The 253,036-nt window shown below is 42.6% G+C and overlaps 6 protein-coding genes and 2 long non-coding RNA genes across 11 annotated transcripts; 3 read left to right on the top strand and 5 right to left on the bottom strand.

Moving 5' to 3' along the window:
- The first annotated feature begins 20,472 nt into the window (after window positions 1-20,472).
- On the top strand, window positions 20,473-34,355 carry LOC149466013 (nicotinamide N-methyltransferase-like). The gene is made up of 3 exons (XM_089673093.1): window positions 20,473-20,662; window positions 27,231-27,438; window positions 33,266-34,355. Exons 1-3 carry the CDS (start codon window positions 20,512-20,514, stop codon window positions 33,702-33,704), a joined length of 798 nt encoding a protein of 265 aa, XP_089529219.1. The 5' UTR covers window positions 20,473-20,511; the 3' UTR covers window positions 33,705-34,355.
- Window positions 34,356-42,813: 8,458 nt separating this feature from the next.
- On the top strand, window positions 42,814-55,905 carry LOC149466014 (lymphocyte antigen 6E-like). The gene is made up of 3 exons (XM_089673097.1): window positions 42,814-42,890; window positions 44,005-44,124; window positions 52,405-55,905. The coding sequence occupies exons 1-3, from the start codon at window positions 42,833-42,835 to the stop codon at window positions 52,611-52,613; spliced, it is 387 nt and encodes a 128-aa protein (XP_089529223.1). The 5' UTR covers window positions 42,814-42,832; the 3' UTR covers window positions 52,614-55,905.
- Window positions 55,906-58,842: 2,937 nt separating this feature from the next.
- Window positions 58,843-83,124, top strand: LOC149466015 (uncharacterized). 2 transcript variants are annotated; one of them, XM_089673095.1, is made up of 4 exons: window positions 58,843-59,275; window positions 64,880-64,959; window positions 68,323-68,784; window positions 77,253-83,124. In XM_089673095.1, the coding sequence occupies exons 2-4, from the start codon at window positions 64,914-64,916 to the stop codon at window positions 78,038-78,040; spliced, it is 1,296 nt and encodes a 431-aa protein (XP_089529221.1). In that variant the 5' UTR covers window positions 58,843-59,275; window positions 64,880-64,913; the 3' UTR covers window positions 78,041-83,124. The 2 variants fall into 2 exon arrangements, with proteins under 2 accessions (XP_089529221.1, XP_089529222.1); XM_089673096.1 differs by having other exon boundaries at window positions 68,326-68,784.
- Window positions 69,317-75,164, bottom strand: LOC149466016 (uncharacterized). Its single transcript, XR_016312184.1, has 2 exons — window positions 74,155-75,164; window positions 69,317-70,336 (listed from the first exon to the last, which is right to left on the bottom strand). It is a non-coding gene; the product is annotated as an uncharacterized LOC149466016 (long non-coding RNA).
- Window positions 83,125-93,913: 10,789 nt separating the features above from the next.
- Window positions 93,914-147,695, bottom strand: LOC149466017 (carotenoid-cleaving dioxygenase, mitochondrial-like). 2 transcript variants are annotated; one of them, XM_089673098.1, is made up of 12 exons: window positions 147,598-147,695; window positions 130,825-131,020; window positions 127,159-127,373; window positions 123,633-123,748; window positions 120,674-120,776; window positions 118,809-118,937; window positions 114,952-115,112; window positions 110,357-110,524; window positions 108,703-108,831; window positions 104,036-104,215; window positions 101,411-101,521; window positions 93,914-97,532 (listed from the first exon to the last, which is right to left on the bottom strand). In XM_089673098.1, the coding sequence occupies exons 1-12, from the start codon at window positions 147,635-147,637 to the stop codon at window positions 97,413-97,415; spliced, it is 1,668 nt and encodes a 555-aa protein (XP_089529224.1). In that variant the 5' UTR covers window positions 147,638-147,695; the 3' UTR covers window positions 93,914-97,412. The 2 variants fall into 2 exon arrangements, with proteins under 2 accessions (XP_089529224.1, XP_089529225.1); XM_089673099.1 differs by lacking the exon at window positions 147,598-147,695 and adding an exon at window positions 137,383-137,503.
- Window positions 147,696-152,798: 5,103 nt separating this feature from the next.
- Window positions 152,799-159,715, bottom strand: LOC149466018 (uncharacterized). Its single transcript, XR_016312185.1, has 3 exons — window positions 159,632-159,715; window positions 156,408-156,518; window positions 152,799-152,931 (listed from the first exon to the last, which is right to left on the bottom strand). It is a non-coding gene; the product is annotated as an uncharacterized LOC149466018 (long non-coding RNA).
- Window positions 159,716-162,956: 3,241 nt separating this feature from the next.
- Window positions 162,957-208,245, bottom strand: LOC149466019 (carotenoid-cleaving dioxygenase, mitochondrial-like). 2 transcript variants are annotated; one of them, XM_089673101.1, is made up of 12 exons: window positions 208,231-208,245; window positions 193,954-194,155; window positions 189,365-189,576; window positions 189,057-189,172; window positions 186,025-186,127; window positions 184,649-184,777; window positions 180,400-180,560; window positions 176,044-176,211; window positions 170,597-170,734; window positions 169,573-169,755; window positions 167,064-167,174; window positions 162,957-164,013 (listed from the first exon to the last, which is right to left on the bottom strand). In XM_089673101.1, exons 3-12 carry the CDS (start codon window positions 189,552-189,554, stop codon window positions 163,897-163,899), a joined length of 1,416 nt encoding a protein of 471 aa, XP_089529227.1. In that variant the 5' UTR covers window positions 189,555-189,576; window positions 193,954-194,155; window positions 208,231-208,245; the 3' UTR covers window positions 162,957-163,896. The 2 variants fall into 2 exon arrangements, with proteins under 2 accessions (XP_089529227.1, XP_089529226.1); XM_089673100.1 differs by lacking the exon at window positions 208,231-208,245 and adding an exon at window positions 206,136-206,619.
- A 1,808-nt stretch (window positions 208,246-210,053) lies between these two features.
- Window positions 210,054-242,710, bottom strand: LOC149466020 (carotenoid-cleaving dioxygenase, mitochondrial-like). Its single transcript, XM_089673102.1, has 11 exons — window positions 242,508-242,710; window positions 236,772-236,983; window positions 236,460-236,575; window positions 233,464-233,566; window positions 232,678-232,803; window positions 228,504-228,664; window positions 224,275-224,442; window positions 219,944-220,081; window positions 217,289-217,471; window positions 214,696-214,806; window positions 210,054-211,149 (listed from the first exon to the last, which is right to left on the bottom strand). The coding sequence occupies exons 2-11, from the start codon at window positions 236,959-236,961 to the stop codon at window positions 211,033-211,035; spliced, it is 1,413 nt and encodes a 470-aa protein (XP_089529228.1). The 5' UTR covers window positions 236,962-236,983; window positions 242,508-242,710; the 3' UTR covers window positions 210,054-211,032.
- Between the last annotated feature and the right edge of the window lie 10,326 nt (window positions 242,711-253,036).

The raw sequence follows: 253,036 nt of genomic DNA on the forward strand, positions 1-253,036 counted from the left end.
AGTATCCAAACCGGTGAACCTGCCTTCCGTGACTCAGCCTGAAGCCTCTACTCAGCCTGAAGCCTCTCTTCAGCCGGATGCCTCTCTTCAGCCGGATGCCTCTCCTCAGCCGGATGCCTCTCCTCAGCCGGATGCCTCTCCTCAGCCGGATGCCTCTCTTCAGCCGGAAGCCTCTCCTCAGCCGGAAGCCTGTCCTCAGCCTGAAGCCTCTCCTCAGCCTGATGCCTGCATTCAGCCTGATGCCGCTACTCAGCATGATGAACTGATCCAGCCCGACGATCCTATTAGGCCAGTTGACTCGATGCCCGCTGTTGATCCAGATGATCCGGTACCTGATCCAGTGCCCGCTGTCGTGCCAATTGACTCAGAGCCCGCTGTCATACCTGGTGACCCGGTGCCCACTGCCTTGCCAGATGATGCGGTGCCCGCTGGCAAGCCAAATGACCTGATGCCTGGTGACCCAGTGCCCGCTGTCATACCTGGTGACCCGATGCCCGCTGTCGAGCCAGACAATCCGATACCTGATGACCCGGTGCCCACTGTCGTGCCTGTTGACTCGGAGCCCACTGTCTTGCCAGACGACTCGGTGCCCGCTGTTCCGCCAGTCAACTCGGTGCCCGCAGTCTTGCCAGACGACTCGGTGCCCGCAGTCTTGTCAGACGACTCGGTGCCCGCAGTCTTGCCAGACGACTCGGTGCCCGCAGTCTTGCCAGACGACTCGGTGCCCGCAGTTCCGCCAGTTGACTCGATGCCCGCTGTTCCGCCAGTTGACTCGGTGCCCGCAGTCTTGCCAGACGACTCGGTGCCCACTGTCGTGCCTGGTGACTCGGTGCCCGCCGCTTCGTCTGGGGGCCCGAGACCTGTTGCTCCGCCTGAGGGCCCGAGACCTGTCGCTCCATCTGGGGGTCCGGCGCCCGCCGCTCCGCCTGAGGGCCCGAGACCTGTCGCTCCATCTGGGGGTCCGGCGCCCGCCGCTCCGCCTGAGGGCCCGAGACCTGTAGTTCCGCCTGGGGGTCCGGCGCCCGACGCCCCGCCTGGGGGTCCGATGCCTGTCGCCCCGCCTGGGGGTCCGATGCCTGTCGCCCCGCCTGGGGGTCCGATGCCTGTCGCCCCGCCTGGGGGTCCGATGCCTGCCGTCCCGCCCGGGGGCCCGGTGCCTGCCGCCCCGCCCGGGGGCCCGGTGCCTGTCGCCCCGCCCGGGGGCCCGGTGCCTGCCGCTCCGCCTGGTGGCCTGCTGCCTGCCGCTTCGCCTGGTAGCCCGATGTGCCTCTGCCCGGAGTCCAGCCCGATGTGCCTCTGCCCGGAGTCCAGCCCGATGTGCCTCTGCCCGGAGTCCAGCCCGATGTGCCTCTGCCCGGAGTCCAGCCCGATGTGCCTCTGCCCGGTGTGCCTCTGCCCGGTGTGCCTCTGCCTGGTGTGCCTCTGCCCGGAGTCCAGCCCGATGTGCCTCTGCCCGGTGTACCGCTGCCTGGAGTCCTGCCCGGTGTGCCAGTCTTTGATATCCCGCCAGTTACCAGACCCGGGCGGTGGAACATTTTTCCCAGCTAGGACTGTTTGGAGCGTCCTGAGGCCGCTCCTTGAGGGGGGGGGTACTGTCAGGAATGGACTGGCCAGCAATGGTGGGACTCACCTGCCTTTTGATCTGCAGTACCAGGGCTGGCCAGCGGATGCTCCCAGCAATCAGAGACTCAACTTTGCAGCCAGCTAACACCTGGAACTGATTATGCTGGGGTATTTAAGGGATGGCCAGACCCACAGACTCTGCCTTGGTGTTGTGTTTGTCCTGGGCCCTGTATCCTGTTTCTGTCCTGCATCCTGTTTCTGAACCGCTGCTGACTTCTCCTGCTCTGATCCCGGCTCGCTCCTGACCATCCCTCTGCCTGACCCTCTGTACCACGCTGCTTGCTACCTGTTCTGATCCCTGGCTTGTGACCCTGACCATCCCTCTGCCTGACCCTCTGTACTACGCTGCTTGCTACCTGCTGAACCTGGCCTGTGACCCCGACCAATCTCCGCTTGCTCCCCCTGTACCTACCTGCCCTATTGATATTGACCCGGCCTGCCTGACGACGCTTGCTTGTATGTACTGTTATCTGTGGGTGGTTGGTTTGGTTTGGTTTGGTTGCACTGTATTATGTTTTAGTATTGCACTGCGTTTATGTTTGTATTGTTAGTGTTAATAAATTATATTGTTTATAACATATCTGAGGTCTGCGTTTCCCTGCGTCAGCCACACACCTCTGGTCACACCTGGGAGCCCTGACAGGCAGTGGCTATTTTTTGTAAAGTTCCCACTGACACCATTGATCTTTTTAGCTATCTGTAAGGGGGTAATTCATCCCAATGACTACGTGTAAGGCGCATTCTTACCTCTGACTATCACACTAATGTATCATGAATTGTAGATTCATTTTTAGCAGGGGTTCCCTGAGAACGGAAAGTTATGTCAAGGGTTCCTCTGAGTTAAAAAGGTTGAGAAAGGCTGCTCTAGAAGAAGGGGAGGTAGTTGGCTTGGCCCTGTATGTCCCCTGGGCTTGCATGGAGAGTATGATCTCCCATTCACTGTTAGCAAGCTCGGGTCCAGGCATCATTTTACACCTAAAAAACAGTGGTCCAGGAACTACCTGTAAGTATGTATGACCTGTCATGGGAAGGAGTTGCCTGTTGGGACAGTGCGTGAAGTCCTAAGAAATTAGCTCAGACGTTTTACATTCTGGCATTGGGCCTTCCATCACTGTAAATAAAGTCGAAGTGCCCTATAGTGATGGAGACTGACACACCTGCTGGTAGGGCTTTACCTGGATATGGAATATTTATTTAACCCCCTTATTAAGGCACTCTGGTTCCTTGGATTGGTAGTTCTACCAATTTCATTCAAGCATTCTCTCATTCATATAACTTAGATCATAGATCCTCAGATAACCTAGATTCCAATGTAAATTTAAAGGAGAACTACAGTCAGGGAATGAATTTCTGTTGACTTACGTAATGTTAAATTTTCAGCAGTACCTATGTACAACATCAGAGTATTTTAGAATATGGACCCAGAACGAGACCCTCAGAATGTTTTTTATTCTTCCACATGGTGCAGACTCGTAACATATCTCAATTTGATTTGAGTTTTTCCTGTGATTCTTTTCAATATTACGAAATAACTAAGCACAATTGTTATGAACATAATTGACGTCTTCTACCAGGCATTTATATGTATATGTACACTTCTGTTCTGTCCAGACAAGAAATGGATGTTGCGCAAAGAGAACATATTTAACAGTCTATTATACCATCTATATCAGGGTGTATTTGAAACCTGGGTGAGCAGAATGCATTTCACAGCTTTGAACAATTTTAAACTGTCTTTTTTTTGCCATGTCATTTTTGCTGTATGTGAGATGGGGAAACAGCTTTCATTGTTTGAATACTGCTTGTGTGGAGTAAATTAAATGTTTTGACTGACATTCTGCAGTTTAGCCACAAGATGTCACTGTTTTTCTAACACAGCCTCAGACTGCATAGATATTTCTATATTCATGAAGAGGTGGAGTTTTCACACAGAGTTGAGTGAGAACAGGAAGAAGAGAGAGCAGCCATGTTCTGGAGAATGGTGAATGAGGGGGGCCGTGTGAGCTGAGAATCTGATGACATCCAGGTGTGAGAGCATCCCTCCATAACCAGAGCTGCAGCTAAGTGAAGCTGATGAGATTGCTGCCAGGAAGCTGATGAGATTGCTGCCAGGAATGCTGATGAGAGCAGAGGAACTAAGCAACATATACGGCGAGACCGCATGCTTGTTGGAGAGACATTTGTTCTGTTCAGAGTCACCAGAGGATGAAAAGCAGACCCGGGTCGGTAAGATCATGCACCTCATTTCAGTGTTGGCACCTTGAGACTGAGTCCAGGCCTATAGTTAGTCAGGGTCTCTGTTTGTGTCAGGCCACAAGTGTTGTTACTGATCATTGGAAGGACTCCAGAACTTAAAGTGACATTTCACATTGGAGAGCTGATAAAATCCTACAAAGTCAAGCCAGACTGGCGTTTTGCTCAGAAGGAATACTCAAGCACGTGCTACAGGACAAGTTATATTAGAGAGGGAATACTGTAGATTTGTGTAAGATTGTAAGCTGTTGTGCTGCACCGCGGGCTAGCCCATACCATACACCCATACACAGATTTTTGCTCTTTTAGGGTAATAACGGGTAAGGTGTGGCAGCTTAGTTGTGCCCGCCAGTACATAAATTACTACTCTTTCTACCTTCATCATCAGAAGGCGCCATGCTGTGCAGCACAAGGGTCTCAGCCTTTGGGCTGGGTGTATGTAAATTTATTGTATGTTCCTAGCATTTGTGGTTGTGTTTATTTGCCACATCTAAGTAAAATTCTGTTGTGGCAAAAGCTGATGTTGGGGTTGCTGTCCTCGTTCGTGACTTCACTGTATCCTGGGGATCCCACCCTACACGGCCTACAACTTGGCGTAGTTGGCAGGATACAACGACCGTTATGGACGGGAATGCGGCGGGAGATCTTCCCCGGCGCCAATGGCACTGGTCCAGGACCCAGCTCAGGGTGCGCCGGTGCAAGCCCAAGTTGCCCCAACACCGCTGATACAGCTTGCCGCCGCCCTGCCCGTACCAGTAGGGTACATTCCTGTGGGGGTGTTGTTGACTCACCTGCCAAAATTTGACGGTAAAAATATGACGTTGCAGGACTGGACTGAAAGAGTGCGGTTAGAATGTGTAACCTGACGTCCGAGCTGTGGGCAGAGGTTGCATTGGGGGCCCTAGAGGGTGACGTCAGACGGACAGTAATGGTAAGGCCTGAATCTGAGAGACACCCTAGAGAAAATATTCTCCCTGCTGGAGAGAGCCCAAGGGGGGGCGTGCTAAAGTAGTGCAGCTGAGGAGCCACTTCTTCAACTGAGCACAGCAAGAGGGCAAGACCCTGATGCAGTACTCCAATGCCCTACAGGAGACGCTAAATGAAATATAGCGGCGAGATCCAGAGGCCATGGGAGCTTTCCGGGAGTTGGACTGGCTACTACGAGACCAGTTCATAGTGGGGCTCTCCAACAAGTTCTTACAGGACAAATTGCAAGAGATGACCCGGACGGGGCCTAACATGACATTCCACAGCTTCTACTTAGCCGCTGTGGAGAGAGAGGAAGAGTGCATACCTGTGGCAGTGAGAATAGTGAGTAGTACCCATGCTACAAGAGGTCAGTCTGCATCTGAAGACTCAGAATCCTTAAAGGATGTGGTCCAGGCCCTGCGTACAGAATTAAGAGAACTTCGGCTGGAAGTTTCCCAGATGAAGGCAGAATCTCCCCGGTCTCCGGAAATGACCTTAGCACCTCGCGCCACTCCACTCAGGATAACTCAGCTGCGGGGGCACGTCAAAAGGGGACCCCTCTGTTGGGCTTGTCAACAGTACAGCCACATGGCCAGAGAGTGCCCAGAACAGATGAAGTCCGAGCCGACGTTAAACTTCCGACCGCCGCAGTAGCTGGGCGTCCTGCGGCGGTACACCAGAAGCTAAGCCCTAAGCATGAGGAACACGACCTGTATGCCAGCAGCCCCATTATGGAAGCCGAGTTGGAAGGCCAGAAGGTACGCTGCCTAGTTGATACAGAGTCGGAGTGCACCCTTATGCCTCTGGAGTTCTTCGAAAGACACTTTGGACATATAATGGAGCTGGAAGACGGGAGCGTCATCAAGCTGACGGCTGCCAATAACAGAGAGATGGACGTCCGAGGAATAGTCTGGATGCGGGTCCGGCTGTGTGGGCAAGACGTCGGCAAGAAGGGGGTCGTGCTGGTGGATCATTCGTCCCGGAGAGGGATGGACGTGACACTAGGTATGAACGTGCTGAGAGACCTAGACCACCAACTTTATGCCAAAGAAGGGCCAAGGTATTGGCAATGGGCCACCACACCGGCCAACCCAGAAGGTTCTACAGCAGATGGGGAGGAGCTGTAGTCTGCGAAAGGGCGACATGTCGGGTCGATCCATTGGACATGTGAGGGTGCCACGGAGGACCTCGTTGAAGATCCCGCCTCCACAAGAGCGAATATTGATGCTGCCGGTTGGGACTGGATGACAACTGAATGGACTGGAGGTCCTGATCGAGCCCGCTTACCAAGAAGAAACGCAGACTCATCCACTGGTAGCCCGGGCCCTCGCTATTGTGAAGGATGGATGTGTGCCTGTGCGCTGCCTCAACGTTGAAGACTGTGAGTTGACCGCCCCTGGGAATACCTTGCTGGCCGAAGTTTATGTGTCCGAAGGGGATATTCCTCGACGGAAGAGCTTCACGCTACAGCCAGATAGGAGATCAGCCTGGACCTATGCGGTAGAGGTCCGTCAAAGGGAGACCCTGACAGCGGAGTGGAGTGGTCGAGTGATCATGGCCCGGATGGAGGTGAACTGCAAGATCCTGACTCCAGGACAACAGAAGTTGCTGGAAGACACCCTTTGGTAATTTCAGGAGGCCTTCTCGAGACATGGGGACTTCGGGTGTGCCTCCACCATCAAACACAAAATCCCCACCGGCAATGCTTCACCGATCAGGGACCGTTACCGGCAAATCCCGCCTAAAATGTACCAGGAGGTGAAGGATATGGTGGCCAGCATGTTGGAAAACCAGGTGATCCAGGAGAGTCAAAATCCTTGGGCTGCTCCAGTAGCCTTGGTGCGGAAGAAAGATGGGAGTCTCTGTTTCTGCGTGGATTATCGGAAGCTGAATGCCCAGACCGTCCGGGATGCCTACCCCCTTCCACGGATTGAGGAGTCATTGTCCGCCCTGAGTCATGCGAAGTTCTTCTCGACTCTTGACCTGGCCAGTGGGTATTGGCAGGTACCGGTGGCCAAGAAGGACAAAGCAAAGACGGCCTTCATCCTACCTATGGGTCGCTACGAGTTCAACCGGATGCCATTCGGTCTGTCCAGTGCCCCGGGAACATTCCAGAGGTTGATGGAGCACTGTCTGGGAGATCTGAACTTCGAGTCGGTATTGATATACCTGGACGACGTAGTAGTGTTTGGGGCCTGTTTTGAGGATCACCTCCAGGAACTTAGGTCTTAGGACGGCTGCGAGACCATGGGCTCAAAATCGAGCCCAAGAAGTGCCACCTGTTTCGAAAGTAGATAAGAGTATTTGGGACATTTGGTCACCCAGGAGGGGGTAAAGTCAACCCCCGACAAGGTGGAGGATGTCCAGAAGTGGCCCCAGCCGAGTACACTACGAGAGGTGCAGGCGTTCATTGGACTGGCCGGCTACTACAGGAGGCTTATACCCAAGTTTGCTCATTTGGTGGGCCCGTTAAACGAGTTATTAAGGGGCACTGCAGGGGGCCCGAAGAATCGTCCCATCGAGTGGGGACCCCGACAAGAAGGGGCCTTTGAAGCAGTGAAGGGGGCGCTGATCAGTGCCCCAATTCTGGCTTATGCGCGGTTCGACACCCCATTCCTGCTGTACACTGACGGAAGTCTACATGGTCTGGGGGCTGTGTTATCCCAAGTCCAGGATGGATGTGAGAGAGTCATTGCCTATGGCAACCGGGCTCTGAGGGAGTCAGAGCGCAACCCTGACAACTATAGCTCCTTTAAATTGGAACTACTGGCACTGGTGTGGGCCATGACCGAAAAGTTTGCGGAGTACCTGACCGATGCAGAGGTGACCGTGATGATCAACCGCCCATGCCTAGTCTGACAGTTGAGAAGGGTAACTGTCAGAGGGACATGTCAGTGGTTCTGTTTCGGAACACACCGGTAGGAGGAGCCCCCCAGAGGTCTGGGCATGGGGAGACTGAGGCAGTCGTGGCCTGGGTGACGTCAGTCGTGGGTGCAGCGGGCTACGATGAGAGGCCTGGCGGCAACTATCACGGCTCTGCTGGACCTGTGACTGACCTAGCAGACAGGAAACTGGAGGAACTGGTGTCCTGGATGCTAGCAGGTAACAAGGACTGTCCATCTTGGATGAAGGTACCTGTGGACATCACTGGGAGGCGAGTTCCAGAATTCGCCTGTCCGGTTCCGGTGCACACAGGCGCTACTACCTTCAGGCCAGATGTAGTCCTAGGCCTGAGGAAGAAGGTGGGAGAGGGTAATCTCCTTCTCCACCTCGACAAGTAGCTACATACTAATATGTTAGCAGGTGACACCCCTCAGCCGAAGTGCTTCGTGAACAGGTGGGCACCCCGGCAGTGGCCACGGCATTCGGACAGCCACAGCCGACTGGTGCCCACTCGTGACCACCCACTTGGTCGGCACAGCAATGTTCCCGGGGAGAAAAGATTCCTGTTCAGACAGACCTTGGTTCTCCCGCAGTGCAGCGGTACCAGGTCGACCCACGGTGAACCTCTGGGCAGAGGTCAGTTGCATCAGGAGGGAACGTGTAGTTCCCTTCCATGCAACTACCTGAGAGGGAGGTGTCGCAAACTTACGCATCAGAGATGGACGCGGTCCTACCATTTTGTTAAGCTTCCCCATTTTCTCCCCTCATTCCTTCCCCCCTCCCTTCCTGAGAGGCACAGTGACAGATGTGGCTGGTTATGGGTCACTGACAGGCCAAGGCACCTAGTTCGGTGCCTAGCAGTCTGCGAAAGTGTAGCCTTACTCACCTAGGCCAGGATAAGGCCAGCATTCCCAAGACAGCCAGAGCCTCTCTGCCCAAGAACCTGTGTAATTTCTCACCTCGTAACAGAGATAAGGCAGCTTTTCCAGGAATTGAAAGAATTGTAACCTCATAAAACCTAGCTCAGCATAGGTGGCAGGATCAGATAACTTCTGGTAAAATCAGTTTTTCCCCTGTTTCATATCTTGGAATACGGAAGACTTACATAAAAACCGGGCACCTCGTCAGATGGCCAATGCGCAGACGAATATTTTGATGGGTCACTCCTCCACCTCAGATCATCAGGGGAGCCAAAACATAGAACTCGTACACCGTGTAACGTACAATTTCATAATTCATATCTTCATGATCCTTAGACTTATCTGCATAATAAAATACCCGCGGATAGATTGTCGCTTGTGCAGCTGGGAAGTTATAGGCCAGAATATGAATTATGAAAGATGCTGGTTCTAATTTTGGGTTCAGCCTGCCAATCCCTCCCTAAACAGAGTATTGGTCAGTTACTCAGAGCCACCCCCCTGCTGGGGGACTTTAAAAAACAGGCTAGCAGGCCTAAAAAGCTAAGTTAAAGATATCATCCATTTTAACATCAATAACACCTGGGGAGACTTTCGCTCTGCAACTTGGATCTGCTTACAAACCAAGGCGTACTGGCAAGTAACTTAACCCTTTAACTACCTTCCTATTATCTCTTTGCTGTGCTATGGTTCTTTATATATGTATATATATATATTTTAGTTACATCTGCTTTGTAAATATTTTAATTGCACCTGTTTGACCCTTTTAGTAATAAATCTTTCTTCTGAAAGTGTTGAACTGCTCCTATAGCTCTGTCAGGCTCCACCCAACGGGATCTCTAGTGGTCCACGGCACGGGGTTTCCCAGGGCGCGGAGTCTAAGTCCCAGTCTGCCTTTTCACCAGGGCCCCTGATGGTGGGGATGGACTTGGTGCAAGACTGAAACCAGGTCGCGTTCCTGGGCACGCTGGGGGTATGTGCCCGGGTTGAGCCTGCTGTGAAGGGGATGACAGATCCTGATCTGAGCGGGATGGATGGGATGACAGATCCCGATCCGAGCGGGATGGATGGGATGACAGATCCCGATCCGAGCGGGATGGATGGGCAACTGTCAGGAGTGGACGAGGTCAGACTAGCCGGGTCGGAATTGTGCGGGCAGCGTGGTACAGGGGGAGTAAGCGGAGAATAGTCGGGGTCACAAGCCAGGTTCAACAGGTAGCGGGCAACGAGGTACCGAGGGTCAGGCAGAAGGATGGTCAGGGACGAGCCGGGGTCAGAGCAGGAGAAGGTAAGCATAAGTCAGAACAGGCAGAGTTTGGCAACTAGGAAGCGTACTTACAGGACTGGAACAAGACCTTGCGGCAACTTGGAGATGCACAGGCAGCTTTAAATAGGGCGCCCTGCTCTCCCATTGGTGCGGCCGCGATCGCTACTGCGCATGCGCGGCCGCCGCGATCGCCGAGGATTCTGCGCTCGCCGGCTGGGACGGATCGGCGGTCTGCGCATGCGCGCGCCGCCGAGGACCCGGGATCCCTGACATTGCCCCCCCCCTACGGGCAACCTCCGGATGCCCAACCGACCCCTACTCAACGGCTGGTTCCGAAAAAATTCCCGCACAAGCCTTGGGGCGTGCACATTTTGGGCCGGCTCCCATGAATTCTCCTCTGCCCCATATCCTTTCCATTTAACCAGAAACTGAGTTTGGCCTCCCCTCTTCCTGCAATCTAAGATAGCTTCAACTTCAAATTCCTCCTCCCCATCCACGTCTACTGCCTCCGGTGGCTTAGACCTTCGATCCGGGAAGGGGTCTGGAGTTGCCGGTTTCAACAGGGACACATGGAAGACCGGATGAACCTTCATAGAGTCGGGCAGTGCCAGCTCGTATGCCACCTCGTTGACCTTACGTTTGACCCGGAAAGGCCCCAAGAACTTGGGAGCCAATTTCTTTGAAGGGCAGGACATTTTTAAATTTGCGGTGGACAACCAAACCTGGTCCTCTGGCCGCAAACTCAATTCCCCTCTTCTCTTCCTATCAAACGCCCTCTTGTTGTCATCCTGGGCCTTTGCCATTGCTTCCTGCAATACCTTGCTATTGGTTGACAGAAAGGTCAACATATCCTGCGTGGCTGGGACTGCGACCTCTGGGATTAGATCTGGCAGGAATACAGGGTGGAACCCATAGTTTGCGAAAAACGGGGACTGTCTAGTAGCAGAGTGACTCGCATTATTATATGCGAATTCCGCAAGCGGCAGGAGAGTAACCCAGTCATCTTGGAGGAAGGTGGAATAGCACCTGAGGTACTGCTCTAGGGTCTGGTTTGTACGCTCCGTCTGGCCATTGGTCTGTGGGTGATAAGCAGAAGAGAACGATAACTTAATCCCCAGGGTTTCACATAGAGCTTTCCAGAACCTGGACGTAAACTGAACCCCTCTGTCAGATACAATGTCCCTGGGAATTCCGTGGAGTCTTACTACTTCCTTAATAAACACACGTGCTGTTTCAAGGGCCGTAGGTGTGTCCTTTAAAGGTACAAAATGGGCCATCTTGGACAGGCGGTCCACAATCACGAAGATTGCTGTGTGGTCCTGAGAGGGTGGAAGTTCCACGATAAAATCAATGGAAATCATGGTCCATGGCCTGTCGGGTATGGGTAATGGGCGCAAGAGACCCCAAGCTTTGTTCCTGGTGGGTTTGTTTCTCTGACAAACGGGACAAGTCTTTATGTAGGTTTCGCACTCTCTGGCCATATTAGGCCACCAGAAAGTACGCTGCAGCAGTTCCAAGGTCTTACGTACCCCAAAGTGCCCGGCCAGCGGGTGATCGTGGCAGTATCCTAATACCAAGGTACGGGCCTCCTCAGGGACCACAATCAGATCCTCCTTCCAGAAAAGTCCTTCCCTATTTAATAAGGGGACACCGGGTGGGCCTTGCATCCCTACGGACGCGGTCTGCAGTTGCGAATGGAGCTCCGATTGGAGGGCTAGGAAATTCCCTGGGGTCAGGATAGTGTCTGGCCTGGGATTCTCCTCGGGATCCCCAAACATGCGGGAGAGTGCGTCTGGTTTTGTGTTCTTAGACCCTGGCCGATAGGTTATGTGGAAAAAGAACCGTGAAAAGAACAGCGCCCACCTGGCTTGACGTGGCCTCAAACGTTTAGCTGTCCTCAGATATTCTAAGTTTTTATGATCCGTAAAAATCAATATTGGGTGTACCGCTCCCTCTAACAAGTATCTCCATTCCTCTAGTGCCACCTTGATTGCCAAGAGCTCCCGATCCCCGATATCATAATTCCGTTTCGCAGGAGTTAGTTTCCTGGAGAAGAAAGCCACCGGGTGCATTAGCTCTTTGATGCCCTTCCTCTGGGACAGGATCGCCCCGACCGCATTCTCGGATGCGTCCACCTCCAAGACATATGGCAAGGACGAATCAGGGTGGCTCAAAATAGGAGCTGCCGTAAACAACTCCTTTAAGGCTTCGAAAGCCCTTTGTGCCTCAGGTGTCCATTGGAAGCGAACCCCCTGCCTGGTCAGCTGGGTGATCGGGGACACTAGGCCTGAAAAGTTCTTAATGAACTTTCTGTAAAAGTTAGCAAAGCCGATGAAACGTTGGACCGCTTTCTTGTCGGTGGGCGCTGGCCAATCTAAAATGGCCGAAACCTTTTTGGGATCCATGGCTATTCCCGTGGGAGAGATGGTTAGACCCAGAAACGAAATACTACTTTGTTCAAAGCAGCATTTGTCTGCCTTGGCATATAAGCTGTGTTGGCGGAGCCGTTCCAACACGCGCCTCACGTGACCTCTATGGTCCTCCAAGGTTGGGGAAAAAACAAGGATATCGTCTAGGTATACGATGACGAAGATATCTAGGTAGTCCCTGAACACATCGTTTATGAAATGCTGGAAGGTGGCAGGGGCGTTGCATAGGCCGAAGGGCATAACCAAATATTCATAGTGCCCGAATCTGGTACGGAATGCTGTCTTCCACTCGTCCCCCTCTCTGATACGGACTAAATTATAGGCACCTCTCAAGTCTAGTTTAGTGAAGACAGATGCAGACTTCAGCCTCTGAAAAAGTTCGGGGACCAGTGGTAGCGGGTAACGGTTTTTTACTGTGACCTTATTCAAGTCCCGGTAATCTACGCAGGGCCGGAGGGACTTGTCCTTTTTCTCCACAAAGAAAATGCCCGCCCCGGCTGGCGACGTGGAGGGTCTAATAAACCCCTTATGGAGGTTTTCATCTATATATTCCTTTAGCACCCCTAACTCCCGTTCGGACAAGGGGAATATCCGCCCAAATGGGATTTCCGACCCTGGGAGGAGATCAATTGGGCAGTCATAAGCTCGGTGCGGGGGGAGAGAGTCCGCCCCCCGCTTGCTAAACACATCCAGAAAATTATGGTAGACTGAAGGAATGACTCGCGCCAGCTCCGCATCTGTCTCTAGACACAACACGGTCGGCGGTATCGGGGAGATCTTAGGGAGGCAGTGCTGCTGGCAGTATGTGGAGAGGAACTGGATAGAACCTGCTTTCCAGTCCACCTGGGGATTATGGGCACGTAACCACGGGAGCCCCAAAATAATGGGAAATAATGGGGATGCTATGGCGTCCAACCGAAGGAGTTCCTCGTGATGGGTCGATACGGTAGTACGGATAGGTGGGGTCTCGTGGTCCACCACCCCTGACTTAATGCGTGACCCATCGGCTAGAAAAATATTCAATCCCACCTCCTTGGTTTGTAGAGGAATTTGTTGCTGAACTGCAAAGTCTAAATCTATGAAGCAACTACACGCCCCAGAATCCACAATAGCCGTGGTCACTACTGTTCTCCCTGGTAGCTGAAGTGACACAGGTACCGCTAGGTAACTAGTGTTGCCCACACTGTTAGAAGATACCGTAGAGAAAATAGCGGAGCACTTACCCCTCTTGGCTGGACAGGTACATACCATATGGCCTGCTCCCCCACAGTAGAGGCAGAGGTGGTAGGCAAGACGCCTCTGGCGTTCCTCGGGTGTTAGTGTCGGCCGGATTCTTCCCGATGGACCGGTTTCGGGTGTATCCATAGCATCCTGATTCTGGCTTGCCGGCTGGAACAGGGTTGAAGCCTGAGGAGGTGTTCCCGTTGGGCCTCGTCCTTGGTTGCCCCTTTCCTGCCTGCGCTCCCGCAACCGGCGGTCAATTTGTATAGTCAAAGCTATTAAGGCCTCCAAAGTGCTAGGTATGTCTATTCGGGCCAATTCGTCCTTCAGGGATTCAGCTAACCCTACGCGGAACTGGTGGTGCAGAGCCGCCTCGTTCCATTGGCAGTCACTACGCCAACGCCTGAAGTCGGCGGCATATTCCTCCACTGTCCGGTGACCCTGCCTGAGCGTATATAGGGCCCTCTCGGCCGTTGCGGTGCGCAGGGGGTCGTCATACAAGAGGGCCATAGCCTCAAAAAATACCGTTACCGACTTTAACAGGGGGTCTCGATTCTCTCGGAGCCGGTGGGCCCAGTCCTGGGGTCCTCCCTGTAGTAGGGAAATAATGAACCCTACCCTCACCGATTCGGAGGAAAAGGTCCGGGGCTGGAGGTCAAAGTATAACTGACAGGAGTTACAAAAGGCCCTGAATCTCCCTTGGTCTCCAGAAAAACGTTCCGGTGTGGGGACACGGGGTTCTGGTGCGGGTTCCCCAGGCCCCCTGGTAGAGGTAGCTAAAGTCTGCATGCGACTCTCCAATTCCGTATAACCCTCCTGTAGGCCCCTAATTCCCAGTGTAAGGGTCTCCATCCGTTGGCAGATGTCGTCCAGAGGGGAAGTTCCCCTTCCAGGCTCAGTCATGGCCGCAAGGTACTGTCAGGCTCCACCCAACGGGATCTCTAGTGGTCCACGGCACGGGGTTTCCCAGGGCGCGGAGTCTAAGTCCCAGTCTGCCTTTTCACCAGGGCCCCTGATGGTGGGGATGGACTTGGTGCAAGACTGAAACCAGGTCGCGTTCCTGGGCACCCCCGGCGGCGGCAGAGGGGTCCCGCTGGGGGTATGTGCCCGGGTTGAGCCTGCTGTGAAGGGGATGACAGATCCTGATCTGAGCGGGATGGATGGGATGACAGATCCCGATCCGAGCGGGATGGATGGGATGACAGATCCCGATCCGAGCGGGATGGATGGGCAACTGTCAGGAGTGGACGAGGTCAGACTAGCCGGGTCGGAATTGTGCGGGCAGCGTGGTACAGGGGGAGTAAGCGGAGAATAGTCGGGGTCACAAGCCAGGTTCAACAGGTAGCGGGCAACGAGGTACCGAGGGTCAGGCAGAAGGATGGTCAGGGACGAGCCGGGGTCAGAGCAGGAGAAGGTAAGCATAAGTCAGAACAGGCAGAGTTTGGCAACTAGGAAGCGTACTTACAGGACTGGAACAAGACCTTGCGGCAACTTGGAGATGCACAGGCAGCTTTAAATAGGGCGCCCTGCTCTCCCATTGGTGCGGCCGCGATCGCTACTGCGCATGCGCGGCCGCCGCGATCGCCGAGGATTCTGCGCTCGCCGGCTGGGACGGATCGGCGGTCTGTGCATGCGCGCGCCGCCGAGGACCCGGGATCCCTGACAAGCTCTTAATCGCAATTCATGAATCCCTATCTTTGAAGAGACGCTACTGTTTGTTTTAACCTCTGTATAACCGGCCTGCGGACCGTTTTATACAGACAATTATTTCAATCATTACTGTATAGTGTTATAGCTGAACCCCGAGTTTCCTCTTTCTCTGATAAAAAGGAGGTGGTGGCAGTGAATGGTTAATTACGTAATTAACCTGACCCAGTAACAAGCGCATTCAGGCTGCAGGCACAGATTGTAGTCCATTAGCTGGAAAATTTCTGTGCAGGGTGCAGCTGGGTGTGGCATTGTTACGCACGTCACATCGCGATTTCCGATTGGCCAGTTCTTCGGTCACAATTTTGGTGAGAAGGTCTGGGGTCTGACGCCGTGATCGTGACATATTTGGTGGTCGTGATCGTGGGATTGTCGCATGTGATCTTGCGATCCGTGACATATTGGCTGGCAGCGTACGTGGGATAATTGCATTAAGAGATTCAGTGCAGTGTTAAAAATTGGCTCTGCACTGAAGGATTGTAACCTTTGTGGAAACAGTCCTTAGAAACAAGCGGTGCATATTTTATATATATATATATATATATATATAGAGAGAGAGAGAGACATATAGCAACAGCTCCTTCCTTTTCCTAGTTTCCTATTCTATCTTTGCTTGCAATTATGCCTGGTGTAGCAGAATACGAGAAAATGAACAAAGGTGATTTGAAGGCAGAATGTACCTCACGAGGATTGGACGTCGGTCGCAAAAATCGTGAAGATTTGATTAGTGATCTAGTGGAGTATGATATCCGAGCAAATCAGAACTCGGGGGAACTTGAGTCTGAAGGGGTTTCCGCTACCCACATTTCCAGTGGCTCAGAGATGGCCTCGCAGGATGGGCATACAGAGACTGACACTGGAAGATCACCGAATGTTATCGTCACACCACCGCCTGAGCGGGCCAGCACTGGAGTGCCTGTAACCAGCAGAGACTCTCCTCAGATGCAGGAAGCCCTGAAACGCCTCATGGAGACAGATCTTGAGGAATACCTGCGGTTCATTGAACGCCAAGCATCGGCTGACAGATCCCTAGTATTGTTTTCAGTATACCAGAACTATGGACTGTTTGTATTTGCTTGCTGAAAAAAAAGCTTCTTTATTTTCTAGATTTTGAAGGAACAATAAAGACTGTTTTACTTATACAAATGGCTGGTTGGTGATCCCAGGATTCCCATATTACAGTATTTATTGCTACCCCCATAGGAGCCGCTGGTTAGGATTGGCCCTCTGTTCTCTGCCTCAACCTTCTCAAGAACTTCAACCCCTCTGACACTAGATTAAATGTATAAGCATGTAATACCACAGAAAATCACTAAAGGGACTCTTGGTACCCAGTAATAGCCCTATGTCAAATAAGCAGACACTGGACCTGTTAGTAACAGCAAACTTTATATATTGTTGCACACTATGGATAATAACAAAATAAAGTATAAGGACAAATTGGAAATGGTAACAACACAACTAGACAGTAAATATAATCAGTAGAAAACAATAAGCATAAGATGGCGCTTTGTGCCAGATCAGCATAAACCGTAACAATGGACAGTAATGTTGCTTAATTAACTGCATTCAGGAGACTATACTCCAAGGTTCCTTAATGGTGACTATGCTAGGCCTAGGCCCACTGGGTGAAGATACCCATAAAATGAATGAGTATGGGGCCAGCAGGATGGTTTGGTAAGGGCAGTCCTATATATTGTTCTTCTGCCAGCTGTCGTTAGGGCCCTTTGAGAAGAGTTGATGCACTTAATGACAGTATAAATAAACCAGCATACAGTTAGGTGCAGAAGAGATGCAGTATTGGTACAGTCTGGATGCAGTATAAATGCAGTATAGATGCAGTATATGTAGGCAGGTGCAGTCTATTTTCTCCTCTGTAGATGGAACTCAACCTGAGTGGTACCAGAGCTGGAGAGGAAGTCAAGGGAAACATAGGTTCTCTATGGTTTCCTGGGTCAACAGAGCAGCATTCCAGTTGGCTATACTGCAGCCATGTGACCCTTGGGGGCTTTCTTGGGTAAGGATATATAAGTCCCTGTCCCCCAGGTTCTTGCATGCATTGTTCGCAAGTGTCTATCGTAGGAAGAGAGACCCCGCTTGTTAGGGAAAGTAACTAGCTGTAGGGAAAGGTTCCTGATGAGAAAGGATAGGCTAGGGACTTTTTATCCTGGAAAGATCACCCTCTTGGGACCAGACTGGCCAGGTCATACTTCACCCTCTGAAACCAACACTGTCAGCATCTCTTCTCAGCCACATCTTTGACTGAACTGAAAGTTATTTCCCTAAGTGCCACTCTTCCGCTGGGGTGTTTGAATGATGTCATTCCACTCAATACAAGTTTCAGGTTTTATTGCAACTGGACCCTGTGTGTTCAATGCCATTGCACCATGCTGCACTTCCCCAAACATAGAAGAAGTATAAGTGCAGGGGTGCAGTACAACAAGTGTCCTAACTCTAGTAGGACAGTCCCTGCAAGAAGTGTGAACAATGGGCATTGAGCGCTCTCACTAGTCCCCATGGTGCGACTATGAACTCTCACAATGAAATGAGGCCCCCTCTGTCTCTCCACAGAATGCTTCTGGTAATCAGTGGTGGGAAGAAAAGGATGAGAGGACACTCCAGTCTCCCCGTGGCAATGTTGCAGATAGAATGATATGGTCTGTGTAGCTCTGCACTGTGTGTCTCCGCTCCCAGGCCTCAAGCAGGTTGATGTGCTCTCATCGGTTCCTGCGGTCTCAAGAGGAAGAGGTTTGCCAAGCAGTCTGGTAAAGACCCTTTTACTCTCCTTAGTGTCTTCAGGGAACGGTAGTGTAAAGGGTCCATTGGCTCTATTCTATAGCTGATGTCTCAAACTACAACTCCTATGATTCTTAGTGCCCTACACAGGAAGCCATAGACTTCCAGGTTATAGTTCTGCCCTTGCTGGCTGGAGGGGATAGTGCAGCATGACATGCAGGATCACATTAGACAGTGAAATAACAGAGACCGTGGCCTTCTCCATGTTCTTGTAGTCCAGCACCTGGTTACAAGTATATACAGGGCTTTTTTTCTCAGAGGAAAGGTGGTGGAACTCCCCCACCCAAACCTGGCCACGCCCCCATCAACACGCCCCCATCAGCGGAGCCAATCAGTGGGCTCGGCGGCCGCGATGGCCGCTGGGTCCTAGCGATCGGCTCTTACAAAGGCAGGAGGACGGTCCCGCTATAAGTCGCTGATCACCAAAAAAAAAAATGTAAAAATCCATTAAAATATTTGATAGTTTGTAAACTCTAAAACTTTTGCGAAAATCAACAAATATACGGTCATTGCGATTTTTTTTTTATTTTTAATTTTTTTTTACCAAAAATATGTGGCAGAATACAAATTGGCCAAAATTGATGAAGAAATTCGATTTTTTACATTTTTTTAATTGGGGATTTTTAATAAAATAAATAATTTTTTTTTTTTCAAAATTGTCGCCCTTTTTTTTGTTTATAGCGCAAAAGTAAAAAGCGCAGAAGTGATCAAATACCACCAAAAGAAAGCTCTATTTGTGGGAAAAAAAAGTCAATTTTATTTGGGTACAGCACCGCACGACCGCGCAATTGTCAGTTAAAGTAACGCAGTGCCGTATCGCAAACAATGGCTTTATCATTAAGGGGCAAAATCTTCCAGGCTGAAGTGGTTAAATGCAGCCTTATCAGTCCCATGAAATGCAGATTTTTCAGCGCCCATCAATGCCCATAAACAGCAGCTGATTAACACCGCCCCCCCCCCCCACATTAGTAAGAATAGCGAGTAACACTGCCCCCCCCACATTAGCAAGAAAAGCGAGAAAAATTGTATCGCCGCTCCTTACCTGATGCTGACGATCCGCGCTATGGTAGGATCGACGAGCAGAGGGCGTGATGACGTCAGCGCGCACCGCCGGGTGTACTAAGATACACCTTTCCTATGGGGGTGGCCGCGCGCCCCCGATGTTTACACGCTGGCGGTAGAGGGGGGGGGGGGGTGAAGCGTGCATGTCCCCGCTCACCGGCTGTGAGCAGCGGCAGTGACAGGTGCCGGGCACGCGCAAGCATGACATAAACAAGCCGCGTCCGGCACCTGTCACTTTCGCTGCTCTGCATAGCTTGTCAGCTCTGCAGAGGCAGTCGGTGAGCGGGGACAAGAAGAAAAAGGTGGCGGAACGCAGTACCGCCGCGTTCCGGCAGAAAGAAAGCCCTGAGTATATATACTATACTATTTTAGAGATGTTGATATGTGGGTGACAGATGGTTTCCAAGGCTCCCACCCTCTGTTTATAGGTGGTTGTTTCAGTTTTTCTTGAAAGAATGTTCCTTCTGCTTGACATATAGGAAGACCTCTAAGTCCTGACCTACAGAGTTTGATCTCCTATTTTGGGCCATCCATTTGTTGAGAGATAGTTTTCCCCCCCAATCTACAGGTATTTGCATTCTGCGGATTCAGTCCCAAATGCTTTTAGGGACACCGACCACAAGGGAGGGAGTCAGAACACCGACCCTCTCCCTAACCAGAGGACCTGTCACCCATGTCCCATATCATTCTCCACTGTCTGGCTGCTAATCCATTCCTCCCAGTTCCTGGTTACCCATAGAAACCGCACACTGCAAATATTTATTAACACTGCCCATACTATATATGGCCACCAACGGTCACTCAGTGTTGTAGTGTCCAATCAGACAGCTGCTCTAATGGTGGCACCTACTGAGTCTGCAGAGGAACAATGTTCCTTGCATCCTCCACTCCATTTGCACAGGACAAAGTAAGCTCCACCTACAGGATGGAGAACAAACTACACCTGCCTACATGTGCTTGAGTGTGGGAGTTGTAACGCTGTATAAAAGCTGAGTATACTGACATTCATTAGAACTTACGAAGCTGCTTGGATGACGAGTGAAACATGTTTAACATTACAGAACAAGTTCAGGTGCCTGTATCTAACTACTACTAGCTTAGCCAAAAAACAGTTATGCCAGTTTGTGATTTTGTTAATTGTGTAATGAGGCCAATTTATTTATGTGTTTCCAACATCGATCACTGTGCTGGAAGATGCACAGCATTTTGATGGTTCAATCAATAAAATGAGACTGATGATTAACCTGTTTAACAATTCATGCTAAGCCAAGTCCTTCCTACTTATGTCTCTTATTCCAAAATTATTAAATCCCATTTCGGTCGCAGTCCACTGCATTTAATAGAGTCAAGCTTCTTTTACTCGTTTCCTAGAGAGAAGATCAGCATGGAGACTCAATACACACCATCTCAAACCTACATTGATGAGTTTGACCCTGTGGATTACTATAGAACATACTATCACCCTGAAGAAGGAGCTATAACTGGAGAATGGCTTCATTTTGCATTGCAGAATTTTCATGAAACTTTCACTTCAGGTAAAAAAACACTGATTTATTAGCCTTATTGCTTATAGTGAATTCTCACTTAACCCTTTTACTGCCACTACCGTACGTTGGCACTGTGCAGCCTCTGGATTGCTTCCACATACCCCCATAATGCTGCACCCCCCCAGGTGCAGACCCAAGACTGGCTTGGCAGATGACATCGGGTAGTAGAGGGTAGAGAGATCAGCTAGTTTGTTGATCTCCCTTTCCTGTTAGTGACATATAAAATGTCACTTCCAGGTTCTGGTTTCACTGTGATGTGCACTCCATTAGATTCACTGGAGAACAGGTGACATATCATGGATCTTTTAGACCCCTGATGTCTCATTAACCACCTAAGGACCGCTCACTATCTTTGTACTGTGGGTTGCAACCCTGATGCGCTGGATAATGTACATCTACGTGTTCCAGCATTTCTGATAATAGGGTACCCGCCCAATCTGTGGTGTGATTCGGTACAGCACAAGTTAGTCAGCAGGTCCTGGCCAATGATTTATGCCGATCAGTTTAACCCCTTTGCGCCGGTGCCTCCCGGCCCTTTAGGAGTTTCAGAAGCCAGGAGGCGGGGCGGTTTTAGGGTCATGTGACTGCCGTGCTGTCACGGCGGTCACATGATCGGAAAAGGTCCCGATCGCAAGGGGAGATCGGGACCTTTCCGTGAGACATGGACATATGTGCTGGGAGCATGGGTGCGCGCTCTCAGCACATATGTATTTTTAAATGGTATGCAAATATGCAACTGCTCGGCATCAAGGCGCAGACGCCGAGAGGCCGCATATTTGCGTGCGCTCGGTATCTAGGGGTTAATGAATCAAAGTACAGAGCCCTGTGTTAACTAACAGCACAGGGCTCTGTACACAGAGCAGTGATGTGGCTGTTTTTCCCACCTGCAAAGCAGGGAGAAAAAAACAGTCATGTTTATTGATAAAGCAGCACATTTTACACACATTAAACATTGTTAGGCACACAGTTAAGCCTTTGATTGCCCCTTGATGTTAACCCCTTGATATTAACACAGGGCTCTATACAGAGGGAATCATTTCCTTGTTTCTTCTCCCTGCAGCACATAATACACACATTAACACTTGTTAGGCACACAGTTATCCCTTGACTACCCAAAAATGTTAACCTGTTCCCAGTCAGTGTCATTAGTACAGTGACAGTATACGATATTTGATACTGACATTAATACAGTGATCAGTGCTAATTGTTAGTGTCCCTCCTAGGCAGCTTCAACTAGCGCCAGATTGCCTGCTACACTATCACAGTCCCACTATCTATAAGTCACTGATCACCGCCATTCCCAGTATTATTATTATACAGGATTTATATCGCGCCAACAGCTTGCTCAGCGCTTTATATTATACCAGTATAGTGTTTTATTATTTTCTGACTTTTGTAGGTATGCTTTCAGAAAATATACGTTTTCTTTCCTTTTTTTTGGGGGGGGGGGGTGGGTGTTATGTGATCTTCAGTCCTCAAATGATTTTAAACATGTGTGCAAAAACACAAAATGGCTTGGGCAGTGAAAGGGTTAAAGTGGTATTAAGCCCAAAACAAAAATGTAATAGATTGTAGCTTACCAATCATTAGATGTGCTTTGCAGAGAGAAAAAACAGACACGTCACTGCTCTGTCTACAGAGCCCTGTGTGATTTGCTAAGCCAATCAGTAGGTCCTGGTCATAAATCATTGGATGGGACCTGCTGACCAACTTGTGCTGTACCAAATCATGGACAGATTGAATGTGGGTGACCACCGTGCCCTATACCCAGAAATGCTGGATCGTGTACATGTACATAATCCAGCGCAGGTGGACCGCCCGCCCACATTAAAAATACAGTGGGCTGTCCTTAAGTGGCCACACCTCTTTGTCATTCAGTATAATTGCTTGTCTTAAACGGAGAGATGTAAACGAGTACAACACCCAGCTTTACCCTTGCTACTCTTAAAATTGCCCCCCCCCCTTCTAAAGGCTGCGCTTCATAACCTGTGCAAGACAGATGTGTACATGTAGCTATTTTCAGGTTGATCAGGTACAGTCACGTGGTCCTGCTCTACTGTGTCAGCCAGCGCCACCAACAATGGATGGGCCATTGAAGCCTATAGGTGACATCACCACTTCAGGCTTTACTAGCCATTGTCGGAGCGCTCTCTCTTCTCAAAATACAGGTGTGTGTAACTTGCGAGCCAAACAAAAAATCCTTAGGGATCGCTAACAATTAACACATACTCCAACTGTGCAATTTAAACCATATATCTATAAATGTTGCGCTCCTATTATCCAACTATATAAAGTGTGTGAAATAGTCTATTATATATACAAACTGACAAAAAATGTTCAATATATCAATAAAGTGATCATAATAAAAAACAAAAATAAATCCGTTTATCCAAAAAAAGTCCAAATTTGTGATAAAGTGATTAAAACATAATACAGTGACTTTCTGTGAAACCTTCAGTGAAATTAAATTTGCGCTCACCTCCTTCTAAGCCTATTATACAGGCTTAATAAACTTTTGGTTCACATATCCTGGAACCTACTAGGATTGCTGCAGTATATGATGGATGTTGGGTACTTCTTGCAAACACCTTTCCCCTTTAGACTCTGTATATCCCTGCAGGGATTTCTCCCTCCTTCAGCAAGTTGGTGAGTTTGGGAGCAATTACAAAATACAGGTGTGTGTAACTTGCGAGTCAAACAAAAAAACCTTAGGGATCGCTAACAATTAACACATACTCCAACTGTGCAATTTAAACCGTATATCTATAAATGTTGCGCTCCTATTATTTAACTATATAAAGTGTGTGAAATATACTATTATATATGCAAACTGACAACAAATTTTCAATACATCAATAAAGTGATCATAATAAAAAACAAAAAAATAAATCCATTATCCAAAAAAAGTCCAAATTTGTGATAAAGTGATTAAAACATAATACAGTGACTTTCCGTGAATCCTTCAGTGAAAATAGATGTGCGCTCACCTCCTTCTAAGCCTATTATACAGGCTTAATAAGCTTTTGGTTCACATATCCTGGAACCTACTAGGATTGCTGCAGTATATGATGGATGCTGGGTACATTTATTGATATATTGAAAATTTTTTGTCAGTTTGTATATATAATAGTATATTTCACACACTTTATATAGTTGGATAATAGGAGCGCAACATTTATAGATATATAGTAAAGAAAATGTATACGAGCGCACCTACAAATGCAAAGTAGCAGCTGTGCACCAGGTAACCATAAACCCCATGAAACAACATAAATCAGAAGATGCAGCGCTACAAAAGAGGAACACTATAAATAAATGAATAAATAGATATATAAATGAATGAATAAATAAATAAAACAGTTCATGTGATGATATCAAGGTGACTTCAAGTGCTCTCATCTATTCATATCCTCCTGATAATAAGGTGCTGTGCGGTATAGTGCTGAAGAAATGCACACTCACCAGAACGCACAGTTAAATGGGCGTTTGTAAATATAAATTTCCCTTGGGTTCATCGGCTGGTCAAGGTAGGGTCTGCAATGTGATAGCCTCCCTCCAGTGCTTCTGGATATTACTGTTGGGGCATCAGGGTAATCCCTTGGATGGTGGCCTGTGGACTGCTCCTTAGTGCTTGTAAACGTTCCTTCCCCAGCAGTGAGATGAATAGCTGTGAATTGATACTCCACAAGGGAGTGAAGACAGAGACATCTCCATAGTGTAGTAAATCAATGGTTTATTTCAAGTAAACGAAGATGATAAAACAGCAGTGTGTGAGAGAATCTGTGGACTAACCGTCCAATGCTAAAGATGGCCGCCGGAGCTCCACGATGCTCCGGCGGCGTGACGTCACGGCGTTCCTGGCTCCTCCTACACGTTTCGTGCACACGCACGTCATCTGGGGGGATTTGCCAATAACGCCGAGCCGTGTGACGCCAATTTATATGCTAGGCGCATGCGCATTAGGAAGGCGCCATGTTTCAGAAGTGTTATGCATAGACGTCCGGATACTCGTACGGGCGCCATTTTTCGTTGGATTATTGTATATACACACTGTTACAGCTGCAGTATGTGTAACCAACCGGCACTCATTATCGGATTAGCACAATGAGAACCCGTATCGTCCTTTATCTTATATTTTAAAACTTAGGAGCCGATCAGTGTGTAGTTATTTTGATGGTAATGAGATAAAAAATATATTTAAAATCATATAATGAAGTCTTACTCAATCAGCCTAATCAAAGTGCAAATTGGGTCCAAATAAAACATAAAGTTATAAAATTATGTATTAAGCGCTAGCATATAAACTATTTCATAGAGATATACATACAAGGTATATCATGACATAAAATACATTCAGGAGTATCCATAACAAGGTAAAAATCGAAATACCTAATGTTATACAAATACAGTTAAAATTATAGACATTTATAAATATTTACAAACATTTATAAACAGTACATATAAAATTCCATCAAAATATATTTTTATTTTCCAGTCTAACCGGTCTCAATGAATAGCAATAGAGTATCATAGATAACATAAGGTAAAGTAAAATAGATGAAATGGGGTAGCACCATCTTATTTCCTATTCTATTCTCTTAAGGTAATGACTAAAGCATATGGCCCAAAGATGTTAACTGTTATTAATGAAACAATTTAAATCTATATCTATGTTATGGCCTTTTGGATGCAGGGTCTGGAGCTCATGTATCCAGCGTGTTTCAAGTTGTGAGACTACCCGCAGTTTATTAACCCCCCTCCAATGGGGTTGTACTATATCTACTCCAACAAACTGTAAGGATGATGGGTCATTGTTATGTTTCCGTTTGAAATGGTAGGACAATGAATGATCCTTATATCCCTTTTTAATATTATTAATATGTTCTCTCAGTCTATCGCGTAAACGTCTAGTAGTACGTCCCACGTACTGGAGTTTGCATGAACATTCAAGGACGTATACTACGTTTCTACTACAGCATGTTATACATTTGTCTATGTTGTATGTTCTTCCTGTAGTACATGAAGTGAAAGCATATTGTTTTTGTTTTCTTACATTATTAGTTGTACAGATAACGCACTTATTGCAAGGAAAAAATCCTTTTATGTTTGGTGCAAAAGAGATCTTGTCTGGGGGGTTAATGACATTTGGTGCTAATCGATGTCTCAAAACCATAGCTTTTTTATATATAACTTCTGGTTTATCTGGTAGAATTTTGGAAAGAATGGGGTCCGTCATCAAAACATTCCAATTTTTATTGATAATACGTTTAATGGCCCTGTGCTGTATGGAGTATGTAGTTATAAAAGGACAAGACAATGACTTATCCGGACGTCTATGCATAACACTTCTGAAACATGGCGCCTTCCTAATACGCATGCGCCTAGCATATAAATTGGCGTCACACGGCTCGGCGTTATTGGCAAATCCCCCCAGATGACGTGCATGTGCACGAAACGCGTAGGAGGAGCCAGGAACGCCGTGACGTCACGCCGCCGGAGCATCGTGGAGCTCCGGCGGCCATCTTTAGCATTGGACGGTTAGTCCACAGATTCTCTCACACACTGCTGTTTTATCATCTTCGTTTACTTGAAATAAACCATTGATTTACTACACTATGGAGATGTCTCTGTCTTGACTCCCTTATGGAGTATCAATTCACAGCTATTCATCTCACTGCTGGGGAAGGAACGTTTACAAGCACTAAGGAGCAGTCCACAGGCCACCATCCAAGGGATTACCCTGATGCCCCAACAGTAATATCCAGAAGCACTGGAGGGAGGCTATCACATTGCAGACCCTACCTTGACCAGCCGATGAACCCAAGGGAAATTTATATTTACAAACGCCCATTTAACTGTGCGTTCTGGTGAGTGTGTATTTCTTCAGCACTATACCGCACAGCACCTTATTATCAGGAGGATATGAATAGATGAGAGCACTTGAAGTCACCTTGATATCATCACATGAACTGTTTTATTTATTTATTCATTCATTTATATATCTATTTATTCATTTATTTATAGTGTTCCTCTTTTGTAGCGCTGCATCTTCTGATTTATGTTATTTATAGATATATGGCTCTCTCTTCTCCCCTACAGCAGTGCTGGCTGACACAGGGGAGCAGGATCTCGTGACTGGACTGGCCTGAAAATAGGCATGTATACTTACCCTCCTTATACAGGTTAGTAAGCATAGTTGTTAGGAGGGGGAGAGGACTTTTTTAACAGTAGTTAGGGTTAAGCTTGAATTCTGCTTTAATATTAAGACTCCAAGGGGTTTATTTACTAAAGCTGGAGAGTCCAAAATCAGACTCCCTTCTGCATAGAAACCAGTCAGCTTCTAACCTCAGCTTGTTCAATGAAGTTTTGGCAATGAAACCTGGAAGCTGATTGGTTTCTATGCAGAAGGGAGTCTGATTTTGGACTCTCCAGGTTTAGTAAATAAACTCCCAAGTGTATTACACAGTCCCAAACTAGAATCTGATGAGATTTTGCCTTGACCTATCTACGCTTTAAAATGAATAATCCACTGTGGGGTTTTTTATTGTACCCTAAGGTGGTGTTAAAGGAGACCTACTAATTGACTTTGGAGCTGGACCTACAATTTATCAGCTTCTCTCGGCTTGTGAAGCTTTCAACAATATCATCACTTCTGACTTTCTTGAGCAAAACAGAGCACAGCTACAGAAGTGGCTGAGGAAGGATCCCGATGCATTGGACTGGACTCCAATTGTCAAGATGGTGTGTGAGCTGGAAGGTAAAAGGTAGGCTACAAGTGTGTGATATGTATGATTAGAATATTGTGCCTGTCTACCGGACATTCTGCCCTTTTCTCTGGCTGCTACCACTCTTTTTTTTAATTTTCCAAAGCAGGCACTGGGGAGGGCAGTTGGTTGGGGACTCCAGCGTTATCTGCATCTTATTTCCAAAGTTTTCACAGGAGAAGGAGAAAGCTGAGGGATAGCAATGTAGGTGGGAACTTTGTCTCATACCATCCTAGGGGACAGTGCTGGAATGACCATTAAACCTGAATGAGAACTCTCTGAGGGTCTTGAACCTACCACAAGTTTGGCACAAGGTAAATAAAGAGAACAGTTGAAACCCCCAGCTAAATGTAACCGATAAAAAATAAATAACCCAATAAAGACAAAAAAAACATTTGCTGCAAAATTCACCTTTTATTCAGATGTTTTCATTTTGTCTGCAACTAGAAGTCATCATTCTGATGGTCTGTATCATTCCTCTGAGTCCAGGTTCTCCTGGTCCCACCCCAGCCAACAAATGGCCAGTGAAACTTGAAGCAGCACAATGATAAGCTCATCACTTTGCTTTCTCTTCCTAGCAGCATGCTGCTTGTTGGCACTTAACTGATTGGCTCCTTGTAGTGCTTCTTCCTCTCACACTCCAGGTCATTTTTGCTGCACGAGGCTGATACTGGGTCAAATTCCAGTGCTTCTGGTATTTAAAAATGAAATTTTATGATGTAATAATGGTTACTGTACTGCAAAATGTAGTGTCTTTTAGGCTTTGTTCACACTATTCCAATGCTATTTTTTCGTGAGTTTCAGTGCAATTATGTAGTGCAGATGTAACACCCTCCAGGTTAACTAGAGGCAGAAGTTACCTCAGGACAGGCTAGGGAGGTTCTGAGGGTCAGGGCTTCTGGAGCCCCCCCCCCCCACCTCTCCAGAAACCTGAGTCTTCTTGAGGAGAGATGGAGGAGGGGAAAAACTCTGATCTGCATGCTTGAGGGACCTTGGCCAATCCCCTGGCAGGTGGCTGGGAATGGTGACCAAGGCAACCCTTAAAAATGATAGAGCCTAGGAGGAGAGCAGAGTGTCGGGTGGAAGATAGATTAAGAAGGTGGAGTGTGAAGCCTGGGAGGGGGCCCACGGAGGGGCTACCTACAGGTGGATGCTGGAGAAGGGAGTCTCCACTGCACCACCATCTTCCAGGTGGGACAGCCTGAGCAGCAGGGAAGGAACCAGCCCAGCGGAAGGCCTGAAGGCATCCACCAACTCGTTATGCTATCAGGAAGGACAGTATGACTAACCTTATACCCCCTGGGCTGGATAAGGGGAGAAAGCAGTCAGGTGGAGAACCCAAGTAGTTCCTCAGCTGGGACTGTTTCTGGGTCCCCTTGCCCAGGGAATATCCTCAGTACAGTTGTGTGAAAAGAAGGATTCATATGGTGTCTGAGGAGGTTCACCAAAGAGCTGGAGTACTTTTAATATTATTATTATACAGGATTTATATAGCGCCAACAGTTTGCGCAGTGCTTTACAAAATGAAGGTAGATAATACAGTTACAATACAATTGGTACAAGAGGAAACAGAGGGCCCTGCTTGTTAAAGGTTACAATCTAAGAGGAAGGGTTGAGTGATACAAAAGGTAATAGCTGTGGGGGGATGAGCTAAAAGGTATTTTACTAGTTAGAAGCTGGACAGGCTTCTTTAAGGAGAGAGGTTTTTAGGATTGTCTAAAGGTGGATAGACTAGGAGATAGCCGGACAGATTGGGGTAGGGAGTTCCATAGGATGGGAGAAGCTCGGAGAAGTCCTGGAGGGAAGTATGGGAGGAGGCGACACAGGAACTACAGAGCAGGAGGTCCTGGGAGGATTGAAGAGAGCGGTTTGATATTTTGAGACCAGGTTTTGATGATGTAGCTGGGGGCAGAGTTGTGGATGGCTTTGTAAGTTGTTGTTAGTATTTTGAATTTTATTCGTTTGGGCGAGTGGAAGCCAGTGAAGGGATTGGCAGAGAGGGGTAGCAGACACTGAACAATTGGTAAGGTGGGTGAGTCTGGCAGCAGTATTCGTGATGGACTGGAGGGGGGATAGTCTATGTAAAGGTAAGCCAATGAGGAGGGAGTCGCAGTAGTTGAGATGGGAGATAACCAGGGAGGAGCTTTGTGGTATCATTGCATTTTAGAGGAGAAACATTATTTTCATTTTGTCCCTAAACATGTACATAGTTACTAAGGGGTTGTCCTCGAAATTCACAGCTCCTTGGGCATCCCATGCATCCCATGCAACCTCATCCATTCAAGTTCAATACCCCTTAATAAAATCACAAAAACAAGCCTAAGGACTGGTTGCTGTCTCCGGTGTACAAATGTGGAGGAAGAAAATGTGCATTACCTGGCTGTGCAGAACTATTAGGGAGGCCAAAAACTCAACGAACCCTAAGGGGGTTGTGTTACATGACTTTGATGATACTTGGCTGCATTTTTGCAAATTCTATGGGGCCAAGTCACACTGTAAATTGCACCAACATAGCACAGGAACCGTTCTGATTTGTGTTGCTGGAGACGGGCACCATTGCATATAATGTGATTTCCCTTGTCATGTAATTCTTTGGAACTCAAGTCACATCAGAAATTGCACTAGTGTGAACCAGCACTTAATCTACCTAGAGTGCAGTTTTCAATTATTTATATGTGCTTGGCCAAAGACAAAACGTTTAGTCATAAATATAGATTATAATTAATTTATGTTAAATAATATGTAGTCAAATAGTACATACTGTATAATTTGAACCAGAAGTGAATGTCAATGTCACTTGATGACAGTACAAGAGTACAGTTTAGAGACAGAGTACTGTCAGTATCAGGGGCGGACTGACAACTCATGGGGGCCCCAGGCAATAGAGGATCAAGGGGCCCCTGTGTCCTTGCCCAAACTCAAAAAAGCCTATGAAAAAGGTACCAGGGGCATCTCATGGGGCCCCCTACAGACCCTGGGCCCTCGGGCAGTGCCCGAGTTTCCAAATGGTTAGTCCACCCCTGGTCAGTATATAACCAGACCATGTAAAGTTTGGGACGCTGCTCCAGGTTTACATCCCGGAATGTGGTGACTTACACTCATGGATGCAGGCATGGAGAGAGCCTGTCCCCGCTCTATGCACACACTGGCATAAGAAAGCCCAAACACCGCACACCGACAAAGCTGCAGTAAATAACAAAAAGAAAATGGTCCCAATTGGACCCAATATAGTGAAAAACAACAAAAATGACAAATAAACACAAACAACAAACAAAAAACCCCAAACCCCTAATTGGGATAGATGGCTTAAAATAAATTTAAAAAAATAAACCTAGTGCCACATACAGTGAATCCCTGGAAAAAGGGGGATATTCCTCCTAAATAAAGTGATACATGTTCAAACAACACAAGAAACAAACCACAATTAAAAACATACAGATGTAAAAAACTTCACCCTATCATAAAGCACATTTAGAGTTATACAATCTAATATGAATAAAAATACTGTATAGTGAAATATACATATATAAAAAGTCCAAAAAAGTGGACTCATATCAGGATCCCTTGGTAATAGTTTAATAAAAGCTTTACATTTAACTGGCACTTTTTGTTTACAAATTTAAATCAGTATTTTTTGCTAGAAAATTACTTATAACCCCAAAACATTACCTATATATATTTTTTTTTTTTAGCAAAGACCCTAGAGAATGAAATGGCAATTGTTGCAATTTTTTGTCTCGTGGTATCTATGTAGCATTTTTTTAAACACTTTTTTTGGGGGAAAGATACACTTTAATGAATTAAAAAAAACACACAGTATATACTCTAATTTTTTTATAAAATATGAAAGATGATGTTACAGCAAGTAAATACATACCTAACGTATAATGTTTTAAAATTGCACACACTTGTGGAATGGCAACAAACTATGGCACCTACAAATCTCCATAAGTAACGCTTTAAACATTTTTAGAGGTTGCCTGTTACAGAGTTACAGAGAAAGACTGGAACTAGAATTTTTGCTCTCACTCTATGTTCGCAGTGATACTTCACATGTGTGCTGAGAACACCATATACATATGCATGTGTGACTTACATATTTGTTCACTTCTATGCGGGAGCACAGAAGGATGGGGCCGCTTTATTTTTCTTTTTTTACATTGTTCCTTTTTTTTTTTGATCACTTTTATTCCTATTGCAAGGGATGAAAACATCCCTTGAAATAGAAATAAGAATGACCGGTCCTCTTTAAGGAGAGACCCCAAATTACCTTTTAAAGGCAAAAGATCAAAAAAACGAAAAGTTTTGATCTTGCCCCAGACTAGAAGTGACATCATGACGTTGATGTCGCTTGTGTCCTCCAAGGCCATAGAGGCGATCAGAGACCTTTGTGACCAGCTTTGTGATCCAACGGTGCGTTGAATCATTTCTTGGGCACGTTGGTTAAAATAGTAAGTCCAAGAAACATCGGTGAGTAGCGGGAGGGGGGACATCCGCTCCTGCTGCTACTGATATAGATCCAGTAGCTAATGAGCCTCTCTGACCACTTTCATGAAAAAGCCGGCTGCCAGCTGAAAAAGATATTGGGTTTATGGCTGATATCTTCTAACATATATATATATATATATATATATATATATATACACATATATACACATATATACACATATATACACACACACACATGTATTGTGGTCGGCAAGTGGCTGAAAATTACTTTGGAAGGACTTTAACATGCTAAAGTTTAAATGAGATTAGATGACGCTGGAGAAAGTGCATGTAGGCAAAAAGTTGCTGTGCAAGGCTTTGAGGAGATCAGCTGCCCTGAGATGAAAAAAAATTTGCGACAGGCAGAAAAACGTATTTTATGAATAAAGGACCATGTGTTAGGGATCAGGGTATGACCAGAAATGTGTGGACTGACACAGGGAAGTAGCAGGCTTCAGGAACACAGGCGTAGTCAGGCTGGAGAGGTGGAATGGTCAGGCAGGCCGTAAGGTACTGTCAGGTGCCGCCTGGCAGTGTCTCTAGCAGCCCACAGCACGGATTTCTTCAGGGCGCGCGGTCTAAGTCCCAGCCTGCTATTCACCAGGGCCCCTGATGGTGGGGATGGACTTGGTGCAGACTGAAACCAGGTCGCGACCCCTGAGTGCGTCCAGCTGTGGTAGAGAGTACTGGCAGGGGAGTGCAGGAACGGAGTCTGATGGGAATAGGCAGGCAGACTTACTAAACGTGATCCATGCGGGATGGATGGATCATCGGGTGAAGTAAGAGTAGTCAGACAGGCCTGGTCGGTATCGTGCGGGCAGCGTAGTACAGGAGGAGCAAGCAGAGAATGGTCGGGGTCACAAGCCAGGTTCAGCAAGTAGCGGGCAGTGCGGTACCGAGGATCAGGCAGAAGGATGGTCAGGCAAGCCAGGGGTTCAACAGGAGACGGTCAGGATCAAAGCAGGGTCAGCAACGAGGCAGGATCACAGGATACCAGGTACAGGGGCTCATGGGAAACATACACCAAGGCCCTGATCACAGGTCTGGTCATTCCTTAAATACACCTCCTGCAATCAGCCCCAGGTGTTGGCTGACTGCAGGAATGAGCTTCTGGCTGCTGAGAGCACCCGCTGGTCAGCCCTGGTACTGCAGCCCACACGGCAGGTGAGTCCCACCACCAGTGCTGAGTCCATTCCTGACACCATGACAGTTGTTTATTATAGACAGTACTTTAGCCAAGTAAATATCTTCTAGTTAAAGGTTTAGATCTAATTTAATGTAATGTTTGCAAAACTCACACTAAAAGAAAAAATATTCCATCCTAAATATTCTCTTTCAGTGACAGTGAGAGCTGGAAGAGAAAGGAAGAAAAATTAAGAAGAACAGTGATAAAAGTTCTGAAATGTGATGCTCTGAAGAAGAAACCATATGACCCGGTGGAGATGCCACAAGCTGACTGTCTGATTAGTTGCCTCTGCTTAGAAGCACCCTGCAAAAATGTGGAATCCTTCACCAATGCTTTGAGAAATTTGAAGGCCCTTATTAAACCAGGAGGCCACATTGTAATTCAGAGTGTGCTCAACTGTTCCTATTATTATGTTGGTCAAAAGAGATTCTCATGTCTGCCGATCACTAAGAAAGAATTGGAGGTGGCATTTAAAGAGGCTGGTTTTGAAATACTGGAAGTAAAGGTCATTCCCTGTACTGAAAAGCCAAAGAAAGATGTTGGTAATCAGGATGGCTATTACTTTGTCCATGCCCGTAAACCATGTCAATAGGGCAAGTGACCTATCAAGTATACACACCCAGGTCCTAATTTACCTGTTACTTTCCAAATGGATGATAGAATCAATGAAGTCAAGAAAACAAATATAGATCAAGGATTTCCTAAGCCATGACTAAATTTTTAATAAAATAAATGTTCTTTATTTTACAATGTGTATGAAATATTGTTCAATAATGAAATTGAAGGTGGTTTCATTTCCTGATATGTCTTTAATACTGTAGATGTAATGGCACAGGGACTGCATGCACAATGGGTTGGTTCTGGCTACGCAGTGTGTTATACTTAGGAGCAGACCGGAGCTGTAATGTAGAGATGGAGCACAAGGCATATAGGTTTCTCCATGCATCCTTTGCACTTTGTATTTTGAAGCTGCATGATCAAGCTAAGCAAACACATCGGGAAGTATCAATGTCCTGTGCGCCAACTATTTATTACAGCACCTCTCTCCTTGGTCTGCATAATAATTAGTGTATTATAGTGTGGGATGTAGGGTCGGGAGTATTGGGGAAGCTGGTCCAAGGCTTTCATTGGGGCCCCAACCCATACAACCACACCAAAGAATATATGTTACTTGACGTCTTCCATTGTCCATGCTCATAAACCATGCCTTTTAGGCAAATGACCAATAAAGTACATTCACCCATGTCTTGATCAGCTGTGGGTTTTTTTTTTCTTTGCTTTACAAAATCACAATGCAGACAAATATGTAAGAAGCAATGCAACACAGATGTACAGTAACACCTTTATGTTGGGTTTTCTATCTGTCGTAATTGAAATCCACTTTTTAGTAGGGAAAATGTGACGTTTGGGGGAAATGCATCAGATCTCATTTCCGTTGCAGGTTACTGCATACCCTCTGTAGCTTAAACTGATTATAAAGGTTGTATTTTTTTATTAAATAACAAACTTACCCGCTTAGACTTACCTGCTCTGTGTAATGCTCTGTGTAATGGTTCTTCACAGAGCAGGGCCAACGAGCGCCCCCCCCCCCCCCTTCAGCTTACCAGGCCACGGTATCCCCATGCTGATGGGGACAAGGGCCTCTTCCCCACAACCCTGGCCCGGTGGTTGTGGGGGTCTGTGGGCAGGGGAGCTCCTTAGCATCAGGTTACCCATTTAATTAAGGGGGCACCCTAATGCTGCCCCTCTTGTGAATGAGTAAGAATTACTTGTACCCATTCACTAAAGGGTTAAATTTAGTAAAAAATAAAGAAACCAGTATTTTGAAAAATTCCTTTATTGAACAAAAATCAAAACGAAGATTTTTTGAAAAGTTTTATTTTAAAAAAATGGTTCCATCATCAAATACGGCATTCAGCTTTGTCACGCCACCGCCAAATTGCTGAAATAAAAAGAAAACGACGCCCATCGACCCGTCCGCACCCACCGATCACTCATTGCAATCTGACATTTGCCAGTCAGATGTAAACAATGGGGTGGAGCTAGTGGTGGCATCACTGCTAGCTCAGCCCAATTGTGCTGTGATTGGCCAAAGCACTGTACCTGACCTGTGGCCAATCACAATGCACTGTGAGAGTGATGTGTATTGTGGGGTGCGGTAGGTGAGCAACCCCCCCGAAGGCCCTTACCATTCGTGTGTTTGGCCGACTCGAACATCCAGCCCATCCCTAGTGATCATGTGCATTATGGGAGAAAGGAAAGAGAACATTTTCAAAAGAAGAAAATCAAAGTTATCAGCATTTTATATTGATTTTATATGGAAAAAAAGGAGTTTTTTTAGAGTTTCATGTTATTATAATGGCTCATTAGTATATAGTGTGTGTGTGTAGTTTGCATACATTGGAAGAAATTGTGAAATTTTGGCATTGATATTGAAAATATGACTGATCATGCCAAAAACTCTTTTATCCAAGGATAGTGATCATATGCAGCCATTTATTATTACATAGTTGTTTGGCTCCTTATTAAATCATAATGATAACAGAAATCACCCAAATGGCCCGGATCAAAAGTTTCCATCCACTGAAATGTTTGTCCTTGGTACAGACACACAAGGTGACACACCCGGGTTAAAATGGCATTTTAAGGTTAACTTCCCACATCTATGGCTTTTTAAATCATAATTAGTGTTGGTGTATAAATATTCAATGAGTTTGTTAGCTCTCACATGAATGCACTGAGCAGGCTAGATACTGAGCCATGGGGAGCAGAAAAGAACTTTCAAAAGACCTGACCTAACAAGATAATGGAACTTTATTAAGAGGGTAAAGGATATGAAAAGATATCCAAAGCCTTGAATATGCCAATTAGTACTTTTCAATCACTTATAGGGAGGGGGTAAAATTCGGGGATCTCTTGATACCAAGCCAAGGTCAGGTAGGCCAAGAAAGATTGCAGCCACAACTGCCAGAACAATTATTTGGGAAGAAAAACCCACAGTTAATCTGAGAAGAAATACAGGCTGCTCTGGTGTGGTTGTTTCAAATAGCACAATACGACGATACTTGAACAAACATTAGCTGCATGGTCAAGTTGCCAGAAAGAAACCTTTACTGCACCAATGCCACAAAAAAGCCCCGTTACAATATGCCCAACAACACCTTAACATAAAAAACAAATAACTGCGCTAGGCTGTAATAAGAAAAAATTCAAAGATAAATCCAGAACACGGTGACGTCACACGCTGAAGCTCCACCCAACACGTTTCGTCATCAGGAAGACGTCGTCAGGGGTATGGCCATGGGGCCATTTTCTTGGTTTGAAACTTTTGTTCATTCAGTGCTGGTGATCCCAGTTTGAGGATCTTTCAGGGCAGAGTCCTCATCCTGAACGCTGTTATACGATCAAAGTGTCCAGTAAGGGGCCATTTTTTTCCGGGTGTATGGTGACAGTATATGAGATCAAGATTTTTCTCTCTCCTCTCCTCTTTAGTCCAGAGGACATTGTACCCATGTCCACCAAACAGAATTTCAAATTTTGAATAATCTGACCACAAAACAGTTTTCCACTTTGCAACAGACCATTTTAAATAAGCTTTGGCGCAGAGAAGTTGGCAGTATTTCTGGATTGTGGCTTTTTCTTTGTATGATAGAGCTTGCATTTTTGGATGACACAGCAAACTGTGTTCACAGACAGTGATTTTTTGAATATTCCTGAGCCCTTGCAGTGATGTCCATCACAGAATCAGGCCTGTTTTTAAAACAGTGTTGTCTGAGGGCCCTGAAGATCATAGGCAACCAATGTTATTATTATCCAAAATCTTGGATAATAATCTTTGCAATTTCAGGTTGAGGAACATTATTCTGAAATTGTTCAACAATTTTTAGGCACAGTTTTTCACACATTGGTGAACCTCTGCCCATCTTAGAGAGACACTGACTCTCTAAGATGGTCTTTTATACCCAATCATGTTACTGACCTAATCACCCTAATTAGTTGCAAAATGTTCTTCCAGCTCATTCTTGTTAGTGTAATTTACTTTGTCAGCTTTTTGTTGCCCTGTCCTAACTTTTGTGATGTGTGTTGTTCACATCAATTTCAAAATGACCTTATTTGTTTTTTAAAATGATACATTTTCTCAGTTTAAACATTTGATATGTTTTTCTATTTTCTATTGTGAATAAAATATGGGCATTCAAATCTTTGCTTTCTCTATTTTTTATGGAGAGCTTTTTGCAACTTTTTTGGAATTGGGTTCGTAAATTACCTTTTGCACTAGTGCACTTTGGTTTGTTTTTTATTTGTAAAAATATATTCTTTCCTGTAGCTGTAGGCAGGTGCCTATTGTCATTATGATCACTATCTCATGCTTTGCTGGGTTTTTTGCCTTCCTCTGGATCAACTGTGGGTGTAGGATTATAACTTTTTTTTTTTTTATGGTTGAACTGGATGGACCTTTGTCTTTTTTCAGCCACACTAACTATGTAACTATTATTATGGTATTTTATTTGCTCAATTAGTGGTGTAAGCTAACAACATCCCACAGTTGCTACAGTATATTTCAGGGTTCTTTCTTTTTATCACTTGCTCTGAACTGTAACCAAGATTTAGCTAATACTATAATAACCACTTATGTAACAGACAGATTTACTCTCTCAGCACCATAAAACAAGCTACAACACATACACTATGTAATTTCCTACAGTGCTAACAAACCATTTGATGATTGACAACTCAATTTTCACTTTAAATTAAGCCAGAGACTAAACAGAAGTGATGATAATACCATAACAAAGTAAATTATTCTATAATAATACTTATTATACCCCAATATATCAACTGAACCCCATATTATAGATGTACAGTATACTGTATACGTTGAATGATTAAATAAACTCACTTTGGTGCTGCAAACCCCAACTAAGGTTTCCTACGAGATAGATGATAGACTGGATAGAGATAGATTGATAGATAGATAGATAGATAGATAGATAGATAGATAGATAGATGTCTCGATAGATAGATAGATAGATAGATAGATAGATAGATAGATAGATAGATGTCTCGATAGATAGATAGATAGATAGATGTCTCGATAGATAGATAGATAGATGTCTCGATAGATAGATAGATAGATAGATAGATAGATAGATAGATAGATAGATAGATAGATGTCTCGATAGATAGATAGATAGATGTCTCGATAGATAGATAGATGTCTCGATAGATAGATGTCTCGATAGATAGATAGATAGATAGATAGATAGATAGATAGATAGATAGATAGATAGATAGATAGATAGATGTCTCGATAGATAGATGTCTCGATAGATAGATGTCTCGATAGATAGATAGATAGATAGATAGATAGATAGATAGATAGATAGATAGATAGATAGATGTCTCGATAGATAGATAGATAGATAGATAGATAGATAGATAGATAGATAGATAGATAGATTGATATACAGATTATTATTAGATAGATAGATAGATAGATAGATAGATAGATAGATAGATGTCTCGATAGATAGATAGATAGATAGATAGATAGATAATAGATTGATATACAGATTATTATTAGATAGATAGATAGATAGATAGATAGATAGATAGATAGATGTCTCGATACATAGATGTCTCGATAGATAGATAGATAGATAGATAGATAGATAGATAGATAGATAGATAGATAGATAATAGATTGATATACAGATTATTATTAGATAGATAGATAGATAGATAGATAGATAGATAATAGATTGATATACAGATTATTATTAGATAGATAGATAGATAGATAGATAGATAGATAGATAGATAGATAGATAGATAGATAGATGTCTCGATACATAGATGTCTCGATAGATAGATAGATAGATAGATAGATAGATAGATAGATAGATAGATAGATAGATAGATAATAGATTGATATACAGATTATTATTAGATAGATAGATAGATAGATAGATAGATAGATAGATAGATGTCTCGATACATAGATGTCTCGATAGATAGATAGATAGATAGATAGATAGATAGATAGATAGATAGATAGATAGATAGATAGATAAGTAGATAGATAGATAGATAAGTAGATAGATAGATAAGTAGATAGATAGATAATAGATTGATATACAGATTATTATTAGATAGATAGATAGATGTCTCGATAGATAGATGTCTCGATAGATAGATAGATAGATAGATAGATAGATAGATAATAGATTGATATACAGATTATTATTAGATAGATACATAGATGTCTCGATAGATAGATAGATAGATAGATAGATAGATAGATAAGTAGATAGATAGATAGATAATAGATTGATATACAGATTATTATTAGATAGATAGATAGATAGATAGATAGATAGATAGATAGATAGATAGTAAAAAATAAAAAGGAAGGTCTCATAGTTGGCGCCAGTAGATGACTCAGCACATCAACAAAACTGAAATGTACGAACCTTTGAAAAACACCCATTATGTACTACTTAGGTACAGCAATCCTATAAAGTCCCACCTCTATTCTAATATGACTTAGATACAATTATCACGTATCTCCATGGTTTATTGCTTTGTTGTATCTAAGAAGTAAATGAGGATACTTGACAGGAAAATTATTGGATAACAATATGTGTACACACCCTCAATTACGGCATGAAGCCATCTACCTTCACCCACACCTATGCTTGTCAATAGAGCAAAGACGGAGTTATATCTCTGTGCCTAGATTTCACTCTTTTCACTTTAGGGAAACACTTTCCATGTTAGGGAGGAATAAAACAGTTAATGTTTTAACAGCTTCTGTATATGCTCCCTATTCACCAATGGCATTATAGCAATATTTATTTTCAAAAAGCAGTATTAAACCCACAACCAAAAATAAGATATATTACAGCTTACCAATATTAGATGGGGTGAGTGGCAATCATTAAATGGGGTGACTTACACTTTTTCCCTCTGTTTGTATCTCGGGATCTGGACAGTAAGACACCTTCTGTATTAAAGTGCCCCCACTCTGGAAGAAGGAGCACAGGGGGCACCTTTGGACAGCAGCATTGTCAGTTTTGGGAGGAGGGGACTGTCATATTTTGGTACACTAAACAAATTGAACCCAAACTCCAGGTAACACTTTTTAAGCAGTTACAGCAACAGTTTTGTACCTTTTGGGATAAAGGTTTTACATAAATAATAAAAGCTGTTCATTGAAAGCACCCATCAGTGGTAAATGGTTTGTCTCAACACTCCTAACTGATGCATCAGCAGGGCAGCTTGTTCTGTTGAAAAACAAAACATGTAAACAGGTCAGCAGGTAGTAGGAAACCCAAGGGCACCCCATCCCAGTTTATGCAAATACACAAGATACAGAGAAAGTGAGATATTTTTAAAGGTGCCAACACATTTTACCACAATGATGTGTAAAAACATGTATTTTTATTTAAACAACATTCATAAAAACAATTTAAAAAAGGACAAGAGTAAACCCATATCCAAGCTCCTTCCCCTCCTCCTGGCAATCTCTTCTCGGAAATGCAGTTCGAAGTTTAACCACTTGCCGTCTGCCTGCTGTTTATAAACGGCAGGACGGTGGCACTCCAGGGGCGGGTTGCCGTTAATAAACGGCACCCGCCATTTCTAGCTGTGTGCGCTCCCTGGGAGCGCGCAGCACTGCAATCCGGTGCCCGCTGTGTCCTCCGGACACAGTGAAACACCAATCATCGGACGGGACCTCTGTACGAGGTCCCGATCATGTGATCACTGATTGGCCAATCAGTGATCACATGCAAAGTAGTAAGCAAGATGTCACTTGTGATATCATTGCTTACTATGTGTGAAATCTGTGAATGATCACAGAGGTCACATGGTACAAGGCTATTCACAACATCCTTGTACCATGTGACAAGCTGTGACCAATCACAGCTCACTCAGTAGTTGTCAATGGCTGCAAGAATGCAGACAGAGAGAAAGAGAAATGATTGCTTTTACATCCTATATGGGTGTAAAAGCAATCACTGTAAAAAAAAGAAAAAGAAAAAATCTTCATCTCCCCCCACAAGTAGTACAGTGTCACCATGGTGACACTGTACTGCTAGGGTGACAGTATGTAAAAAAAAAAAAAACATAAATAATAATATAAAAAAATAAAATAAAAATGTAAAAACAATGTTTAAAAATTATAATTTTTGGTTATAAACTAATTTGGCTTATTTTTTTTTTACTAAAAAGATAACGGAATACATTTTGGCCAAGATTTATGATGAAAGATTATTTATTTGCAAAATTTTATAAGAAAAACACTTTTTTTCAAAATTTTTGTACATTTACATAGCAAAAATAATTAAAATCCCAGCGGTGAATAAATACCACCAAAATAAAGCTTAATCTGTCTCAAAAAAATGGTAAAAAATTCATATGGGTACAGTGTTGCATGACCGCGCAATTGTCATTCAAAGTGTGATAGCGCTGAAAGCTGAAAATAGCCCTGGACAGGAAGGCGGTAAAAGTGTCTGGAAAGGAAGTGGTTAAAAATTACAGTGGGGTCTCTCTACTCCGGACTATAGTTCCCACAGTGTAGTGCTGCCAGAGTCTGTTAAACTCTTCCTGCTCAGCAGCTCCTTCCTCTTGCTGATATAGATTTTAACCAGTTCAGCACTGCAGGGAAACAGCTACAGAGAGCAGCTGCAGCCAGTGTTTCTCTCACTCTCCATTCTTAGCCAAGCACCTGGTTTTTTAAAATTTTCAGCACAAGGTATGTTACTAACAGTCAAGGAGAAAGGCCTCTTGTGCTGGGGTTTTAGTTGAAATCTTCAGTCCTCTGATCACCCCAATACTTCAGCAATCACTGCACAGCATCACGATCTTCTAGTGCCGCAGGGATAAATAGAGGGACCTGTCATATGAAGAGTGCCAGCTATGCCCGCCCTTTCTGACCCCCTCCTTCATACATAGATTCATTCATAGATTCTGTACTATAATGTCTGTGAATGAAACGCAATCTATGAATAGATGGCCAGTGGATGAATGATGGTGCAGGTGCAGAAAGGACCATGCTGTGTGGCAGAGCTGTGTAAATAGTAGGACTAATTGGACAAAAATACAAATTCTTCGGCAGGTAAAACAGCTTCCACATATGTATTTCAACTGTGTTTTCACCTGAAGTTCAGTTTTAAGCCAAACACAACAATGAACTGGTTTACAAAATTGCACCAATTCCCGTGTTGTGGGCTCTCTGTTAATGTTTGGAACATACTTGAAGAACCAACAGGAGTCTAAACATAGCCCCACTCCACCTAGGATAGAGAAATGTATTTTCTGTGGATCTGAACTTTAACTTGATTCATACCACTTATATTTGAATATAATTTATAGACTTTCAGGGTGTCACAGAAGAAGATTATGAACACTTATATATAATCCCTGTTTTGGGTATAATTTCATAGTATAACATTGTTATTGACTAATTGTGATGAATCACATAGGTGAAATGAATGGTGAAACACACAGGTCAAAAACAACATTTGCAAACTGCAGATAATTTCATCTGTAGTAGAGCATGTTATTAATCATACATAAAGCCTCTTAAAATATTTTATAGTACAACATTCTCAGACCCCACCTTGAGTATAGGTGGATCCCTTTCTCATAGATATAAAAGGACAAGTCTATCCAAAGATCAGCTTCCCATCATAGTATTTCATCTCTTCCAGCACAATGACTTTCTTCGCTGTAGGATTATTTTCACTGAGTGTGATGTTGACTATTTCAGGAGGTAAGTTATACATTCTTTAAGAATACTTAAAACTTTATTTTATAGTTTCCAGATATTTGATGCAGTTAAAGACCAATGCCACCCAGAACTGAAATTACAGAGGCACTGTTGGTTTGAATGATGTAAGGCTTGGATGCAGCTGCTTGGCCATGGAAACCCATTCCATGAAGCTCTCTACGCACTGTTGTTGTGCTAATCTGAAGTTTGGAGGTCTTTAGCTATTGACTCTGCAGACAGTTCGTGACTTCTGCGCACTGTGTGCTTCAGCATGCACTGACCCCGCTCTGTCATTTTACGTGGCCTACCACTTGGAGGCTGAGTTGCTGTTGTTCCCAGTTGCTTCCACTTTGTTATAATCCCACTAACAGTTGAGCGTGGAATATTTAGTAGCCAGGAAATGTCACGGATGGACTTATTGCACAGGTGCCAACCTATCACGGGACCACGCTTGGAGTCACTGAGCTCCTGAGAGTGACCCATTCTTTCACAAATGTTTGTAGAAGCAGTCTGCATGCCTAGGGGCTTGATTGTATACACCTGTGGCCATGGAGGTGATTGGAACACCTGAATCCAATGATTTGGAGGGATGGCCCAATACTTTTGCCAATATAGTGTACATCTGGGTATGCATGTCATTATGATATTTAAAGGAGAAGTATGGGAATTAAAAAAAACAAACATACATACTCACCTTGGTATGATGCTGCAGCTGTCCCTTGTCAGTTCTAAGCTTAGGAGCTGAGCAATCACATAACTGCTGATTGCAAGTTCTTGGTCTGCTTAGAATGGAGAGCAGTTACTAGTCTCTGCTCTGCCACTCCAGTGCTCACTGGTTGGAGAGGGGGCGGGCGCAGCTGGCTTCGGCTTTCAGCCGTGCGCTGAGAGATGGAACTAGCTGTCAATCAGGCAGCTGGGTGGAGACCGACAATATGGTCTGGATCCTTCCAGAGTCTGGAGCGGCTCTGTGACGTCAGCTGACTTCTCTTTTAAAAGCAAGTCATCTAATATTAATTGTAAAGCTGTTTATAAGGAATACTATGTTGACAGAAATTGTATATGTTGTCACCATTGCTTTACATCAGTCACTCCCTTCTATATATTTTTTTTATTTTAGTATCATCTTTGGCTTGCTATTCATGTATTAACATGAAAAACAACACTCTGTGCAACCTACAGCCAGCAGTGATCTGTAACTCCTCTAGCCTGTGTTTTACACAAATAGACAAAGCAGTACGTAAGTATACATTTTACTGAAACTACTTCTTTGGGTGTGTCACCTAAATTACATCGGGGGTCAATATAATTGTTCATTTTCTAATTCTTGTTGCAATATGGAATGTATAGTGCCTACTATACTAAAGCAAAAAAAATAAGTGATGTAAACCTGCGTTCACCTTCTGGCATCCAATCAGCAAGGGCAGCTGTCTTTTTTTTATTTCTCTGCTTGTGATTGGCTGTTTATTTTCTCTTCATTTCACGTTTAAATTTGACTTTTATTCCTCATGCACACGGGACATTTTGATAACGCTGGTAATGTTAGCTGTGTAAAGTCATGTTAAAAACTTGAGTTTTTCAGCTTTTTGTTATTGTTTTTGCATTAGCGTTTAGTGGCGTTTTGCCACAATTGCGTTTTTTAGCATTTTTCTTTTTTTGCAAAATACTTTTTTTTTTTGGTCACTAGAAGTCCAAAACAGCGGTTCGCGGCGGTTCACCGCATTTTATTGCATTTTTTCAACGTTAGAATGTTTTTACAGCTAAAAAACTCCTATAGAAACCGACTAGTCCTGGGTTTTTTCCAGACAAAAAACAATGATTACAGTCTATGTGTGTATGGACACATAGGATAACATGCTGGGGGGTTTACTAGCTGTAGAAAAAAAGTCAAAAGCCAAAAACAGCTGCTGTAAAAACATCCAGTGTGCATGAGGACTAATGCAGGCCGTAGATGGGTTAAAAATCGGCCGCAAAAAAAAAAATCGGCCGATTTTCGAATCGTTAGTGGGTTAATAGGTCAGCCGTTTTTCGTGATTTTGACACATTTTTTTAATCGCTGAAGTTGGAAAAAAATCAGCCGATTTTGCCGATCGGCCGATTTTCGGGGCAATGATGGGTAAATCGGCCGATCGTTTTACCAATAAAATAACTGCGCATGAGCCATGACCTGCAAGAAGAAGAAAAAAGGAAGAAGAAAAAGAAGAAGAAAAAGAATTACAGTCCGCTTTTATATTTGACATTAAAAAGTATAGCAGTTGCAACATTGTATCTATTTGAATCCGAATAAAAACATCTGTATCCGAAATGGATACAAATAGATACAATGTTGCAACCGCTATACTTTTTAATGTCAAATATAATAGCGGAGCTCTCTGCAGGGACAGACGTAATCACTCCACTCCGCTATTATATTTGCCGGCTGTAGACGGGCCGAAAATCAGACGATTTTTTTTACCATTGGTGGTAATGTCGGCCGATTGAACGACCGATTTTTTTGTTTTTTTTTAAAAAACGGACGGTTTTTGCCCGTCTATGGCCTGCAGAAGTGTTATAAAAGCAGACAATGCCTTCACTTGAGCAATGTATGTGATTAAAGGACACCTACCAGCCCTACTGTTTGCTAGATTGCGCATGGAGAAAAAAAACATACATGGAGTCCATCTTGACACATTCATGTAGATAGCATTTTTTAAGAAAATGGACATGTTTGACATCCGTTGATTTTCCTTTCCTTGTTTCTGAACCCATTTATGCAAATCTTTTGTTCAGAGGCTTTTTGTTCAGAATGTTTAAAAGCATGGAAATACTACAACTAATAATGTCTGCTCTTATACAATGTGTCATCATGCACTACCACTCCAAGGAAACATGTAGGCTGAACCCATATGGAAGAAAAATCAATTTAAAATATATTTTAAAAATATTCTTCCAAAATATTTTTAACATTTCTTAAAAAATATATATATTTTTAAATATATTCTTCAGATTTTTTTTAACATATAACAAAGTAATTTTTACATATATTTGTAAATACATTCCAAAAATTTAAATTTGTATTTTTAAAGACATACAGTATATTTGAAATGAATTTTCAAAAATATTTTTCATATATTTTGTAATAAAAACATACAGTGTATATATATATATATATATATATATATATATTTATTTAAATATATTTTGAAATATATTGAATATGGCCAAAATTGTAGCATTTCAAATATATATCAATATATTTGGGAAGAATATTTTTTAAATATATGTAAAATATATTTTTCTTCCAAGTGGGAAGTCAGGAGCGTAAGTAGAAGTCACAGGGCATCATTGCAAAATTGACTCTTGACCAAAAATAAAATAAAACAGTGAGACGTCTTCCTCCCCAATTACCTTTATATACACAAAGATTGCCTGAAGCTAATCCCTCTACATCCATCCACAAATACCATTTACAGACCCCCTTGCAGCCAACATCAGACTTCCTTTGCAGCTAGATATCTATATACCCCCTTGCAACTTTCCATAGGCAACCTGCAGCCATCCACCAATTCCCTTTGCAACCATCCAATCATCTTCTTGCACCCACTAGATACCCCTTTTGTTGTCATCCATATTCATTGCCCAAATCCATAAACCCCCTTTGTGGTTATCCATAGTCCTATTTGCAACCATCCACAGATTTCATTTGTAGCCATTCACAGCCCCAAATGCAGTCATCAACAGGCAGGCTTTGCAGTCATTCATTGCCCAACTTGCACCCATCCACATAACCCCCTTTGTAGTCATTCCTACTCCCACTACCAGCCATCTACAGACCTTTTTGTATACATCCATAGCCCCATCTACAGCCATCCACAGACTCTCTTTGTAATCATCCATAGACTCACTTGCAGCCAGCTATAGAGCTCCTGAATCTTTCTCCAGTGGGATTACCAGCAGCAAGATGTGCTAATGGTACTTATGTTACTGCGTTCTCAGCACAGGACAGGTAGTAAAGGTAAACCTCCTTATTGGGGTACAGGTGGCAAAAAAAAAATGTCAATGGTTTTAGCATTTCCTACAAAATAACACACAATAAATACACACAATAAATTTTGGGTTTAGACACACTTTTAAGAAAACTAAGTAAACAATTAATAAATAATTGTAATAGACAATCTACCACATTTAAGTCATATTAAAAAGGCAACTTGACCATCTAATTTCCACTATCTCTGGCTTATTCTATTCTGATTTTTCAACTAAGAGTACATTAGTTCAGGCCTTGAAATTTCCACTCGCCTGCTTGCCAATGGCGAGTGGAAATTATGGTGGGGGCGAGTATGTCCCCCAGGGCCGTCTTGTTGAGCAGGCTCGGAGCTCAGGCCAGATCTGTCATTGTCACTGGAAGCCATCAGACTGCTAAATAGCTGAGCACAGTGAAAGCAAAGGAAGGAGTGTGTGCTGTGCTCTCTGCCTCCCCCTAGAGTGCAGTACCCGGCTCTGTGAGTGAACAACAAAGTACTGCAACTTTTTGTAGGGCTGTAGTGGCTTCAGGGGAGAGGATAGAGCACTTAACAGCATGCGTGCGTGTGTGTGTGTACATGTTTGTGTATGTCTGTGTATGCATGTACATGTGTCTGTGTGTATGTACATGTGTGTATCTGTACATGTGTCTGCGTGTATGTACATGTATGTGTGTGTTTACATGTGTCTGTGTGTGTGTGTGCATGTACATGTGTTTTTGTGTATGTACGTACATGTGTCTATGTATGTACATGTGTCTATGTATGTACATGTGTCTGTGTATGTATATACATGTATCTGTGCGTGCGTATTTCTGTGTATGTACATGTATCTGTGTGTATGCGTGTCTGTACGTGCCTGTGCGTGTACATGTGTCTCTGTGCGTGTGTGTACATGTTTGTGTGTGTGTATGTACATGTCTGTGTGTGTGTACAGGTGTCTCTGTTTGTGCATGTTTGTTGGTGGCGAGTAGCTCTTAAGGCCTGGCTAGTAGCTCAGGACTTGAAATTTTAAGCCCTGCTTTAGTTCAAACCTGGGAATCAGGACTAGGGGTTATGCTATCAGAAGATAGGAATATAATTCTCACAGTGATTTACTCAGGCTTCTTAAACATCAGTACTCAAGAACACAATTATAAGGTGGTTTTTCAAAAGGATTTAGGACCCCATTTCTCATCAATAGTCTGATCATTGCTGGCAATGCAGGGCTGCAGAAAGGACTATGATCCACATTTGGTGGCTGTGTCCCAACATCCAACAATACTAGACTCATGTTCAAATTATCATCATCAGGGTCACAAGAAACACATTTTCTGCCTAGACAATCCTTACTTCATAACTCCATGACCCTAGGCAGCTCCTACTCTAAATCCCTCGCTATACATATGGTAAATGCAATGTGCATGTGCATCTCTACACACTGTTCTGTCCCCACATGAAGGCGAATGAAGGTATAACTGATAATGGCTGTGTAACTTCCTACCTTCGTATCCAAGCAGTGGAGCAGACTGGACCGGCAGATGCTCAGGTTAGATGGATCCAAACGTATACACGGGAATGAAATCAGCGTGGGTTTATTTGGTCCAAAAACAGCGACAAACAGTGATACAATACTGTAAGGTAGTAGAGGTATTGATGCTGTCCTGTGATATCTTTCCTGAGGCTAACTGCTGGTCAAAAACCGATGCCTTCACAAGCCCAGGGTATTGAATGTCCTGTCACACAGCTATAAAGCACATAAAATGGCTGCAGGAAGTGACCAGAACCAAGGCTTGCCTAAAACCACGCCCAGCAGAGAAAAAACTTTACTAGCAAGAACAGAGGCATGCAGCATGCAAATTCTGGCCAGCAGATGGCAGCAACAGATCAAGACATAGAAACAAACGTGGTGAAATAAGAATTGGTGATACAATGCACAGTTAAATAACAAATATGAGGAGAACAGCACACACACTGGCGATAAAAGCAAGCATCTAGCTTGGTTCACAAGATTGAATAGAATAATGGACATGGAGTAGTTGATACGCATTTCCAAAAATCGAATTACCAAATATAACAAACTTTAGGCATGCTGGTGTCACTTTCAAATCACCTCTGAATACAAAACTGTTATTTATTATTATTATTATTATTATTCAGAATTTATATAGCGCCAACAATTTACATAGCACTTTACAATATAAAGGGAACAGTAAAATTATAATACAGTTTGATACAGAAGGAATAGGAGGGCCCGGCTCATGGAGCTTACAATCTAAAGGGGGAGGTGGTACAAAAGGTAATAACTGCAGAGGATGATCTGATGGAGGTGACTCAAGCACAGTTCTTAGGTGGAGGTGGGTTAGGCTTCCCTGAATAAATTAGTTTTCAAGGATCGCCTAAAGGCGGACAGGGTAGGAGTTGAGCGGACATACTGGAGCAGGGAGTTCCAGAGGATGGGAGAGGCTCTGGAGAAGTCCTGAAGGCAAGCGTGGGAGGAGGTTACAAAAGAACTGGAGAGCAGGAGGTCTGGGGAGGAGCGAAGAGAACATTTGGGCAATATCTGTTTCTATGTATCTATGTTGTAGATGGCCTTGCATGTTGTGGTTAGTATTTTGAGTTTTATACCTTGGGCTAGTGGAAGCCAGTGAAGAGATAAGCAGAGAGGGGCAGCAGTCAGAGATCGATTAATAAGGCCCATAAGTCTAGCAGCAGCATTCATAATAGACTGAAGGGGGGGGGTAGCCTGTGTAGGGGTAGGCCAGCGAGGAGGGAGTTGCAGTATCATGTCATAGGCTTCAAGAGACATAATGGATACATTGTGTGGGCAGCACAGTGGCTAAATGGTTAGCACTTCTGCCTGGCAGTACTAGGGTCATTGGTTTGAATTTCAACCATGGCACCACCTGCCTGGAGTTTGCATATTCTCCCTGTGCTGCATGGGTTTCCTCTGGGTTCTCTGGTTTCCTCCCACACTCCAAAGACATGCTGGTAGGTTAATTGGCTCCTGTCTATATTGTCCCTAGTATGTGTATGTATGAATGTGAGTTAGGGACCTTAGATTGTACACCCCTTGAGGGTTAGGGACTGATGTAAATGTACAATATATATGTAAAGCGCTGTGTAAATTGACGGTGCTATACAAGTACCTGCAATAATAATAATACATGTGACTCCTGAGCTCACCCACTGCACATAACATTTGGGAGATGCTTTCTTAGAATCTCTGACCTGTGACCCATCTCCATTTAGGATCCCCACCTCTCTTTTTTTTTTTTTTTTTTTCATCCCTCTTTCTAAGTTTCACTTCTTGCCCTATTTCAGTGTTTCTCAACTCTAGTCCTCATGGACCCCCAACAGGTCATGTTTTCAGGATTTCCTTCAGATGAAACAGCTGTGGTAATTACTAAGGCAGTGAAACTGATCAAATCACCTGTGCAAAATAATGGAAATCCTGAAAACATGACCTGTTGGGGGTCCATGAGGACTGGAGTTGAGAAGCACTGCCCTATTGAGATCTGGTCCTTTTGGCCATCTTCAACCTCTGAGACTGCATATATCCCACCGTCCACGAGTCCTTTTGTGTGAGTGAGAGTTACATTTTGGTGCTCTGGCTAACATGGGGACCTCCTTATTTCCATACTTTGCTTACATATTGCGATTTTGAGATATGTTGTTACCTTGAGATTTAAATATTCTGGGAATGTCTGACCTATTTCATTGGGACATTAATCTTATCCCTGTCTTGTTGTTTTGTCTTTGTTTGACTTACTCTATATGTTGCTGAAAATGTACATTGAGGGTTGGTTTACACCATGAATCGCACAGAAATGCACTGTGCATTCCTGCAATTTACATGTGATCTAAGTACAGTGCGATTTCAGCCCATTTATTTGAATGGGCTGACATTGTGCAGGACTGTAACAGATGTATTGTATGCAGTAGTGTATTTAGGTTTTGTGCTGCCCTATGCATTGATCATCAACACCCCTGCCCCCCGCCCGAGAGATCCTTCCACTACCACTGTCCATCATACACCAGCCACCATGGCCCATGGAGAGAGAGAAAGTCATTCATCTTCACAGCCCCGGACATCCCTGGGAATGAGATGATGCATACACCGTCATGAAACCCGCAGCCTCTCTCGGGAACCTACCAGTTCCACATGCCGCATTTGTCCCTTATTCCATCTCTTCTTCAGAGGGGCACTGCTGCCCCCCTGAAAAATGCCACCCTAGGCAAATCCCTTGTTTGCCTTGTGGTAAATACACCTCTGATTGTATGCACTACTTTACAAAATGCAGAGCAACTGGATCGCATGGTACTTCCGTACCATACATCCCAGTGCAAGTAAGTGCACTCCATTTGCAACCTGTTTTTGGAGTGTCATTAACCACTTCCCAACCGGCTGTTGCATATAAACGGCCGGACGGTGGCAGTGCAGGGTCAGGTGGCCGTTTATAAACGGCCTCCCCGCCCCCTGCTTGTGCGCGCTCCCTAGGAGCACGTAGCACCGCGATCCGGTGCCCGCTGTGTCCTCCAGACACAGTGAAACACCGATCGTCGGACGGGACCTCTGTGCAAGGTCCCGATCAAGTGATCACTGATTGGCCAATCAATGATCACATGCAAAGTAGTAAGCAAGATGTCACATGTGACATCATTGCTTACTACGTGTGAAATCTGTGAATGATCACAGAGGTCACATGGTACAAGGCTATTCACAACAGCCTTGTACCATGTGACAAGCTGTGACCAATCACAGCTCACTCAGTACTTCTCAATGAGTGCAAGAATGCAGACAGAGAGAAGGAGAAATGATTGCTTTTACATCCTATATGGGTGTAAAAGCAATCAGTGTAAAAAAAAAAATCTTCATCACCCCCCACAAGTAGTACAGTGTCACCATGGTGACACTGTACTGCTAGGGTGACAGTATGTAAAAAAAAATAAAAAATAAAAATAATATAAAAAAATAAAATAAAAATGTAAAAAAAAATGTTTAAAAATTATAATTTTTGGTTATAAACTAATTTGGATTTTTTTTTTTTTACTAAAGAGATAATGGAATACATTTTGGCCACGATTTATAATGAAATATTATTTATTTGCAAAATTTTATTAAAAAAACACTTTTTTTCAAAATTTTTGAACTTTTTCATTTACATAGCAAAAAAAATAAAAATCCCAGCGGTGAATAAATACCACCAAAATAAAGCTTTATCTGTCTCAAAAAAATGGTAAAAAATTAATTTGGGTACAGTGTTGCATGACCACGCAATTGTCATTCAAAGTGTGATAGCGCTGAAAGCTGAAAATTGCCCTGGTCAGGAAGGGGGTAAAAGTGTTCGATCTGGAAGTGGTTAACATTGCACTGGCACCCGCTGCATATTTCAAGTGCAGTGCGCACGGAACGTATGTTTCCAGCACCACGTTCTGGTGAGAGCTGACCCTTAAACCCTGATAACAAATTATGTACCAAAAAAGGACAACATGATCATTCAATGTTCCTTATTTGCCTATTTGTTTTTTGTATTCAGTTCACAGTGTGAAGATTACCAAAAAATGCGTCCAGGAGAAAGAATGCAGTCCAACAAACTACAATGTATTGGTGGCCTCTAAGCATACGTCCTGCTGCTCTGGAGACTTCTGCAATGAATATGCTAATGGGCAGACCAATGTAACATGCAATATGTTCCTTTTAGTGGCTGCAGTACTGATGCTCGGAATCTTCAAGAAGATGGAATAGACTAAACCAGCAATTCCTATGGAACTTGAATTTTTTTTTAGATCTTGTATATATGAGTCATCCAGGACTGTTCTTAGATACCTTTCAGAAATCTAGTATGGGTCATGCATGAACATTTTTGCAAGAGGAACAGTCTACCTTGCATACAGCAGCAAATCAGATTCTTACATTCATTCTGGCACTTTCATCTATGAGGCCTATTACGCCAAATATTTTTAGAGCAGGACAGTCAAAGTAACCCTGAACTTCATGTAAAAATATATATATAGAGAACATCTCCAGACAGTTATGTAAACCATCAGAGGTTCATATATACTGTATAACTGATCAGGCTAAGTTACTATTTTGCAGTCAGAATCCAGGCATAATTATGTTCCTTAGTAGAGTTGATGACAATTTTGCACTGTTGATGTCAGCGTTTCACTTTTTGACGTAATCACTCCACCCAAACGAGATAAAGAACTGTGTGAAAGGTGAGGTGACCCTCAGCAACTAGGTAGTCATTTATTAACCTGGCTTCAGCAATGTGAAATCCACATTGTAGTTAGGTATAACTGCACTCTGCACTTAATAACTGCTCTTTTCTCTGCTTTATTAAACAATCCAAGAGCTTTGTGAGACTATTTCACCATGTACAGTGCAATTATAAAACATGTAGCAGAGCTGAAGTCCACTAGTATGGCTGCCAGGTCCTAGACTTACAGGGGATTCTGCAAAACATATAGGCTAGAGCAGGGGTCTCCAAACTGCTGCCCTTTGCCTGCTTTTATCTGGCCCTTGGGACACTATTTCATCCACTGATACCAGTAATGGAGCATAATTCCCTCCATTGACACCAATGAAGTGGCAGAATTCCTCCCAATGACACCAATAATGGGGCCAAATGACACTAATGATTGGGCACAATTCCTCCCAATGACACCAACGATGGGGCACCATTCCTCCCACTGATACCAAAAAGAGGCAAGATTTTTCCCACTGACATCGGGACCTTTTCCACTCCCAATGACCACAGTCCAACCCCCATGAAGTCTGAAGGACAGTAAACTGGCCTTTGTTTAGAAAGTTTGGAAACCTCTGGCCTACTGCTAGAAGACTCTGGTTTGTGAGCAGAGAGATTTAGTAAAGTGTTCACTTAGCATTAGAACTCATAAAGTGAATATTTATAGGGAACATCTAGAAAAGTTCATCATGCCAAAGTGGAACCCTGAAAAATTGATCTTTTTCTGGAATTCCTCTTCAAAACTAGCAATGCACCTGATATGTGAGTGTGCCTAGGCACTCCTGTGCCTACAGCCTCATAGCTGTATGTCAAGATTTGAGGTACTGTTGCTTCTGACTTTTAGTCTTAGCATATTTGGCGTGGTATTTGGGGATTTCACTGCTGTGCTCTTTGCTGGAGACTAAGATACGAGAAAGCAAAGCTCTGCCTCCACCAAGATGGCCACCTCCACACAGAGACAAGATGCAGGACAAGACAAAGTAAGTCACCAATTAAAAGATCAGCTGCCCGTAGGCAATACTGGTGACCAATCAATTGCTCTCTTTCTGCCTGTTTTGGGCACAGCTTCCAGATTTCATTTCCTCTTCAAAGAACAATCTGATTGGAATAGAGTGGGGCGGATGACAGGCCATGTCCACTCAGTTTCAGCAGAACAGACATGGAGAGACCCTGCTTTGCTCTATGGGTGGCAAGGAGTAAACAGACTTTATCCATTTACACCCAGCTGCCTCTGATCTGGTCCACCCAAATGGAAGAGGATGCGGTCTTCCTCCATTTTTTTAGTGGTCCAGATCAGACCCAAAGGTAGGCGGGTGTAAATGAACACAAGTGAGTTTACACCTGCTGGTCCATAGGAATGAGCACTGGAGAGGAAGAGCAGAGAGCTGGAGACTGACAGTCACCACTCTCTGCTCACTGAAGACCAAGAACTGAGTGATCAGGAGTCTTTGATCTCTCAGTTCTCTGTCTAGAGGTGATGGGGGACAGATGCAGCATCAGAGCAATGCTGCATCCACCTAGGTGAGTATGTATGTTTGTTCCTTTTATGAATCCCACACTTCTCTTCTATAATACATATTGAAGGATTTTGTTAAAGGGTTTAATATATTCTGTTGCCAAATCAAGTCAATGTTAAAGCGCTGCTCCAGACAAAATGTTTTTTGCTGTAAGTTTTGCTTTGATTGCGAAAGAGTTAGAGACTAGGTTTTTTTTTGGGGGGGGGGGGGTGCTTTCTGTGTCCTTTTGGGGAAATTTTCTGCAATCTCTGTCTTGGTGACAACATTGTCAATGGGGCTGGAAGGGAGCAGAAATCTGCAGTGGAGGCACACACAGCAATAGATCTAATGGAGTTTTTGGACTTCACCTACCTTACTTTTTTGTTTTTCTGTTGCTTTGCCAGAGCATTAGAGAGATTTCCCCTCACTTCCTGTCCCAGCGACAATGTTGGATGAGAAGAAAGGAGTGAAGAGAAAAGCAAAAAAACAATTGTTCTTACTGTTCCCTAGGCTACCGAAAACTAAAAGAAAAGCATTCTGGCTGGAGATACACTTTATAAATGGCCTTCACACTAAATACAGCCTCAATGTCTAGAAAAACATATTTTTGCTTTAGTATACAATGTCTTCAAAGGATATATCAGTATCAGTTTGCATTTATGATGGTTACATTAAAGCGGAGTTCCACCTGAAAAAAAAAGAAAAAGTCAGCAGATACAAAAACTGTAGCTGCTGACTTTTAAAATACAGACACTTACCTGTCCCTCGGTCCAGTGGTGTCCTCACCACGACTGGTTTCACCGGCCGTCTTCTCTCCCTGGCGCCGGCATCTTTAGTGTGGGCACCCGGCTGTGACAGCTTGCGGCTTCGCAGCCGGGTGCCCACTGCGCATGCGTGAGAAGAGCTGCGCTTTGCGAGTGGTCCCATAGTCTTCTGGGACCTGTCACATGTCCCAGAAGACTACAGAGAGGGAGAGTACAACTTCCGCTTCCGATTGCCTAGGTGATCGCAGCGGAAGTGGGAGCGGCTAACTGTCAAATTTAGGTACCTGCTCCCCAAAGGTGCCAATCCTTAATGGGGAGCAGGGACAAAGGCTTAACTTCCCCTTTTGGGTGGAGCTCCACTTTAATGTGTGATAGAAAACTCTTCATGAGTTGATTGCATCTTGTATATATATCATATGTAATCAGAAATGCTTGTGGTCATTCATTATATATTTTACATCTATAACCAATAAATAAAAATAATTTAATTGTTATTTTGTCTCAAAATGTAAATAAAAATATTTAAAATGTTGCTTCAGTCCGATTAATGTAATGGTTTTAGGTAGACCAGGGGATGGGAAGATTCACTGTTTAGCTTTTATTCTAAGTGTCCTTAAACTGGCCATACAGTGAGCGAAATGTGACCGGTCCAGGGAGGACAGGCTAAATTGTGATCTTTGTGTAAGCTGCCCCATTTGACAGAAGTTGATTGTTAACCGCTTCCTGTCCGCTCTATAGCAGAAATACTACTACAGGGTGGCACAGGAGCGCAAAATCATATACTGTATATAAACGTGATTTCGCAGTTCCAGATAGGGGGCGCGCCCTACCCGTGCCGCCATTCGCTGCTGTGGCTGTCAATCACTGGGTCCTGGCTGGTAAATACACGCAGGCGCCCAGTGATTTCCAACAACGGAGAAGAAAACTGTTTTGTTTACTAACAGTCCTACTCTTTGTCGGCTCGGGCACACTGCTCTGGATTGCTGTGCACAGCACAGTCATCCAGAGAAGTGTGCTTACAGTGAAGCATCAACACACCGCCCCCTAGTAAAACACTCCCTACACATAGATAACCCTTTGATCACCCCCTCATGTTAACCCCTTCCTGCCCAGTGCCATTAGTACAGTGTTAGTGCTTTTTTTTAGCACTGATCACTGTATTGGTGTCACTGGGGATGTCAGTGACACCAAGTCAGTTCCCCCCCAGTGTCCTCCTCAGTCCCGCTATAAGTCGCTGATCGCCACCATTACTAGTTGAAAGCAAAATTCCAGACATGGAGCAGAATACATTTATGAAGAAATTAGATTTTTTAATTTTTGTTACTGGACATGTTTAATAGCAAAAAGTCAAAAATATTGCTTTTTTCTGAAAATTTGCAGGCATTTTTTTTCATAGCGCAAAAAATAAAAAACGCTCAGGCAATCAAATACCACCAAAAGAAAGCTCAATTTGTGGGAAAAAAGGGGTGTAAATTTCATTTGGGTGCAGTGTTGCATGACCGCGCAATTGTCCGTTAAAATAACGCAGCGCCGTAACGTTAAAAATGGCCTGGTCAGGAAGGGGGGTAGATCCTCAGGAGGGCAACTGGTTAAATCAACTTCTGTCAAAGGGACATGTTGGAAAATGTTGCCATAGATCAGCAGCTGCAGCAATGTACATCAATGTATAAAACATGGGCATATAAACCAAACAGCGGGGGCCGCAGCTCCTGAGTCACTTCCAGACCCGGCTCTAAGTCACCTGGCTCCGCCTACACATGTAGCGTCACATCACATGACTTCCCCAACAGAGAAGTAGTGGAGAGGTTCACGGTTTATTGTTTGCCATCACACTGAATCGATACTGTAACCAGGGACACTTATTATCTGTACAGGACACTTTTGTTTTGACACTTGATGTTTATATGGTAATACATTTTGAGTCGATATATTGATTCAGACATGTACTCGGGGAGATATTTATGTATGTCTGCACGGGGCTTGCACAATAATTGTACATTCCAAGACAGGAAGTGTGTTAGGGCTACAAAACACCTCCCCTATTCTCATCTCTATAACATAGGTGAAAGGTGTCCTGTAATCCACATAGAGAACTGGGAACAATGATAATAATAAGAGTCAGCAGATTCAAGAAGTTATCAGCTCACAAGATTTCTGATAGGATCAATAGGTATTCTGTTCACTTATTGAACAAATAGAACAAAATATATTAACTAGTTTCCTACCGCGCTATAGCCGAAGGGCGGCTACAGTGCTTTTGTCTGGTTCTTGGTCCATGGACGTCATTCCAGAACACGCCCCCTGCCCTCCCCCAGCGCGGACACAGCTGATTACAGGATACGGTAAATGGCCTTTTACCACTTGATCAGCTGTGTCCAATGACACAGCAAATCACCGGGTAAATACAGTTGTCGGTTATCGGCTGCAATTTCCTCACACTGTCACAGCATGAAAAAAGTACTGCCGATAACCGGCAATTGTCAGAGAAGTGATCGGAACTGATCATCAGGGCACTAATGATCAGTGCCCAGCAGTGCCGCCCACCTGTGCCATTCACCTGTGCCCATCAGTGCCGCCAACCTGTACCCATCAATGCTGCCCACCTGTACCCATCAGTGCCACCCACCTGTGCCCTGCAGTGCCACCAAGCAGTGCCACCCACCTGTGCCCATCAGTGCCACCCACCTGTGCCCTGCAGTGCCACCCACCTGTGCCCTGCAGTGCCACCAAGCAGTGCCACCCACCTGTGCCCAGCAGTGCCACCCATCAGTGCTGCCCAGTAGTGCCACCCATAAGTGCCATCTATCAGTGCCTCCTATCATTGCCCATCAGTGCTGCCTATCTGTGCCACCTCATCAGTGCCCATTAGTGCCGCCTATCAGTGCCCATCAGTGCCTCCTATCAGTGCCCATCAGTGCTGCCTATCAGTGAAGCCTCATGAAGGAGAAAAATTACCTGTTTGCAAAATTTTATAATAGAAACAAAGAAAAAAAAAATGTTTTCCCATTTTTTGCTCTTTTTTTGTTTATAGCGCAAAAAATAAAACACACAGAGGTGATTATCAACAAAAGAAAGCTCTATTTGTATGAAAAAAATTTCATATGGGTACAGTGTCGCATGACTGTGCAATTGTCATTCAAAGTGCGACAGCACTAAAGGCTGAAAATTGGCCTGGGCAGGAGGGGGTATAAGTGCCCTGTAGGCAAGCAGTTAAATGATTTATATGCTGGACCAAATGGGAGAAAAGTGAAGTTCATTGGTAGGGAGGGTATTCCTGAGGCTCTTTTCAACTCTTCTGGATCAGTTCTGCCAAAAACATCCACTTTGTAGCTTGGAACCAGGGGCAGACTGACCATTTGGAAACTCGGGCACTGCCCCAGGGCCCGGGGTCAGTAGGGGGACCCATGAGATGCCCCTGGTACCTTTTTCATAGGCTTTTTTGAGTTTGGGCAAGGACACAGGGGCCCCATGATCCCCTATTACCCAGAGGCCCCATAAGTTGTCAGTCCGCCCCTGCTTGGAACATGGCATTGGATACAGGGGAACAGAAAAATACCACCAAACATGGATAAAAAAAAAAAAATCCCAATGTGAACAAAGTATAGAAAAGACCAGATATGAATTCCAACAAAGTTTAAAATAATATTTCGATAAAGCCAAGCATTGCAATGTAAGGAACAAGGAGAATACAGAACATCACCAATGACAGAGAATCATTCTTTTCACAACAGTTGAGTTCGTGATAAAGGAAGACCCTGCCCTTCGCAGGGTGCAGCCTTCGGCCTCAAGGAAAACACATGCATGACTCACTGTGGGGAAACGAAACTAACCGTTCAGCATAGTCATCAGATCTCACATACGAGGGACTTCACCAGATCCTGCGCACTCTAAGTTTTATGGGTAAGGGGGATTTCTGTTAGATATGCAAATGATTGACATGAAAACTAGCCTATGTTTTTTCTGTGGGTTTTTCTTTTTGAGCAAGAAGCTAAACTGTGTTTTAATGTAGATCTTCAATAAAGTCGAGAATTCTATTTCTGCTAGTTCTTTATTGTAACTCAGATATAGATATATACAGGATATATTATACAAGTTATGTAGGTTGTATGATACTGTATTGTTTACTCCATAATATTACTAGTATTTCTAACTCCGATACACTCCTGTCATTGATCTGTACATTGAAAACAGCTGGAAAACGAAAAGTAGAACTACAGGGATTTTTTTTTAACATTTTGGAATGAGTAAGGGAGGGTTGTGACTCCTGTCAGTTTTTATTTTGCCATCTGCGATTTCCCTTCATGTCTTGTCCTATATCCAAAACGAAAAGTAAGAGGAGACCCTCCAATCCCTGGTGGTCATAAGGGTCCCCAGAAACAGCATCCCCACTGGAAGATTTCCCCTCTCTTACTGTTCTTGTAACCTAAAATATGATTTCCTTTCACTTTCACTCTCAGTGTAAATGGAAATCCAAATAGAGAGGGGGAATCTCCCTACCGTGGGTACAGACAGCACTGCAAGCCTGACAGGTGTTGTAATCCCTCTCCACTCTATCCAAAACTAAAAAGGTTTGCCTTTAGTTGTATACTTTAAAGTGTTACTAAACCCCGGACCCTGCATCCACTATATCTGGTCACCCCAGACCCTGCATTCACTATATCTGGTTTCCCTGGACCCTGCATTCACTATATCTGGTCTCCCTGGACCCTGCATTCACTATATCTGGTCCCCCCCGGACCCTGCATTCACTATATCTAGTCTCCCCGGACCCTGCATTCATTATATCTGGTCTCCCCGGACCCTGCATCCACTATATCCGGTCACCCCAGACCCTGCATTCACTATATCTGGTCTCCCCAGACCCTGCATTCACTATATCTGGTCTCCCCGGACCCTGAATTCACTATATCTGGTCTCCCCGAACCCTGCATCCACTATATCCGGTCACCCCAGACCCTGCATCCACTATATCTGATCTCCCAGGACCCTGTATTCACTATATCTGGTCTCCCAGGACCCTGCATTCACTATATCTGGTCTCCCTGGACCCTGCATTCACTATATCTGGTCCCCCCCCGGACCCTGCATTCATTATATCTGGTCTCCCAGGACCCTGCATCCATCATATCCAGTCACCCCAGACCCTGTATTCACTATATCTGGTCTCTCAGGACCCTGCATTCACTATATCTGGTCCCTCCGGACCCTGCCTCCACTATACCCGGTCTCCCCGGACCAGGAGTGGACTGACAACTCATGGGGCCCCTGGGCAATAGGGGATCATGGGGCCCCTGTGTCCTTGCCCAAACTCAAAAAAGCCTATGAAAAAGGTACCAGGGGCATCTCATGGGGCCCCCTACTGACCCCGGGCCCTCGGGCAGTACCCGAGTTTCCAAATGGTCAGTCCGGCCCTGCACCGGACCCGCATTCACTATATCTGGTCTCAACGCACCCTGCATTCACTATATCCAGTCTCCAAGGACTCTGCATTCACTATATCCAGTCCCCCATGACCCTGCATCCACTATATCTGGTCTCCCTGGACCTTGCATTCACTATATCTGGTCTCCCCAGACTCTGCATTCACTATATCTGGTCTCCCCGGACCCTGCATTCACTATATCTGGTCTTCCCAGACCCTGCATTCACTATATCTGGTCTCCCCAGACCCTGCATCTACTATATCTGGTCTCCCAAGACCCTGCATTCACTATATTAGGTCTCCCCGGACCCCGCATTCACTATATCTGGTCTCCCAGGACCCTGCATTCACTATATCCGGTCTCCCAGGACCCTGCATCCACTGCATCTGGTCTCCCCGAACCCTGCATTCACTATATCTGGTCTCCCCGGACCCTGCATTCACTATATCTGGTCTCCCATAGTACACAGAACATGGAAATGCAATTATTTTAGTAAATATAAACTGCTAAATACCTTTTGTCATCAGCAGTTAGAGCAGTCTAACTTCTATCAGTATCCAGCAAAGCACTGGTTAAAGCTTGCAGGAGGAGTTTCCATTCTCCCCTGATTGTCCTATGAGACTGCATAACCACTGACCGTCTGTCTGGACAGCGCCGATTAACTGATCACATGCACCCTCCCCCCCCAAAAAAAACCCTCTAGCAATACATACCAAACTGAGCATGTGCAGAGTGATTCCTAGTGCTCTGTTCTATCAGCAGATGGATTGGGGACAGTAGAAGAAGGGAGGATCAGAGAAGACAAGACCAAACAGCCTTTTTACACAACACAGAGGATTAACCCCTTTAGGCACTGGTTAAAGCTTGTAGGAGGAGTTTCCATTCTCCCCTGATTGTACTATGAGGCTGCATATCCCCTGACACTTTTAGCAGGACTGCGGCAGACATTCTGACACTAGGGTGGAACTAACTTGGTGTCACTAACATCTGCAGTGACAACAACACAGTGATCAGTGCTAAAAAAAGCACTGACACTGTACTAATGGCACTGAGCAGGAAGGGGTTAATGTGAGGGGCGATCAAAGGGTTAACTATGTGCTGGGACTGTTTTACTAGGGGGCGGAGGGGGTGTTCTTCACTGTAAACACACTGATCGAGGTGGCTGTACTGTGCACAGAGCAGTGCGCTTGAGCTGACAGGAAGGAAGATTGTTTATAAACAAAACAATCTTCCTCCCCATTGGAGATGCTCAGTAATCACCGGGCGGCGGCGGGTAATTACCGGCCGGGACCTGGTGATTGACATCCGTGGCCGCGAATGGAGGTACGGGTAGGGTGCGCGTGCACCTTGCATGCGCCCATTACCCGGAAATGCAAAATCACGTTAAATATACGTGATTTTGCTAACAGGTGTCGCCCTGTAGCAGTGTATCTGCTATAGGGCGGTTCTTAAGCGGTTAAAGTAGAACTAAATCTAAAACTTTTCATTTTGGATAGAGGGAGGATTATAACCCCTCTCAGGTTTGTCTTTGGGGGGTTTTTGTAACCTGTGTTCCTTTGGGGAGATTCCTTTTCACTTCCTGTCCCGTAGCCAAAACAGAAAAAGGAAATCCCTCTAAAGTGAGGGAATGCCTGGTTGTTGTCAGGGTCTCAGAGTCACCAGAAATAGTGTCCCCATTGGAAGATTCCCTCCCTATAACTGTTTTTATGGAATCCCAAAATACAGGATTTTCTTTCATTTTCACTCTTGGTGATAATGGTAAACAGAACAAATAGAGAGGGTGAATCTTCCTAATTGGGACAGAGGCAGCAATAAAAACCTGACAGTTCTATATTTTATCTCCCCTGGTGCCAGTGTTCTCATTAGAGATGTGCACAATGGAAACATTTGTCTAATTCCTTTGTTAAGTCAATCATTTTGATTCGTCATATTTGTTATGTTGGAAGGATTCATTTTCAGAATTTGTTTCCTATATTCGGATTTGTTCCGTATTTACATTATTTTCAAATCAATTTGAATTTCAGATTTAGAAAGATGGCTGTTCTGTTCTATTCTTTTTTTTTTTTTTTTTTTTATAAATATTTATTAATTTTTCAATCCAAATACAAATCACTTTGACATTTCTATTAAAATGATAATCAAAACAGTGTCTTCCAACTTGCATTATTTGTTTATATCAATCCCCTCTACCCTTCCTCCCCTCCCACTCCCCCCCCTTAATCACCCAATGCCCCCCTCCCTCCCCCACTCTACATTTTTTCTTCTCTCCTTTACACCTTGTATTTCTATTATTTCTAAATCCAATTCCAGGGGTATTATATCTTCATATATTTCACCTTTTCTCTATATTCTTCCCATCCTTTCCATTTTATATTATACATCTCCATCTTGTCCATATGCATATAATACAGTTTTTCTGTGCCACAGATCTGATTCATTCTGCCCATCCAATCCTCCTCAGTTGGCACCTCTCTTTTTTTCCAAAACCTAGGTATCAGGCTCTTTGCTGCGGTCAGATAATGCCATATCCCCGATATCTTATATGATTTCACTGGGAGTTCTGAGATATGGAGGAGATATAATTCTGGGTCTAATCCTATGTTGATTTTAGTGATTTTCCCTATCAAATAAACTATCCTCCGCCAAAACACCTGTATTTCTGAACACTCCCACCACATATGATACCACGTGCCCACTTCTCCACAACCTGCTCCACATTAGGGGTAATGTGCCATCTCATCAAATATTTATAATTTATTTCTACTTCCCTCATGCTAATATTTTCGTTCTGTTCTAATCTATTATTTTCTACTCTATTCTTTTATTTTCTATCCTATTCTATTCGTTTATTTTCTATTTTATAGTTTTCTATTCTATTCCATTCTTCTATTTTCAAATCAATCTGCATTTCGAATTTTGGCAGACGGCTATATTTGCTTCATTCTATTCTAATCTGTTCTATTTTTTTCTACTCTAGTCTTTATTTTCTAATCTATTGTTTTCTATTATATTCCATTATTTTATTTTCTATTATTTTTAATTCTATTCTTTTATTTTCTATTATTTTGAATTCTATTCTTTTATTTTCTGTTTTATTCTATTAATTTCTGTTTTAATCTATTCTATTCTTTTCTATTTTTTATATTATATTATATTTTTCTATTCTGTTACTTTCTATTCTATTTTATTCTAGTGTATTCTATAAAACAGTCAAAGTAGGAATCATCATCTTATTTCACTTTTATACCTTACTGTATTTATTGCAATATGTTTCCATTTCAAATTTAAATTTATTTTTAAATGTGGATAATTATTTTTAATTATAATTTATTTTGGATTCAATGATATTCATTGCTACTGTGATTTAGATACATCTGAATCTCACAATAACAAAAATTTCACCTGAATTTTGATTTGTATTGAAACAAAAATCGCACGTGTCTAGTTCTCATTAACCAGGATTTGTCCCCCAAAGTGTGCAGGAAAAGTGGCACTGCCAATGGGGACAAAATCGTAGGTCCCCTGCAGTGTTCTCTGGTTCTTGCCCCTGACCTTTCCATCACTATTGTCCCATGGGGGTTACTTACTAAAACTGGAGAGTGCAAAATCTGGTGCAGCTCTACAAAGGAACCAATCAGCTTCCAGGTTTTATTCTCAAAGCTTAACTGAACAAGCTGATATTAGAAGTTGAATGGCTGCCATGCAGAGCGGCACCAGGTTCTGAGGGCTCTGTTTTTAGTAAATCTCCCCCATAGTGACATGGAGGTCAGCAAGATGAAGCAGTGAGCCCCCCCCAAAAAAATTCCGGGGGACGATTCCTGATCCCCTGAGCAGCCTGTGATGGTGTGAGCACTGGAAGAACTATTTACATTCTTTTTTCACAGGGAGCAGCTTTATTTTAGTTTGTAGATTCGAGGCAGCGTCACTTTAAATTACTAAGTAGTGTTTCTTGTAAAATACGTACAACCAAAATGTTGCCATAAAGTACAATCAATTATTCAGAATTTTCATTTTTGTGCTTTCATTTGTTGAAACCTGGTAAGAGATCAACGTTTACTGATCCCTTTTGTTTTGTTTCAAGGCATTGGTTGGCGAATCTTCCTTTTGTCGGGCTTATGAAAATTACCGATTATTTCCCTTTAACACCCAGCAAGGACACAGGTAATGTCTGTTTCTTGTCTTTTACAGCTGGTAGAGCCAATACAGAGTCCTTTTTTTGTGGTTTATAATAGTTGTAAACAACTTTAATTTTTTGGGTTACAATAGGGGGTTATCGGTGGTGGTAGATTTAGTATTCCTCATTTGGGAAATTTCTTCGTACTGTCTCGGTGGCTGTTGACTTTGGGACGGGAAGCGAAGAGGAATCTCTCCCGTGTAGAGACAGAAAGAAAATGTTGGCTGGGGTCCTAACCAATCCATGCGTGTTTTTTATGTTTGTCCAATTAAAAAACCACAAACAATATACACAAAAATCAATTAGTGCAAAACAATAAACTGATTACTAATATATTTCCATAACGTGATATTATCAATCACGCTAGTAATGCATGCATATCTTCACATATAAAGTCCTCAAAAGGAATCCTCAAAACAATCCATGATTCTATAGTGTCTTCTATGATATATATAAAAAAATGGAAAATAAAAATGTGAACCCAATGGAGAGATTTCTCTCATTTCCTGTTTCCCTGTAAGATGCAGGAGCCTCTTCTCCTGAGATCTGGGATCCTAAGCATTTCCCAGGATTGCTCCGGAAGGACCATTCCCTGGTCTAAACACATCACACATCCCATAGTTCACAGGCCATCTTGAGAGTAAGCAAGGCAGGGTGGCTATGTTACTACATAAAATGGGACCATAGAGAACAAACATAGTCACCCTATACTAGGATCACAACAGCAAAAAAAAAAAAAAATAGGAGATTTGGAAGAGTTTGAGAGGAAGGGACTTCTTGAGCTAAGAATAAAGACTTCAATAGAGTTTTCCTTTTTTTTTTAAACCAGCAGGTTAATGTCACCTTATCAATTGTCATAATGTTTAACCATTTCAATACCGGGCAATTTTACACCTTCCTGCCCAGGCCATTTTTCACGTTTCAGCGCTCTCACATTTTGAATGACAATTGCGCGGTCATACAACATTGAACCCAAATTAAAATGTTATCATTTTCTTCACACAACTAGAGCTTTCTTTTGGTGGTATTTAATCACCGCTGGGGTTTTTATTTTTTGCTAAATTAACAAAAAAAGACCAAAAATTTTGAAAAAAAACACGTTTTTCTTTGTTTCTGTTATAAAAGTTTACAAATAAATATTTGTTCTTCATAAATTTAGGCCGAGATGTATTCTGCTACATGTCTTTGGTGAAAATAACCCAAATTAGGATGTATTATTTAGTTTGTAGGAAAGTTATAGAGTTCACAATCTATGGTATAGATCTGAATATTGATCAATCCTGAAGTACTGGCAGCCAATCTAATTTCTTGAGGTCCAAGAATGTCAGAATAGTACAGATATCCCCAAATGACCCCTTTTTGCAAAGTAGACAGTCCGACGTACTTCATAAGAGGAATGGCGAGTTTTTTGAAGTTGTATTTTTTTTGTCATAATTTTTTGGAAAATTAAAAAATTAAAAAAATTATTTTCACTATTTTTTTTTACATACTGTCACCAGTGCAGTACAGCATCATCATATAACTGGCATGGCGGTGATCAGGGACACTGACTGGTGACAGTATGAAAAAAAATTATATCTATATATATTTTTTTATTTTTTTAAATTTTTTATTAATTTGTTTTATTTTTTTTAAGATTTTTTTTTTCATATTTTACTATGACCAAAGTAGTACAATGTTACCATAGTAACATCGTAGTACTTTGAGGAAGTGATCAGTATTTTTTTTTTTTTTACATAATTTGCTTATAGCAAAGAATTACTTTGCTATAAGCAAGCATTTACCTGAATTAAATCGATTCATTCAGGTTTTTTTTCTTTTTTTTTGTGCTTAGCTGTGATTTGGCACCAGCTAATCACATGACATGAGCATGTGACCTGCTGTGACCATTCACAGCTAGGCACTAGTATACAATGGATGGCATGAATGAAGCCATCCATTGTATACAACTGTCATGTGACCTGCTGTGATTGGTCACAGCAGGTCACATGGTACCGGCAACGGGGGCCGATACTCAGATCTGTCATCGGCCGTGTCCGAGGTACACGGCCGGTGACAGATCGCGCCTCTGCGCGGCTCTGCAACCACGCGAACTGCACATGTGCGGGAGGACGCCAAATGGCGTGCACCCGGAAAGCTACAGCATTTTTGCGGCCACCAAACGGCTATAGGCCGGGCGGCTAATGGTTAAAAAGTAAAAAACAAGTATTAATAAGACTGTTACATAGTTAGTCTAGCTGAAAAAAGACAAACGTCCATCCAGTTCAACCATAAAAACAAAACAAACAAAAAAGTTATATTCCTACACCCACAGTTGAGGAAAAAAACCCAGCAAAGCATGATCCAGTTTGCTTTAAGGACGATATTCCACGGCACAGCTTGGTGTCATCTGCAAAGACTGAAATTGGATTTTTAATCCCAGACCCTATATCATTTATAATTATATTAAAAAGTAAGGGTCCCAACACTGAACCTTGGGGTACACCACTGACAACCCCAGACCATCCAGAGTATGAATCATTAACCACTACTCTCTGAATACGATCTTTTAGCCAGTTTTCTACCATTTACAGGCAGATTTTACAAAGCCTGTAGACTTTACCTTACACATAAACAGAACTAAAATCTGAAGTAAACTGACATAAACCAAACTGTAAACTGAATCCGTGTTTTTCCTTTGAAAAAAAATGTGACTGAACGGATGATGCCCATGTGAAAGGGACCTAAATATTAATGTATTGTTCAAGTATTTGAATGAGGGGAAAGTGGACACAATCCCATGCAAGTGGGCTCCTTATTGTTTGCCCCCTTAGACATCCTGTAGCTAGTAAAAGCAGAGGTTACAGAGTTTTCCTAAAAAAAGATGGTTTTACATTTTCTTGTTTTTTTTGGGTCATTATTCCAAACATCACAATTTTAAAGCACTATTAAAGTAGAATTATGGGTAAACCAAAAATTGTATATATGTTGCATTCTGTCACTAGCATTAACACCACATTTGGCCCTAACATTGTTTTTATACCTGTGAATCCAGCAGAAGAATATTACATTATTTTTCCACTTCCTTTAACAGGATGACAGCCATCTCAATTGTGCAGTTCAATTGCACAGTAGGGTTGTCACCCCGTGGAAAGGTTTTTTGCTGGACTTTAAGTAAATTCGGTCATAAACAGAGCAGTTTTCTTTCCTGCAATCACGGGTTTACATGTAAATGTAGAGATAAAATGTAAATACCGCACAAATACAAGAACACAATATTGTTTGCTACAGTGGTCCTTTAAATATTGTATCTTATTATTCTAGGTTCCTATTTTATGTTTTTTTTTTTGGTTTTTTTTTAATCCTTTAAGCAGAAGACAAGTCTGCCATCTCAGGAAATCAAAGCCAAAGAATGTCTCATGGAAACAGTGGAACATTATCCATACAGACGCCTAAAAAGAGGAAGGTTAGGTTTACTGATCAGGAACTCCATACTCTTGTAGATACAATCCTGAAATACAGAGAGCAGTTGTTTGGACCTAAAACAGCCAATGCTGCAGGAAAAGCTGGTATCTGGGATGAAGTGGTAAGAACTGTTAATATGGGAGGTAATATTATGCGAACACTTCCAGAATGCAGAAAAAAATGGGATGATTACAAAAGAAAAATTAAAAAAATAATTGATAAGGCAATGTCACAATTTTCAGCCACTGATAACATTTCTATGGAAGACATATTGTCCAAAAGACAAATGATGGTTGCTCAGTTTTTCAAATGGAACACAGAAGGCACCAATTCTACACAGTTTCCTAATTGTTCTATCAAGGAAAAAGGTAATTATTCTTTTCAAATTCAACTCATATTATGTGCTAAATAAAACATTATAGAAAGTTTCACTATATGTGACCTCCATATAGGTGAGGATTGTAAGGAATTCCCCCTTTCCTGGAATCCTTATATTCTTATTTCTATATTATCTCTGTGCTGCGCAGCGTCTGCTGCATTACAGCTTATAAAGATAAAAACCACAAACCCAAATTATCCAATAGTAAGACAAACTCAAATTATCCAATAGTAAGACAAACTCAAATTATCCAATAGTAAGACAAACTCAAATTATCCAATAGTAAAGCGTACCTTTAACTTCTACCCAGATACTAGACAAGGTGCACCTTTTACTTAAACTGTTAAAATGTTAACCTCAGTCAGTACATCCTGTCATTTTTGGCTGTGTCCCCAGATCTCTTATCTGAACATCTATCTCTGTTCTACGATGTTTTGAAGACACCTGCAGTCTAGCGTTCTTCCTGTAACATTTTGCGGTTGTACTTGTTACAATTAAAATTTTCCATATAGACTCGACAATAATGCTGACATTTCTTTACTTAAGACATAAAAATTTCATCTACTTAAAGCATCACTCTAACTCTTATCACAATGCAAGCATAATGAATCTGAATCAATAGCCCTAGCTCATATTTCCCCACAATCCCCTCTTTGAGCATATTGAACCTTTGTTCAACATGATCACTCAGAATACCACACCTCCTCTCTGGATCGTCCAAACAAAGCAAGCCTGGAGCCATCTGTTGGAGAGGTGGAGTCTGGGCTCTTGTGCTTAACTGCTAGCTTCATAGTCTTACCCACTCCCCATATAGCAAATTTTAATAAATAAAAATTGCAAAAAGAAGTGCTAGTGTATAAAGTGCAATTAATTATTTTATAAATCTTCGGAATACCCCGGTACCACTTACGAATATTTTGGCACCTTCCATTATTTGATTGGTTGTCAGAAGAAAGGGGGTCCTCTGTTATCTCGGAATCCCCTTTGTCCTGAGATTCATCTTCCTCCGGGTCTTGAGGCCTTTGGGATGGAAGCTGTCTATGTCTTATAGGATTCTTTCATTTGTCATCAGTAAGTCTCATTTTGAACCGAAAATGTGCACTAAGTGGATGAGGTTCATTCAGTGTCTTAATAGATGGATCTTCTAGCATACTGATCATATGTATGTTAACAGTCTCAGTTATGTATAACCCAATGTCTGTGGGTCAGTGGGATGCAATGGGGTGGGGTATCCATTCATCCAACAGGTAAAAGTGTGCTGTTGTGTTGGGGGTATCAGTTTCAAGAGTTCTGGGGTGGGATGTCAGGGGGCATAGAAACTGTGTTCTCTTGTTCTGGCGAACCTCTTGGGGAGTCCCTCATCTCTGGGTATGTCTTCAACCTCGATGCATGGATCCATTGTGGAGTCTGGTCAGTTAGAACTGCTGTTCTGGCGACTTTAAGGACTTCAAATGGGCCTTGACAAATGGGTCCCATCTTTTTCCTTGCAGCCAGTTGTTTGATCAGAACTTTGTCACCCGGCAGGAATGGATGAGTGGGATCTGTGGAAAGAGGAGGACAGGTGAGAGACATCTTTTCTTGGTTTTCAGATAACACACTTACCAGATGTTTTACGTATTCCTCCTGTAAAGCAGAAAAGTTAGTTTCGTCACCTGGGGTTTGGCAGTCATTTGGTGGTCTACCTATCAGTATTTCATATGGGGAAAGTCCAGTCTTTTTATTAGGGGTGGTCTTTTTGGTAAAGAACTGCAGGGAGATATAGCAGACAGTTCTTTAAAGTTCCCCCTGTGGCTTTCTTCAGTCTGTCTTTTATTGTCCTGTTCATGCGTTCTTGAAATCTTGCATAAACAATGTCATGTTGTGTGTGGGTGTGCATGACAAGGCTGCTTCCTTTGCTGCTGTCTGCTAAATTGTTACCTCTGGCTAACGGATCATGTTATAATCATGTACTACCCCAAATGCATATCTGCTGTCAGTGTAAATGTTCACTCTTTGGTCAGCAAAAAGTTGACAGGCGCGCGTTAACGCGACTAACTCAGCTTGCTGTGTTGAATTAGCATGAAGCGGTTTGGCTTCAATGATTATGTCTGGTAGCATCACTACAGCATAACCCGTTTGGTAGGTATGATCATCTGGTCTGACACAGCTGCCATCAACAAAAACATCTATACTGCCCGATTGGGGTATGTCCTTTAGATCATCTCTGGGTGAAGTATTGTCTAACACCATTTCCTCACAGTCATGTAGAGGGGGTACAGTCACCATTTCTCCTCCCGTCTCACCCAAATTTAGCAGCATGTGTAGCAACCTAAGCACCGGAGCCATTTCCGGACAAGTTTTAATCTGCAAGTTGGCAGTGCTAAGAATACTACATATCCACTCAGTCTCTGTGCTGTCATGTGCTGTGTCGTCATATTGTGCACTAGCGCTGCTATTGAATGTGTGGTGTATAACACAGTCGGTGATCCCTGTGTCAGTTTACTTGCATCCTTTACAGCCATTGCACAAGCAGCCATCGCTTGCAGGCAATGAGGCATGCCCAAAACCACACAAGGCAACTTCTTGGAAAGGTAAGCCACTGGTCTATTTTTCCCACCGTGTTCCTGTGTGAGTACGGCTGCAAATGCGTCCGCTGACACTACACTGTAAAGCTGAAACTCCTTCTCATAGTCCGGTAGTGCTAAGGCTGGGGCATTAGTCAGTGATCTGATCAGTCTACCAAAAGCCTCCTTCCTCTCCGGGGTACACTCTATCTGTTGTGGGGCCCCTTGTTTTGTTGTATCCCTGAGGATCGAATCATAGTGGGAACAGTCAGGTATCCACTGCCTGCAATATACTATTGACCCAAGGAAGGACATCATTGCAGCCTTGGTTGTTGGTAGTGTGAGGGACATTAGGGCTTTTACCCTGGCTGGGGAGACAGACCTTTCTCCTCCTGAAATCAGGCAACCCAGGTATTCCACCTGTTCCTGTACCCATTGTATCTTCTTTCTTGAGGACAAATGGCCCTTTCCGGCTAGTTAATCTAGCAAGTGTCTTGAGTCTACCTCACAGTCTTCATGGCTGACCATTAGGTCGTCTGCATATTGGAGTAAGGTGGATCCCCTCTTTGGCTCCCAACTGTCTAAAGATGCTTTCAATACCATTGAGAAAGCAGCGGGACTATCCCTATAACCTTGAGGAAGACGAGACCATGCTCTGGGCATTTACTTCAACCGGAATGCTAAAGAAAGCATTGGACAGATCTATTACAGTGTAGAATCGCGAGCTGCTGGGAATAGCCCCAAAAATTTCCGTAATATCTGCTACCAATGGAGGTAGGAGAATAATTGTTCCTTCCTGAGATCCTGGACTAGCCTCAATGAACCATCTGCTTAATTAATAGGTGTGTTCCAGGGACTTATTGTCGGTCTGAGAACACCCATGTCAGATAAATTTGTATGGCTGGTCTTATACCTCTATCTTTTCTTCAGACAGGGGATACTGTTTTTGAAAACAAGGGACCGCGTCTTGTTTTAAGTTTGGCTTGTAAGGGGTGCAATTGACAAAGCCTACTGCAGTTTTGTCCTCCGCCCAAATTAGGTGGGAGGTCAGGTCATTTGGTAGAAGCATGTAAAGTCCTATATGGTCCTTTCTCTTTGGATTAGTCAGTTCACACATCTTAGTCTTAGCTGTCAGTCTTCCTTGATTGTCAAATGTTATGCTGATCATGAGCTCAGACATTAATTCTCTACCCATCAACGCAACTGGGCACATGGGCAGGACTGCAAAGGTTAATTTTGCAATGAGTATGTCATCTGGGGTTAGGACACAAGAATTTAAGATCCTTAATCAATCCTACTGGTAAGGGTACCTGTACCTTTGTGTCCCCTACTGTAATGAGTGGAAGTGTTATGTTTGATATTCGGTCTTTTTTTGTTTTCTGTTCAACCACTACAAGTTTGTCTTCTGCTGCTATCTGTTCTACTGTTTCATCTGCCTTCCCTTGATCAGTCAAAATTTTCCTTTCTGCTAGATTCATCTAATGCTTTCTGGTGCTCGGCTTCCCTTTCTTTATCTTCTGTTTGTTCCCTCTCCTTCTTCCCTCTACCTTTGATACTCTTCCTCATCCTCCTTTCTCTGTCCGTCTTTCTCTACTGCTGTCCCAATAACCACTGCAGTTGTCAGTGAACCCAGATCCGGATAAATAGTCAACGGATCATTTGTTTTAGGTTTCTCATGGTCTGTCTCCTTCTCCGCTGAGTATAATACGTAGGGCGGGGTGCAGTCGGACTAGGAGGGGGTGGCAGGTCAGGTATGAGGACACTATTGTCATAGGCTGGAGGTACCGTCTTTTTCACATATATGTGGGAAGTCAGGGGAAATTTAGTTCTATATTCCTTCAGTGCTTTTTCACATTAAACATTAAAACGTTTTTTCATATAATTTTCATCCCAGACACCGGGGGGGGTAATTATGTTTTGGATGTACCCCACAAATTTTCTTTACCTCCTCACACTGTAGCTCTGAGCCTGGACCTGCCGGGGCCAAACAACTTATTTCAAGTTGGCTTGCTCTTTTCCTCACCAATTCCCAAAATGGGTCTACATAATATTCCCCACAGGTGCCCGCAATATACATGTAAGGACATGGTTTAGTCTGCTCACCTTCAGACTCATCCTTGCCCAACTTATTTCCCATATCTACTTATCAATTAGAAAACAATTCGATAGAAAATGAATACAACAGATCAGATCATCAATATACACATAAACAATGAAATCAACAAGTATCACAATTCATTTGCATTATTCAATAACACGGGGTAATTATATAGATCCTATATACAATATATGAGTAAAAATATGAGGATGCAGACAAGGATATGGACACCAGTCACACGTTACTCTTGCAATACGCCTAATTCTTACTTCAAACATTTAACAAACAATTATCCACAATACAACGTTGCTTTTATATACAATTAGCACCGGCACACCTCAGACATTTCCCTAAAAATGGAACTTAGCTCCGTTTTAATTTCCCCTGCCTCTTTTATTTCTTTACTATATTGAGCGAGAACAGAACCCCTCAATGTTTCCTGTACAGTCTAAACTGTCACAGATCTGATAAACCTGCGGAGAACGAGTCTGACCCTTCCCGCAGTTAAAAATAAAAACCTCTATTCACGGCGCGAGACAGAACTCCGCCTTTATGTACCTCATAAAAATAAAAACCTCTATTTACGGAGTGGGACGGAACCCCTCCTTTACAATACACTACACTACTACTTTCTCTTTCACTATACGTGAGACGTCACCGTATCCAGAGAAGGCAATATCATAATATATCAAAGGTATATTGAAACGATATTACTCACCTGGATTAGCGGGACCCCACTTCTGGTACCAGCTGTAAGGAATTCCCCCTTTCCTGGAATCCTTATATTCTTATTTCTATATTATCTCTGTGCTGCGCAGCGTCTGGGTGTGGCACGGGCTCGATCGCGATCGGGCAATCAACATAACCAACACTCAAGTAGGATACAGGAAGATTGCAAAGTTTATTACGTACATTACAGCTTATAAAGATAAAAACCACAAACCCAAATTATCCAATAGTAAGACAAACTCAAATTATCCAATAGTAAGACAAACTCAAATTATCCAATAGTAAAGCGTACCTTTAACTTCTACCCAGATACTAGACAAGGTGCACCTTTTACTTAAACTGTTAAAATGTTAACCTCAGTCAGTACATCCTGCCATTTTTGGCTGTGTCCCCAGATCTCTTATCTGAACATCTATCTCTGTTCTACGATGTTTTGAAGACACCTGCAGTCTAGCGTTCTTCCTGTAACATTTTGTGTTTGTACTTGTTACAATTAAAATTTTCCATATAAGCTCGACAATAATGCTGACATTTCTTTACTTAAGACATAATAATTTCATCTACTTAAAGCATCACTCTAACTCTTATCACAATGCAAGCATAATGAATCTGAATCAATAGCCCTAGCTCATATTTCCCCACAAGGATGTTTTAAGAGAAGGATAGATACTGTTTACTAGATAGCCCAGGAGGTGTGAAAGCAAACAACTTAGTCCACATCAGGGGCGGACTGACCATTTGGAAACTCGGGCACTGCCCGAGGGCCCGGGGTCAGTAGGGGGCCCCATGAGATGCCCCTGGTACTTTTTTCATAGGCTTTTTTGAGTTTAGGCAAGGACACAGGGGCCCCATGATCCCCTATTGTGGGGGGGCCCCATGAGTTGTCAGTCCGCCCCTGGTCCACATACAGTATTTTTCTGTTTTGCTAATCTCTACCATACAGCTGGCAGTACAGTGAATTTCAACATTTAAAGTGTTACTAAACCCAGGACCCTGCATTCACTATACAGTGAAGGAAATAAGTATTTGATCCCCTGCTGATTTTGAATGTTTGCCCCTCACAAAGAAATGATCAATCTAAAATCGAATGGTAGGTGTATTGTAACACTGAGACAGAATGGCAACAAAAAATTCAAAAGAAATGCATGTCTAACAAATTATGCACTTATTTGCATGTTCATGAGAGATATAAGTATTTGGTTCCCTTCACAAAACATGACTTAGTACTTGGTGGCAAATCCCTTGTTGGCAATCACAGAGGTCAGATGTTTCCTGTAGTTGGCCACCAGGTTTGCACACATCTCAGGAGGGATTTTGGCCCACTCCTCTTGGCAGATCCTCTCCAAGTCTTTAAGGTTTGGTGGCTGACGTTTGGCAACTCGAACTTTCAGCTCCCTCCACAGATTTTCAATCGGATTAAGGTCTGGAGACTGGCTAGGCAACTCTAGGACCTTAATGTGCTTCTTCTTGAGCCACTCCTTTGTTGCCTTGGATGTGTGTTTTGGGTTATTGTCATGCTGGAACACCCATCCACGACCCATTTTCAATGCCCTGGCTGAGGGAAGAAGGTTCTCACCCAAGATTTGACGGTACATTGCTCCGTCCATCGTCCATTTTAATGCGGTGCAGGTGTCCTGTCCCCTTAGCAGAAAAACACCTCCAAAGCATAATGTTTCCACCACCATGATTGACAGTTGTGATGGTGTTCTTGGGGTCATAGGCAGCATTCCTCCTCCTCCAAAAACGGCGAGTTGAGTTGATGCCAAAGAGCTTGATTTTGGTCTCATCTGACCACAACACATTAAACCAGTCCTCCTCTGCATCATTCAGATGTTCAGTGGCAAACTTCAGATGGGCCTGGACATGTGCTTTCTTGAGCAGAGGGACCTTGCGGGCACTGCAGGATTTCAATCCTTGTTAGCATAGCGTGTTACCAATTGTTTTCTTGGTGACTGTGGTCCCAGCTGCCTGGAGATCATTGACAAGATCCTCACATGTAGTACTGGGATGATTCTTCACTGTTCTCATGATCATTGACACTCCACGAGGTGAGATCTTTAATGGTGCACCAGACCTAGGGAGACTGACAGTTGTTTTGTGTTTCTTCCATTTGTGAATGATTGCATCAACTGTTGTCACCTTCTCACCAAGCTGCTTGGCGATAGTTTGGTAGCCCAATCCATCCTTGTGTAGGTCTACAATCTTGTCCCTGACATCCTTGGACAGCTCTTTGGTCTTTGCCATGGTGGAGAGTTTGGAATCTGATTGATTGTTCCTGTGGACAGGTGTCTTTTATACAGGTAACAAAATGAGATTAGCAGACCGCTTCTAATCTCAGCTTGTTACCTGTATGAAAGACACCTGGTAGCCAGAAATCCTGCTGAATGATAGGAGATCAAATACGTATTTCCCTCATGAACATGCAAATCAGTGCATCATTTGTTAGACATGCATTTCTTTTGAGTTTTTTGTTGCTATTCTGTCTCTCATTGTTACAATACACCTACCATTCGATTTTTAGACTTATCACTTTTGTGAGTGGGCAAAATTCAAAATCAGCAAGGGGATCAAATACTTATTTCCTTCACTGTATCTGGTCTCCTACAATACACAGAACATGAAAATGCTATTATTTTAGTAAATATAAACTGCTAAATACCTTTTTTCATAATCAGTTTAGTTGTGTGACTTCTATCAGTGCACTGGTTAAAGCTTGGACGAGGAGTTTTCATTCTCCCGATTGTCCTATGAGGCTGCAGGACCCCTGACCCGCTGTCTGGACAGTGCTGATTGGCCCTTTGCTGATCACATGCACTCTCCCAAGAAAAAAAAAACTCTCTAGTGAGCATGTGCAGCTTATTCCCCAAGGCTCTGTTCTATCAGCAGATAGATTGGGGACAGTAGAAGAAGGGGAGGATCAGAATGCGGACGATTAACCACTTAGGTTCCACAGTGAGTATAACAAGCTTGCTTTACTGCATATAGAGACTGATTTTACTGTTGTGGGTTTAATAACACTTTAAAGCTCAGGCATTCTTGTTTTTACACAGTCCTAGTACTAAGCTAAAGCTTACCGGTGTTTTCCAGGTGACATTCCTGATTCAGAAGATGATTTCATCCATAATCAAAAAGAAGAACTATCAGAATGCTTGATAGTGGACAGCCATGACGATGTGTGTGTTCCGCACTCATCTGCTGATGTGTCCAAGCAGCCATATGATCACCAATACACAAAAATGTTACAAGAGGCCATACACTCCTCTGTTAATGTTTCAAAGCCATTTGAGCACAAGAAAATAAAAACTTTAAAAGAGAGCATACCCTCATCTCCTAATGCATCAAAACTATTTAAGTACCAGACAGCTGAAACATCAAAAGAGATCATAGAACCTACATCCACTGAGCCTCCTCAACAGCAATTACCAAACTGGGACAGTAGGTTAGATCAGCTTATTTCCCAACAACAGCAAACAAATGAAATCCTCAACAATGTACGACAGAGTCTTTCTGAAAGCCGAAAGCTGCAAAAGAGAATGAATCAGGTGCTAAAAACCAACTTTTTAGAGTTGCAAAAATCAATTATGTCCAACCAGGAGACATCCAATAAGCAGAGCAGAGCTTTGGAAAATACTATGAAAAGTCTTCAAGCTAAGATGAATGAAATCAACAACCAGCTTCGAGTAAAACAACTGCAAGAATTGATGTCCAGCGATGAGTCCGATTTGGATTTAGGTACACCAAGAATGCTGAGCAGCCCTTTAAATAAAGAATTTACACCGGGTAACAAAAGAAAGATGGAACAGACCCCCTCATCTTCTGGCTCTTTGAAGAAGAAAGGAAAGAAAAATAATTTAAATGATTCAAAAACCTATTAATGGGCAAGTTGCCTATACAGTACATCCTCTCCTGGTCAGCTCCATATGTTCCAAGGATCCTAACAATTTTCAATTCACAATTTTACCTGCAGCTGCTATTGGAAATCACACGTGCATTCTACTCACTTTCTACTTACTGCCATCACTGCCTTCTTCTTGAGTGGGATGGGTTATGGATACACTGACAACAGATTTGTCTTCCTTTTAATCAGCAATTTTCTTGAGTTTATTCCCAGAAACTGATGAAGACAATTTTACTCACTACTTTGACCACCTTGAAATATATATTTTTTAAAAAGTGCATAAAAAGAAGCTCTCCATATATTACTGATCAGATTTAAAATGATATAGTTCTAGAGCAGGAGTCTCCAAACTTCCTAAACAAAGAGCCAGATTACTGTCCTTCAGACTTTTGGGGGGCCAGGCAATGGCCTGTAGTAGTAGAAAATGCCATGGAGTAAGAAAATTACATGGCACCTGTGGTCAGTGGGAGCAGGAATAATGCCCCACCATTGGTATTAGTGGGAGGAATATTACCAATTGTTGGTGTCAGTGGGAGGAACAGTGCCTCATTGTTGGTGTCAGTGGCAGGAATAGTCCCCTACTGTTGGTGTCAGTGGCAGGAATGGTGCCTCATTGTGGTGTCAGTGGCAGGAATAGTGCCCTAGTGTTGGTGTCAGTGGCAGGATTAGTGCCCTATTGTTGGTGTCAGTGGCAGAAATAGTGCCATATTGTTGGTGTCAGTGGCAGGAATAGTGCCCTAGTGTTGGTGTCAGTGGCAGTGTAACGGAACCGGAACCCAGACCGCACTGAGTTTTTCTGTTATTACACAGCTTCCCCTTTCCGAACACCATCCACGGACCACACCCTGAAATCCCTCAGGAAAAAGACAACACCCAGCTCTTCTTAAGACAGAAAGCCAACTCTTTTTATTTTAACACAAAACACAGGATATATACAGAGGGCAGGGAAACACAACCAGGAACAGGAAATACATCATCAGCCCGCCCCATCCCACCAAGACACAGAACAATGGGATGAAACACATGATAAAGGACATTGACCAACCCCCACACCAATACACAAACAGTACATCCCATAATAGTTGGCTGGACAGGAAGACACAGCAGAATGGGGGGTAGCACATGGCAAACAGACAATGGACAGCCATGTAGCCTAGACAAAGGAACACACACTATACACAAGACTCAGACATTCATATACACGCCCTGTACCCCTTACACAGGCACAGGGTGGGTTAAACATAATGATTTGGGGAGATGATACAGAGGTCCCCCCAACCCCAAAAGTCACTCCCGTCACATATCTCCCCTTTCGGCAGGAGACTAATGCAGGAGTAGATCCCAGACGGATGTACTCTGAAGTTAGTCGGTACCTCCAGTCCCTCAATGCCAACACCCACACAGTACCCCATGCAAATTGTCCCACACCAAGCGTTACTCACCCAGCCAACCTCTGCCTCTCCCGTAGAACATACCCACCGCTGGGGAGAAATACGGACTGGTCCTTCTCCCGGAAATCCTCTCAGCTGCTGGAGAGAAGACAGGGTGGCTGGGCCGCCTTCATCCTTCTGTGGGGGATCTGGGCCAAGTGTCCAGCATCCCTAAGGTATCCAGGTGGTGGCTGTAGTTACTAGGCAGAGGCCAGCGGCTCTCTGTCCTGTTGCCAGCACTTCTGCTGGGGACCCCACATCTGCTCCGGCTAACCATAGGGGAAGGAGGCTGGCTTCCTCCACTCCCAGACTGTGGATCTGCTGCTGGGATGGCATTTCTCTGTCTCTGTCCCCCTGGTGCACAGATCCTGGCTTGGGAGGGAAAACAGTTTCCTCCACTCTGGCTGACTGTGGGGCAGAGAGGACAACAACCTCCTCTCCCTTCTCACCCTGGGCCTCTGAAACTACCACAGGTGTGGGGCAGAGGTCCTGGATCCTCTGTCCGGTTGTCAGCGCTTCAGCTGGCAGCTCCCCGGCTGGTTCCTCCTCAGAAAAAAAATCAATCAAATCCCCAGCCTCTGGAACTGGGGTTTGGGGATCGGGGCTCACCATATCCTGTCCGTGGAACTCAGGAGACATTACCAGTGCTGGGCAGTTCAGTACTGTTTGGCCCTGTTGCCAGGTCTACTGCTGGTTCCTCCTCAGCCAAGAGGTCTATCAGATCCCCAGTCTCTGGAATTTCCACTGCTGATTCTTGGGCATGCTGCCGAACATGTCCTAGCAGTTGCCTGTATGCCCTTTCTAGATCCAGTTCTTTCTTCAGCAGGTATTCCAGATCTGGTTTAAGTTCTGAGACCCCTGTGAGACTGAACATAGCCTCTCTGCCTTCTCGTAACTCCTTCAGAGTAGGTTCTCCTCTATCGCCAAACACAAAAAGATCTGTAAGGCTCTCCCACAGCAATCCAGGCCCACCAAAGTCAAGTCCCTCAGGAGAGCACTCTGTTGACACCCCTAAATATTCCTGCTCTGTGTACCACCGCAGAGCCTGATATCTATTGTCCAGTTCTATCTCCTGCTGAACCAGCCTGTCCAACTCAGCCACCCATTGCTCCTGGGGTTGCTCTCCCAGGAATGGCATCCGTGACTTCCAATTGTCCCTGGCCCGTTCCCCTGGGGTTGGGTAGCACTTGCCTTTGTCCATACCAGCAGCCTGGACCGCTCCTCTCCAAGCACCTCCCAAATCCGCTGCTTGAGCTCCAGGTACTGATCCGTAGACACAGTCCTGGGGTATGTTGCAAGGACGATCTGCAGCAGCCCTGGGAACTCTAATGCCAGGTCCATAGCTCCACTGGGGTGACTGACGTCTTTTCCTGCTCTTGAATCCCGGTGGTGGTTTGGATGTGTTTACAGTTGGAAGCACAATCCCACCGCTTGCCACCAATGTAATGGAACCGGAACCCAGACCGCACTGAGTTTTTCCGTTATTCCACAGCTTCCCCTGTCCGAACACCATCCATGGACCACACCCTGAAATCCCTTAGGAAAAAGACAACACCCAGCTCTTCTTAAGACAGAAAGCCAACTCTTTTTCTTTTAACACAAAACACAGGATATATACAGAGGGCAGGGAAACACAACCAGGAACAGGAAATACATCATCAGCCCGCCCCATCCCACCAAGACACAGAACAATGGGATGAAACACATGGTAAAGGACATTGACCAACCCCCACACCAATACACAAACAGTACATCCCATAATAGTTGGCTGGACAGGAAGACACAGCACAATGGGGGGTAGCACATGGCAAACAGACAATGGACAGCCATGTGGCCTAGACAAAGGAACACACACTATACACAAGACTCAGACATTCACATACACGCCCTGTACCCCTTAAACAGGCACAGGGTGGGTTAAACATAATGATTTGGGGAGATGATACAGAGGTCCCCCCACCCCCAAAAGTCACTCCCGTCACAGGCAGGAATAGTGCCGTAGTGTTGGTGTCAGTGCGAGGAAAAGTTTTCCATCATTGGTGTCAGTGCAAGACAAAGTGCCCTAGTGTTGGTGTTAGTGGGAAGAAAAGTGCCTTGTATCAGTGGGAGGGATAGTGCCCCAAGGGCCAGATAAAGGTAAGAACCACAGCTGGCTTGCAGGCTGTAGTTTGGAGACCACAGTTCTAGAATATTAAGATAAGATGGAAAGGAGGGTTTGTGAATGGTACAAAATTTTTGGGCCTCATGCACACTGCAGCTCAGAAAAGCTTCAGGTGTTTGAGGTGTTATCCTATAAACTCTCCTCCATGTTTGCCTTTATATCCATGCACACTATAGGCATTTTCAGGAGTTTAGTGGCAGGGGAGGTTACAGGCAGAAAAAACAAGTCACCTGTGCATTCAGGAGAGGAGCTTTTGGGCGGAAAAAAAAAATACTCAAAAGCTCCTAAATGCGCATTAATGCTAGGCGTGTTCCTCTGTTATTGCATTCTAATGATCAGAATTCTGTCCAATAGAATGTATTAATGCCAGATGCTGGAACTTCCATGCAAACCATGGCTTTTTACTGCATTTTTCCTGCTGCTAAACTCCTGTAGGAGAAAAAGCATCAACATCATACAATGTGCACAAGGCCTTAAGCATTGGTATAAGTATTTAAATTAATATCCATTATAATAGACCACTTCTGTAGTACAGCTCCTATGAATGGAAGAGCTGGGCATCACCATCAGGCATAGGCGAGCACTCTTGAGTGCCTGTCTAAGTTCCCTCAGTTTTATTAACCTCAGCCACACCGGCAGATAACCATGGCTTTGGTGGATTGGAGGATGAAGATTTCAAGGAAGGCAGGAGCCAGCAGCACAAGGGACACATCATACATGTTTTGTCCCTTGAGCTTTTTTGTTTTTGTTTTTTTTCTTTTAATTCTGACTAAACTTTGGACTTTAATGACTAATTGCTTATTGACAATTTGTAATTGCAAGAATTCAAATGGCAATAGCATTGCTGATAGAGTGATTCATTTATTTAAAGTGTAATAAAAAAAATAATAGTCACAAGACTAATGCTGCAATAAGAAAAAGACTGCTGGGAACAGCAATAACCCAATCACACAATCAGAAAATTACATCAATGACATTACTTGGAGGGTTCTGTATACAAGCATCTTAAGAACATCACATAGAAAGAAACCATCTTTGATTTTTTTATTTTACCAGTTTCAGAAAAACATAGCACTCTGCAACCCTAACAACTAGAAATGGAATATTAAATCATTGTGTATAAATTAAATGTATTTTAACAACTTTCTTTCAGCAAAAGTGAATTTAAAAGGGTAACACCCTGGTTCAGGGGAGGACTGACAACTCATGGGGCCCCCGGGAAATAGGGGATCAAAGGTACCAGGGGCATCTCATACTGACCCCGGGCCCTTGGGCAGTGCCCGAGTTTCCAAGTGGTCAGTCCGCCACTGCCCTGGTTTAAGTTACTGGTAAATAATTTTAATTGATATATGCAAGACTTGCAGTAGAGCTGTATTACTGCACGGTGTCGGCCTCTGTTTTACTAAATGTAATTCTTGCTTGACTTACCATTAAAGCGTATATAAAATAAAACACACACAAAAAATGTAACATATCGCAAGTTACCAGTCCTTAAAGGAGTTTCCTGCTTTAGTTTACCTTTTTAAGAGTTTTTTTACATTTATTTTCACCTGATAATCCTGCAAATACCACACTTCCTGTCACTTCATGTCTATGCTCATTTTTCCACTGTATGTATGGAAGAAGCCATGGTTGTTACACAGGCTGAACATGATACATATCTGCCTTTGTTCGTCCCCATTACATGGTGGATTGATGGGTTGAGCAATTACACAACAAAGAGAAGGATGTTTGTGCTTTCTCTTTCACTTACAAGTGACAGAGACATTGGATTTCTGGCAAGATTACCATGTATTTTCTGTATTAATCAGAAAAAAAACCAAAAACTAATGCAGGCACCATAACAAAGATTGGTATGCCACAATACAGTCAGGTCCATAAATATTGGGACATCGACACAATTCTAACATTTTTGGCTCTATACACCACCACAATGGATTTGAAATAAAACGAGCAAGATGTGCTTTAACTGCAGACTGTCAGCTTTAATTTGAGGGTATTTACATCCAAATCAGGTGAACGGTGTAGGAATTACAACAGTTTGCATATGTGCCTCCCACTTGTTAAGGGACCAAAAGTAATGGGACAATTGGCTTCTCAGCTGTTCCATGGCCAGATGTGTGTTATTCCCTCATTATCCCAATTACAATGAGCAGATAAAAGGTCCAGAGTTCATTTCAAGTGTGCTATTTGCATTTGGAATCTGTTGCTGTCAACTCTCAAGATGAGATCCAAAGAGCTGTCACTATCAGTGAAGCAAGCCATCACTAGGCTGAAAAAACAAAACAAACCCATCAGAGAGATAGCAAAAACATTAGGCGTGGCCAAAACAACTGTTTGGAACATTCTTAAAAAGAAGGAACGCACCGGAGAGCTCAGCAACACCAAAAGACCCGGAAGACCAACTGTGGTGGATGACCGAAGAATTCTTTCCCTGGTGAAGAAAACACCCTTCACAACAGTTGGCCAGATCAAGAACACTCTCCAGGAGGTAGGTGTATGTGTGCCAAAGTCAACAATCAAGAGAAGACTTCACCAGAGTGAATACAGAGGGTTTACCACAAGATGTAAACCATTGGTGAGCCTCAAAAACAGGAAGGCCAGATTAGAGTTTGCCAAACGACATCTAAAAAAGCCTTCACAGTTCTGGGACAACATCCTATGGACAGATGAGACCAAGATCAACTTGTACCAGAGTGATGGGAAGAGAAGAGTATGGAGAAGGAAAGGAACTGCTCATGATCCTAAGCATACCACCTCAACAGTGAAGCATGGTGGTGGTAGTGTCATGGGATGGGCATGTATGGCTGCCAATGGAACTGGCTCTCTTGTATTTATTGATGATGTGACTGCTGACAAAAGCAGCAGGATGAATTCTGAAGTGTTTTGGGCAATATTATCTGCTCATATTCAGCCAAATGCTTCACAACTCATTGGACGCTGCTTCACAGTGCAGATGGACAATGACCCAAAGCATACTGCAAAAGCAACCAAACAGTTTTTTAAGGGAAAGAAGTGGAATGTTATGCAATGGCCAAGTCAATCACCTGACCTGAATCCGATTGAGCATGCATTTCACTTGCTGATGACAAAACTGAAGGGAAAATGCCCCAAGAACAAGCAGGAACTGAAGACAGCTGCAGTAGAGGCCTGGCAGAGCATCACCAGGGATGAAACCCAGCGTCTGGTGATGTCTATGCGTTCCACACTTCAGGCTGTAATTGACTGCAAAGGATTTGCAACCAAGTATTAAAAGTGAAAATTTGATTTATGATTATTATTCTGTCCCATTACTTTTGGTCCCTTAACAAGTGGGAGGCACATATGCAAACTGTTGTAATTCCTACACCGTTCACCTGAGTTGGATGTAAATACCCTCAAAGTAAAGCTGACAGTCTGCAGTTAAAGCACATCTTGTTTGTTTCATTTCAAATCCATTGTGGTGGTGTATAGAGCCAAAAATGTTAGAATTGTGTCCATGTCCCAATATTTATGGACCTGACTGTATATTACATTTTTGTTTTTAGGTTTAGATACGGTTTAAAATGTATCTAAGGCTCCATGCACACGGGGAGTTTTGATAACGCTGGAAATGTTAGCTATGTAACGTGAAAACATAAAACTGTGTAAAGTTAAAAACGTGAGATCTTCAGGTTTTTTTTAGTGTTTTTGCATTAGCATTTAGTAGTGTTTTCCCGCTTTTTTTGTGTCAAAAAAAGTCCAAAAATGCCAGTTTGTGTCGGTTTACTGTGTTTTTCAGCATTAGAGCGTTTTTACAGCTAAAAAATTCCTCTAGAAATTCGCTAGTCCTGGGTTTTTTTCCAGCCAAAAAATGTCCCAGCCAAAAAACATTGATTACAGTTAGAGATGAGCGAAGAAATGAAAAATTCGATTCGGCTGATTCGGCGAATTCCAGTGTGAAATTCGATTCGATGCGAATTTCTCCGCTACGAAGATGACTTATTTAAAGGGTTTCTAGGCTTCAGAGAGCCTTTAAATTAGTGCAGAACACTGTACCTTTAATTTAAATGCCCTTGGAGATGAGGAAGGAGAAGGAGAAGGAGAAGGATGAGAAGAAGGAGAAGGAGAAGGATTAGAAGAAGGAGAAGGAGAAGGATGAGAAGAAGGAGAAGGATGAGAAGAAGGAGAAGGATGAGAAGAAGGAGAAGGAGAAGGAGAAGGATGAGAAGAAGGAGAAGGAGAAGGATGAGAAGAAGGAGAAGGAGAAGGATGAGAAGAAGGAGAAGGATGAGAAGGAGAAGGATGAGAAGAAGAAGGATGAGAAGAAGGAGAAGGATGAGAAGAAGGAGAAGGAGAAGGATGAGAAGAAGGAGAAGGAGAAGGATGAGAAGAAAGAGAAGGATGAGAAGAAGAAGGATGAGAAGAAGGAGAAGGATGAGAAGAAGGAGAAGGATGAGAAGAAGGAAAAGGATGAGAAGAAGAAGGATGAGAAGAAGGAGAAGGATGAGAAGAAGGAGAATGATGAGAAGAAGGAGAAGGATGATAAGAAGGAGAAGGAAGAGAAGAAGGAGAAGGAGAAGGATGAGAAGAAGGAGAAGGATGAGAAGAAGGAGAAGGATGAGAAGAAGGAGAAGGAGAAGGATGAGAAGAAGGAGAAGGAGAAGGATGAGAAGAAGGAGAAGGATGAGAAGAAGAAGGATGAGAAGAAGGATGAGAAGAAGGAGGAGAAGGATGAGAAGAAGAAGGATGAGAAGAAGGAGAAGGATGAGAAGAAGGAGAATGATGAGAAGAAGGAGAAGGATGAGAAGAAGGAGAAGGATGAGAAGAAGGAGAAGGATGAGAAGAAGGAGAAGGATGAGAAGAAGGAGAAGGAGAAGGATGAGAAGAAAAAGGATGAGAAGAAGGAGAAGGAGAAGGATGAGAAGAAGGAGAAGGATGAGAAGGAGAAGGAGAAGGATGAGAAGAAGGAGAAGGAGAAGCAGAAGAAGAAGGATGAGAAGAAGGAGAAGGAGAAGGATGAGAAGAAGGATGAGAAGAAGGAGAAGGATGAGAAGAAGGACAGTTCTGTGACAGTTTCTGTCTATTTCTGACAGTTCTGGGACATTCACTCCATACAGCGGTTTCAACCGCTGTATGGAGGGAATGTCATAGAACTGTCAGAAATAGACTATTAATGACAGTTCTGGGACTGTCCTTCCATGCAGCGGTTGAAACATTGTATGTATTTGTTTCCATAAATGGATCCATTTATGGAAACAAATACATACAATGTTTCAACCGCTGCATGGAAGGACAGTCCCAGAACTGTCATTAATAGTCTATTTCTGACAGTTCCATGACATTCCCTCCATACAGCGGTTAAAACAGCTGTATGGAGTGAATGTCCCAGAACTGTCATAAATAGTCTATTTCTGACAGATCTGGGACATTCACTCCATACAGCTGTTTTAACCGCTGTATGGAGGGAATGTCATGGAACTGTCAGAAATAGACTATTAATGACAGTTGTGGGACTGTCCTTCCATACAGCGGTTGAAACATTGTATGTATTTGTTTCCATAAATGGATCCATTTATGGAAACAAATACATACAATGTTTCAACCGCTGCATTGAAGGACAGTCCCAGAACTGTCATTAATAGTCTATTTCTGTGTCTATTTTCCATGACATTCCCTCCATACAACGGTTAAAACAGCTGTATGGAGTGAATGTCCCAGAACTGTCATAAATAGTCTATTTCTGATAGATCTGGGACATTCACTCCATACAGCTGTTTTAACCGCTGTATGGAGGGAATGTCATGGAACTGTCAGAAATAGACTATTAATGACAGTTGTGGGACTGTCCTTCCATGCAGCGGTTGAAACATTGTATGTATTTGTTTCCATAAATGGATCCATTTATGGAAACAAATACATACAATGTTTCAACCGCTGCATGGAAGGACAGTCCCAGAACTGTCATTAATAGTCTATTTCTGACAGTTCCATGACATTCCCTCCATACAGCGGTTAAAACAGCTGTATGGAGTGAATGTCCCAGAACTGTCATAAATAGTCTATTTCTGACAGATCTGGGACATTCACTCCATACAGCTGTTTTAACCGCTGTATGGAGGGAATGTCATGGAACTGTCAGAAATAGACTATTAATGACAGTTGTGGGACTGTCCTTCCATACAGCGGTTGAAACATTGTATGTATTTGTTTCCATAAATGGATCCATTTATGGAAACAAATACATACAATGTTTCAACCGCTGCATTGAAGGACAGTCCCAGAACTGTCATTAATAGTCTATTTCTGACAGTTCCATGACATTCCCTCCATACAGCGGTTAAAACAGCTGTATGCAGTGAATGTCCCAGAACTGTCATAAATAGTCTATTTCTGACAGATCTGGGACATTCACTCCATACAGCTGTTTTAACCGCTGTATGGAGGGAATGTCATGGAACTGTCAGAAATAGACTATTAATGACAGTTGTGGGACTGTCCTTCCATGCAGCGGTTGAAACATTGTATGTATTTGTTTCCATAAATGGATCCATTTATGGAAACAAATACATACAATGTTTCAACCGCTGCATTGAAGGACAGTCCCAGAACTGTCATTAATAGTCTATTTCTGACAGTTCCATGACATTCCCTCCATACAGCGGTTAAAACAGCTGTATGCAGTGAATGTCCCAGAACTGTCATAAATAGTCTATTTCTGATAGATCTGGGACATTCACTCCATACAGCTGTTTTAACCGCTGTATGGAGGGAATGTCATGGAACTGTCAGAAATAGACTATTAATGACAGTTGTGGGACTGTCCTTCCATACAGCGGTTGAAACATTGTATGTATTTGTTTCCATAAATGGATCCATTTATGGAAACAAATACATACAATGTTTCAACCGCTGCATTGAAGGACAGTCCCAGAACTGTCATTAATAGTCTATTTCTGACAGTTCCATGACATTCCCTCCATACAGCGGTTAAAACAGCTGTATGCAGTGAATGTCCCAGAACTGTCATAAATAGTCTATTTCTGACAGATCTGGGACATTCACTCCATACAGCTGTTTTAACCGCTGTATGGAGGGAATGTCATGGAACTGTCAGAAATAGACTATTAATGACAGTTGTGGGACTGTCCTTCCATGCAGCGGTTGAAACATTGTATGTATTTGTTTCCATAAATGGATCCATTTATGGAAACAAATACATACAATGTTTCAACCGCTGCATTGAAGGACAGTCCCAGAACTGTCATTAATAGTCTATTTCTGACAGTTCCATGACATTCCCTCCATACAGCGGTTAAAACAGCTGTATGCAGTGAATGTCCCAGAACTGTCATAAATAGTCTATTTCTGATAGATCTGGGACATTCACTCCATACAGCTGTTTTAACCGCTGTATGGAGGGAATGTCATGGAACTGTCAGAAATAGACTATTAATGACAGTTGTGGGACTGTCCTTCCATACAGCGGTTGAAACATTGTATGTATTTGTTTCCATAAATGGATCCATTTATGGAAACAAATACATACAATGTTTCAACCGCTGCATTGAAGGACAGTCCCAGAACTGTCATTAATAGTCTATTTCTGACAGTTCCATGACATTCCCTCCATACAGCGGTTAAAACAGCTGTATGCAGTGAATGTCCCAGAACTGTCATAAATAGTCTATTTCTGACAGTTCTGGGACATTCACTCCATACAGCGGTTTCCGGCAAAAAGTGTATGTGCAGAGTTCCTCTATTCTGCAGATACACTTAGAGGAGCTCTGCAGATACACTTAGAGGAGCTCTGCACATACACTTTTTTCCGGTTTGGAATTATTCTTATTTTCATCCTACTTCTTCTTCTTCTTCTTCATCCTCATCCTCATCCTCTTCTTCTTCTGAGGATGAGGATGAGGATGAAGAAGAAGAAGAAGAAGAAGAAGAAGAAGAAGTAGGATGAAAATAAGATTAATTCCAAGCCGGCAAAAAGTGTATGTGCAGAGCTCCTCTAAGTGTATCTGCAGAGCTCCTCTAAGTGTATCTGCAGAATAGAGGAACTCTGCACATACACTTTTTGCCGGCTTGGAATTATTCTTCTTTTCATCCTACTTCTTCTTCTTCTTCTTCTTCATCCTCATCCTCAGAAGATGAGGATGAGGAAGAAGAAGAAGAAGAAGAAGAAGAAGAAGAAGAAGAAGAAGAAGAAGAAGTATAATGAAAAGAAGAATAATTCCATGCCGGCAAAAAGTGTATGTGCAGAGTTCCTCTATTTCTGACAGTTCTCTCACAGCTTCTTCACATGTACAGCGGTTGAAATATCTGTATCCTAAATGGAAACTAATAGATACAAATTGTATCTATTAGTTTCCATTTAGGATACAGATGTTTCAACCGCTGTACATGTGAAGAAGCTGTGAGAGAACTGTCAGAAATAGAGGAACTCTGCACATACACTTTTTGCCGGCTTGGAATTATTCTTCTTTTCATCCTACTTCTTCTTCTTCTTCTTCTTCTTCTTCTTCTTCTTCATCCTCATCCTCATCCTCTTCTTCTGAGGATGAAGAAGAAGAAGAAGTAGGATGAAAAGAAGAATAATTCCAAGCCGGCAAAAAGTGTATGTGCAGAGTTCCTCTATTTCTGACAGTTCTCTCACAACTTCTTCACATGTACAGTGGTTGAAACATCTGTATCCTAAATGTAAACTAATAGATACAATGTTTCAACCGCTAAACATGTGTTCCTTCTGTCAGAGAACTGTCAGAAATAGCGGAGCTCACTGCAGGGACACTTTTGCCGGCTGATCGGGAAATGTTCGATTCGCGCACCCGAAGTAGGCAAAATTTCGGTTTCGACACGAATCGAATATTTCCTGAAATTCGACTCGAATTCCGGTTCGCCTAGTTCGATTCGCTCATCTCTAATTACAGTCTATGTGTGCATGGACACATAGGATAACATGCTGGGGGGGGGTTACTGGCTGTAGAAAAAAAATTCAAAAGCCAAAAACAGTCACTGTAAAAACGTCCCGTGTGCATGAGGACTAAAGCCAAAGCTTTTTCATTTTGGTTAAAGGAGGAAATACTTTTTTCTTTTTTGCCATCTGTGTCCATTAGATTTTCCCCAACACCCTGTCCTGTAGACCAGTGTTTTTCAACCTTTTTTGTGCAAAGGCACACTTTTTTCATGAAAAAAATCACGAGGCACACCACCATTAGAAAATGTTAAAAAAATTTACCTCTGTGCCTATATTGACTATATATAAAGTAATTCTCTTGAATAGGAATCAAACACAAAGAAATTATTTTATAATTACTTTATTATGAAATAATAAAGTATTTTATAATTGGACCCGGGGGCCGGACCAAGAGTAGATGAATGATGTGTATGTGTCATCCATAGTAAGTATAGTAATATTCCCCCATAGTAAGCATAGTAATTAATCCCCCATATAGTAATTCATCCACCATAGTAATTCATCCCCCATAGTAATTCATCCCCCATAGTAATTCATCCCCCATATAGTAATTCAGCCCCCATATAGTAATTCATCCCCCATATAGTAATTCATCCCCCATATAGTAATTCATCCCCCATAGTAATTCATCCCCCATAGTAATTCATCCCCCATATAGTAATTCATCCCCCATAGTAATTCATCCCCCATAGTAATTCATCTCCCCCATATAGTAATTCATCCCCCATAGTAATTAATCCCCCCATATAGTAATTCATCCCCCATATAGTAATTCATCCCCCATAGTAATACATCCCCCATATAGTAATTCATCCCCCATAGTAATTCATCCCCCATATAGTAATTCATCCCCCATAGTAATTCACCCCCCATATAGTAATTCATCCCCCATATAGTAATTCATCCCCCATAGTAATTCATCCCCCATAGTAATTCATCCCCCCTATAGCAATTCATCCCCCATAGTAATTCATCCCCCATATAGTAATTCATCCCCCATAGTAATTCACCCCCCATATAGTAATTCACCCCCCATATAGTAATTCATCCCCCATATAGTAATTCATCCCCCATAGTAATACATCCCCCATAGTAATTCATCCCCCATAGTAATACATCCCCCATATAGTAATTCATCCCCCCTATAGTAATTCATTCCCCATATTAATTCATCCCCCATATTAAGTCCCCAAGCCCCCCCTGTGTCAATTCACTTACCTTTGCGCCGCGCGTTCCTCTCGCCGTTCCGGTGTAGGTCTCCTATGAGGATCTGTCCCCCTCGACGTATCTGCGCATGTGCCAGTTTCAGGCATTAGCAGCCGATCGGCAATCTCCGGCACATGCGCAGATACGTCGAGGGGGACAGATCATCCTGACAGTATCACGCTCCGTGGGCCGGATTAAAAGGTCCGCCGGGCCGTATACGGCCCGCGGGCCGTAGTTTGCCCGTCTATTTGTGAGCCGAGGCAATTTTTCCCACGGCACACCAGACAATATCTCATGGCACACTAGTGTGCCGCGGCACAGTGGTTGAAAAACGCTGCTGTAGACACATCAGAAAATGAGAGGAAATGCATCCAAAGTAAGTGAGATCCCCTCTTGTACAGTTGTCACCAGCACACATGTCCCCGTGGGAAGATTGCACTTATTTTTTCTATTCTGGTGACAACTCAAAATGTGGATTTTTCAGTCACATTCAGTTCCATTGGCAAATGACAACAAGGACATATAAAGCTGGGGATCCCCCCTGAGGGGATACGGACATCTTACTCAGATGTCATTTTCTCATCTTGTCCACACATCTCATTGTAGGGTTAATTTACTAAAAACTGAAGAGTGCAAAATCCAGAGCCACTCTACATGGAAACCCATCAGCTTCCAGGTTTGTCAAAGCTTAATTGAACAAGCTGAAGTTAGAAGCTGATTGGCTACCATGCAGAGTTGCACCAGATTCTGAGTGCTCCAGTTTTAGTAAATCCACCCCTATGAGTTTCATTGAGCCAGAAAAATGAAGAAGTCATCTGAGCAGTGACCCTTGTAAAGGGTATTTTCTCACAGCATGGTCTGCGTTGGCATCACTGTGACTTCAAGAAATTGCACCGAGTCTTACTGCTGCTTGGCCATCTGTTCACTAATAGTCTCAGTGAACGTGACAATCATTGATTTTGCAAACAATGTAGAAGCTGTTGGGGTCTGAAAAGGATCTGGTTAACATGCATAAGCAGGGCCGTGGATAAGGGGGTACCACCAGTCCTCCTGTACGGGGCCCAGGCCAGCAGGGGGGCCCAGGAAGCTGGGTGAAACGGATGTGGGCAGGGAGGGTGATCGGCACAGCAGAGAGGAAATTACTGCAACAGATCCCCTGTATGGCTCTCTCTGCAGCAGGTGAAAGCTGGCTTCTTCACTTCTCTCTCCTGCTGGCTTTCAGGTGCTGCAGAGAGAGCCATACAGGGGATCAGATATGCACCCATCACCCTCCCTGTGCACCATACGTTTCTCCCTGCTGTCCAGGCTCCCCTGTGTGCCCCCACCCTCACAGTGCTGCCAGCTTCCCTCCTCTCCTTCCCACCGACAGCTGAAAGCACACAATAGGATCTTTCAGGATGGAGAGTGTGGAAAGTGTCCAGTAAATATGTCACATTTTACCAGCCCCTTGCTTTTCTGAATGAACACGAGTGATCAGTACCGAGGGGGGAAGGCTGTCAGGTTGGCTGTATGGGGCCCCGTGGTTTCTAAGAGCAGCCCTGTGCATAAGCACAGCAGGTTTTTGCCTTCACCTTGGCTAATCACCCAGAGTGCTGGTTGTAGCATTAACCTCCCTAGTGGTCTGATTATGTCAGTATTTCTGTGCTCAAAGCGGTACATTTGCATGGAAATGTGTTGTTTTTTTATTGTAGGCCTCAGAAACAATTGAGTACTGTCCGTGATACTTTTTTTATTTGAACTAACATATAATTTTGAGGACAAGCTTTCAGGGAGTATCCCCTTCTTCAAGGTCCAAGCAGTACTGCTTGGACCTTGAAGAAGGGGACACGCCCCGAAAGCTTGTCCTCAAAATTATATGTTAGTGCAAATAAAAAAAGTATCACGGACAGTACTCAATTGTTTCTGTCGCAAATGCACTAATACAGCTACAATCACCTTATTGTAGGCCTGTAATTCTTAGGAATAACTCACTGAATTCTGTCTGAACAAGAGTCTAGCAAACATCCCAGGTAGGATAAAATCTGAAACAGGAAATCATAAATTATAATATAATAATCATAAAAAATAATAATATAATAATAATAATAAATGTAATTAAACCCAAAAACACTGAAATTTGAAATATAGCGCCAAGTTCGCACACCACATTTAATTCAATAATATAATCAAACCAAAAACACTGAAATTTGAAATACAGAGGCAAATTCGCACATCGCTGAGCAAAGTCGCAGAATCGTTTTCAGTGTCTGATGATGAATTTCCCCACGAATCATTATCACTCAATTCTGCAAGTGGTTCTGATTTACTATCGCTGTTCTCTAGCCGGTCTAAAACCGCTTTTGACCTAAGGGGATGCTTTTTGGACGCCATGGACATTTCTCAGTTTCCAGGCAGAAAAAACTGTAAAAATGCAGGCAGGGCACAGGACAAAGCACTCGGGACAAAATGTATGTGAAATGGTTTGATACAGTAATGTTATACTATGTGATTTTAGTGTATTGAGTGAATGTCACTTTTAAGATGTTTGAATTTCCCGCTGACTCTGTCCCCCGTACGTCCCGACGTCGCAGGGGACGGAACCCAGATGACAGATGCCGGCATCGGCCGGAGGACATTACAGGGGACACTGCAGGGGGGACATCGCGGGAGTGCAGGACAAGGTAAGTGAAGAAGAGATCCCGAAGTAACGCTGCAAGGTATTCCTGAGTGTAGCTCGGAGTTACCGCTTTTGGTACTGAAACTTTACCCCGAGCTACACTCAGAAATACCGCCAGGGGGGTTAAACAAATTATCAGGAATCAGAAGACTTTGAGCAAGCTTCAAGCACTGTTAAAGCTTGCTGAAAGCGCATGAAAGTTAAGCTGCCCGATCTTTTCTGTTGCTACTATCAAGCATGCGCGTTCTTTACAAAAGTACCATACAGGAGGTGATGCATACTTTTCTAATTGTTGAGGAAAATGTGACTGAAATTTAGTTGATTTAACTAATTAGAGGGTACCCAATACCCAAACGTATCAGAGGTTACATGCTATCTGTCTACTGTTGGTCTGTGAACTGCCCTGTCCTCCAGCACTGCACATACTTCTCCTATGTAGACTTTCAATAGCCATGAGACTGCTGCTGGGCACCACCATCTTGTGTGATATCAGCAACCCCAGCAGATTCAGAGCCGTCACCCCAATGACAGTTCATAATAGTCCACATTGTTACCTCACCCTGCAGGTACGAAAAAAAAATTATATAGAGAGAGGAGAGGTGTAGGAGCTGGGCCAGCATAGGCAGTAATCAGACACTCCCAAAAGTGGCGAGAACTACACTGTGGCAGGATAGAGGGGCTGTGCATTGTAATATGCTCTCCTGAAGAAGTCAAATTTTCTAGCACGTTCAAAGGCACATTGCAAGTGAATACAATTTATGAAAATTAAAACAATACAAGTAGGCATTTAAAATTGTTGATTTTTCAGTGCAATTGTTAAAGCAGATGTTTACCCATAAAAACATGATAAAAAAAATAATGTTCTTTAGCAAGCAACATACATTTCACATTTATAATTATGCTACCAGAATTAGTGTGTGCTATAAATTGCCTCCAGCATTGTTCCTGCTTCTTCTTGCTGGAGGCAGCCATTTTGCTGAAGCCCAGAGCCCCTGAGCAGTATTAAATCTTTAGGCTGTCAGCAGATTGGCCTTTTTTCAGCGCAGTACTAAAAAATAGAGAGCAACTGAGCATGTGCAGAGCAGGGTGAGACAGTGTATTACTGGATTTTAAACAGTATAGGCACTTATTTTCAATGTTTTACATACAGCGGGTATAGAAAAGAATCACCTCCTTTAAAATAATCACACTTTGTTGCTTTGCAGCATGAAATGAAGACAGACACAGTTTTTGTTTAATCCAGCTGTATTTATTTAGTGCAACTTAGAACATCCAAGTGAAAGATATAACACCAACATGTCATAAAAAAATTTGAAAAAATTAAAAAAAACAGAATCACTGAGTTGGAAAAAGTGTCACCCCCCCCCCCTTTTGTCAGTATTTTGTTGAACCACGTTTTGCTTTAATTCTAGCCTTTAGTCTGCTGGATATGTCTCTATTAACTTTGCACATCTAGACTTATATTTGCAATATATCCCTTCTTCTTTGCAGAACTGCTCAAGTTCAGTTAAATTTGATGGTGACCGTTTGTGGACTGCAGTCTTCAAGTCATTCCACAGATTTTCAATGGGGTTTATGTCTGGGCTCTGACTAGGCCACGCAAGGACATTCATCATTTTCTCCTTCAACCACTGTGTGGTCATTTTTGCTGTGTGCTTTGGATCATTGTTATCATGGAAGGTAAACCTTCTTCCCATTGACAACTTTCTGGCAGAGGGCAGCAAATTTTCCTCAAGAATTTGTCAGTATTTTGCCCCGTCCATTTTCCTTCTATCCTGACAAGCGCTCCAGTCCCTGCTACACAGAAACGCCCATAACAGGATATTCGCCCCTCCATGCTTTACTGTAGGAATGGTGTTATTTGGATGGTGAGCTGTGTTGGATTTCCGCCAGACGTATCATTTAGAGTTGAGGCCAAACAATTCAATTTCAGTCTCATCTGACCAGAACACCTTTTTCCATGTGGCCTCAGAATCTTCAAGGTGGGATATGGCAAAGCTCAGTGGTGACTGCATGTGGCCTTTCTTGAGGAGCGGCTTTTTTCTTGCATACAAGCCACATTTGTGGAGAGTTTGTGATAATGTTGTCACATGCACACAATGACCACTCTTTGTCATCAATTCCTGCCACTGATTCAGAGTTGCTGTTGGCCTCTTGGTAGCCTCTCTGACCAGTTTCCTCCTGGCTCTTTCATCCACTTTGGAGCGACGTCCTGATCCAGGGAGGGTCTGTGTTGTACCAAATACCTTTCACTTCTTAATAACAGATTTCTAGACATTGATTAATACTTTTAAATTTTTTTGCATCCATCTCCTGACTTGTGCCTGTCCACAATTTTATCCCGGAGATCTTTGAGCAGTGCCTTGCCACCCATAGTCGATTGTTTGCTTCAGTTGCACTACCAGGGACTGAAAAGCTCCAGGAAAGCTCTTTTCATGCTGAGCTAAACAAGATTATCACAGCTGAAAGTCAAATGGCTTTGTGTGCCATTGAAAAGGTGATTAGCTACATCTGATTGACTTTACAAGTCATTTTTAGGAGTGATCCTTTTCCAACTCAGTGATTCAGTTTTTGTTTTTTTATTCTTTTCTGACATGTTGGTGTTATATCTTTCACTTGGATGTTATAAGTTGCACTGAGTACATACTGGAGCTGGACAAAACATAAACTGTGTGTCTTCATTTCAGGCTGCAGAGCAACAAAATGTGAATATTTTTAAGGGGGGGGGGGGGGGTAATTCTTTTTCTATACCCAGTGTAGCTATAACCTGCAAAAGGGGCCAGCCTGAAGTTCCACTTTAAGTTGGTGACAGCGAATACACAGTACAGCTCCATATTCTAATTTATAAAAGCAAGTTCATATACTGTAAATGTTATATTTATATAAATCACAGTTGTATGCGAGTTCTATGTGATTAAAGTTCTATGTAATCATAAGGCAGTCTTCAGATCTTCACATTCAGTTTTGTTGAGGTACAAAGATACCATGAAAACCATAAGGAATCTGCAAAGGCACGGCCGCTCTGGCAATTTCTGTGAAGTCTTTTGCATCCAAGATTAGAAGGAATGTACTTTTATCCTAAAAAACAAAAAGACAACGAGAAAATATGAAATACTGTGAGGTTTCTTTTATTCACTGACCTGAACTGATTTTGAAAATGTCATTTTTTTTCTTTCACCCTCTCGTGGAAAATAATGGAATGACACCATGCTGGCTGATAGCAGGAACCCACATTGTATCTGTCAATGCTTTATCCTGAATACCCGTGTCACTACAGACATCATTCACATGACAGTTTTCTTCCTGTTAGAAAAGCTAGGAAACTGTTCCAACACAAACACACTTGAATAAAATGTATTGTCACAGTACACACAGCTTACTTAGGGCCTGGGCCAGCAGTTCAGGTATTGTGTATTGCATAGTAAGAGGAGGAGAAGGTGACATGCTCCACCATACCCAGAATTACAGATTTATTTATTTACAGAATATTTATTTACATACTGTACATTCACATCAATGCCTGCCATTACAATCTAATATCCCTAGTTCACATGCATAGAGACACATACAGTTGCAAGAAAAAGTATGTGAACCCCTTGGGATTACGTGGAGTTTTGCATGAATTGGGCATAAAATGTGCTCTGAACGTCATCTAAGTCACAACAATAGAAGAACACAGTCTGCTGAACATAATACTACACAAACATTAGATGTTGCCATGGTTTAATTGCACATAACATGTAAACATTCACAGTGCAGTACTTTCTTGCAACTGTACTAGAACCATTTTGGAAAATAAATAAATGAGCCAATCAACCTACCATGTGTGGAAAGATACGGGAGTACCCAGAGGTAATCCACACAAGCACAGAATAATTTTTAACCTCTTGCCAACCGCCAGTCATATGACGTCCTCCAGAACGCGCTCTCCTGCACACCCCCAGGGGCGCACACCCAGCGATCTCCGTGATCGCTGTGTCCTACGGACACAGCTGATCACGTGACGTGGTAAAAGCCATTCACAGCGGCCTTTTACCACATGATCAGCCGTGTTCAATGACACACTGATCAATGGGAAACGCAATTGCCAGTTATCGGCTGCACTTTCCTTGCGCTATCACAGCGTGAGGAAAGTACTGCCAAGAACCGGCAGTTGTCAGAGGGATTGGCACCAATCATCAGGGCACTGATGATCAGTGCCCTGATGATCAGTGCCCAGCAGTGCCGCCCACAAGTGCCCAGCAGTGTCACCCACCTGTGCCCATCAGTGCAGCCCAGCAGTGCCACCCATTAGTGCAACTCATCAGTGCCCAGCAGTGCCACCAGTCAGTGCCCAGCAGTGCCGCCTATCAATGCCGCCTCATCAGTGCCTATCAGTGCTGCCTATCAGTGATGCTTATCAGTGCAGCCTCATCAACGCACATCAGTGAAGGAGAAAAAAAACCTGTTTGCAAAATTTTATAATAGAAACAAAGAAAAACCTTTTTTTTTTTTCACTTTTTTGCTCTTTTTTTGCTTATAACGCAAAAAATAAAACACCCAGTGGCAAGTAAATACCACTAAAAGAAAGCTCTATTTGTGTGAAAAAATGATAAAAATATCATATGGGTACAATGTTGCATGACCGCGCAATTGGCATTCAAAGTGCAACAGCGCTGAAAGCTGAAAATTGGCCTGGGCAGGAAGGGGGTACAAGTGCCCTGTACGCAAGTGGTTAAAGGGACTTTATAGTGGATTTGTACATTATTTCTCTTTATATTTGGTCAAGAAAAAATAAATAAAAAAGTAAAATAATAAACATTTTAGTCACATAATATTTTTAGGTCCCAATGACTTATCTTTTATCAAATGGTTCAGTGCAATGTTTCACTCAAAGTGCTTCATAAGAAGCAGCTGTGCTGTAACTTTAGCTAAATCATAGTGCTTAGGGAACCCTTTTCCATGCGTAATTTTTTGGATATTGGCAAAACAAAGATTGTATATAGTGAAAAAAATAAATATGTTTGATAAAGAGTTACTTCCTTTCTTATACAAGTACACTCACCAGACACTTTATTAGGTACATCTTGCTAGTGCCAAGAAAATATCCCCCACACCATTACACCACCACCAGCCTGAACCATCGATACAAGGCAGGAGGGATTCATGCTTCAATGTTGTTTACGCCAAATTCTGACCTTACCATTTGAATGTCGCAGCAACCAGTCTGCCCATTCTCCTCTGACCTCAAAAAGGCATTTTCATCCACACAACTGCTGCTAACTGGATATTTTCTCTTTTTTTCAGACTTCTCTCTGTAAACCCTAGAGATGGTTGTGTGTAAAAGTCCCAGTAGATCAGTAGTTTTGAAATACTTAGACCAGCCTGTCTGGCACCAACAACCATGTCACTTTCAAAGTCATTTAAATCCCCTTCATTCCCCATTCTGATGCTTAGTTTGAACGTCAGCAAGTCGAATCACACACCTACTGAGCGACATATCAGATTGGATGTCGCTCCACTTCCTTAAACTGAACCTCTCCAAAACCGAGTTTCTTGTCTTCCCCCCAGCCCGGACACCACCCCCCATTGACTTCTCCATCACATCCAACAACGCCACCATCAAACCCACCCGCAGGCCAGAGTACTTGGTGTCATTCTGGACTCCAACCTATCCTTCCAGCCCCAAGTCCAATCTTTAACAAACTCGTGCAGACTCCACCTCCGCAACATCGCCAAAATATGCGCGTTCCTAACCCCAGAAACCACTAAACAGCTCATCCACTCACTCATCATATCACGACTCGATTACTGCAACTCCCTCCTCACTGGCCTGCCTCGCCGCTGGCTATCCCCGCTTCAGTCGATCCTGAATACGGCTGCCAGACTCATTCACCTTTCCAACCGCTCCATCTCCGCCACCCCCCTCTGCCAATCCCTCCACTGGCTTCTGATTGCGCAACGGATCAAATTCAAAATCCTAACACTGACGTACAAAGCTGTCCACCATACTGCCCCGAACTACATCACTGACCTAATATCAAAGTACCGCCCAGCACGCACACTCCGCTCCTCACAAGACCTCCTTCTCTCTAGTTCCCTGGTCTCCTCCTCCCATGCCCGCCTCCAGGACTTCTCCAGGGTGTCACCCATCCTCTGGAACTCCCTGCCCCAACCCATCAGATTATCACCTACTCTCCTCTCCTTTAGGCGCACCCTGAAAACCAATCTCTTCAGGGAAGCCTACCCCACCCCCTGCTAACTTGCCGACCTCCTCCACTCTTCCTACCACTCCATCACCCACAGCTATCTCCTCCTGTGCCACCATCCCCTCCCTCCTAGATTGTAAGCTTGAAAGAGCAGGGCCTTCAATCCCCTCATGTTTTGCATTGTATTGGTATTGTTCTGTCACATGTTCTGTCCCCCTTTGTAATGTACAGTGCTGAGCGAACTATTGGCGCTTTATAAATACTGTATAATAATAATAATAATAAGTCATCTTCACGTCTGCATGTATAAATGCATTGAGTTGTTGCCATGTGATTGGCTGATTAGCAATTTGTGTTACCAAGCAATTGCACAGGTGTACCTAATAAAGTGGCTGGTGAGTGTATATTATTTCATAAATGTATGTAACTAATCCTCCTCTCTGTGGAGATGGAAAAGATTAATGCTGGGTCTGAGACCTAGGACTGAAAAATACTGCTCTGCTGGGCTTCTCCTGTGAGCAACTTCCACCAATGGCTAGTTCATACCTGTGCAATGAATTTAAGGCACGTTAACATTAAACTTAAATAATGTGCATTTTCAAGAAAGTGCATCAGAGGTGCAGCCAACAGGAATTTTTTGAATACACTGTACATAAAATGCCCAGGTGTAAATGTGGCCTGAGGAAGCGTTCCAGAAACAGGGAGTGGGACCTATGGTTTCCATTATCACGTGACAAGATGAAAATGGTACAAAGTCCAGCCACCTACCTGATGAGGTGTAAGAACAGCAGAAAGAATCACTCCATCATCCTCTTCCACAGAATCTGGGGATGGCACAAATATTGGTTCTGAAGGGTAAAATCCATCTTCTTTCCATATCTTGACATTTGGAGACAGAGAATTATATGCATAAGTTTTATCCTCCAAGATATGCTCAATATAAAACATTAGCTAAAAAGGGAAGTATAGTGTTCATAGGGAAGTGCATATTTTGGCTTATTATTGCAGTCTTTAACTGAAGTATGGGTTTAAAAAAAAAAACATACAAACTCACCTAGGTAGATGCAGCATCAATCCGATGCTGCATCTGTCTCCCACCAGCTCTAAGACTGCTGAGAAATGAGCGATCAACGACCACTGTTCGCTCAGTTCTCCCTCTTCAGTGAGCAGAGAGCTGGTGACTGTTTGTGCTCTGCCCCTCCAGTGCTCATTGGAGCACTGGGCTGTGGAGGGGGCAGGAATGGCTGGCTCAGGCTCTTAGTGGCTTGCTCAGAGGTTGCCGGTCCAGACATCTGGGTGGATCCTGACTTTAAAGTCGGGATGTTTCCAGAGCCTGGACCGGCTGAGAGCGGTCTTTAGCCCGCTGTTGGCTTAAAACAGGTCACAGTAGTGCAGAACAAAGTGCACTCTTGTGATCCATAGAAGTACAGCGAATAGCTTTGGCTATTCTTCTCCTTAAAGTCTAATTTATCTTTCAGGGTAAATGCTTAATATAAATTCAGTATAACGGAAAACAAAAGTGTTCAACATCTTACAATTGTTTCTGTAATACACTAAAATCTCAAGTAAGGTTTAACATGATAATGTTATTTTACATGTCATTTTCAGTTTGTTTAAATCTACAGCTTGCCAAAAAATAATGCCCGCCAATCCTCCCATGAAGGTCCTGCTTTAGCACTTCCTGTTAAAGGGTGACAACTGCTTGTTGCCTTTTCCCAGTATTACTCTTATGTTCAAAAAGTGCAGCGTGTCTAATATCAAATAAATTATATATAAAACCAATATTGATGCGTATAGTCCTTTTGTGCAAAAAACACACTGTAAATAAAGTGCAACTGTAAAACATCAATATATGTAAAAAGATATATATATATATATATATAAAAATGGATAAAAGTCCATGTGATGGTGAAATTCTGACATCGATTAAATAGTAATGTTACGTGAAGATCCCATGCCCAGGTGATCTCAAATACATTCCATGTGATAATATTTCGTTCGGTGAAGTGCAGGGGATATGATAAAAATGCGCACTGACCAGATGCGCATTATAAACACGCAATTTGTATAAGTGGTATAATCTGCCAGAGGTCCCCTTTAAGGTGGATCAGATGTGCAGCGTGGAAAGAATCTCCCTTCTCTGAATCCGGAGCTGCTCTGCAGCTGTCCTTCACATGGGATTCTGAAATTTATCAGCTCAGTGCAGAGCCAAGAAAGAGGGTGCCCATAGTGTAGTATTCAATGATTTATTGCATAAAAGCATAAGTATCATCCACGTGGAGAAAAAACATGATTAAGCAAAGCTGTAGAGTATTGTACTGACCAGCCACTCTCTAAGATGGCCGCCGGACCTTCGTGAGGCTCCGGCGGCGTGACGTCACGGCGTACGGCTCCTCCTTGACTCATTTCTGGTTCCCTTTTAGTGCATTTGCTGCTGATCTTACCTTAAGCGCTCGCTGATTTTCTTCACTGTGGTATTACTTTTATGTTGACATCCTGTCGTGTGGGCTGTTCCAACAAACATTACACAAGCATGGTCCACTGTTGTCACCATCAGCTTGAGAAATCTCATGACTCTAAATGAGTCCCAAATGATGAAACAAAAAAAATCCATAAATATGTGAGGTGAGCCCATATGGTTCACAGGGTGTTATGCATGTGACACGTGGGTGATCCGTTTAAGGGAAGACTGTGATATCTGGTATTCACTGGTGGTTGGCCATATTTATGGACTTTTTTTGTTTCATCATTTTGGGACTCCTTTATATGAGAGACACAATTTTAGTTGAGCTACATTATTATTTGTATCATGTCTACCTACTACACTACCTGAACCTTTACCTTAGTTTTTCAGAATTTTATGATTGCAACACAGAAAAATTCAAATCAGGGCATCCTGACCTGAATTTCAGCCATTTTTACTACCCTACTTCTGCAAATCTAGGATATCTATTAATAGAAATCTTTTAATAGAAATATGCAATCCACTAATCAGTTTTAAATCCCTTTCCCTCAATTTAGTTTTATCGATCTCCCTATATGCCATTATCAGCTCACCAATACTGTGTGTATGAAGGAGGTAAGCCTTCTATTTGTGTTCATATATCTTTATCACTTTGCGGGTCTTAACACATATCAGTCTATGTACCGTGTGACTTATGAAAACATTTAGGACTACCTAAATGTAGATCTAGTAGAACACATAAAATGCTGAGTAATACATGAAATCTATAATCTGATTGCCGTTTGCTATGAACTGCATTCATAAACTTATTTTTTTAACAATCCAGGTGAATAGTTTGCAAACAAAATCAGACAATGTATTGACAACAGTCAATACATTTTCTACATTTAGCGTGGTTTGCCATATAACCAGTTCACCTAATAACTAACCTTTGCTTTTTTTGTCTCCACATCCACTTTAATCAAAGAATTCCCAACCAGGTGCTGAAAGCCACAACCATAAAAGAACTGGTATTTTTTTGTGTTGTACTTGGCATAATTTATCTGAGGAAATTCTATTCCACATGCGTCCAACATGTGGTCATGGAGGTTTTCGTGGGTACACCACACCTGCACAAATGACAGAGAATGAACAGAGAATCTACTGAATGTCAAAAATACAGAAAAAAAATCTGGTTTAAAACAGCTTTCAAAAATAATGGTGTTAACAGATACCAATCATGAACTAATTTGGCATGTTAGTAAGCCTCCTAGTTAGGGTGTGATGCTAGGCGAATTTTTATTTTTTTTTGCAATACAGGATTTTTACTGAAAAAAGGGGAGTGAAATAACAATACAAATGAGCAACCATAGACCGTTTGACATGGTAAGCGTAGTACAATACAGACTACAATAGCTTTATTCACCTGCTGCCGTGTATACAATTTTTAGGAAATTAGGGGCAATTTTTAGGTATTTTGTCAAGGCACCCCTAAAGATCCCAAAAGGTAGCCCAGGGTGCCTCGGCACTCTAGTTGAAAAATGCTGGTATAGGAGATAGGATATCAACAATTTCAAATAATGGGATCATTGTACATCATCATGAAGTCCCAGTAAATCCATATCAGGCAAGAGGGGCAGAGAGCTGTAGATGTAGATGGATTAGATCGAAAATCGTAGATTGATTCGCTCGAATAACCCTAGGACATGCCCAAAACATGTGTATAACAAATCCTGGGTGTAACAGGTAGGGTCTCACTCTTGGTATATCGGAGAGTGCGTCAGAAGGGTAGAGGAAACCCTATGCAGAAACTTGATCTGTATAATCGTTTTATCTTTAGAAGAAATGGCCAGCTGAGGACCCTGGTTCCAAAGCATCCTCCCAGTCCTCCTCGTCCGAAGAGGGGATGTCTTTCTTCCATGTCACCCACAGCTTCTCTATCCTAGGGGAGCTAACACATAGCAACGCTCCATAAAGGGCAGATAATGTTTTTTTTTCAGGTATCCCTGGACCAGCAGCTCCTCAGTAGCGTCTGTCTGAAGGAAACTGTATCCTGGTCGCGTGTGTTAGCTGGAAATACCTGAACAGCATCCCTCTCAGGAGGTGAAACAGCTGAGAGAACTAAGGAAAAGCCAGCTAGACCCCAGAGGGCATAATATCAGCAAGGGTCTTGATGCCATATCTCGCCCCCAAAATCGGGGATCGGGAATAGAGTGAAAGTGGGGAAGGGTAGGATTTCCCCAGAGAGGTTAGACCGGTGGCAAATGATGAAGTCGCACAAACTGACGTTAAGCCATTGTCCAAACCCCTTATGTAGCTTGCCTTGGGTCCGGAGCAGTATCATACATGCTAAGCCCCCAAAACGCTATGTTATGGAGGTCAGCCCAGAAAGACTGCTTCCAAATGCTAAGTAAATTTAGTTTGGCTCCTCTGTAGCTTGTGGAGCAGTTGTTGATTGCTTTAGCTTGCTGGTCTGATTATTTCTCCCTGCAATCTGGAGGGTTCTGTGAGGAAAGGCAAAAGGACAGTCTGAATATTTATGGGGACCCAGCCACTCCCTGAGGAGGTGTGCCCAGTAGGTGGCTGGAGAGCCCATAATTAGTCTGGGGCCTGTAGCAGAGTTGAGTTGATCCTGGGTCCAGTCCTGCAGGAGGAGGAGTCCATGGCCTGAAGGGGCTTGGCTTTCAGCAGTTTGCTGCAGCATAGTTGGGGGGGCCTACTTCAAGGGTTTCATCTGAAATTTCTGCTTTCAGAAAATATATAAACAATTAGGGGTTTAAGGTTATTTACAGCAAAAAAATGCAAATTTTTGCAGCAATGATCGAGATATCATTCTTTAGCTCAATTGCATAAGATAAAAGTAATCTGGGTGGCTAAGTATTACTTTTACAGTCGTTGGAAGGGGGTCCCACCCACCACCGCAACCGCCGTCTTTACCGGGCTCACCCGTGTTATCGAGGAGCCTTGTAAGGATGCAACTGGTGACATCCAGCTCTAGGCACACAGTGAGAGGAATGGATGTTGTTCCTCCCACTGTGTGACATCATAAACAGGAAGCAAGAGTACAATCCAAACGCACATGTTCCTGCGTTACAAATGGCTGTGTGTATAAATGGGTGCTGCAGCGACCGTCGGCTGGAACCGAACAGAACCAGCAAGGAAAAAATGTCACCAGCACACTGAGGATCACCAATATGGGTCCAAAAGTTTTAATGAACAATCACATAGTTACAGCAAGGCAATGTTTCCCATATTGGTGATCCATTTCCCCTATTGTGCTGGTGACATTCTCCCTTCCTATCCTAAACAGGAAGTGACAAAGATTTCATCACTTCATGTTTTGGTTCTTTGTTTACCTGGCTGTTACCAGCCAGTAAAGCAACTGATCAGACTGATCTGTTTCTGATTGGCTGTAGTGGAGACCAGAGAAAAGATATGGGGTCTAACAGACCCCACATCTCTCCATAGAAAGGACCTGTCATGGCCCATTCTATTACAAGGAATGTTGTTCATCCCTTGTAATAGCAATGAAATTGATAAAAAAAAGTTAAAAGGTACAGCGTTGAAAAAAACGGTTTCAATAAAAAATAATAAAATAAAAAAAAAAAATTTAAAGTGGCCCCATTCCCCTGTGCTTGCACGCAAATAGGCCCTGCATGCATAATCGGTGATCGCACCACAAGAGCAAACAATGTTTAAATTACAGAGACTGAAGCAAGCTAAATTTTACAAAAAGACAGAAAAAACAGTAGTTGTCAATTATTATTACAGGTACTTACAGTATTTACTGGCGTATAAGACTACTTTTTATACTTAAAAATATACCCCAAAATTGGGGGTCGTCTTATACGCGGGGTATAAAATGTGAACCTTGAGTTTGTTTGGGTCAGGCTGGCTGGATGTGTGGTAATACTGTACATACAGTATACCACGCTGAGCCAAGCTGGCTCAAAACACATGTCCCTATGACAGATTAATCCGTCAGCCCGCTGGATGTGCGGTATATACAGTATACTGCGCTGAGCCAAGTGGTTTCAAAATGTACCGGTACATCCCTACTGTAATCAGCCCGCTGGATGCGTGTATGTACGGTAGCTGCGGCTACATACAGTATACACTGGGCCAATCACGGCGAGTGATGTGTTCTACTAATGAATACAAAGCCTGCTTGGATTGGCTGAGTCAGAGAGGTGGGCTGAGGTCACAACCTCAGCCAATCCAAGCAGGCTTTGTATTCATTAGTAGAATACATCGCTCGCCGTGATTGGCCCAGCGTATACCGTATGTAGCCTCAGCTACTGTACATGCACACATCCAGCAGGCTGATTACCGTAGGGACGTACCGGTACGTTTTGAAACAGCTTGGCTCAGTATACTGTATATACCACACATCCAGCGGGCTGACAGATTAATCTGTCATAGGGACATTTGTTTTGAGCCAGCTTGGCATACTGTATGTAAATTACTGCACATATATACTGTATGTAGCCGAAGCTACCGTATTACCGCACATCCAGCGGTAACCATCTGACTTGGAATTTGATCCATATGATGACTGTCTTACAAATGTATCACAAGATGTCATTCATGAACTTATGATGTCAGAGGATGAACATGAGGATTTTGAAGGATTTTAAGTACCGGTAAGTCATAACCATTTCAATTAAACAATCTGATGTTTTTAAATGGTGTTGCCTCGGAAGGGGGGTAGTCTTATACGGCGAGAATAGCCCAAAACCTATGTTCTAACTGGAAAATTAGGGGGTCGTCTTATACACCCAGTTGCCTTATACGCCGGAAAATACGGTATATACCACTGTCAATTTTACGCAGTGCTTTACATATATTGTACATTCACAACATTATTTGTAATTTGGTTTAAAAAAAATGGGCTGCTCAGTCTAAAATGCCCGGGTCTATTTTTTGTCCCAGTCCGAGCCTGAATGCAAGAGTGTAACTACTGGTGATTCAGTGTAGTGCTTCCCTCGCCCTGTCATTCCCTGATCACACCTCAGATCCTCAGCAATCTTCTAGCAAATAGAAGCAGCCATTGGGGGTTATTTACTAAAACTGAAGAGTGCAGAATCTGGTGCAATTCTGCATAGAAACCAATCAGCTTCCAGGTTTTATTTCCAAAGCTTACTTGAACAAGCTGAAGTTAGAAGCTGATTGGCTCCCATGCACTGCTGCACCAGATTCTGAGTACACCAGCTTTAGTGAATCTACCGCTTTGTCTCCTTCCAAGATCAGGAGTTGATGTCACTTACTGAACTGCTGAATGCTCAATAGGACAATAAACACAATAGCACAATAAAAGTGAAGGCGCTGTGATACGATTAGCACTTCTTATGATTGCAATTTATCAATCTTTCATCAGCCACTTTTAGGTCTTTGGAACTTTGAACGTGAAAGTTCTGCCCCAAAGTTCTTATCTCTTACAATCTGGCAAGATCATTAAACGGTGATACACTTTTGCTGCTGGACTCTTCATTTTGTAAATAAAAGTAGTTCATAAAAAAGAGAATTCAGCAAGACTAATAATGACTATTGCTGTCTCTCAACTCACTCTTTCAACAAACAAGAAAGGAAACTACTTTTTGCATAACAGCTTGCCTACCTTTCCATCAGCTTTCTTTTCAGCAGTAGCGGTAGAGTAGTTTAGGGGTTGGGTAAGGTCTCCTTTGGCACTGGTGTCCAGAGGGATGACAAACCTGTGTGGGTAAGGCTTAGAAACACTCTTATACACCTGCAGAGAAAGTTGTTACATAATATGTCAAACCAATTTTTAATTGCAAAGATTGTCAAACAATTTGTTTATGGCAACATAGCTGGGTATGTTGCTGATTAACAATGTTGCCTGTACTATAACCATGCTTGAATGCCATCATGTAGGGGAGGGGAGGAGGTCAATAACCCTGGGTCAAATCTGGTATTGACTTATATGAAGCTGACAAGAGGGATTAGACCCAGATGAACGAGTGGTGGGGGGAGAAGGGCAAAAGTGTGGGTATCAGTGGGTTGGGGCTTTCAACAGAATTTGGCAAGCCAATCATGAATCAATTTTCTTTCCTTCTGCCACATGTGGAAGGAAAGAAAATCGCTTGATTCCCCCCATCAGCAAAGTCAGTGTTGATGGGGATATGCCTCTCATGAAGCTTTTGCATTCTGGTTTCGAGAGGCTAGCTGAACACAATGATTACTGCTAGGGGTTATAGCTGCAGGCAGTGATCACATACTAAAAATCTGACAAGCTGGTTGTACCCAAGTCGATCCATCAACCAACTTGGGCAACAATCAGCCTGCCCATATTTGAATTGAATCTCGACGGGTCCCTGCTGAACTGGCTGAGATTTGATCCATCTATGGCCAGCTTTTGTCATCTCACCCTGAACGGGTATACTGACAGAACCCCCCTTAATCAGCAAACAAATGGAATTTTACCAGCTGGAAGCATTATCTTTTGAATATATGATTTACCAAGTTTTATACTGAAGTGCTTTAGTGAAAACCAGTATTGTTTTACATCAACATATTTAATGGTTTGGTGTGGTGGAAATATTTAAAGCTTATGCTTATTAAAGAAATAATATTATTAATAATCCCCTTTCCCAGACACTGCAGCAATAAAATAAATTAGAACCAGTACCTTTGTGCAGAAGAAATCTTTGTTACCACACCACTTAGCTCCCTAGGACCATATAACTCCCTCCAAACTGTGCAAGCACCAGAAAGTGGGAACGATCATTAAAGCGGAGCTGAATCTGCAATGTGTATCCAGAACTGTTGCCATTACATGCATGACTATAGTACTGAGTACACAAGGCAGATCTAACACAGCAGGCTTGCAAATTAGGACTTATCTCCTAGCCTGCTTTCTTCAACTAATGCAGATCTAGGCTTCCCCTCATTGATCCCTCATTACCACCTACTCCTATTTTTCCAGATCTGGGATTTTCCATCTTTAGCCATTGGTGAACCACTAATGCTGTAACTCCCACCCATATATATAGTTGTTAAATTGGATCAGCACCTAGCTGTTACTTATGCCAGGACTGTACACTGTACTGAGCATGTTTCACAGGAAGGGAAATGGACATACAAGTCTCTTCTAACACAACACTCCTCCTGCTTACATTTTTTTTTTGTAATTTAACGTTTACTGGGGATCAGGGGTCGAAATGAAAACTGCGCTTGTGAAGCCAAGACAAGGTTCCCCCTGGTCCCCAGGTAGAAATGTTCTCACTCTTTGGCTGGCAATATCCCATAGTCACCTCATTTAATGCTTCTCCAGATTTACGCAGATTCTGTAGCTCAAAAATGCCCACAACTCTTCCATCATCCTCGCAACAGAGATCAAGCACTATGCAGCCTTGGTCTTCGAAAGCATTAATTTGATGGAAGGTTGAAAATGCTTTTGTGTGAAAAGTCACAGGGTGCTTCTAAAAAAAAGACACATTAAAATACACATATGTTTATAAAAACAACTTTAGTACAACTGTAGCAAGTATTTATTAATAAGGCCTCATTCACACGAGTGCTGGTACCCGTAGTCTGTGACGGCTTGATCCACCAGGTGCTGCATGCAGACAGCCCATTCAAGTGCTGGTACAGGTGAGCAGCCCTGAATGCACACTGTATTTTTAATGTGCAGGATAATATACAGGTAACATGTAGAGATAAAAGGAAATCATATGAATTAGAGAGGAGTGGAGGTAAAAAAAAGTTAAACTTTACGTGCAGCTACTGCCATAGTATCTACAGTGATAATGAACAAATGTATGTGTCAGAGCCTAGGATTGAACCTGGTCCTTCTGCAGTGAGAGGCAATGTCTCTTCTTACTGAGCTATCTGGAATGCTGGACAGCTCCCTTGACAATTCTTGAATAATCCTGCCTTGTGCCTTGATTTCTCTTGAACCTTGAACTCCTTGCTCCTCCCATGAACTTCCTTATAAAAGCCATGTCCATGCACTTCCTCCTTGCCAGATTATTGTGCCTTACCAGCCAATATCCCGCCTACTGTTCCTGCTGCTGTCTTCATCTACGTTACTGACCTTTGGCTTGCTACTGACTACGATTCTGCCTCATGCTATCTACTACCATTGGTGACCGACCCTTGGCTTGTGACTGACTCCGCTTCTGTTTGATCCCTGAACTGTTTGATCCGCTTTTGGTTTCCAGCCTACTCATTCCCTGGTGGGGTGATCCTGAGATCTGCGACCTGGCATTCACACGCAGCCAAATCCATCTCCACCATTAGGAGCTCTGGGGAAGACCGGTGGATGCTTAGACCCCGCACCTCAGGTGAGCCTGCGTCATTCCCAGGGTGGGCCGCTGGTGTACCAATCCTGCTGGTTTCAGGTAAGCCTTACAACTGCTGTAGCAACTGGTCTCTGAACCTGATCTTATATCGTGACAGTATGAATCATTCATTAGTTCCTGATTTCTCCCTTTTCTCAATTGTAAGAGGAAGAGAGGGCCCACAAGGGTGTGCATATATGTGATCTCTGTGATTGGCCTCTTTATGACCAATCACAGCAATCAGAAGGTACAGAGCTGCCTGGACTGGCTCTGTACCTAGTGTCTGGATGGAGGTTGTCCACGCTCTCGTGGTCCCCTATATTATTGTTGGCCTATCACTATAAGGCTTCATACACATAGAGTTGGAATGGGGCTCCTGGCTGCCACAAATATAAGTATACTTTACATTGCATGGCCATACATTCTTGTGCATAAAGCCTTATGGGCTGCCTCACTTGAGAAAAGAAGTCTAAAGAAGGAAGGAAAGTGTGGAAAAGCTTCAGTACTATTAGGAAGTGTTCAAGTCTTTCTTATCAAAACAGGATTTGAAAAGAAACTGGGGGTACTGAATGGTGAAAGAGTCTCTTTAAATTTCTGTTGCTTAAAACAAGCCTGATTAGTTATTCATGCCCATCCCCTTCCCCAACCCCAGCTTTACATGGCTCTTTTTGGAGTTTAAATGAAGGAAATAGCAGTCTTGGAAAAAAAAAAATGCTATTTCGAGAAACCAGAAATAGAAATGTAAAACATCAGTTTAAAGAAAAAAACAAACACTTTAAAGATTGACTAGAATGAATATAAATTCTCTTTAAAGTGTAACAGCACTTTAGGTGCATGGAGTACAGAGACGATGCACCGTGATATTGCTGGATTGGGACCATGTACGTATAAGACTAGTAGGGGGATGCTTGAGGCACCCCAAGCTACAAAATATTGTAACGCCACATTTTAAGATCAGCGGATGTTGGCTGAAACCATGCTGTGTTGTTGTATGTGCTCCACTGCATTTATTGCTTTTCTAAAAAAGACAATGACATTATTATGGTTATTGTAAGCTTCTTGCCACATAGAACAGTGTTAGTTCAGCTTTATGAGCAGGTTATATTCATTACTACCTGGGATGTCCCAAAGAAACACATTTGGGGGGAGGGAGGCACAAATCCCAGACACCGTCATCAGTCCAAGGACCTATTCTGCCGTCCACAACACACTGTGGCCAAGGGCAGCATCTAACATCCACTTGGTAGAACCTTGTTAATGTATGAACCAGACCATGTATTGGCCTTGCAATCTGAGCCACTGACACCTGATGGCAGATAGCCCAAGATGTCTTCACACTCCTGGTAGAGTGCACTTTCACCCAAAAGGGTGAGACCTTACCCTTCAAACCATGAGCCATTGAATGACTAAATGGTGGATCCAATGAGAAATAGTTGATCTGGATGCTGTCTGCCTTTCCTGGGCCCTTCTGGCAGCGCAAACCAGGATTCCTGATTCCTGACCTGTGCCAACCAAATCAAGTAAATCCTGACCACCTGAACTACGATCAGAGTATGCAGTGATCCTTCCCCTGTCAACTGTGGACTAGGGAAAAAAAAGGCAGAACACTGTCCTGATTCAAGTGAAAACTAGAAACCACTCTAGGGAAGAAAGATGGATGAGGATGCAACATCACCTTATCATGATGCAAGACCAAGAATGGCTCCTTACATGAAAGAGCCGCCAGCTCTGACACACTTCTTGCTGAAGTGATAGCAACCAAAGAAGACCCCTTCCGAGTCAAAAGATTAGTGGAGTTTCTTGAATTGGTTCAAAAGCTGGCTTCTGCAAGGACAACCAAGACCAAGTTCAAGTCCCAAGGATACAAGGGTGGCCTGACAGATGGGACTATCTGCGTAACACCCTGTACAAAGTATGAGTGAGAAACAAAGGTCTCTGTGAACAATTGGATAGAGCCGAAATCTGACCCTTAATGGTACTTAAGGCCAATTTCGTTTCCCCTCCCAATTGAAGAAAGGACAAAAATCTCTCAATCACCTATTGCCACAGATGCCACTTCCTAGCTTCACAAGATGAAGATCGGGGGAAGGCATAGATTAGGGAGAACCTGTTCTCATGGTGTTACCAGTGCATGTATCCTTATTGCCAGTGGGTTTCTCGATCTGGACACGACCTGTCTAACTTGTTGTAAAACCTGAAACCCAGAAGATCCACATTCAGAGTTCTCCAACGCTGACAGGCTGTTGAGAACATCTCGGGATGCAGGGACCACTGTCCCGGTATTAGCCACTGACAACTGGGGAAAATCCCCCCTGCCAGTTTTCTATATCTGGAAAATGTACTGCCGACAGAGGACACATGCTGTTTTGCCCCAGACATAATGTGGTTCACCTTTCCCTGAACCACACGACTCCTGGTGCTGCCCTGGTGGTTGATATACGCCACTGTCATGGCATTTTTGAACCAAACCCTGTGCAACTGGTTCATCCAATAACCTTTAGCAAGGCAAACTGCCTGAAGCACTAAGATATTGATGGGCAGTATTCTCTCCTGTAGAGACCAAGTTCCCTGAACTGTAGCCGTCTCCAAACCAGCCCCCCAACCAGAGAGGCTGGCATTGATGGCTCCTATCTTACATAACCCTGGAAGGAAAATTATCCCTTCTCCAGATTATGAACAACCACCAATTCGGACTCTGCAATAACCTGGGGACAAAGCCCTCCAGCAAGCCAATGATTGGAACTTCATAATCCAGACAGGCAGAATGTTCTTCTGCAGTGGAACAGCAAGTAGTAGGAAACCGCTTCAATGTAAATATCATACCAGACTGATCACATCTGAAACAGGATGTACAGAATTATGTCTAATGCTTTGAGATCTTTGATAGACCCCATGGCCCCATTTTTTTTGGGGGGGGCCTGTGAACCTGTCCAGTGTCTTAAAAAATTAGCCCACAATGCTGCGATGAACCCAGAAGGTCCCAAAAAGCGTACTAAACCTATAATGTTTCTACTGCTAAAGACGGAGTGCCCTGATGATGAGTGCTGATCTGTTTGCTGACAATTGCCAGTTCTCTGCACTACTTTCCTTACGCTGTGACAGCATGAGGAAAGTGCAGCCGATAACAAGCAACTGTATTTACCTGGTGATATGCTGTGTCATTGGACACAGCTGATCACGTGGTAAAAGGCTGCTGTGACTGGTCTATTACCACATCACGCGATCAGCTTTGTGCATAGGACACAGAGATCACGGAGATCGCCAGGGGCACGCGGGAGGGCGCATTCTGGGAGAACGTCATATGACGTCCTCCCAGAACTGGACAACCGCAGTGTAGCCATCATTCGGATATAGCGTGGTTGGCAAGTGGTTAATGACCATCCACCTTACAGACACTGGTGAAAAAACTGAAGTACTTCCTGTATAGGAGGAGTTATATAGGGGAAGACTTCCTGTTTGATTGATCTGCCAGTGTCCATTCACCTATAGGTGGGGCATAACTCAGATAGTAATGATTATAGCCTACTCTGTGTCCCCTGATATACGATAAAGAAAAAACAGTTTACCTTTCCTGTGTGTTTATTAACAACGTGGAAGACAGTATTAAGCTCAGGCATCCAGTCCATGATCCCAGAAAATGGCTTTCCTGTAATATTGCACATTAGCAACTTTATGATGTTCAGTCTCAGAGGCTGTTCCACAAACACCACATAATTCTCACTCATTCCTTCGGAGAAAAGCAAAATGAAAGCAGAATGTAAAGTAGTGCCATAAAAAGCCCAACTTTACTCTCTCATACAAAACCTGCAAAATTCATTTCTACAATGTAACTAATTCAAATGTTCACACGTCTTACAAGGTAAGTGTTTACGGAGACTACATCTATCACATAGGAGTTCATTTATATAAAAAATAATTATATAGCCATTCACCCAGTGACTTCCATTCTGTGCAAACTGGACAAACGTATTATTAGGTTATATCCTGTGCTTTTTGGATTGTAAATTATTGATTTAAACAAGAAATACCACATTTGGCCACTAAATGGAATTTCCTATAATACTTGGCTCCGTCTAGTCTGCAAATGCAGCATTTTCTATTTAACCATTTCAGCTCCAGGAAGGTTTTACCCCCCTCATGACCAGGACATTTTTTGCTATTTAGCACTGTGCTACTTTAACTGGCAATTTCGCAGTCATGCAACGCTGTACCCAAATTAAATTTATATAATTTTTTCACAAAAATAAAGCTTTTTGTGATATTTAACTGGCAATTGCACGGTCATGCAATGCTGTACCCAAATTAAATTTATATATTTTTTTTCACACAAATAAAGCTTTATTTTGGTGGTATTTGATAACCACTTGGTTTTTATTTTTTATTATATAAACGGAAAAAATTGAAATAAAAAAAATATTTTTTCTTTCTCTTATAAAACATATCTAATTAAAAAAAAATAAAATTTCTTAATAAATTTTGGCCAAAATGAATTCTGCTACATGTCTTTGGTAAGGAAAAAAACTCAATAAGTATATATTAATTGGTTTGATGAAAGTTATAGCTTCTACAAATGATGGTGTATATATATTGGAATTTTTATTTATTTTTTTTATACTAGTAATGGCAGTGATCAGCGACTTATAGGAGGACTGTGATAGTGCAGCAGGCAATCTGACACTAACTGAGACTTTGTGGGCCTCCCAATGTGTAAAGTGTGTTGCTTTTACTAATGGATGTGACTGTTCTTATACATCCCCCAAGTCTTCATGGGCAGTTTTTTTCATCTAAAGGTGGGAATGAATTTCTTTCTCAACTAAGCACACCCTCTTGACTACATGCCTGAGCTGAGGGCAGATGAATTCCAGGAAGTAAGTGCTACATGAATCATCTGCCCTTACTCAAGATGACTACTGCTGGAAGTGATTTCTCAACAAAATACAGTATGGAGACATGGATAGATGGGTGAATTTGCTTTGAATATTAAACATGAATTAAATAACGTTTATGGTGCTCAAATACAGTTTAGTTCTGCTTTAATACCTAAAAAACAAACAAACAATCAGGGAGCATCCCAAATGCTCAGACACAATAAATACTAGTGAACCGTTCTCTAAATGCTTGCAAACCTTCTACTAACCTCTAAGTAGTTATTAAAAACTGCAGGTCATGGAATCTTCCTGTACTCTCCTATTTATCTGCATATCAAACTAGTGGTGAATACGGTGTACATTTTAAACTGATATTATTAATATACAGTGTTTTACATTTACCCAGTGTATTATTTATAATTAACTAAAACAGTAAAAACACTTTATATTACATTTAACAAACATTTTCATGGAGTAAATCTATGATGAAACCTATACGAGAAGTTAAAATGTGTGTAAACTTCTCATACTGGCTTCATCATAGATTTAATCCAGACAAATGTGTTTTTAAAGTGGAAGTTTAGGTAAACAAATAAAAATTTTAATGCAGAAGAGACATTTATTTATTTTAGGTACTTATATAGCGCCATCAATTTACACAGCGCTTTACATATATATATTGTACATTTACATCAGTCCCTAACCCTCAAGGGGTGTACAATCTAAGGTTCCTAACTCACATTCATACATACACATACTAGGACCAATTTAGACAGGATCCAATTAACCTACCAGCATGTTTTTGGAGTGTGGGAGGAAACCGGAGTACCCGGAGGAAACCCACGCAGGCACAAGGAGAACATGCAAACTCCAGGCAGGTGGTGCTGTGGTTGGGATTTGAACCAACGACCCTAGTACTGCCAGGCAGAAGTGCTAACCACTTAGCTCTGCACTCCTGTTATACAGCTCCAATACAAAGCTGGGGAAGCTTGATACAAACTGTAGTGAAGAAAAAAAACCGAGCGCACAAACCTTGCGCATTACCTCAGTAAACAGTTAGTAAATTTATTGATTTAAGAGATATACTCACAAGAGTAGTAATAAAACAGGCATATAATATCCACAAGCGCATCCTATGATAAGACACATGTGAATCCCATCTGAAGGGAAAATTCTCAAAATGACAGTGACACGTTTCGAAGGGGAGTCCCTTCTTCATCTGACGAAGGGACCCCCTTTGAAAAGCTTCAGCGTTATTCTGAGAATTTCCCCTTCAGATGGGATTCGCACTTGTCTCCTTATCGTAGGATGCGCGTTTGGATTTTATATGCCTGTTTTATTACTACTTTTGTGAGTATATCTCTTACAGCAATAAATTTACTAACTGTTTACTGAGGTAATGCGCAAGGTTTGTGCGCTCTGTTTTTGTTCTTCACTACAGTTTGTATCAAGCTTCCCCAGCTTTGTATTGGAGCTGTATAACAGGAGTGGAGCGCTAAAATCCATATAAAAGCTGAATCAATTATGAATAAATAAAAGTATATGAGAATAAAATTAGCAAGTATGAAAGTTCATAAAATGATAGTGGTGATAATGATTCCAACTGCAGCGATGTTTAAATGCTTCTGCTTTGAAGGTATAGTAAGAATGAGCACTCACCAGATGCACATTAAATATGCGCATATAAATATATCCACAAAGGTCCTCTTTAGGGAATGGGATATGCCAGGCATATGGTTAGCCTCCTTCAGGGTAGTAAACAGCACAGCAGAATACAATGCACATAGTGAATAAGTGAGTGCTAAAAGTCACAGCAGAAGCTCTTGGGTTGGGAGGTGGTCAGCTCATCCAGAGGTCCCCTTTAAGGATGGATAGGTCTGTAGCCTGTATTACAGGGACTCCCTCCTCTGGGTACTTGAAATGGGCCAGGCTCAAAGGTAGGCTCTGCAATTCAGTAGCTCCACACAGGAGCCAAACAAAGAGCGCCCATAGTGTAGTAATCTTTTATAAATAATTTATTAAATCCAAGGAAATCCAGTTAAAGAATATAGTGACAGTAATGCAGAGAAGCAGCACTGACCAAAACTTAAGATGGCCGCCAGACCTTCACGTGGCTCCGGCGGCGGGACGTCACGGCATATTGGCTCCTCCTTACGCATTTCATGCCACACACGTCTTCAGAGGGGAGACGTTCTTTTTGTTCTTTATTTGTATTGGAGCTGCACAGCCTTTGACCGGTCTGGGATGAACTTCCATACATCTCTATACTCTTTATATAATTGATCCATTGGCCCTCTACTGATCTGGGTCCCTGAGCGCAGAAGGGGTTGTAATAGTGATGCCATTCCCGCCCTACCAATGACAGCGGCCAGTGTTCGAGATCCAGAAGCCGGCCGCCCAAACATGTCAGAAGTCGGGTGGGAGCTCAGGAACGCCACACCGCTGGATCTAAGGCGAGTATAGTTCTGCTTTAAGGAATATTTTCAGTAACAGAAAACAAAAGGTTGAGAACAATTCAACTTTTATCTTTGTTGAATATCCGCAGCCCAACTCACCGAAGCTGTGATAATAGGCAGGTTTCCTTTTCTCCTCTGGTTCTATAGAACATATGACTTGTGCTCCTTCCAGAGTCTCTCCCAAGCTGGACTTCTGAGGGGGAACTCTTATTATATTGTACCGTATACCTGAAAGGAAACAAATGTCAAACGCTGCAAAGACGCAAAGGAGAAGTGTGAGATTTTAATTAAACAATCATACATACATACCTACTTGCTGCAGCATTGGTCTGATGTTGCAAGCTGTCCCCCACCAGCACTAAGCACGAGAACTGAGCGATCATGTGACCACTGATTGCTCAGTTCTTGGTCTTCAATGAGTAGAGAGCGGTGACTGTCAGCTGCTGGATCTTTGCTCTGCCCTTCCAGCACTCACTGGGCTGCAGATTGTTAAGGCTTTCAGTGGCACCATAAGAGGCTGAGCCAGCTGCCTGTAAGGGATTATTTGCACTATTGTCGGGATCTCTCCAGAGCCTCGCGCAGGGCTGGATCTAGCCTGTCTAACGTGCGGGTGCAGTAAAAAATGTCAGTGGGGCAGAGGATGAGGTTGGAAGTTTATAGAGCAGTGTACAGGGGTCAGCAGAGCAGAGGACAGGGGCCAGTAGTAGGTTAGACAGTGTTCCAGGGTCAGTAGTAAGTGACGCAGGGAATAGATTTTGCCTATCAATTGGAGGAGCTTAAAGGGGGATGATTGAACAGAATCTGTGCCTAGTTGTTGTTTACAATGCACACATTTAGAACAGTCCTTGTTCCCACAAAATATTACTTGCTATGTTATAAATGACAGTCTCACAGACACACATAACCCTCAGGACAAAGGATCATTTTTCAAAATGTAAAGGTTTCCATCACATATGCTTTTTTTCTGAGCACAAAAAGTGACCATTTTGTGTGACTGAGCCTACCTTAAGGAAGAACTTCATTAAAGCCAGCAACTCTTGGGACAATGAACACCTTGGTCAGGTCTATGTACAGCATTATGTTTAGAGTGCAGGGGTCAGGAGTAACATCAAAACAACCCAGTTCAACATCAGCGCAGCATCAGGATAAGCCCACCTGTTCACAACAGATTCCCCCTTTACAACAAGAATCCCAATCAGATTTCCCCCTTCAGAGTCTTCACTCTGCATCAGCGTCCTTAACACCCTCCTCCTTACACCAGGGTCCAAGAGGTTCCTCAGCCTTCAGTACAACCAGCCTGTGGGACTTTTTTTTTTGTATGATTACTGCTACTGACACCAGACACCAGCAGTGATCATTGTATTTTGATGGAGGGGAAACATCCTGCTGTCAGAATACAATAACGCATTAGAAGGGATTCCCCCATCCACACTGACTGTGCTGGTGGGGCAATTGAGCAATTTTCTTTCCTTTCACTCATGGTTGAAGGAAAGAAAATTGCTTTATGCATGGCCAGCCTAAAGCGGCCAAAAATCAACCAAAAATGGTCGGTTCGGCAGGAACCGGCTGACTTTTGGCCCGTGTGTACAGCTCAGTGTCCAACAGAAGTAGGTCTTATGATCGGCCTCTGTTGAATGTACATGCTGGAAAACTTCAACTGATCGTCATCCGATCAGTGCTGGCAGTCAGTGGCTGCCAATGCTGATCTGTGTGCCCTGGCGGGGGGTGGTCCCCTGTCAGAACACAATAGCTCAGTGGGGAGATCACCACATGTGATCATCAGATGTGTTAATACAGCAACCTGTAATCTTTTTTTTCATTCAGCCCACTGGGTTGAACAAAAAAAAACTTCCTGTGTGTACCCAGTATTACCCTAAGAATAGCCAAGCAAATGCACAGAAATAAAGGGTTTAATCAAAGTGGCAAGCATTGTATGAATGAAGACATAATCGTCACATGCTTACCATCTTTCCCATAAGAATTTCCCATATTGTACACAGTTCCATCAGGATCGTAATGAGGGTGTGCTGTAGCACCATTTACAGCGATGAACTTGCTCCAGTCCACCTATTCATTAACAAATAAAAAGACAAAAAAGGGTAATAAATCCTCACCTGCTGTTATCAAGATGGTACTACAGTATGTGTATGTGTCATCTTTATTTGCTTTTAAGAAGGCTTTTTTATATAACAGTATTGCATCTCAAGATTATTTTAATACATAAAAAAAGCAATTTACCACCTCCCACTCAGCCTATTATAATAATACAGCTACAGTGTTCACCGGTACTGGGTTGGCCCTGGTACCATGTAATCGCTGTGACCACATCGATCACATCAGTTGTATACAATGGCTTTCATTCATAGCCATTCTTTCTGTACTATTGTGATTGGTCACAGTGATCAAATGGTACAGGGCTGATCACAGTAGACCTATACAATGTGCTAGCAGTGGCCATTCACAACTATCACAATTGTACATAATGGCAAATGAAAGGATGCCATTCATAAAAATAATTGCTTATAACAGTGATCATCACTTCATTTCCTTTTCTCTCAAAAAATTGTGACAAAATATTACAACTTCAAAAAACTAACAATACTTCTTACATACCATCTCTCTTACTAAATACCTGTGTTCTTTCAAAAAGGGGTAATTTGGGCGATATCTGTACTATCCTGGCATTTTAGGGCCTCAAGAAATGAGATCGGCCATCAGTATATCAGTATTGATAGAGTTTCAAATAAATATACCATAGTCCTAAATATACCATAGACTAAATATATCATAGTCTGTGGATAACTTTCATACTGAGTAAATAATATACACTGATTTGGGTTATTTTTACCATAGAAATGTAACACATTTTGGCATAAATTTATAAAGATTATTTGCTAAATTTTATAACAGACTGTTTTTAGTATGTTTCCATTTATACCACCAAAAGAAAGCTCTATCTGTCTCAAAAAAATGTTAAAGATTTAATTTGGGTACAGTGTTGCACGACTGAGTAATGGTCATTCAAAGTGTGAGAGCGAAGTGGTTAAATAATGGAAACAAAAACACATCTTATAGTATATACCTAACATGTTCTGTATTACTGTGTGAAGAACCTTGTCTAGCTGGAATTTTTTGTAACTGTTGTTCTTCCAGCTTAAAAAGTGTTTGCTACATGAAAGCAAAACGGGGGTTATTTACTAAAACTGGAAAGTGCAGAATCTGGTGCAGCTCTGCGTAGAAACTAATCAGCTTCCAGGTTTTATTGCCAAAGCTTAACTGAACAAGCTGAAATTCAAAGCGGATTGGGATGCACAGTGGTTCCAGATTCTGAGTGCTCCAGTTTTCGTATATCTACCCCACTGTGTCCTCCATCACATAAGGGCTTTTTTACAGAGCCATAGGACTACTGGTACAAACACACTTTAACTTATACTGCTCAGGGTGAGCACAGAGTATGGGTTGGGCACAGGGGCAGACTGACAACTCATGGGGCCTCCGGGCAATAGGGGATCATGGGGCCCCTGTGTCCTTGCCCAAGCTCAAAAAAGCCTATGAAAAAGGTACCAGGGGAATCTCATGGGGCCCACTACTGACCCCGGGCCCTCGGACACTGCCCGAGTTTCCAAATGGTCAGTCCATCCCTTTTTGGGCACTACATTGGCAACAATAACCTCCAATTTCCCTAAAACCTTTTCTCCAAAAGAACTGCACTGAGTAGTTTGGTGGGATCATTTTGGCTCCACATCAACATCATCATAGCTGTAGGTGTCATATAATTGGTATCTAATGTCTATACACACTTGGAGGAGCATACTTCACTAAAATCACACAAATAATGTAATAAAGTTTACAGTTTATAATGGTGAAGATGAATATCAAAGATGTGATAACACCCCTGTGCTTTGGCAGACAGTGGATAATGGGTTGAAATCGATGTTTGGAATAAAGCTGAGGATAGTGTTCGATAATGCACAAAAGGCGGGACAGTGGCTTAGTGGTTAGCACGCTGGTCCCTGGTTCAAATCCCAATCAGGACGCTATCTGCATTGAGTTTGCATGTTCTCCCTGTGCTTACGTGGGTTTCCTCCCACACTCCAAAGACACTCTCGTAGGTTCATCAGCTCTTGTCTAAATTGGCCCAAGTATGTGTATGTATGCATATGAGGTGGGAGTGACCTTACACTGTAAGCTCCTTTAGGGCAGGAACTGATGTGAAAGTACAATAAGTAGAATGCTGTGTGATTTGTTGGGACTAAAATAATACTTGTAATCATTTAAAAAAAAAATCATTGTAATTAAAGTGGTTGTAAAGGCTGAAGGTTTTTTACCTTCATGCATGCTATGCATGAAAGTAAAAAAACCTTTAGTGTGCTGCTCCCCCCACAGTCCCCCCAATACTCACCTGAGCCCTCATGATCCAGTGATGTGCACAGGAGCCTTGACTGTCCCAGGTTTCTCTCTCCTCATTGGCTGAGACACAGCAGGAGAAGCCATTGGCTCCCACTGCTGTCAACTCCACTCAACTGCAGAGCTCGGGAGCCGGAACACACCAGTGCCCCCGTAGCAAGTGGCTTGCTATTGGGGGCACTGGTCAAGGGGGAGGAGCTGGAAGAGCTGGTGGTGGGCCTGAGAAGAAGAGGACTGGGGCTGCTCTGTTCAAAGCCATTGGACAGTGCAGGTAAGTAGGACATGTGTGTTTTATTTAAAATAAAAAAAAGCTTTATTATCACTTTAAATAATGGACTACTTTAGAGCCAATGTTCCCCATAAAGTTGCTGAAATTCGAATGACTATACAAGCTGGAAGCAACCAACTATTTTCAGTATTCTGGGTGGATATTTAGAGATAATTGTCCCATCCTTCATTTAGATCCTTTGAAACTTATAAAATCCTTCCAGAAAACCAGTTTTTTTTTAGTATTACCTTGTCCAGTGTTTTCAGACTTGTTGGATCCACTTTTCTCATGAAATTGGTCTCAGTGCTGACATAATAATCCCCTTTATAAATCACATAGTTTACATTACAGTTGTCAGTGGATACTGAAAGGGAAAGCAGGAGTTATGTTTACAGAAGTAATAAAACACTACAATAATACAGAACCGGTTCTTAAAAGGCAATGGTAAAAATAACAATTACTGTATGTCTTGGCTCAAGGCCTGTGTACACCATTGTGCTGCAAAAACAAGAGTGGAATCCAATGCACATTACTGCATATTACCACAGCACAGTGCATCAATAAAGTATTCAGACCCCCGTCACTTTTTTCAATTTTGTTATGTTACAGCCTGAAAATCTACTCAGTACCCTATAATGACAAAGTGAAAACAGAATTTTAGAAATGTTTTCAAATTTATGAAAAAGGAAAAACTAAAATATCACATTGGCATAAGTATTAAGACCCTTTGCAACAACACTTGTGGTAAATTAAATTGATTGGACATGATTTGGAAAGGCATGCACCTCTCTATAAAGCAGTGTTTCTCAATTCCAGTCCTCATGGACCCCCAACAGGTCATGTTTTCAGGATTTCCATTATTTTGCACAGGTGATTTGATCAGTTTCACTGCCTTAGTAATTACCACAGCTGTTTCATCTGAGTGAAATCCTGAAAACATGACCTGTTGGGGGTCCATGAGGACTGGAGTTGAGAAACACTGCTATAAAGGAACAGCCTGCAGAGCTCGGAGACAGGATTAATGCAAGGCACAGAGGAAGGCAACAAAAAACAATCTACTGCGCTGGACATTTCAAAGAGCACAGAGGCCTCCATAATTTTCAAATGGAAGAAGTTTGGCACAACCAGGACTCTTCCAAGAGCCACCTGGCCAAACTGAGCACTTGAGGGAGAAGGGCCTTAGTAAAAGATAAGACCAAGAACCTGAGATCCAGTGTGGAGATGGGACAAAATTAAAAAAGGACAACCATCACTGCAAATTGATTGGTTGAGAGCATCGAATACCCTCACCGGCAGCCCTCCACTGAACTAGGCTTTATGGCAGAGTGGCTAAACGGAAGCCTCTCCTCGGTGCAAAACACATGAAAGCCCACTTTCTGCAAAAAATCACCTGAAGGACTCTCAACAGGCTTTCATGTGTTTTGCACAGAGGAGAGGCCTCTGTCTAGCCACCCTCCCATAGAGCCCAGATTGGTGTAGGGCTGCAGATGCGTGTATTTGATGCTCACAACCAATCAATTTTTAAAAAAAGGACATTTAGTAATATTAACATGCCCAAGAGTTTATCATCTGCTCAGCGATTCCTTTATAGCATTAAAGAAGTAGCAGCCTATTATTATTATTATTATTATACAGTATTTATAAAGCGCCGATAGTTCGCTCAGCGCTGTACATTACAAAGGGGGACAGAACATGTGACAGAACAATACCAATACAATGCAAAACATGAGGGGATCGAGGGCCCTGCTCTTTCGAGCTTACAATCTAGGAGGGAGGGGATGGTGGCACAGGAGGAGAGAGCTGTGGGGGATGGAGTGGAAGGGAGAGTGGAGGAGGTCGGTTAAGTTAGCAGGGGGTGGGGTAGGCTTCCCTGAAGAGATGGGTTTTCAGGGTGTGCCTAAAGGAGCGGAGAGTAGGTGATAATCTGATGGGTTGGGGCAGGGAGTTCCAGAGGATGGGTGACACCCTGGAGAAGTCCTGGAGGCGGGCATGGGAGGAGGAGACCAGGGAACTAGAGAGAAGGAGGTCTTGTGAGGAGCGGAGTGTGCGTGCTGGGCGGTACTTGGATATTAGGTCAATGATGTAGTTCGGGGCAGTATGGTGGACAGCCTAGGACCAGAACAAGATCCACATACAGTACACTATCTTAAGAGATCTGCTTCTTTAAAGGAAAACACACTTCACTGCTTATCCATCAGAACCAGTTCTCGTATTTATCAGCCCAGTGCTATCATAATCAATTCAGACAAGAGAGCTGTAAGAAAGAAGTGGCAAATCAGCCACTCCCATTCCTGGTGGACAAAAAAAACAGCAAAGCAAAAAGTATTATTGAACCTCTAAGAGCTGACAATTTTTTCTCAAAATAAGAACTGAATAGAGGTTCGAGACAAGTGGTGGTCAACTTACTAAGAAGAGGAGACCTCAAGTGTAGCCCCTTACATCACCAAAAGGGCCACACATAACCATAAGTAAATGTAAAACTACAGAAAGTTTTCAGACATGCAACATTTGAGAGTCAAAGACTAGGTACATTCTGCAAGAGATGGTCAGAGAATGCAGAAATGCTCCATGAAGTGGTCAAAGACTGGGGATGTGTTTCAGAAAATAGTCACAGGCTGGAGAAAGGTTACATGCTATTGCCCCCCTTGTCAAATCAATGTCACTACATTTGTGCTCCCCATAGCTCACTGAGATTTCTCTCTTATCAAGATCCATTAAAAAAGATCATAAGAAGAAAAAATGCACACAAAAATACTGTATATAATGGACAGCACATAGAAAGTCATGTGGGGTTAATTTATTAGGGCTGGAAAGTGCAAAATCAGGCTCACTTCTGCACAGAAACCAATCAGCTTCTAACTTCAGCTTGTTCAATTAAGTTTTGACAATAAAATGTGGAAGCCGATTGGTTTCAATACAGAGCTGCACCAGATTTTGCACTCTCCAGTTTTGGTAAATAAACCTCATAGTGTGAATGAAAAACCAAATCATTTATCAGCTAGAAACCAGTCTAAAGAGAATTTTCTTTCACTGCTTTGCGTATGCCCCAAGTCATAGATTACTGTCTGTAGGGGCCCTGGGGCTGCACAATAAGTGGCAAAGGACTGCATGTGGCCCCAAGGCTGTAGTTTGGGCCAGTATTTCTCAACCTTTTTTCAGTCAAGGCACCCTTTAAAATTATGGACAGGCCCTGAGGCACCCTTTAAAATTATGGACAGGCCCTGAGGCACCCTTTAAAATTATGGACAGGCCCAAGGCACCCTTTAAAATTATGGACAATCTTGAGGCACCCCATTCTAAAACATGAAAAACTATTCTAATAGTTTTATATAACACAGTAACACCCACACGTGTTGGACACCCAACATTAGAGGTGATTTATTCTTCCAAAGCAAATACACTTTTTTACACTGGTAGTAGTAGTATTCCAGTGTTTCTCTTCTCCCTCAGTTTTTCACCATCACTGAGCTAATGTGACCCCAGCACTGATGAAGAGGGACAGGGGAGGGTCAAACTAGGATGCTGTGCAGGCAGCTGACATCTTCCTTATCAACTGATGATGTCATTGGTTGTCAGGACGCCGGCAGCTAGAAGGTGGTGATGGTGCACAATGAAAACCTGTGACTTTGTGTAACTAAAAGGCAGGCTTGTTCCACCCGCTAGACATTTTGCCAAGGCACCCCTGAAGAAACCTCAAGGCACCCTGATTGAGAATGGTTGTTTTGGGCACCAGGGATATAGACACTACTGCTTCTTCAAAGATAGAGGATTTACCTTTCTTAAAATCAAATCTGGATTTCATGCGATCGTATACAGACATGCACGGGTCTGGAGCTGCCAAGGTACCAAACTCTGAGACCACAATCCGGTTCTCCTTCTTATTCTTCATATAGGCGTCACTTTCCAAAAACTTGCTCATGTAGGTGACAGAGCCATTGTCAATGTGGAAGTTGTGCATTAAAGCCATGCCATCAAACCAGTGATTGTACCTGAAACAGGAGACGCAATTCTTAAACACGGTAGGAAATAATAAAAAAACATAAAATAAAATCTCCACTAAGCTACATAAGTTATTGCTTGTTTGTAATTACCTTAAGAACTTCTCTTATGATCCCCTAAATTTTAAAGGGGTATTATAGTCTTATTAAAACTGAACTCTTGGTAGACATAGGACACTATTTAATCCAGTTAAGTGGTATAATAAAAATACAGGTATTGTAAAAAGTGAGATCTGGGAACACTGAACTACAGCAAAATATGAATGAAAAAAAAAACTTAATAGGCCTCTGACATATAACCAAAAAAGGCATGTACATGCCCCCAAAAAATAGAAAAATACAATCAAACAGTCCCTAAAAGCTGTTCCTGGCACTTTGTCTCAATGAATAGTAGCAAGACAATGTCCGTAATGATCTGTAATGACATCAATCCTTGTCGATTTCAGCTAAAAAGTAAAACTATAGGCAAAACCTTTAGTTTTCATTTTGGATAGAGCAAGGGAGGGTTATAACCTATCAGATTGTTCTCTGCCCCCCACCCCACCCAAAGCACCTTGTCCCCATGTTAATGGGGACCACGGCCTCTTCCCCAAAACCCTGGCTGGTGGTTGTGGGAGGGTGCGGGCGGGTGGTTTATCGGAATCTGGAAGACCCCTTTAATAAGGGGCCCCCAGATCCCAGCCCCCCTTATGTGAATGAGTATGGAGTAAATGGTAACCCTAGAAATAGGTATAGTTGATCCATCTGCACCACATCCCTAATGAAATAATAAAAAAACTTAAAAAGAAAAAAGGTATGTGGGATTTTGAAGGTGCAAAGGTTCCCTCAGGATAAACACACACACAAATATGACCATATAAAAGGCTTGATTACAAAGTATCTAAAAAACGCAGAGACACAAAGACATTTTGTCTGCTTATAAAAACAATAAAAATAACAATCAAAAATAAAAAAGGTATTCTCTGGAGTTGCCTAATGGAGGCCAGAGTTGTTCTCTCCCATCACTGGAAGTTGGCTTCTCCCCCTCTCACTTCTGGAATGGGCCCAGGTTCTCAATGATATAATGGCCATGGAGATGCTGCTTATAAAAACAATAAAAATAACAATCAAAAATAAAAAAAGGTATTCTCTGGAGTTGCCTAATAGAGGCCAGAGTTGTTCTCTCCCATCACTGGAAGTTGGCCTCTCCCCCACTCACTTCTGGAATGGGCCCAGGTTCTCAATGATATAATGGCCATGGAGATGCTGGTAGCAGCAGATAGTATGGACCATGAAAAAGTTCTCACAACTTGAATATGCTGGTAGAGATTCAACCTCTCCTCACTTAATATCTAACCCATATCTTTGTAGATGCACGTCTTTGGGTGCTTTTGTAATTGGAACAATCTCTACAATCACGAAATATGGACGAAATTTTTAGGCATCAATACTCGAGTATAAAACAGATTACATTTTAGTTTTTCATCCTCTATTGGAAAACTCTTTATGTGATCGACATCTGTACTATCTACCTATTTTACTGTGTACTGTGATATCACATACTTAACATTTGTAACCTACTCTTTAAAATTGTCAAGTAAAAACCTACGGTATTTGACTATAATATGGTTATGGGAAATGCTTAACAATAATGCCTGATGTCAGCTGTAATTTTTGGACCCTAGCCCACATTGCTCCTGTTTTTTCTTTTATTTTGAACTGTTCAAAATTTTCATAGGCTTTCTACATCTTGACGAGACTTGGCTTCTCCTACCTATAAAGGGACAGGAATCATAAAGCGACAATAAAATGCTTTAGCCCAACCTTTTTTTTGGCTGTATCACATAACGGCCAAGGCCCTTCTAGAAAAAATTCTAGTTTGCTTTGCTGACCTTAGAATTACTTTCATAGTGAACAATACAGGCTGAGATGAATATATGTGACATCAGGGTGTAGCTATTTCCCGAGCCAAAAAGGTAGATTCCTACCTCATCTGCTTTTCTCAGCAAGCCAGCGTGATCATTCTCTCTTCCACGTGGCATAACAAAAAATCAAGTATTACTCCAGTGGCAGCCATCTTTATGGTTTGAAACATACCATCCATTTCTATGGTGACATGCTGTTTTTTTATTTTTAGATGTACATTTTATACTACACTTTGAGGCATTAAATCTTTCTGGAAATACTACACTATGAAGTTCTTTCTTCCTTTGGAATTGAATTGTCCTCTGTGAGGAGAATTCATTTGTTACAGGTTTATTTCTTCCATCTAACCTCTGAAGTTCAAGTTTTGGGCAGCTATCAATATCCTGAGCACGGTTTGCTGTTAGAATTAGGTCTACGCGAGCTTATCCTTGCACAACGGGGGTCCATCTTTGCTCCTTCCGAGCTAACATATATCCAGGTTTACGCCATTCTCCTGGGAATTCGTATTGCGCATTTTGACCCTTCCGTAATTGGGGATCAACTTCTTCTGGTAAGAGGCAGAGTTTTCTGGTGTTGGTGACGGTGGGTCCCCTATATTTCCTTGACCAGATTGAAGCATATATGATGTTATAGATGTCCCTATGAAGAGGGGCTTATTACATTCTTATTATATTTTAATTGGACTTTTATCTCCATATGTTATAGACATCTTGAGCACCATACTCCTGTTATTTATATTACTCCAGAGGTAAGCCTGCACTAACATAACACAAGGGAAAATTGAAATATTACAAGCTTCCCTATGGTGATTGGCACTCTTTATTTGTACATGTCTGTCAGAGCCTGGAATTGAACCTGGGCCTTCTGCAGTGAGAGACAGTGTTTCTTCTCATTGAGCCACCTGGAATGCTGGACAACTCCCTTGACAATTCTTTGGATGATCCTGCCTTTGCCCTGTTTTGTCTTGAACCTTGAACTCCTTGCTCCTCCCATGAACTTCCTATAAAAGCCATGTCTCTGCACTTCCTGGTTGCCAGATTATTGTGCCTTACCAGCCAATAGCCCGCTTATTGTTCCTGCTGCCATCTACACCTCCGCTACCGACCTTTGGCTTGTTCCTGACCACGATTTCGGCTCATCCTCTACTATCTTTGACCGACCCTTGGCTTGTTTGACTCTGCTTCTGCTTATCCCTAATCTGTTTGATCCGCTATCGGTTACCGGCTTGCTCATTCCCTGGCGGGGTGATCCTGAGATCTGCGACCTGGTATTGACACGCAGCCAAATCCATCTCCACCATTAGGAGCTCTGGTGAAAACCGGTTAATGCTTAGACCCCGCACCTCAGGTGAGCCTGTGTGATTTCCCAGGGTGACCTGCCTGTGTACCTATCCTGCTGGTTTAAGGTAATCCTTACACTGTTCTAGCAACTGGTCTCTGAACCTGACCCAGATCGTGACAATGTCTTCATTCATACAAGCCTACAAACCCCACACTCTATACTCCACCAAGTCAATATCAACAAATAACATTCATACTTGTCATTTCCAAATTCAAATTTCCCAGGTCCATTACGTAGAAGACTGCCTTGGATCCACTTTGGGATGGCACCTCTGACCTTGGCTGGAATTGGCCGTGGCGTTTCTTGCACAGTTTGGAACAGAGGAGCTATGCATTCCACATTGGCTTGCGTGGAGAAACATACTCTCCCCCACACACACCACTTCTTAACAACTAGAACAAAAGAAAACAGGAAAAGTGTTAGAAAAAAGGAAAATTGTAAGTCACACAGGCATAGAAAGAACAGCTATAACTTTCAAATGTATACTGCAACAACCTTCTAGCTCAGGGGTCTTCAAACTTTCGAAACAAAGAGCCAGTGTGCTGCCTTTCTGAGTTTTACTGGTCTATGTTCCTAGGTAATCCTCTACGGGAGATTGTACCATACAAAAATGTGTATTGATCTCTGACATGTGGGGTCCATCTTTCTGGTAAGATATTGTCTTTACTGTACTAAGGTAGTGGAAGACTGCACATTAAGGGAGTCTCACTTAAAGTGCTGCACCTTACAAAGATTTGGTTTATAATGCACATTTGACCTCTGTTGTGCTGGGTCTTTTCTATCTGGTGAGCTGCTACTGTTACCTTGGTGGCGGTCACAGTTTTGTCATTTATACACCTAATGGCTTCAAGACTCAGCAATATGTGCACTCATTAGATTAGTTAAATATGAAACCAAAAAAATGCAGCAAATGTAAAAGTAATCTGTAACCGCTTACCGCCTGCCCACAGTAGATGTACCGCGAGCAGGTGGCAGCTCCAGGCCGGGTGATTTACCTGTGCGTTGCAATCTGCCTGCCGGGTTTGGGGCGCGCATACGCAAGCCACCTGCCAACCCAATCTGTGATTGGACACAGCATGAGTTTGGCAGCTGACTTCAGCCAATGATTTTGGCTGAAGTCAGCTGATCGGCTGTGCCCAATTACACACAGAACAAAACACAGAACTCTGTTTACAAGCTACAGTGATTTGGCTGTTTATTCTCCCTGCAAAGCACAGTGTCAGGCACACAGTTAACCCTCTGGTTGCCCCTGGATGTTAACCCTCTTCCCAGTCAGTGTCATTAGTTCAATAACAGTGTACAGTATTAGCAATGATCACTGTATTAGTGTGACTATTTATGTCAGTGTCAGTGTACATCCCACCCAGCATCAGCTAGCGCCAGATTTCCCGCCACACTATCACAGGCCCACTATAAGTCACTGATCACCACCACAAGTGTAATGTCATAGCTGTGTATATTCCAGTATATACACCATAGTTTGTAGACTCTTTAACATTCACAACAAAACAATTAATGTACACTTATTAGGATTTTTTCTACTAAAGATTTGTAGTAGAATACATTTTGTCAGAAATTTATGAAGACATTTGAATTTTTTGATTGGATATGTTTAATAACAAAGTAGAAAATATTGTTTTGTGTTTTCTGTATTTTTCATTTAGAGCGCAAAAAAATAATAAAACCCAGTGATTAACAAATACCACAAAAATAAAGTTCTATGTATGTTGTTGTTTGTGTACAGTGTTGCATGACTGCGCTATTGCCAGCTAAGGTAGCACAGTGATGAATGCTCTGGTCAAGAAGGGGGTAAAACCTTCCCAAGCTCTAGTGATTAAAGAGAATCTGTCCTAAGAGAAGTATGGAGACTACATAATACAGGCCTCATTATGAAAAGGATAGCCTATATTCCCAGCTCTGCCTTGTGTGACGGGAGTGACTTTTGGGGGTGGGGGGATCCCTGTATCATCTCCCCAAATCCCTCTTATGTGTAAAGGCACCCTGTGCCTGTTAGGGTCGCAGGGTGCTCTGTCCTGATATTGTGTAGACATGTATAGGTTGGGTGTGGGGGTTGTTCATTGTTCTCTGCCATGCAGATGCATCCCATTGTTCTAGCAAACTATTATGGGATGCACATGTTCCCCTATTGTCTACTGCCATGTGGTGTATCCCTTTGTTCTATTATGTGTCTTGGTTTGGTGGGGGGTGTTTCTGGCAGCCCTTCCCTCCTGATGGGATGGCCTGTGATGTGTTTCCTGTTCCTGGTTGTATTTCCCCGCCCTCTGTATATATCTTGTGTTTTTGTTAAAATAAAGCAGTTGACTTCCTGTCTTAAGAGAGTCTTGTGCTGTCATATTTCCTGCATGATCAGCGGTGGTGTCCAGAGATTTTGTGATCGGACAGGGAAGCTGGAGTCTAACAGAAATACCCACGTGCGGTCTGGGTCCGGTTCCGTTACAACTTGTATGTATCGGTCTCAGTCCCAAAATTTTGATTGGACTTATAGGTATTGATTTACTATTAACAAAAAGATTGTTGACTTGGCAAAGGAAGCTGTCCATTGCAAGGGGGTTTGCCCCTGAGCTTGTTAAAAAAAAAAAAAAAAAAAAAAAAAAATTTTTTTTGTAAATTTCTTTGCACGAGATTTAGTATTCGTTGCAAAGTAAAACTTCACTACATTCACTAAGCTCTGGGGAAAATCACCAAAGTGCAACTTTCCTTTCAAAATGAACAAACTATTTGCCTTCAGTAAATCAAGCCCACTGTGTATGTGTAGTGACTTTAACCCTAGCTGTCATGTGGAATTCAGTGCCACCAACTTCCAGGGTTTATTGAGGCTTAAAGACCCCAGTCGCACCTTGGCATGTGATTTGCCATGCCATGCGACTTGCAAATTGTCTGCAATTATATTGTAATATATCTATTATAGCGGTCATATTGGTGCGATTCCGAGTTGGCCAGAGCCACACCGATGTGTAAAGTAGTGCCTGCAATACTGTAGGTGCGACTTGCATAAACATCTGTGTCACCTCAAGTCGGAATACCATCTGACTTCGAAATTGTGTGACTTCACTGGAAGTAACACAATTTCCAAGTCGGATCGGTGTGACTGGGGTGTAAAGCTTGCAACGCTACATTATGGGAATACCAACCAGAACATGAGGCACGTGCCAGGGAGGACGTCATATGATATCCACCCAGGATGGGAAAGCACCCGCCACATTTTACTGTAGGCCAGGCAGGAAGTAGTTCAATGGCAATGGTACCTTTCAGGGGCGGACTGACCATTTGGAGACTCGGGCACTGCCTGAGGGCCCGGGGTCAGTAGGGGGCCCCATGAGATGCCCCTGGTACCTTTTTTCATAGGCTTTTTTGAGTTTGGCCAAGGACACAGGGGCCCCATGATCCCCTATTGCCCGGGGGCCCCATGAGTTGTCAGTCCGCCTCTGGTACCTTTAATCACTTGCCTACCCCTCTTGAGTGCACCCCACCTGGATACTTCCCTTCATTCCAGATCCAAGGATATTTATTATACTTTCCTATCAGGAGCCATACACAAGGCAGCTTTGAATGGTGGGATTGACGGGTCATACCGGAGAAACAAAACCTGCTGTTAATTCTAAAGACAGACTGCATCACATATGGAATATTTTAGCTATTGTTCCACTTTAACCACTTCCAGTCCAGACACTTTTACCCCCTTCCTGTCCAGGCCAATTTTCAGCTTTTAGAGCTGTCACACTTTGAATGACAATTGCGCGGTCATGCCACACTGTACCCATATGAATTTTTTTTTTTTAGACAGGTAAAACTTTATTTTGGTGGTATTTATTCACCACTGGGATTTTTAATATTTTTTTTTTTTTGCTATATAAATGAAAGTCCAAAAATTTTGAAAAAAAAGTGTTTTTCTTATGAAATTTTGCAAATAATCTTTCTTCATAAATCTTGGCCAAAAAAGTATATATTTTTAGTAAAAAAAAAACAACCCAAATTTAGTTTTTAACCAAAAATTATAATTTTTTTTTTTTAATTTTTTTAAATTTTTATTTTTTTTATATTTGTTGTTTTTTTTACATACTGTCACCCTAGCAGTGCCGTGTCACCATAGTGAAACTGTACTACTTGTGGGGGGTGATGAAGATTTTTTTTTTTTTTTTACACTGATTGCTTTTACACCCATAAAGGATGTAAAAGCAAACATTTATCCTTCTCTCTGGCTACATTCTTGCAGCCATTGAGAACTACTGTGTGAGCTGTGATTGGTCACAGCTTGTCACATGGTACAAGGCTGTTGTGAATAACCCTGTACCATGTGACCTCTGTGATCATTCAGATTTCACACGTAGTAAGCAATGATGTCAGAAGTGACATCTTGCTTACTACTATTCATGTGATCACTGATTGGCCAACCAGTGATCACATGATCAGGACCTCACACAGAGGTTCCGTACAGCGATTGGTGTTCAGGGGACACAGCGGGCACCGGAACGCGATCCAGCGTGCTCCCAAGGAGCGCACACAGTCCAAAATGGCGGGCGCCGTTTATGAACGGCAACGACGTTCCTACACTGCCACCGTCCAGCCCGTTATATACATGGGCCGGATGGGAATTGGGTAGGAAACGCACAAAATCACATCTTCCCGACCCCAGCAGACGCACATGGGTGCCATAAAGTATAACTTTTTTTTTTTTTAAGGCAGAGTGGTGATGGATTAGATCCCCTGTCAGTTTTCATTGCTGTCTGTTGATGTATACACATAAATGTGAACGTGATCCCTAGGAAATCATGATAAATGGCATGCACTGCGTTCCTGCAAAATGCATTAAAAAAACTGCACAGGTGCAAACCTGGCCTAAATAAGGAATCTGCATTCTAGTGGGGCACCAAAATGAGAATTCTGGACCAAAATCAAATATTCAGGATGCCCTTGGCCAAAAAACGAAATGGACGTTTTTTTTATTTTTAGTGGATTTTTTTAAAATACATTTTTAGATATAATTGTATTATATTCGACTTCATATCATGAATTTAAATTAACATGAACTTAAAAAATACAATCCAATAAAAAAAATAACTTTTATTGAAAGTAACACACAAAAATTGGACAGAAAATATATACTATATAAAATTAAAAAGCTTAAAGTGCTACTAAACCCACAACAGTAAAATCAGTCTGTATATGCAGTAAAGCTTGCTTGTTATACTCACTGTGGAACCTAAGGGGTTAATCCTCTGCATTGTGTAAAAAGGCTGTTTGATCCTGTCTTCTCAGATCCTCCCCTTCTTCCAGTGTCCCCCTCTTATTTTATAAGATATATCGTGTGGAGACACTCTGCACATGCTCAGTTTGGTGTGTATTGCTAGAGAGGTTGTTTTTTTTTTTTTTTTTTGTTTTGTTTTGTTTTGGGGAGAGTGCATGTGATCAGCACAGGGCCAATCAGCACTGTCCAGAGGTCAGGGATTCTGCATCCTCCTAGAACAAAATGAAAACTCCTCCTACAAGCTTTAACCAGTGCTGAGCTGGACACTGATAGAAGTCACAAGACTATAATTGCTGATGAGAAAAGGTATTTAGCAGTTTATATTTAATAAAATAATTGCATTTCCATGTTCTATGGGAGATCGGATATAGAGAATGCGGGGTCCGGGGTGACCGGATATAGGGAATGCGGGGTCCGGGGTGACCGGATATAGGGAATGCGGGGTCCGGGGTGACCGGATATAGGGAATGCGGGGTCCGGGGTGACCGGATATAGGGAATGCGGGGTCCGGGGTGACCGGATATAGGGAATGCGGGGTCCGGGGTGACCGGATATAGGGAATGCGGGGTCCGGGGTGACCGGATATAGGGAATGCGGGGTCCGGGGTGACCGGATATAGGGAATGCGGGGTCCGGGGTGACCGGATATAGGGAATGCGGGGTCCAGGGTTTATTAACACTTTAAAGAGGCATTTTTGTACTGAAGTCACTGGGGCGTGATTCTGCACTTAAGTCTATAGGTGACTTTTTGGGATTGAAGCCAATGGGATGTAATTTTGCATTGAAGCCAATTATTATCAGCACTTTTTTTTTTTTTTTTTTTCTCTTGGGAAAACGCTGATAACCTTATCTTCAGCCAATAATTTAGTGGCCGACATATTGGTGCATCACTATTTTTTTATGCGTTTTACCGCGTTCCAGTACAATTCCGTGCAGATAAAACGCATCTACTTTTTCTGGAACGCTCTGGAATTGACAGTACTTTGTGAACAGGCATTGTGCGATTTGTCATTTTTGCAGTGTTTAGGGATCGTAGCGTGATTCTGCCTGAGATCACAAACACCCAGATGTGAATGAGGCCTAACGACAGCCCTGCGGATGATTTCACCCCCCTCCGAAAACGCATAGTGCCGCAGCAAAGTGCGGTTCTGTGAGGCGTGATCACTAAAAAAGTTTGGGGATCTCCCTCAAACCCCCCCCCAGCATATCTGACCCATGATGTGCACAAGTAAACACGCATGTGTCAACACAGCCCAATAACATACAAGCAAGAAAAAAAAAATGCATTGCATTGCTATGGACAAGAGCTAGAATATTCCAGCCTGGCAGCTATGAGGACTCCACTGATATTACTTCCTATAGACAACCAGCACTGCCTATTCCAATACAGGGCAGTCCAGGGGAAGCCCTTGACTGAAGAACACAGAGCCCTCCCAGTCCCTGTCCATAGAATGCGCCCTACCCCCCACACTGTGTGCACCCACATTACCTGACACACGCAGTGCTCTCATCTTCTACAACTAAACTCTTCATTTCTATTGGCTCCTGCTTCTGTCAATCACTGAGCTTTCCGCACTGATTGGTCTCTGATCTCCTCCATAAGAATCATCCTGCCGTGGAAGTGACGTGTATGATGTGCCTCTAGAGTCTAGAGTGTGTTCCGCCCGCACTGCCCATAGATGTCACAGCTCTGTGTACACTCAGCTCACGGCTGGCTGATATTTATCAGTTTTTGCTGTTTATTCTATAACTGCAGATTAGAGCCCTGGATCTCACTGATGGGATTTGTCAGGCGATTTGACCATTCAGATCACATGACGAATCGCATGCATTCATTGGCATTGGAACTGTCGGATCAACAAAGATTAGAAAAGTAGTTCCGGCTCTACTTTTGCCAATTTGGGGTGCAATTTGCCTAGACATCTGTGCATGAAGTCACACGGCCATCTGACTTTGAAACCGTGCAACTTCAAGAGCGGCTTTGAAACCGTACAACTTCAAGAGCGACTTTGAAATGGTGCGACTTCAGGTGCGACTTTGAAATGGTGCGACTTCAGGTGCGACTTTGAAATGGTGCGACTTCAGGTGCGACCTTGAAATGGTGCAACTTCAGGTGCGACTTTCAAATGGTGCGACTTTCAAATGGTGCGAATTTGAAATTGAGAGCCTTCGAGTGCGACTTTGAAATGGTGAGACTTTGAAATTGAGCAACTTCAGGTGCACTCATTTGAAAATGAGTGACTTCAAGTGCGACTTTGGAATGGTGCGACTTTGGAATGGTGCGACTTTGAAATGGTGCGACTTCAAGTGTAACTTTGAAATGGTGCGACTTAAAGTGCGACTTTCAAATGGTGCGCATTTGAAATTGAGAGACTTCGAGTGCGACTTTGAAATGGTACAACTTTTAAATTGAGCAACTTCAGGTGCAAATTTGAAAATGAGTGACTTCAAGAGCGACTTTGAAATTGAGCGACTTCAAGTGCGACTTTGAAATGGTGCGACTTCACGTTGGACTTTGAAATTGTGCGACTTCGAAGTTGTGCAACTTCAAGTCGCACAATTTCAAAGTGGGATCCAGTGTGAAGCAGGGCTCATACAATGGGTCCATGATCATAAACCAATGAGTATATTACAACTAGGTTTAGTCTCGGTTCACACTGCCTGGAACGTAGGATGCGACTTGTGAGACCCCAAGTCGCATAACATGTGAAATCCCATGTTAGTCAATGAGAGCCGTCTTAATCAGCACAACTGAGGTCGCTTCCACTTCAGAAAAGGTTCCTGTACTACTTCAAGGCGACTTCTATCCGACTTGTGCCCATAGACTTTAATAGAAGTCGCCTCCAAGTCGGATCCTCATCTATATTGGTGTGATTTGGATCTGACATTACATTCTCTTTGGCCACAGGCAAAGTCGCATGGCATGAAAGTCGCATCAAAGTAGTGCTCAAGTTGCCAGCAAATCGCCACAAAGTCACCTGGCAAAGTTGCACTGTAAGTCTCTTGACTTTCAGGTCGCAGTAGTGTGAATTGAGCCTAAAGCTGGAGGACAAGTTGTCCTCCATGTTTTTCAGTGACAACTGTTCAAATATATACGACTTCAGAGCAGTTCCTGCACTACTTTGGAGCGACTTTCATGCTACTTGAGTGCCATAGACTGCAGTGTAAACCCTTAAAAGTCGTATGAAAATTGCACCTGAATGTTATTCAGCCAACAGTTGTCTATTATCAATGACAAAAGCCAAGTCGTATCCAAGTGCACCCATCCAATGTTGCACTCTAAAGTCGCATGACTTTGGAGCCGTATAGGTGTGAATGGAACCTTGATGTCTAAAGTGGTACGACAAGTTGCACAAGTGAATGGAGCCTTAGACCTGCTTCTAAACCCGCTGCTCCTATGAAGAGTGATCTCACATTCTGATTGCTTTTCATAGGCAACTGACTGGCAGCGAGGAGACAATGTGATGCGTCTTTGCCTCTTGTTTTAGCCCCATTTTTACCCACCAAGCACACAGCGACCACAGGCATTGTGAGCGTTTGCAGGACCAGGGGCGGACTGACCATTAGGAAACTCGGGCACTGCCCGAGGGCCCGGGATCAGTAGGGGGCCCCATGAGATGCCCCTAGTACCTTTTTCATAGGCTTTTTTGAGTTTGGGCAAGGACACGGGGGCCCCATGATCCCCTATTGCCCAGGGGCCCCATGAGTTGTCAGTCCGCTCCTGTGTAGGACTTCCCTGTTCGCTTGAATGGGTCACTTTCAGCAAGCTTGATGGCTGCCGTTGCAAACATGGCGGGCAGTTTTCCGTGAGCACGAAGCATCGCAGCCACAGCATGTAGACACACCGCACTATGGGAGGAGGGGCACTAAAAACGAGGCTCAGCCCCAGATAATTACCACCTCCCAACCGCATGTCTAAATGAGGCCCATGAATACAGAGCTGGAGCTGCATCATTTTTCATGTCCGCCAGTCGCTATCACATAGATCACTCCCTTCACAAGGTCAGATCCAAGACTATGGCCAGCCATACATGGCTCGAAAATTGGACCTAAGAATAATCGGCCGATTTTCGCTGTTAATGGGTCAATGGCACCGGACGATTTTTGTGGTTCCTCCCCTTTTCGGTGATCGGGCATGTTGGAAGATTTGTGAAAAACGATCAATTTTCGACTCGATGGTCAAATCATGATAATTTTTCCAAAAAGAATATGCGCATGAGCCGTGACCTGGAAGGAACAGAAGTTCCGCCTGTTATATGGGGTGAACTTTATGACTTGGTCGGCTGATATTTGAAATCATTGATGTCACCATCGGATTACCGAGCGAACACCGTTTCTGATTTCCGGATAAAAAAAATCGTTCAGAATTTGAACCATGTATGGCCTGCATTAGGACTCTTGCAGCTAAAAAACGTATTCCCCCCGACCACAAACATTTGTAGTGCTGATCCGACATGAAAGTTCTGGTGCCGAAACCAAAAAATTCAGAATACACTCGGCCGAAAACTGAAACCGAAACAGACAGTTTTTTTTTTTAAATATTTTTTTTTTGCTAACTTAATTAATGTGGCTGCGTTTTTGCATTGAACTCACTAGGAGGCGTTTTTGCATTGAAGTCAATGGGATGCAATTTTGCACTGAACTCCCGAGGGGGCGTTTTTGCATTGAAGTCACTAGGAGGCATTTTTGCATCAAAGTCAATTGGATGCTATTTTGCATTGAACTCACTAGGGGGCGTTTTTGTATTGAAGTCAATGGGATGCAATTTTGCATTGAAGCCACTAGGAGGTGTTTTTGCATTGAAGTCAATGAGATGCAATTTTGCATTGAACTCGCTAGGGGGCGGTTTTGCATTGAAGTTAATGGGATGTAATTTTTCAGGGAAGTCACTAGGAGGCGTTTTTACATTGAAGTCAATGGGATGCTATATTCCATTGAACTAACTAGGGGCGTTTTTGCATTGAAGTCTATGGGATGTGATTTTGCATTAAAGTCACTAGGGGGCATTTTTGTATTGAAGTCAATGGGAATTCTTTTCATTTTGTACCCCTGGCCCCATGGGCCCAGGTGCCTCTGCGCCATCCATCTGTGTACCTGGTAAACTCAGTTGTGGGGGTGAGTCTGTACAGCCTATGTGCTCCCATTCACTTTCCATGGGCTGCCTGGGGTGGACAAAAAGTAAAGTGGTTGTGGCATCTGCACGGGACTGAGCGTCTGTGTGAATGAACCCTTACGGCTCCGGCTCGTGTGAACGTTGCCCTAAAATTGGGAGAAGATGACAAGATTATTGAAAAAGTTTAAAATGGACATCAGAGGGCGCTTCTAAGTGTATCCAGTTAGTGATTAATATTAAAAACAGTGAAAACTGCACTCATATTTAGTAAGATGAAAAAACGAATATCTGAAAACCGAATGGAAGTCATTCCAGGGACCCAGGCTGAATGGCAGCAACCCGGGAAGTTGTAAGGAGAAGCCGCCTGCAGCATATAGAACTACACCAGAGCCAGTCTGAAAGCGGGAATATTCCAGGATGACGTCAGACGCCGTGGCTGCATGTCTTGCGGCAGGAACGCCTCTTTCTTCATACTGCCTCGAAACGCGTAGCCCTATAAACAGGAGCTTGCTACACTTAGAAGCGACCTCCAATCAGCTGAGGAGCTGCTTTGGGGCCAAGCAAGCTTTCATTATATGGGCTTATGAACTGGGCTGAGCTCTTGCCGCTCGAGGCTACCGGAGATGTTTGCGCCACAAACCGGTCTTATTGTACTGAAGAAGCTTACGTTGTGCTTGATGAAGAGATTCCAGGACTCTAAAGTGGCACGAAGGCTACTGTTAGAAACCACGGGCCCCATACAGCCAACCTGACACCCCCACACATTACAGTTTACTGTGCTTTAATTATGAATGAACACAGTGAATGATCATTACCGATCACTCTTTGTATTCATTCAGGAAAGAAAGGGGCTGGTAAATGTGACACATTTACCAGACCCTTCCCCCGCTGTCTATCCTGAAGGATCCTATTATGTGCTTGCAGATGCCAGTAGGAAGGAAAGGAGGGAAGCCAGCAGTGCTCCGGGGGTGGGGTGATGAGTAATTACTGGAACTGATCTCCTGTATGGCTCTCTCTGCAGAAGCTGAAAGCCAGCAGGAGAGAAGAAGCCAGCTTTCAGAGGGGGAAGGGTCTGGTAAATGTGTCATATTTACCAGCCCCTTCCTTTCCTGAATGAACACAATGAGTGATTGTTAATGATCATTCACTGTGCTCATTCATAATTAAAGGGGGGTGTGTGTGTGGTCAGGTTGGCTGTATGGGGCCTTGTGGTTTCTAACAGCAGCCTCGATCACAGCCATGTCATTGTGCCACTTTAGAGTCCTGGAATCTCTTCATCAAGGTAATCTTCTTTCCCCCCCCCCCCCCCCCCCCCCTGCCATGCTGATCACCCTCCCTGCCCACATCCAATTCACACAGCTGCCTGGGCCCCCCTTCTGGCTTGGGCCCCGCACAGGAGGACTGGTGGTACCCCCTTGTCCACACCCCTGGGTGTGATCTAAAACCAGCCATACATGGATCAGCAGGGACCGGCCAAATGTATGGGCACCCTAGTTGCACACCAGTCGATCTGTGAATTGAATGGTGTACAACCAGCCTGATGGGTTTTTCCTGAACAATCATTGCTGTCAGCTAAAGCTGGCAACTCTAATCATTGTGTTCTGCCAGGGAAGGCTGCCTGCTGGCAGAACATGGTAGCGCTGCAGGAGGGAATTGAGCAATTTTCCACCACGGGTGTAAGGAAATAAAATAATCTATGGCTTGCCTAAGGCTCATCATACACACTACAATCTGACCATACAATCTTTGTACAATCAACTTTAGATTTACGAAAACTATGTAATTTGAGGACGTACCTAAACAATGCAATGAGCCTGTATCCAACCAAGCAGGCCCTTGCATTACATACTTGATAGCAGATCTACAAGTGATTGCACATAGTGTATGGTGAACCTAATAGAAAATAAGTATATTAACCCCTTCTCGTCCGGCCTATAACATGACGGCCGCGCGGGAGCCCTATTATCCAAGGAGGACATCACATGATGTCCTCCCAGGATCGCTCCTTACACCCCACGGACCGAGCTATGTGCAAACTGTCACCCACTGTGTCCATCGGGCAAGGCCGATGACAGATCACTGTGCCAGCCCGCTGCCGGTACTATGTGATTGCTGAGGCCAATCACAGCAGATCACACAATTGTACACACTGAATGGCTTCTATTCATTGCGTACTATTGTGATGAGCTCTGTGATCGGTCACAGTTATCACATAGTACAGACAGGGTCAATCACAGCCCAACTGTACCATTTGATTAGCTGTGGCCAATCACATCTAATCACAGTAGTAAACACTGAATGGTTTTCATTCAGAAAAAATGGTTGCTCACCGCTGCCAGTGCCATGTGATAGCTGTGGCAAATCACAGCAGATCACACAATTGTACACAATGAATGGCTTTAATTGACGCTATTCATTGTGTACTATTGTGATGAGCTCTGATCAGTCACAGTGATCATATGGTACAGACAGGGCCAATCACAGCCCATATGTACCATGCGACTATGTGTGGCCAATCACAGCTAATCACAATAGTAAACATTGAATGGTTTTCATTCATTAAACATGGTTATACAGTAACTAAAATTCACAGTTATAAGCAATCATAGCGTGTTTAAAACAAAAAAATCCTGATCACCCCACCAGAACTATGGTAACACTGCATTGCTCTGGTCACTGCATGTAAAAAAAAAAAAAAAAATTTCATGGAAAAAAAATTGAAAATTAAATTTAAAACTTTTTTGTTTTTACATACAGTCACCAGCCAGTATCCCTGATCACCCCGACGCCAATCATATGATGACGCTGTACTGGACTAGTGACTGTATGTAAACATTTTTTAACAATTGTAAAAGGAAAAAAAATTATTTAATGTCTTCATTTTCCAAAAGAATTGTGACAAAAAATTTCAACTTCATAAAACCCTCTATGTCTCTCACTAAATACCCTGAACTGCTTACTTTCCAAAAAGGGATCATTTGGGGGAATTTGTACTGTCCTGGCATTTTGGGGCCTCAAGAAATGAGATTGGCTGTCAGTACAGCAGGAATAATCAAATTTCATATATATATATATATATATATATATATATATATATATATATATAGCATCTACTGAAAATACCATAGTTTTTTGACTCTCTAACTTTCCTACAGACTAAATAATATACACTGATGTGGGTTATTTTCACCGAAGAAATGTAGCAGAATACATTTTAGCCTAAATTTATGCAGAAAGATTATTTATTTGCAAAATTTTAAACAGAAGCGTAGAAAAACTAGGTTTTTTTTCAAAAAACTTTTTGTTTATTTAGCAAAGAATAAAAAAAAAAATCAAAACAAAAAAAAAACAGTGGTGAATAAATACCACCAAAAGAAAGCTCTATTTGTGTGAAAAAAATGATAAAAATCTCATATGGATACAGTGTCGCATGACCGCGCAATTGTTAGTCAAACTGTGAGAGCGCTGAAAGCTGAAAATTGGCCTGGGCAAGAAGGGGGTAAAAGTGCCCGGTATTGAAGCGGTTAATGTATCACAACCCAGGTACTGAGCTGCTGGACAAAGATCACCAGATGAATGGATCAGCATGGATGCTACAAAAAGCGAGGCAGATGGAGATTTGATCTGAGGTTTTGCATGTCATTCCCACCCCGAGGCTCACATAAACAGACGCAGGAATGCTTTCAGCTCATTGGAGTAAAAAAAAAGAATGCTAATTCAGCGCTGAGTTTGGAGGACACCCAAGCACACCTCGGTTTGGGAGGGGTTGGGTGTTGGAACAGGGATTACACATGCTTTTAATAGCAGAAAATTGTATTTATTTCATTATTTTACAACCACAAAATTTAGGAACACAAAAATATTTTAGCGAATTTGAAACCGCAGACCAGCCACAAGGATTAATGATAGAGGCACTTGGAGGGATTGATCCATACTATTATTATTACCCTTCCCTTTCACAGTTACACGTTTACATTTATTTATTATTGGGGGGGGGGGGGTTCAGCAGGTACTTATTCCCACTGTCTCATTTATTGCCCTAGGATGACGTGGACCTCAGTCCAACACGTCCCACCTTTCTAGGATACACACCACACATCTCAGGAGGCTTCAGGGCAGTCTCCTCCAGTTTGCCAACCCTACCAGGGGCGGACTGACCATTTGGAAACTCGGGCACTGCCTGAGGGCCCGGGGTCAGTAGGGGGCCCCATGAGATGCCCCTGGTACCTTTTCATAGGCTTGAGTTTGGGCAGGGATTCAGGGGCCCCATGAGTTGTCAGTCCACCCCTGAACCCTACGTACAGTATGTGCCATGGTGAGCCAGGTGTGTGTGATCAGGAAGGAACATGCGGCTTCCAAATCCAAGCATGGGAATGAAAAGGGCTATAAAGACTTGAGGTGCCAAGCAGACAGCTGAGGACGTCATGGGCTGGTAGTATACTGTATGGTTTGTTTTGTAAGTGCTAGTAAACCCACTTTGTATATTTTTACCTACAGGCAAGCTTATGATTAATCTTATCTCTAGGTAAAATGAATATCTCCTAAACCTGCACCGTTTAGGAGATATTCAAATCTTTTTGCAGCTGACGCATGAGCTCTGAAGGAACAGCATACCCATGCCGTTCCTTCAGAGCACTGTGTCGTGTCCCATGACTCCTGTGCGCATGCGCAGGAGTGATGTTATCATGGCCCAGCTAGTCAGACGGCCAGAGCTCGTGAACCCGGAAGGAAGACCAGGTGAAGATGGAAGCCCCTACAGCGGTGACAGCACTGGAGGGCTTTGTTCTAAGGTACGTTTTACATAATGTGCTAGTATGTGATGTGATATCTACTAGCACGTTATGTCTTTACCTTGCAGGGGATTTTTTTTTCTTTATAATGGACACAGTTTAATACCGCTTTAAGTCAGCAGCTACAGTAGCTATAGCCTTTTATAGTTCAAAAACCTTTAGATACAGTTGATCACAGATCAGCGTAAAGGGCAAATCACAGCAGCCCTTTACCAAGTGATCTGCTGTGTCCAATCATGTAAACAGATTTGCCGGTTATTGGCAGTTCTTTTCCTCACATGCTGTGTCTGTGTGAAAGGGTCTGGAGAAGCCGTGGAGAACGTTGCCTGTAACATGGTTCAGCATGACTGTTTTGGTGGTGGGTCAGTGATGGTCTGGGGATGCATATCCATGGAGAGATGCACAGACCTCTACAGGCTGGACAATGGCACCCTGACTGTCATTAGGTATCGGGATGAAATTCTTGGACCCATTGCCAGACCCTACGCTGGTGCAGTGGGTCCTGGGTTCCTCCTGGTGCACCACAATGCCCGGCCTCATGTGGGGAGAGTATGCAGGCAGTTCCTGGAGGATGAAGGAATTGATGCCACTGAATGGCCCCCACGCTTGCCTAACCTAAATCCAATAGAACACCTCTGGGATGTCATGTTTCGGTCCATCCAATGCCGCCAGGTTGCACCTCAGACTGTCCAGAAGCTCAGTGATGAACTGGTCCAGATCTGGGAGGAAATACCCCAGGACACCATCCGTCATCTCATTAGGAGCATGCCCCGATGTTGTCAGACATGCATACAAGCATGTGGGGGCCATACAAACTACTGAGGACCATTCTGAGTTGCTGCAATGAAATTTCAGCATAATGGACTAGCCTCCTGCATCATCATTTCACTTTGATTTTTAGGGTGTCTTTGAATTCAGTCCTCTGTAGGTTGATCATTTCCATCAAACAATGGGGCATCCTTACGTTCCTAACACATTACTCATCCATATCAGTATAGATATCCAGCAGGAGATTTGTCCCCATTGAGATCTGATGTGTTTTCATAGCGTTCCTTTATTATTTTTTTCAGCAGTGTACTGTATATAATGGTGTTCTGTGGGAAGAACTGGATTTATTTGTTTTTTTCAACCAGACTATGTAACCATGTATGGCTGTATCTTTGTCATTCTGTGAGCCAGTGCCGCGTCTAGCGTGAAACATATTAGAATAGAATGTTACTTCTGGCTATTTTAATAAAGGAGGAATGTTATTTTTCATCTTGCTATGCGCTTTATTGCTGATACAAGTGATTGCTTCAGTGAAGACAAGCCAGTACCTGAGATGTGATTGTGAATTGTGGAGCCGGGTCTTGCCTGGAGCAGCGTACGAAAAATCTGACATTGGATGGATTCCCTATTTTTGATTGTTCCACAAAAGGACGCATTGCAACCTTCGATTGTACACCCCTTGAGGGTTAGGGACTGATGTGAATGTACAACAGATGTAAAGTGCCGGCGCTATATAAGTACTTGTAATAAATAAATGTAGAAAAACGCATTGTAGCGCGGCACAATTTAAAGACACATATGATATGAACAAGAACCGTAGTAACCATCCTGAAAGCCATGAGACATTTCACTGTAATGACTGGTCACAGACAGCCAGAATTGCCTATTCCAGTGCAGGGAAGCACACATTCACATAGGCTCACCTAATGACACCTTATTGTATAACACTGGGCACATACTTCTTCTGTACATAGCACTGTACTCCCCCAATGGTCCCAGTCCTCGAACTATTGACAAGTATGGAAGATATTACCTGACCCACGCAGCACCCTGCTCATCTCCAGCACTCTCATCTTCCACTACAAATCTCCTCTGGATCCTGACTCTTTATTCCTATTGGTTGTTGCTGCTGTCAGTCAGTGAACTTTTTGCCTTGCATGTCAGACATAACGGAAGTCACATGTTCGGTGTGATCTTTGACATACTTAGTGTGCCTGTACTGTGTGAGGTTACATGTACTGCACCCACTGTGATGAATATTTTCCTAGAAGACAAGCACAGTATATGCCGAAGGTCTGTGTGGACAGCTCCCAAAAATACCTACAATACACAGTTGATGTTTAAAAAAAATTAATCAGATAATCAACACAATGGGTATGTGATCACTAATCAATGAGTATAATATGAATACAGAGCTGTAGCAACATTTTCATATTATATTTCAATAATCTAGAGAAATGGTCTCCAAACTGCAGCCCTTTGCTTGCTTCTATCTGACCCTTGGGGCATTACTCCCCCACCATCAACAGTGGAGTATAGTTCCTGCCACTGACACCAACAATGGGGCACTTTTCTGCCCACTGATACCAATAATGGGGCACTAATCCTCCCACTGACACAAACAGTGGGACGCTATTCCTCCCATTGATACAAATGATGGGACACTATTCCTCCCAGAGACACTAATGATGGGGTACTATTCCTCCCAGAGACACTAATGATAGGGCACTATTCCTCCAAGAGACACAGATGGGGCATTAGTCTTCCTACTGGCACCAACGATGGGGCATTCCTCCCACTGATACTAATGATATGGCACTGTTCCTCCAACTGATACTAATGATGGGGCACTATTACTCCCCCTAATACCAATGATGGGGCACTATTACTCCCCCTAATACCAATGCTCGGGCATTGTTTATTCCAACTGACACTAGGACATTTTCTTCACCCCATGACCAAAGTCCGGCCCCCCTAAAGTTTAGAGGACTATTCTTCCCACTTACACCAATGTTGGGGCACTCTCTCTCTCTCTCACTGATATCAATAATGAGGCACTATATCTCTTGACATTGATGGGGCACTATTCCTCCCATTGATGGGGTACTTTTCTTCTGACTGATACTAATGATGGGGCACTATTGCTCCAACTGACACCAATGATGGGGCATCATATATCCCACTGACATCAATAATGGGGCACTATATCTCCCAATGACACCATTGATGGGGCACTGTCAGGGAAGGACATGCTGTCTGTATGGAGAGGAGAAGGACTGTGCTTCACTCATCATTCACCATTCTGAGATTCCAGAGGACAGATACAGAGTCTCAGTGATCACTGCTACTTTGCTACCACCTACAATTGTGGACATTTGTAGCTAAAGTGAAGTAATTTTTGAACGTCACCAATTCTTCAAGGGTGCCACAACATCTTTTGATCAGCACATATTGTACTTCAACTAAATTCTGTCCTGAACAGGTCTTATCACTAGATAATGTGACATCTGGCCTGCATGGCATCACCCCTACTGCAGACGTCTAGGAGGAGCCCTCACACTGGTCAGTGCTCGTTTAGGTGTTTTTTATGATTGCCCATAGCAGTCTCTTGTAACCTCTCCAGTTGCAATGTAAGTCATTGGTTTTATTTGATGCAATACATTTATCATTTACAATACTACACTATGAGCACCTTTATTCCCCATACCTGGCACTGAGCCTTTATACCTCAGCACCAGTATTTCAGGCACTGCGGCAAACCTGAGGATTAAACACCTGTGATCAGACCTGTAACCTTCCCATATATCACTGAGGGATCACCAAAGGATCTTGGCACCAGGCTGTTTTCACCCAGGACCCCAGGATGTATACGATCCAGATATGCACAATTATATTGTGCTTCCGGTGAGTAGGCAATTTATCCATACCTCTGCAATAGAAGACTGGATCACACTCACAGTGATTGATATTATATGATGGATCACACTCACAGTGATTGATATTATATGGTCGATCACACTCACAGTGATTGATATTATATGGTGGATCACACTCACAGTGATTGATATTATATGGTGGACTACATAACTCTTATTAAGAGTATAAGTGGACTTGTAAACCTTTTAACATAACCGAATATGTGACTGATACATTTGATTTAGCACTGCACTCCCTGTTTTGTGATTGATGGGGCACGAATCCTCCCATTGATACCAATGATGGGGCACTACTCCTCCCAAAGTTTGGAGATTCCTGATCTAGAGCATGCAGCTCCAGCTGACTTGTTCCATTGTGTTTGTCAAGTATAGAGTACAACTGGTTGAGATCCCAAGCCAACACAAGACATTGAATTGGGGGGTTTACTGTATATAAGCTACTAATATACAGTATTAGTATTAGGGGGTGGGGAAAGCAAGAAACAGCTACTAGGGGCATTGTAGCAGCATTTAACAATTGTTTCTGCTGGGAAAAAAAAAAAAAAAATTCCTAGATGCTGAAGCTCAAAAAATGCAAATAGCCTAAAGCAGTGTCTATAGACACATAGGATAACACTATTTTGATTCTAGGAGCAGCAAAAAAAAATGCGAACAGCTTCCTGGAATGCTAGTGTGCATGGAGCATAGGAATTATGTTACTGGCAAAAATACAGGTATAAAGAAATAAAAGCATGAAATTAAAGAAAACTAACCCCAAAAACAAAAATGCAATATTCTGTAGCTTACCAATGATTAGATGTGGTGGTCGCATTAGTCATGTTTAAAGAATCATTAAGCCAAATCTCTAAATGCTTTAATTAAATTAAAGTATACCTATAGGCAAAACTTTTTTTCATATTTGATCGAGTAAGGGAGGGATATAACTGTCAGTTTTTTACCATCTGTGTCCCATTGGGGAGATTTACCTTCACTTCCCATCACATAACCAAAACATGAAGAGAGAAAATTCCAGCAAATTAAGAGAATCTATTGTAGCCCCCCAGGTCAACAGAACTAGTGTCCCCATTGGAAGATTTCCTCATTTACTTTTCTGGGAACAACCCAAATTTTGGTATTTTTTTTTACTTTTGATAATGGTAAAAACAACAAAAACGGGGTGACTAACTGGAGCAGGAGGTAGCAATAAAAACTAGTAACAATTAAACCAAAAGAAGATTAGGATTGGTGCTGAAAACCTTCCCCTCAGAAAATACACAAAAATACCTTTTACAACAAATACATTTTATTAAAAATTAAGATTTTTATTAAAATAATTCATTAAATCCCCCAGCGGAATTTTTTCGGTACCTTCAATTGCGGCACTGGCTACTTTCGCTGAGGGCCACTTCTGCTTTCCCATATCAGAAATCTGCCTTTGAACGGCTTTGCCAGCAGCACCCGGGCGCCCCAGGCCTTATCTCCCTTCTTTACGCAGCTTTGAACAGATGCTCGTCTCACACTTCTCTTTCATATGTTGTTCAGTGGGAACGCGACCTGGGAGTGGCTGTGGATCCGGAGGACTGGAGTAGGGCCTGGTCACTCATAGCTAAATGTTCATTTAATACGACCACGCTGGAAGCAGCCTACAAGGTATTGTTCCGTTGGTACTGGGTTCCAGCTCGACTGGCCCAAGCTAACCCTGCCTGTAGTGATCGATGTTTTCGGGGTTGTGGCCATCGCGGCGATGTACTGCATATCTGGTGGTCATGCCCGAGGTTGGTTCGTTTTTGGTCTCGTGTGTTTGGCCTCCTTTTCACTTTGTTCCATCTCTCTATACGCCGGGATGCTCGGTATGCTTTGCTTCATTGCCCCATACTGGGCCTTTTGGCTCGTCAGCAGCGGTTGGCTTCCTATTTGTTTTTATCGGCTACTAGGACAATTGCTCAGGCCTGGAAGAGTCTGTTTGTACTTTTCCAGGGGGTGCGGGATCGTATGACTACTATGATGCTCAACGAACAGATGTCGAGCATATGCAACGACTCTCAACATAAATTTTTGAAAGTTTGGGAGCCTTGGTTGCAATACGCCTTTCCCACGCTCTCCCCGACCAGTGTGGGGAGGTAATGGAGTTTGGTATTGGCGCTCGTGGACCCCTGCTCTTTGGTGTGTTTTTTTTTTTTCCCTTTCTTCTCTGCTCTTCTTCTCTCCTTTTCTGTTTGTTTTGATGTGACAGTGGACAGCTGTCTTTAGTTGAGATAATCAAAGTCTCACTGATGTTACTGTAATCTATGTGCCATTGATAGCCCCTGCGTGGGCATACGTTTTGCCTTATTAGAATTAGAGCGTTGTCTGCTCTATTTTGCCTTTTTTTATTGGTGCAATTGATAGCCCCTGCGTGGGCGTGTTTTGTTCCTTGTGTTTTATACTGTTTAAAATTAATAAAAACCATTGAAATACAAAATAATTCATTAAAAAGTCTCGTGGTATACTCCTTTAAAACAGACTCATGTAAAAATAAGCCCAAAAGCAGCTCAGCAACCCCAACATCATCCCCCCCCCCAAGCATATTTAATATTGGTAGTATAGATGATTTCCCAACGTGTTTCACAAATAGCTTCTTCAGGGGTTCAAGGGGTGCGATTTGGCTGTAGATAAAAAATAACCCTCAAGGGGTATTTACCTTGAGCTGATGGATGCCCCACAGTGCACAATTGAGGTCAGAGGTAAGAAAATGGAATATAGGAGATGGACCCAGAACCCAGAAATCCAATCCAAAAGCCCTGGCAGGCCAAGCATAGAAGGGAGAGACCACAATACAATCCACAATGGGCCCTTCTAATAGTACTTAATGTAGAGAACTGTCCAAAAAGGTCCAAGGGGATAAATATAAAGAGCCCTGCTATAGCCACAATCTTGCTAACCTCATCCAAAGCCTTCAGACTTGTGAAACCGTAACCTCTGCCAGCACTGATACAGGACAATGACTAGTATAAAACTACAAATAAAAGTACAAATTTCCACCATTTTAAAAAACTTTTCTGCCTAGGAACACTCCAAGGACTTTGCGAATACCTTTATGTACCGGATGTTTTTGTGCTCTTCCGATATTGATTTAACATTTTCACTAAGAGCTTATGTCCCTGATCTTGGGGTTAAAATAGTCGCTATTGTTTCTAGTTATAGAGGGTAATGGGAGGTACCATATCTACCTGCTCTTAGCCAACCTAAACTTTTAAAACTTTAAACTCCTGCCTAACAGGTTCTCTCTCATTAACACAGTTAATCTGGTTGAAAAAAAAAAACAAAAAAAAACACGACACTAGTTAGCAATGATATTATTTCTGAGGTATGAAAATTCCATGGAATCCATAAGGCATCTGTACAGGAACGTCAGCCCGGGCAAGTTCTGTGAAGGTTCGGGCGTCTAAGATGAGCAGAAATGTTGTTTTATCCTACAAGAAGGAAGACAAAAAAAAAAAAAAAATGTCTATTTTTATTACAAATTTCATAGGTTTATAGGTTTGAACATTTGTTTTTTGTGCTCATTACAAATACATAAATGACTGATGAAAAGCATAACTGCAGCACATCCTTAAAGCAGAACTCCACTCTCTCAATCATTGATTATTTTTAATATTTATGCTGCTAGCATTAGTAAATAGATTGGAAAGTATATCATATTTAGGAACAAATGGCAACCACCCCAACCTATAACTGGCCTTAGCAGCAAGGAGCACATGGAAAGGAGACGCATGTCAAAAAACAACAAACATGCCTGGAGGGAGCCCACCCTTCCTTAACCACTTGCCCTCCAGAGGCTTTACCCCCCCTTCCTCACCAGGCCATTTATTGCGATACAGCACTGAGTTACTTTAACTGAAAATTACACGGGCATGCAACACTGCACCCAGAAGAAATTTGCATCCTTTTTTCCTAGGAATTGAGCTTTCTTTCGGTGGTATTTGATTGCCTGTGCTTTTTTTATTTATGCTATAAGCAAAAAAAGACCGACAATTGAGAATACAATATTTTTTACTTTCCTATTAAACATGTCCAGTAAAAAAAAAAAAAAAATCAAATTGTCATAAATTTAGGGCGAAATGTATTCTGCTCCATGTCTTCGCTAAAAAAAAAAAAAAAAAAAAAATCCCAATACGTGTAAATTGTTTTATGTGAAAGTTACAGCGTTTAGAAATGGCTGTATAGATACTGGGATTTATTTTTCTACTAGTAATGGCGGAAATCAGCGACTTTTAGCCGGACTGCGGCGGGCATTCTGACACGGGGGGGGGGGGGGAACTAACTTTGTGTCACTGACATCCCCAGTGACACCAATACAGAGTACAGTGTCAGTGCGGTTTTATTAGTACTGATCAAATGACACTGGGCAGGAAGGGATTAATGTGAGGGGTGATCAAAGGGTTTACTGTGTGCTGGGGGGGTTCACTTTAAGCACACTGTTCGGAATGGCTGTGCTGTGCAGCGCCATCCCAAGCAGTGTGCCTGAGCTGACAGGGAGGAAGACTGTTTGTAAACAAAACAGCCTTCAATCCTCGGTGATTGTCAGTAATCAGGTGCAGGCAGTTAATCACTGGGCGGTACCCGTTTTATTGACATCAGCGGCCGCAAACAGCTCGCTTGCGCCCCCCACCCGGAAATGCAAAATCACATACATACATACACACACACACACACACACACACACACATATATATATATATACACACACACACACATATTCACATACACACACACACATATATACACACATACATATATACACACACATATATACATACACTGTTTTTGCGCACCCATGCTGTGCTATACGGCAGTGGGTAAGTGGTTAAAAGATATAGGGACGCTTTGGACACCCAGCAACAGCATAATGGCGGCAAAGGTATTCAGTGTGTCCCCTCACCAATTTACCAACAGTAGAAACAAATGGCAACCACCCCAACCTATAACTGGCCTTAGCAGCAAGGCGCACATGAAAGGGTGACGCATGTCAAAAACCGCCAAAACAAAAATTCCCAGCTCCCAGCCAGCAACAAACCAAAATTGACCCCCTCTAATAGTTCATGTTAAAAACGAGGGGTTTAGTTTGCACACATTGGTGAGAGGACGCACTGGATACATTTGCTGCCATTGCTGGGTGTCCAATGCGTCCCTATACCTTTGAGGGGTGGGCTCCCTCCAGGCATACCTGCCCTTAATCTATCCATTATTATATATGTGCTTCAACTCAGGAGACTCTCAAAGTTAAAGTAAGGACTGCAGTACACTGGAGTGCAGTGATGTGGCCGCTGCAGCTTACACATATATTTGCAAATGTGTGAATACTAAACCTCTTGTTTTAACGGGACCTGCTAGGGTCAGTTTGGTTTGATGCAGGCTGGTTGGCAAGTGAGCTGAGAATTTTTGTTCTTATTGCACAGCCTACCATGCTCATGTACTAAACTTTTCAGCTTTACACGATTGTACCTTATTGGAATGAATATTACAGATGTGCCTTTTTTCTGTTTATTATAACTTTATGCTGTTTTTGCAGCCTACTCCTTAATTTAAAAAAAAAAAAAAAAGTGACCTCCCCTTTTTTTTTTTTTTTTTTTTTTAACAGCCCCTTCCTTCCCTGAACACAATGGAGGTTATTTACAAAAACTGTGTGGTGCAAAATCTGGTGCAGCTCTGTATAGAAACCAATCAGCTTCCAGGTTTTGTTTTCAAAGCTTAATTGAACAAGCTGAAGTTAGAAGCCGATTGGCTCCCATGCACAGCTGCACCAGATTTTACACTCTCCAATTTTAATAAATCTCCCCCAATGAGCGATCAGTACCGATCACTTTCTGTGTTTATTCATAACTGAAGCAAAGTAAACTTTTTTTTTTTTTCTGAAGGCGGGGCCTGTCAGGTTGTCTGTATGGGGCCCCGTGGTTTCTAACAGCAGCCCTGAGCACACACACTGCACATGCATTTTTCTCTCTCTGGCAAGTGTACTATAAATACACTATTTATATTTATTATTTATTTTAGGTACTTATATAGCACTGTCAATTTACGCAGCGCTTTACATATATATTGTACATTTACATCAGTCCCTAACCCTCAAGGGGTGTACAATCTAAGGTCCCTAACTTACATTCATACATACACATACTAGGGCCAATTTAGACAGGAGCCAATTAACCTACCAGTGTGTCTTTTGGATTGTGGGAGGAAACCCACGCAGGCACAGGGAGAACATGCAAACTCCAGGCAGGTGGTGCCGTGGTTGGGATACGAACCAACAACCCTAATACTGCCAGGCGGAAGTCCTAACCATTTAGCCACTGTGCTGCCCACTATGCACCATACCCAACGCTTAGTGTTGCACAAATACAGCTGCATACAAAACATTGCAGAAATACATAAAAAACTATAGCATCAATTCACAAAGCTAATATTAGGACCGATGGGATATGAAAATTAAAGTCACATGGATAAAGATCCTTATCCCTGCATTAGGCTTAATTCACACAGCCATTTGGAGGTCATACTGTGTGCAGAGACATCCGAGACCTGCAGATAGTGTGCATTTGGAGCATACGTCAGTGCGCATGCAGGCGCTTTATGCAACCCCCGCCCCATAATACATCTCCATAGGCAGCTGTACACAGCAGCACATAATGGGGGATGTCATTGCGCTGGTTCTGTACAATGTATGGCCATGTGCATGAAGACTTAAAGCTTTGTGAATTGAGCCTTTCTAGGCCTAATTTGCACAACCGGATTTTTTAAACAGTGATGCTGGCAAATCTGTATCAACTAGAATTTGGGGGTTACAATACTTTGCAACCAACAGTTTTCAGGTAATAATGCATACACAACATATATACAGTATTTCACAACTGTACGTTACTTTGGTGAGCTGTTTGCAGTGCAATCCTACCTGACGGGGAGTGACTACAGCTGAAAGGATAACTCCATCATCTTCTTCCATAGAATCTGGACGAGGCACAAACACCGGCTCCAAGGGATAGACACCATCTTCTTGCCAAATCTTAAAACCAAAAAGTATACTCATGTGACTAACAGAATAAATGTACAATGTCGCCATTAATGTGACAAGGGGACATATTTGAGTCCAACCTAAAGGGATTCTAAGTCCCCATGCACTCTTGACATTTTTACAGTAGCTGTTTTTGGCTTTTGATGTTGGTTTCTACAGCCAGTAAACCCTCCAGCATGTTATCCTATGTGTCCATGCACACAGACTAATCAACATTTTTTGGCAGAGGCATTTTTTGGCTGGAATAAAAACCCAGGACTAGTGGGTATCTAGAGGAGCTTCATAGCTGTAAAAACGCTCTAACGTGGTAAAAACGCTGCAAACTGCAGTTTTTAGCATTTTTTTACAAAAATGTTTTTTGCTCAAACAAATGCCAAACGCAGGAAAACACTGCTAAATGCTAATGTAAAAACGCTAAAAAAAAAAAAAAAAAAAAAAAAGTGAATTTACACAGCTAATGTTACCAGCATTATCAAAATGTCCCATGCGCATGAGGACTGAAGGATCTTTTTTTTGGTAACATAACATGCTATACTTACCTGCTGTATGCAGTGGTTTTGCACAAAGCAGCCTGGATCCTGCTTTTCTCGGGTCCCCCGCAGGCTTTCCTGGCTCCTCCTGTCGATTGCCCCCAGAGCAAGCAGCTTGCTATTGGGGCAACTGCTGCTCCGTGTGTCCATTCACACATGGAGCCATGTCTTGGCCCCACCCCCTCTACTCATTGGCTGTGATTGACAGCAGCAGGAGCTAATGGCTCCCGCTTGCTTTCTCAGCAGCTTGCTATGGGGGCACCCGCTGCTGTGTGTCAATTCACACATGGAGCTGCGTCTTGGCCCCACCCCCTCTCCTCATTGACTGACTGGCTGTGATTGACAGCAGCAGGAGCCAATGGCTCCCGCTTGCTGTCTCAGCAGCTTGAGGAGGCAGAGATCCCAGGCAGCCAAGGCTGTCATTCACATTGTATCAAGATGAGGCTCAGTTACGTATTGAGGGGAACGGAGGACACTGCTGCACATGAAGGGTTTTTTTTTTTTTAACCTTCATGTATTCTATGCACGAAGGTAAAAAACCTCTAACCTTTGTAAATGTAAATCCTCACTTTGTAAACAGCCCATTCAGTTTAAAATAGAGATTAAAAAAGGCAAAACATTTGCGTATAGATAAAAAATATATATATATAAATACCTTTTATCCCCCCTTTTTTTATATACGATCATATATCCTTTGTTCTCAGCTACATAAGAGCAGGGGAAGGAGAAACAGCAGGATACCGATCTTCCTAGTGAATGGCTGTGTGATGGGGGGGGGGGGTGTCAGCACAAGTCTGATCATTGGAGGATAGTAGGCAGAGTTCCCAGCACAGCTAGAGAATTGGCCATAGTGTGTGCTCCAGCCTAGTATGGTCAGTTTATAATAGGAAAGCAGAAGGACTGGCAGGAACACCAGGGATTTCACCCAAAGAAGCAATACAGAGAACAGATCAGTGTAAAGGGCAAATCACAGCAGCCCTTTACCAAGTGATCTGCTGTGTCCAATCATGTAAACAGATTTGCCAGTTATTGGCAGTTCTTTTCCTCACATGCTGTGTCTGTGTGAAAGGGTCTGGCGAACGTTGCCTGTAACATCATTCAGCATGACCGTTTTGGTGGTGGGTCAGTGATGGTCTGGGGAGGCATATCCATGGAGGAATGCACAGACCTCTACAGGCTAGACAATGGCACCCTGACTGTCATTAGGTATCGGGATGAAATCCTTGGACCCATTGTCAGACCCTACGCTGGTGCAGTGGGTCCTGGATTCCTCCTGGTGCACAACAGTGCCTGGCCTCATGTGGGGAGAGTATGCAGGCAGTTCCTGGAGGATGAAGGAATTGATACCATTGAATGGCCCCCACGCTCACCTGACCTAAATCCAATAGGACACCTCTGGGATGTCATGTTTCGGTCCATCCAACACTGCCAGGTTGCACCTCAGACTGTCCAGAAGCTCAGTGATGCCCTGGTCCAGATCTGGGAGGAAATCCCCCAGGACACCATCCGTCATCTCATTAGGCGCATGCCCCGATATTGTCAGACATGCATACAAGCACGTGGGGGCCATACAAACTACTGAGGACCATTCTGAGTTGCTGCAATGAAATTTCAGCAAAATGGACTAGCCAGCTGCATCATTATTTCACTTTGATTTTTAGGGTGTCTTTGAATTCAGTCCTCTGTAGGTTGATCATTTCCATCAAACAATGGGACATCCTTACGTTCCTAACACATTACTCATCCATATCAGTATAGATATCCAGCAGGAGATTTGTCCCCATTGAGATCTGATGTGTTTTCATAGCGTTCCTTTATTATTTTTTTTCAGCAGTGTACTGTATATAATGGTGTTCTGTGGGAAGAACTGGATTTGTTTGTTTTTTTCAACCAGACTATGTAACCATGTATGGCTGTATCTTTGTCATTCTGTGAGCCAGTGCCGCATCTAGCGTGAAACATATTACAATAGAATGTTACTTCTGGCTATTTTAATAAAGGAGGAATGTTATTTTTCATCTTGCTGTGCGCTTTATTGCTGATACAAGTGATTGCTTCAGTGAAGACAAGCCAGTACCTGAGATGTGATTGTGAATTGTGGAGCCGGGTCTTGCCTGGAGCAGCGTACGAAAAATCTGACATTGGATGGATTCCCTATTTGTGATTGTTCCACAAAAGGACGCATTGCAACCTTCGATTGTACACCCCTTGAGGGTTAGGGACTGATGTGAATGTACAACAGATGTAAAGTGCTGCGTAAATTTCCGGCGCTATATAAGTACTTGTAATAAATAAATGTAGAAAAACGCATTGTAGCGCGGCACAATTTAAAGACACATATGATATGAACAAGAACTGTAGTAACCATCCTGAAAGCCATGAGACATTTCACTGTAATGACTGGTCACAGACAGCCAGAATTGCCTATTCCAGTGCAGGGAAGCACACATTCACATAGGCTCACCTAATGACACCTTATTGTATAACACTGGGCACATACTTCTTCTGTACATAGCACTGTACTCCCCCAATGGTCCCAGTCCTCGAACTATTGACAAGTATGGAAGATATTACCTGACCCACGCAGCACCCTGCTCATCTCCAGCACTCTCATCTTCCACTACAAATCTCCTCTGGACCCTGACTCTTTATTCCTATTGGTTGTTGCTGCTGTCAATCACTGAACTTTTTGCCTTGCATGTCAGACATAACGGAAGTCACATGTTCGGTGTGATCTTTGACATACTTAGTGTGCCTGTACTGTGTGAGGTTACATGTACTGCACCCACTGTGATGAATATTTTCCTAGAAGACAAGCACAGTATATGCCGCAGGTCTGTGTGGACAGCTCCCAAAAATACCTACAATACACAGTTGATGTTTAAAAAAAATTAATCAGATCATCTACACAATGGGTATGTGATCACTAATCAATGAGTATAATATGAATACAGAGCTGTAGCAACATTTTCATATTATATTTCAATAATCTAGAGAAATGGTCTCCAAACTGCAGCCCTTTGCTTGCTTCTATCTGACCCTTGGGGCATTACTCCCCCACCATCAACAGTGGAGTATAGTTCCTGCCACTGACACCAACAATGGGGCACTTTTCTGCCCACTGATACCAATAATGGGGCACTAATCCTCCCACTGACACAAACAGTGAGACGCTATTCCTCCCATTGATACAAATGATGGGACGCTATTCCTCCCAGAGACACTAATGATGGGGTACTATTCCTCCCAGAGACACTAATGATAGGGCACTATTCCTCCCAGAGACACTAATGATGGGGTACTATTCCTCCCAGAGACACTAATGATAGGGCACTATTCCTCCAAGAGACACAGATGGGGCACTAGTCTTCCTACTGGCACCAACGATGGGGCATTCCTCCCACTGATACTAAGGATATGGCACTGTTCCTCCAACTGATACCAATGATGGGGCACTATTACTCCCCCTAATACCAATGATGGGGCACTATTACTCCCCCTAATACCAATGCTCGGGCATTGTTTATTCCAACTGACACTAGGACATTTTCTTCACCCCATGACCAAAGTCCGGCCCCCCTAAAGTTTAGAGGACTATTCTTCCCACTTACACCAATGTTGGGGCTCTCTCTCTCACGGATATCAATAATGAGGCACTATATCTCTTGACATTGATGGGGCACTATTCCTCCCATTGATGGGGTACTTTTCTTCTGACTGATACTAATGATGGGGCACTATTGCTCCAACTGACACCAATGATGGGGCATCATATATCCCACTGACATCAATAATGGAGCACTATATCTCCCACTGACACCATTGATGGGGCACTGTCAGGGAAGGACATGCTGTCTGTATGGAGAGGAGAAGGACTGTGCTTCACTCATCATTCACCATTCTGAGATTCCAGAGGACAGATACAGAGTCTCAGTGATCACTGCTACTTTGCTACCACCTACAATTGTGGACATTTGTAGCTAAAGTGAAGTAATTTTTGAACGTCACCAATTCTTCAAGGGTGCCACAACATCTTTTGATCAGCACATATTGTACTTCAACTAAATTCTGTCCTGAACAGGTCTTATCACTAGATAATGTGACGTCTGGCCTGCATGGCATCACCCCTACTGCAGACGTGTGTTTACATGAAACGTTTCTAGAAGGAGCCCTCACACGCCTTGACGTCACGCCGCCGGGTCAGGAGGTCCTGCGGTCCACACTGGTCAGTGCTCGTTTAGGTGCTTTTTATGATTGCCCATAGCAGTCTCTTGTAACCTCTCCAGTTGCAATGTAAGTCATTGGTTTTATTTGATGCAATAAATTTATCATTTACAATACTACACTATGAGCACCTTTATTCCCCATACCTGGCACTGAGCCTTTATACCTCAGCACCAGTATTTCAGGCACTGCGGCAAACCTGAGGATTAAACACCTGTGATCAGACCTGTAACCTTCCCATATATCACTGAGGGATCACCAAAGGATCTTGGCACCAGGCTGTTTTCACCCAGGACCCCAGGATGTATACGATCCAGATATGCGCAATTATATTGTGCTTCCGGTGAGTAGGCAATTTATCCATACCTCTGCAATAGAAGACTGGATCACACTCACAGTGATTGATATTATATGGTGGATCACACTCACAGTGATTGATATTATATGGTCGATCACACTCACAGTGATTGATATTATATGGTGGATCACACTCACAGTGATTGATATTATATGGTGGACTACATAACTCTTATTAAGAGTATAAGTGGACTTGTATCAGTCACATATTCGGTTATGTTAAAAGGTTTACATTTGATTTAGCACTGCACTCCCTGTTTTGTGATTGATGGGGCACGAATCCTCCCATTGATACCAATGATGGGGCACTTTACCTCCCACTGATACGAATGATAAGGCACTACTCCTCCCAAAGTTTGGAGATTCCTGATCTAGAGCATGCAGCTCCAGCTGACTTGTTCCATTGTGTTTGTCAAGTATAGAGTACAACTGGTTGAGATCCCAAGCCAACACAAGACATTGAATTGGGGGGTTTACTGTATATAAGCTACTAATGTACAGTATTAGTATTAGGGGGTGGGGAAAGCAAGAAACAGCTACTAGGGGCATTGTAGCAGCATTTAACAATTGTTTCTGCTGGGAAAAAAAAATAAAAAAATATTCCTAGATGCTGAAGCTCAAAAAATGCAAATAGCCTAAAGCAGTGTCTATAGACACATAGGATAACACTATTTTGATTCTAGGAGCAGAAAAAAAAAATGCGAACAGCTTCCTGGAATGCTAGTGTGCATGGAGCATAGGAATTATGTTACTGGCAAAAATACAGGTATAAAGAAATAAAAGCATGAAATTAAAGAAAACTAACCCCAAAAACAAAAATGCAATATTCTGTAGCTTACCAATGATTAGATGTGGTGGTCGCATTAGTCATGTTTAATTTAATTAAAGCATTTAGAGATTTGGCTTAATGATTCTTTAAAGTATACCTATAGGCAAAACTTTTTTTCCATATTTGATCGAGTAAGGGAGGGATATAACTGTCAGTTTTTTACCATCTGTGTCCCATTGGGGAAATTTACCTTCACTTCCCATCACATAACCAAAACATGAAGAGAGAAAATTCCAGCAAATTAAGAGAATCTATTGTGGCCCCCCAGTTCAACAGAACTAGTGTCCCCATTGGAAGATTTCCTCATTTACTTTTCTGGGAACAACCCAAATTTTGGTATTTTTTTTTACTTTTGATAATGGTAAAAACAACAAAAACAGGGTGACTAACTGGAGCAGGAGGTAGCAATAAAAACTAGTAACAATTAAACCAAAAGAAGATTAGGATTGGTGCTGAAAACCTTCCCCTCAGAAAATACACAAAAATACCTTTTACAACAAATACATTTTATTAAAAATTAAGATTTTTATTAAAATAATTCATTAAAAAGTCTCGTGGTATACTCCTTTAAAACAGACTCATGTAAAAATAAGCCCAAAAGCAGCTCAGCAACCCCAACATCATCCCCCCCCCCCCCAAGCATATTTAATATTGGTAGTATAGATGATTTCCCAACGTGTTTCACAAATAGCTTCTTCAGGGGTTCAAGGGGTGCGATTTGGCTGTAGATAAAAAATAACCCTCAAGGGGTATTTACCTTGAGCTGATGGATGCCCCACAGTGCACAATTGAGGTCAGAGGTAAGAAGATGGAATATAGGAGATGGACCCAGAACCCAGAAATCCAATCCAAAAGCCCTGGCAGGCCAAGCATAGAAGGGAGAGACCACAATACAATCCACAATGGGCCCTTCTAATAGTACTTAATGTAGAGAACTGTCCAAAAAGATCCAAAAAGGTCCAAGGGGATAAATATAAAGAGGCCTGCTATAGCCACAATCTTGCTAACCTCATCCAAAGCCTTCAGACTTGTGAAACCGTAACCTCTGCCAGCACTGATACGGGACAATGACTTGTACTTTAATTTATTTGCAGTTTTATACCAATTTCCACCATTTTAAAAAACTTTTCTGCCAAGGAACACTCCAAGGACTTTGCGAATACCTTTATGTACCAGATGTTTTTGTGCTCTTCCGATATTGATTTAACATTTTCACTAAGAGCTTATGTCCCTGATCTTGGGGTTAAAATAGTCGCTATTGTTTCTAGTTATAGAGGGTAATGGGAGGTACCATATCTACCTGCTCTTAGGCAGGAGTTTAAAGTTTTAAAAGTTTAGGTTGGCTAACAGGTTCTCTCTCATTAACACAGTTAATCTGGTTGGAAAAAAAAAAAAAAACACGACACCATGACACTAGTTAGCAATGATATTATTTCTGAGGTATGAAAATTCCATGGAATCCATAAGGCATCTGTACAGGAATGTCAGCCCGGGCAAGTTCTGTGAAGGTTCGGGCGTCTAAGATGAGCAGAAATGTTGTTTTATCCTACAAGAAGGAAGACAAAAAAAAAAAAAAAAATGTCTATTTTTATTACAAATTTCATAGGTTTATAGGTTTGAACATTTGTTTTTTGTGCTCATTGCAAATACATAAATGACTGATGAAAAGCATAACTGCAGCACATCCTTAAAGCAGAACTCCACTCTCTCAATCATTGACTATTTTTAATATTTATGCTGCTAGCATTAGTAAATAGATTGGAAAGTATATCATATTTAGGAACAAATGGCAACCACCCCAACCTATAACTGGCCTTAGCAGCAAGGAGCACATGGAAAGGAGACGCATGTCAAAAAACAACAAACATGCCTGGAGGGAGCCCACCCTTCCTTAACCACTTGCCCTCCAGAGGCTTTACCCCCCCTTCCTCACCAGGCCATTTATTGCGATACAGCACTGAGTTACTTTAACTGAAAATTACAGGGGCATGCAACACTGCACCCAGAAGAAATTTGCATCCTTTTTTCCTAGGAATTGAGCTTTCTTTTGGTGGTATTTGATTGCCTGTGCTTTTTTTTTTATTTATGCTATAAGCAAAAAAAGACCGACAATTGAGAATACAATATTTTTTACTTTCCTATTAAACATGTCCAGTAAAAAGAAAAAAAAAAAAAATCAAATTGTCATAAATTTAGGGCGAAATGTATTCTGCTCCATGTCTTAGCTAAAAAAAAAAAAAAAAAATAAAACAATTTACACGTATTGGGATATATTTTTTTTTTTTTTTTTTTTTTTTTATGTGAAAGTTACAGCGTTTACAAATGGCTGTATAGATACTGGGATTTATTTTTCTACTAGTAATGGCGGAAATCAGCGACTTTTAGCCGGACTGCGGCGGGCATTCTGACACGGGGGGGGGGGGAACTAACTTTGTGTCACTGTTTTTGCACACCCATGCCGTGCTATACGGCAGTGGGTAAGTGGTTAAAAGATATAGGGACGCATTGGACACCCAGCAACAGCATAATGGCGGCAAAGGTATTCAGTGTGTCCCCTCACCAATTTACCAACAGTAGAAACAAACGGCAACCACCCCAGCTATAACTGGCCTTAGCAGCAAGGCGCACATGAAAGGGTGACGCATGTCAAAAACCGCCAAAACAAAAATTCCCAGCTCACTTACCAGCCAGCCTGAAACAAACCAAAATTGACCCCCTCTAAACCCCTCGTTTTTAACATGAACTATTAGTTTGCACACATTGGTGAGAGGACGCACTGGATACATTTGCTGCCATTGCTGGGTGTCCAATGCGTCCCTATACCTTTGAGGGGTGGGCTCCCTCCAGGCATACCTGCCCTTAATCTATCCATTATTATATATGTGCTTCAACTCAGGAGACTCTCAAAGTTAGAGTAAGGACTGCAGTACACTGGAGTGCAGTGATGTGGCCGCTGCAGCTTACACATATATTTGCAAATGTGTGAAAACTAAACCTTGTTTTAACGGGACCTGCTAGGGTCAGTTTGGTTTGATGCAGGCTGGTTGGTAAGCGAGCTGAGAATTTTTGTTCTTATTGCACAGCCTACCTGCCTGCCTACCATGCTCATGTACCAAACTTTTCAGCTTTACATGATTGTACCTTATTGGAATGAATAGTGCAGATGTGCCTTTTTTCTGTTTATTATAACTTTATGCTGTTTTTGCAGCCTACTCCTTAAAAAAAAAAAAAAAAAAAGTGACCTCCCCTTTTTTTTTTTTTTTTTTTTAAATTAACAGCCCCTTCCTTCCCTGAACACAATGGAGGTTATTTGGTTATTTACAAAAACTGTGTGGTGCAAAATCTGGTGCAGCTCTGTATAGAAACCAATCAGCTTCCAGGTTTTGTTTTCAAAGCTTAATTGAACAAGCTGAAGTTAGAAGCCAATTGGCTCCCATGCACAGCTGCACCAGATTTTACACTCTCCAATTTTAATAAATCTCCCCCAATGAGCGATCAGTACCGATCACTTTCTGTGTTTATTCATAACTGAAGCAAAGTAAACTTTTTTTTTTTTCTTTGGAAGGCGGGGCCTGTCAGGTTGTCTGTATGGGGCCCCGTGGTTTCTAACAGCAGCCCTGAGCACACACACTGCACATGCATTTTTCTCTCTCTGGCAAGTGTACTATAAATACACTATTTATATTTATTATTTATTTTAGGTACTTCTATAGCACTGTCAATTTACGCAGCGCTTTACATATATATTGTACATTTACATCAGTCCCTAACCCTCAAGGGGTGTACAATCTAAGGTCCCTAACTTACATTCATACATACACATACTAGGGCCAATTTAGACAGGAGCCAATTAACCTACCAGTGTCTCTTTTGGATTGTGGGAGGAAACCCACGCAGGCACAGGGAGAACATGCAAACTCCAGGCAGGTGGTGCCGTGGTTGGGATATGAACCAACAACCCTAATACTGCCAGGCGGAAGTCCTAACCATTTAGCCACTGTGCTGCCCACTATGCACCATACCCAACGCTTAGTGTTGCACAAATACAGCTGCATACAAAACATTGCAGAAATACATAAAAAACTATAGCATCAATTCACAAAGCTAATATTAGGACCGATGGGATATGAAAATTAAAGTCACATGGATAAAGATCCTTATCCCTGCATTAGGCTTAATTCACACAGCCATTTGGAGGTCATACTGTGTGCAGAGACATCCGAGACCTGCAGATAGTGTGCATTTGGAGCATACGTCAGTGCGCATGCAGGCGCTTTATGCAACCCCCGCCCCATAATACATCTCCATAGGCAGCTGTACACAGCAGCACATAATGGGGGATGTCATTGCGCTGGTTCTGTACAATGTATGGCCATGTGCATGAAGACTTAAAGCTTTGTGAATTGAGCCTTTCTAGGCCTAATTTGCACAACCGGTTTTTTTAAACAGTGATGCTGGCAAATCTGTATCAACCAGAATTTGGGGGTTACAATACTTTGCAACCGACAGTTTTCAGGTAATAATGCATACACAACATATATACAGTATTTCACAACTGTACGTTACTTTGGTGAGCTGTTTGCAGTGCAATCCTACCTGACGGGGAGTGACTACAGCTGAAAGGATAACTCCATCATCTTCTTCCATAGAATCTGGACGAGGCACAAACACCGGCTCCGAGGGATAGACACCATCTTCTTGCCAAATCTTAAAACCAAAAAGTATACTCATGTGACTAACAGAATAAATGTACAATGTCGCCATTAATGTGACAAGGGGACATATTTGAGTCCAACCTAAAGGGATTCTAAGTCCCCATGCACTCTTGACATTTTTACAGTAGCTGCTTTTGATGTTGGTTTCTACAGCCAGTAAACCCTCCAGCATGTTATCCTATGTGTCCATGCACACAGACTAATCAACATTTTTTGGCAGAGGCATTTTTTGGCTGGAATAAAAACCCAGGACTAGTGGGTATCTAGAGGAGCTTCATAGCTGTAAAAACGCTCTAACGTGGTAAAAACGCTGCAAACTGCAGTTTTTAGCATTTTTTTACAAAAATGTTTTTTGCTCAAACAAATGCCAAACGCAGGAAAACACTGCTAAATGCTAATGTAAAAACGCTAAAAAAAAAAAAAAAAAAAAAAAAAAAAAAAAAAAAGTGAGTTTACACAGCTAATGTTACCAGCATTATCAAAATGTCCCATGCGCATGAGGACTGAAGGATCTTTTTTTTGGTAACATAACATGCTATACTTACCTGCTGTATGCAGTGGTTTTGCACAAAGCAGCCTGGATCCTGCTTTTCTTGGGTCCCCCGCAGGCTGTCCTGGCTCCTCCTGTCGATTACCCCCAGAGCAAGCAGCTTGCTATTGGGGCAACTGCTGCTCCGTGTGTCCATTCACACATGGAGCCATGTCTTGGCCCCACCCCCTCTACTCATTGGCTGTGATTGACAGCAGCAGGAGCTAATGGCTCCCGCTTGCTTTCTCAGCAGCTTGCTATGGGGGCACCCGCTGCTGTGTGTCCATTCACACATGGAGCTGCGTCTTGGCCCCACCCCCTCTCCTCATTGACTGACTGGCTGTGATTGACAGCAGCAGGAGCCAATGGCTCCCGCTTGCTGTCTCAGCAGCTTGAGGAGGCAGAGATCCCAGGCAGCCAAGGCTGTCATTCACATTGTATCACGATGAGGCTCAGTTACGTATTGAGGGGAACGGGGGACACTGCTGCACATGAAGGGTTTTTTTTTTTTTTTTTTTTAACCTTAATGTATTCTATGCACGAAGGTAAAAAACCTCTAACCTTTGTAAATGTAAATCCTCACTTTGTAAACAGCCCATTCAGTTTAAAATAGAGATTAAAAAAAGGCAAAACATTTGCGTATAGATAAAAAAAAATATATATATAAATACCTTTTATCCCCGCTTTTTTTTATATACAATCATATATCCTTTGTTCTCAGCTACATAAGAGCAGGGGGAGGAGAAACAGCAGGATACCGATCTTCCTAGTGAATGGCTGTGTGATTGGGGGGGGGGGGGTGTCAGGACAAGTCTGATCATTGGAGGATAGTAGGCAGAGTTCCCAGCACAGCTAGAGAATTGGCCATAGTGTGTGCTCCAGCCTAGTATGGTCAGTTTATAATAGAAAAGCAGAAGGACTGGCAGGAACACCAGGGATTTCACCCAAAGAAGCAATACAGAGAACAGGATACATTTTCCACACAAGTACAGCAGGCACATACTGTAATATAAAATTTTGGGTTTACATATTCTTTTAATTATGGAGTGGATAATAATAAATTAATGCAAAATCAGAAATGAGAGATTAGTCCTACAGATTACACTGGCAGTTACAGCAAGACCATCTACCTGAAAACATTGGTACTTGGTCATACATGCAGTATTCTTTTCCTCCTATTGGGCACTGAGGGCTCCCCATCATAACCGTGAGCTAACAGTTAGGCCTGGATCAGGGGTGTATTTACCACAAGGAACTTGCCTAAGGCGGCATTTTTCAGGGGGGCAGCACATCCCGAAGAAGAGATGGAAGGGACATGCATACTATGGGAACCAGGTGGGATCCTAGAGAGGCTGTTGGCTGCTTGGTGTATGTACTGTACAGCCTGACTCTCGTCAGTCTTCCAGAGCCATGAAGATGGGTGTATCACTGGGGGGGTTTAGTGGAAGGTTCTCCCAGGTGGGGGCAGGGGTGTTGGTCATGTCCGTGGGGGCAAATGGTTTTAGTGTTGCCTAGGGTAGCACAAAACCTAAATACACCACTGGCCTGGAAGTGTGCAGCCATGAGCTCTCTACCACGACAAAAAAAACAAAAAAAAAAAAAAAAAAAAAAAAAAAACTTTTGCAAAATTGAGTCACTTAAATAAGAAAAAACTTTACCAAAAAGCAAGATTTTGAAGGTGCTATGAAATGTACATGGCAGTTACTACAAAATCAGGAACACTTTAACTTCATAGTAACTAAAGATGACATGCTATACTGTATATGATGGAGGAATTATAAAACAAAATGGAAGGTTATGTTAAAATTAATAAAGGTTTACTACAAATTTCCTCCAGTACCCTTAAAGGAAATATTCTCACCTTCATTTCCTTGGTCACCACATCCATTTTAACAAGGCTGCTGCCAACAAAATGCTGAAGTCCACATCCATAGAAATAGCGGTACTTTTTGGTGTTGTATCTGGAGTAATTGATGGCTGGGAATTCAAGGCTTCCAACCTCTTCGAATGTTTCATCATACAGGTTCTCATGAGTACACCACACCTAGAAAAGTCATAGCCGGTCATAGATATTACCATACTAATACCTACAGGTATATAGAAAGCTGTAGGTTTTGTAACAAAAAACAGTACCAAACTATTTTTTGTACACTAAAATATTTCAAACAGCAATGATGATTGCGTGCTAAACAGTGTTGGGCTGAATGTTCAAGTCAAGCATTGACCTTTCTTGTGTTGGCCCCGATCGTGTGAACCACACCCCTTCTGACATCATGACAGTATTTAAAGACTCATCGCAGCGCATCTATCAGAAGGCGGGAGCCAGCGTCAAGAGCGGAGCAGGGTTTTTTCCCCCCTCTTTTCGTGTACCGACAGGCAACGTGATTGACGTTGGATCTACTTAGGAGACAGTCTTGGAGCCATTGGAAGTGTGAAATAAATGCTGTGTGCCTGGCTGTGTGTGATCTAAGTGGGGAAATAGGACTACATTCACCAGCGGCTCTTAAGTGGGTGTGCTACATATAGTATGTAAAACGCTGCATAAATTGTCAACACTATACATACCTGTAATATATAAATAAAGTTAGTTACATAAATAAACAAAACAAAAATTGCACTTGCTTCTTGATCTGAAGGTATAAATTATCTAGGACTTCAAAAAAAAACAAAAAAAAAACCACACACACACACACACACACACACAATAATAGGTAATTTCCTGAACGTTGTGAGCTTCTGCCATTTGGACCGTCCGTCCAAAGAAAAGCCAGCATCTTATTGATTTGCCATCTGTTGTGAACAGCGATTTTATTACTCAATTATAGCCAACAAATAAACATACTATTCACATGCATGACCTCCAACAAAATCCACATGTAACTTACCTTTTCACGGTCCTCCTTAACAGCGGTGGCAGTTGTATATTCTAGAGGATTTAGGTCTATACTTTGTGGTGTGTCAGAGTCGATATTAAGAGGAAAAACAAATCTGCGAGGGTAGGACTTGGCCACTGAATTATAGACCTGATAAAAAAAAAAATGATGCATTTTAGATTATAAAAGCCATCGAATTCTTAGCAAAAAAAATAAATAAAAAATAAAATATAGTTCAGGCACTTTAATTCTCGTTGTGAAAGTTCAGGCTGTGTAGTGTAGTCAGGATGTAAGAAAAGTCCCATCTTGAAGACATTCCACTTATTCAGTAAAATATCCTAAACTGTTTAATGTGTTACTAAACCCACAACAGTAAAAGCAGTCCATACGTAAAAGCAATCCAGTGGCTATTTAGCCACACTGATTGCTTTTACAGTGTTCTGCATCGCTGGCTGAAAACATGGATACTGGGTTCAAGGCTGCAACTGCATCCATGAACTCTGTTTTCTCACTTCATCGAGAAGACTTATGGGTACATCCTACAGTGTTGAAGCAGTTAAAAAGTGTTACTAAACCCACAACAGTAAAATCAGTCTGTATATGCAGTAAAGCATGCTTGTTATACTCATTTTGGAACCTAAGTGATTAATCCTCTGCATTGTGTAGAAATACTGTTTGTTCCGGTCTTCTCTGATCTACTGTCCCCAATTCATGTTCCGGTTTTCTCTGATCTACTGTCCCCAATTATTCTGCTGACAGTACAGAGAAGGTCTAGTATTCACTTTAGCAATACACACTAAACTGAGCATGTGCAGAGTGTTTCTGTGTGAAGGTGCTTGTGATCAGCACAGGACCAATTAGCACTGTCCAGACTGACAAGGTTATGCAGCCTCATAGTGTCCAGCTGAGCCCTGGTTAAATCTTGTAGGAGGAGCTTTCATTCTGCTCTGACTGTCCTGATAGAAGTCACAAGACTGCTATATACTGCTGATAAGAAAAAGGTATTTAGCAGTTAATATTTACCAAAATTGCATTTCCATGTTGTGTGCACTGTGGGAGACCAGATAAAGTGCTACTAAACCCAGGACCCTGCATTTACTATAAGTGTTGAAAGGTGACAACTTACATTTTGCATCCTGGGTAAAAGGTGGAATTTGCCGCAGTTTGCACCTCTTGCTTTTAATGAGCTAAGATGAACATGAGGCAAAGAAACTCAGAAAAGTTCATGTTTTCTGTAGGAATTTGTCTTCCACTTGCTCCTCTGTAGAATTGATCCAATTTGCAGAACTAATAAGGAAAGTTGCAAGTTCTGACTGAGTCTTAACAGGCCGAGTACAGTCCACCTGACCCAAGGGATAGTGCTTAGTCCTGGTGATTTACTCCTCAGACATCACATGCTGCATCAAGAAATAGATGAACCGTCAAAGGTCACAGCAAAGGTTTTAGGGCTCATTTACTCTTGCGTCGACTTTAACACATAAAAGCGCCTACTGATTCAACATGCTTTTTGTGTATTTTTGATGCTTCGAGAATGCATCAGTAGTGCTTTTTTGAAGCGTTAATAAAACTTGGCAAATTCCGTGTGTGCGGATTTTTTTTTTGTTTTAAAGGGGCCAGTAGAACCCCAGCTCAGTAGTACCCCTGTTCAGCAGATCCCCAGCTCATTAGTACCCCTGTTCAGCAGAACCTCAGCTCATTAGTACACCTGTTCAGCAGAACCCCAGCTCAGTACACCTGTTCAGCAGATCCCCAGCTCAGTAGCAACCCTGTTCAGCAGATCCCCAGCCTATTTAGTACCCTTGTCCTGCAGATCCCCAGCTCAGTAGTAACCCCCAGCTTTATAATCCTCTGGTTTACCGATCCTCCTCTCTCCAGTCCCCGCTCAGCTCCCACTATATTGCTTCCATGCTGCACACCATGTGCGACATCTGCTAGTTTCTGTCCCCCAACTCAGCTGATTTTCTACCACTCAGTCCTCTCTCCGATCCCTGCTCATCACCTGCTATAGTGTTCCCATGTTGCACACCACATGTGCAGCCTGCTAGTTGCTCCAGTCCAGACCCCGTTCACCTTCTGCTGCTCCACACCAGACGTGACGTCTGCACCAGACACTCCCACAATATTTGCATATGAACCAGGAGTGACTGCTGGGGACGTCTTTCCGGTTTGCTTGTTGGTTTCCCAATGTATCCTGGGATCTCATACCTGCAATACTTAGGAAACAAAAAACGAAGCTAAAGTTCAACAAAACCTTCTCAAAAGATACAGGTGTTGTAAGTGAGCATTGTCAGACTTTATGGAGGCTTTGAAGATGCTTTGAAGCAAGAAAACACAACACAGGGTATCATTTTTGAAGCAAAGCAAACAACGTGTAAACAGGACTGTAAGCTTACCATTTTATTTAGTGACAGGGGCTTTGGCTGGCATTCAGAGCACTAAAAAAAAAAAAAAAAAAAAAAAAAAAAAAACACAAAGTGTCCAATGCCACATTTTGAAGAAAGTGTAAATGAGCCCTTAAAGTCCAATTTCAGTCCTTTCCAACAGCTTAGAAACACCTGCTGCGTGTTTACAAAGTCTGGCAGCCTGCCAAGATCTGCTCTCATAGAAAATATCTGAGATTTCAGTGCTTCTGTTGTGAACGTTGAAGATCAATTTCTCTAAGATGTCTATAGTTAGAGTATAAAAATGATGGCTTGTCTTAATGCGCTGTTGCAGAGTGCCCATTTACTCACTTTCTTCAGTGGCAGGTGTGGGCTTTTTACGGTTCCCATCATGCCCTGGACTACTGGACACACAGTGGGGAATTGAATGATTTGATCCCCTGCAGATTTTGTACGTTTGCTCACTTACAAATAAATGAAGAGTCTATAATGTTTATCGTAGGTGTATTTTAAATGATAGACAGACTATCAACCAAAAATCCAGAAAACACACATGATACAATTGTAATAAATTGAGTTGCGGTTCAGTGTGTAAAATAGTATTTGATCCCCTACCAACCAACAATAATTCTGGCTCCCACAGACTGGCTATGTGCTCATGTGGTACACAGATTAGTCCTGTCAATTTAAGAAGGTGCTCCTAAGAATAACTATAACACTGTGTATAACAATAACAGGTGTATACTGTAAAAGACCTGTCCACGGAATCTCTTCTTAGGCACCACCATGGGCAAGACCAATGAGCTGTCAAAACATCAGGGACAAGACTGTAGACCTGCACAAGGTTGGAATGGGCTACAAGACCATCAGCAAAGCTTGGTGAGGAGGAGACAACTGTTGGTTATTTTGTATTTCTTCCATTTGCAAATAATCACTCCATCAATTTCTCTCGGTCTGGAGCTCCCTGCAAGATTTTGCCTCATGAAGTAAGAATGATCATGAGAAAAGTGAGGGATCAGTCCAGAACTACAAGGGAGGAGCTTGTGAATGTGGTCCTAACTGCCTTGAGATCAGTCACCACACCAACCACTGGTAACACAATACGCCGCCATGGATGGAAATCCTGCCGCCCCCTGCAAGGTCTCCCTCTTCAAGATGACATGTACAGACCCATCTGAAGTTTTCCAAATTTTCCGCATAGAAGAGGTACAATTCATTTGTCAGACAAAACATCTCCCATATACAGTATGTTTTCCTTTGTGTATTTTACAGAATGCCTAGAGTTCAACTTTGAGGTTCATGATTACTGCCATAAATGCACAATAACTTCATGTGATCTTGCTCCTTACATCTTCAGTAGTTTCAGCAATTCCGGATTACAGTATGAACTGGTAAATGCAATCTTTGATTGTACTTGTGGGTTTAGAAACACTTTAGTCTGTATATGAAGTAAAGCATGCTTGTGATACTCACTGTGGAACGTTAGGGGTTAATCCTCCATATTGTGTAAAAAGGCTGTTTGATCCTGACTTCTCTGATCCTCCCCTTCTTCAGTGTCCCTTTCTTATCTCCTGATAAGACAGTCTGAACCATAGCCATTCTGCACATGCTTAGTTTAGTGTGTATTGCTAGAGAGGTTTTTTTTATTGCTTGGGAGAGTCGCCCTGCGCTGATCACATGCAATCAGCACTGTCCAGACAGAGGTCAGGGGTTCTGCATCCACCTATAAGCTTTAACATGTACTGTGCTGGGCACAAATACCTTTTCTCATCAGCAGTTAGAGCAGACTTGTGACTTCTATTAAACAGTTTAGATTTACTAATATAATTGTATTTTCATGTTCTGTTTACTGTGGAGACCAGGCATAGGGAATGCAGGGATCCGGGGAGACCAGGCATAGGGAATGCAGGGATCCGGGGAGACCAGGCATAGGGAATGCAGGGATCCGGGGAGACCAGGCATAGGGAATGCAGGGATCCGGGGAGACCAGGCATAGGGAATGCAGGGATCCGGGGAGACCAGGCATAGGGAATGCAGGGATCCGGGGAGACCAGGCATAGGGAATGCAGGGATCCGGGGAGACCAGGCATAGGGAATGCAGGGATCCGGGGAGACCAGGCATAGGGAATGCAGGGATCCGGGGAGACCAGGCATAGGGAATGCAGGGATCCGGGGAGACCAGGCATAGGGAATGCAGGGATCCGGGGAGACCAGGCATAGGGAATGCAGGGATCCGGGGAGACCAGGCATAGGGAATGCAGGGATCCGGGGAGACCAGGCATAGGGAATGCAGGGATCCGGGGAGACCAGGCATAGGGAATGCAGGGATCCGGGGAGACCAGGCATAGGGAATGCAGGGATCCGGGGAGACCAGGCATAGGGAATGCAGGGATCCGGGGAGACCAGGCATAGGGAATGCAGGGATCCGGGGAGACCAGGCATAGGGAATGCAGGGATCCGGGGAGACCAGGCATAGGGAATGCAGGGATCCGGGGAGACCAGGCATAGGGAATGCAGGGATCCGGGGAGACCAGGCATAGGGAATGCAGGGATCCGGGGAGACCAGGCATAGGGAATGCAGGGATCCGGGGAGACCAGGCATAGGGAATGCAGGGATCCGGGGAGACCAGGCATAGGGAATGCAGGGATCCGGGGAGACCAGGCATAGGGAATGCAGGGATCCGGGGAGACCAGGCATAGGGAATGCAGGGTTCCGAGGAGACCAGGCATAGGGAATGCAGGGTTCCGGGGAGACCAGGCATAGGGAATGCAGGGATCCGGGGAGACCAGGCATAGGGAATGCAGGGATCCGGGGAGACCAGGCATAGGGAATGCAGGGATCCGGGGAGACCAGGCATAGGGAATGCAGGGTTCCGGGGAGACCAGGCATAGGGAATGCAGGGTTCCGGGGAGACCAGGCATAGGGAATGCAGGGTTCCGGGGAGACCAGGCATAGGGAATGCAGGGATCCGGGGAGACCAGGCATAGGGAATGCAGGGATCCGGGGAGACCAGGCATAGGGAATGCAGGGATCCGGGGTTTAGTAGCACTTTAAATTCTATTAAACACACACACTACCTCATCCAAAGCTTTCCCAGACTTGCGCAGGTTTTGCAGCTGATACAGATGTAACACATCCCCGTTATCTTGGCAGCAGAGATCAAGTACAATGCAGTCCTGGTCTTCATAGGCATTGATTTGATGAAACATTACGACGGCTTTGGTATGGTACTTCACGGAATGAAGCTGTAACAGAGAAAAGATGCTGAAGAACATGTACCATGGTAAAGTGCAGGAACAATAGGGTTGATTTACTAAAAGGCAAATATACTGCTCACTTTACAGGGGAAGATGCACTTCAAAAAGGTAATTTTCCCCAGTTTAATCACTGAAGTGACACTGACTTCCATCATCCAATCACATGCAAGCAAAATGTTGCTTTTTTTAATCTTACACATGATTGGGTAATCTTTGCAAAGTGAAATTTCACCATCTTCGCCAGGTTCTGGGGAAGTTTCCTGGCATAGTGAGCAACCTATTTGCATTTAGTAAACCAACCCAAATGCATAAATCCTCCTCAACTTGCCTTCTGCCCTGTAGAAGTTTTACTGCTACAGGGTGGCATTCCTGTGCAAAATCGCGAATATAAATCTCTGCTACACAAGGGGGACGTGCACAGCTGTGAACTGTCGCAGCACAAAAATGGTCTGCAAGCCCCCGCACCTGCAGATCGTTGGTCAGGGAGGAAGAACAGTGCTATGGCTATGTTTACAAACCCATAGCACTGTTGTGACAGGGGAAAGTCATGAATAGTTTCTCTCTGCAGAGCTGAGAACACGATCCATCACTTCCCATAGTAAAAACACCACCTAGTGTACACCAAGCACATAGCTAGGCACACACTTAACATCTACCGTGATCAAAGGGTTAACTCCTTCCCAGCCAATGAATATTTTTAGCACTGATCACTGTATTAGTGTCACTGGTTCCCACAAAGTCTGTTCGTGTAAAAATGTCCGCCAAAATATCAGTTCCAAAATATCACAGTCCCGCTATAAGTCGATGATCACCGCTATTACTAGTATAAAAAAAAGAAAAAAATATTTACAAAAAAATCCAATATATGTACCGTAGTTTGAGACACTAACTTTTGCACAAACTAATATACAATTATTGGGATTTTTTTTACCAAAAATATGTAGCAGAATACATTGGTCTAAATTTAAGAAATTAGATTTACTTTTTTTTTTTTTTTTTTTTAATTGGGTAGGTTTTATAGCAGAAAAAAAATTGGGGTTTTTGTTTTTTTTAAATTGTCAGTCTTTGTTTATAGTGAAAAAAAAAAGTAAAAAACAGTCTTCAGCAAAATCACAGTCCTGCTATAAAAGTTGCTGCCACTAGTATTAAAAAAAAAAATTCAGTATATGTACCATAGTTTGACGCCATAACTTCTGCTACATATTTTTGGTAATAAAATCCCAATAATTGCATATTAGTTTACGCAGAAGTTATAGCGTCAAACTATGGTACATATACTGAATTTTTTTTTTTTTTTTTTTTTTTTAATACTAGTGGCAGCGACTTATAGCAGGACTGTGATTTTGTGGCGGACAGTTTACTTTTTTCACTATAAACAAAGACTGACAATTTAAAAAAAAAAAAAAAAAAAAAAAAAAAAAAAGAAAAGTGTAAATCTAATTTCTTAAATTTAGACCAAAATGTATTCTGCTACATATTTGTGGTAAAAAAAAAAATCCCAATAATTGTATATTAGTTTACACAGAATACATTTTGGTCTAAATTTAAGAAATTTGTTTTAAATTTTTTATTGGATATTTTATAGCAGAAAATTAAAATATATATATTTTTTCAAAATTGTCGGTTTGTTTATAGTGAAAGAAAAAAAGTAAAAACTGCAAAGGTGATAAAAATACCACCAAAATAAAGCTCTATTTGGGAAGAGGACATTACATTTCATTTGGGTGCAGCGTTGCATGACCGCGCAATTGTCAGTTACAGTAACAGCGCCGTATCGTGAAAAAATGGCCTGGTCAGGAAAGGGGGTAAATCTTCTGGAGGGCAAGGTATGGAACTTTACTCCCCCAGTCAGTATTACCTGCTTTAATTCTTAGGCTGCTAGCCTTAATAGATAGGAATGAACTATTACAAATATCTCAGCATTAACAGTAGGCAGTGATGGTGCTTATCTGGAAATCAGACAATTCTGAGTATTTTATTTCTAATATAATTCACAGGGATGCCCTTTCAGCACGTCATGGAATATAATATTCAATCTTAAAAATGTGAGACCATCAGTAAATAATGACAAAAACTTAGCGAGTGTAAAAAACAAAAAAAATAAAAAATATGGGGCTGATTTACTAAAACTGGAGTACAAAATCTGGTGCAGCTGTGCATAGAAACCAATCAGCCTCCAGGTTTTATTGTCAAATCTTAATTGAACAAGCTGAAGTGAAAAGCGGATTGGCTATTATGCTCTTCTGCACCAGATTTCGCATTCTCCAGTTTTAAGCTGGCCATACATGGGTCCAAGTCCAAAAGATTTCCCTTTCAAAAATCTTTTCTAAGATTTTTCGTTCGAATTTCACACCATTAGTGGGTCACAGATACGGCAGATTTTCATGTTCATCGAATAAGAGTGATCGGGCATGTTGGAAATTTTTTTTTAAAAACAAAACTAACTTCGAATTAAATGATGGGAGAATCATGCAAGGAATATAAAACTGACCTGGAAAGAAAATTCTTGGCCACAAATTCTTTTCTGTAGCAACAGGAGGGGAAATTGAAGGCTTATTTGGTTGAATTTTCGAAATAAATGATGGCTCCATCGCATTACAAAAACGCACAAAATATCCAATTTTCTTAAGAAAATTTATTCGGAATTCGAACCATGTATTGCCTGCACTAGTAAAATCTCCCCAATAGTGACATTTAGTCACCGGTCACACCACTGCAAATTAAAATTGTGCAATTTCAGCACAATTTCAGGTGTGATTTCGGAAGACTTTCCTACTTAAGAAGATTTTCAACAATTTCTTGCAATTTGCAGCACAATTTCCATTTTATTCTAGGTTTGTGAAATTGCAACAAAACTGCAGAAGAAAGTAATGAAAGAACTACTTTAGCAATCGTGCTGCAGTGAATCACGTTACGACACTGACATTCACATTCATAAGATGAGATTTAAATTTTCAAATCGCACTGGCATGACCGGGCATTTAAAGCGTTACTAAAAAAGGTTAAAAAAAATGTTGTAAAATAACAAACATGTCTATACTTACCTGCTTTGTGTAATGGTTTTGCACAGAGTAGCCCAGATCCTCTTCTCGGGTCCCACACAGGCTCGCCCTGGCTCCTTTCTGCTTGCTATGGGGGTACCCGCTGCTTCGTGTGTCCATTCACACGAAGAGCCACAACTTGGCCCCGCCCCTCTCCTCCTTGGCTGACTGGCTGTGATTGGCAGCCAATGGCTCCTGCTTGCTATCTCAGCCAAATGACAAGGCAGTGACCCGGGATAGCCAAGGCTGTCGTTCATTACTGGATCTCATTGAGGCTCAGGTAAGTAATGGGGGGGGGGCTGGGGGAGCTGCATAGAATGCATGAAGGTTTAAAAAAAAAAAACCCCTTCAAAGCGGTAACCCCGAGCTACACTCGGGAATACCATGTGGCACTGCTCCGCAATCCCTCACTTAGTCCTGCGCTCCCGCAATGTCCCTCCTGCAGTGTCCCTGGCAATGTAATCCGGGTTCCGTCCCCTGCGACGTCGGGACGTACGGGGAACGGAAAGGCGGGAAATTTGAAAGTGACAAAAAGTGATACTAAAATCACATAGTAAAACATTACTGTATCAAACCATTTCACATACATTTTGTCCCTACTGCTTTGTCCTGTGCCCTGCCTGCATTTTTACTGTTCTTATTGCCTGGAAACTGAGAAAAGTCCATGGCGTCCAAAAAGTGTCCCTTTAGGTCAAAAGCGGTTTTAGACCGGCTAGAGAACAGCGATAGTAAATCAGAACCACTTGCAGAATTGAGTGATGATTCGTGGGGGAAATGTGTCAGACACTGAAAACGATTCTGCGACTTTTCACTGAGCAAACGATTCTGCGACTTTGCTCAGTGATGTGCGAACTTGGCGCTATATTTCAAATTTCAGTGTTTTTGGTTTGATTATATTATTGAATTAAATTTATTATTATATTTATGATTAATTATAATTTATGATTTCGTATTTTAAGTTTTATCCTACCCGGGAGGTTTACTAGACTCTTGTTCAGGCAGATTTCAGTGAGTTATTCCTAAGAATTACAGGCCTACAATATAAAACCCCAAATTTCCATGCAAAATAACGGTACCACTTTCAGCACCAAAAATCTGAAATAATCATACCGCCAGGGAGGTTAATCAGCCTTACCTTTCCTGTGCTTTTGTCTGCCACATGGAAAATGGTGTCACAGCTTGGATCCCAGCTCAGACAGTCAATTATGGGTACACCCAATATATTCCGTGTAATAATTCTTAGAATATTTATCTTTATTGGCTGTTCTATAAACACGATGTAGTTTTTGGTCATACCTTGGAATGAAGCAAAAGAATATTGGAAAACAGAAGCAAAAAAATATATATTTATTTACACAGTTAATGCTTAGAAATCTGCGATGAATTACACGGTTATCTCTTCAATTGACAGTACTGAGATCAGTAAACCGGAGCGCTGATGCGCTTTCAATGCGCTGTCGTCGCATTTTGTGCATTATCTGTCTTCAACCAGTGCATCACTTTATATTGGTTTATAACTTTCTGCGCTGACATTTCCGCAGCAATAATATTTAGCTGCTCTGTAAACAGGTTCGAAAGATTTATATTGCTAGACTTTTTTTTTTTTTTTTTTAATGTAGGGCTAATTTTTGCAGCTAGTATTTTACAAAAAAAAAAAAAAAAAATTTAAAAAAGGAACTCTTTGAAAACACATCAAATCTCAATGTGGAAAAATATCATGCTGGATATCTACTGTGGATATAAAAAAAGTCTACACACCCGTAAAATGTCAGGTCTCTGATATAATTTTTTTTTTTGCATCAAAGATAAATAAATAATTTCAGAACTTTTTCCACCTTTAATGTGACCTATAAACTGTACAACTCGATTTGAAATAAAAAACGGATTCTACATTTTTAGAATGCATAAAAATATGTAAAAAAAAAATCTGAATATATATATATATATATATATATATATAAAACATTTTTTAGAGCTTTTTCCACCTTTAATGTGACCTATAATCTAAACAACTCAGTTGAACAACAAACAGAAATCTTTTAGGAGGGGGGAGGAGTAAACATAAAAAAACTAAAGTAATGTGGTTGCATAAGTGTGCACACCCTCTGATAACTGGAGATGTAGCCGAGTTCAGAATTAAGCAATCACATTCAAAATAATGTTAAATAGGAGTCAGTACACACCTGCCATCATTTAAAGTGCCTCTGATTAACCCCAAATAAAGTTCAGCTGTTCTACTTGGTCTTTCCTGACATTTTCTTAGTCGCATCTTACAGCAAAAGCCATAGTGCGCAGAGAGCTTCCAAAGCATCAGAGGGATCTCATTGTTAAAAAGGTATCAGTCAGGAGACAGGTACAAAAGAATTTCCAAGGCATTAGATATACCATGGAACACCAGTGAAGACCGTCATCAAGCGGAGAAAATATGGCACAACAGTGAGATTACCAAGAACTGGATGTCCCTCCAAAATTGATGAAAAGACGAGAAGAAAACTGGTCTGGGAGACTGCCAAGAGGCCTACAGCAACAATGAGGGCTAGTTCACACTAGATGCAGTTCTGTGTGCTTTTTTTTCTGCATCAAAAATGCATGCACAGCGTTTTTCATCTATTCCAATGGTCCTAGTTCTCACTAGTGCAGTCAGTTCGTCAGTTTCCAGTGCAGAGAAAAAAAAAAAATATATAGAACACTAATTTTTCTGCACAGAACCAGACTGGAACATAGCAAACTGCATCAACACTGCACTGGAACTGCGTGTGGTGTGAACTGTAAGCAAAAACGTATCTGGAATGCATCCAGAGTACATTTTGGTAGTGTGAACTGGCCCTAAAGGAGCTGCAGGAATATCTGGCAAGTACTGGCTGTGTGGTCCATGTGACAACAATCTCCCGTATTCTTCATATGTCTGGGCTATGGGGTAGAGTGGCAAGACGGAAGCCTTTTCTTACGAAGAACATCCTCCAAGCCGGGCTACATTTTGCAAAAACACATCTGAAGCCTCCCAAAAGCATGTGGGAAAATGTGTTCTGGTCTGATGAAACCAAGGTTGAACTTTATGGCCAGCTGAACTGGGGCTTTAGTCAAGGTAGAGGGAATTATGAACAGTTCCAAATACCAGTCAATATTGGCACAAAACCTTCAGGATTCTGCTAGAAAGCTGAACATGAACAGGAACTTCATCTTATAGCATGACAACGACCCAAAGCATACATCCAAATCAAGGAATGGCTTCACCAGAAGATTAGATCAGGTAGCCTAGGAAAGCCTGAGGTGAAGAGGAGATCACTGGGGATCAGCAACACTGTCAGTCTAATCACCTTGTGGTGTTACCACCAAGAGACCAGAGTGTTCACCAGCAGGAACAGGGGTCTGGTAAAGTTACGGCTACATCAGAAAGACCATAAGGGTGCCTTCCATCGTAAGAGCCTACTGCCACAACAGGGAGTTAGTGAGACGGCTGCTGGCCTACCATGTGCAGTTAGCAGTGGATAAGCCTCTGAGGGCAGGACAATCATAGCACCCAACCCACATTCATACATAGCAATCTGGTACCTCATCAAACTTAAGTCAATACCACAACACTACCGAATCAGTGCTGCAGTAATACAACATTATTTTTTTTAATATCCGGCCCACTTCTAGTTCATCTTGCACTGAACTGAGCTGCACTTGTCACCTTACTGCTTGCGGGATTGAAGGGACTATTATAAATGCACCAACACTCATCTAAAAGGCCCCAATGTAAGCCGGCAGACAATTTTAAGGACTGCCCCTAATATCCAACCTATAGGTTTTCTTGTATTCCCTTTTTCTTTGTTTTGTGGTTTGTCTATATTGTCAAAATGTAAATTGTGCTTAACCAGTAGGATTAGGCTTAGCACCACCATCACTAGTGCCCACTGGCAGTATAGCCCCTGTATTGGTAGACAAACCACCCTACTGCCAACGGTCACATTCTGGATGGCATTGCTACTGTTCTTGCTGGTCTGGACGGTTCATGCCACTTATATCTAGCCCTCATGATTAGCCATCCTTTATGCTGAACTGTGTTGCCACAATTGCTTGGTTATCAACTTTACTGTGAAACAATATATTAAGGTTACTTTCTCTGTTTCGGTGCCCTTTTTTGGATACAATACTATTATTGGGTAATGAGGCTTATTTGCCGGGCTTTACTGTGTTTACTTGCTTTAAACAGTCAACCTGGTGTGTCAGAGGGACTGAGGTCCTTGGGAAGGTCAAGCAATGAACAGAGGACCCATCTTATTCAGCACCTCCTACAGCAGTAGCACTACATTATTACTTTTCTATTTCACAGTAGAATGATTTGAAATGATCCAAGAAAGTCCCAAAGAGTAATCTCATACATTTTTCTAGCAGCCAAAACTTAAAAAAAAAAAAAAGTCAAAAAATTACTTATTGGTAGGCAGGACTAATCAAGACCAAAATTCACTGGATTATGACAGATAATGAATTGATACGCACGTAACTGTAAATACTGAACGTTGTATTATGCGAAATATGAATCCATTAGTTTAGAGCAGGTGTCTCCAAATGTTCTAAACAAAAAGGGCCAGTTGACTTAAAGGGGGCCGGAGTGGCCAATGGGAGTAGAAAATTCCCCAGCATCAGTGAGGGCAAAAAGCATAGTGGCTGTAGTCAGAAGGAGGAATAGTGCCCCATCAATGGTAATAAGTGGAGGAATGGTGCCTAATCATTGGTATTATTTGGAGGAATAGTACGTAATTTTTTTTATATATCAGTGAGAGGAATTATGTCCCCTTGCTGGTGTCAGGAGGAAAAGTGTCCCATCATTGGTTCCAGTGGAAAGAAAATTGCCCAATTGTTGGTGTCAGTGAGAGGAATGGTGCCTCCTTGTTGGTGTCAGTGGGAAGAATAGTGCCCCAAGGGCTGGACAAATACATGAAAAGGGCCACTGATTTAGAACAAGAGCTTTCCCCTAGACTCCTAACCCCCTCAAGCCGAGGCGCACTCCTTTTCTCTATCTTTTTAACTCACCTACTGTATCTCTATCCTTAGTTTCATACTTAACTCCTTCATTCTGTATGTACACAATTTGTATGTAACACACAAATGTAGTGCCATATAAAATCGGACTAGGAAAATAGTTTTTGGCACTGAAAGGAAATCCCTTTCTATGAATTGATCAGATCTGATACCATTATTCATGATAAATCCTACCCCAGTTTATCAAATATATACACTGCATGGTACCACAGGTTCCTTACATTCAAGATCATTGCAAAATCAAAATTTGAAAAGCTATGTTAAATAATGAGATAATAAGTAGATATAAAACATCAGTTTCAAAACAGAAATAAAATTGACTGTTAATTATAGTTTTCCTTTCGCAAGATACGTACCAAAACTATGGTAATAACAGGGGTTCCAATTGTCCACTGCAGGTATTGAGCAAATGACCTCTGCCCCTTGTAGTATTCCTTCATCTTCTGATTCCTGAGGAGGCACCTTAACAATATTGTAAAAGGTCCCTGCAAAATGTACATATGAATTATAGAATACAAATGTATCAAAAAGGACCTTGTATTTGAATTACATATTTTGTATTGCCTTTGACATTCCAAAACGGCAGGTTTTTTTTTTTAACAAAATGTAGAGACTAAAAAAGACAAACAGGGAACAATATAAACTGTCAGGATCTGGTGCTGGTAAAAAGAAATGTATTTATGAACAGAGCGACAGGCAGGCTCCCACTTAATTTTTACACCTCAGCTTGGTAAAGCATTGTATAATCTGCTTTGAGAAGCACCCTTTAAAAAAGGCGCTATATAAAGTTTATTATTTATATTAATCTGCCAGCATTGTAATAAAAAACTGGAATCTAATCTACTGTATATAGGACTTTTTTTTTTTTAATTCCTGCCATGGTACCCAAGATTTGGAAATAAGACTACAAGCTGCCAAAACCATTACATGAATGAAAACTTTTTTTTGGTGCTGTTTTTTCACTAACACCCCTTTTACTCTAGAATCCAAAAATCGTTAGTCAAACATTGCATTTTCATAAAACTGAATTTAAAAAAAAAAAAAAAAAAAAAAAAGCGTTTTTTAAGTGCTTTAACATCCACATGTTTATAATTCTAAAACTTAAAACAATTTTTAATACTGAGAATATTAACGGTAGGATGCCCAAGTCAAATTTAGCCATGTCAGCATGCATTGGTTAACTTGACAATAACTGACTAATTAGCCTACCTAGATACTTTTGATATTTTAAAAGCCACACAAAAAAGGTTTTATTGGTACAAATTTTTGAATACTCTGTTCTGTTTTTTTCTATTGCAGCCTTTTTTGTTTTTTTTGTTTTTTTTTTTACACGTTTTATTTTTAAAATATTGTACCAGTTTCCAATATTTTACTTGTATTTGACAATTACCCTATTAAAAAGATAGTGTAGATCCCACTGCAGCCTGATGGTGGCAATGTATATCTTAGAGCTGGATGCTAAATTTGTCAGTAAAGCTACATATTGCATGTCCTTGTGGTCACAGTGATCACTTTATCAGGAACCTCTCTGGTTTTCTGATCTTCAGTGGGGACTAGAGTTGTCAGTGACAACCATGCTTAAGAGCCACCACCCATGCCGACACTTTGCATGGCTGGTGGCTCTTAAGGGAAGAGATTTATATATGTATCTCCAATGCAAGGCTTCACATAGACAGGAAATGTATAAAGTTGATTTTTGTGCATGCAATATAAAAGTTGTTACTTTCCTTACCATACATTCCATAGGAATTCCCCATGTTGTATGTCGTACCACATGGATCATAGTGAGGGTGAGCTGTTGCCCCATTCACAGCAATATATTTTGTCCAGTCAACCTGAAATAAAATGGTGAGGGTTCATAGTCCCACTGTTAGGTCTAGGATCATTTTAATATCCTATTTGTATTCACAACATTACAGAAAGTAGCATTAAAATCTTTTTACAAGGCAAAATTTGTCTTTATTGCATTTTAACATCAAATTTTACACAACGAAAAATAAGATATGGTGATCACATATACAAGGAAGTAAATGTACAGAAATCTCGAACGGGAGGATGATCCAGGAGAGTAATATAAACTAGAAAAGCTACAATTTCTGGTGAAAATGTGTGAAGTGTTCTTGCCTCCACCAGTAGTCTACAACTGGAGTGGGCGGAGTAACTGGGTGGAGTGGCTGGAGTAACTGTTGTGTGGTTGGAGTAACTGAAAAGGTTGGACTGGGCAGTCCCACTCTACCCACTATAGTTTTGAACATTCCACCATTCATTCCTATGGGACCAATTTCACCACAAAAACGCCGATATTTCGTGAACCATTTGGCGAAACGTTCCACAAAGTAACAGCACACAAATTGGGAACAATCTGCACGTTTCTGTATATTACTGTCTATGTAGTGTAAAAACTGTGGGAGGAGTTAGGGTGGTAAATTTGGCTATAAGAATATATATGTGAGATAACAGTAAGTGGTCTTGCCATGCAAGAATAACTAGAAAAGCTACAATTTCTGGGAAAATTGTGTGAAGTGTTCTTGCCTCCACCGGTAGTCTACAACTGGAGTGGGTGGAGTAACTGTGAAAAGGTTGGACTGGGCAGAGTAACTTTATGGAGTTAGCAGAGTCACAAACCTCCATTTCCACTACGCTGCTGTGGGGCTCCAGATCCTGAAAGCGTGGGTCTGAAAGGTCCAGTTTAGTCCAGCGTATCTTTGCAGCTTTAGATCTCTTTCCTTTAGTTGGCATGAAGATATTCACACAGCGCCAATTTCTTTTCATAAATGTAGCTAGTTGAAAACAGCTCAAATACTCTCTACTGTAGAAAACTTCTTTCCAAACCTTTAACCAGAAGCCGGCTAAACTGTCACGAATTCAAAATTAGATTTCAAAATAGGGCAGAGAAGAGCGGTTAAAAACAAACTGCTCCAAAATTGCCCACTTCACTGGTGTCTTCAAATGGTCATAGTTTTAAAAACTATAAATCCTACAGCGAAGAGCTTTATATTGTGAGAATCACAAGACCCAGACTTACATTTTGATGCATAGTATTTCTCTGCGACACTGCCTTCATTTTTAATATTTCAGTTTAGAAATTGCCCTTCAAATCTGAGGTGGCTAGAGTGGAGTTTCAATGAATGTCAATGGGTGGCGTGAGTTGCAAACAAATGGTCATATTGTGAAAACTATCAGGACTATGGCTTAGCCATGGACATTTTTAGTGACAGCAGGGATAGCTGAACGTTTTGATATAAGATTTGTGTAGGTGGGCTTGAAAATGAGGGAGTGATGGCAGTTTAGAAATCATGTCCTGATTTTTCAGCTCACACTCTAGCTTTTGTCAGCTCCCACTCTAACATTCCGCCATTCATTCCTATGGGACCAATTTCACCACAAAAACGCTGATATTTCGTGAACCATTCGGCGAAACATTCCACAAAGTAATAGCACACCAATCGGGAACAATCCGCACGTTACGGTATATTCCTGTCTATGTAGTGTAAAAACTATGGGAGGAGTTAGGGTGGTAAATTTGGTTATAATAATAAGAATATATATGTGAGATAACAGTAAGTGGTCTGCCATGCAAGAATACTTAAAATTCTGTGTAGCGGAAAAATAATGGATTAGACAAGGGGAACTAAAGAAATACCTCCGCATAATTCAATATACAAACCCAAGATAAAAAAAGATGAGTACAGAAAGAAAAGAATATAGTGTTAAAATGTAAAGGAAAAGGAGGGGTCAGGAGGCAAGGGGCAGAATCAAAAGTGGTCCACCACCAGGATCGCATCGGCGAAACCCAGCGGCTCTCAGCCAGACATGGGCAGTAAGGACAAACTGGTGGTTGCAACGCAGTGGACCGTACAGTCAAGACTCAACTCCATTAGGACACCATGGGAGAACACAATTCTTGGAGAGTCAGAAGAGGAGAAATGGAACCAGACCAACCATAGTAACTTGTGTTTATCGTAGGTATCATTGGCAGATACCAACATTTCTTCCATATGCATATCATTAAGAGCAGAAACCCACATTGGAAGAGGTGGGGGGGGGGGGGTAGCTGTTTTCCCAAAAAAGGGGTATCAATTGGTGTTGGTGCCAGACAGGCTGGTCTGAGTAGTATTTTAAAATACTGCTGATCTACTGGACACTCTTTCGGACCATTCTCTGCAAACCCTAGAGGTGGTTGTGTGTAAAAATCCCAGAATCCTTGGTTGTGCACCTCCCCTGCTGCCCCTCCCATCCTTGTTCCTCCTTTTTTCTGCTGCCTGGCCCCTCCCCCAAGTGCTCAATTTCAACAGGGCTCCTAAAGAAAATTGTGAATTATATTAAAAAATAAAAATGGAAAAATAAACAAACTACCAACACCATTCACTGCCCTACTGACACAACATCAACCTCTACCCTACTGACATCCACTGCTCTGACAACAACCTCTTCCCTAATGACATCGTTCACTGCCCTAATGACTGACATTTTCCATTTTTAAAAAGGTAGGTCAAGTTTATTTTTACAGTGGCATTTGTTTTATTATATTTGTCTAAATTTTCCTTGCCATTTAGTTAGAGCTTGCTAGTTTTTTTTTTGTTTTTTTTAATGGATTCAAACCCTGGTGATCTTTGATCTTTCATGTTGTTCAGGTAGATCTCCACCTCTCAAAAGGTTGCCTACCCCTGCTCTACTGCTTATGTTTGACAAATACAGTAGATATATATATATATATATATATATATATATATCTCTAACACATAAATAAAATAAATCAGTCACCTCTTCTTTTGTCTGCAGCGTTGCTGGGTCCACCTTGTGCATCAAGTTTGCCTCTATGCTGACACAATAATCCTTTTTGTATTTTACAAAGTTTACAGATCCATTGTCAGTTTGCTCTAAAGATGATAGAAAAATAACATAACCTTTATTTGGGTACAGTGTTGCATGACCACGCAATTGTTAGTTAAAGTAATGCAGATACTGCATAGCAAAAAAAAATGGCCTAGTCATGAAAGGGGGGGTACATTTTTAAGAGGGCAAGTGGATATACACATAGTAACAAATATTAAGAACATCCATTACTATACCTGGCAGCTCAAATGTGGATATGAAGCGCTGAAACAAACTCTTACAGGGGTCTGGTGTGGCCAAAGTTCCGAATTCAGACACCACAATCCTGTCCTCACTTTCATTGGACATGTACGCGTTGCTTTGGAGGAACTTGCTCATGTAAGTTACATTTCCATCTACAATTGTAAATTTGTGCATGAGGGCCATGCCATCGAACCAGTGGTTAAAACTAGGGAAACAAAATAAATAAATAAAATGCGCATTTAAAAAGCAATGTCAACATTGGCCTACAGTTTTTTTTTTTTTTTTAGAAACCAAAATAAAAATAAAAATAATAATAATAATAATAATAATTCGGTACTTGCTCCCACTTCTGCAGTCAGAAGATATGAGGATTATGTCCCTTGCCTCTTCTGCAGCCCTCTAGGATATGTCCTATGTCGCAGAAAGCTGCAGGACATTCGCAAAGCTTGTGTATGCTCAGTGAGCTCCCATATTGAAGATGTTGCTACCCAGTGGGGACCACAGCCATAAGAAGAACTAGCTGCAGGAAGACAGCCCTGGACCCCAAGCACTGGTAAGTACCTGAGTGTTAGAAAGCAGCAGCTACATGTATATATTATCCCATGTGCTGAGAATAAGCAATCATCAGTACTGTCCTTGGAGGGGGGCTACATGTATAGTGATGCAGGAAGACAATGTGATATATGGCATCCCGCAGATAATACCAAACAAGAAAGAGGCTCACAACTATTTCATGATTTAAAAATGCATACTTTCACGATCAATGTTGAAAAAACAACTTTTAACTAGCGTTCTCTTGGGACTGAATGCTAAGCTGCATTCTCTTGAGGACTGTGCAGAGCAGCACCTGTGTGAGTATTTACTGGATGCTGTACATAGAAATGGATCTGGTTTGACTCTTAGCAATTATTCTTGAATTCTAAGTCCAAGGAGTAGCACATTCTTTGTACGTCCAGCTGTTATACCTGCTAGAGGATTTGTATTCCTGTCCATCCAGGCCTACAATTTACACAGCAACCTCACAGCATAGTCAGGTGGATGGCCTACTTTTAGTAAAAGAATATTTCAAACCTGTGCTTGGACAGTGGAGGACTTTGCGCAGGACTTGACAGTTCTTTTCTGATCCCCCACGGCTCAGTATCTAGCCTAGTCAGTGCTTCCACATAAGAGCTAACAAACGCATTGACTATTTATACAATGACACTAATTGCAATTTAAAAAGCCACAGATGTGGAACATTAACCTCTAATTGGCATTTTAACCCGTGTGTGTCACCTTGTGTGTCTGTACCAAGGCCAAACATTCCAGGGGATGGAAACTTCTGATCCGGGCCATTTGGGTGATTTCTGTTAGCATTACGATTTAAAAAGGAGCCAAAACAACCATTTGATAATAAATGGCTTCGCATGATCATCCTTCAATAAAAGGATTTTTTGTCATGGTCATTTTCAATATTAAAATTTCACAATTTCTGCCAGAGTATATAAAACTTGAGCACAGCGATAGATAGGATAGATCGATTACTTTAAAGCAGAATTCCACCCAAAAGAGGAAGCACCACTTTTTTGCATCCTCCCCCCTTCCGCTGCCACTTTTGGCACCTTTTTCGGGAGGGGGGGGGGGGATCCTAGGTCCCAGAGGACTGCAGCCCATTCCGGGGGGCCAGAACTCCACTTTGGGCTTTTATTGGGTAAAGCAGAAAAGCCTAAATCTAGATCGATCTGGAAATCTTAGACGTCCTCTGATTTTAATATAGTACTGGTATAGCAGTTATGTTACATTTATCTTCACAATTAAGCACAATATGTTCCACTTTTGGCTTTCTGCGGGGCCACTTAGTTACTTGAAAAAGCACTGTAACATTTGGATATATATATATATATATATATATATATATATATATATATATATATATATATATTCTCCTGAGAAAGAATAATAGCAATGTGAACTAAATAGAAGAGTGCATTTGTCAGTGATCTGATAAGAGTGACATGAACTGCAACTGACTGCGGTTTGGTTTACTTTGCATATTATGACTGTTATTTATATTGTGTTAAAGCTAAATTCTAAGTATTGCCATTTTTACATACTGTAGTTACATTGGCACAGCTTGGACCAATACAAGTATGTACAGTGGGGCAAAAACGTATTTAGTCAGCCACCAATTGTGCAAGTTTTCCCACTTAAAAAGATGAGAGAGGCCTGTAATTGGCATCATAGGTAGACCTCAACTATGAGAGACAAAATGAGAAAACAAATCCAGACAATCACATTGGCTGATTTGGAATGAATTTGCAAATTATGATGGAAAATAAGTATTTGGTCACCTACAAACAAGCAAGATTTCTGGCTCTCACAGACCTGTACCTTCAAGAGGCTCCTCTGTCCTGCACTCATTACCTGCATCAATGGCACCTGTTTGAACTTGTTATCAGTATAAAAGACACCTGTTCACAACCTCAAACAGTCACACTCCAAACTCTACTATGGTGAAGACCAAAGAGCCGTCGAAGGACACCAGAAACAAAATTATAGACCTGCACCAGGCTGGGAAGACTGAATCTGCAATAGGCAAGCAGCTTTGTGTGAACAAATCAACTGTGGGAGCAGTAATTAGAAAATGGAAGACATACAAGACCACTGATAATCTCCCTCGATCTGGGGCTCCACGCAAGATCTCACCCCGTGGGGTCAAAATGATCAGAACGATGAACAAAAATCCCAGGACCACATGGGGGGACCTAGTGAATGACCAGCAGAGAGCTGGGACCAACGTAACAAAGGCTACCATCAGTAACACACTACGCCGCCAGGGACTCAGATCCTGCAGTGCCAGACGTGTCCCCCTGCTTAAGCCAGTACATGTCCGGGCCCATCTGAAGATTGCTAGAGAGCATTTGGATGAGCCAGAAGAGGATTGGGAGAATGTCATATGGTCAGATGAAACCAAAATAGAACTGTTTGGTAGAAACACAACTCGTCATGTTTGGAGGAGAGAGAATGTTGAGTTGCATGCAAAGAACACCATACCTACTGTGAAGCATGGGGGTGGCAACATCATGCTTTGGGGCTGTTTCTCCGCAAAGGGACCAGGACGACTGATCCATGTACAGGACAGAATGAATAGGGCCATGTATTGTGAGATTTTGAGTGCAAACCTCCTTCCATCAGCAAGGGCATTGAAGATGAAACGTGGCTGGGTCTTCCAACATGACAATGATCCCAAACATACCGCCGGGCAATGAAGGAGTGGCTTCGTAAGAAGCATTTCAAGGTCCTGGAGTGGCCTAGCCAGTCTCCAGATCTCAACCCCACAGAAAACCTTTGAAGTGAGTTGAAAGTCCGTGTTGCCCAACGACAGCCCCAAAACATCACTTCTCTAGAGGAGATCTGCATGGAGGATGGGCCAACATACCAGCAACAGTGTGTGCCAACCTTGTGAAGACTTACAGGAAACGTTTGACCTCTGTCATTGCCAACAAAGGATATATAACAAAGTATTGAGATGAACTTTTGATATTGACCAAATACTTATTTTCCAAAATAATTTGCAAATAAAATTCTTTCCAAATTAGACAATGTGATTGTCTGGATTTTTTTTCTCATTTTGTCTCTAATCATTGAGGTCTACCTATGATGCCAATTACAGGCCTCTCATCTTTTTAAGTGGGAGAACTTGCACAATTGGTGGCTGACTAAATACTTTTTTGCCCAACTGTATGTGCCATACAGCACCACCTGCCTGGAGTTTACATGTTCTCCCTGTGCGGGTTTCCTCCGGGTACTCCGGTTTCCTGCCACACTCCAAAGACATGCTGGTAGGTGAACTGGATCCGGTCTAAATTGACCCTAGTATGTATGAATGTGAATGTGAATTAGGGACCTTAGATTGTATGCTCCTTGAGGGTTAGGGACTGATGTGAATGTACAATATATATGTAAAGCATTGCATAAATTAATAAATAATACCACCATTGGGATCCACATGGAAACTGGAGATCACTGTAGCAGACTCACCACTAGCTTCCAAGTTCTGTATTGAATGGCTGCCCTGCAGCATTGTGAACACAGGAGGTCACTCACTTGGCGCAGTTCCATTCAGGGAACTCTCTGCTTTTTCCCCCAATGAGTGTAAAGTGTTCTCCTTTTGGACGAGGTGGAAAGGTGGAGAGGTGAGATCATGGTCACCACCTTGTACAATCAATGAACATTTTGCATTCATTGAGAAAATAGAAAAAGTCTTCTCAGAATGGCGCCCCTGGTGTTCAGAAGGCAGAAGCACAGTCACTTGGCATGGGACCCAGAAGCGAGAGGCAATAACTGTAGAAGCAGTGCTTGCTACACGGTTTTCCAATTTCTGGGGGAAATCACACGTATGGCACATACATTCTTATGTTGGTCCAAGCCAGACCAATGTAACTATTTAAAAGTTGCCATACCAGAAATCCAGCTTTAAATAGGGCCATATACTGTATATCTAATCATGTAAACCATCGGTATATTATACAGCCTAAGACAGGGGTGTCCAAACTATGGCCTAAGCCATGCAATAGAAACAGAACTAGAATACTGATCTTACCTGCGGTCTCCAAACTCAAATTTGCCTGGTCCATTTCTCAGCAGGCTACCCTGGATCCATTTGGGGATTGTGCCAGTAATGTTTGTTGGAATGGGTTGTGGAATCTCTTTTACAGTCTGAAATAACGGAGCAATACATTCTTTGCCTTCATGGTCAGAAAAGCACACTTGTGCCCGCTCTTTGATTAAAAAATTCTTTAAGACTAAAAAGGAGGGAAAAAAAAAATTGCAACAATGTTAACGCTTGTTTGAAGAGCACATTGCCAGACACATTCTAAGGAATCTGTATTCTCTAAACCTCAGCCCCAATAGCCAGAGAGCCTCAATGATTTACTATACCTAACACAATACAGTAATAATGAGGGGTGCAGAAATATTAGAGGGTCCATTCAAATTCATGCATTGTGGTAACATGTTGTACAATGTGTGGTGCAACCCCTTTCATTCTGAATGTTGCACCAACGTTCTAACATTGAACGCACCTGGATTGCAGCAAGCGAAGTCAGGGCTTTGATGCACATGAGCTAATTTTTTTTGTTTCCTTTTTGTAATTCATGACTCAAAAGCCTGAATTTCTTTCCAATAAACCATTTTTAAAGTGAACAGAGGTAGCAGGGAAAAGTGCTTTCAGTACAACCTTTTCAGAGTTAGTCCCCTATCTGTGGCCAGTGGCAGGGCTCAGGATATGATCTTGCAGTTGTCTGTCATCCTCAGGCATAGACTAAGGGCTCATTCCCACTAGTGGCTCTGCTCAATGCACAACATAACATGCTCACGGATGATGCGTAGGGGTGGTGTGATGTGTGGTTACAAAGCATTCTGCCGTTCATCTTGCTACCCTGGATCTGATTTAGGCAACCAGGCCAATGATGACGCATACAGCCCCCCCAACAATGAGCTCCTGCTAGGGCCCCCCTCCTTGAATATGTGAAGAGGACATCCCAGGAGGCTATAGGAGCAAGGCACATTTTGGCCTAGGCGGTGAACAGGACCTAAAATGGTATTTTCTTCAGTGTGAATTCAAAGCACAGGCTTAATCAGCAGCTTGTTTGGCTGCAAATGAGCAAGAAAAACCCTGCTCTTCTACCAAGAAGGCCACTTCCACATAGAAACAAAACAGTATGGAAAAGGTATTATAAAACAGAAATGTAGGAAAGATCAGCTGCAGCGATCTAACAGGCAATAATGGCAACTAGTTTCTTGTCCCCTGCTGACCTTTTCTGGACACAGTTTGGGTAATTTTTAACAAATATACTCATCACAAGCAAGAAGGAACAGTTTCTGGGCAGTTTCAAGACCTCCAACAAAATCAGATCATATGGGTAAAGGCCTGAAGTGAATAAAGCTTCTGAGCATCTTGAAACCACATTTCTATCCATTATTCAGTTTGGGGGAACACATTTCCAGGGTTTGACTTCTGCTAGAAAAAAACCCCAGTAGAATACAAATGAGCAGGCAAACTAAAGTATTTTAGGATTAGTACACATTGACTGGATGAGGACAGAAGACATCAAATTATATCTGTATCACATGGACCTGAACCATAATGAATCTGAAGAGTCTTTGTTATCAGTAAGAAAGCACAGACATCAGGAACACACTGATGAAGGCATGGATTCATTCTCATTCAAGCTGAATGGAACTGACTGTATTGGAAACATCGAGCAAAGATCACTTTTACAAAACACTTCAGTTTTTCCCAACCATTATGTAAGAAACATATTTCTTTGTATATATTGCTAGGCTACCCTTTATACTTTTACAGGACAGGGGGCTTTCTATATGAGGTTTTCCACCATTTGGAACAGGAGGAATGATTGTTTGTTATCTTGACCATTTCTACATTAACAGTACTGCAACTCTGTTAATATTGATGACCCCTTAAAATGATATTAAATATTTGCCATGCCTGCTGCCCAGGCTATTTCAGGGTGGCTATTTCTCTTGCAGCATCCTGGAGCCACTCTAGCATGCATGGACTAGACTACACTGTGTGCATCAATAGAAAAACACAGCCACATAGCCTAGGATGGCAAGGCTGTGAACGGGGTCATCTTCACCCTGCACGCAGGGGTACCATTTCACGCAGAGCATATTCATCAATGCCTGGGACCAGGTGGAGATTACGGTCATGTGAAAAGTCTAACACTAAGGCAGTTCCCCAACTTAGAGATGAGCTTACACTGCATACAGTAAAAATACAGAGTTCCTCTGGAACATGGTGTCCCATAATCACTATACAAAGTAACTTTAGTAGTTGTTGAATTAGAAGGGACATGCTAAGCCTGCACACACTCCACCAGTTCAGGGCACCTCTGCCACCTCACTCCCATTAACAAAATGAGATCCTGCTGGGCACATAGCATGGACCTCAAGCATGCTCACTATTAACTCCTTCACTTCCCATACCTTATGGCCAAGTCATAGATCTCTGTAACGCTGGTCTGCTCCCAATTGCTATGGGAGATGGGCTGCTTGGGAGGGAACCAGAAACTGACCCCTTTGCTACTGGAGGACCTGCCACCTTACCAGCTACCACACCTAATGGCTGGTTGCTTCTTACACCTGTGCTTGGTTACTCTTCGCAATGGCATTACTCGCTTGATATGCTGTTTGTGTAGTGTTACTTCATACCCCTTTGTGCTTTACAGACCCTGGTTCTTCAGTACCAACAGGCACCCCTTTGAATAACTGTAGACCAACTCAGAACAGTTAATGTAACTTTCCTGGAGAATCTTCATTACAGTCCAATATAAGTCCAATCTCTAATCCCAACTACGGTTGTGTGGCTGCCCGGGCATACCTTATACAGGTGATAGCCTATGCAGGTAGTCTCCTTTGCTGGTTGTCTTCGGAACCCTGGTGTCTTCGGTGGACTGCAAGGCGCAGCAGGCTCTTTCACAAGTCAAGCCAAGAGCAGGAACAATTTGTGGCCACGGACCTCAGCACTCCCCCTTTTCATAATCACAGGTGGGCTGGCTGAGACCCCCAAAGTCCTGGAACTGAGCATATATACCTTAGCCTCTTCCCCCCTTGGCCTGGGCCAGCTGCTAACATAATAAGTCAGAATTACAGTCTGCTTATAAAGCAGTCCCCTGCTCCTCTCACCTCCTCCTTCCTTTCTGACTGACAGGGCTGTCTGGATGAACACAATTACAAGTCCTTTGGCAGGTAAACCAGTTCCATATATGTATTTCAACTGCTCGTTTCTTTACTTGCCTGTAGTTCAGCTTTAATCTGGAGTCACAACACTTTATAGTCTGAGAATATTGATAACTTACTCACAATAGAAAATAAAGTTAACTCGTCCAATGGGCTTTTTTGGTATTATGTGCATCAACTTTCCTTAAAGCTGAACCCCAACTTTACCTGTAGTCCAGCCTCCATTCCTATGCTAAAAATGCTTACTCTGATTTTATTGTACATTTTCCCCAGAGTGCATTAGAAGCTGCAATAAAACAGAACCCACTTCATTTACTGGCTGAAAGATGTCCAGCATCATCTAACTCTCTCATGGTCCGTCCCTCTCAATCACAGGAGGCCAAGTATCACATATGGATGTTACGTAGCATGTGTATGTAAATGCTGTCCCCCTAGGATCATCTGCTACTCCAGACTAAAACCTAAGGCATGTTAAATATCTTCCCAATTCTGCCCAAGAACCAGCCTACTGCTTGCATTAGGGCTGACATCTCCTGAAAGGAGGACCAAGGCAGGGTGTTCTGATGTTTTCAGAAAAGGTACGTACAGCACCCTTGTGGACCCCTCCCAACAGCCATAAACATTTTTAGCATTTGATTATTGCCTACGGCTATAGCCGCTAGCAGTAAATCGTATTCTGCCGGCCAGGAAAGCTCCCTGTGCCCTCACCACTGGCAGAATATAATAGTGCTGCAAATGGCATTCCCTCATCAATACTGACTGCGTTGAGAGAATCAAGTGACTTTCCTGTCACTCATGGTGGAATTGATTAATCTATGGCTTGCCTTAGATAGGCTGTTTATAATTTGAACATCCAACGGTTGTAAACGTTACTTGCACAGCTGTCAATTCAATGGCCTGTCCTGCCACTGTTTACATGCAACAATTCAGCCAAACCATTACAGGTGAATAGCGCCCGTAATGGCTTGGATTCTGCAACATTCAGCTGCACACAAACTGTCTGCAACTAGTTGGCCTATATGTATGCTGCTATAGCGTTGCTGTGTCCAAAAGGCAGAGTTTATCCGCCTTTGAATGCAGAAGACTAGCCGCAGATATTTATCTGAAAGTAGCCTACACCCAATGAGAAAAGTGGATTGCTGCCAACTTTCAAAGACTTTGATAGCTATCCATCAGGTGGAATAGGCAATGTCATTGTTCTAGGACCTTATAAAACAGGTTAATACAGCTCTTATGCATCGGTTTTTATTGACCACCACAATGCATGAGCATTACACCCTTGCCCAGAAACCCATTTTTGTACAAATGGACAAATTAGGCCATCATCTTCATGGAGTGCTCTAACAGACTGATGTGCTTTAGGTATGTATAGGCAAAGTAAATAATCTGTCAGGACCAGGTATAGAATTGCAACAGAACAAACATAACCCTTTGCCTTAAATGCACCTGTATGTTCCCTGGAAAGAAGGGCATGTAGGGTCCATATCAGCTCAATATTTAGGTCATTGTCACATGTACAAAGCTAATTTTTAGCTAACTGCCTCAAAGTGTGAAGAAATGAAATGTAATAGAAACATTGCCATAATATGCGGTCTTCAACAAGCATCTCATTTTATAAAGACAATCATGTTTAAGTATCAGGATAATCATGTTATATAGTATCGTGTGTAAGGCAGGACAGAGGAACCAAAATCTGAAAATTCTATTCAATGGAAAATGAAAATAGCTTATACGATTGTGCCATCATTTGTTTAGTTTTTCTAAAAAAAAAAAAAAATCCATCATGCTGGATCAGGCACTTTCAATTGCAGCATGAAAATCTTGTGTTGCAGCTGGCACACTAATGATGCAAAAAACGAACGATTAGAAATTTGTTCAGTTTTCGCATCATCTAGAAAAAGGTAATACTGTATGACCTACACTCTGCTCCATGTTTAGTGACTGAAGGCCAAGCCAGGTTAGTATCACAGAGCAGAATATTAGTTATTGTTTGGGAACTAACCACTAAAAAAATATGAAAGCTTGCATGTGACCAGTTAATAAATTAAACACTCTGAAAATTATGCTTTTTCCGGCATTTATTTTTTCGTGGATTTTACATACATTCTTAAAGGGACATTACACTTACAGAAAATGACCAACCCTTCCACATGGCTACATTTATGCAGAGCAGCAAGAGCCTCTTACGTAAAACCTCCATCAATTATCGGTTTCTAGATCTTAAAGAACTTCACTCTCTCAATCTGACCAATTTTAATCCTTATTTGTCTAGCATTAGTAAATAGATAGGAAAGTACACTGCTCAAAAAGAAAATTAAAAGGAACAGATCTCAATGGGGAAATATATCATGCTGGATCTCTATACTGACATGGACGGGGTAATGTGTTAGGAATGCAAGGATGCCCCATCATTTGATGGAAACAAACTATCAACCTACAGAGGACTGAATTCAAAGACACCCCGAAAATCAAAGTAAAAATAATGCAGCAGGCTAGTCCATTTTGCTGAAATTTCACTGCAGCAACTCAGAATGGTACTCAGGACATGCTCCTAATGAGACAAATGGTGTCTTGGGGTATTTCCTTCCAGATTTGGACCAGGGCATCACTGAGCTCCTGGACAGTCTGGAGGTGCCACCTGGAGGCGTCAGATGGACAGAGACATGATATCCCAGAGGTGTTCTATTGGATTTAGGGCAGGCAGGCATGGGGATCATTCAATGGTATCAATTCCTTCATCCTCCAGGAACTGCCTGCATATTCTCGCCATGAGGCCGGGCATTGTCGTGCACCAGGAGGGACCCAGGACCCACTGCACCAGCAAAGGATCTGAAATGGGTCCAAGGATTTCATTCCAATACCTAATGGCAGTCAGAGTGCCATTGTCTAGCCTTTAGGAAATCTGTGCATCCCTCCATGGATATGCCTCCCCAGAACATAACTGATCCACCACCAAAACTGTCATGCTGAGTGGTGTTACAGGCATCATAATGTTCTTCACACCCTCTCACGTGTGTGACATGTGCCATCTGTAAAAAGCACAGGGTGCCAGTGTCAAACCTGCCAGTTCTGGTGATCAATGGCAAATGCCAATTGAGCTCTGGCAGTGCTCATCCTGTTCCTTGAACAAAGCAGCAGATACCGGTCCTGCTGATGGGTTAAGGACCTTCTACGGTCCTGTCCAGCTCTCCTAGAGTAACTGCCTGTCTCCTGGAATCTCCTCCATGCTCTTGAGACTGTGCTGGGAGACATAGCAATGGCACATATTGATGCCCATTTAGTGCACCTGTTCATTTCATTACTAAAAAAAAGCAGCTGAAACTGATTAACAACCCCCTATACAGACATGGATTTATGAAAGAAATTGTCAAAAAAAAAAAAAAAAAAAAAAAGGGTTTTTTTTATTAGGTGAGCAAAACCTTGGACAGAGGGGTGGCGGTGGGCTTGATATACTTGAATTTTGCAAAAGCGTTTGACACAGTTCCCCACACACAGCTAATGTGTAAGGTAGAGTCTACAGGCTTGGAAAAATCTGTATGTAAATGGATGGAAAACTGGCTAAAAGATTGTATTCAGAGAGTAGTGGTTAATGATTCATACTCTGAATGGTCTAGGGTTGTCAGTGATGCACCCCAAGGTTTAGTATTGGGACCCTTACTTTTAAAAAGGTATTTATAAACAATATCGGGTCTGGGATTAAAAATCCCATTTCAGTCTTTGCAGATGACACCAAGCTGTGCAGTGGAATAACGTCCTTACAGGATGTCTGCAATTTACAAGCCAACCTCAATGCTCTGTTTAGTTGGGCGACTATGTGGCAAATGAGGCTTAATGTTGATAAATGTAAGGTTCTGCACTTGGGGGCTAATAATATGCATGCATCATACATACTAGGGGGGTACAACTGGGGGAATCAATGGTGGAGAAGAATCTGGGAGTTCTGGTAGATCACAAGCTTAAGAATAGCATGCAATGCCAAGCTGCGGTTTCTACAGCGAGCAAAATCCTCTCGTATTAAAAGAGGTATAGACTCCAGAGAGATATTTTACCCAGTACAAATTAGTAAGACCTCATCTGGAATATGCAGTTCAGTTTTGGGCACCAATTCACAAAAAACATTGAGGAACTGGAGAAAGCACAACCAAACTGATAAGAGGCATGGAGGAGCTCAGCTATGAGGGAAGATTAGAGGAAATTAATTTATTCTCTTGAGAAGGAGATTAAGGGGGATATGATCTCCATGTATAATACATAAGGGGGATATGATCTCCATGTATAATACATAAGGGGGATATGATCTCCATGTATAATACATAAGGGGGGATATGATCTCCATGTATAATACATAAGGGGGGATATGATCACCATGTATAATACATAAGGGGGGATATGATCACCATGTATAAATACATCAGTGGTTCATATAGTGAACTCGGTGTAGAGCTATTCACCCTGAGGTCATCACAGGACAAGGGGGCACGCTTTATGTCTGGAGGAAAAGATATGTAATCTCCAAACACAAAGGTTTCTTCACAGTAAAAGCTGTGAAAATGTGGAATAGACTCCCTCAAGAGTTGGTTCTGGCCAGCTCAGTGGATTGCTTTAGAAAAGTCCTGGATTCTTTCCTAGATACACAGAATATAACTGGATACTAACATTTATAGGTAAAGTTGATCCAGGGAATATCAGACTGCCTCTTGGGGGATCAGGAAGGAATTTTTTCCCCTGAAGAAGCAAATTGGATCATGCTTTGCTGTTTGCCTTCCTCTGGATCAACTGTGGGTATAGGATTATAACTTTTTTTGTGGTTGAACTGGATGGACTTGTGTTTTCCAGCCAGACCAACTACGTAACTATGCTACTTAACTGACCAGATCAACATCCCAGGAGTTTAATTGACTTGATGCTATACGCTGATTAAAAGTGTTCCTTTAACTTTATTGGGCAGTGTATATCACAGAGGCATAACTAGAACGTTCAGGACCCCGGTGCTAGAAACCATGAAGGGCCACCCCTGACCCAGTTGTGGGGCCCCATCTCATGTTCTGCAGTGGGTCCCCTTCCTGCCACCTTGGGACCCCCACATGGTGGTCCAACTCCAGGGCCCGATCTCAAGTGCACCCTTTGCAACCCTGGTAGTTCCTCCACTCACCTATTACTATTGAGCACACTGAAGGATATAAAAGGGGCACTCTGGAGGTAATAAAATAGTACCTCCAGAATGCCCCCTTGCATCCTCCTCTAATCCCCTTTAAACCTCCAGAGTGCCCTGTTGGTACCTCCAAACTGCCCCCTTACATCTAGTGGGCCTCCAGAGTACCCCCATACATCCTTTAGAGTGTCCTCCTGGTGCCTCCAGAGTTCTCCTTACGTCCTCCAGAGAGCCCCCTTAGTAAAGTAATGCTAAGGGGGCACTCTGGAGGAGGATGTAAGGGACTGTTCTGGAGGAGGATGTAGGGGGGTGCTCTAGAGGATGCAAGTGAGCACTCTGGAGGTACCTCCAGAGTGCCCCCTTACATCCTCCCCCAGGAGGATGAACCTGGAATTTAAGCTGTCAGTATGACCAATATAAAAGTCCAGGCACTCACCAATCACCAATCTTCCCAGTGTCATTATAGGCTTTCAGGGAGGCAAGCAAGTGCAGGTATTGTGTATGGCGGGCTACCCGCAACTTGGAAGCTGTCAGGTTGGAGATGAAAACACTTTAAAAATGTCCTGGTTTGGCGACTCGGAACTGTGCTTGTGTCAGTCGCTTTTAATTGCACATGCCCAGTTCTGAAAGCAGCCAATCAGTGTATTGCTAAGCTTGTTCTCTACTTGTGCAATAGGGCATGTGAATATAGCGCTGTCAATTTACGCAGCGCTTTACATATATATTGTACATTCACATCAGTCCCTAACCCTCAAGGGGCATACAATCTAAGGTCCCCAACTCACATTCATACATACACATACTAGGGCCAATTTAGACAGGAATCAATTAACCTACCAGCATGTCTTGAGTGTGGGAGAAAACCCACGCAACCACAGGGAGAACATGCAAACTCCATGCAGGAGGCGCCATGGTCGGGAATCGAACCCATGACCCATTCACTGCAAGGCAGACATGCTAACCATTAACCATTGTGCCGCCCACCATTTAACCTAATTATAGGTGTTTGTGGTGAGGTTTTAATGTCTCAAAACTGTGCATAGGACGTTTGGAGAGTGTTTGAGGAGCGCTAAAAATGCTTGCCAAACACCTGTCAAATGCTATAGGGGCGTTTGGCAAGAGTTAGAAATAAAGTCAAGTGTGAAGGAGCCCTTAAAACACTGGTTGAATGTGGGAATCCCCTTTTATTTAGCCTGGATTGGTTTATTCCCCTGCAGCATCTTAAACTTTGAGTTCGCTTACCATATTACCAACAAAAGATGTGTCAGAACTGGGAGAATGGGCTCAGGATAAATATCACAATATACAGTCCACTGAACACATCCTGGGAATAATCCAAGGCCAATAAACAAATGCCAATAAAATATGTATTCTGAAGCACTTCAGGTGCCAACTTCTAATTCCCAGCAAATCAATATACCATTTACTTAAAGCGTTACTAGTCACAGGACCCTGCATTCCCTACATCTGGTCCCCCCCGGACCCTGCATTCCCTACATCTGGTCCCCCCACAGTACACAACATGGAAATGCAATTGTTTTAGTAAATATAAACTGCTAAATACCTTTTCTCAGCAGTTAGCAGTCTTGTGACTTCTATCAGAGCACTGGATAAAGCTTGTAGGGAGGAGTTTTATTTCTGCTCTAGGAGGATTCAGAACCCTTGACCTCTATCTGGACAGTGTTGATCACATGCATTCTTCCAAGAAGAAAAAAAAAAAACAAAAAACAAAAACCCACACACCTTTCTAGCAACACACACCAAACTGAGCATGTGCAGAGTGTCTCCACACGATACATCTCATCAGGAGATAAGAGGCGCACTGGAAGAAGGAGGATCAGAGAAGTTAGGATCAAACAGCATTTTTACACAATGCAGGTGATTAACCCCTTAGGTTCCACAGTGAGCATATCAAGCATGCTTTACTGTATATACAGACTGATTGTACTGTTGTGGGTTTAGTAACACTTTAATTAAAAACTAATAAATCTCCTTTATTGTAGCTATAGTGCATTTGGATAAAAATGTCATCTACAGTAAAACCTAAAGCTACTTTTTTTTAGTTTTGGATGAACTATGGAATGGTTAGAAACCTCCATTGACAACCGTAAAATGTTCTATTTTCATCTCTTTTTGTCCACACATAGGAGTCAAAAAAAAAAAAAAAAAAAAAACCCACACAACAAAACAAATTGCTGTGTTAAAGAATATGTAAACCCAACATTTCATATTCCTGATACGTTCCTGCCGTACCATGTACTTGTATGAAAACGTATCCTGTTCTCCCTGGTGTCCCTGCAAGTCCTTCTGCTCTACTATTAAAAAGGAGACAACATTAGGCATGAGAGTACAGCCTGCTCACCTCCAGTGAGGAGACTTGTGCTGACACTCGCACAGCCTTTCACTGCTGTTTCTCCTCCCCTAGCTCTTATGCAGCTGAGAACAGAGAGAATGTGATCACTTTAAGGGAAAAAAAAAAATGCTTTTTTTTTTATTTAATACCTATAACCAAATGTGTTGCCCTTCATTTCCATTGTAAACTGAATGGGTTGTTCTACAAGGTGAGGGTTTACAATCACTTTAATGCTTAAAGCATTCGCACGGCTGTCACTAATAATTGCCATTATGGGGTTATTTACTAAAACTGGAGAGTGCAAAATCTGGCGCAGCTCTGCATAGAAACCAATCAGCTTCCAGGTTTTATTGTCAATGCTTAATTGAACAAGCCAAAGCCGATTGACAGCTGCACCAGTTTTAGTAAAACTTCCCCAATACATCTAATATGTTTTTTATCCTGTGATCATCAGCTCCAGCTAGTGGCATAATGCAGTATTTTCCTGATTAAGGTATTTCAGGAAAATACAGAACTATTGCAACTAGATGGAGTTGATAAATCATAAGAAATATTAGCTAGAAAATGTCAGTCACCTATCAGGTCTGCTGTGACCTTAGTTGTTTTAAGAGCACGTAGTGTCACTGGGTTTTATATCTTGCATTTATCTGAAACTGAGTGCTACACCATGTTTCAGCATATAAATCATAATGATGTTTTGCAACTTGTGTACAACTCAATTTTTTTTTTTTTTTTTTTTTAATAGACCCTATAGAGAAGTTAAATCTCCCCAAAGGGAACCCAGAGAGCAATAAAACTTGGTAGGGGTTTTCCCAATTTTTTTTTTTTTTTTTAATCCAAACATTTTTTATTGGAGAACAGCAAATACAAGTACTGCAAAGTATAAGGTTTACCATTTTGACACTTCAAAACTAAAAATAAAAAATGGCTTTAGATACACTCAAATTGTAAACATGCAGACAGAAAAAAGTAATATAGGGGGAAAAAAAAAAACAAAAAACCCCAATTGCATTTATTAGGCTGTATGTTAAGCTCTACCCCTTCCGACAACCGCCTGCACAATATTTCATGAACCCTTTTGCTATGTGCACTAATTTAATCTGACAACACTGCATGCCTCAGTTGCTGCGTTAACCTTCTAAGCATAAGTAATAATTAAAACCAAAACCACCAACAAAATAAAAATTGTTACTCAAAATGTTCTATAAGTGAATATAAATATACAGTTGTTTAGGGTTTTTTCTGTGATACCTGACTTTTGTTTTGTTATATGGGATGATGATGATAAGAGTCTGTTACATCAAATAAGCAGGTGTGCAATACAGACTACAGCAAACAATGCAAAACCATCTAAATAGATATTATAGGCAATAAGATGCTAATAATATTGCAACCCTACACATCACCATGTTTCCTGGTCAAAGCTAGAGAAAGCGGTAAAGAAGCCAGTATTTATAAAGAAGGTGCCTTTGGAAATTGCTGCATCATTCAGCCCTTAAATAAGTATTTACATTACCTGGTATGTTGTAAAACATAGAAAAAATAAAATCCATATATGGAGAGAGAGGTGATTACAGAGAGGTTTTCTTGTTCATACGCAGAGAATTCAGTGTAGCAAAAAACCAATTGACTGCTTGGACATCAGCAGAATCTTCCGTTTGTTGGCAATTTATTGAGGCTGACAAGCTGGTTGCTCTGATTAGCCTCCTAAACTGCAGTGCACTTCAGAATAAAAGCCTGGGATTGCAGTACAGCCTGTGACCAGCAAGTTGTTTTGCAGAGTATAACACACATGCTGTAGATAAAACTAAAAAGGTGTCTGCTATATAAGGGCAGGTTTGCTGCCTAATATTTCACAGCCAAACAATTAGGCTGAAGATTAAAACAATAATTCAAAACGTATGTTAAAATCAGCCATAATTCAATAAATATTAGAGGGGTACTGTGCTTTTTGTTTTGTTTTTTTAAACTAGTCTTTCCAAGCCCTCTGAGTGCTGCCTACTGAGTCTTATACATACCTTCACCCCAACTTCAACAATCTTTACCAAGCGGCCATGCTCAGTACTGCACAGCCTTTCCTCTGAAAATGGCTGCTGCTTACAGCGCATGCATGTCATAGCTCCCTTTGTTCCTATGGGAAAGCCATCCTTTGAGTGACTGCTTAAGGCCACCATAAGTAAAGCTTTCACACAGGAATTAATGGGGCTGCAGAATTCATGCTTTTTTTGGTTACAAATGGATCTACACAGTAAAGATCGCTGAATTGGGGATGAAGGAAAGTATAAGAGGGTGGGGGGAAACTAAATAAAGACAAAAATAAAACTACAGCTGTCCCCTTAGGTTCTGGATGAAGAAGTTTCAGTTGCATGAGTTCAGACCATAAAACATTACAGATTTTTCTTTCTTCGTCTTTAATCCTTAGCTGGTGGTGCCACTGGATACCACGTGTTGTTCACAATATGCTTCCACTCTTGGTGATCAGTGGTCATATTTCTGGCCACATCCATAGTCAGTGGCTGGTTCCTTAGGTCTTTCTTGATGCTGAGCCACATTTTCTTCCCTGCTGTTTGTTGAACCCTCCAGTGGTCAGATCACTCTTGCCAGAGGAGTTCACACTGTAGCTCACTGGTGCTCATTCTGCAAATGTGGGCAAACCATTGCAGTCTGTTTTTGGATTTATTCCTTGACTAAAGGTCGATGACTGCAACTTATCTGAATTGTCTAGTTCTGAAGGCAATCATGAAGAGAGACACCCAAAATCTATCTCAGGCACTGCATTGGAAAGACGTCAAGCTTATTAATGTCAGGTTTGAGCAGAGTCCAGAAAGTTGCTCAAGTTGTACTGGACCCCATGTCTGTCCTCGAATGCCTTCCTCATAAGATCCTTTGCTGCATTTTCTGCACTGGATAAGGTACACAACATTACTGGAGGTGCAGCTGTACGATATGAAATATTGAAGATCCCTTTTGAGTGCCTGACACTTTTTGATGGATTGATTTGGTTGCAGTTTGCAGCGTTTTTTATTGCAGGGTTTGCTTCCATTATTTGTTACATCATCATCAGAAGGAAGTTTCCTACTGATTAGTTTATTTCTGAGGTTGGGGGGTTGTCTGAAAGAAATATTCCAGCAACCCCCAATACTGGCCTTCAGAGTTCCATCCTCTGTTATGATGGGTTGTAAATCTTTGATTATTTTTCTTATCCCTTCTAGTGCTGGGTTGTATGTGGTTACTAGAGGTACACGGTTGTTTGTTTCTCTCTCTTTGTACTGAAGTAGATTTTCTCTTCAGGTTCTCAAGGCTGTGTTTCTGCTGGTGTTGATAGTTTTGTCCTTGTAACCTTTCTTATGGAAGGAGTCTGCTAGTGTCCTGAGTGTATGCTACAATTTCTGCACAACAAATTAATTTATGTACAAATAAGAAAGCAATCTCATTTATGCTCAGTAAGTTTGCCAGTGTGACTCAAGAAAACAGAATTATCGTACCATACTCTATTAGTTGAAGAGATACAAAACTCGTTTGGCAACTACACTGAACATAATTCTGAAATCTGAGATTTAACCATTTGTAACCTAGCAGATAAAAAATAAAGAAAAAAATATTTTATTTACCTGTAAAACTTTTCTAGAAGTACAGTCCAGGACAACAGCATGGTCATAGACAGCTGGGTTATATGCAGTTACCTTCAAGCGATTGGACAGTAGCAATCAGCTGTAAAAGACACCCATATAACCCCTCTGCTAAAAAAAAAAAAAAAAACGGGTTGCTGGGAGTCAAACAATAGGAGGAACCACAACCAGAGGGAATGGTCCTATGTCCCGTACTGTACTCTAAGAAAAGGATTAGAGTACAGTAAGTCAAAAATCATATTTTCTTTCTTGTACAGTACTGTACACAGGCATAGATCTAGACAACTGGAACCACCTCCAAAATCAACACAAATTGAAGTGGGGAAGGCAACATAAACAAAAAACAAGTCCCTGCAACAAAAGGTCAAGGACCATAACTCAAATGGCAGTCAGTAGCACCTTGTGACCAAATCATCAGCATAGACCTGGCAAGTCTGCAAATGTGTGTCCAGAGGACCAAGTCTAGCAATTTTGTGAACCAGATGCCTGGTGCTTAAAAGACCAAGAGGTACCCACGGAGCTGGTGGAGAGCACTTTAACAAGATAGGGTAAACCCTTTTCTTCAATGAATAGGCTTGAACAACAACGTGCCTAATTCACCAGACACTGGTGGAATGAAAAGGGGGAAACCCCTGCGAGAACCTTCAGAAGAGTCGTGATGGGGTCAGTCTCGCCTCGCGATGGGGTCAGTCTGGGGTCAGCCTCGCCTCGCGATGGGGTCAGTCTGGGGTCAGCCTCGCCTCGCGATGGGGTCAGTCTGGGGTCAGCCTCGCCTCGCGATGGGGTCAGTCTCGCCTCGCGATGGGGTCAGTCTGGTGATGGGGCACTACTCCTCCCAAAGTTTGGAGATTCCTGATCTAGAGCATGCAGCTCCAGCTGACTTGTTCCATTGTGTTTGTCAAGTATAGAGTACAACTGGTTGAGATCCCAAGCCAACACAAGACATTGAATTGGGGGGTTTACTGTGTATAAGCTACTAATATACAGTATTAGTATTAGGGGGTGGGGAAAGCAAGAAACCGCTACTAGGGGCATTGTAGCAGCATTTAACAATTGTTTCTGCTGGGAAAAAAAAAAAAAAAAAAAAAATATTCCTAGATGCGGAAGCTCAAAAAAATGCAAATATCCTATGTGTCTATAGACACTGCTTTAGGATAACACTATTTTGATTCTAGGAGCAGAAAAAATGCGAACAGCTTCCTGGAATGCTAGTGTGCATGGAGCATAGGAATTATGTTACTGGCAAAAACACAGGTATAAAGAAATAAAAGCATGAAATTAAAGAAAACTAACCCCAAAAACAAAAATGCAATATTCTGTAGCTTACCAATGATTAGATGTGGTGGTCGCATTAGTCATGTTTAATTTAATTAAAGCATTTAGAGATTTGGCTTAATGATTCTTTAAAGTATACCTATAGGCAAAACTTTTTTTCATATTTGATCGAGTAAGGGAGGGATATAACTGTCAGTTTTTTACCATCTGTGTCCCATTGGGGAGATTTACCTTCACTTCCCATCACATAACCAAAACATGAAGAGAGAAAATTCCAGCAAATTAAGAGAATCTATTGTGGCCCCCCAGGTCAACAGAACTAGTGTCCCCATTGGAAGATTTCCTCATTTACTTTTCTGGGAACAACCCAAATTTTGGTATTTGTTTTTACTTTTGATAATGGTAAAAACAACAAAAACAGGGTGACTAACTGGAGCAGGAGGTAGCAATAAAAACTAGTAACAATTAAACCAAAAGAAGATTAGGATTGGTGCTGAAAACCTTCCCCTCAGAAAATACACAAAAATACCTTTTACAACAAATACATTTTATTAAAATCTAAGATTTTTATTAAAATAATTCATTAAAAAGTCTCGTGGTATACTCCCCTAAAACACATACTCATGTAAAAATAAGCCCAAAAGCAGCTCAGCAACCCCAACATCATCCCCCCCAAGCATGTTTTTTGCTATACTACCAATATTAAATAATACATCCCAAAAATAAGGGGGGGGGGGGGAATTGAATAGATGATTTCCCAACGTGTTTCACAAATAGCTTCTTCAGGAGTTCAAGGGGTGCGATTTGGCTGTAGATAAAGGTAAATACCCCTTGAGGGTTATTTTTTGAGTTGATGGATGCCCCACAGTGCACAATTGAGGTCAGAGGTAAGAAGATGGAATATAGGAGATGGACCCAGTGCTCAGAAATCCAATCCAAAAGCCCTGGCAGGCCAAGCATAGAGGGGAGAGACCACAATACAATCCACAATGGGCCCTTCTAATAGTACTTAATGTAGAGAACTGTCCAATAAGATCCAAAATGTCCAAGGGGATAAATATAAAGAGCCCGGCTATAGCCACAATCTTGCTATCCTCATCCAAAGCCTTCAGACTTGTGAAACCGTAACCTCTGCCAGCACAGATATGGGGACAATGACTAGTATAAAACTACAAATAAATTAAAAGTACAAATTTCCACCATTTTAAAAAAACTTTTCTGCCTAGGAACACTCCAAGGACCTTGCTAATACCTTTATGTACCGGATGTTTTTGTGCTCTTCCGATATTGATTTAACGTTTTCACTAAGAGCTTATGTCCCTGATTTTGGGGTTAAAATGGTCACTATTGTTTCTAGTTATAGAGGGTAATGGGAGGTACCATATCTACCTGCTCTTAGGCAGGAGTTTAACTGTGTTAATGATAGAGAACCTGTTAGCCAACCTAAACTTTTAAAACTTTAATCTGGTTGAATAAAAAAATAAAAAAACACGACACTAGTTAGCAATATTATTTCTGAGGTATGAAAATTCCATGGAATCCATAAGGCATCTGTACAGGAATGTCAGCCCGGGCAAGTTCTGTGAAACTTTGGGCATCTAAGATGAGCAGAAATGTTGTTTTATCCTACAAGGAAGACAAAAAAAAAAAAAAATGTAAAATTAAAAATGTCTATTTTTATTACAAATTTCATGGGTTTATAGGTTTGAACATTTGTTTTTTGTGCTCATTGCAAATACATAAATGATTGACAAAAAGCATAACTGCAGCACATCCTTAAAGCAGAACTCCACTCTCTCAATCATTTACTATTTTTAATATTTATGCTGCTAGCATTAGTAAATAGATTGCCATTTGTTCTTAAATATGATATACTTTCCAACCACCCCAACCTATAACTGGCCTTAGCAGCAAGGAGCACATGGAAAGGCGACGCATGTCAAAAAAACAACATGCCTGGAGGGAGCCCATCCTTCCTTAACCACTTGCCCTCCAGAGGCTTTACCCCCTTCCTCACCAGGCCATTTTTTGCGATACAGCACTGAGTTACTTTAACTGAAAATTGCACGGTCATGCAACGCTGCACCCAGATGAAATTTGCATCTTTTCCTAGGAATTGAGCTTTCGGTGGTATTTGATCACCTGTGCTTTTTTTATTTATGCTATAAGCAAAAAAAGACCGACAATTGAGAATACAATATTTTTTACTTTCCTATTAAACATGTCCAGTTAAAAAAAAAAAAAAAAAAAAAATCAAATTGTCATAAATTTAGGGCGAAATGTATTCTGCTCCATGTCTTCGCTAAAAAAAAAAAAAAAATCCCAATACGTGTAAATTGTTTTATGTGAAAGTTACAGCGTTTACAAATGGCTGTATAGATACTGGGATTTTTTTTTCTACCAGTAATGGCGGCAATCAGCGACCTTTAGCCGGACTGTGGAACTGCGGCAGGCATTGTGACACGGGGGGGGAACTAACTTGGTGTCACTGACATCCCCAGTGACACCAATACAGTGATCAGTACTAAAAAACAGCACTGACACTGTACTAATGACACTGGGCAGGAAGAGATTAATGTGAGGGGTGATCAAAGGGTTAACTGTGTGCATTTTACTAGAGGTCAGGAGGGTTTTTCACTTTAAGCACACTGTTCGGGATGGCTGTGCTGTGCACAGCCATCCTGAGCTGTGTGCCTGAGCTGACAGGGAGGAAGACTGTTTGTAAACAAAACAGTCTTCAATCCCAGTCAGTGATTCTCAGTAATCGGGTGCAGGCGGTTAATCACTGGGCGGGACCCGTTGATTGACATCAGCGGCCGCAAACAGCTTGTGTGCGCCCCCCACCCGGAAATACAAAATCATGTGTATATACACACTGTTTTTGCGCACCCATGCTGTGCTATACGGCAGTGGGTAAGTGGTTAAAAGATATAGGGACGCATTGGACACCCAGCAACAACATAATGACTACAAAGGTATTCAGTGTGTCCCCTCACCAATTTACCAACAGTAGAAACAAATGGCAACCACCCCAACCTATAACTGGCCTTAGCAGCAAGGCGCACATGAAAGGGTAACGCATGTCAAAAAAACGCCAAAACAAAAATTCCCAGCTCACTTACCAGCCAGCCTGAAAAACCAAATTGACCCCCTCTAATAGTTTGTGTTAAAAACGAGGGGTTTAGTTTGCACACATTGGTGAGAGGACGCACTGGATACATTTGCTGCCATTGCTGGGTGTCCAATGCGTCCCTATACCTTTGAGGGGTGGGCTCCCTCCAGGCATACCTGCCCTTAATCTATCCATTATTATATATGTGCTTCAACTCAGGAGACTCTCAAAGTTAGAGTAAGGACTGCAGTACACTGGAGTGCAGTGATGTGGCCGCTGCAGCTTACACATATATTTGCAAATGTGTGAAAACTAAACGGGACCTGCTAGGGTCAGTTTGGTTTGATGCAGGCTGGCAAGTGAGCTGAAAATTTTTGTTCTTATTGCACAGCCTACCATGCTAATGTACTAAACTTTTCAGCTTTACATGATTGTACCTTATTGGAATGAATTATAGATGTGCCTTTTTTCTGTTTATTATACTTTATGCTGTTTTTGCAGCCTACTCAAAAAAAAAAAAAAAAAAAAAAAAAAAAAAAAAAAAAAAAAGGGAGGAGGAGGTCACATTTACCAGCCCCTTCCTTCCCTGAATGAACACAATGGAGGTTATTTACGAAAACTGCATGGTGCAAAATCTGGTGCAGCTCTGTATAGAAACCAATCAGCTTCCAGGTTGTTTTCAAAGCTTAATTGAACAAGCTGAAGTTAGAAGCAGATTGGCTGCCATGCACAGCTGCACCAGATTTTGCACTCTCCAGTTTTAGTAAACCTCCCCCAATGAGCGATCGGTACCGATCACTTTGTGTTTATTCATAACTTAAGCAAAGTAAACTTTTTTTTTTCCTTTTTGGAAGGCGGGGCCTGTCAGGTTGTCTGTATGGGGCCCCGTGGTTTCTAACAGCAGCCCTGACCACATACACTGCACATGCATTTTTCTCTCTGGCAAGTGTACTATAAATACACTATTTATATGTATTTATTATTTATTTCAGGTACTTCTATAGTGCCGTCAATTTATGCAGTGCAAAATATATATATTACATTCACATCAGTCCCTAACCCTCAAGGGGCATCCAATCTAAGGTCCCTAACTCCCATTCATACATACACATACTAGGGCCAATTTAGACAGGAGCCAATTAACCTACCAGTGTGTCAGGAAACCGGAGTAACCCCACGCAGGCACAGGGAGAACATGCAAACTCCAGGCAGGTGGTGCTGTGGTTGGGATACGAACCAACAACCCTAGTACTTCCAGGCGGAAGTTCTAACCATTTAGCCACTGTGCTGCCCACTATGCACCATACCCAACACCTAGTGTTGCACAAATACAGCTGCATACAAAACATTGCAGAAATACATAAACTATAGGATCAAGTCACAAAGCTAATATTAAGACCGATGGGATATGAAAATTATAGTCACATGGATAAAGATCCTTATCCCTGCATTAGGCTTAATTCACACAGCCGTTTGGAGGTCATACTGTGTGCAGAGGCACCCCCAAGACCTGCAGATAGTGTGCATTTGGAGCATACGTCAGTGCGCATGCAGGTGCTTTATGCAGCCCCCGCCCCATAATACATCTCCATAGGCAGCTGTACACAGCAGCACATAATGGGGGGATGTCATTGCGCTGGTTCTGCACAATGTATGGCCGCGTGCATGAAGACTTAAGGCTGTGAATTGAGCCTTTCTAGGCATAATTTGCACAACTTTTTTTTTTTTTTTTTTTAAGCAGTGATGCTGGCAAATCTGTATCAACCAGAATTTGTGGGTTACAATACTTTGCAACCAACAGTTTTCAGGTAATAATGCATACACAACATATATACAGTATTTAACTGTACCAGGGGCGGACTGACCATTTGGAAACTCGGGCACTGCCCGAGGGCCTGGGGTCAGTAGGGGGCCCCATGAGATGCCCCGGTACCTTTTTCATAGGCTTTTTTGAGTTTGGGCAAGGACACAGGGGCCCCATGATCCCCTATTGCCCGGGGGCCCCATGAGTTGTCAGTCCGTCCCTGAACTGTACATTACTTTGGTGAGCTGTTTCCTACCTGACGGGGAGTGACTACAGCTGAAAGGATAACTCCATCATCTTCTTCCATAGAATCTGGACGAGGCACAAACACCGGCTCCGAGGGATAGACACCATCTTCTTGCCAAATCTTAAAACCCATAGTATACTCATGTGACTAACAGAATAAATGTACAATGTCCATTAATGTGACAAGGAGACATATTGGAGTCCAACCTAAAGTGATTCTAAGTCCTCATGCACACAGGACATTTTTACAGCGGCTGTTTTTGGCTTTTGATGTTGGTTTCTACAGCAAACCCCCAGCATGTTATCCTATGTGTCCATGCACACAGACTAATCAACATTTTTTGGCAGAGGCATTTTTTGGCTGGAATAAAAACCCAGAACTAGTGGGTATCTAGAGGAGGTTCATAGTTGTAAAAACGCTCTAACGTAGTAAAACGCTGCAAACTGGCATTTGTTTGGCCAAAAAAAAGGTTGTAAAAAAAGCTAAAAACTGCAAAACGCAGGAAAATGCTGCTAAATGCTAATGTAAAAAAAAAAAAAAAAAAAAAAAAAAAAAAAAAGCTGAACGCAAGTCCTTAAAGTGAATTTACACAGCTAATGTTATCAGAATTATCAAAACTTCCTGTGTGCATGAGGACTGAAGGATCTTTTTTTTTGGTAACATAACATGCTATACTTGCCTGCTGTATGCAGTGGTTTTGCACAAAGCAGCCTGGATCCTGCTTTTCTCAGGTCCCCGGCCCGCCTCCTCTGTCGGTTGCCCCCAGAGCAAGCAGCTTGCTATTGGGCAACTGCTGCTCCGTGTGTCTATTCACACATGGAGCCACGTCTTGGCCCCACCCCCTCTACTCATTGGCTGCGATTGACAGCAGCAGGAGCCAATGGCTCCCACTTGCTTTCTCAGCAGCTTGCTATGGGGGCACCCGCTGCCGTGTGTCCATTCACATATGGAGCTGCGTCTTGGCCCCACCCCCTCTCCTCATTGGCTGACTGGCTGTGATTGACAGCAGCAGGAGCCAATGGCTCCCGCTTGCTGTCTCAGCAGCTTGAGGAGGCAGAGATCCCAGGCAGCCGAGGCTGTCATTCACATTGTATCACGATGAGGCTCAGTTACGTATTGAGGGGAACTGGGGGCACTGCTGCATATAGAGGTTTTTTACCTTCGTGCGTAGAATACATGAAGGTTAAAAAAAAAAAAAAAAAAAAAAAAAAAAACCCTTCAACCTTTACAACCACTTTAAAGTAAATGTAAACCCTCACTTTGTAAACAGCCCATTCAGTTTAAAATATAGAGATTAAAGGCAAAACATTTGCGTATAGATAAAAAAAATATATATTATATAAATACCTTTTATTCCCCCGTTTTTATATACACGATCATATATCCTTTGTTCTCAGCTACATAAGAGCAGGGGGAGGAGAAACAGCAGTATTCCGATCTTCCTAGTGAATGGCTGTGCGATTGAGGGGGGGGGGGGGGGGGGTGTCAGGACAAGTCTGATCATTGGAGGATAGTAGGCAGAGTTCCAAGCACAGCTAGAGAATTGGCCATAGTGTGTGCTCCAGCCTAGTGTGGTCAGTTTATCATAAGAAAGCAGAAGGACTGGCAGGAACACCAGGGATTTCACCCAAAAGAAGCAATACAGAGAGAATGCTTTTTCCACACAAGTACAGCAGGCACATACTGTAATATAAAATTTTGGGTTTACATATGCTTTCAAATATGGAGTGGTTAATAATAAATTAATGCAAAATCAGAAATGAGAGATTAGTCCTACATATTACACAGGGAGTTACAGCAAGACCATCTACCTGAAAATGTTGGTACTTGGTCATACATGCAGTAGTCTTTTCCTCCTATTGGGCACTGAGGGCTCCCCATCATAACCATGAGCTAACAGTGAGGCTTGGATCAGGGGTGTATTTACCACAAGGAACTTGCCTAGGGCGGCATTTTTCAGGGGGGCAGCACATCCCCAAGAAGGGACATGCATACCATGGGAAGCAGGTGGGATCCTAGAGAGGCTGTGGGCTGCTTGGTGTATGTACGGTAGAGTCTAACTCTCAGTCTTCTAGAGCCATGAAGATGGGTGTATCACTGGGGGGGGGGGTTAGTGGAAGGTTCTCCCAGGTGGGGGCAGGGGTGTTGGTCAATGTCAGACTCTCTGCGGGAGGGGGAAGGGGGGGGGGGGGATGGGTGTTTGTCATGTCCATATGTCCATGGGGGCAAATGGTTTTTGTGTTGCCTAGGGTAGCACAAAACCTAAATATACCACTGGCCTGGACGTGTGCAGCCATGAGCTCTCTACCACAAAAAAAAAACGAAAACAAAAACTTTGCATAGTTGAGTCACTTAAAAAAAAAAAAAAAAAAAAAAACCCACACACTTTACCAAAAAGCAAGATTTTGAAGGTGCTATGAAATGTACATGGCAGTTACTACAAAATCAGGAACACTTTAACTTCATAGTAACTAAAGATGACATGCTATACTGTATATAATGGAAGAATTCTAAAACAAAATGGAAGGTTCTGTTAAAATAAATAAAGAAGGTTTACTACAAATTTCCTCCAGTACCCTTAAGGAAAGGAAAATATTCTCACCTTCATTTCCTTGGTCACCACATCCATTTTAACAAGGCTGCTGCCAACAAAATGCTGAAGTCCACATCCATAGAAATAGCGGTACTTTTTGGTGTTGTATCTGGAGTAATTGATGGCTGGGAATTCAAGGCTTCCAACCTCTTCAAATGTTTCATCATACAGGTTCTCATGAGTACACCACACCTAGAAAAGTCATAGCCGGTGACAGATATTACCATACTAATACCTACAGGTATATAGAAAGCCGTAGGTTTTGGAACAAAAAAACCCCCAGTACCAAACTATTTTTTGTACACTAAAATAATTCAAACAGCAATGATGATTGCGTGCTAAACAGTGTTGGGCTGAACGTTCAAGTCAAGCATTGACCATTCGTGTGTTGGCTCCGATCGTGTGAACCACACCCCTTCTGACATCATGACAGTATGTAAAGACTCATCGCAGCGCATCTATCAGAAGGCGGGAGCCAGTGTCAAGAGCGGAGCGGGGTTCCCCCCCCCCTCTTTCGTGTACCGACTGGCAACGTGATTGACTTTGGATCTACTTCGGGGGATCTTTTTTTATTTTAATTTTTATAAAAGGACTTGTCAAAGACTGTCTTACACTACACTTTTTTGTACTCATTCACATAGGGGCCGATAGAATCCGATAAGCCCCCTGCCCGCAGACCCCCCACAACCACAGCCCAGGGTTGTGGGGAAGAGGTCCTTGTCCCCATCAACATGGGGACAAGGTGTTTTGGGGGAGGGGAGCCCCCTTGCCGCAAAGCACCCCCCCATATTGAGGGCAAGTGGCCTGGTATTGTTCAGGAGAGGGTGCTCGTTCGTCCCTCCCCTTTCCTCATCTGCCAGGCTGCATACTCAGATAAGGGTCTGGTATGGATTTTGAGGGGACCCCACACCATGGTTTTTTTTTTTTTTTTTTAATTTTGGCATGGGGGTTCCCCTCAAAATGTATACCATACCCAAAGGGCGTGGTATGGATGGGAGTGGGGACCCCACGTCTTTTTTTTTTTTTAGATTGTTGGGCGATGCCGACAATTCTTGTTACAGTGGAACCCCACTGACAGCTGATACATGAATGAATGTCTCCCTACTAAAATACTGCATGACTTAATATAACGCATGCAGTATTTTAGTAACTGAGCGGTATCTTAGCACACACTCAGATGCGGTAAGATACCGCTAAAGTAAATTGCTCATGTTCGACGTTCATGGTCGAACATTCTGTAGGTTTGAATGTTTGACCACGAACCGGAGGGGGTGTTCGGCCCATCACTAGTGCTAAGTGAATTAAAGCATAGACAGCTATTACAAGTGGTCTTTTATTGACTGGCCTAATCAGTTACATTAGAACAATGGCCTCATATTATAAAATATGTGCCACAGCACTTGACCACTTGCCAACCACTCTGTAGCAGTTTTACTGCTACAGGGCAGCCTCTCTGCGCAAAATCACACACATATATACATTCACATACACACGTGTGTAATTTTGCATTTCAAGGTAGGAAGCACATGCACGTGTGTGCCGTCCTACCCACACTGTTATTGGCTACTGTAGGTGTCAATCACCGGGTCCAGGACCTGGACTTTGTAATGGGCGGAGCAGCTGACAGGAGAGAGATCTGCGAGTGTAAACATAGATCTCTCTCCTGTCAGAAGGGACATGCTGGTTTTTATCTTTCTGCAAAGCAGGGAGATAAAAACCAGCATGTCCCCTAGTAAAACACTACACAGTTTATTCACTCCCTAACACGGAGTTAACCCTTTGATCACCCCAGATGCTAACCCCCTTCCTGCCCAGTGTCATTAGTACATTGGCACTGCTTATTAGCACTGATCACTGTATTAGTGTCACTGGAGATGTCAGTGGCAGTTAGTTACCACTCAGTGGGAATTCGTGTCAGAATGCCCGCCGCACTATCACAGTCCTGCTAAAAGTCACTAATGAGTATAGCCGAAAGCAAAAAATTGTGGGTTTTATATCTGGAAGGAGTACTTGTGACCATTGGCTTAGAGATCCTGTGGGACATTCCTTCCTGTACACCACAGACAAAGTTAAACAGTTCTTAGGGCTTTTTTTAATTTTTTTAGTTCTGCAGTTTATTGGGGTATCCCATGTTTACTCCCCCTAGCCAAGTTCAACGTTCCCAATAAAAACCCAAAAGAGACCCCTAGACTGTTCCTTGGAGCCATTGGAAGTGTGAAATAAATGCTGTGTGCCTGGCTGTGTGTGATCCAAGTGGGGAAATAGGACTACATTCACCAGCGGCTCTTAAGTGGGTGTGCTACATATAGTATGTAAAACGTTGCATAAATTGTCAACACTATACATACCTGTAATATATAAATAAAGTTAGTTACATAAACAAACAAAAAAAAAAAAAAGGCACTTTGTTCTTGATCCAAAAAGGTATAATTATCCAGGACCTCTATATTAAAAAAAAAACAAAAAAAAAAAACAACAACAACCCAGTAATAGGTAATTTCCTGAACGTTGTGAGCTTCTGCCATTTGGACCGTCCGTCCAAAGAAAAGCCAGCATTTTATTGATTTGCCATCTGATGTGAACAGCTATTTTATTACTGAATTATAGCCAACAAATAAACATACTATTCACATGCATGACCTCCAAAGTCCACATGTACCTTACCTTTTCAAGGTCCTCCTTAACAGCGGTGGCAGTTGTATATTCTAGAGGATTTAGGTCTATACTTTGTGGTGTGTCAGAGTCGATATTAAGAGGAAAAACAAATCTGCGAGGGTAGGACTTGGCCACTGAATTATAGACCTGATAAAAAAATTATGCATTTTAGATTATAAAAACAATCAATTCTAAGCAAAGAAAAAAAAGATGCATCCACAGCATTTGTCAAGAACACATAGTTCAGGCACTTTAGTTCTTGTGAAAGTTCAGGCTGCATGGTGTAAGAAAAAGTCCCATCTTACAGACATTCCACTTATTCAGTAAAATACCCTAAACGGTTTAAAGTGTTACTAAACCCACAACAGTAAAATCAGTCCGTACGTGAAAGCAATCCAGTGGCTATTTAGCCGCACTGATTGCTTTTACAGTGTTCTGCATTGCTGGCTGAAAACATTATACTGGGTTCATGGCTGCAACTGCATCCATGAACTCTGTTTTCTCACTTCATCTAGAGGACTTATGGGTACATCCTATAGTGCTGAAGCAGTTAAAAAGTGTTACTAAAACCACAACAGTAAAATCAGTCTGTATATGCAGTAAAGCGCGCTTGTTATACTCATTTTGGAACCTAAGTGATTAATCCTCTGCATTGTGTAGAAATACTGTTTGATCCGGTCTTCTCTGATCTACTGTCCAATTCATCTGACGACAGTACAGAGAAGGTCTAGTATTCACTTTAGCAATACACACTAAACTGAGCATGTGCAGAGTGTTTTTCTGTGGGAAGGTGCTTGTGATCAGCACAGGACCAATTAGCACTGTCCAGACAGAGAAGGTTATGCAGACTCATAGGACAGTCAGAGCAGAATGAAAACTCCTCCTACAAGATTTAACCAGGGCTCAGCTGGACACTGATAGAAGAAGTCACAAGACTGCTATATACTGCTGATAAGAAAAAGGTATTTAGCAGGTTTTATTTATTAAAATTGCATTTCCATGTTGTGTGTACTGTGGGAGACCAGATATAGCGAATGCAGGGTCCTGGGTTTAGTAGCACTTTAAGTGTTGAAAGGTGACAACTTACATTTTGCATCCTGGGTAAAAGGTGGAATTTGCTGCAGTTTGCACCTCTTGCTCTTAATGAGCCAAGATGAACAACATGAGGCAAAGAAACTCAGAAAAGTTAATGTTTTCTGTAGGAATTTGTCTTCCACTTGCTCCTCTGTAGAATTAGTCAGAACTTGCAACTTTCCTTATTAGTTCTACAAATTGGATTGAGTCTTAACAGGCCGAGTACAGTCCACCTGACCCAAGGGATAGTGCTTAGTCCTGGTGATTTACTCCTCAGACATCACATGCTGCATCAAGGAATAAATCAACTGTCAAAAGGTTACAACAAAGATTTTAGGGCTCATTTACTCTTGCGTCGACTTTAAACACACATAAAAAGCGCCTACTGAGTCAACATGCCTTTTGTGTATTTTTGATGCTTTGAGAATGCGTCAGTAGTGCTTTTATGAAGCTTTAATCAAACTTGGCAAATTCCATTTGTGTGCAGATATTTTTTTATTTGTTTTAAAGGGGCCAGTAGAACCCCAATTCAGTAGTACCCCCGTCCAGCAGATCCCCAGCTCATTAGTACCCCCGTCCAGCAGATCCCCAGCTCATTAGTACCCCCGTCCAGCAGATCCCCAGCTCATTAGTACCCCCGTCCAGCAGATCCCCAGCTCATTAGTACCCCCGTCCAGCAGATCCCCAGCTCATTAGTACCCCCGTCCAGCAGATCCCCAGCTCATTAGTACCCCCGTCCAGCAGATCCCCAGCTCAGTAGTAACCCCCAGCTTTGATAATCCTCTGGTTTACCGATCCTTCTCTCCAGTCCCCGCTCAGCTCCCACTATATTGCTTCCATGCTGCACACCATGTGCGACATCTGCTAGTTTGTCCCCCAACTCAGCTGATTTTCTACCACTCAGTCCTCTCTCCGATCCCTGCTCATCGCCTGCTATAGTGTTCCCATGTTGCACACCACATGTGCAGCCTGCTAGTTGCTCCAGTCCAGACCCCGTTCACCTTCTGCTGCTCCACACCAGACATGACGTCTGCACCAGACACTCCCAGAATAAGATTTGCATATGAACCAGGAGAGACTGCTGGTGACGTCTTTCCGGTTTGCTTGTTGGTTTCCCAATGTATCCTGGGATCTCATACCTGCAATACTTAAGAAACAAAAAACGAAGCTAAAGTTCAACAAAACCTTCTCAAAAGCTACAGGTGCTGTAAGTGAGCATTGTCAGACTTCTATGGAGGCTTTGAAGATGCTTTGAAGCAAGAAAACACAACACAGGGTATCATTTTGAAGCAAAGCAAACAGTGTAAACAGGACTGTAAGCTTACCATTTTATTTAGTGACAGGGGCTTTGGCTGGCAGGCATTCAGAGCACTACAAAAACACAAAAAGTGTCCAATGCCACATTTTGAAGCAAGTGTAAATGAGCCCTTGAAGTCCAGTTTCAGTCCTTTCCAACAGCTTAGAAACACCTGCTGCGTGTTTACAAAGTCTGGCAGCCTGCCAAAATCTGCTCTAATAGAAGACATTGGAGATTTCAGTGCTTCTGTTGGGAACGTTGAAGATCAATTTCTTTAAGAGGTTTAGTTACCGAGTATAAAAATGGCTCGTCTTAAAGTACTGTTGCAGAGTGCCCATTTACTCACTTTCCTCAGTGACAGGTGTGGGCTTTTTATGGTTCCCATCATGCCCTGGACTACTGGACACACAGTGGGGAATAGAATGATTTGATCCCCTGCAGATTTTGTATGTTTGCTCACTTACAAATAAATGAAGGGTCTATAAATGTTTATCATAGGTGTATTTTAAATGAGACAGACTATCAACCAAAAATCCAGAAAAAAACACACATGATACAATTGTTATAAATTGAGTTGCGGTTCAGTGAGTAAAATCATATTTGATCCCCTACCAACCAACAATAATTCTGGCTCCCACAGACTGGCTATGTGCTCATGTGGTACACAGATTAGTCCTGTCAATTTAAGAAGGTGCTCCTAAGAATAACTAACAGTGTACAATAACAGGTGCATACTGTAAAAGACCTGTCCACAGAATCTCTTAGGCACCACCATGGGGAAGACCAAAGAGCTGTCAAAAGACATCAGGGACAAGACTGTAGATCTACACAAGGTTGGAATGGGCTACAAGACCATCAGCAAAGCTTGGTGAGGAGGAGACAACTATTGGTTATTTTGTATTTCTTCCATTTGCAAATAATCACTCCATCAATTGCTCTCGGTCTGGAGCTCCATGCAAGATTTTGCCTCATACGGTAAGCATGATCATGAGAAAAGTGAGATATCAGTCCAGAACTACACGGGAGGAGCTTGTGAATGATCTCCAGGTAGTTGGGACCACAGTCACCACACCAACCACTGGTAACACAATATGCCGCCATGGACTGAAATCCTGCAGCACCCGCAAGGTCCCCCCTCTTCAAGACAACATGTACAGACCCATCTGAAGTTTTCCAAATTTGCCGCATAGAAGAGGTACAATTCATTTGTCAGACAAAACATCTCCCATATACAGTATGTTTTCCTTTGTGTATTTTACAGAATGCCTAGAGTTCAACTTTGAGGTTCAGGATTACTGCCATAAACTCACAATAACTTCATGTGATCTTGCTCCCTACATCTTCAGTAGTTTCAACAATTCCGGATTACAGTATGAACTGGTAAATGCAATCTTTAAAGTGTTTCTAAACCCACAAAAGTACAATCAGTCTGTATATTAAGTAAAGCATGCTTGTGATACTCACTGTGGAATGTAAGGGGTTAATCCTCCACATTATCTGATCCTCCCCTTCCAGTGTCCCTTTCTTATCTCCTGATAAGACAGTCTGAACCACAGCCATTCTGCACATGCTCAGTTTAGTGTGTATTGCTAGAGGGGTTTTTTTTTTTTTTTTTTTTTTTTTTTAATTGCTTGGGAGAGTGGCTCTGCACTGATCACATGCAATCAGCACTGTCCAGACACAGGTCAGGGGTTCTGCATCCACCTATAAGCTTTAACATGTGCTGTGCTGGACACAAATACCTTTTCTCATCAGCAGTGAGCAGACTTGTGACTTCTATTAAACAGTTTAGATTTACTAATATAATTTTATTTCCATGTTCTGTTTACCGTGGAGACCAGGCATAGGGAATGCAGGGTCCAGGGAGACCAGGTATACGGAATGCAGGGTCTGGGGTTTAGTAGCACTTTAAAAATTTTATAAAAAAAAAAAAAAAAAAAAAAAAAAAAAAAACACCCACACACAATACCTCATCCAAAGCTTTCCCAGACTTGCGCAGGTTTTGCAGCTGAAACAGATGTACTGCATCCCCGTTATCTTGGCAGCAGAGATCAAGTACAATGCAGTCCTGGTCTTCATAGGCATTGATTTGATGAAACATTACGACGGCTTTGGTATGGTACTTCACGGAATGAAGCTGTAACAGAGAAAAGATGCTGAAGAACATGTACCATGGTAAAGTGCAGGAACAATAGGGTTGGATTTACTAAAGGCAAATATACTGCTCACTTTACAGGGGAAGATGCACTTCAAAAAGGGAATTTTCCCCAGTTTAATGACTGAAGTGACACTGACTTCCATCATCCAATCACATGCAAGCAAAATATTGCTTTTTTTAATCTTGCACATGATTGGGTAATCTTTGCAAAGTGAAATTTCCCCATCTTCGCCGGGTTCTGGGGAAGTTTCCTGGCATAGTGAGCAACCTATTTGCATTTAGTAAACCAACCCAAATGCATCAATCCTCCTCAACTTGCCTTCTGCCCTGTAGAAGTTTTACAGCTACAGGGCGGCATTCTTGTGCAAAATCGCGAATATAAATCTCTGCTACACAAGGGGGGCGTGCACAGCTGTGAACTGTCGCAGCACAAAACGGTCTGCAAGCCCTGGCACCTGCAGATCGGTCAGGGAGGAAGAACAGTGCTATGGCTAGGTTTACAAACCCATAGCACTGTTGTGACAGGGGAAAGTCATGAATATTTTCTCTTTGCAGAGCTGAGAACACGATCCATCACTTCCCATAGTAAAAACACCACCTAACGCCAAAGCCAAGGGCGACTACTCTGTCCTTCTCCTGGACCTCTCTGCGGCCTTCGACACAGTCGACCACCCCCTCCTCCTTAATAAACTACTCTCCCTTGGCATCAGAGATAGCGCTCTCTCCTGGTTCTCATCCTACCTATCCCGACGCTCCTTCAGCATCACCTACAATGGTGCCACCTCCCCCTCTGTTGGGGTCCCCCAAGGCTCTGTCCTTGGACCCCTTCTCCATCTACACCTCCTCCCTGGGCACACTCATACACTCCCATGGCTTCAATTATCACCTCTATGCTGATGACACCCAAATTTACCTCTCCACCCCTCTCCTCACCCCCACTATCTCCGCCCGCATCACTCACCTCCTAAAACGACATCTCAGACTGGATGTCGCTCCATTTCCTCAAGCTTAACCTCTCCAAAACCAAACTCCTAGTCTTTCCCCCTTCCCGCGCCCCCCCCCCCATCCTATCCATCACCAACACCACTATCATTCCTGCCCCGCAAGCTAAAGTCCTTGGCATCATTCTTGACTCGAACCTCTCCTTCCTCCCTCATGTCAAATCACTTACAAACACCTGCAGGCTCCATCTCCGCAATATTGCCAAGATACGTGCCTTCCTCACCCCAGACACCACCAAACTTCTAGTACACTCCCTCATCTCACGCCTGGACTACTGCAACTCTCTTCTCACTGGCCTACCCAAGTGCAGGCTCTCCCCACTCCAGACCATCCTGGACTCAGCGGCCAGACTCATCCACCTCACCACCCGCTCCACCTCTGCCACCCCCCTCTGCCTCTCCCTCCACTGGCTCCCGATTGCCCAACGCATCAAATTTAAACTTCTAATCCTGACCTACAAAGCCGTTCATAACACTGCCCCTGACTACCTCACCAACCTGATCCCCAAGTACCACCCTACTCATACCCTTCGCTCCTCACAGGACCTCCTATCCTGCTCCCTGGTCTCCTCCTCCCATGCAAGACTGCAGGACTTCTCCAGGTCCTCCCCTATCCTCTGGAACTCACTGCCCCAATCAATCCAACTGTCGCCTTCCCTCCCCACATTCAGGCGCTCCCTCAAAACCCATCTCTTCAGGGAAGCCTACCCCACCCTCACCTAATGGCCATTCTCCCTCATTCCTCCCACCACTTCATCCCCCTCAGCCACTTCCTATTGTTCCACTACCCCCTCCCTCCTAGATTGTAAGCTTGAAAGAGTAGGGCCCTCTTACCCCTCGTACGCTGTCTGTTTTTGTTGTACTGTGCCATGTATTGTCCCCCCTATTGTACAGCGCTGAGCAAACCCTTTGGCGCTATATAAACTCGATGTAATAATAGTGTACACCAAGCACATAGCTAGGCACACACTTAACATCTACAGTGATCAAAGGGTTAACTCCTTCCCAGCCAATGAATATTTTTAGCACTGATAACTGTATTAGTGTCACTGGTTCCCACAAAGTCTGTTAGTGTAAAAATGTCCGCCAAAATATCACAGTCCCGCTATAAGTCGATGATCACCGCTATTACTTTTGGGAAAACTAATACAATTATTGGGAATTTTTTTTACCAAAAATATGTAGCAGAATACATTTTGGTCTAAATTTAAGAAATTGTTTTAAATTTCCTTTATTGGATGTTTTATAGTAGAAAATTAATTTATATATATATATATATATATATATATATATATATTCAAAATTGTCGGTCTTTTTTTGTTTATAGTGAAAGTAAAAAACTGCAAAAGGTGAGCAAATACCACCAAAATAAAGCTATTTGAGAAAAAAAAATTAAAAATTTCATTTGGGTGCAGCGTTGCATGACCGCGCAATTGGCAGTCAGTTACAGTAACAGCGCCGTATCGAGAAAAAATGGCCTGGTCAGGAAAGGGGGTAAATCTTCTGGAGGGCAAGGTATGGAACTTTAAAGCAAGTAATACTGACTGAGGGAGTAAATTCTTAGGCTGCTAGCCTTAATAAATAGATAGGAATGAACTATTACAAATATCTCAGCATTAACAGTAGGCAGTGATGGTGCTTATCTGGAAAATCAGACAATTCTCAGTATTTTGTCTCTATAAAAACAAAATCAAACCATTCTAATTCACAGGGACGCCCTTTCAGCACGTCATGGAATATAATATTCAATCTTAAAAATGTTAGACCATCAGTAGACAATAAGGACAAAAAAAAAAAAAAAAAAAAAAAAGAAGGTTGATTTACTTAAACTGGAGAGTGCAAAATCTGGTGCAGCTCTGCATAGAAACCAATCAGCTTCCAGGTTTTGTCAAATCTTAATTGAACAAGCTGAAGTTGAAAGTGGATTGGCTATTATGCTCTTCTGGACCAGATTTAGCATTCTCCAGTTTTAAGCTGGCCATACATGGGTCGAATTCCAAAAGATTTCACTTTCAAAAAGCTTTTAAGAATTTTCGTTTGAATTTTGCACCATTAGTGGGTCACAGAAACGGCTGATTTTCATGTGAGCATCGAATTTGAGTGATCGGGCATTTTGGAAATTTTTTTTAAAAACAAAAATAATTTTGAATTAATGATGGGAGAATCATGCAAGGTATATATTAAAAAAAAAAAAAAAAAAAAAAAAAAAAAAACACAAACACATACCACCTTCAGCCTTTACAGCCACTTTGACCTCCCTGGCAGTATTCCCGAGTGTAGCTCAGGGTAAAATTTCAGTACCGCAAACGGTAACCCCGAGCTACACTCGGGAATACCATGCGGCGCTGCTCCGATCCCTCACTTACCTTCTCCTGCGATGTCCCTCCGGCAGTGTCCCCGGACATGTAATCCGGCATCTGGTTTCCGTCCCCTGCGACATCGGGACAGAACGATGGGAAATTTGAAAAATGACAAAAAGTGACACTAAAATCACATCGTAAAACATTCCTGTATCAAACCATTTCACATACATTTTGTCCCTAGTGCTTTTTCCTGCGCCCTGCCTGCATTTTTACTGTTCTTTCTGCCTGGAAACTGAGAAACGTTCATGGCGTCCAAAAAGCGTCCCTTTAGGTCAAAAGCGGTTTTAGACCAGCTAGCGATAGTAAATCAGAACCACTTGCAGAATTGAGTGATTCGTGGGGAAATTCAGACACTGAAAACGATTCTGCGACTTTGCTCAGTGATGTGCAAACTTGGCGCTATATTTCAAATTTCAGTGTTTTGGGTTTGATATTGAATTAAAAATGTATTATATTTATGATTATTTATTAAATTATAATTTATGATTTTGTGTTTCAAGTTTTATCCTACCCGGGATGTTTACTAGACTCTTGTTCAGGCAGATTTCAGTGAGTTATTCCTAAGAATTACAGGCCTACAATATAAAACCCCAAATTTCCATGCAAAATAACGGTACCACTTTCAGCACCAAAAATCTGAAATAATCATACCGCCAGGGAGGTTAATCAGCCTTACCTTTCCTGTGCTTTTGTCTGCCACATGGAAAATGGTGTCACAGCTTGGATCCCAGCTCAGACAGTCAATTATGGGTACACCCAATATATTCCGTGTAATAATTCTTAGAATATTTATCTTTATTGGCTGTTCTATAAACACGATGTAGTTTTTGGTCATACCTTGGAATGAAGCAAAAGAATATTGGAAAACAGAAGCAAAAAAATATATATTTATTTACACAGTTAATGCTTAGAAATCTACGATGAATTACACGGTTATCTCTTCAATTGACAGTACTGAGATCAGTAAACCGGAGCGCTGATGCGCTTTCAATGCGCTGTCGTCGCATTTTGTGCATTATCTGTCTTCAACCAGTGCATCACTTTATATTGGTTTATAACTTTCTGCGCTGACATTTCAGCAGCAATAATATTTAGCTGCTCTGTAAACAGGTTCGAAAGATTTATATTGCTAGACTTTTTTTTTTTTTTTTTTTTTTTAATGTAGGGCTAATTTTTGCAGCTAGTATTTTACAAAAAAAAAAAAAAAATTTAAAAAGGAACTCTTTGAAAACACATCAAATCTCAATGTGGAAAAATATCATGCTGGATATCTACTGTGGATATAAAAAAAGTCTACACACCCGTAAAATGTCAGGTCTGATATAATTTTTTTTTTGCATCAAAGATAAATAAATAATTTCAGAACTTTTTCCACCTTTAATGTGACCTATAAACTGTACAACTCGATTTGAAATAAAAAACGGATTCTACATTTTTAGAATGCATAAAAATATGTAAAAAAAAAATCTGAATATATATAAAACATTTTTTAGAGCTTTTTCCACCTTTAATGTGACCTATAATCTAAACAACTCAGTTGAACAACAAACAAAAATCTTTTAGGAGGGGGGGAGGAGTAAACATAAAAACTAAAGTAATGTGGTTGCATAAGTGTGCACACCCTCTGATAACTGGAGATGTAGCCGAGTTCAGAATTAAGCAATCACATTCAAAATAATGTTAAATAGGAGTTAGTACACACCAGCCATCATTTAAAGTACCTCTGATTAACCCCAAATAAAGTTCAGCTGTTCTAGTTGGTCTTTCCTGACATTTTCTTAGTCGCATCTTACAGCAAAAGCCATAGTGCGCAGAGAGCTTCCAAAGCATCAGAGGGATCTCATTGTTAAAAAGTTGTCAGGAGAAGGGTACAAAAGAATTTCCAAGCCATTAGATATACCATGGAACACAGTGAAGACCGTCATCAAGTGGAGAAAATATGGCAGAACAGTGACATTACCAAGAACTGGACGTCCCTCCAAAATTGATGAAAAGACGAGAAGAAAACTGGTCTGGGAGGCTGCCAAGAGACCTACAGCAACAATGAGGGCTAGTTCACACTAGATGCAGTTCCATGTGCTTTTTTTCTGCATCAAAAATGCATGCACAAAGTTTTTAATCTATGCCAATGGTCCTAGTTCTCACTAGTGCAGAAAAAAAAAATAGAACACTGTAATTTTTCTGCACAGAACCAGACTGGAACATGGCAGACTGCATCAACACTGCACTGGCACTGCGTGTGGTGTGAACTGTAAGCAAAAACGCATCTGGAATGCATCCAGAGTACATTTTGGTAGAGTGAACTGGCCCTAAAGGAGCTGCAGGAATATCTAGCAAGTACTGGCTGTGTGGTCCATGTGACAACAATCTCCCGTATTCTTCATATGTCTGGGCTATGGGGTAGAGTGGCAAGACTGAAGCCTTTTCTTATGAAGAACATCCAAGCCCAGATAAATTTTGCAAAAACACACCTGAAGTCTCCCAAAAGCATGTAGGAAAATGTGTTATGGTCTGATGAAACCAAAATTGAACTTTATGGCCAGCTGAATTGGGGCCTTAGTCAAGGTAGAGGGAATTATGAACAGTTCCAAATGCCAGTCAATATTGGCACAAAACCTTCAGGATTCTGCTAGAAAGCAGAACATGAAGAGGAACTTCATCTTATAGCATGACAACGACCCAAAGCATACATCCAAATCAAGGAATGGCTTCACCAGAAGATTAGATCAGGTAGCCTAGGAAAGCCTGAGGTGGAGAGGAGATCACTGGGGATCAGCAACACTGTCAGTCTAATCACCTTGTGGTGTTACCACCAAGAGACCAGAGTGTTCACCAGCAGGAACAGGGGGTCTGGTAAAGTTACAGCCACACCAGAAAGACCATATGCCTTCCATCGCAAGAGCCTACCGACAACAGGGAGTTGTTAGGCCAGCAGCCATCTCACTATGTGATGTTAGCAGTGGATAAGCCTCAGAGCAGGACAATCATAGCACCCAACCCACATTCATACATAGCAATCTGGTACCTCAAACTTAAGTCAATACCACAACACTACCAAATCATTGCTACAGTAATACATTATTATTTTTTAATATCTGGCCCACTTCTAGTTCATCTTGCACTGAACTGAGCTGCACTTGTCACCTTACTGCTTGCAAGATTGAAGGACTATTATAAATGCACCAACACTCATCTAAAAGGCCCCAATGTAAGCCGGCAGACAATTTTAAGGACTGCCCCTAATATCCAACCTATAGGTTTTCTTGTATTCCCTTTTTCTTTGTTTTGTGGTTTGTCTATATTGTCTAAATGTAAGTTGTGCTTAACCAGTAGGATTAGGCTTAGCACCACCATCACTAGTGCCCACTGGCAGTATAGCCCCTGTATTGGTAGACAAACCGCCCTACGGCTAACGGTCACATTCTGGATGGCATTGCTACTGTTCTTGCTGGTCTGGACGGTTCATGCCACTTATATCCAGCCCTCATGATTAGCCATCCTTTATGCTGAACTGTGTTGCCACAATTGCTTGGTTATCAACTTTACTGATAAACAATATATTAAGGTTACTCTGTTTCGGTGCCCTTTTTTGGGTACAATACTATTATTGGGTAATGAGGCTTATTTGCCGGGCTTTACAGTGTTTACTTGCTTTAACAGTCAACCTAGTGTGTCAGAGGGACAGAGGTCCTTGGGAAGGTCAAGCAATGAACAGAGGACCCATCTTATTCAGCACCTCCTACAGCAGTAGCACTACATTATTACTTTTTTCACAATAGAATGATTTGAAATGATCCAAGAAAGTCCCAAAGAGTAATCTAACACATTTTTCTAGCAGCCAAAACTAAAGAAGAAAAAAAAAAAGGAAGAGTCAAAAAAATTACTTTTTGGTAGGCAGGACTAATCAAGACCAAAATTCACTGGATTATGACAGATAATGAATAGATATGCACGTAACACTGCAAATCCTGAATGTTGTATTATGCAAAATATGAATCCATTATTTTAGAACAGGTGTCTCCAAATGTTCTAAACAAAGGGCCAGTTGACTGTCCTCAAAACTTAAAAGGGGGCCGGAGTGGCCCATGGGAGTAGAAAATTCCCCAGCATCAGTGAGGGCAAAAAACAGTGGCTGTAGTCAGTAGGAGGAATAGTGCCCCATCACTGGTAATAAGTGGAGGAATGGTGCCTAATCATTGGTATTATTTGGAGGAATAGTGCCTAATTTGTTTATATATCAGTGAGAGGAATTATGTCCCCTTGCTGGTGTCAGGAGGAAAAAGTGTCCCATCATTGGTTCCAGTGGAAAGAAAATTGCCCAATAGTTGGTGTCAGTGAGAGGAATGGTGCCTCCTTGTTGGTGTCAGTGGGAAGAATAGTGCCCCAAGGGCTGGACAAATACATGAAAAGGGCCACTGATTTAGAACAAGAGCTTTCCCCTAGACTCCTAACCCCCTGAAGCCGAGGCGCACTCCTTTTCCCTATTTTTTTTAACTCACCTACTGTATCTATTCCTAGTTTCATACTTAACTCCTTCATTCTGTATGTACACAATTTGTATGTAACACACAAATGTAGGGCCATACAAAATCGGACTAGGAAAATAGTTTGATCAATTCATAGAAAGGAATTTCCTTTCAGTGCCAGATACCATTATCCATGAAATCCTACCCCAGTTTATCGTATATATACACTGCATGGTACCACAGGTTCCTTACATTCAAGATCATTGCAAAATCAAAATTTGAAAAGCTATGTTAAATAAGATAAGTAGATATAAAACATCAGTTTCAAAACAGAAATAAAATTGACTGTTAACCATTATAGTTTTCCTTACGCAAGATACGTACCAAAACTATGGTAATAACAGGGGTTCCAATTGTCCACTGCAGGTATTGAGCAAATGACCTCTGCCCCTTGTAGTATTCCTTCATCTGATTCCTGAGGAGGCACCTTAACAATATTGTAAAAGGTCCCTGCAAAATGTACATATGAATTATAGAATACAAATGTATCAAAAAGGACCTTGTATTTGAATTGCATATTTTTAATCCTGAGATTAATGGTAGGATGCCCAAGTCAAATTTAGCCATGTCAGCATGCATTGGTTAACTTGACAATAACTGACTAATTATCCTACCTAGATAATTTGATATTTTAAAAGCCATACAAAAAAGGTTTTATTGGTACAAATTTTGAATAAATACTCTTTTTTTCTATTGCAGATTTTTTTTAACACATTTTATTTTTAAAATATTGTACCAGTTTTCAATATTGTAATTGTATTTGACAATTACCCCATTAAAAAGATAGTGTAGATCCCACTGCAGCCTGAAGGTGGCAATGTATATCTTAGAGCTGGATGCTAAATTTGTCAGTAAAGCTACAGATTGCATGTCCTTGTGGTCACAGTGATCACTTTATCAGGAACCTCTGGTTTTCTGATCTTCAGTGGGGACTAGAGTGGTCAGTGACAGCCATGCTTAAGAGCCACCACCCATGCCGACACTTTGCATGGCTGGTGGCTCTTAAGGGAAGAGATTTATATATGTATCTCCAATGCAAGGCTTCACAGACAGGAAAATTTATAAAGTTGATGTTTGTGCATGTAATATAAAAGTTGTTGCTTTCCTTACCATACATTCCATAGGAATTCCCCATATTGTATGTCGTACCACATGGATCATAGTGAGGGTGAGCTGTTGCCCCATTCACAGCAATATATTTTGTCCAGTCAACCTGAAATAAAATGGTGAGGGTTCATAGTCTCACTGTTAGGTCTAGGATCATTTTAATATCCTATTTGTATTCACAACATTACAGAAAGTAGCATTAAAATCTTTTTACAAGGCAAATTTGTCTTTATTGCATCTTAACATCAAATTTTACACAACAAAAAATAAGATGGTGATTATACAAGGAAATGTACAGAAATCTTTAATGGGAGGATGATCCAGGAGAGTAATATAAACTAGAAAAGCTACAATTTCTGGGGAAATTGTGTGAAGTGTTCTTGCCTCCAGTAGTCTACAACTGGAGTGGGCGGAGTAACTGGGTGGAGTGGCTTGAGTAACTGAAAAAGGTTGGACTGGGCAGTCCCACTCTACCCACTATAGTTTTGAACATTCCGCCATTCATTCCTATGGGTCCAATTTTAAAAACACAAAAACGCCGATATTTCGTGAACCATTTGGCGAAACGTTCCACAAAGTAATAGCACACCAAATCGGGAACAATCTGCATGTTTCGGTATATTACTGTCTATGTAGTGTAAAAACTGTGGGAGGAGTTAGGGTGGTAAATTTGGCTATAAGAATATATATGTGAGATAACAGTAAGTGGTCTTGCCATGCAGGAATAACTAGAAAAGCTACAATTTCTGGGAAAATTGTGTGAAGTGTTCTTGCCTCCACCAGTAGTCTACAACTGGAGTGGGTGGAGTAACTGAAAAAGTTGGACTGGGCAGAGTAACTTTATGGAGTGGGCAGAGTCACAAACCTCCATTTCCACTACGCTGCTGTGGGGCTCCAGATCCCAAAAGCGTGGGTCTGAAAGGTCCAGTTTAGTCCAGCGTATCTTTGCAGCTTTAGATCTTTCCTTTAGTTGGCATGAAGATATTCACACAGCGCCAATTTCTTTTCATAAATGTAGCTAGTTTAAACAGCTCAAATACTCTCTACTGTAGAAAACTTATTTCCAAACCTTTAACCAGAAGCCGGCTAAACTGTCACAAATTCAAAATTAGATTTCAAAATAGGGCAGAGAAGAGCGGTTAAAAACAAACTGCTCCAAATTGCTCACTTCACTGGTGTCTTCAAATGGTCGTAGTTTTAAAAACTATAAATCCTACAGCAAAGAGCTTTTTATTGTGAGAATCACAAGACCCAGACCTACATTTTGATGCATAGTAATTCTCTGCGACACTGCCTTCATTTTTAATATTTCAGTTTAGAAATTGCCCTTCAAATCTGAGGTGGCTAGAGTGGAGTTTCAATGAATGTCAATGGGCGGTGTGAGTTGCAAACAAATGGTCATATTGTGAAAACTATTAGGACTATGGCTTAGCCATGGACATTTTTAGTGCCAGCAGGGATAGCTGAACGTTTTGATATAAGATTTGTGTAGGTGGGCTTGAAAATGGAGTGATGGCAGTTTAGAAATCATGTCCTGATTTTTCAGCTCACACTCTAGCTTTTGTCAGCTCCCACTCTATTTAACATTCCGCCATTCATTCCTATGGGACCAATTTCACCACAAAAACGCCGATATTTTGTGAACCATTTGGCAAAACGTTCCACAAAGTAATAGCACACCAATCGGGAACAATCCGCACGTTACGGTATATTCCTGTCTATGTAGTGTAAAAACTATGGGAGGAGTTAGGGTGGTAAATTTGGCTATAATAAGAATATATATGTGAGAGAACAGTAAGTGGTCTTGCCATGCAAGAACACTTAAATTCTGTGTAGCGGAAAAAGAATGGATTAGACAAGGGGAACTAAAGAAATACCTCCGCATAATTCAATATACAAACCCAAGATTTGTAAAAGATGCGTACAGAAAAAAAGAATATAGTGTTAAAATGTAAAGGAAAAAGGAGGGGTCAGGAGGCAAGGGGCAGAATCAAAAAGTGGTCCACCACCGGGATCGCATCGGCGAAACCCAGCGGCTCTCAGCCAGACATGGGCAGTAAGGACAAACTGGTGGTTGCAACGCAGTGGACCGTACAGTCAAGACTCAACTCCATTAGGACACCATGGGAGAACACAATTCTTGGAGCGTCAGAAGAGGAGAAATGGAACCAGACCGACCATAGTAACTTGTGTTTATTGTAGGTATCATTGGCAGATACCAACATTTCTTCCATATGCATATCATTAAGCGCAGAAACCCACATTGGAAGAGGTGGGGGGGGGGGGGGGTAGCTGTTTTCCCAAAAAAGGGGTATCAATTGGTGTTGGTGCCAGACAGGCTGGTCTGAGTAGTATTTTAAAATACTGCTGATCTACTGGATACTCTCAGACCATTCTCTGCAAACCCTAGAGGTGGTTGTGTGTAAAAATCCCAGAATCCCTGGTTGTACACCTCCCCTGCTGCCCCTCCCATCCTTGTTCCTCCTTTTTTCTGCTGCCTGGTCCCTCCCCCAAGTGCTCCATTTCAACAGGGTTCCTAAAGAAAAAATTGTGAATTATATTAAAAAATAAAATGGAAAAAATAAACAAACTACCAACACCATTCACTGCCCTACTGACATGACATCAACCTCTACCCTACTGACATCATCCACTGCTCTGACAACAACCTCTTCCCTAACGACATCGTTCACTGCCCTAATGACTGACATTTTCCATTTTTAAAAAGGTAGGTCAAGTTTATTTTTACAGTGGCATTTGTTTTATTATATTTGTCTAAATTTCCCTTGCCATTTAGTTAGACCTTGCTAGTTTTTTTTTTTTTTTTTTAATATAATGGATTCAAACCCTGGTGATCTTTGATCTTTCATGTTGTTCAGGTAGATCTCCACCTCTCAAAAGGTTGCCTACCCCTGCTCTACTGCATGTTTGACAAATACAGTATAGATGTATATCTATATATATCTATCTCTAACACATAAATAAAATAAATCAGTCACCTCTTCTTTTGTCTGCAGCGTTGCTGGGTCCACCTTGTGCATCAAGTTTGTCTCTATGCTGACACAATAATCCTTTTTGTATTTTACAAAGTTTACAGATCCATTGTCAGTTTGCTCTAAAGATAGAAAAATAACAACCTTTATTTGGGTACAGTGTTGCATGACCACGCAATTGTTAGTTAAAGTAATGCAGATACTGCATAGCAAAAAAAAAAAAAAAAAATGGCCTAGTCATGAAAGGGGGGGTACATTTTCAAGAGGGCAAGTGGATATACACATAGTAACAAATATTAAGAACATCCATTACTGTACCTGGCAGCTCAAATGTGGATATGAAGCGCTGAAACAAACTCTTACAGGGGTCTGGTGTGGCCAAAGTTCCGAATTCAGACACCACAATCCTGTCCTCACTTTCATTGGACATGTACGCGTTGCTTTGGAGGAACTTGCTCATGTAAGTTACATTTCCATCTACAATTGTAAATTTGTGCATGAGGGCCATGCCATCGAACCAGTGGTTAAAACTAGGGAAACAAAAATAAATAAATAATTATGCGCATTTAAAAGCAATGTCAACATTGGCCCACAGTTTTGTTTTTTTAGAAATAAAATAAAAAATAATAAAAATAAAAAATATAATATACTTGCTCCCACTTCTGCAGTCAGAAGATATGAGGATTATGTCCCTTGCCTCTTCTGCAGCCCTCTAGGATATGTCCTATGTCACAGGAAGCTGCAGGACATTGGCAAAGCTTGTGTATGTGCAGTGAGCTCCCATATTGAAGATGTTGCTACCCAGTGGAGACCACAGCCGTAAGAAGAACTAGCTGCAGGAAGACAGCCCTGGACCCCAAGCACTGGTAAGTACCCGAGTGTTAGAAAGCAGCAGCTACATGTATATATTATCCCATGTGCTGAGAATAAGCAAGCATCAGTACTGTCCTTGGAGGGGGGCTACATGTATAGTGATGCAGGAAGACAATGCGATATATGGCATCCCACAGATAATACCAAACAAGAAAGAGGCTAACAACTATTTCACGATTTAAAAATGCATACTTTCACGATCAATGTTGAAAAAACAACTTTTAACTAGCGTTCTCTTGGGACTGAATGCTAAGCTGCATTCTCTTGAGGACTGTGCAGAGCAGCACCTGTGCGAGTATTTACTGGATGCTGTACATAGAAATGGATCTGGTTTGACTCTTAGCAATTATTCTTGAATTCTAAGTCCAAGGAGTAGCACATTCTTTGTACGTCCAGCTGTTATACCTGCTAGAGCAGTGGTTCTCAACCTTTCTAATGCCGCGACCCCTTAATACAGTTCCTCATGTTGTGCTGACCCCCAACCATAAAATTATTTTCGTTGCTACTTCATAACTGTAATTTTTCGGGGGGGGGGGGGGGGATGGAATAGTGCCCCACCGTTGGTGTCAGGTAGGTGGGGGGAGGAATAGTGCCCCACCGTTGGTGTCAGGTAGGTGGGGGGAGGAATAGTGCCCCACCGTTGGTGTCAGGTAGGTGGGGGGAGGAATAGTGCCCCACCGTTGGTGTCAGGTAGGTGGGGGGAGGAATAGTGCCCCACCGTTGGTGTCAGGTAGGTGGGGGGAGGAATAGTGCCCCACCGTTGGTGTCAGGTAGGTGGGGGGAGGAATAGTGCCCCACCGTTGGTGTCAGGTAGGTGGGGGGAGGAATAGTGCCCCACCGTTGGTGTCAGGTAGGTGGGGGGAGGAATAGTGCCCCACCGTTGGTGTCAGGTAGGTGGGGGGAGGAATAGTGCCCCATCGTTGGTGTCAGGTGGGGGGGGAGGAATATTGCCCCATCATTGGTGTCAGGTGGGGGGAGGAATAGTGCCCCATCATTGGTGTCAGTGGGGGGGGGGGGGGGGGGAGGAATAGTGCCCCATCATTGGTGCCAGTGCGGGGGGGGGGGGGGGGGGGGAGGAAATAGTGCCCCATCATTGGCGTCAGTGGGAGGAATAGTGCCCCATTGTTGGTATTAGTCACACAAATGATGGGGCACTATTCCTCCCACTGACATTAATGATACTTACTTTGCTGACCCCTGCTCCAGCCTGGGCTCGCTCTCTCACTTACCTGTCAGCTGTCTTCCTTCTCTGGCCGCTCTCCTCTTCACTTACTCCGGCAGTTCCCTCGATCTTCTTAGATCTATGCGCGCTGCCGCTCGGCTCCTCCTCTCCAAGCTCCACCTCCTCACCGGTGATTGGCCGCCTGTGTGCCTCTCCTGAGCTACAGTTCCGGTGGCCAATCAGCGGCGAGGAGGCGGAGTTGAGGGATCCCGGAGGTGTGGCCAGGTGACAGGGCAGCGTGTCATCCCGCCCACACATCGACTGAGTCAGAGGAGCGGTGTCTCGGTTCCTAAGACCATCGGAAATGTGTTTTCCGATGGCCTTAGGCGACCCCTGGGAAATGGTCGTGTGACCACCAGGTTGAGAACCGCTGTGCTAGAGGATTTGTATTCCTGTCCATCCAGGCCTACAATTTACACAGCAACCTCACACAGCATAGTCAGGTGGATGGCCTACTTTTAGTAAAAGAATATTTCAAACCTGTGCTTGGACAGTGGAGGACTTTGCGCAGGACTTGACAGTTCTTTTCTGATCCCCCATGGCTCAGTATCTAGCCTAGTCAGTGCTTCCACATAAGAGCTAACAAACTCATTGACTATTTATACACGGACACTAACTGCAATTTAAAAAGCCACAGATGTGGAACATTAACCTCTAATTGGCATTTTAACCCGTGTGTGTCACCTTGTGTGTCTGTACCAAGGCCAAACATTCCAGGGGAGGGATACTTCTGATCCGGGCCATTTGAGTGATTTCGGTTAGCATTACGATTTAAAAAAGGAGCCAAAACAACTATTTGATAATAAATGGCTTCGCATGATCATCCTTCAATAAAAGCATTTTTTGTCATGGTCATTTTCAATATCAATGCCAAAATTTCACAATTTCTGCCAGAGTATATAAAACCTGAGCACAGCGATAGATAGGATAGATCGATTACTTTAAAGCAGAATTCCACCCAAAAGAGGAAGCACCACTTTTTTGCATCCTCCCCCCTGCCGCTGCCACTTTTGCCACCTTTTTTGGGAGGGGGAGGGGGGGGGCTAGGTCCCAGAGGACTGCAGCCCATTCCAGGGGGTCAAAACTCCTAGATTTAGGCTTTTCTGCTTTACCCAATAAAAGCCGAAAGTGATCGATCTGGAAATCTTAGACTTCCTCTGATTTTAATATAGTACTGGTATAGCAGTTATGTTACATTTATCTTCACAATTAAGCACAATATATTCCACTTTTGGCTTTCTGCGGGGACACTTAGTTACTTGGAAAAGCACTGTAACATTTGGGTATATATGTTCTCCTGAGAAAGAATAATAGCAATGTGAACTAAATAGAAGAGTGCATTTGTCAGTGATCTGATAAGAGTGACATGAAATGCAACTGACTGCTGTTTGGTTTATGTTGCATATTATGACTTATTTATATTTTGTTAAAGCTAAAAATTCTAAGTATTGCCATTTTTACATACTGTAGTTACATTGGCCCAGCTTGGACCAATACAAGTATGTACAGTGGAGCAAAAAAGTATTTAGTCAGCCACTAATTGTGCAAGTTCTCCCACTTACAAAGATGAGAGGCCTGTAATTGGCATCATAGGTAGACCTCAACTATGAGAGACAAAATGAGAAAAAAAAAAAATCCAGACAATCACATTGGCTGATTTGGAAAGAATTTATTTGCAAATTATGATGGAAAATAAGTATTTGGTCACCTACAAACAAGCAAGATTTCTGGCTCTCACAGACCTGTACCTTCTTTAACAAGCTCCTCTGACCTGCACTCATTACCTGTATCAATGGCACCTGTTTGAGGTTGTGTACAGGTGTCTTTTATACTGATAACAAGTTCAAACAGTCACACTCCAAACTCCACTATGGTGAAGACCGAAGAGCTGTCGAAGGACACCAGAAACAAAAAATTGTAGACTTGCACCAGGCTGGGAAGACTGAATCTGCAATAGGCAAGCAGCTTGGTGTGAACAAATCAACTGTGGGAGCAATAATTAGAAAATAGAAGACCTACAAGACCACTGATAATCTCCCTCGATCTGGGGCTCCACGCAAGATCTCACCCCGTGAGGTCAAAATGATCACAAGAACAGTGAGCAAAAATCCCAGGACCACACGGGGGACCTAGTGAATGACCTGCAGAGAGCTGGGACCAACGTAACAAAGGCTACCATCAGTAACACACTACGCCGCCAGGGACTCAGATCCTGCAGTGCCAGACATGTCCCCCTGCTTAAGTCAGTACATGTCCAGGCCAGTCTGAAGTTTGCTAGAGCGCATTTGGATGATCCAGAAGAGGATTGGGAGGATGTCATATGGTCAGATGAAACCAAAATAGAACTGTTTGGTAGAAACACAACTCGTCTTGTTTGGAGGAGAGAGAATGCTGAGTTGCATCCAAAGAACACCATACCTACTGTGAAGCATGGGGGTGGCAACATCATACTTTGGGGCTGTTTCTCCGCAAAGGGACCAGGACAACTGATCCATGTACAGGACAGAATGAATGGGGCCATGTATCGTGAGATTTTGGAGTGCAAACCTCCTTCCATCAGCAAGGGCATTGAAGATGAAACGTGGCTGGGTCTTCCAACATGACGATCCCAAACATACCGCCGGGCAACGAAGGAGTGGCTTCCTAAGAAGCATTTCAAGGTCCTGGAGTGGCCTAGCCAGTCTCCAGATCTCAACCCCATAGAAAACCTTTGGATGGAGTTGAAAGTCAGTGTTGCCCAGCGACAGCCCCAAAACATCACTGCTCTAGAGGAGATCTGCATGGAGGAATGGGCCAACATACCAGCAACAGTATGTGCCAACCTTGTGAAGAATTACAGGAAATGTTTGACCTCTGTCATTGCCAACAAAGGATATATAACAAAGTATTGAGATGAACTTTTGATATTGACCAAATACTTATTTTCCAAAATAATTTGCAAATAAATTCTTTCCAAATTAGACATGTGATTGTCTGGATTTTTCTCATTTTGTCTCTCATCGTTGAGGTCTACCTATGATGCCAATTACAGGCCTCTCATCTTTTTAAGTGGGAGAACTTGCACAATTGGTGGCTGACTAAATACTTTTTTGCCCCACTGTATGTGCCATACGGCACTACCTGCCTGGAGTTTGCATGTTCTCCCTGTGCGGGTTTCCTCCGGGTACTCCGGTTTCCTCCCACACTCCAAGTACATGCTGGTAGGTGAACTGGATCCGGTCTAAATTGACCCTAGTATGTATGAATGTGAATTAGGGACCTTAGATTGTACGCTCCTTGAGGGTTAGGGACTGATGTGAATGTACAATATATATGTAAAGCACTGCATAAAATTGATAATAAATAATACCACCATTGGGATCCACATGGAAACTGGAGATCACTGTAGCAGACTCACCACTAGCTTCCAAGTTCTGTATTGAATGGCTGCCCTGCAGCATTGTGAACACAGGAGGTCACTCACTTGGCGCAGTTCCATTCAGGGAACTCTCTGCTTTTTCCCCCAATGAGTGTAAAGTGTTCTCCTTTTGGACGAGGTGGAAAGGTGGAGAGGTGAGATCATGGTCACCACCTTGTACAATCAATGAACATTTTGCATTCATTGAGAAAATAGAAAAAGTCTTCTCAGAATGGCGCCCCTGGTGTTCAGAAGGCAGAAGCACAGTCACTTGGCATGGGACCCAGAAGCGAGAGGCAATAACTGTAGAAGCAGTGCTTGCTACACGGTTTTCCAATTTCTGGGGGAAATCACACGTATGGCACATACATTCTTATGTTGGTCCAAGCCAGACCAATGTAACTATTTAAAAATTGCCATACCAGAAATCCAGCTTTAAATAGGGCCATATACTGTATATCTAATCATGTAAACCATCGGTATATTATACAGCCTAAGCCAGGGGTGTCCAAACTATGGCCTAAGCCATGCAATAGAAACAGAACTAGAATACGGATCTTACCTGCGGTCTCCAAACTCAAATTTGCCTGGTCCATTTCTCAGCAGGCTACCCTGGATCCATTTGGGGATTGTGCCAGTAATGTTTGTTGGAATGGGTTGTGGAATCTCTTTTACAGTCTGAAATAACGGTGCAATACATTCTTTGCCTTCATGGTCAGAAAAGCACACTTGTGCCCTCTCTTTGATTAAAAAATTCTTTAAGACTAAAAAGGAGAGAAAAAAAAAATTCCAACAATGTTAACATTGCCAGACACATTCTAAGGAATCTGTATTCTCTAAATAACCTCAGCCCCAATAGCCAGAGAGCCTCAATGATTTACTATACCTAACACAATACAGTAATAATGAGGGGTGCAGAAATATTAGAGGGTCTATTCAAATTCATGCATTGTGGTAACATGTTGTACAATGTGTGGTCCAACCCCTTTCATTCTGAATGTCACGCCAATGTTCTAATGTTGAACGCACCTGGATTGCAGCAAGCGAAGTCAGGGCTTTGATGCCCATGAGCTAATTTTCTTTGTTTCCTTTTTGTAATTCATGCCTCAAAAGCCTGAATTTCTTTCCAATAAACTATTTTTAAAGTGAACAGAGGTAGCAGGGAAAAGTGCTTTCAGTACAACCTTTTCAGAGTTAGTCCCCTATCTGTGGCCAGTGGCAGGGCTCAGGATATGATCTTGCAGTTGTCGGTCATCCTCAGGCATAGACTAAGGGCTCATTCCCACTAGTGGCTCTGCTCAATGCACAGCATCACATGCCCACGGATGATGCGTAGGGGTGGTGTGATGTGTGGTTACAAAGCATTCTGCCGTTCCATTTATTTTTGTTTTTTTTTTACTTAATGTCACTAAATTACATTTCATCCAATTATTTGCACTGTAGTGCATTACAATGTCCTGAAGTGTATTATCACACGGTGATGTGTATTGTGCTGCATTTTTACACATTGCACATGTATGATGTGAATAGGGTACATAAGAAACAATTGTTTTCTACATGCCCTTGTGTTGAGCTGCATTGACCAAAAAACTGGCTCAACGTGCCTGATGTATATGAGCCCTAAAGAACCTGCTTCCTGATGTACCTAAGCGGTGTTTGATCAGTCAAGCACGAGATTGCATACCAATTCTGTGTCCATATTACTAGGACAATGTATTTTGGGGCCACAACCCCTTTCTCAAGCCATTTTGTAGCACTTACAGTGCAGCGATAAATAGTGGTACTAAGGCAGGAATATTGGCGAAATTAAGATACACATGGAATTACAAAATGACTAAATTAAAGAAACGTTACACGTGGAAAACAATCCATAAAGAAATATAATAATGTTAAAATGACAAGAATCAAAATGATTTCAGTACAAGGGTCATCATATTCTTTGGCCACTAGATGGAGACATAATACTGAATGTGCATAGAGCTAAGCCTGGACATGAAATACATTGTAACAGATTAGTATCTAATAAGTGACACCAAATAAATGAATGAGGCTGTGATCAGTAAACTGATACAACAAATGGATACAAAGGAATATTTCCATAACGAGGCATATAAACAACAAAGATGAACTTTGCTCATCACCTGCTTTTTCTAAACCCCCATCACTCCATTTTATGCAGGGTTCTCTTCAGAAACATTCATCTGCTTAGCAGATCCAGTGTTGTGCTGCAGCGATCTGCTGTCCATCTTGCTCCCCTGGATCTGATTTAGGCAACCAGGCCAATGATGATGCATACAGCCCCCAACAATGGGCTCCTGCTTGGGCCCCCCTCCTTGAATATGTGAAGAGGACATCCCAGGAGGCTGCAGGTGCAAGGCACATTTTGTCCTAGGGCGAAATATCCCCTGTGATAAAAGCAATAAAATAAAAACCTTGGTCTATTATAGCAGAAGGAAGGGGGGGGGGCATGAAGGCATGTGCATAAAGTCTGAGGAGTGACATTTCCCTTTTACTAGTTGCAGACTTTGGGTGTGCTACACATGCGCGCCGGATCATGCTTTGCTGGGGTTTTTTTTGTCTTCCTCTCTATCAACTGTGGGTATAGGATTAACTTTTTTTTAATGGTTGAACTGGATGGACTTGTCTTTTTTCAGCCAGACCAACTATGTATGCTTTATTATAAACCAGTAGATAGTAAATCTACTTATATCAATAGATAAAACGTGACCAAGCAGAGTTTACTACTGCTTTAGCCCAGGTTCACACTAATGCGATGCAGAATTGGCAGAGGTTGCTGTGCGAATTCCACACCGCATCACAAATCGCTCCCCATTCATGCAAACCACTGTGGGTGTGTATGTTAAGTTAACAACACCCTGAAAGAAGAAAAAAAAAAAAAAAAAAAAGGGTCCTGCATCTTTTCGGTGTGGATGCGGTGCGATTTGAGCCATACGCAATGATTGTTTTTGTAAATAAGCACGCAGGATTGCAAAATTTAAAGCCGGAATCGTTACTAAAATCAATTTTGGATTATACACAATCATTAAATATATTTTCACTAAAATATAAATATAGAATAGTGGAGCACGACACATTTTGCATATTTATTGCTGTTATTTTTCAACTTCCTTTAAACAGACCAATCAGTCCAGACAAAGTAGGAATTAGAAGGTTGAGACAAACCAGTGGGATGAAAAGAATACTAGCAGATTCCTGTATCCACACAAATGTGGTTGTCTGAGGAATACCACCACCAGACACATTGGGAGAGATTTACTAAAACTGGAGTGCTCAAAATCTGGTGCGGCTGTTCATGGTAGCCATTCAGCTTCTAACGTCAGCTTCTTCAATTAAGCTTTGACAATAAACTTCAATAAAAAACACTTTGCTTTTAGTTCTGCTCTAAATAAATCTTTAATAATGTTAATCAAATGATTAAAGGGTTACTAAACCCATAACATCAGTCTGTATATGCAATAAAGCATGCTGGTTATACTCACTATGGAACCTTAGGGGTTAATCCTCTGCATTGTGTAAAAATGCTGTTTGATCCTGTCTTCTCCCTTTTTCAAGCAACCACCATTTATCTCCAGACTTAACCATAGGCATGCACATGCTCAGTTGTGTGTATTACTAGGTTTTTTTTTTTTTCTTGGGAGAGTGCATGTGATCAGCAAAGGGCCAATCAGCACTGTCCAGAGGTCAGGGATTTGTATCCTCCTAGAGCAGAAAGAAAACTCCTCCTACAAGCATTACCAGTGCTTGGCTGACACTGATAGAAGTCACAAGACTGCTTTAACTGCTGATGAGAAAATGTATTTAGATAGAAAACACACACACACTAAAATAATTGCATTTCCATGTGTGTTCTGTGGGAGACCAGATATAGTGAATGCAGGGTCTGGGGTTCAGTAACACTTTATTGGTGCTGACATCACCTTGTTTTTAAGCATGCTGGCCAATGAATTAAAAGTAAAAATTCTAAAACTGGAATTGGGTTTTAATAAAGTGTATATTGTATCAGGAATTTGGATACTGGTAATGGGTTAGAACAGGATTTCTTTAGCATGTAGTATTTGGGACCGATTGCCTCACTTTCATCATTCACTGCGTGCGCTGCCAGTAATAAGGAGTCATGTCAGAGCTTACTAAAATTCAAAGAGGGCAAATGGTTGGTGCTGCTTAGCTGATGCCTCTGACTGAAGTTGGCTATTTGCTGTGTCGTGAGGTATGGCATCAAAGGTTATGACGGCGTGTACAGTTTCTGGGAAAGAGTCATCTGATAAAGCAAGGTCAACTGACCGTAAAAAAAAAAAAAAAATTTTGCGCAGGATTGTGACCCAAAATAGGTCAAACTTCTACAGAAATGACTGCCAAGCTCAACCTCAGTCTTCATGGGACTGAGATTGAGCTCTGCAGTCACCTTTTGTAGCAATTTTCTTATTCCAGGGCAAGAACAAGCAAGCCACTTGTTCTGAGAGCACTCAAGAACCTCCCAAGCCCTACTGAGTGTCCATAAGACACAGAACTGGGCTTGGCCCCACCCCCGCTCCTTCCTCACTGGCTGTAATTGACCGCAACAGAGTATATTTTTAAGAAGTATTATCAGTATGATAATGTAACTTCTCTAGGCAATTTTGCTGCTATAGCCAGGTGACAATTGGAAGAGCAAATAGCAGGTTAGATAAATGTTAGTATGAGAGCTGTTGTATGCAGATTTAAATCTGTGCAGGAATGCTCTATGTAGGACTTGCTGTATGTACTTCATATAGTACATGCCTCTGATCATACTACAATAAAAATATTACTTTCTACTTTTACTGACTTAACCCCTGGTTCACATATATGTGGCCGTGCGGGCCACATTTTGCACAGGCACGAGAACCCATTCATTTGAATGGACTCCCGTGCCCTGTGGCACACAGGGAAGAAGTCCTTGCACTTCTTTGGAAAACACAGCCTGCAAGGGAACGTCATTTCCCAGTACAGTTGCGTGCCATTAAAACTAAATAGCACCCGCCCGGGGGTCCGCATTTCTTTGTGTGGGTGGTGTGGCTGCACAGAATTTCATGCGGACCAACAGTGGCACCACCTGCACAGATGTGAACCTAGGGTTAAGGTCTTTTTTACAACAGTTTGGTGAGCAAGCCAGAAGGGTGTATCCCGGTACTTGAAACCCTTTCTAGACTCAAGCAACTTTGTACAGACTCTCCGTATGAGACAGCGCCAGTAATAGGTAAGCAGACACTGAGCTTTGCTAAAGACTACCACCACGTGCACGGTGACCAGGCTCCATTGTCTAGTGAACGTAGGATTGGTTAGGGTGACACCCTTCCAACCAGCTTGGACAAAAATGAGTGGTTTAGATCCCTTACTAGTATTATAGTAGGATGAGGATACCTCCCTAGTCATTTAAGTTGGTTGTATCAAAATGAGAAGGTGTCAGGGGTGGGATAGTTTCCACTGTCCAATGTGACCACTGCTACGATAGACCAACGTTGGTAAAGCCATAGAATACTTTACTATTAGTGGAAGGAAGCCACAGGTGTAGGTAGGAGTTCTGCAGGCCAGAGTTTGATCACCTCTAGTAAATACTAAGAGTAGGTACCTCATTAGATGGTCTGGTGAGAAGGGGTATTCAAAGATAGATAAAGAGATATACAGATGACAGGGGAATGATTGGGAAAGTTGTATAATTATGTTTACTAACATACAAAGCTATCCACAACTCTGCCCCTAGCTACATCACCTCTCGTCTCCAATAATCACCCAAACCATCCTCTCCCCTCCTCTCAAACTCCCTTGTCTCTTCCTCCCATGATAGTCTCCAAGACTTCTCCAGAACCTCTCCCATCCTCTGGAACTCTCTACCTCAATCTGTCCAGCTATCTCCTACTCTAGCTGCCTTTAGGTGATCCCCTCTTTAGGGAAGCCTTTCACGCCTCCAATTAAACATTTATCACTTCCATCAGCTCATCTCCCCCAGTTAGAATCTAGAAAGGGTGGGGCAAGTGGTAAAAAAGGTTAGAAGCTCTAATAAGCAGGGCCTCCTTAATCCTCTTTTTTATATTATAACTGTACAGTCTGCCCTCATGTTGTAAAGAGCTGTGAAAACTTTTGGTACTATATAAATCCCGTATAATATTTGTCACTTGTCTTGTCATACTAAGGAGGTAGACAGTAATAGGCTGGCATTGACAAGGACATTGCACATCATCCCTGAAGGAGCGATAGTATTTCACAACCACTTCCAATGACTAGGGGAATATCATGTGTGGATGTTTACCAACTTGCCTGTGTTCTTTGAAAATATGTACAGCCTATCCTGATCTCTGATTCATAGACCATGATTACCATGTTGCAAGTTTTATGTGATCGGCCGAACACCCCCCTTTTTGGTTCGCAGTCGAACATGCAAACCTAACAAAAAGGTTTGACCGAGAACTCTGAACCGGGACAATTCACCATGTGGTATCATACCGCTTCTGAATATGTGGTAAGATACTGCACAGCTACTAAAATACCCGAGGAGGTATATTATTAAGTCATGCAGTATTTTAGTAGCAAAAACATTTAATGGTTAAGCTTGCCGGCACTTTTTTTTTTTTTATAAATTTGTGGGAGTCCCCCCTCCGAAATCCATACCAGACCCTTATATATGAGCATGCAGCCCAGCAGGTCAGGGAAGAGGGGCGATGAGTGAGGCCCACCCCCTTCTGAACTACACTAGGCCACATGCCCTTATGGGGGGGTGCTTTGGGGCAGAGGGGGATCCCCCCAAAGCACATTGGACACAAAATCCCCTTCCCCCTCTTCTCAACTGTGGCCAGTGATTATGGGGGTCTATGGACAAGGGGCCTTTCGGAATCTGGAATCCCCCTTTAAAGAGGGCCCCCCCGATGTGAATGTGTATGGGGTATATGGTACCCCTACTCATTTACACAAAAAAGTAGTTTATAAAAAAAAAAAAAAAAAAAAAAAAAAAAAACACCCACACTATTGACACTAGCTTCCGCCGCCTGAAAGCTGTGCCAGCCTGACAGTTCTTAAATACTGTGATGACATCACCAGGTGGCTTTGTCCTTGTGATGTTACGTGCTGTGACTGGTGAAAGGTCAGGTCCATTGCTTTGGCCAATCACAATGTACTGTCAGGGCACAGTGCATTGTGGGGTGGGGCAGGTGAATAGCCTGCCAAACATCCTTATCGTTAGTGTGTTTGTCGAACACACGAACGGCCAATGTTCCAGTTGAACTTCTGAACTTCTGTTCAACTCAAACACCATGCCCAACTCCAGTGATAAATAATCTAATCAAAATGAGAAGAGATTTCCTGACTACCAAACACCTCACGTGGCCATGTAGTAGATAGATAAGGCCGCACTCCCAACAATTTCACCCTGCCATGGAGATTGATGATTAAGCCCTGGAAATGTGTTGTGGGTGTAGCCTTGATGGACTTAATTCAGTCTGCTTTTACCTCTCTACTACATGGCCAGGTGAGGTGTGTGGCAGTCAGGAAACCTCTTTGGGTCTGTACAGACCCATCCCCAGCCTGCACTCTCGCTGTTTCAATGGAATCCATCCTACAGGACACCAATGGCCGAGTGAGGGTCCCCAAGCAATAATCTGATGGAAGAAATCATATCCAGTGGTATGAGAAGTAAAGTAAATTCAGTATATGAGCAGAAGAGAGTTGCTGTGAGAACAGAAAGCATAAAAAAAATAATGCTCATTTAGCTCCCGATAACCAGACAGTACTTTCCACTATAACCACCATCTCCTTAAAATGAGCCTGCATAGGACAAGACCAGCTATTCTGGATCTCCAGAGTGACAGAGTTAGAAGACCACAGGACACCCCCCCCCCCCCCCCCCCAACACACACACTCTGTCCTGTTGGTGATCTGATAGAAACAAGGGGAATAGAAGGAAAAAGAAAATAGGAGCAGAATAGGAAGTCTTAGGTAAAAGTCATGTTTTATCACAAACTTCATAATAGAACTTTCACAATCTGTTCCAACATCTGTAATTCAGGTGGGATATTAGAAAAGCCACGGTCTGAAATTCAAGCACACAGTTCACTACAATAGGCAGAAAAATAAGCAAAAAAGCAGAAGTTGGCACCTGTTGTAGTAGCAACAGGCTTTTTTTTTCCCATAAGGCAGCCTGATGCTACCCCCAAATACACCAGTTCCCCCAATATTTAATAGCTGGGGCTTAAGAGGGCTCACAAGGGCTTAAGAGAACAAGTGACTCCCTTAAAAAGGAGTTCGTATTGCACTACTGTGACCTATTGGCTGATGTCACTGAGCCAGTCCAGGCTCTGGAGAGATCCCAACTTTAAAGTTGGGAGCAGGGACGGACTGACAACTCATGGGGCCCCCGGGCAATAGGGGATCATGGGGCCCCTGTGTCCTTGCCCAAACTCAAAAAAGCCTATGAAAAAAGTACCAGGGGCATCTCATGGGGCCCCCTACTGACCCTGGGCCCTCAGGCAGTGCCCGAGTTTCCAAATGGTCAGTCCACCCCTGTTTGGGAGCCACCAAGATTCCTGCCCAGCTGGGTCATCCTCTTAATGAGCCCCTTAAAGCCTGAGCCAGCCGCTCCCACCCTCTCCACAGCCCAGAGAGCCTGAAAATGACAGCCACCATCTCTCTGCTCACTGAAGACCGAGAAACAAGTGATCAGTGGTCTTTGATTGCTCAATTCTCAGTCTTAGAGGCAGCGGGGGACAGACGGAGCATCAAACCGATGCTGCATCCACCTAGGCGAGTATTAGGTTTCTTTTTTTTTTCTCAATCCCAACTTCTCTTTATAGGCCCCTTTCAGCGGATCGGCTTGCTCAGTTGGGGGATCTTTCTCCTGATCCCCGCTGAGCAAGCGAATGACAGCCCACTGTTTTCTTTGGGGCGAACCACCTGTCAGTTTTCACCCAACTGTCATCTGATCTGCCGGATGGATGGATCCCCATCAGTCTTTTTTTAAGCATACAGGATCAGATACCGGCAGGTGTAAGTGGACACATATCCGCTGCTCCATTGAGAGTTATGGATGGTCCAATAGGGCCTGCCTGAAAACCTGGACCCGATCGGACAGTCAGTCTGAAAGGGGCCTTAAAATTAAGGTACATTAAAAAAGGACCCCTATATACTTGCAATGCTGGGAGGATAGGGCACTTAGCTAGATTGTTGTAGAAGGCAGTTTAATCAGAGTGCCAAATTCCCAAGCCACTTTTCTTAAACACGCTCCTCCTATGCAGGTCCACAGACTAGACCAGTCTTTAAATCAGTTTTAACAGAGGAACTATTGAAATAACTCATATCTCAGGGAACCACTGTAAAAATTTCAGTGTCTTCAGCTCACAGACTGATCAGTAAGTTGAGATACAAGAATTAAAAAAGAAAAAAAGATTAGAGAATGTGGTCAGTGGGAAAAGGACCACGATACACTGGTGGCCAGTGGAAATAAATGTTTCTTACATTGGTGGTCAGTGGAAGGATGGTTCTCACATTGTTCATTGGAAAGACTGCCCCCGCCCCCCCCCCCCCCATACAGATAGATAAAAGGATTATTTATTTATTTGTGTCAATTGTTGCCGATTTCAGAATCAGAAATTGCTCATTGCTCAAAGAACCCCTAGCAACATATGGAGGATCTCCAGGCTGGAATAAACAGACTGAACCAGTCCAATATTGATGGGGCCCTGGAGAAGCAGATTAATTTCCTGTTGTAGTCTTCACATCCAGTGCATGGCATGAACCTACTATAACACTTGAGGGCCAATTAGTGTATTTTTTTAATCAGATATAAGTGTATTATAAAGTTCACAATTGTCCCGAGCAAGTTAGGCGTGTTTAATAGATATCAGAACCACTTTCAACTGTGTAGCACTCTCCTAGTCAGCTTGTTAGCTAGGAGGGCTAAGTATCAGCCTGGATGTGATAGCTAGCAAGGGTCAAACTCTGGCCAGAGCCGAGAGGCTCTGCACATCAACCCTCTGGAATTTCCCCCTGCTCTAGAACTTTGGAGAAAGGTCTAGAAGCAGTGGGTGGATATGAGGAGTAAATTATATAAACAAACAGCGCAACATAGACCTCAATTCACACCACAATAAAATCACACAATATGAGTGTCCATTATTAAATCATACGTGTATATATCAAAAAATCTTCCGAAAAAATTAAAGTCCCTTGTGAAGATAGCTGAAAATTCAAAAATATGTGTATAGCCTTCCACCTTTCACCCGTGTACACCATCAAATGCACTCACCAGATTTTGGTGAGCGAGAAGCCTTTAAGGATTTTAAGGGAATCCTAAACCCCCTTTCCATCAGCTCACTGATAGCCTCCCCTCCAAGTATAGATCTTCTTTCAGGTCCTCACCAAATCCTCCTAGTTGGCTCCACCATACCGCCAAAGAGAAAGCTTATATAGTGTAATATTGCCACAATAATATTGTACCAAAACAAACAAATCCAGGCCACTCACTTTTCAATAGCTTATAACAGGCACATTTATTAAGCCCATGACAGCCTTAAGATAACCAGCATGATTCAGGAGTCCCACACCAATGCAGCCAGATAGAGCAGAGAGACAGCAGAATCCAGCCTAGATCCCAAAAAATGGCCACTGGAACGCACCGCTCAGCGTGCGCTCCACTCACCAGAAGTGACATCAGACATATGGCAAGACGACCGGAATTACGTCTATTTTTGTTTTTTTGGATAGGAGTAGCTGATCTGCATTTTTTGGAGGGAGCCTGGCCAATCCAACAGGAGGCTTGGCAAGGGGCCAGGCATGCCCTAAAAAAAGTGAGCCTGCTCAGCTGCAGGAAAGTTCAGGTGGAAGACAGGAAGATGCAAGACTGAAGGCATGAGCCTGGGAGCCAAATGGAAAGAGGGGCTCTCCTACAGGCAGCGGAGCTGGAAAGGATGAAAGCTCAGACCCTCACCACCCCCCTGAGAGAAAAACACCTGTGCAGCAGGGAAGGAGCAGCCCAGCTAGAAGACCTGGATGCAGTCACTGACCCACCAGCAGCATAGGAGAAGGACTAAGTGATAACCCTAAAACATAACATACATACATACATAC

Source organism: Staurois parvus, unplaced genomic scaffold (genome assembly GCF_062004578.1).
Source record: "Staurois parvus isolate SC_StPar_1 unplaced genomic scaffold, SC_StPar_1.0 ptg000135l, whole genome shotgun sequence".
Lineage (NCBI taxonomy): Eukaryota > Metazoa > Chordata > Amphibia > Anura > Ranidae > Staurois > Staurois parvus.

Bases quoted from the DNA above. Each gene is read 5' to 3' on its own strand.
- LOC149466019 (XM_089673100.1), bottom strand. From the start codon at position 206,172: ATGGATTTTATTTTTTCTATGTTTTACAACATACCAG. The intron at 180,561-184,648 runs GTACGTATCTTG...CTTCATTCCAAG, and splicing joins CTGTTATTACCATAGTTTTG to GTATGACCAAAAACTACATC. The intron at 164,014-167,063 runs GTAGGATTGCAC...TCCTTCTTGTAG, and splicing joins CTGTAGTCACTCCCCGTCAG to GATAAAACAACATTTCTGCT.
- LOC149466015 (XM_089673095.1), top strand. From the start codon at position 64,914: ATGAAAATTACCGATTATTTCCCTTTAACACCCAGCAAGGACACAG. The intron at 64,960-68,322 runs GTAATGTCTGTT...TAATCCTTTAAG, and splicing joins AACACCCAGCAAGGACACAG to CAGAAGACAAGTCTGCCATC. The intron at 68,785-77,252 runs GTAATTATTCTT...GGTGTTTTCCAG, and splicing joins TTGTTCTATCAAGGAAAAAG to GTGACATTCCTGATTCAGAA.
- LOC149466013 (XM_089673093.1), top strand. From the start codon at position 20,512: ATGGAGACTCAATACACACCATCTCAAACCTACATTGATGAGTTTGAC. The intron at 20,663-27,230 runs GTAAAAAAACAC...TTGTACCCTAAG, and splicing joins TCATGAAACTTTCACTTCAG to GTGGTGTTAAAGGAGACCTA. The intron at 27,439-33,265 runs GTAGGCTACAAG...ATTCTCTTTCAG, and splicing joins TGTGAGCTGGAAGGTAAAAG to TGACAGTGAGAGCTGGAAGA.
- LOC149466017 (XM_089673098.1), bottom strand. From the start codon at position 147,637: ATGAGAGTGCTGGAGATGAGCAGGGTGCTGCGTGGGTCAG. The intron at 120,777-123,632 runs GTAATACTAAAA...GTTAATGAATAG, and splicing joins GTCTGAAAACACTGGACAAG to GTGGACTGGAGCAAGTTCAT. The intron at 101,522-104,035 runs GTTAGTTATTAG...CCAAATGTCAAG, and splicing joins TGGAGACAAAAAAAGCAAAG to ATATGGAAAGAAGATGGATT.
- LOC149466014 (XM_089673097.1), top strand. From the start codon at position 42,833: ATGACTTTCTTCGCTGTAGGATTATTTTCACTGAGTGTGATGTTGACT. The intron at 42,891-44,004 runs GTAAGTTATACA...TTTTTATTTTAG, and splicing joins GATGTTGACTATTTCAGGAG to TATCATCTTTGGCTTGCTAT. The intron at 44,125-52,404 runs GTAAGTATACAT...TTTTGTATTCAG, and splicing joins ACAAATAGACAAAGCAGTAC to TTCACAGTGTGAAGATTACC.
- LOC149466020 (XM_089673102.1), bottom strand. From the start codon at position 236,961: ATGGCCCTCATGCACAAATTTACAATTGTAGATGGAAATGTAACTTAC. The intron at 236,576-236,771 runs GTACAGTAATGG...TTCTATCTTTAG, and splicing joins ATCCACATTTGAGCTGCCAG to AGCAAACTGACAATGGATCT. The intron at 211,150-214,695 runs GTAGGAAACAGC...TCTTCCTTGTAG, and splicing joins CTGTAGTCACTCCCCGTCAG to GATAAAACAACATTTCTGCT.